The following is a 216,623-nucleotide window of genomic DNA, read 5'->3' as shown; positions in this document are numbered from 1 at the left end:
GATGACACGCCCGTCTATCCTAGGATACCATCTCCAACCATGCCCAATAGCAGCTATCTTCTAGGCAACAGTAGGAGAACAATGGGAGAACACAGAAACTTTTTTCCCAGAATATTATTCAGCAAATTGTGATTCAGGGAACTTCTGATCATCCTCGCATTAACACTTTTGGATGGATTTTTCTTCCATTAATGTATCTGGTTGCCTTTTGAACTCACATAAACAAACGGCCCCTACTATCCTGTGGCAAAGAAATTTATTGCTTAGCCATGTTTTATGAAGAAGTCTCCCTTTGTTCTGAACTGATCTCACTGGCTTATTTTCATTTAATACCCTTTATTCTTGTATTAGGACAGTGACTATCTGTTCCCTATTTACTGTCTCCAGTCATGATTTTTTAAATCTGTCTTACTGTCCCCCAGTCATCTTTTTTCCTAGGCAGAAGAGTTCTAGTCTGCCTAGTTCCTCCACACGCTGAGCTGTTCCATAGCTGTGATCATCCTGAATTCAATATATCTTGCTTTCCTCATATTCCAAGAAGACTCCTAGGCCTAGTTGGGCACAATCTCTGGTGCTTTTTTTGTCCCTAATTTACAATGTTGTGAAAACAAAATATCCTTTTGAGCCTAGGCTGGTCATACTATCACAGTCACAACACTAAAATAGAATACTACACATGATTACAGCCAATTTTACTACATCTAGACTCTAACAATGAATGTGGAAAAAGATAAGCTCTTGTCCCTGGAAATCTACATTTTGTAACTGATGACTGCAGGTCACATCCAAAATATCTTGAAATGTTTCTTACAACATGTCAAATTGGCATACTACAGAAGACACTGATTTTTTTTTTTTTTGGTAGGATGACAAACAAAGCCTTTCCTTCAGATATTATTCTTCTTCTTCCATTAACACAAAATCAGGAAACATGAAATCAGAATGGAGTTCTGATTTCAGAAGATAAATCCAACAATATCCAATATATGTATACTCTATTTTTGTGTGCCCAAACATTGAGATAATCTAATTAGTGACGACTGTTGCTAAGCAGAACTAGAAAAGTGGCTCATATAACTAAAGATTGGTAGTATAAGTAAAAGTTATCCTATTTTTCCTTTTGCCTCCCCCAGAAAGTGTGGTTTAGATTAGATTGTCTATTCTGTCTTGCTTTAAAGGGCATTTTATACCAAAAATATGATAATATCGCAGGCCTGAAGGACCAGTACTGCAGATGGTTGCAAGCTATATCCCTGTTTTGCTGTGGAAATGACATAACATCATCAAAGCTGTTGCATGACAGAAAAAAACTGAGAAAACTCTTTGGTAGTCTGTACTCTCTTCTTAGAAATTAACACATAGTAAATTTTGTTTTATTGCTCCTAACTTAATATCATAATGCAAACCTGTAACATGCAGATCAATCACCAGCACAGTTTAGAGAGGTCTATAGGAAAATTCAATTATAAAGACAATGACTTATCTGTGGGAAGCAGAAAGCCCGCTGTTCTTCCACTTCATAGATGGTTCTAATTTCTTCTTGTCAATGGATCTCCTTCTTGCTGCAGAACTTTTCACTTTCTCACATACATTTTTTTCTGTAAAATCATAAAGGTTCTGGGATTGGCCAGAGACCTTAGCATCAACTACTTCCATACGCTGATGATTCTTCTCATATGTTGGTTCTTTAAAAAAAATATATTCCTAATAAAAGAAGGAGACATGGTTTGTCACTCATATTGCTATATGAATAATGCATATGAAAACAGTAAGTTAAAAGCACAATTCCAGGATGCTGTGCTTAAATATTGTATGTATGAAATGTAGAATTAGATTACAAGCACAAAATCAGATTGCCTTTAAAAGAATGAAACATTGATCTGGAAAGTAGCTGTTACCATGTGCAAATTAAATTTTTTTAAATAAATGAACTAGCTATATTCTGAACTTCCTGAACATACTTGAATACTGAGTGTTGTTCAATTTCTAATATGTTAAATAATTTGTGACACAAGCACTTTTACAGAACCTAATTCCAAATTAGTTTTAAGATCCAGAATTGCAAAGTCCATCATTCTGCTTTCAACGGATGATTTATATAAAAACTATTTCCCTGCATAAAGTATATACAAAAAAATTCCCACAAAAAATAATGAACATAAAACTGAAAATAAGCTATGATAAACTGCTAGACTTCAGTTCCGAGTAATTTAATTTGATACAGTTTAGAATTAATATAAACACATTCCATTTCAGTTTTTTCATCTTCTGTCTCTCAGGACAAAACACTGTTGAACAAGTCAATGTTGAATGGAGTTGAGTGGCACCTACCAGTCCTTCAGCTGTCTGTGTCTAGTACCATGGCTGATCAAAAATACCCAGAACAGAAAAGAGTCTTGTCAGCTCTTATTCTCTATTGGGTCATATTCAATTTTTACAGGAAAGACAGCATACAACCATTACTTATCATTATTATTGCAGCTGTCACAACGAGATAGGTGAAGACACTCCTTTATGTATTTGATTCAAGGCAGTTTTAAGGAGACTGTCACAGTCTGGCCTGTTTTCCACTAGTCCCTGATGTGAATCGGCTGTTCCAGGCTTGCTGACCCAATCATAAAGTAACTCATGCTAATTCTGTCATTCTGCAAATGTACTCTAGACAAGACAATTTGACACACGATAAACTAGACAAATCACAGGGGAACTGAAGCTGTAGCTTGACCAGCTAAACACATGTTAAAAAGTATGTTTCCTACAGCACTATATGCCAACACAGCAATTCTAAATTTTAGCTTACATAGGGCCAAGAAGATATTATAAAAGTTAATTGAGTTTGCAATATAATTGTACATAATGAGCTTTTTGAAGTTCTCCTCTCCTCAGAAAACAAATGAAAACTATTCCCAGTCATAATTTATTTCATGTAGGCAACCTTGGAAATACAGCTTTTCTCTCCTTTTCAGAGTTCTTAGAGTAGAGAAGATTTTTCCTCAAACACAAATGCATTGCAGCTCTATGGTACTAACTTGTTTAAAATCTAGTTTTAGAATGCAGAATGTAATAAAGCAGCTCTTCAGCAAAGCAATATGATATCATATTCTTAAACCATTAAACTGGTATAATTTATACTCTTCAGCATAAACTTAATTTACACAATCGGGTAATACTAAGCAATTCATATGACAACTGAAGGAAAACAGGATAAATTCTATTTATTTACTCTTATTTAATAAGTGTACACATTTCTTGAATAGCTATAGTATCTTTATAAGAGCAGAAAACAAGTACAGAAAGGCATATTATTTCTATTATTGACAGTAACATTAATCTATACTAACACTTAGGATTAGAACCGTAAAAAATTATTAAAATATTACCATAGTTTACCTTTGTGACCATCAAATGAAGCCAAATCACTTTGAAAACACATTAAACCAGTAATTATGTCTAAAAACATTAATATATTGCCACATTTAGGAAATGTAAATCGATATGTAGCTATAACATTAAAAAATACTTGCCTATGGGATAAATAAAACACATCTTGGAACTTATTGCACTTTCAAACAGAACAACTTACAAATTTAATTCCATTACTGTTTATATAAGCTACTGCATTTATGTGTACAACTTGAGATGCTCTACTCTCTCATAACTGTCAAACATCTGTATCTCAAAAATATATACTTATCAGCCCTACATCCCATAAAACCCAAACTAAAGGATAAGAAAATTTCCCTGTCAATGACTCCCTTATTGCAATAATTAAAATTGCATATAAATAACCACAAGAAACTTTGGACAGATTTTAGCTTCTAATGAATTTTACCACCGAGTTATTAATCTGTTATAACCACATCAGAAATTTGAAAGAAGAGTTTTTATCAGGAATAGTGAAACAACAAAAACAGCAGTGGCACTGTGCAGTTTTAGCTAATACAGACTCTAAATGAAAGCTAAAACATTTGCATTTTAGAGTGCTTGAAGCACCACATAGTGTGTAAGCTGGATGCTTACCTCTCAGCTCTGATACTTAGATCAGGTAGTTCTTATTTAAAAGTTAGTCTATTCTTTAGGTTACAAAGATTTCAGATAAAAATTTAAGTGGTTTTGATCACAGAATAATATGGTCATAAGAAGTTGACCTTTTCCGTAAGGATATCATATTTTCCTGCTTTAACATTTTCAGTGCTCCATAATGAATAGCAACAGAAGATGAGCAAAACTTTTTACACAAAATTAGAAGCTGATCTCACATGTTCGATGAAATCTCATAATAAGGTACGATAGAATTATATGTGAAATAGTGTATTATTTGCTATTTACGAAAGGAATACATTTAGTAGAAACTGAAACAAATCCAATGAAAAATAATAAACGCAAATCAGAATCTTTAAGATTCTTAATTTAATCACAGATTTATCTTTGATAAAGAATATAAATGCTCAGCCAGGTTTATAATGTAATTCTTACCAATATACAATGTACATTTGTACAAAGCAGAATATACACTCAGTATGAGTACATACATACCTGTTTAGCCATATTTTCTACAAATCTAGGTGATCTCTCCCTTAAAAATGTGACAATATCTTTATATACATCACTTTTTCTCTCATAGTCAATATCATGTTTACCCTTTAGCTGGCCCTTAAAAAAAGAATAAATTTAAAATTATTAATACTAATGCCTTACATAGGTAATTTAATCTGCATCATAAAATAGTGCTAAAGAGCACAGAGGTCATACTGTAATGAATTAGGTACAGAAGTCTCATGCTCAGCAGAGTCCACCAAACTTCAGTAATGCTTTGTAAAGATACATGGGTCATCTCCACAGATTCCAACAGATAATCAAGATCTTACATAGAGTTCTGCAAGTAATTACTATCAGTTAATTGTACTGTGTGTAGTTCCACTGAAAAGAATTTATGGCTTATAGTGAATAACTAAGTAAATATGAGCTTCCAGTGCAGTACGGCAGTTGTCTAAATGGATCAGAAAATAATGTGACTTGACTAGCCTAAGCTTTACCCGTTAAAAACATGCTAAGTCAAAATTTCCTTGGATTTTTTAACACTTAGGAAATAAATTTGTGGACTTACGCCTGACAGACATCAGTCTCTCTTCAAAATGAATATAAAAGCTCTGGTCACTCCCTAACACACATAAGGGACTATTAAGCCTAAATAAAACCTATTTATAAGGAAAGAGGTAACAAAAATGAAAAGTAGAAGACATAAATAATTTCTAAAAAGCTTCCACTGAAAGGAGAAAGACTGCTTACCATTTATAAGACAAAAGCAAGCTATATTAGACACACACAGTAATATTATCCTTCAGATGAAGAGCAATGAGGCATTAGACAGGCATCTAGTCCCATACTACTTTTAAATAGGAAGAGTGTGAAGGATCGTTAGGGCAGGTTTTACAACTAAACAAACACTGCTACCAAAAGTGTGCAAAAAGAGTGCAGAATACACTCTTAGTATAAAACTTCTAGAAAAAAAAGCACTCAAAACATATGGGAAAACCAGCATACATTTTTTACTGTGTCTTCTCCTTCCATAACAATAAACTAACTCTGCAGGTCTTACAGCCTCAACACCATTACCCTAAACCTGACGGATTTTTGATTTTAGCACATAAAAATATTCATTACTCCATGGAATCCTTTATTATTACTTACTCCATTTAAAAACACTCCTGCTGTGCTGCAAGTGATATACAAAGGATCAGTGTCATGTGGTTTGATGACTAAGTAACAAATTTCTCCATGCACTTGTCTCCAGGGAGGAGCTCGGCATCCATTAGAGAATATGTAATCTGTAACCAATTAGCATTAGTGTTTTCATCCAGTTTAAAAGTATTTTTAATAGTTATGCTTGATGATTAATATAACATATACAAATAAAATTCCCAAAACAATACCTTACTCTTAAAAATTCACACTCAGGAATTCATCACACAAAGCTCTGCGACTTGTGGCCCAATCCAACTAAGAACTGCATTTGTACTTAATACTTTCCACGATCAGGGACTCAGTTTACTTACTCCCTCTAAAAAATTTAATGTGATTGGAGATTATTTCTACAACTAGAAGCTGAAGAAGAGCGTTCCCTATCTAAAAATATGTTTTATTTTACTTTGTAAATGTAAACTAGAAATAATCACTTTAAATTCATTACAGAAATTAATTTAGCAAATTCCACACAGAAGTTAAGTACTTTAAAAAAGATATATATAAACTAAAATATGACCAGATCTGAACCTGATGTATATTCCAGTGATTCCAATACTGTATCTTCTCCTTTCCCAGAGAAATTCTTGAGAAGATTCACTTCATTATTTATAGCAGCTGGACTTAGTCTTATGTCTCTGCAATGAATAGAAAATGGTCTAAAATGTATTCATCAAAAAGATGTACTCAGAGAAATGAAAAGAGAATATTTTTTTTCTTTTACATTGTATCTTAATAGTAGCACCAAAAATCTGGAAATGGGTAATCTTCCATTGTTTTATCTTAATTTTATCTTAATTTCATGTGTTAGTTCAGTGAAATTTTAGTTCCATAGCTAATATGAAGTCCTTGCAGACTCGAGGTAATATTTAATATGCTTCCATGAATAAAAAAACATTTCCTTGAAAATATTTAACTGTCACTTTTTTGTTTGTACAAATGACTTCAATTTGCTACCAAAACACAAAACATATGCAATAAAAAAAACTACACTCGCAGGCACACACTTGCATACTCACACCTACAGCAAAATCTTCAGAAAAAAAAAATGTTTTTTCAATAACTTAGTGAACAGCAAAAGTTATTTCAATAAATTCCTCTATGTCACACCAAAAGCATATGTTGTGGGTTCAAACCAATCTAACAATAAAACAAAAAAATGCAGTGGCTGACATGCTTAGCTTCCATTTGTAACGCACTTACTGTGAAATGTGTTTCAAAGAACTATTAAGCAGTTGCAAATCCAGCTGATGAAGAAGAAGATTAATTTTCATTTTCATCTCTGTTTCAGGATCATCATCCTTTTTCATTTTGTCAAGTAAATGCAACATGGACATATCTTCTCCTTCAACAGTCCCATACTCAGGGCCAAGAATTTTCACTATAGGATCTCTGTTAGCTGTACACATGAAACAGAATCATACAATGTGATACTATGTTAAAAAATGATTGGGCAAGACAAACACTTTTAATGTCAATTGTTGAATAATTTTGATGCTATTAATTTACGGTAAGAACTTTAATAATGCGCGTAGTTATTCATCAAATATTACCATATGATGAGTTCTTCCACATCCCTCTTGCAATCTGAAATGCACTTTTAACAAGACGAAAACATTAAGAACAAAAAGAAACTTTTCATAACAAACAAAATAGCTGTTTACAGCAAAGATCAAGATTCATTCAATCAAGAGGTGAACATTAAATACGTCCCTTTATCAACAGCCCCCTTTCCAGAAAACACACCTGGCTGATCACCAAAATAGGAAATCACTGAAAACGGATAATTTCATTTTGGAACTATGATTTAGTGTTAAATAACATCTTTAAAGTTTTCTATCAGCATTCCCAATGGCCCCACTACTTCCTCAGCTATGCCAGCTGTTCTTTTTGGTAAATAGTGACATAACTGCATGTCAATGGGTTTTAGAAAAAACATTTTGCTTTGTTCCTGCAAATGAAGTCCTATGCATCTGTGAATGCCTCTGCATGATACCCTGTCCATATTATACCTCCCTATTATTCATGGTTGAATAATGAATAATGGTTGTCAGTGACAGGACGCTGAATTAGATGGATCTGAAATTTGATGCAGTATGAGCATTTATATCTTAGTATTGCAGATGGAATTTCTACTAATATTACCAAAGAATATTACTGATCTCTTGTACCTCCAATGAGAGGAGGATATCCAGTGCAGCATATCAAGGTTCTTCTTGTCAGTTTGAAAATCTAGGAGTTGAATATAACACAGCAGAAGTATTCGTATCTGTATTTTAAAAGCCATTGTTGAAAGGACCTGGAAGTGCTCACTGTGAACCTTGTGCAGGTAAAAATGTCTTAAGCATTTAAGTTTTTCTTTGGCTATTTTTAAGGATGTAATATTTTAAAAGAGGATTAAACTACAAACATAGGAAAAACTGCTATTAGTCTCTCAAAAGATATTCTTTTTCAGATATTTAAACCTATTGTCTGTTGCAATAGCTGGGATACCACTCAGTATACATGAATTAATACATAAGATTCAATAGCTTTATTTTAACTTTATTCCAGATTTCTTTGTTATTGCTTTCTGTGAAAATAAAAGAAGAAATAGAAACTTCATTAAGTTCTGGATCAGCACCCTTAGTCACCTTCATGAATCAACACCTTCTCATATACTTAAAATGAAGGCATGCCTTTCCTTCTTGACATACTTTTTAAGAGAGAGGAAAGATTAAAAGAAAGAAGAAAGGAAACCTTCAAGGCATGTCTGTGCTTCCTTTAACTTTTTTTCCATAGCAATTTGTAGCAAACGGGACAGCTGGTCAAAACTGCGAACTCTGAGAGTTGATGCTGTGAGGAGAAGCAATGGCTCGCCATCTTTATCTCTGTCTTCAGACTGAACAGTTGCTTCACTAGAAAAATAAAATAATATCTTTTCAAAATAAGAACTTTAATAAATAGCATATTTTGGAGAAAAATCTTGAACGTCATTCAAGCTTCACATGACAAAGCACACACAATGTCTTTAAACTGTATTTTAGAAAACTTCTGAGGTAAACCAATTTATTCACTGCAAATCAGCAGGTGGATGCGCCTGAAGGAGGCTGTGACCCCATGGAGAGGAGCCCATGCTGGAGCATGTCTTCTGGCAGGACCTATGACCCCATGGAAAGGAGCACACACTGAAGCAGGTCTTCTGGCAGGACTTGTGACCCCATGGGGGACCCACACTGGAGCAGTCTGTTCCTGAAGGACTGCACCCCGTGGAAGGGACCCACGCTGAGGCAGTTTGTGAAGAACTGCAGCCCATGGGAAGGACTCACGTTGGAGAAGTTTGTGGAGGACTATCTCCTGTGAGCGGGACTCCACGCTAGAGCAGGGGAAGAGTGTGAGGAGCATCAGAGACATCAGAGACAACGCATAATGAACTGAGCTCAACCCTCATTCCCTGTCCCCCTATGCTCCTTGGAGAGGAGGAGGAAGAGAAAATTGGGAGTGAAGTTGAGCCCCAAAGATAGGAAGGGTGAGGGGAAGGTGTTTTAAGATTTGGTTTTATTACTCACTATCCTACTCTGACTTTTGATTGGCAACAATATAAACTAATTTCCATGAGTCGAGTCTGTTTTGCCCTTGACTTGTCCTTATCTTAGGTCATGAGCGTTTTATCATATTTTTCTCCTCCCATTCCATTGAGGAGAGGGAGTGGTAGAATGGCACGCTGGAGACCTGGTGGCCAGCCAGAATCAACCCACCACACAGGAGCAACTCCTAACATTACCAGAAACCACAAGGTTAATCACTGTTAGATGCATGTAGTGAAAAGCCTTAGGAATAGACAGTGTAGACAGTGCAAATTGCAGAAATTATTAACTAAACAGGTCTGTATCACAACCAAGATAGTCTCAAATTCTCAAAAAACCCTACAAATTTTAACTCAAAATTTTCAATATATATCAATAAAAACCCACCAATTTCAGCCTCCCAAATACACAAAGATTTTCTTTATGCTAAACGAACATAGTTTTGCTTTGTAGTTCACCTTCAACATTTCAAAACACACTGCAAGTCAGACTTACTTGATCTCATAACCCTCTCCAAATACTGAACAGTCCAATTGCGTTTTCCACTCAAGGGGCTCTCTGAAGACAAACATTGCTTCCTGAGGATGTCTAGTGCTGAAGTCCTCTGCAAACTTAATAATTTGATTTAAAAGAGATTCGTTCAAAGGGGTGATTTCCAGTGTGCCAGTTCCAGAACCAGCAGCAGTCCACTGAGCTGCTCTTGCCAGTGCCACTCCCATGGTATCGACTAGTATCAAAGATGTACACCTGAGCAAAGAAACACAGTCAGAAAGGCCAGGCTGAGCCATCAAATGATGAATGCAATATGCTGTGGATGCTATAATTTGAAATAAACATATCTAGGAATGATCAGACTCTTCTAACTAATGTAAATCCCCAAAGTAAGGAGGGTGGAACTGAAGAAGAGAAATTAAAGAAATAAGTGAAATTAAAGAAATCTGGTGAAAATACAGGGGTTTTTTTTCATCTGGATTAATTAATTCCTGGTGCTATTAGAAACTCCAGGAGCTGAGAGCATTAGGTCTCTGTTACAGCTGTAACAAAAGGCTCTCAGGTTCTCCTTGTAAAGTTGGTGCCACTGTTAAAAACTGTATGTGCAGGGGGACAGACATATACAGCCCCCAACAATGCCCCCCCCCCAATATTTTCTTTAAATGGCGGAAAAAGGGGGGGGACAGACTTATACAGCCCCCAACAATGCCCCCCCCCAATATTTTCTTTAAATGGCTGAAAAAGGGGGGGGTCAGACCCGCCCGTGAAGCCTGGAGAGGCCGAGAACCGCCGACCCCAGATGGGTGCTGGAAGCCATCGCCCCTGCGGGCAGCCCGTGGGGCCCGCCATGGCGCCGGCCCAGCCGCGCTGCGTGCCCGGGTCAAGGGCTGGGGTCAGGGCTGCTGTAGGACGGGGGCGGGATCGTGGAGCCCGGCGGCTGTGCGGGACCCCCCATGCACGCAAGGAGCCGGGCGGACGGACGCCCCTCACCGCTCGCTCCCATACCTTGCCCCGGGTGAACCGCGCCGGACCCCGCTATCGCTGCTCGGGCCGCGGCCGAGGCCGGCGGCGTTGCTATGGAGACAATGCCCGGCGGCAGCCGTTACTGGGCGAAGCCGGTAAACACAAGCGGTCCCCGGTGCCGGGGAAGGGCCGCTGCCTCCGGGCTACCGCCTCCTTGGAGGGGCAGCCTGGTGTTGGCGGCTGCGGGTGCAGGCCATGGCGGTGGGCCCCGGACGGTGATACTCTGAGGGGAAGGCCGAAGGGGTCGAACCCCAGAGAGCGGGAGGGTGAGTGCAACGACACTACCCGCGGTGTCCCTCAAAATCCAGGGGTGCTGAGTTAGGGGCACCTTCATCGGGCTTGTGCTGTGGAAAACACCAATTTTTGACTTGGGAAAGGGGGCTGAGGCCAACAGAGGGGTTAGGCGTGTGTGAGCAGAGTGGTGAGGGGTGAAGTGAGTGGAGGCGAAAGGGGTAGGGCATTTCTCCTTAGAGGGTAAGAGGAGCTGCATTTAAAATAATAAAAAGGTGTATGGTTTTGGTGTGAAATTAAATAATGTAGTGATTAGAGATACTTTCTACCAGAGTTTAAGGGAACACCACGTTTTTAGCTTGAATTTTAGCCAATATAGCTTAAACCTTTCAGTAGCTTTCCGTCATTACAAGAAAACAGCTTTAATTAATAAGGTGAACATTTAGTTCTTGAGGCAGCATCACAGAAATGCTTTTTCTTGAAATATAATGTGAAATTAGTGTTTCTTGAAAGAAGTAAAGGAAATATGTGTGGATAGTGCCAACTAATAAAGTCCTTTTATAAGGGCAACACAACGCTATTAAACATGCAAATAAAGCACCCAGAATTAGTATTAGACTTGGGAAATTACCATTATTTCCCAAGTAATATTCTCGATCCATAGTGTGAATGAGCTATCACTCTGGATCAATTTTTAAGTTCTAAAGCTGCTACTCCACTCCCACCTGCCTGTCTCCTCTTTTGTACCACAGGGCAGATAAGAACTCTTTTCTCCAATTTCCCTTCCCACATGTAAATCTGCCCCAGTTTCATCATCTGGGTCCAGGAAAATATCTATCAGATGATAAAAATGGGCTTAGATTTGACCTAGGAAAGAATGCTTACCTGTTGCACACTAGCTGGGGTTAGGAAGCTGTGTTCAGCTTTCCAGTATATGTGTCCTTCTGAAGGCTTGGGAAAATAATCCTTTCAAGGACAGCCAACAGAAGTAACCAGCTGTCCTGACAACTTAGAGTTAACATAGCCAAGAGTTCTTTTACCAACTCAGAGCTCAACTGGGTAAGAAACCTCTAATAATGACAAAGGACATGGAATGTATATGGGATGTATCTCAAAGAATAACAGTGTGGAATTAATACATTTTTTTCACGGAGATGATTGTCTGTATACATTTTACTTACTGAAACTTTCAAGCAGTAACTACGGGTAAGTACATGCAGTCTGCACGATAATGACTTAAGAATAGCACTGGCTTTTCTTGTTTCACTGCATAACTTTGAGAAGATGGAAAATGAATCATTTGATTAGGTGAAAATGAAAGAGCATTTTTAGTAAAAAGCCTGCGTAAAGACTTAATGCAATTTTTTTTTCTTTATGGAATACTATGTATGAAGGCATTTCCAGAAAGGATTAAATATCTTCTTTTTACTGAAATAATGACCATTTAAAAGTTGAATTTGATGGGCACAAGGTGCAAAATGTGAAAGGGAGTAAAAGTATGATCTACCATGGGTGGTGGGGAGTGAAGACAGTGAGTTTTCACACTGAGATGAGTATTTTAAGCAAGAAGTCGGTGGAGTAAGAAATAGAATTCCTAAATGAGATCACTCTGTTCCACTGAACAGCAAGAAAGACAGACGATATTTCAGTGGCTAAAATAAATGGGATGATTTGCCCTCAAAGAGTATGCATCACCGCTGGCCTTAAAAAGGAGCTTTGCTAACTAGCATAGGCTTAGTTACCAGTGGAACTTCCCATGCAGACAGATAAGTCAAAAAATGAAAAAGCAGAACACGTCCTGCAAGCCAGCAACGGAATGCTGCTGGCATCTGGTATTAGAAGCTAAAGGGCTATAGAATGGTTTAGACATTGGAGGTGCTTCTCCTCTTTCTTCTTTGTGGTGAACAAATACTGAGTTTGTAGCTCAGCTGTACTCATAAGAAGACTGCTGTAACTCTTCTGAAGACTAGAAAGCATCTGATTTAATTTCTAACTCAATTTGTATGACTACTTTGTGTCTATTTGTTCTTGCACCAACACTAGTCCTTTATGTTATTTTCAAAGGCTACTTTCCTTAGATTTTACAGCCAGTTTCTGAGTTAGGCTATTTTCTCTTAGACTTTACTTTGCTAGGCTAAACAAGTTTAGTTCCTCTAGTTTCAGCCTGTAAGTTCCTCTCTCTTACCCTCTTTGTATCCATTATTTGCTTGTGTTCCACTCTGACCTTGTTTTTCTGAAATGGATTCGGCACTATTTCTAAGGGCATTTCCCAAGGACCCTTTACAATGGCATTAATAGTCTTAATCTCTTCTGGAAGTTCCTCAACTACTACATTCTAGGATTGCATTTGTTTTGCAGATCATATTGAGGATTGTTGTCACCTTGCAATTGAATAATACAACCAAATTTTAATCCATTACCTTTATTTTCAGCTGATGAGTTGGTAGCTTTCTGCAGGAGTTAAGCATATAGTATTGCAGTTTGCCCTTGTAAAGTCAAATTCCATTTCTAAAGAAAAAAAAAATACGTATAGCATGCAGTCTCTATCTTTTGGTCCCCATAGTCTTCCTCTTTCCAAAGTAATTGTTGAACTTGATAGCAAATTTGGACAATATTTCACAGAGGGCTGTGGTCTTGGAAATAATTAAGCTTCTACAAGTTTTGTAAAACCTGAGGCAGTTGAATAGAGGGGAAGCAAAATTAACACCCGTGCTGAGGTAAAGGCAGGCATATGAACTGCAGATCCCATTCTGCAGCCACCAGCCAGCCAGGCATTTGGTTCATTCCATGCTGGTTAATTAGAACATGAGTAACCTCAGCCTTGCCCAGTGAGTGTTTTAGGGAGAAGGTGGACAGCAGAAGATTAAGGGACAAAGCATATAATTCCCTAAGAAATCAGATTTCATTACTTTTGCTGCTTATGAACTCTTTCCCTGAGCTTCAAGTCAGATGAGAAGGTTAGGGAGCCTAGGGCAGAGTTTGTGGCTGCAGGGACTTCCAGGTGGTGCCTGTTCACACGCAAGTACCCTGCCGTGCCTGCCCTGCACCTCGCTGGGTTCTGGGAACTGCGTTCTTCAGTACCAAACCTCTTCACTCATTCCATTATGTGATATGAACTATTTCTGTTCCTGCTGTCTGCTCGTAGTCTCTGTGCTCTATAGTCTTTTGCAAGTTTTTAGACACATATTGGCTGTAGCAAGTCATTGCTGCAGTTACTGCATTGGTAGTTAAGCTCTGGGTGATTCCCTTTGTTGCATTCAGGCTTGTCTTGCTGGATGACAAGCCATGCCTTCATACAGCAGCTGTCGCTAAAAAAGAAGCACTTAGGAACTCCCTCACTTAGCTAGACTGAAGAACAATTAATACCACGTTTAGCTTTCACCAGATGGATTGATCAATGCTATTAATATCTCCTAGCACAAGTGTATAAATGGATACCTTAGAAAATCTTGTCTGAAAGCTGAAGTGTTAAGTAATCACTTAAAGAATTACGAAAGTATTCTCTTGGTAACTCAAAACCAGCGTGCAAAAACTTCCAGGCAATGAAGTCGTAATGTGTTCTCAAGAGCAGCTTACTCAGGAGCTGGGTCCACCCAGAGATGGCATTTGCACCACGATTGGCTAATTCTTTAAATTAGTAGTAGTACATTTATGAAGTAGTGACTTTTTGCTCTAAGTTATTTTTACATTTTTAATGTAAAAGACATTTTATAAAACAGTAGGTGAAATGTTTGCCTGAGCATAGTCAAAGATGAGATCATTTGTTACTGGCACAAAGAAATGGGGAATATGAAGAGTTTGTTAACATGGAGAGAAGGGCAATTGGAAATTTTTTTTACAATCTCAGAATTGCAGCCAGACAGTGTAAGCAATTTTTCTTGTGTATTTTTCCTCATATTATTGTAGAATAGGGTGGAGATTATTACTGTTAAAGTAGAACAGTAATACAAGTTGTAAAAAACGGTGGTAGAGGCTTACATAAAATAAAAAAAGCCATTCAAGTTAAATAATACTAGCTGTTCCTTCTGTTAAATAGCAATTTAGCTGGTCAGCTTCATGGGCAGTTTGTCACACAAGTTGAAAATCAGGAGAAAACAAAAGAATATTTGTCCATTTCCTTTTATTGTTCATTACCTTGCTTTTGTTGCAGAATTTATATATCTTCTGCATTCACAAAACAAAGTCCTGTTTTGGTGAAAAGGACTTAGCTAGAGAAATAAAGAAAAAACAGTTGTGCTGCATTTATTTCATTTTGTATCAGTACAAATGCAATATTTAGGTGCCTAGAGTTGTTAACAAACATTTTTTTTTTTGCATCTTGAATTCATGTAATCCTTTACTATTGTTTAGTTTTGTTTTTTTGGTTTTTTTAATCAAGGAGTAGTGTTTTCTGGAAAGGCAGGGTTTCAGCTCAAGAGGCAACCTACATGAGCATGTACAAAGAGGGAAAGGATATGATGAATCTGTTGATGTCTTTTATTTAAGCACAGTTTTGTGGAAAATGATGTGCAAAACCTAATCTTTAGAAAGCAAATCACTACTGAGTTTTCACTGAGTCTCTGATGCTTGTGTTGTGATCTCCTGCTTACCTCTTGTTTTCTGAGTAATTATATGCTTCAAAAAATGCCAAATGATCTGAAGTGAGGGTTTTTTAAAGATTGGACATTGTGCAATACACTGGCTTGGCCCTAGAAATTAAAAAATAGAACAGACCGTTTTTCAAAGGGAACTCACTGTAAGGGACAAAGCGGTATGCAATGTCGTACATGGGTGTCTGGCAAAGAGGCCATTACTTCAAAAATCTTTAAGTAAAATAAAGCAGGACGATATTTTGTTTAGTAAGCTATAGATTAGCAATATCTGGATAGTTATTTTGCAAACAATGACAATAACAGAGATTCTGCTGTTCTTTTTTAGAAATGGCTTCCAGATGGGAATCATTGTTTACAGTCCAAGACTGGATGTGATTTAATAAGTTTTTATCAGTAAAGAATATAATATTTCAGAATATGACCTGTTTTACTAGACTGTGAGTCCCTTTATTTGTAGATGGTTGTTTATTCCCTTTTGTTAATTTCTGTTTACTACTGCCTAGGTCTTTTGATTATTTCTGAGTATAATTTGGAAGAAATAATCAGTATGGTGTAATAGCCAGATGACTGTGACTATGTCATCATAATATTTGGAGTGCTAAATTAAAAGACAGTGATTTTTAAATACGTAGTAAATTAATTTATATGTTTTCTTTGTAACATCAGAACAAGATACAGGTCAGATTAGCAGGGGTCTTAACATGGTGGGATATCTTTTCAGTGAAACTTAGGCTGTTTTTCCTGGGTTTGTAATACTTTAGTGGGGGATGATTACATACAAGGATTTTTCTTGTTAATTCCTATATTATCTTTCTGCATCTTCAACCTCAATTCCCTCTTCATATAATATTTTGTCTTGAAGTTTCTGCTTTTAAAATATGTGTACATAATAACACTGAAAGAGAAAGCTTCAGAGAGAGATATGCTGGGATAGAGTTATTAAAGTATATGAACAAATTTTGAATTGTTTTAAAATGCTGACTCTTACAGGAGGAGTCACCAAAGTATTGACTCCATTAGCCACCTTAATTTGTTCGTGTACCAGTACAGCCGCTTACACAGAGAAAGGATTACTGGCTGATTCCCTTTATGTTTCTGATTGATTCTTCCCTGCGTAAAACACTTACATTTTGCTTATATTTTTTGATGGACAAACAATATCTGTGCATTTTGATGTTTATATAAAATGGTTTTTCTAGAACTAGTTAGTTATTCTGACCTTAATAGTAGAGCAATTCAGTATTCATAAAAGCTATATAATGTCTTTTAAAACTTGCTCATTGGTTAGTTGAATTAGTTTTATGAGTGTATCATAACTACAAAGATAATACAGTTTCTGTACAGCTGTCAGAATGATACAGAAGCCTTTTAAGACTTCAGTGGAAATCAGACATTCTGATGTATATTATAAAAATCAGTGGAACTTCAACAGTGATATTTTTCTCCAAAGTAGTAGAGATTCAATTAAAACAAAACAAAATAAAACCAACGGAATTTTTATTCAAAATCGTGTGTTCCAAGTGGAATGGACAAAGTGGTAACCCTGCAGGTTAGAGCACCTTACTCTAAGTCAGGGGTATCCAGAAACACTTTTCATCTTTGCAATTTAGAAAAGATTTTGACTTCCTGGATAGTAAAACAAAAACAAAAACAACAAAAAAAAAGGATAATTATTTTAAAATGTAGGAAGAAAAATTGCCAGCTACGCTTGTTAGTTATATGTTTAGCCTGTTGTGCTAGACATTTCAAATAACTTGATATTAAAAGAATACTGCAGGCCAGCGTCTTGTACTGTGGTTGAAGACACTGTTTTTAGCTTTCAAACATACACCCTTTGCAAGTGAATGATGCTGACATGCCCCAATCCTTTTTGCTTTCCTAGTGGTTTCTAAAAATTGCATCCTTTTTCAAGGGGAAAAAGGAGAAAGGTTTGGGCTGTTTGTTTTGGGGTGGGAGTGTGAAAGGGAGATTGTTTTAAAATTAGAAATAGAATGTCATAAGTAGTCTACATTTATGGATTTCTTTTCCTAGAGGAAAAATGAGAGGTATTGGTGGAAAGTATTTTGGACTGTAACTTGGTGATATTAATCAGGAAAGAGAGTCTGGCTGTTTCATGAAGACTGGATTCTCACACTACGTGCTAATACAAACATGCAAAAGACACAAAGAGTTAAAGAGAATTTAAAATCCTTTTGTTTTCAGATATTCAGCTTCCAATTATTACTGTGCTAGATCAATTTCACGACTTAGGCAATCACAAATAGTAATTCTGGGTAATCCACTGCATAGTGTTTATGAAAAGTAGCATAAAAATAGGGGAAAAAAAAATATTTTTCCCCTCGTTATATAATCAGAAAGAAAGCCAAGATTGACATCAGGGCGTTTTCTCTTCTTTGTAGGTCATTTTAAGGCAGAAATTCAAGCACCTTGGAGCAATCACTGGTTTTGAGGAGACTGCTTCTATCATTTATGGTGGTATGGTAATATTATATGGGAAAATGTGAAATTGTGAGAGGAGTGGAGACCAGAATAAAGCCAAATCGCTACAGAGTTTGAGTAACAATTGGCTCTAAAATTAATGTGGAGCAGCGGTTGGATGTTGCAATGTTGAGCATTAATCCAGTACCTGGTAGAAAAATAAATTATTTATCTAAATTTCTATTTCATAGTGATGGTACAGTGTGAGCTATTAAACAAAAAATTAGAAAGCAACTCTCCTTCAGGTCCCTGGAATACATTTGTTGATACTGACATCTTCACTCAACTTGGATGAAAGATAAGTCCTGCATGGGTGAGATTAGGGATTATAGCTCCATCCCAAATCCATTTACAATAGAACTTAAAATTGGGAGGAAAGTTGCCTTTTTATCAAAATTATTTTTACTGAGTGAAGCAGAACTGCGTGTTACGTATATATGTCTTCTTGCATAGTGTACATTCTGATACAGTTCATTCAGCCAACTTTCTGGTATTATTCTCAAGATCTGTGCCATGGATATTAGAGTCCTCCATATGGGTACATTTTTCCTCTGATTCTTTTCCGTTTCTCCTTCTGGTAATAGCTGTATAAAATCAAGCATTTCAGTTGAAATTTAGAATCATTACGGCTATTCTGGGGGATCTAAAGCTCTTCCACATTTTGGTAGTTACTTTATTGTAGAAAAAGTTGCATGTAGCTGTTACATCTTAATTTGTTTTTTAGCTCAAGCAGAGATGGAGATTAAAACGATCTATTTAAAAAAAAACCCTTTTATTACTTTTGCATCCAATTTATGCATAAATGAGTATTTCATTTTATTACAAGATCTGTTGATTTCCAGCAAGCCTTCAACTCTGAATGTAAAACTTGGGGGTGATGCAGGCCACTTTTTCAAAATGCATGTGCATCTCCTCTATTTAGAGTTGGGAAGAATAACACTGAGTAGTTTGAATGTGATTTTTCCTGGAATATCAAGTTAGCATCTCTTGCTTTGGTATTGAAAAGGTTGCTGATGATGATGCCAAAAGACTGTCTTACTGGGTAGTTTGAAATAATTTCTCAGAGATGGAAAGAGGATTCTGTCCCTACTGCAAAATCATACATAGAAAGACTTCAGTATCTACTCCCACTGTCATTGATAGATTTCTGTTATCCATTTCATGGGAGGAAAAATTCAGTCCCTTAATACTGTCAGACAGCAGACAGTTAAACTTGATTTTACCAGATTCTCTCTAAAAATCTAGTGCCCATCACATTCTAAAACATAGTTTAGTTATATTAATGACATTTTCCTACTGAGATTTCATTGTAAAAGTTCTGTGATTTATTCTGATTTTGGTAAAGCCTTTCACACTGGAAATGTATACCACGGGTCAGAAGCAATTAAGCTTAAGACTTTGGAGAAATCTACTAAACAATTAGCAGTTTGCTACTGCTGTCAAGTAAATCTAAGCATGGAATGCCCAAAATTATATGCTTTAGCGATTAATGGTATTTTATTCTTCTGATATTTTGGTTCAGTAACACCACTAAATTTGAAGCAGTGACATTTAAGAGTTAATAAAAGTTTTGTGCCCTTAAAATGAGTAAGTGCAGAATAAAATTTGAGGATTTGAATCTGCAGATTTTTATGCAAGCAGTGCTTTTGCATCTCCTACGAGATATGCTATATGGCACAATAAGTAATGATGTAGAAATTGGTGCCAGAGCTGGCTCATGGACTGGAAGCAGGCTAGCCTATTTGTGCAGTGCTTTGCCAAAGCTAATTTACTTTGCTGAAAAACAGGGTAAATTAGACAGTGTGCAGCATTAAGCAACATGGTTAAACTGCTTCCAGTTACCAAAGTTGGCTCCTTGTGAGCTGCTTTGGCTATCTCTCTACAGCACTGTGTTGTGCAGCACAGACATGCCCTGACTGAAATTGATGTGTGTGAAATTTTATTCATGTAAGGAAGGACTGACGAATCGTACCCATCCTTTCTTCTCCAGAAATTCTGTCCTCAGATACATGCAGAGTGTACAACTAAGCATGTCTTCAAATAACTACAGTGTAACTGTCATTGCATTTGACTTCAAAAATGTGATTCTCTGAGTAAACACAGAAAATGGAGGCACTGCAACTGATTATAATTAAATATAAGTGGCTAAGCACAGATCTGTGGTATAAATAGATATGTTATAGCTGACAGTTAAAGCTTGAGTTCAGCTTACGTGTGAGCCTCTGCATTACTGATGTAAATCAGTGTTCTCACTTACAAGAGAAACCTCATAATTTACCACTACCCATAAAGTATCCTCTCTGTAATCAATAGTGATTCCTGTATGGAATTACTGTGCAGAGCAACCTTTCTTCCATCCATATCCTCAGCATGATTTGCTGTATGGTTTGGCACCACGACAGAAAAATATCCAGTGAGCTCAGTAGTTTTCTGCGTGGAAGGACTTAGCTGTCCTAATTTGGTACAAAAATTCCATTCAGTTTAAAGTAAGCAAAACTGGAATTAAATACTGCACATGGTGAAGGATTGAGTAGAATCTTCGGGGGGTGGGGGGAAATTGTTTGCAATCTCACTGTATTGAGAGTTTACAATTAAATTCAGCTTAATTTCATTCTATATGGAAATAGAATACAGTAATTAAAACTGCTTGGTGTTGTCTGCCATAGTGATAACAGTGAAGGATGATCTGGCAATTTTTTTCATCTCCACTTTTGTTGATAATTACATATGCTGCACTTGAGACCAAGAGCAGACCATATTCAAATTAATCTCAAAACGTTTTTCTGCTTTCTGCAGACACGCTGTGCTCGGCTCCTCAGTCTGCCAAACAGGAATGCTGAGCACAGGGGTGTTTCTGAACCCCTCCCCTCCTTTCAGGAGCCTGGGGGTGCCCACGCGGCTGCCAAGCTCTATGGTGTTCTCCCAGGGTACCTCATGGAGCCGCAGTCCCTGTCCAATGAAATTCCCTCCTATAAAACAGGCTGAAGCTTAAAACAGTAAGGCAGTGACTTGGAAGCGTGCAGGAACCTGAGTCCTGTGTAACTCACTGCTTCACTAGACAACCTCACAAGTTCACGGGCAATCACCAAGTAGCCATGAGCCCAGGACATGAGGGAAATCCTTCCGGGAAGGTGGCGTCAGTACGCAGTAGGTGTGCTCAGGGCACCTGGATTGAAGTGAACCCTTCAGGGAACTGAGTGCAGACTTCTTTTAATCGGGTTAAAAAGAAGCTGTAGCTAGAAGTTCAGAGTTCGGTGTACTCGCAGAAACCGAAGCTTTGGCACATAGGAGACTGACAGGACCAAAACAACGGAGCTAAGTGAATTCAGATTTTACAGTCAGTAAAGCAGAGGTTTTCTAAATCGCTTTTGTGGATTTGGATTGCCTAAATTCCACTTTCAGTGCCTTGTGTGTGGCTCTGTGTTCCAACAAAAATACAGGCTACATCTCAAATAAACAAAATTTAGAGAATAATTGGTTTTCCATTTTAGTATGTGTTTGTGATTACTAAAGTAAAAAAAAAATTCCTGTAATTTTCTAGTTACCTACGTAACTAACACCACTGGTGGAACTGAGCACACCTCTTCTACATACATAAAACAGACACTTCAAAAGGTAATGTTTTATAAAGCTGTGATTAACTAATGGAAGAATAGAAGAGTTTTCTAATAAAATACGGTAAACATGCTACATAAATGGCATTTTAAAAAAATCTTAATTCTCCTTGCATTGGATTACAGCATCAAGGAGTGACCAAGTATATTTAAACTGAGAAAGCTATTTATACTGTAGAAATCTGTGAAGTATGTTTTCCTGTTCTCATTGTTCCATTTCTCATATGAAAGCTAATTTTTGCTCTGTCCATCTTGATATAAGGTTAGCTGTGTATTTATATGCTATACATTTTTTCATGTAATTTCTGATTTGTAAGGTACACCACATTACATAAATTAACGTGTTTTATTTTGAGACTAAGGAGAAAAGTAACTCTTCAAGAAGCATCTTCTTATAAAGTGTCTTATGTGTCTTTTTCAACTCTTACCAACAGAACAGTGTGGTATTTTTGAAGTGTTATCTTTTTGCTGTACAGTGTTAAGACGATGGGAAAATACACAGAGACAGAATCCCTAGCGATTGCTTTGCATATAGTCAGTAAAAACATACGTGTACTCACAATATTGCTTTATTAGTGGGTTCTTCAGTGAGTGTTTGCTCAGTGAAACAATAATATCTCCATTTAAAAGGATAAAAAAAGCAAGACAAATGAAGGACTGACAAGCGCTAAACAGTAACTTTACTAATTCTTGGATTAGCAGAAGTACCTTAAGCTCAGCAGTTGTTCATAAATATTGCATTTGTTTGTAGCTTGAAATTTTCTATTCTTATTTTAGGTACAAGGAAGGACAAATTTAAGAACGAAAGCCCCTTCAAGCTGTTGTCCAGCCATATAAATTGAAATCATGAAGATTTATCTTTGTAATCCCTGCCTCCGCTTTTCTCGACGGCCTCATTGAGATGCACAGTGCCTGGTTTCTCAGTATTCATTGCACAGCAGTGCTTACAGTCAGTGCACAGCTCCCGCTGCCTACAGCTTGCAGTTGCAAGTGCTCAGCACTTCTACAAATTACACTCCACCGTACCGAGCACCAAGAAAAACACTATTAACAACCACATGTGCAAAGTGACTAGCATCACACAGGAAATCTGTGGCAAAGGCTGGGATACGATTCAGTTCCCCAGGGCAGCACTCATGCCTTAATCATGAAAACATGTTCTCTCCTCTACAGTTGTCTGCTTCATTCACTACATCCTTCCAACGGCTGCAACAAAGAAAGTACAGATTCCACAGAGCACACTCGCTTTTTACTATTGCAATGATTCATCCTCCAGCACAGGTCCTTTCTATGCGCTACCTAACAGAAGACCTACGGAAAACTCTCTGCTCTCAAAGGAGTCACACGCAGTTCCCTCATCCTCACCACTCACATAATCCACCAGAGTCCTTGTCCCTTTGTCTGCTTCTTCTACCACCAGGAGAGTTGGGTGCACGGGAATGACAGGTTTCCTGATCCGATTCCTGCGGTTAATCAGGCCCCGGACTGCAGCAGCAATGAGCAGCAGGATCAGGGAAGACCATTTTGAACGCCAGTAGCCCCAGGGCTGGAGCATGCCCAGATGTTTCATGGAATGGCTCTGGCACGCCAGTTGCACACAGGTGTTTATTGGCTTGAAGTAAAAATCAGGAATACCAAGAATAATTCATCCGCCACTTGGCTCTTCAAACAGAACAGGAACGAGCGCAATGTGCAAATCTAAATGGCAGATAACAGCAGCTAGTAGCTAACAAGCGTGCCTTACTTGCAGAGTTGCTTGCATGATGAACTTTTTCTTTTCCAGGAATGAACTCATTTTAGTATGAAAACTGATTACGCATAAGGTATTGTCAAAGGCATATAGCTGAGCAACCGTACAACTCCTTTTTTCACTAATATCTATCAACTTTAGGAACAAAACATGCTGCTGCTAGCTAGAATAATGTGATTTGCAGTTTACTTTCTCTTTACACTTAAAAGCTATTTAAAAGCAAAACAGATCTAACCAAATCAAAAGTAGCATTATTCACTTACATTAAATATATTCATTTTCATAGTAAAATTACTTTAAGGAGTAAAGAATTGCTATATGTGGAAAATCAAAGGGGAAATGTTAGAAACTATTCCAAAGAGGTTTGCTACTTTGCACAGCAAAAGCTCTGCACAGCCTCTCCGTGACCTAGACCACAGCCAGCTCTGCACGATTTATTGGTTATCTTCAATAACACGAAATCCAAGCGCCTTTTCTGTTTTGTTACTTCCATTTTAACACTAGCAGTAGCAGACAGACAGACAAAGTTTAGTTTTAGCCTGGGAGCTAAAAGAAATATTTTTAACATACATATGTACTGTTAGTGTCTGACTTATAAACGCTCAGTAGTAAAGTCAGCAGGAATTGAGCACTAAAACTGGAGAACAGTAAGTGGAAAGAGACCCTGCTGTATTTGCAGACTCGTGGTAATAAGGAAAGCACTCCTGGCTGCTCTTGGAAACTTGTCATGTAAGTGAGCAAGGGGAGAGGTCAGGCAGTGATAGACTGCTCTTCCAGCCTGAAACGGGTGTTGCACCAGATCTAAAAAACTGAAAGCCATTTGAAACATGCATTTAACTAAAAATGAATGTTATTAAAACAAATTATACCCATCATTTAGAAATGTGATCTGAAAGTACCGTAGCTCCTGGCTTCCACTCAGATGATGTCTGGCAGCACGCTGTGTATCATCCACAAAGTATCTTCCAGAATCCCCAGCACCCTGGCCTCAGAAACTGCTCTAAATCTCACTAAATTCTGATGATTCTGATGTCATTTTCTAAGCTTAAAGTGTTCTTTCAAGTGACATCAATCATGACTCAACCTGGCCTCTCCTGCCATATATGACAAAGGCTCCTATTTTTAAACTTTCAGACAAATACAGCCTGTATAACTTTTTTTTTTTGCCAAAAATATGTCAGTTCAAATCTCACTATTCTGAGTGTATTCTGTTCTTTTGGGATACTTGACAGCTGGCCTATTTTTATCAGGTTTGTAAGAAATTAGATTGTTTTTTCTAGAAGCAAAATAACAGACTTGGAGAAGAGAGCTTCCACCTTGCTTTATTAATAGAATTCATTATAATCTGTGGTTGTATTGTCGAGAAGCACAGAGCCCAATTGCACAGAACCAATAATTCACTCAGTGTGGTGGTTAAAATGGATAAATGGGTAAAAATGATTTGTATTAGTGCCTGCAGTCTCTTGTAAATGTCAAATACTTTCTTGACATTCTAAAACCCAGCCTGTACAGTAGAAGTGGGAGAGTACCATTTCGTATTAATTTAAAAATGCATAAAACTGATTATCCTCTTCCAGCACTCAGTATTTCACTGTTCCATGCAGACCCGAGATGCTGCTCATAACTGGCTATACTCTTTCAGCTCATCATGTCTCTCATTTTTCTTTCAGCAGAGCAGTGAATGTTTTACTTCAGATAAATAAATAAAATTTTACTTCCTGTGTAAGAAGGTATTTACAGAGATTCCCCACAACCAGTTCTCCCACTTGGAGAAAGCTGTAAATATTCATTTCACCAGTTTCCCATGCATGGCAGTCTTGCCAGTCCCATGAACCTGCTGTTCCTTTCGCGTAAATCACAATCACATGCATGTATCTTCATGTATTTCAGTGGTGTCACTTTAGCATTTTACTGTTCACTGTAATCGCCTTGCAGGGTTCAAAGAACACCTGGACGTATTCTCATCTGCTAGTCTTTGAAACATTCACAAAATGTTCTGATAGAAAGGATTTATGATACTTCCCTGGTTCACCCCATTTGTGTTCTTACCATACATCTGTTGTTAGACTTGTTTTTGTATTCTTCTATAGAAGAGTGATGCACAGGTGTAACTGATCTGACAAAACTGTTAATATTTTTCTAAAACAGATCACTTCTATTTAGTACAACTGACATTTTACTCATTCTTCTCATTAGTGCCCACATTTATTCCAAAAGAATTGTGAAATGAAATAATCAAAAAGCTACCAGCTGCACAAGTCTTTTGAAACCTCTGTCGTCTGAGTCTGTCTTACACATTACAAAAACATGCAAAAAGGCTTAGAGATAGTTTAAAAAAAAAAAGACTAGAAAAGGAGTATCCAGGTGGCTTTTTAACTGTGGAATACAATAAAATAGAGTTTGGAAAGTATTACACAGAAATATAATGACGAAAAAACAAGATATGCAGTTTACAAGTTGAAATATATAGTGCTGTGCCTTTGCTCGAGCCGAAACCAGTAAAGCAGACAGTGCGCTTTGTATGGGTTTGCTTGACTGCTCCGAGTTTCAAATGTATGACTGGCAGCTTACAGGCGTGCTGATCAGCACTAGAAAATCTTTTAGGGCTTAAGGTCAATTAAGGTTAATTATTCCAAAACACTGTTTTGGAGATTTCAGTAATAATTGCCTGAAGTGACAGAGATGAATCGCTGCCTCCATTTTGAGTGCACTTGGGAAATTACTTAAAAGTGTGTGAGAGGATTTATCAGGAACACACTGTAGGTGTAAAAGAAATGAAGCCCTGGATGAACAGCTAAGCAACAGAGGACATGGCAGTCTAACACAATCCTACGATTTGCATCAAGTAATTTAGACAAAAAGTCAATAGATCTATCAGCAGTACATATTTACTATCATGTGCTTGACAGGACTTAGATGCATTCGCATTGAAATTCACTCCCAGATACTCATCTCAGATATTAATCCAAAGATAATAGCCAAACTGCTCTTACATGTTTGATTACTCACCGAAGTATATTTCATCTTTGCTGACTGCATCTTATCTCAACGCCAGACCCTGAGCCCAGAGAAGTCATCAACTTGGTTCCAGGGTAGGAGCTGACAGCCCCATTGTGGGGAGCGTTACTGAAGTCAAAGGGACCACACATGAAACGAGGCACTAAAGCTCAACAGTGAAAGCCAGCAAGACCTGGCATTAGATTACAAGAGCAAAGGCATTTCTAATTTCCCAGACACAGACAGAGAAGAGGTAAAACCCTGATACTGTTAAAATCAGAATGAAACGTTTCTCCTGACTTCACTAGCACCGCATTTTTATCCACCGCCATCTTGTCTGTGCCACGCTTTAACTGTATGAGCAATCCCGTGTTTCTAAGTGGGACAGATGAAAGTCATTTGAGGCTAGCTGTAGGAAGAGTTCCTACTATCACTCATTTAGGGGTTGAAGTGGTGTCAGCTATCTACTGATATTTCATACTTGTCCCATACACATGATACAGAAAGCAGCAGCAGCCGTTAGGTACTAATAGTAGAGCAATCCAGACTAAGCACTTTCCAATAGCACCAAATGAGGCAATTTACCAGGAAGAGAGGGAGTTGCATTAGCATGAAAAAAATTCTAAGTTATTCACAAGATGCTAGAAGAGAAGGAAGAATCATCAATCCTGAACACTGGAACCACAAGGATCCATAAGGATTTTACATGACGCTAGTGAGCCCAAGCCAAGTCACCACCTCTCTAAGTGGAGCTGTGCAGGGAGCGGAGTAGCAGTGCTGCCTCCCTGCAGTGCTCGCTCCGATTTAGAGAGAATCTGGTCTCTTCTGGTTTCCACTTGGATTTTGTGACAGACAAGTTACTGCAGCTGGGAGCGACCCAGGAGTTCCTGCAGAAAATCCAAGCGTGAGTGTCCCACTGGAGGTACTGAAACGCAGTTGGAAGGACAATGACAAACACCACCTATATAAATATCTCACAATTTGCCAGTAGCAGCCACCACTGTCCCTCTGGTACCAAGTAGGTGCACGTGAACGAGGCTTAGGACTAAGAATGCACCCACCTTGTCAGTGATAGACAGGCACTTCAGCCACCCACATCTCGGGACTTGTTGGGCTTGGGCAGACTCAAAGAGTAGGCAAGTTTTAATACCGCTTTTCAGAAGATGACTTCTGGAGACCACAAAGTCAAGAGTTACATTCAGATGGTGCCACTGTGAAGGGAAACCACGTACAGGGTCTGCCACGATGGAATTAAGAACTGCGCATTGGTAGTGCTTTACCTGGCATGGAGGGAACTTAAGTGCTCCCTGCTAAATGCTTGTCAGTGAAGGGCACGGGGTGGAGACTGCTCCGTCTTGTAGCTGAGAGGGAGGAAATGACAGCTTGCTGCTTAAATAATCTTCCCATGCTTTTTTCACCCAAAGGATGCTCAGTTTTGCGCCAGGCTGGCAGACTTCCAGGTGGTTCAGAGCCCAGCAGTGCCCCAGCTTCTCCCAGCGGTTCCCAGCCAGCCTCTCCTTCCTGCTCCACATTGCCCCCGTTAAACTACTGGCCTCTGACACGGAGAGGCTTTTTGAGAAGGCCGGTTAGTAGGAAAGGAAACGAGATTAAACAGAATAGGTCACTTGAGAGCGGTTGCAGAAATTTTGCCTTTATTTGCTTGGTCTGGTAGCTTTGGAAGATAGGAACTCCACATCTTTTATGGTTACATTTATATAAAGGCTTTAATTACAGCAACTCTTGCTTTCAAGCAAAAGAAAAATAGAAGCGTTTGCAGTCAGAGTAACAGTGCGTGATAATCAGAAGTATGACAAATTTCTGAAGATTAAAAATGGAATAATAAATATTTTCCTCTTTTACTAAGTTACTGTAGAAGCTTATCACAAGTAGCCTCTCTCATTTCAGATGCGGTGGTGTTACCGATGGCAGTCTCTGCCATGGCACAGGGTGGCATCTCCTGCGTTGCTTGGAATGGCTTCCCCATAGCTCCCCGCCATGTCACAGCATCCCCCAGCCCTGTGATGCCTGGCAGTCACCGAGAGCGTTGTTTCAGAAGCGGGGTACATACGCCGTTGGACTTTTGAAGGGAAAATAGAACTTGATACTTCAGTTCCCACAGGAACTGAAGAGAGACTAGAGAACCAGAGAGACTATTTTCTGTAAAATGAAACCAGCGGAGTGGTGTTTTACACCACAGTATCGCATAAAAGGCAAGACAGTTGGCCTAGGGATACTCCTACACAGACAAATTCCTGTGTCTCCTGACAGGTTCACATTTCTTTATCTGGCAAGCATACAATTGTAGTCCATGTACAAAGCAGCCTTTTCATTTAGGGAACAATTAAGCTAATCCCAGCAGGATTTCATGTTTAACTAGGTTTGTAGTGAACAAGTTTGTAGTCTGCATTCAATCAAGCTTTTTTAACTTTCGCAAAATAGGGGCAAACCAGTATATTTGAAATGTAAAATTCTAAGCTTCCTGAGATGTGTGAGTCCTGCCTGAGTAAACCTGTGGATGCATTTGCCAAAACTTTGGTATTACATCAGTAGCTATCTTTCTTTAGTCTGTGGCTAATCTTCCAATTAAGCAACAAGCAGTGTGTTCTGTAAGCCTGCTTTTTTCATTAAAATAAATTGGTATACACTACAGCACTTGATAAATGCATAAACATATCTACACGTGCACACATGCACAATAAAATAAAGTTGCTATTGGCATAAAGGTAACATCAGCTGCACTCATTGCAAGATGCAGACTCTTGGCCTTCAAAGTCTCACCTATTCAAAAGCACGGTCAGAGTCTGTGTTTTTTTTCCAGTTTGGTTTGAGCTGGGGTTGGATCCAGCTGCGGCCAATGATGATCTGAATTCAATGAAGTCAAAAGAAGACAATAATTCAGGTTCAGTTCTGGTTTTTGACAAAACAATGGTTCAAATCAATCTTTGGTTTTGGTTCTACTTCCTGCTTAACAGCTGTGTAAAGGAAAACATCTGGAATAATACCCCAGCAGGGCCAATAACTGAGGCTGCTCTTTCATACTATCCAGATAGCACCAATAATAACAAAGCTTTCAGGCCGGTTTTCAACAACAACAAAAAACTCAACCAAAGAGAAAGACCCCTTTTGTGCCTTACAATCAGTAGCAGCCAGGACCGCAAATGGGACTTTGAACATACTGCCTCCATCTGTGCATGGGCCAAGTCCTGTTTTTCTGGCTCTGTCCTTCAGAGCCAGAGCACAGCTCATAGATACACAGCTCAATTCTCTCCCCCAGTCAAGCTGGCCTCATGGCTGCTAGGACCAAGCTTTTGTTATGGCTCAGCTGTGCCTGGGCTCTACCCAGCATGCGCTGAAGCCCTGCCAGGAAGCCCTCAAACCACCTGATCCTCCTGTGAGATGCTCCAGCCCAGATCTGACTGACCCATTATGCCAGCGCAGCCTCTGGTGCCAGTTGGCAAGAAGAGCTGCGCTCACCAGATCTCTTTGCACCTTCTTGCAGGTTTGTACTGCTCTGCCATCTCTCTTGACTTTCTTAGTGAGCTTCTTGAAAACTGGGACCACATCTTTGTTCCATCTTCATATGGTGCCTAACATAGGCCAGTCTGTATTTGGGAGTAGGGCTCCAGAAGCGGCACCAAAGCAAGTTTAATGGGAAAGCATAACTCACACCTGGTATGCAAAGCTCTCAGAGAGTAAAATATGAGAGGGCCTACACACAGAGTGGTCTCAACCCATGCTTCCATCTGTGTAATTGCCCAATTGTAAGTGTGCACCTCGGTCATGAAAGATGACTACTGCCACCACTTGACGCCTAGACCAATATCAGGGAACCATCATTTCTTAAAAATAAGCCACTAATGCAAATCTAGGAAAGGGAGAGGAAACACCATGAAATGTCCAGAGGTCACACAGAGAACAAGACAAACTGCCTCCAACTGCCATTTTCTTAAATAAGAACCCCTGAAGCCAACACTTGCAGCATGAAATTAAAATTGCTCCTGGTCTTTTTTACTACACGCTGCTCTCACGTACCAGACAGGCCACAGGGAGCTCTCAGTGCTATTTTGTTTTCATGGCACAAAACACTGTTCATGTGCTTCTCCATCTGCATCAAACACTAGCTCTGCACCTCTATTTCAGAAACCCACCACCTCTAGTGTCCACTGGGAAGGAGGTAAAAAATATTATTGTATCAAACTTTTGGTGTCTCACTGTTTTTCAAGATGAGTTAATTATCCGTTTCCCACTCCTGGTGGGACCGAGATCACTAAACTAAAGCTGTACAAGGGCCAGAGGAAAAAAAGGAATGAAATTGCTGGTGATTGAACACAGTTCAGTAAGTTTGTGTTAAGCCGTGATCGCTGTACTCTTGCTGTAAAAGTTAACAAAACCAGGAGAAAGTAAAGCAAGAGCTTTGCCAACATCGCCAGGATCCAGACTACTCCTTCTGAGTACTACATTTCAACTATCCGTAATTCCAGCAATTTTGGCTTTGCTTACCAGTAAAGATTTACTGGCGCTTATTTGTATTTACCAAGGAGGGAACAGAAACCACAGAACATTCGCAGCCAACTTGCTCACCTCCTTGTTCAGCGACTTACAAAAACAGAGATGCATTTCCAGGGTAGGAGTTGCATTTGTAACCCACAGACCCTCTGCCTTTAAAACATGGACTGAATCCCTTAAAACTAAGTTTCTGTGAGCCTGTGTATAATCTTATAGAAAGCTTGTAACATGTTTGTTAAACCACAAATCTAAATTTCACTTGAGGAAAATTATAGCATGCCTTCTGGCTTTTTAGCATATTCAAGTTGTGAACAGTAATACAGCTACTGAAAAGAAATCGACCTAATTACAAAATAAATTGTGACCTAATTTTCTCTATTTCTTTCTTATGAAGAAGTTTTCAAATACTGTTTGTGCCACTTGAACTGTTCTGGAAATCCTGGAGATATTTTTCTCCATTCATATACTGAAATGTGTAGCCCTCAGCTTGGTGCCACTAAGTCTTTAAAAATACGTGTACAACTAAAATAGAAGCAAAACAAAGTCGCGATAATCAGAAGGATTTACCCTCTTTGTTAAAATGTTGGATGTCAGCTACACAAAAATACCATAGTATTTTATTATGATGTAAAATCCTTCCATACAGTCTTCCAAATATCCAACTTGTATTTCAGACACAGATACCAAGAGGGAAAAAGTCTCCAGCTGTCTAGAACTCGAAATTCTCTCATTTGTACTGTCATTTAACATAAGACAAAATTTAAGACCAGACTTTAATTGTTTCCAAATGTTTTTGTGTATGTTTCTGCTGAAACCTTTAACCGTTATCTAGCACCACAATTCTTAAACACCAAATACACCCCGTGTTCCTTTAATTTTGTGTTCAGACATTTTTCTGTTGAATGCTCAGTATCATACATTAATCATGGTAATGTGTGATAAATACTTAATGACTTTGAGAGCAAAAGTATCTTGGGCAAATTGCAAATACAAATTATTTTAAGCACTGATACACAGAAAACTCTTAATCCTGTGGGGAAATGACTGTACATACTGCAGTAGCAAAATCAGGATCAGATTATAACTTTAATTGTAAATCTCTGAAGAAACTATTCATCCTTTGAAACAATCTCACAAAAACTAAATACGAGCTTTACCGAGGAAAAAAGTCTCCATGCACAGTAGAAACCTGAACATGTGGGAAATGCAGAATACTGCACTGAAACAAAACAGAAGGGGCTTAAAAGTCTTCTCTCTAATCCTCGTACGTGTCAGGCTTTTTTTTTTTCTGGAAAAGACATAACACAATGCACAAAGTCACTTCGTTTAAGCATTACTTTCTTTGAGTCCTAAAAATGCACACAACCTCCCATGGGACTCCTGAGTGGCCTAGGAGCATACACGACCGATGAAACCCTTCGAGTCGGTAATGGATAAGACTCCAAGCACTTTGCAAGCCCAGGCGAGCCGATGTCTCTGACCCACTGGCTTGAGCTTTCCCTCTCATAAAGAAAATGGTTCAGTGTGCGGTGGGCTGCAGGAAAGGGTAAACATCTATTTTGAAGGAGAATTTGGCAACAAAAATGAAAAATTAAGAATTTTCGTCCTTGTTCTAGGTTGCTTTATTTTTCCATTTAAAGATAATTGGAGCATTAGAGTTAATAGTGAGACCTATGAAATAACTTACTACTTAGGCATTTTACCTTCTGAAGTCATTAAGCCTATATGTTATGTGCAATTCACAATAAAAAAGCCACCTTCAGTGATATATCAATAATTTATTGTTTTGTGTAAGAAGGTAAGATCAGATTTCAGGTAAGACATCAACCAAGGACCTGATGGCAAATTCAAGTATAAAGCTTGGTACAAAATTAAAAAATACTAGCATTCATTTGGCTGTGGCAAACAGCTAAAACACAATAAAAACATCTGGACTTGACTGTCAAAACATACGGTTCTCTAAAAACCCACACAGCACAACTTGAATATGTGGAATATTGGAAACATGTTTAGTTGTCTTCATTCCCAAATTCTTAGGAGTCAAAGGAACAATCCCCCACCCCCTTGGTATCCCAGAACAATTCAGCACATGGGCTCAGTGTCCATCCGATAAGCAGGCTCCTGTTCTGTCGAGACTGTTGGGCTAAGACATTTTTCTGCCTTGACCTACTGTCATCTCTGCCTCCCTCACAGAGGCCAGTGACTTAGATTTTTAAAAATTATTATTTTTTGAAGCAAACACTACAATAATGTTGATTTTCAAGAGCCATCTAGTAATTTAATTAAAACTATTCCTCACTCCTCAAAGACTCTGTGCACATTTTACTCCATTGGCTGGATGTATGGTTTTGTGATTCCCTTTCTTTTGCAGGTGTTACGATTCAGGAATTAGCTCCTGGCTTGGAGACGGGGCAGGCAGCCATCCGTCTAGGAAACTCCTGCCAGGACTGTGCTGAGGATCAGAGGGGTCAGTGTCCCCGTAAACGCAGCAAAGCACCGAGCCGCTTACTGCTGCCCAGCACAGCAGACCTGTTGTGGAAGGTCCTCCTAGACCACACCGACCCCGGAATGGGAATTAAATTAATTTCAAAAGGACAAGAAAAACAGCCTGCAGGACAGCCAGAACTGTTTCTACCAGGGAGTTCGCAGATTATTCTAGCATCTATTTCTTAAAGAGAAAAGCAGGTCCCTTATGTGAGTGTTATTGTACACTAATGTTCTGAGACAGCCCAGGTTAGAAGCAAGGTTAAGAGTGTTTCAGTAAGGACTAAATCCTCTCTTGTTGGACACAGCCAGATCCTGAGAGATGTCGAGTGCCCTCTCGGTTCGGGAGAGGCAAGAGATGGCGAGGGCACTCGGCGTCTCGCAGGCAAAGGCAGACAGAACCACTGAATTCCAAATCCCCTGAAAAATAGTTTGATTTTCAGTAATTAAAAAAAAATAAAATGTTTTCTCAACTCACATAATCTCCATGTAATTAATTTAATCATGAAATTTCTATTTATGTTGCCAAAAAGTTTAAGTCCACCAGGAAAATGGGTGAAATTTGACAAAAGTAACATTATAGCTGTTCAAGCAGAGCGTGTATCCGTACTGGGATTCAGTACATCTGTAACTCCTGCATAAACATTTCCAGACTCCTAGGGATTTTGCTGTTGTTGCTTGCGTTTCATTTATTTTATACGAGACTAAGCCAAATGCAATGACCCACACATTAAATATGCATTTAGAATAAAACTGCAAAATCTGATGGCTTTATCAGCGTATGAACTGAAATAAAATATTTACATGGAATGTTGAGCTCCATTTACAGAGACAGCGTTTCAAATTAGTAATCTCCTTAGCAAATGATCACATTGACAAGAAATTTAAAAACTTAACATCCCTTTTCAACCCCTTCATAAATATATAAAGTTTCACTAAATTCTTTTTTTCTTTAAACAAGACAGCTATATTCTCTTTACAGATTACCATGAAATAACGGTTTCCTGTTTGAATGCCACAGATGTGATGCTCTGAAGTCAGCAAGTTCCTATAGACATTCTGTACTTACAAGACATATTCACAACACAACACACAGGTGTTACTTGGTCTTTACAGATGTACTCATTTCCTGCATATCAGTAGTAAATAAAGAAAAATACCAAGTTATCTATATTAAAAATACATCATCTAATATACATTTGCTTACACTGCCACATCAAATTTTAAAATGAGGTTTCCAACTCTGTCTGACCAGTGACAAGGATACTTTTTACAGTGAAGTCTACAGCTTCAATTTATTTTCAGGTGGAGACACAATATCTGTTAAACTACTGCAAAGTACAACCACATACTAAACAATAAAAAGAATTAATCTTTTGCAACTGCTTCCCAGATCTGCAAAGTTTCCTTGCTAATTGTTTTAAAATTTCTGATGGGAAGACTGTTCTAAAGGATGCCAAAAATGTTTGAAATCAATTTAAAGGAAAACTAAAAAGTTACTCTGTTGCTATTCATATCACTGTCACTGATTTTACAGAAGATTAATCCCAAAGACTTTGAAGCTATATACATAGTAACTCACATTTTTCCCTATTTAAATAAATATTCCCATGAGTTTTCTTTGTTGTGCCACAAAGCATGTGTGAAAATATTTTCAATCCATGCATGCTCACAGCACAATATCTCACAATTAAGCCGCTGAATACATCTTTCTTTCCATGACTAGGTAAGTGCAAAGGAATACTAAAATCACTCTGTACATATAAGACAAGGTTCACATCTAGAAAAGTAAAAACATTTATCTTGATACATAATTAAAACTACGATGTCTTCCTCATAAAAACGTTGGTCACTTTTGCCTGTTGCAGTTCTCTCAAGCACGTAAGGGGTAACAACTTCCAAGTGCTGATGTGCTCTTTATGGGAGCAGTTATGCTTAAAACCACCAAAGTGCTGATCTCCAGTATTAATTAGTATCTTCTGCAAACTCTCCGTTAAAAAAGCTCACCTTGGAAATACACAGATGATGACAGGGGTGTTTGGCAGTTTTGTTACACCGGTATGAGCTCACTTTATGGAGCATAGTAAGACTTGGGTTTAATCTGACGGTTCTGCCCCAAAATTGTGGACGGGAGGATTGAAGACACAGGAAAACAAGACCAGTTCCAAGTGCATGAAGAGAGTACCTGCTGCTCAGGTAGAGTTAGAAAGCCCTCCTACCAAGAAAATGGCCATCAAGTAATGCCTAACCATGCCCCACATTTAGGTGCTGAGACAACAGCAGATGTTTTGTCTGTTTAAAACGTTATGAATGTAGCCAGCTGATGGGAACCCAGAAGGTCTCGGTCTCCAACCTGTCAAAAGTTGTTTTAAGCTCACTGTAAGCTGTAGCGAGGTCATCGTTGACTATCACCTTATCAAAAAGGTGGCCGTACTGGCTCTCCATCACGTGGGCAGATTTAATCATTTCTTGAAAATCTTCTTCCTAGTAAGATCAGTACAAGTCATAGTCAGTCCATAGCAACATCATATAAACTCCTTCTGTGGTAAATGCAAAGCTACTTGCTTATTTCTCATCTCATCAGGAGATGGAAACTGTACTTTTAATTAGAAAAAAAATTATAGAAATTACCATTACAAGTGATCTCAGAGAGCATTCTCACAAGTAGACTCTGCTCAACAGGCAATTCTTTCATCTCTCCCCTTGCAGTGACACAATTAGTCACTGCATGGTAATTACAGAGACATTTTCTGTTAGCAGTACCCGTGGAAAGTGTTTCTAGCTGTTTACTTTGATGATACATTTAAAGTTTCACTACTTAAGTCTCAGCTTGCTATTAGCGTGGTATACTTCGGTGCAGCCTTTATTCTTACGAGGGCTTGGTAGGAGCTGTCGTCCAATGCCTGGTTCAGCCTGGCTCAGTGGATTTCTCTTCATGTTTGGGGAGGGAACAAATCCTAGGAACTTGATTGTTCACATAACTCTGAGAGATTAAATCCATCCTAACTAACCAATGTCCTGAAGATTCCTCTTAAGAATGAACTCCTGTCATATTTTATATACCATAGAACATATTCTTATAGCGCATTATTTCCAAACTATTTCAAATACATATTCTACACAGATACAGTCTGTGACTCTATCCATGACTCAGTTTGAAATAAAATCTAAAAAATCCTGAATAACATCTGAATGAGGGAAAATTATATATACCATAAATGTAGATAAAAAGTCTAATGATTATCAGCTTTTCTTTAGCTTCAATTAAAATGTTATTTCATTATATTTCAATATAGTAAATACTGTTGAGTAAACTGACTAATTATTTTTTTTCTGATTATTGGCAAAAAGCAGCATTTGCTACTTGCTTAGATTTTTCTCCATCTTTCTTACAGTGTTAATTTCCCTATAACATTAAAAAAAATGTTTCTCTTATCCAAAAATGTGGGCTTTTTATTAAAGTAGCATTTACTTTTTTAATCGATGGTTTATACTTGAGCTTTCCCTTAAATTCAGACCCAAGAATACACTTGATAAAACAAGGAAAATTTTATACTTGAATAGAAACATCTAAGCCTACATGAAAAATTTTTAAAGGAAGTCCACAGCATTATTTCTCATAAAAACATACTTGCATTGTGGGGGTTCTTCAATGACATCAAATAAGAGAACAATGGAAATGTAATTACCTGTGAGCATATCAAACAATGAAAACACCACAGTAAATTTGTGGCATGAGAAAAGCTGGGAAACAAGATACTACGTGTAAGCCCTGACAAGTACTGTTGATGAGATCCAGTCATCAATTTTACTTTCAAGGTAACAACAAAACTCTTAAGAAATTCTCATGTTTTACCTCAATATACTTACTGTAAAGGGTTTTGCTGTTCCCTTATCATCTTTACTTGAAATAATCTTGGCATTTTTTCTAGTCTCTCTCAAACGGTCAAGTGACGGAGGCTTTATAAATATGACAAATGGTTTAAATTCATATGTCCGTAAGTGTTTCACTGTCTAGGAAGAGGAAAGGTTTTAATTAATTAGTTTATTTTGCACAATGGAATTTACCGTAATAAAAGAAACTCTCCACTAACCAAAATAAACCCATAAAGTACTTCTAGAAGGCTATTTTTCATTTACTGCCATCCCACCCCGGGTGACTGGTGTTGAATCATGTAAGGAGAGTTTTCATGTGAATGGTGAGAAAACTCCCCATTTCCACACCGGCTGCTGCTGAACCCCATCCGTCCGGCAAAGGCTGGGCTGCGCGCTGCACTGCCACTGGCAGCGGCACGATGGAAGCGAGGAAAAGTTCAACACATTTTAGCAGGACTAATGCTTTCTGTACCCATGAAAAGCAGCAGGAAAAGGTGTCTGTGACACTTTGTCACAAGAAGTCAATGATTTGTTCTCTTCAATACTGCGTGTCCACCACAGAACTCCTGCTGGTCACTCTTCCTAGGTCAGTCGAGTGATGCTACGTATGGAGTCAGGCATAGGCCTAAAATTCAGGTTGCATGCAGGCTACAGCAGGGACTGGATGACCAGCAGCTTTCTGTCCTCTTCACACTGCCAGGGCCCACAGAAAAATATAGGGTCAGAGGGTGGGATCCCAGAACGGCTCACAAGTCTGGGTCCCCGAGAGAATTTAGTGCTTCTGTTCACAAGCTGCTGGAGTTCAGAAGTCACAGGCTGGCCACCCTTGGAGAAGAAACACTTTGGCTGGGTTTAAACAAACTAGTCCAGCTCCTGCAAGCACTGTGGTTATTAGTAGCATAAAAATTCCCAGTGGAGCTGTTCAGCGGGGTTGAAAGGCAAGGTCAACACAAGAAAAAATGGTTTAGAGAGGAATATTCTTAACCATTATCCAGCCAACACCACATTTAGTGCGTTCCTTGACTCGTGTCCACCCTGCATGGAAACCCTTTGCATGAACAGTCTGGTTAAACACGTGAGAGTCAGTCGCTGGACTGGATGATAGCTCAAAACCACTCCAAAATTGAAGTTTCAGAGAGAACCTCTAACCCAAACCAGCAGAAAGATGAATGCAAATATAGGAGCACTCTGTAATTAAATCTTTGGTACTATGCTGCAATTCACTTAATTACTGAGCTGAATACTTGCCAATATATACTGGAGTTTCCTTCCCCATCTCCTTTCAGAGAGTCTTGCTGTGATAAAGGTACCCAGCAAGTCCACTCAGCAGTCATTCCATATGGAATAAAATACACTTTTTCAGTAGATCTACTTTTTCACCATCCCAGTATGCAATGTGGGGAACAACAAGAGTCCCAAAGACGTGCTTACTTACATGAGGCTGCACATCCAACAAACAAACTTTGTTTTTAGCTAGAACGGATCGAACAGAGTCTAAACTTGTCCCATAGTAGTTGTTCTTATACTCGCCATACTCGATAAACCTGTGGCAGAAGGTGAAAACAACTGGAATCATTTCAGTTTTCTCCAGAAAAAAAAACTTATCAGTTTGGTTTATAGGATCTAATTCAGGAGCAAAAATATTTTACTTTACATGAGAGTTTTACCATGTTTTATAAAGGAAATGCTGTCAAGTACTTCAGCATGTCAATTTTAAGAAATCTTCTACTTTACCACTTTCAAATCAGTAACACCTGCTTGTATTACAGTTAAAAAGAAAAAAGTACTGTAGTCCAACAGCCCACTAATGTTTTCCATCACCTCTTTTTCTGAACTAATGCAATGCAATAAAACAGTGGATAAGCTAAACAATAGAAACTACTGAAATTTCATTGCACAGTGCAGAATATCCAAATTCTCTGTCTCAGAAGAGGAGGAGGAGCGACGATGGTGCTAATGGAACCAAGGCGGCTGGTTATGTGCTATAAAAGCACAAGCACTATTTGCCAAAAAGGCAAAGCACAGTTTGAAGTTTCAATAAAACCCACAGCTCTGTGTCTAATACACTTTTGCCCTCTGAAACACTGGGGCAGAATTTCGAGCAACGATATTTTACAGGCTGCTGGAGAGCACGATGCTACCATTGTCTTCATTTTAGTTTAATTTCTGGCGAGTTTACAGCCCGGGACTTCACTGTAGATCTCTTCAAAAGCAGAGGAAGTGCCTGGCCTGAAAGAGAGCAGAACTACGCAAACATTGACTCAGGCACGTTTGCAGCACTTCCCGGCCCCCCGCTCCTCGATCTGCAGTGCTTTATTGCCATGACAGATGATGCTCTATTAAAAGAGCGCTCCCCCATCCTGAACACCTACAATTTCTGTGTTTTCTCGATGAGCTGAAGCACTGGTAATACGTGGAAGCTTAGAAACAGTTGTCTTTGCACATCCTGCTTTTTTTCCTCTGTGTTTTTGCCAGCTGCTTTGAACTGCTTATATATCAAAATGTAATTTTAACACATCTTCAAATCACTGCAACTTATATCCACTTTGACTTATTATGTAAAATTACAACCAGCCCCATTTTATAATAAAGTCATTGTTTTAACTGTGGTTCTAGTTAAAATCTCTTCAACATACTTGTTATTCTGCACGTCTGTCTCAAACAAGTGCTTGGAAATGAAAATGTATTCGACACCGTCACTTTCTTGGCTTCTCCTTGGTCGGGTAGTGTCTGCAGTTTCATTAAGTTTAAAAAAAAAAAAAAAAAGAAAAAAAGAAAAAGGAAAACATAATGCAAACCAGTTCAGGAAACACTGAAAAGCACACAACCCTTGTGCAATACTAAGCGTAGTGATTCCCTCACTTCTGACGGACAAAAGGCTGCTCTGGATCTGGTAGGTGGCACACATGCACATGATAGGACTGAGTTTTAGAAGTGCGCAGGAAAAGCAGCAAAAATCCTACTGGACAAGTATCAGATCATCATTTTTATTAACTAATGGAAAAATCCAATAAAAGGAGGACAGCTGAACGTAAAAGGAGCAGCAGTCCATAACAATTACCCCAACCTCACCACTTGTTAAACTTATTAGCATACAAGACCATAAAGGGAAACAAAGCTCACCAACTTGATTTATAAAATGTTACGTTCATTAACAACCCTTGTAGCTATGGCATGTGAAGCATGCTAATACAAAAATGGGGTGTGAGTTTTATGTTTTAGTGCTTTTCTTTTTCTGGTGATCAAAAATGAATTCCTTTTTCTTTCAGTAGCCTTGCAGTATTTGCACTACTTACTTCCCTTCAGGTACTAGGTACAAAGGTTTTGCTTATACATGGAAATTATTTGTGGGTTTGCCACTTACGGATAATGAACTCATTCAAAAGTTGTATTTAATACAGGTTGTATGTTACAGCATCATGCATTCTCCATCACATAGGGATGTACACAACCTCCTTGCAGAAGCAGCATCCTGAATGCCATCTGGTATCACGCTTTGCTTAGGCTGACACGAGGAGGAACATTTCCAAGACAAGAACCCCAGTTGTCCCTCCAAGTCCTGACTTACTGAATTTCAGGGAGAGGGATTTCTTTATGTGTTTATTTTAAATTATAACCACAAATTTGGAAGAGAAGAGAGAGAAGGCAGCTTGATGAATACTGGCAATTTTCAGAGAAATATTTTTGGGCAAATGATTGCATATGTTTCAATGTGTTAAATATTTGGGAACATCTGGCTTATTTTGTTGTTGTTTTCAATACCCAGCTGAAACAAATATGTGCAAATGAAATGACTTGCTAAAACCAAATGTATTCCTTCTACCTAACAAACTCATTAATATCTATACTTTACAGAATACCTGTACTTGAAAAAAAAAAAACAAACCAAAAACCTGTGACAGTGTCTCCCAAATTCAGAATGTTGGACCCATATTTCTGAAGAATCCCTATAGGAGTCACAAGTACAAGTAGAAAGCAAACCAAGGAACAAAAGTCTAACTAAAACTGTCGAGTCCTCCACATTACAGAAACCCCAATAAAGTATTGTAGAAGCTAATACAGAACAATGTTATTCAATGTTATACAAAATAACATTACTTGGTCAGTGGGAAAGAGGAAAAAATACCCAAATCAGCTTTTCGAAAGCTAATCAAAAGGATTTAATTCATTTATTCACAGGATTAAACTGTTTATCATCCATCTTCATTTTTCAGCCTAATATAGAAAGGCCACTTTGCTGAAAGCAAGCACTGGTAACAGAGTACATTCCACTGCTTTACAGCCAAACCCAGGGTGTTCTTCAGCCGAGTTTCATTAACTAAACCTCACTGACATCAATCATGTTAAACTTGTGCTAAAAGTCTACTGCAATGCCTCTGAGCCAAAACGTCCTATCAGTTTAATCAATGCTGTTTAAAATACAACTGCAGCAGCACTTCTAAAAATTAGAAAATTAATTTGGATGCCAAGCATGCATTTAGGGACCCAAATTTCAAAGTGCCTTAAGGTAATGCAATAATAAAGGACAGTAATGCAAATGCAGCGTTAGGAGAATAGAAGCATATTTCTACTTACGTGGCACTGTTACCCCATAATGCTGGGTGTCACTGATCAGCAGTTTCCGTTTAAGTTCATTCAGTCCAACCCCTACGGGACCTGAAAGAAAAAAGTCATGCTGGTTCCCAACAGCCTGTTCTCTCTTGTCTTCAGGTGTAAGTGCTCTCTGAGATAAGACTACGTAGCGTATACCTAAAATATCTACTGGTTTTTAATCATTTGGAAACGCCCGTGGTTATAGCCTCTCTTAGAATACACGGTGCTGACAAATTTGAGGGGATGCAGTTGGCAGTTACTGTGCTCTGACTTCGTTACTGAGGAAAAATCAGTGAAAAAGTTGACAGCAAAACTAGCTTTCTTTTCTACAGCAGCTGCCCTCAGTGTGCACCTATCCGCATCCTGAGCCCTACTGCAGACCCCTGCACCCTAACCTGCAGCTTTCCAGCACAAAACCTCGTTTGGCTCTTTGTTTTGCCACAATATCCCCAACTCACAGACCAGAGGGCCCCAGCTGGGATGCACAGAGTGCCCCCACAGCCTCTGCACTTCCTGTGTCAGCACGGCCTTTTCCCCACTCCCTCCAGCTGCCACATCCCTTGTCTGCACCAGAGCCCCCTGAGGAGCACTGCTCCCACCTTCTCCCCACGTCCTGGGAGCACCCTGCTCCTTCCAGCCCAGCTGCAGGCAGGAATACCGCCTGGCCTCCGGCTAGCTGTGGCTGTCACTGACCACCTTCTGACTGGGTCAGGGTGACATCGCACGGGGAGAGGAAGGAAGGGCAGCACTCCCCAGGTCACAACCCATTTGGGATGTTTGGGTTTCTTTGTTGTTGATTTTCTTTTAAGCTACGCTTGTCTCCTGCCTGCTGTCTGAACTGGTCCAAAGCAAATGTTTCCCTCTTCGTGCAGCTGCAAAGAGAGACCACTCTTGGAAAGAGGATGGCAGGAAGAAACAAAGACTGCATGGAATTTTTTTTGATCCGTCTCCTCCACCTCCATTTGAGTACTGCTGTCTAGAAGCTACTGAGCAGACGTTCCTCTTGTTTTTCAGGTTGTCCTTAACTCTCGGCCCTTTGTCAATGGTGCTTTAGGTCTCAGTGAGGGCACTCTTGACCTGAGAGTTCTCAAACTGCTCTCTCAACTGCTGCCTGCCCCAGCAGCCCTTTGTGCTGGGGTCTGGCCCGCCCGGCCCCTTTGGTGGTGGGGCTGCAGCGTCATGTCTGTGTGGAGGAAGCTCAGCTCCACGAGCTCATGCCTTTCTGACTGTGCAGCAGCTTTGTTTCCACAGAGCGAGGTCAACAGGAGAACACAGAGGAGAGTGAGTCATTGGAACCATACTCCAAATAATACAAGGATAATATATGTGGTTTTAAGGAAAATTCCTGCTCTTCTAGCAAAAGCAATACATTTATGCATGGAGTGCTTTGTAACAGAGACATTTTAGACATCAGAAATACAAAACCTAATAAACATTTCAAGGAAATAGCGATATATTCGTTAATTACTAGTGGGAGTCTGGTATCAAAAAGCAAAGACTCATGCTTCAGCATCTTCAGGTTCCTATTTGTAAAAACGACTGTCTGCCCTGTCTGAAGTTAGAAACACATGATGATGAAAAGCGAATGCTTGCTACCATCCCCAGACTATGGTCTCTCTGTAAAATCTTAGTGTTTCTGCATTTATAATTTTTATATGTTTACACAAGTTAAACACACAACTACATTTCAAGTTCCATCTCTGACCTGCCTTAAATTAATCTACCAGTATGTATAAATGTTTATTTAATATGGTGTACAGCAGCCTCTACTGGTGCATGTCTGCAGAGGAAAGCAATGTATCATGTAGATAATGGCATTGCTTTTGTTCTTTTTTTTTTTTTTAAAAAAAACATTTTTCCTTTTCAATAGCACAGATATTTAAGGCAAACATGGATTTTTATAGAAAAAGTAATTAAAATTCTCAATATATTCTAGCAAAGTAGAATGAAACAAGTGATTTCAAATTTAAAAAATCATTATATTCCTTTCAAGTAAAAAATATTTCCCATCAAATCTACACAAATATTATTTCCTCTGTCTACATACTGTCAAATTAACAATATGCTTTTAGTTCTATTTATATATAAAGACTCCAGGCTTCGCTTCCTGCAACAGACACTTTGGAAACTTAGATCAAATCTGTTTCCAGACCACAATCTCACTACTACTCTTGACTCCCCTTCCAGATTACCATTTAAAAACCATCTTTAAATTTAACTACTGAAAGGTGTAGATTCTTATTTTTCAGTGCTGTTTTCACAGAGTTCTCATTACTGTAGCACATGGACACTAATGAGCAACGCCATCCATTATGCTGATTTTTACACTACATCTCCTGAATGTAATGTACGCTTCTATTCTGAACATTATTTTCATTTTGATGCAACAGAGAAAGATGCTGGTTTCTAATAATTATGTATCTGAACACCATTTGGACTCAATAATAGAATAAAGCATCAGGATTGAAAAGGACAATCCAGATTCTTACAGTAAAATGCCAGGCACGTGGGATCCATGACTGTAACATAGTTTTGGTTTACTATAAATCACCCCAGGCAGCAATACTTAGAGTTACGGTGACAGATTTAGAGATATTTTGTTTAATTTTTTAAAGGAACATTTATGTTGCTTGCTGTTGCATGTTGAGTTACATAAGCTAAGCACTGATCAAATCCTGCACACATGGACTGTAGTGCCTACCTCACTCGAGGGACACTTGCAGAATTAATCCACCAATGATTAAAACTTGCATTAAATTTTGTACCATTCAGACACATCTGAAGAAATCAGAAAAAAAAAATGTTTGATGTTAAGTTCAGGTCAAGGGTTAACCCAACCAGCCATTCGTCACCCATAGACACATACTGAGCTCCTAGAAGTCTATTTGAAAAGAAAAAAAAAAAAAAAAAAGTCGTCTTCCAGAAAAGGTTTTGGGAGTTAGGTGACAACATCCCTGCTAGGATCATAAAGATCCTATAGAAAACATGCCTCGCCAGAGGTTCTGTGGCTCAATTATTCCTTCTCTAGTAGAGCTGATCACTGTCATGCAATGAATGCACACGCACGTCCAACTGTAGCTCAATGAGGTATGTGGTAAGAAAGTAGAACCTCATCTTTTTTTGGTGTTACAGTAAATAATAACTAGTAGCAGGAGTATACTTTGAGATTTGCTGTTGACCAAAGCAGGATCAGTGAGTTCATGCTGGCGTTCTCATAGGCAAGGCTAGGCAATATGGTACATCCTACGTGTTCATGACTGAGCCATGCTGACCTACCCATGCCTTCAACCAGGAAGGTTTAATGAAGCTACAATTCTAGGTCTCTCTTGTCATTTTCCAGATAGTTTACTTAAGTAGTATGGCCATGGTAGGCCATTTTCCTGCACTACTGCTGTAGATCTATTTAGTCTCTGCAAGCCACTACTGAACATATGTTAAATGTAAGTCAGGAGATGTAGAAAGGCAGGAGCCACTTCCATTTCATCCTGCCCTGCTCTGAGACAGACCTGGCCTCCATATAGCTCCTTCACGATAAAACCAAAGGTGACGGATTTTTAAAAAAAACATAATAGAACAATAGGGATCCTTTCCAGTTCCAGATTCCTTTTCTTTGCAGTGGTGACCAGAAGGACACCATTGTGGGAAGTACTGACAACCTAATTCAGAGATAGAGAGACTTTTCTTGTTGTGTCATACACCAATAACAACTGCTCCTTCATGGTTACACACCTCTGATCCTTGCCTACGTAGGACAGATGCATCACCACTGGTGACCACTGCACCCACACAGCTTTGCATGGCTCTGGTGATAACACCGCATGCACATCACTGCATGCGTTCCAGGACACATGCCCATGGTTTGATACCGCTGACCTTCCTTTACCCTGGCACTGCCCCTTCAGAAAGCTCTGACTTAGCTGATACTACACCCTGTACAGTTATAATATGTAGCATATCCATTCGACTCTTAGGAAATAAAATTTGTGCTAGTCTGGCCCTCACAGCAACTGAAGCAGAAGCCTTTGTGAGCAGGACTTTTTCCTCATTATGATAAATGAAAATTCTAATGTCTAAATAATTTTCATATTAAATAAGTTTTCAACTTAAATAAGTTTCATATTAAAATATTCTGCCTTTGCCTGATAGAGCTGCAAGGTATTATGCTGAAGATGCAGGCAATATTTTTGAAGGAAAACTTCAAGGATTTGTTGGCAGCCTGGGAACAGTAAGTTACCAGAAGACAACTGGCGACATGATACTGGATAATTTTGTTTTTAGCAGACTCATCACATTCATAACAACTAAAAGCACAGCAGAAGCATCTGTATCATTACTGCTTCAGATGATCTGTTATTTTAGCCCCAAGGATACGCAAGACTTTATTCATGAACCTACATTTGCAGACAAGGTAAAATCCCGACGAACTAATACATCTGGCTGAACCTAAGAGTACTATATATCACACTCCAGGGCGTTAAAAATACTGTGTGTGCAATTTGCATTCTGTAAATTAGACTAGACCCATTTAAAATGAAGCCAAAAGGAATTTCCACTTCAAAGCTGTCAAATTCCCTCCCTCTAAAAAGGACAAAACAAAACCTAAAAACCTTCCAACAGTAAATTACACATTTAGGCCTAGCACAACACAACAGACATTTAGTGCCCCCACCAATTACAGATATAAATTAATTATCTCTCCCTTTATTTCCTGGTACTAATACCCAAATTACATTTGACAGGTTATACTGAACGCTGCTACTGGCACACAAAAAGTTTTTAAAATGTGTTCGCTTCCACTATACCTGCATTGCTTAGCTCTGCTAGTTTTTCCACATTTTGCCCAAGACATTTTTATGGTATTGGCCAGACTTAAGCTGCTCTTAATATCCAGAGAAAAACATTAGAATTACTGAAGTCTGCAATAAATTTCTGAACTGCTTTTGTTACTGAAAAAGCACACTTTCTTCATTTGATTTATTACAACAAAAATCAAATGAAATCTCTAGCTATTCCTTAGATCAGACATATGCAATTTGTTATAAAAAGTCTACTTATCACACTTTTGCACTGCTCTCTGTTGATGTAATTGTAAAATCAACTCAACCATGTTATTACTTGTTGTATATAGCCCACAATCTCACAGTGATCACACTAGTAGGTGGCTGAATTTTAGTGCTGGAGAGTGACAAAACTGTTTATTAAAAACTAAATTCCATGTTCCCTTGGATATGAGCGATATAAAAACACAGCTACTCAACAGTTCATAACAGTCCCTGATAGAGGGTCATATTTCTCTGCTCTGCTGCTTTCAGAATGGAGGAAACGTTACTAATGAAGCATCAACCTGTGTGCTACTGCAAAAGAAACAATAAGCAATGAGACATTACTCATTAGTGGTAATGGTTACTCATTAGTTGTTAGTACTCCAATTACTTACCTTTGAAAAATTTAAGATCATGTGCTTTCTCTTTTTTAAGGAGACTAAAGCAACGCATTTTCGTTAGATAAGAAATGCTGTGGGGAACTTCATGAGGTTCTCACGAGGCCATCTCTCCAGCCTGTCAAGATCCCTCTGGATGGCATCCTTTCCCTACAGCGTGTCGATCGCACCACACAACTTGGTGTTGTCAGCGAACTCTCTGAGGGTGCCCTTTACCCCGCTGTCCATGTCATCAACAAATATGTTAAACAGCGTCAGTCCCAGTAACGACCCCTGAGGAACGCCACTTGTCACCAGTCTCCACTTGGATATCAAGCCATTGACTACAACTCTTTGAGTGTGACCATCCAGCCAATTCCTTATCCACTAGAGTGGTCCGTCTGTCAAATCCATGTCTCTCCAGTTTAGAGACAAGGATGTCGTGCAGGACAGTATCAAATGGTTTGCACAACTCCAGGAAGATGATGTCAGTTGCTCGTCCCTTGTCCACCAATGCTGTAACCCCATCACAGAAGGCCACCAGATTGGTCAGGCACAATTTGCCCTTAAGTGAAGCCATGCTGGCTGTACCAATCACTTCCTTGTATTCCATGTGCCTTGGCAAAGTTTCCAGGAGGATCTGCTCCATGAGCTTGCCAGGCACAGAGGTGAGACTAACTGGCCTGTAGTGCCCCAGGTCTTCCTTGTTTCCCTTTTTAAAAATGGGGGTTATGTTTCCCCTTTTCCAGTCAGCGGGGATATGCCAGACTGTGTGATGCGAGTGACTTGCTCAAGGGAAGGGCTTCCATTCAGACATTCAGAAGGACCTTGATATGTTACAGGCATGGGTTGGCAGAACTTTGTGAAATTTGATGAGGAAAAATACAAAGTCCTGCATCTGGGACAGACTAAGCCCCAGAGCAGTACAGGCTGGGGAACAGCCTGGAAAAAAACGTCCTGAAGATCCAGGTGGGCAGTGAGCCTAAATCGGTAGAGCACACAGGCAGCAATGAAGGCTAACAGAAAACTGGGCTGTATCAGCAAGAGCCTAGCCCATAGACAGAGGGAAATAATTCTTCCCCTTTACTCAGCACTCGTTAGACCCTTTAAGGAATACTCTGTCCACAAGAGTACTACAAGAAAGATGTTGATAAACTGGAGCAAAGCCGGTGGAGGGCCTCCACAATGGTCAGGAGCTGAAGCACATGACCTATAAGGAGAGGCTGAGGGAACTGGGCTTGACTAGCTCAGAGAACGGATGGCTTCAGGGGGACCCATAGCACCCTTCTGATACCCATTGAGAAGATGGAGGCCACCTCTTTACTGAGGTGTGTGGTGGGAAGACAAGAGAAGACATGGTGGGAAGACAGATTCTCAAAGTTTTTGTTATCAGCAACCTGCTATGAATTCAGTGTTAATCCTGTTGAGTGGGAGGCTGGACCAGGTGACCTCCTGAGATCCCTTCCAATCTGAATAATTTTGTGGTAAGCCGTGCACTAATCAGCAGTCCTCTGTTTTACCAGGTCAAAAATAAAGAAAACAACTTACCAACCAAAACTACAAGCCTGTATTTGTCATTAGGTTGTCGTCTGTATTTTGCAACTTCTTCATATGTTGGGATATCTGCTGTGTCATACTGCTCACTCTTCTTGCACTCATACATAGATTTGTTTGTTTTTTTATCTTTTCTGCTAAGACGAAAGCTTCTTCTAAAACCAGCTGCAATAAGAACAGGATTTTTTCAAAGTAAGAAAATAAGTCTTCTCAAAATATTTGAGAAGAGTCTCTTCCAAACAGTCAAGGATTGGTGCATGGAATAAAAAATAGATTATATGTTTAATAAGCAAGGTCATTAGAATTATATTTTCCTGCAGTTTTAAACTATATTGGGTGCCTATTTAAACTGCACAATTCAGATTACCAATTAAATCATAACAGTTGGAACACAAGCCGTAAAAATATAATTACAATAAGCTGTTAACCTATTTAGATAATTTGACTATTTTATACATTAGTATACTTACACAAGGAAATCCATGCAATCTGGACTCTCATACCACACTTAATGCATTTCTGTTAAACCACTGTGGCACACAGACATCAAATACAACATATGGCAGAATCACATCAGATGGCTGAAAGGGTTAATGAGAATTAACTCCTTGAACAACGTTTTTTTTTTGTGCTTAGCTCCATGCTGATAGCATAAACAAAGTGCACAAAACCTTTCCTGAAGATATTTTAAAGTAAAACTAAATGCTGTTAGTTAAATTCCAAAACACGATAAAACATCTTAGACAATACTGCACTCATATTATGGGTATGTTAGCATGAAATTAAAAGTTAATATTCCTGTTGAATTTGCATTTAAAATTGTATCAACACTCTGACATCTACAGTGCCTATCTAGAAGACTGGAAATTTCACATAGCTTGTAAAGTACTCTCAAAGGAGATAATTATAGGCATTTTCAAGCAGAACAGCACAAAAAAAACCTTCTACACTGTATGTTAAAAATAATTTACCCCTCTGTTAATGATTACCTTACACCTTTTCAAATAAACCCTTTACATTGCATTACGTTTCATTTTACTGGCAGCTCTATGGCACCACTTTTCTTCTAGAAGGAACTACAGGAAGGACTGCAAAGAAAGAGTGCAAAGCTGATTTCATTATTTGAGGGTAATAAAGGAAAACACAAACTACGCTTTAAACACTGGAAAAATCCCAACATATATATATATATATGTTTTTTTCCCCCTAGAACATTTCGTAGGACAGTAAACGCGTAAACTTCTGGTGACCCCAGATTTTTCAGCAGTATGTTTTCATAAACTTGTAAAAACACTTATGTTTAGGTGTTTGAGAAGTAATCATATTACATTTTTTTCTTCAAAGGTAGTATCTGGCAAATTCAAGACTCAGTTCTGCAAGTATTTAGAACCAGATCTGAAGTGAAACCCTGCAAGGCTTAGTTACAGGCTTAGCATTTTGCACACAGACAGTTCCACTCAGAATAAATCTGTGCAGAACCTGGATCAGAGGATGTTAACTAAGTTATTTTATTGATGTGAACACCTACACCAATGGGGATTTACAATGTTATGCACACAAAAAGGGAAGGAAGAATTTCTTTGAGAGTACAGTGATGCCGACCCATTCATATTCAAAGTATGAATAAGTAAAATGAAAATCAATGAAAAAAGGGAAGACGTAGCATCCACAGAAAAGTCTGATGACATTTTTAAGAGCTACAGTATTGCCTACATTGAAAAGGACATGGGCAGGGATAGAAAAGGGACCAAAATATGAGATATGAAAACATAATGAAATTAACTGAATTATGTATTTCATTATGTAAAGAAGAACACTAAAACTGAAGTGACTGCAGTCAGAAAAGTCCAGCTGGAGTGCTGACAGCTGTGAGCCTACACACCCAAGAAACGGCCTGGAGGATCTTGTCTGCTCTAGGGTGAAAGTCCATCGTGACATGAGGACATTTTCTTGCTACATAACTACACATAACCGCACAGACAATTATATAAAGGAAGGTTAAAAGTAACATTAACAATACAGACACTTGAAGTGGGTTAAAAGTTTCCTAAGTCCCAGTCTAAATGGCTTCAGATTAAAAAAAAAAACAAAAAACAAACAAACAAAGAAACAGTTGCCCTGAAAACAAGCTGAAAATTGCTCTGTACAATCATTCTATGAAAAAAAAAAAAAAAAGAAAAAAAGAAAAAGAAAGAATAATTCTTTACCATTTGCTACTAAGTGGTTGACAGAATAAAGAGCTAAAGAGCTTTGTCAGAAAAATCAGAGTTCACGTATCTGGAGAAGGTAAAAAGCAAAGGTAGAGATGAAATGGAACTAAACCAAGAGTCTCCACTCCAGTTTGGTGTTGACCTTACAAATACCAAGAGCTCTGTGCCTCTGAGTAGCTGTCTCACAGCACTGTTACCAACAGCTTCTTAACCTTGGTTCCTTTTTGCAAAATCTTCACATCAATTCAATATTTGATGCTGGTAGGTTTTAGAAGACCATTTCTAAGTTATTTCTCTTTTCTCCATCCACTTTATTCAGATACCATTACCAAACTACCAGGTGGTAGGTTATTTAGGAATTTTCATTCCTTCTTCTCTTGAAAGAGCAAAAAAAAAAAAAAAAAACAACCCAAAAAACAAACAGATTTGTGTGTGTGTGTGTGTGTGTGTGTCAAAAGGAAGAAAAAGAAGAAAATCTTTCAGTGCTATGTCAGGCTGATTCGTCCTTTGTCACTTTTACGGGCTGCATATAAAGCATCACAAAGACTCAGGTGATACTGTTCCTCTGCTACCCGTGGTTTCCTTGATTAAAACGCTTGATATTTCTGTGACTGAAACTCACTGATAAAATGAAAATAGTAACACTGGCCTCTATTTTAAGAACTTCAACAACAAAGTCACCTAGGACTTAGACTTTACAGAAAAGCTACTATACTAATTAAAAAACCAAACACACATGGGAGCCAGAGATAAGGATGCAGATTTCCAGTATGGCTGATTTCTCTGCACTGTGCTGGTGAAGACACTCTATAAAACTACTTAATATTAAAAACTTGTGATAAGGGGATTGCTTTGTCGCTTTAAGACTGTTGTCAATCTGAAAGTTGTGTTAAGTGTTGCTCAAAGCCTGTCCGAATAGCCCTTTACAGAAACCCAAGACATCGCGCTTTAAGCAGCTTTCAAAACAAAGGAAAATGTACAGTGTAGAAAGGATGAGACTGTTTCAAATATATCCAACATTTTAATGATACTGCTGCTGCATTCCTGGAAACATGATTCTCCGACTCTCACATCTGCCATTATATATCCACACATATGTGGCTTAACTTTACTATGACCATCAGAAGCTATTTTAAAAAGAACTGTTAATAAATATTTTTTTAATCAACTCTGCATTTATATTTGCATTATATGCCGGGCAGCTATGACTGTGCAAAAAGATTAAGCTGAACTGCAACAATATCATACTTGCAAGGAATAAAACCATTTATGAACATGCAAAAAAAATTTCTGCTAATATTTGCATATTTAAAAGTTTAGGAAAAATGAAAAAACCCAATATATTTAAATTAACAATACAGCATTATTAAAAATCTAATGAAAATCACTGTGTAAAAATAAAAATGATATCAATATGCAATAGAAAAATAAAGTTTCTATAAAATGATTAACTTTAAAAGTAAATTCCTATAAAGAACAAAGGGAAAAGAATTGCTCGCCCAGAATATTTGATAATATAAATCTCAATGAATATGAAAGGAGCTGCAGGCTATACTGTCTGCAGAATATGGATATCAGCAGAGATTAACCTTAGTTGCCAAGTATGCAGACTATAAAATAAAACGGGAAAATTCTGTCACTAAAACAACATAAAATTCTGAACACTCAGAAACTTGCATCAGCTCACTGGTTTCAGCTACATCACCAGAAGCTTACTGAACAAGCAAACCCATAAACTACTGCTGGGACGTAACAGGTTTGGTGAAATAAGAACAGCTCTGGGAAGAAAACATGAAGAACAAATGTGCTCAAACTACCAGTGTCTCCAAACCTTATAACATTTCTCAACATGAAAAAAAAAATCAAAAGCTACTACTACTAAACTTAATTAACCCAACAACAATTCAAGAGAAACTACTTACCTCTGTAAGAAAAAGAATGAAAAAACCCCTAGCAGAAAAGTATTATTATTCTTTTAACCACTAGCAAGATACATATGGTCATCTCAGAACAGCATCCTTGCTTTTACATAGAGAAATCACACAGCAATCCAAACTGAAAACAGGCAATGCACAAACCCATCTGCCCTAAAATATTTTAAATGGATGGTGTAAAAAGCTGTGCTTATTTAGATATAATTATATAATTCTAAAGAAGAAGTGAGCAAAAGACTGCAACTATGTTGTGTGAATTTAAATCCAAATATATTCATGAAAGTAGAAAGATAATTTCTCAAATTCAGAGAAATTACACTACAGGAAATACTATAATTTAAATTCACCTATGCTTCATAAATTCACCAGTAAGGCTCCAAAATGCTATAAAACATTCACACATGCTTTTGTTAATTTTCATTCATTAAAACAAGTGCTTAAGTTTGTGTTTAAATTCTGTATACTCTTCACTGAATTTAGCCTAATCTTGCAGAACTTATAGTGAAGAAATACTGTTTATGTGTAAATGCATTTGCAAGTACTTTTTGCATTCATATTACTGACAAAAGCAAGTTTGGCACCATGGTCATTATGTCTGTTTGTATGAACACAATATTTTTACTAGATATTTCTGGATTTTTTTTTCCCCCCAAATATTGGGGGTTTTTATATTGGCTTGTATACCAAGTATTTCTATTGTTACACAGGCACTGCACAAACACAGAGCAGACCCCTTACTCTGCTTGCTTCTGGACTGATGCCCAGCTTGCACATTTAGACAGCGTTAATAAAAATTTAGATTATGTCTGGATTTTTAAGACAAAATTGAGAATAGTAAACAGATGATATTAATCTATATTTACTGTATGTTCATAAAGGTTCAAGTAATGTAACTAGAATTTAAGCTTGGCAAAGGCAAACTCCTAATGTTCTCCCCAGCAATTCCTCAAGAAATTACTGCACAAACATACAATACTATACTGTGACTTAAATATTAGAATTTGGTGAAAAATCATGAAATTTATCTGAGTCACTTTAGAGGGGAAGGTTCAAATTAATAGCAGCATAACCTTGGACATAAAAGATCTGGCCCCAGATGGTACAGACATTCTGCTTTCTGAAAGCTGCTTCTTCTGTTGCTCTTCATGACCACCTTGTGTGTGTCTAAAGTACATATCCTTTCAGAGGGGTTCAGATATTCACAGAATATCCTGGCTCACAGATTGAAATGACAACAAATACAGAGTCCTAAACTCACAGCAAGCCATAAAACCAACTGAAAATTCATCAATTTCTATTAGAATTGTTGTAGTTCACTTGATTTGATTACATACTATCAAAAGCAGCATGAAACATGACTTGGTCATTTTGGTTTTAGGAAGTAATCAGTGTATCCACACTTTAAAAACTGTTTCTAGAATTTAGACATACAAACGATTTACCATACTTCAACTTATCTCATACTAACTGCTTATATGTGCAAGTACAACCTGTTGTAGATGCAAGGTAAGACAGATCAACTCCTTGATCAACAGCTAAGCTAATTCAGACTACCGTGCTCTTGTAACAGGTTACAACAAACAGACAGTTACTCAGGAGTCACTAAAACACTCTGTACTTATTGGTGTGATCCAAGACTTTCAGTGACAATGTTTTAGGGTTTGTTTCAGTGCAGTATGTATAATCAAGAGTTGATGTTATAATAATGAAGAAACTTGCCTAGCAATTCTTAGTGACTTAGTAATCAAGGAGTGCTATAAATATCTATAATCTTTCAAGAACATGCACATTCAGAAAAACTGAGATGTTCAAGACTCACTTCAAAAAACAGTACTGCAAAACACAGGCGGGCATTCAGAATAAGCAGTTTTCAAAAATCAGACATACTTGTCTTTCCACTCTCCAAAAACACAACAGGCAGGAAAAAAACACCAAACCCATCTTTGAAGGCCTTCACTACCCTTGGGATTGAAGGAATCTACACTCAGACCAATGGAAAAGAAAGAGGCCCCTCCTAAGCAGGAAGGTGCACTGCAGCAGTTAGATACGGTACTGGCTCCCATGGACATAACAGAGGGTGTATGAAATGTCTTTGCCTAGGACTCCTTTACCTTACAGACTAGCCAAGATTGAATAACTTGCAGAGCATACAGGTAAAAGTTGTGTGTCCTCCCTGCAGCTGGTCAGCAAGTTTTGTTCAAATTATTACCCTTTAGGCACCACCATTTGTCCACCCTAGAAAGTTATTCCACAGCAGTTTGTTCCTTGAGAAAACACAACTGAAAAATAATATAGGAGAAAAGCAACCTTAAATGTGTCTGAATAGGATTGGGCTCCTTATGTTTTGTGAAACAAGGAGACAATGGAGTGCATGAGACAGTTTGAATTACAAATATGCAAAAGAATAACACCAGCTTTCAAAAGCCTACCTGCTTGACCTTAAGAGAGGATAATTTTCAATGAACAACTCTTGATTAAGAGCTCCAAGGAACCTCTGATTTCTAAACCAAATAGCTAGCTATTCACAACTAGTGAATATACTTGTGTCCTTACCCCAAAATTGGTCCTAACCTTAGATAAGTCTTTTTTTCCTCCCTGTTGTTCTGTCTTCCATCTCTCCTCTCTGACATCTCGATTCCAACAGCACAGACCCAGTGTGAGAAGGCTGAAGGTACCATCTCTGGATTGATGGCCACACTCCACTGCGTGGAAGCTCCCAAGAGATAAACCATTGCCTGCACTGTACAGTAGTTCTCCAATAATTTTTGTAAAGTTTTGCCTAAGTAAATTACATTCCATCTTGATTTTTTGTTCTTTGCATCCGGGACAAAAGCAGCTTCTTCCACAAGACATCTCCTTCCTAGATGATGAAGCCTTTTCGGTAACTGTAGACCAAAATGTTTCACTGAAAGGGGCTACAGCACCAAGAAAAGGTGGATTCTATTTTGCCACCTTCATTCTCAAATAAAGCATCAGCCCCCTAAGATCTGATTGCAAAACCACGATAGTCTGATCTTGCTAATTCGTGCAATCTGTATTTGCAGACAGAAAGAAAAGATGCGAGTGGCAAGGGAAAAGGTCTTTTCTGTTTCAAAGAGAAGATTTTATAAGGAAAATGCAGCTAATCTGGAATTCCATCCAAAGTATAATTTTCCAAGCATAGGTCAATCTCTCAATACAATTACAATCAACATTAATTTAGCTGATTAACAATGGTAAGAAGTTTATTTTCAGCATAATCAGATGACCACTAGTTCCACAAATATGTAATGAAATTATACCACACTAAGGTTTTGGAAAGAGGTCAAAGTTTTTTCAATTACACTGTTTGTGTGTTCCTGATGTAGTTTACGTACCACATTTAAAAACAATATAGTGCAATATCAAAACCATCTCTAATTTGCAGTACTAGTCTACAGTGTTTCAGTGAGTCCAGTGGCTTGGATGTTCTAAAGTGCTTTGACAAGTTTCTTCCTATTCCTCTTGTAGTAGGAGGATGAATGCCTTGGGAAAAGGGCTGATTGCCACAAAATCTGCTCCAGCCAGCCTTTGGCTGGCAGGAATTCTGGGCAGTTTCAACTAAAATATTTTTACATAGCTTTTAAAATGGCACAAATTAAAATGTTGAAACATATCATGGAACATTCACCTTTTTTAAATGCTATTTTTGTTTGAAATTTGGAATCTTGAAGCTGAAGCCAAAGGACTCCTTCCCCTCTTCTTCCCTGCTCCCTGCAATGACACATTGAGCTCAGACTAGCTTTAAAGCTAAATTTAAGCTATTGAGTTATTATGACTTTTTTTTATTATTATTTTGTAATGTGGAAAAAGAACCAGTGCCTGCAAATTTGCTCTGTACTCCCACTGAGTCCTCCCAAAATTGTTAGATAGGCATGTACAAAGAAAGAAAGTATAAGCAAAACTCAGATAAAACCTTGAAAGTGTATCTTTAAAGACTGACTCAAACTTTTCACAATACAGTAACCTTTTTGTTTCATTAAACACATTGCTTGCTTAATGTACTTTAAAAGTCAATATTTTTCCCAAATTTATATATATATATTTATTTTGACTTAAAAATCAAACGAGTATTTTAGTAGCTTATGTTTAACTGGATAAAGGCACACACTACATGAATCCTTTATGTCAAATCCAATGAGCCATTTTTAAAACCTTAATATTCATGCTTTTCTCATGCAGGGTAAGGACATTTATATGCAGATTACCCCCAAAAGCAAAGTGGACACAGTAGTTCCAGGGAAAAGAAGCTGAAAGAAAGAAAGAAATTGTCTCTTGTAACCAATTGCTCACCTAGATAGGATCCACTGTTGTGACCAGCACATTCAGCATCTTCTGGACGAAGGGTAAAAACATACAGAATAAGAGCCAAGAAATAAAGCAGAATAGTTAGAAGCCCAGCAAAAAATACAGAAGAAATAACTTTTAAAATGACAACTGTACAAAGCATAGCATTAAAAAGCCTTCAATAAGCCATTTTCTCAAAAACATAAAACAACATTCATTGTTTTATATTTTAGCTGGAGATATTCTGGAGTTTTGCAGCATGCACACTGATCTTTTTACCTTTTCAAGCAAAAATTGTGATGACAGCAAACATTCTAAAAAGAATTCTAACACTGTATTATTCACACTTTATCAGTTAATAGAAAATATGATGCCACTTAAAAGAAAGCAAAATGTATTTGATGTAAATCAAGCTTTTTTTTTTTTGTAAATTATACATTATCAGACTTTAGCTTTAAGTTTTGGCTCACTGGATTAGACAGAAAGGTTTTTGATCAAAAACACATCCTCTTATTTGATATAAAATAGCTATAATGTATATTTTTACATGCCAGAGGCCCTTTGATCAAAAATATGAGCTACAATTTCTAATGCCTTTATAAACAAAGGCCTCTTAAGTAAAAAGGAAAAAAAAAAACAGAAGAGATCAGCTGCTATTACTTTAACATATGCTGCGAGTGTAACATTAACCGGCTATACTCAGAGGGAAAACAGTAAAGATGATACTACATGGATGAACTTTCTACCATCTCAGAGAAATACTTCATCAGGATTAATTAGAAATGCAAGACCTCTCATGGCCATGTAATTAAGTCGGAACAATCTCCTTCCAACCCAGCCCACCCAAGTTTTGCTAATATTATTTTATGATACGACTTTTCTGTACGTATCTTCCAAAAGTTCAAGAGAGAGAGAAAGCAGTTTAAAACAACAGTCCAAAGTACTGATCTTTACATGAAGCAACTAGGAATATTCTAGTATTTTTATTGACTTTAATGAGTCAATGTATTTGGTGGCAATACAAAAGCATTATATGTATAACATCTCTTCAAAACGTTGGACTATATGCAATTTAATTCTAAACACATGTTCTCTAAATAAAATTATTGGGCTATGCAGGGAAATGTTTGTACATGTACCTTCAATTTCCTCTGAGAAGCACAAAGGAAAAATAGGAAAGGAAATCATTAAATGGAGTGAAAACATAACTTAAGAAAGAAAAGTTAAATTGAAGAAGAAAAATGCACCTACCACACTCAACCGCTTCCTCATCTTAGAACAGCCAAAAAAACAAAGTATTATTGTTTAATACTTCATAAAGAGGAAAAAATTTAGCTATGTAAACTACTCTAAAATCCTCTTGATAGCACCTATTACGTTGAGGCACATACCAACATACCGGCACTGAGTTTAACGTACATGTTTAACTATACTCTGTTAGAAAAGGACCTAAAAAGGCATTGAAACATTACGTGCACTTTAAATTTCCTGTATGAGATTCTTCCACTACTCATTTGGTTGCAATAACCTTATCCAGTTATCATGGAAGATCTCTTTGATGTTAAATGCAAAACTTGTTAATTCCATTTAATCAGTCTTAACCTAGGATTTCCAAGAATCACTACCATCCATGAATATGATCTCGGTATTTTTCTGCAGTAACAGTTGCTACTGCCCTTGGAGCTTGGTTTTGGAGAGTATTTTTGTAATTTTTTTTTAATTACAGCTATAGTTGTAGCTGACAAAAATGCTGAAAGAATTTATATACCGTGTCATTCTTCCTCTGACACTATCCTAATATAATAGATCTACTTAAGACTTTCTGCTTACTCATAGTAAGTCAAGAAGTTTTTCCCTCCTTGATAGTGGAAAACGTACATTTTTACAATAATCTTTGGACTTGTACAGAAAAGCAACACATATCTAATGAATTTTTGATCACAAATATATTATATACTAAGGTCTAGATTTATAAAGACATTTTACAATCTACATCTCATTCAAATTTCTTTTGTAATCTGGATAAATCTGCCTAAAATATGAATATTTCAAAGTGTTTCCATGAAGCATGACTTTCCTCAGAATGTGAAGAAATTATTCAAGAGGTATTTAAAAATCTTTCATGTCTAACTGATGTACCAAACAAAGACGAAGTCGAAACTCTCCTGCCTCTCTGATTACACAGAACAGCTTTTCCCATTTCATGTCATGAAATGGACACAACCATCTTTTCTGCCAGGGGAACAATACAGTTTTACAGAATTATTTCTTCATACCTTTTTTTCCTGAGGTCTTACGTTTTAAAATACTAATTTGGAAGACTTCTCTGAAGCCTATTTAAAGTTTATTTCTACACTTGAGGTAACCATACGGTTTTAGTAGGCTGGAAAGTCCTCTAAGGTGAGCACTGCTTGGTTGACCATATCTGGTGCCTTAAAAGAGTGACGACAGTTTTGTGAGTTGAGAGTGAAAGCATTGGATTCTTTTTCCTCTCCTGACCTTAAAAGCTCCCAATTCTTGAAGTGACAAATGCCCTAAAGCTGGAGCTAGGATGGCAGACTGGTTTCCAGGTACTATTTCTTTCTCCTTCTCTGGGCTGAGAGACCTGTTACACTTCCTGATACGTGTGACAAGTTTTTCACTATTTCCATTTCTATGACTTCCAATAGGCTGCAAATGTATCTCCTGAAAAAAGGTCAGAAATGCTAAAAACCAGTTGACATCAATACATCTTCTGAATTCAACAGTTATTTGACTTAACTAGTGACTGTGCATTTTGAAGTATTCTGCTTGACATTTTATCATTGGAAACAGACAAGTCCTCATCTATGAACATGAAAGACTGGACCAGGAGAAAAAGAGCTCTGTATGTACACACAGGTACACACTCACACAACCCTGACCACTCCAGACATTTGGAGGAGACCTGCAAGTATGGGAGAAGGTGAAGCTACAGCAGCAGGGCTGAGAACAGCTGAAGGGAATGGAAGCTTCTGGGCTACACCTGCTAGGAAAGCAACGGTCTTATCTATCCAGGCTATAAATTAGAGATGTTAGGATTCCCAAGTGAGCCAGCTGATGCCAGAGAGCACAAGCCAAAATGTCTACAAGTTGAGGTTTAATGCTGAGACAAAGTGGAGTGTTGAACTTTTTCTGTTATGTTAAAAATCTTCCTTCTTAATAGTGCTCTTGGCTTTCTTGGGCTACTCCTAAGGTTGAACATAATAGTTTAGTGTGAAAAGATGTGGGAAATCAGTGGGTCTTCATAGCGTCCCGCAGCTATGAAACAGTCATCAACATGTAGGTCCCAATTTGAACTTTACCAGGAATTTTACCAGGGCTATTGCCAGTAAAGCCAGAGGTTATTTGCCAGGAAACTTCGTATTGTGATTCATCACTAACTAACACAGCTCTGTGTGTCTGAAGCAGTGTATGCATGCAGCAGATATGTGCAGATACATGCCTGAAGTTTCAAAGTTTAGAGACATGGAAAATTGGGGTAGATCTTCTCAGGCCAACATAGTTTTACTAAACTAAAGTGAAGTGAGAAAAAAAATAGAAGTGTTTATCTGAAAGGAACAAGTAAGAGACTAAAAAAGGACAGAGTGTAAAGAGAAGGAAATCTAATGGAAAGCAGGGAAATAAAAGCAGTGATGAAATGAAAAAAAAAACCAAAGCCCATAAAGGCAACATGGAGTAAATAAAACACTGAGAAAAGAAGAAATACAATCAAATAAATATAGTGTAGTAAGAAGGGAGAAGAAGTTACAAAGAAAATAGTCATGGAGCAGGCTCATGAAACAACAAAGCAGTACGAAGACATAAATGGGAAAAAGAAATAGGAAACACAAGCGCAATGAAAGCTTAGGAAATAAGTGTTTTTATTCACTTTAGAAAGATTTCAGTATAGCCAATATGCTAAACTACAACAACAGAAACCAATATCATATACACTGTATTTTTGTATGTATTTTAACTTAAATAGATTTAGATTTGATTTCAAGGACCTCACCTAAATTATATTACTTATGAAGCTCAAAATCAGTGCCACTCCAGGAGCTTCCTCAACTCTTTGCAGCAGTCCAGCACCAGATTAAAATTTTTAACTTTCGCTAGCTGACTTTCAACAATATTTCCATCAAAGAATCTTATTTAAATGTTGCTCAGTCTAAAATTTGATCCAACAGCTCTGTTCTAGTTTCTTATCACAAGCAAGTTACATTATCCCTTAAATGCTATTTCGCTCTACTAAGCAAGAAATTGTGATGTACAATGATCTGCATTACAGTGAATATATTAAACACTCCTGGTTTTTTAGTGATGAACAACCTCACGTAGCAATTGACATTTATATAGTTTTGCAGGTTTTTTTATCCAATAGGGTTTTGTAGATTGAAAGCATGTATGTTCACACTATAGGAAATTTAAGGTGATCTAATTTAATCCTCTCTTAACATCATGACGTAACGGTATCTCTACCAAGATAACATGGAAAACAAAAAAAGACAGTCCTGCAGTGAAGGACAGAGCAAGAGTTTATGAGATCCGTTTCCACTTCTGTCTCATGTGACCTTGACTCAAATGCCATCCAGGTTCAGGTTTCCTTAATTTCTCTGTGGTAGCAGGAAGTTAATATTTCTAAGGACAGGAGACTTCTGATCAAAGATGCTAATGTGCTAATTTAACTCTATAGGTCAGGTTTATTTTTTGTTTTTCTTCATAACTACCTCCAGGTGAGCAATCAAGTTCCAAATACAAACACAGAAAAATACTGAGAAGAAAGGCAGAGTTAAGATGGTGCAGCAATTATAACAAGCAAAAGAGTCCTACTATACATTTTTCCTACATGTTTCATCTTCAAATTCAAGTGCTACAGAGCATTCATTCTTTTAGCCTGTTTAAATTCTTTTGTTGGCAGAACACGATCTTCAATTCACAAGACACTCATCTATGGATAAACTGGGTTACATCTTGTTTGAATGAACACCATTTGGCTGCAGTTAAATATTTCCTCTTGCTCATACAATGCCAATCACATATGGTAAATCAAGATTGAAAGTAAAATAGGTTTTAAGCCCTAGAAAAACTATATGATGATGACTTTGCCACAGTAAGTATTTACATTTAGAATTAAATATACAGAACAAATGTATTTTCAAGGGAAAGACATCTCTGGACAGCTCTGTCATATATGCTACATACATAAACATATTTTTAAATAACTATACATGCAGGGTACGGATATACACATATGCATGCACTGCACAACTTAGCAGAAGTTACTGGCTACACTAGTATAAAATATAAAGTTACTAGCAATTTTCATACCAGAGACAACACATACATAACATAAGAATAAACACTAACCGCTGTGAAAGTAAAATTATGCTGAAGGACTATAATGTCTTGGCTGATTATTGTAGTTTATAATAACTGCAGAACAGTAAGTTATCTGGTTGTTATTCAAAGGAATTTACTTTTTTTTCCCCTCAGAAATATAGGTGATCAGCAAGCTACAAATGCAAGAATGACCATGTTTTTTGGCAGTGACTATTAGAGTCAGAGCACGAGTAGTCTTTGTATTCAAGTTAACAGACTGGGAGCTATTAAACAAATGAATTCTTCTCCGCCCTGAGTCTCACATCACTCCTAATTAGCTGGGATGCAGTGACAGGAGAACTCACAGAGCCATCTCTGGCTACAAAGTTGTGCCCAAGTTAAGATGACCTCCTAAAGCCAGGAATGTTCTTAACTATTATTGAGGAATACCAGGTAAGCAGCTTTTTGTGAGACTGGCACCAGCCACGGCTCATAAGCTCAGACACATCAAAGTTGACTGATTGCAGCCAGGAACATGTGCTGTACCTCCCTCTGCATCCCACAGAGCTCCCTCACACCCCAGCTCAGGTACGCTGCATGTTCATCAACCCAGCACACAGAGGGTTAGTCCTACTCACACAATCTCATGCATCTCTATTCCTTTACTTTCATTCCATTTTCCTATTTTCCTTTTCTATGCTGCTTTGTCCTATCATTTTTCCCCGGTACAATTTTCCCATAGTATTAATGCACAAGCAATACTGCTTTTTACTGAAAAGTCATTGCTGTTAAGGATCGAGAGAAATGGTGACAACACTGGAGAGGTTTGGTATCCCTCCACCATTTCTGCACTAACTCAGAGCCTGGGAATCTTGTCAGCAGGTCAGCACATCAAACTGCCACTTATCTCATACTTTTAAAACTTATCAAATATTAATGTTAAACTTATTTAGGTTTTATCCCAATAATAAAAAACCAAAAGGGGTCAGAGTTTGTATTAGTATTTTTGCATTCACCATTTCAAAATATTTAACAAAATAAATACGTTAGTGTTTGACTTAAACGCAATCAAGAAACAACTGAACTATAGAGCAAATACGGAATATAGTAATGCTCTTGCATAATACTGCTAATTGTGCTAATTTAATAATTTCAAAGCCCATCCTTTGTGCAGTTTTGCCTAATGGTGTTTATGGACAGCTTTTATCCATCTATTCTTGCATTGCCCTTGTTGCAATACTTTCTCCTTTTCTTCATCCTCAACACGAAATTTCACTTCCCTTCTTTTCCCTTTATTTCTTTATTTCTACTTTTTCTGGGTCTTCCTCCCAATGTAGAATAATCTCTTGTCAGCATAGAGTCCATCCATATTATCAATTTCATGCCACCTTATGCTCAAATACCATCAAAGTATGCACCCTCTCCATTTCCATATGAAGAAGTGTGATTTCACTTACCTTTCAATATGGAACGGACATTGTTTTGTCCTCTCCTCCAGTGTACATGTTGAAGGTTTTTCACTTTGACTGGAGTAATGTGAGAAAGATTCTCTTATCTCTTTCAAGAAGACAGCTAAATTCTGGGAAGGGCATACGTATATACCTTCCACAAAGCTAAATTACTTACTTTAACTTATTCACTTTACACATAGACACAATGGAACAAGTTGACCTGGCTATTGAAGTGAAACTAAGAATTGGTATTTCCATTATAAACTGATTCTTTTAATATTTTAGAATTAGGTTGGTTTTCTGTTGTTTTCAGTGCAAATAATTCTTTTCAAAAAAGTTGCTTGGAAAATATCCTCTACTCCCTTTCCTTGACATGTGTATACATAAAAGCATGTCAGCATCACCAAAAAAGCCCATTTTTTTCTTCCAAATTTATGATACACAAATATGTGTACAGATTAACAGCTTTACACAACATGCATTGCTATGCTGAAAAGTACAAAAAAAATGGAAAATTGGAAACAGAAAGGCTTCCCAAAAGTAATTCAATCTAGCTCCTCGCAAATTTTGAAACATACTTAATTATCAAAGCAAAGCCTGATGGACATTAATGTTACTGTGAATACAGTTACTGACTGTTTCAGAGAACTCTTTTTCTAGACAAATACAACACTCCTTTACAGTTCCAGAACTGGCTTAGGAAGAGAGGAAAAAAAAAAGTTGTAGGATCCTTCTCGTATGTTATACTATTTTGACTAATTTTTAGATTAATTTTCAAGTAGAAGGACACTGTTACCCTGGAAGCTGACCTAAGAAACCAGAGCTGACTCTGACTTTTCTTGGTATCCAAGAAAACAGAATATTTCTCCTTGATTCTCCCTATTAAAAAAAAAGACATGTACCCAGGTTTCTTCCTTGTTACAAAACATGGGATCTGTGGAATGAGTTGACTGAACAGAGCAGGCTGACATCCAGGGCTACTTACCATGTCTCAAGAAAGCTTCCTAGTGCAACTCCCAGCCCTGTCAGGAAAGGGACTTTTATTAGCAGCTCTGTTAAAGTCAACAGGTTTTCGTCTTTGGGAAGCTGTAAGAATATCAGCTGGCAAATTGCCCTTTCCCTCCAAACTGCTAAGGAAATTCAGATCGTGCAATTGGACAGGATGAACTGGAATATCAAGCAACCCCAGCATACAGCTAGTTCGGGAAGATCTACAGAACATCAGTTTTCCCACACAATTACCCCTCCAAACATTGGAAAACCCTGTTTCAAGTTGAAGGCCTGTAGTACAGGATTAAAAAAGAATCAGAAGAAATCAAGCATTACTGATTTCCCACAGCCTTCAAGGGAAATTATTAAATAAAACTTTAGAGGACAATAATCAGTGGGCCATACATCACAATACAGAAAAGGTCTTAAAAAAAACCAAACAAATCAAACCCAGCAGTCCTGTCCAATTTTCTGTTCTCTATGTCACCTTCCTTACGTGTTTCCGATACTGGCAGTAGGGTGTTCTTCAGCTGAGCAATGCATAATTTTCCAGCATCTCCCAATTTTGGCAGGGTTACTGCTCTGCGCAAACACAGACAAGGCCTCCATATCTCACAGCCTCACTGGCGTGCTTGGTAACATGAAAAAGCTGTTTAACTTTAGAAAGATCACAAGAGTGAGGAGTTTCCCAACTTAGATGAAATCTTCTTGAAAAGTCAAGCAAGTGGAAGGTTTTCCTGTAAGCAACTCCAACAACATCCTGGTCACAACATTTTTTCTGTAGCTGAATACTGATCCTTAAAATGCCTCCTCTATGAGAGATCTCAATTCCCTCCCAGCACTGAAAACATGTTTAGTCTTTGAATAAAGGGATGGACCTCTACTCAAAACAGCATTTCCGACCTCTACTCAAAACAGCACTTCCCCTCTCCCCTTGGAAATCTGGCAGATGAAGCAACAAGTTGTCCTAAGAAATGGGGATGAGAGAAAATGACAAATCTACATTACTCTGCAGTCTTTCCTCCTTCAAGAGGCAACACTGCCTTCTAGATGGTATTCAGGTAGACTTTGCTTTGCTTAAAGAAAGTCTAGAAGCGAACAAGAATAGGCATACTGCTCGACTCTAAGGGTCTGTTATGTTTTAAAGGAAAGAGGAGGAAGAGAGCAACTCTCCTCCCTTGTTTAAGCTAGTTAAGGCAAAGTCAGTGGAGACAGCAGAGACAATAATAGCAGACATTGTACTGTGGGTCTTCTTTGGGTTGTAATTTTGGCAATTCCCAATCAAGTTCAGGCTGCCTATCTGGAAGGGTGAGATGCATCTTGTAAAACCTTTCACTCGAAGGTCACTAAAAAGATGCAGTCCGTTACAAAAGGAATCATGCAGTTTTGCTACAGCAGCTGATTTACCTCTTCAAAAGCACCAGTGCCACATTAATTGAAGGCTCTTGTTGAGGGTATTATCCAGAATCAAGAACAGTGGACAGAGAGAAATAGCTATACTCTGGGATCAGACACTTTTCCAAAACTGGGGCAGAGCAACTTGATCTAGAACCTAGAAAAACAACAGATTTACTACAAGCTGGAGAAGGTCTCTTTGTTCTAAGGTCTATGTAAATTAGAAAAGCTATAGTGCAATCATATAGTCTGTTACTGTAATTACAAAGCTAATCGAGGGCTTTGGAGTTAACAATAGCATTAGGGCACACAATCAAATAGTGAAATGGAATGAAAGATAGAAAATGCAGACTATTAGAAAACTAACAGTAACTGTTAAACTGCAGAATACAAAAGCCATAGCAAAGAGTTAGGAAAATTGCAACAAAAACCTTGGTGAGAAGTTTTAAAGTTAAAAGCATTTAGTTTTGCACTTAGTGTGCCAGCATCCACTATTGGCCATAGTACGCATACTGTTTGTTTTAATGTTAGAGAATGAAAGATAGTTGGAAATTTTAGACCACTTTCTAAATATTTCCTGTTGAACTCACAAACATGTTTGTATTTAAGGTTTAGACCCTACTGAACCATGATAGTTTCTTACATTGTACTCACTTTGTTATGAGTTTGTACAACTGAAAGAAATAACAGGTCAAGTAAAATATGCAATAATACTTAAAACAGATGTTGATGTAAATTCCAGTGGAAATAAAATATTTGTTTTGATGTATGCACTTTCTTAGAGCTTATTTTTCTTATATTGTGCAACTACTGTATTTAAAAGCAAAGACTCTTAAGAATGAATTTGTTTAAAAATCAGTAAGAAGTGGTTCTGTGAAAGCCTGTCAAAGAACTGAATGACTTTTAAAAATTTCTGCCGCTTCATAGGACACAAAACCTCACCCACTATATGGAGGAGAGAAGGGGAGACTATCTGACCTTTTATCTCAGTCTCAATATAAACTTCACTGTATTGATGCAGTCCAAATTATATAAATTGCTGAGCCAATTCTGTACTACTTCAACAGGAAAAGAACACTCTTCAACCTTTGAAATGTTATCTATCAAAACATTAATTGGACTCAGTGCTTCAAAAATAAAGTCAGAGGGTTGGGAAAAATTGTCAGCTTCTTTTAAAGCTTTTAATTTCAGCTCTTATATTTATTTTTCTACTGATACAATGTGATCGAGAAGCTATTGTGCCCAGGAGAAATGCATCCTGTAGTGACAGGATGAAACAAACTGCTGTTTTATAAGGTTAGAGATCAGGAGTATGATTTCTATTCCAGGTTAACAAACTTACATGATTTTCTGTTGGAAATTTTCAGTGGCTGAATCTGTACTTCTGGTCTTCTTAATGCAAATCTCCTGTAAAATGGGAGGTGGTAAGGGAAAGACACAAACTCCTCAGTTTTCACTGAAAGTTTGGGATTAAAAAACATTTAACATCATAAGACTATTGCAAAATACCTAGAAGATCTTACAAGAAATTAACTTAAAACAATGCAATCTATTCACAGTCTAAAAAATTAAATCCTCAGGCTCAAATTTCTGTAAGCTCTCCAAAACCTGCTGCAATTTTTATTCCTGCATAGTACATCAGTGTGAATACAGATACTGATGTGCTGTTTTCCATGTGTTTTTTCTTTCAGTCTGAATCAGTGTTATCCTATCAGTTTTTGTCATTATTAATTCTAGCCAGACAAATAAGGAAATTCAAAGTATTTCAGCAACAGGTTTCCAAGTTCAGCTGTCTTGCTGCAAATACAGGTTTATCATACTCACGTAATCTATGAGCATTACATATGACAACTACACTAACTTAACAACTCAGCAAATAAATGTCTTCTCTTACTACCAAAAATAATGAAATTATGCTTCTCAGTAGCTCACCTCTCCTGGAAATGCTTTGAAGGGATCAAGCCTGCTCTGGGATTTGCATCACCTTCATGTTTGGCCTGCCACCAGGTTGCATCATCCTGGCTCATGATCTGAAGGATATCTCCTTTTCTGAAAGCAAGTCCAGCTTCTTTACAAGGAATTGCTTTATCCTCATTAGGATCATAGTCAAATAGGGCTCTGATAAACATCTGAAACAAAACGCGTTTTATCTTTAGAATCCAAATATTAAATGTAATCCAGAGGTGTCTCTCTTTTTTGCTTTTACTGTTCAAAATAATTTAACTAAATAATGTGAAGCAACAAACATTTACTGCTGGAAAACATCCTTGTGGATGCCTAACATAAGAAGTTTATATGGGAACGTTAAATTCATTGCTTCTGCAACTGCAGTTCCAATGTAGTAAAGGCTCTATGAATCACAGCAAATAGGACTTTGCAGGTGAATAGTGTGCCCATACAGGGAACAGAAGTGAAGATACTTTTGAACCAAGGTGCTATCACATTTCTTCTACCCAGTTTACGATGGAAGAAAAGGAATAGTTGAAAGCAAGCCAGGTCGTTGCAGAAGACTGAAGATTACCTATGTCAACTTCATGGCTGTAGAGTTAGGGCTTAAAAAGCATGTTACTTCCACTTTTAAATCCAGCACATGAGTATTGAGTGTACTACGAGTTGTCACATTAGAAAAACTGAGTCTGGAGGCATAAATCACATTCTTGGTTCTGTTACCTAAGCAAACAATACATATCCTCAGCATAACAGTTACTTCAGTAGCTTCTGAAATAGTCTTGCCTACCTTGCCTTCTTTCACTGGCATTTCTTCCTTCACACTAGGTATAATTTTAAATGTAATTGCTCCTTGAGACTGAGCCTGGTGAACATTTGAAAAGAAGATGCATTGAGAAATAAGCTGTACATTTCAAAGAAATACTAGAAGGAAAATAAATTCAAATTAATTTTAAAATACTCAAATATAATGAACCTATCCTCTCCCAAGCATGATCCATGGAGTTCGACAGCTTCACTGTACCAAACCTTGCGTTGCAAAGATTAAAATACCCACTTGAAAGGTTCTGTTTTATTTGCTTCACTGGTGGGCAGACAAGTACTGTTAAAAACTGGGACCTGCATGTTTCAGAGGTCCCACTTCTGCACTGAAAGCAGGAGCAAATGCTACAGCTAAAATGTATGCATATTAGAAGCAACTGCTGAACTCCTGGCACAGTTTGGATATCCTTGGAAAAAATATAACTAACATTTCATTTTTTAAACCAAACCAAACAAACACACCCAAAAAACACTGATAGAAAAATTCAAACAGGCTTGTGCCATATTTATCATATAAAACTATTGGGGGGATTTATTCTTTTGGCAACTTTAAGAAACTAGAAAAGAAAAACATTTTTTAATAGACTACATGTACTGAATGGAAAAAAAGCCCTCCACTATAAATCTTAAAACAAGTTAGCCATCATCAGCCACCTCATCCATTCATCTTTCCCTATATCCCACTTAAAATGTGTCTGGCTGCATTTTACTTATTAACCACAATATATTCCCACTGCCTCAGTGACATTTTGCTATTGAAGGAAGTGCTAATCAGCTGGAGCCTCTGCTACTATTGCATGCAGCCGACAAGTTTCATAAAACTAGCAGAGTGCAACAGACAGCCAACGATTTAAGAAAAATGGAAACAGGCCTGTCCACTACCAAGCGAGACATACTTCTGCCGGCATGTCTGCGATCCAAGAGCTCACTGTTTGACAAGCAACAGCCAAGTTCTTATTTCACCAGCCGTAGGACTGGAATCAATAATTCTGTTACTTTTGAAACAAGCTCTAACAAGCTTTTGATGTTTATATTGTACCTTGAGGAGGTAAATGGGGAAATTGTTGACACCTTTTCTAGTGCTATTGTGTTTCTAGAGATTTTTAAATATTAATTTCTGCAGGAAAATATGTTTCTGTAGGGAACACAGAACCATAAAGCAAGTATGAATATCAACAGGCTAATGCTTGAAATGAATCATCTTGGTAATTGAACCAAAACTGCGAGACAGCCACTCAATTCAGTAGGACAGCAAGGTATTTATGCCTATAGAAATACCTATACCATGAGCACAAAGACCTGTCATGACCCTCAACAGTTTCTTTGCTGTAGAAATACTCAGTATTTCTCAGAAAGTCTAAATTACTCAATTTGCAATAGTGCCCCCATAAGTGAGCAATTAAGCTGGCTTTAGAGACTGTGTAGTTCAGAGGAGTGCAACATAATCATATATAGAGCTATATACTGCAAATCAATATAAAATACAATCTTAACGTACCAGTTAGTTTGTTCTATTAAGTACATGTATTATGAATTAATTTCCACATGGAGTTAACGTGCTAGTAATTAATACATTTTAAATAGTTTGAATTCAACAGATCACGGTGTGCCTTAAAAACTGTAGATTATACATTGAGGTCTACAACATTCTGCAACATATTTATAGCCGTATTACTGTCATTAACTCTTTACAAGTAATCTGTAATTGCATACATATGTAATGCATGGAAAATCATTCTTTAAGAGAAGGGAAATAGAGGTTTGTAAATGATGGCACTAGAAGAAAAGGCATTATTGTGGAATATACTTTTTCTAGGAAATACATCAGAAATCTTAAGTCTAATCACTTTTTCTTGACTCCCTTAAATTAATTTTAAAATGTTTTGTATTTACCAAAATTTGTATTATTTCTTCAGGTTTTTTATCATCTACAGGAATCCCATTTACTTCCCTCAGTTCATCACCAACGTGAATAAGACCTACATAAGGCAAAGAGGAGTTGTTAAACAGCAGCTACATATTATACAAAAATGCCATTAACATTCAGCTTTTTTCTCCCTTGTTCATCCACTTTAAGCTCTAACTTAAAAGCAGGTGTTGGTGAACACAACAGCTGTTGTCCTCACAGATAAGTTTGAGATGGTTGGTTTACTCACCTCCCTCCCTTCCTTCTGAAAATTAGTACCATTTCTCTATGATTTTTCCAGACTTTTATGCAGATGTTTGAAAAATGTCTCTGCCAATTCTTTTTCTACTCATATTGCTTTCTTATTGCTACACAGCTGCAAGTACTGCAAAGATCACTTAGGCTGTGAGTGCTAATTTGTAGCACAAATGCTTCCTAATTTAACAATACATATCTAGATTTACTCCATTACCCCAGCTAAGTGTGAAACACAGCTGTCCTAGATACTCTTCAGTGAAAAGAGAACTTTTAGAATCTAACTCAGGACTTCTTGCTTGAGCTTTTGCAGACTTTGAGCATCCCAAACTAAACAATAGCATTCAAGGATGTGCTGGTATTTTGAGAATTAGCAGCTGAAACTCCAAATGGATGTACTAATATAAAATAATGCAGCCATTCAGAGTTCCTCATCAGCAGGTTGTAATGTTGGCATATCCTATCATTTCTAAGTGGGTATCTTCAATTGTAAACAAACCATGATGTACTGACCAACTGGCTGGATGGCCGAACCCAGAGAGTTGTGGTGAACGGAGTTAAATCCAGTTGGCAGCTGGTCACAAGTGGTGTTCCCCACGGCTCAGTGCTGGGGCCAGTACTGTTTAATATCTTTATCAATGATCTGGATGAGGGGATTGAGTGCTCCCTCAGTAAGTTAGCAGATGACACCAAATTGGGTGGGAGTGTTGACCTGCTTGAGGGCAGGAAGGCTCTGCAGAGGGATCTGGACAGGCTGGGTCGATGGGACGAGGTGAACTGTAAGAGGTTCAACAAGGCCAAGTGCCAGGTCCTGCACTTGGGTCACAACAACCCCATGCAACGCTACTGGTTTGGGGAAGAGTGGCTGGAAAGCTGTCCAGCGGAAAGAGACTCGGGGGTGCTGGCTGACAGCTGGCTGAACATGAGCCAGCAGTGCGCCCAGGTGGCCAAGAAGGCCAACAGCATCCTGGCTTGTATCAGGAACAGTGTGGCCAGCAGGAGTAGGGAAGTGATTGTGCCCCTGTACTCAGCACTGGTGAGGCTGCACCTCGAGCACTGTGTGAAGTTTTGGGCCCCTCACTACAAGAAGGACGTTGAGTTGCTGGAGCGTGTCCAGAAAACAGCAACGAAGCTGGTGAGGGGTCTGGAGAACAAGTCTTAGGAGGAGCGGCTGAGGGAACTGGGACTGTTTAGTCTAGAGAAGAGGAGGCTGAGGGGAGACTTCATTGCTCTCTACAACTACCTGAAAGGAGGCTGTAGAAAGGCAGGTGTTGGTATCTTCTCCAAAATAACTTGTGATAGGACAAGAGGAAATGGCCTCAAGTTGTGGCAGGGGACATTTAGGTTGGATATTAGGAAACATTTCTTTACTGAAAGAGTGATCAGGCACTGGAAAAGGCTGCCCAAGAAGTGGTGGAGTCACCATCCCTGGAGGTGTTCAAAGAACATGTAGACGTGGCACTTCAGGACATGGTTTAGCAGGCATGGTGGTATTAGCTTGATGGTTGGATTTGATGATTTTGGAGGTCTCTTCCAACCTTAAAGAGTCTACGATTCTATGATCTCAAAAAAACCCTGTATCTGCTAACTCAAAGATACCTGGTTGCAAGTGAATTGGGGAAAATATTCAGCATGAATATTTTTTACCAGTATCGAAATATCACTTTGGAAAGCTGTCCAAACCCCAAAGACTTTTTTTTTTGTGACAGTGATGTATTTCTTATGTACAAAATGCTCCCCCATTTTATCTCATCTTTTTTTGAGTTACAGAACTTGAACGGCTAGTGGAAAACAGCAGCACCTTACCACTTCTGTCTGCAGCTCCTCCACGCATTATCCTGGCCACCACAATTGCACCAGTATGTTCATCCCTTTTAATAGTAGCCCCCTTTGAAGAAAAAAAAAAAAATGGTTAGTCACAGAATCATAGATTAGTTTAGGTTGGAAGGGACCTTTAAAGGTCATCTAGTCCAACCCCTCTGCAAGAAGCAGGGACATCTTCAACTAGATCTTACAATAATTTTAATTCACTACATTAAAAAAAAATTTGGTATGTAAAACTGCAAAAAGGTGACATCGTATCAATGTGCGATTAATCCAGAAATGATATTTGCTCATGAAAAGAACATACAAAATATGTTGCTCTATTACCATCCTATTAAAATGTGACTTCTTTTCCATTCAGAACTGACTCATGCAGTTTGGACAAATCAGTTTACTTTTCAACTTCATGTTAACTGCAGCATACTTTACTTGAGTCTGCTGCTGAAACTACTAAACTAAGAATTCGTAAATTGTTTTTGCTGCATTAAAGCAGGTCATGTTACATACTACAGGTACAAAAAGTTTATCTGTGTTCATAAAAGTTGCACTTTACGCTCAGAACTGCCTGTGTACCCACTAATCATAGTTTTGCTATTACAAAGTTATTCATAAACGTGAATTTGAGAAATTCCTCTGCATGGCAGTGCTCACCTGGAGTACCCACGGGACAGAAATGCAGAGGAGGGGAACATTTCCTGAGTTAGTCATGACTGTTTTCATACATTACACAAACACTGCAGCGAGGCATTTAGGTTAAGATGACATAATGTAGTTAAATTTCCAGTGAACAGCTGTCGAGATGAGAAAAATGCCTTTGTAACTAGAATTGCGAGGGTGCGCTGAAAAGAGGCAGAAGGTGACAGGGAAGCAGCAGGCAGCAGCAGTGACAAGTGAGAAGGGACGGGACACGAGGGCACGCAGCCACTGCCTCAGCTATGGTGCCAGTCCTTTCAGGCAGATGGGAAGGAGTGAGGAGGAAACGCTGACCCTGCTCTGAAAGGTGGAATCAACAGAATAATGATGGGGATTTTAGCTAGATAAGTGGTACTGTATAATCACCTCCAAAAAGGTTACTTGATTCAGGATTTTTAAGAAACAACACCAAAAAAGCATCTCCTGGCTAACAGCTTTTTATCTGCACGTGATTGCTTTGCCATGTCAATGTAGTTAGTTACCTGTGATAGCTCTAACTTTGTCAGTCAACAGAGATGTTGAATACTCTGGCAGGTAAGGCAATTTTCTGAAAATTTCCATATTTTTGGTTAGTGAATGAACACCTAGTTCACCTCTGAGTACAAGGCAGTGGTTACAATTTCCTTCCATTTGAGAAGTGTTGTGCTTGAAGTAAGGTACAGAATTACTTTATAAAGTTCCTTGAATAATTGGTTTTACAGTTAGCTGTCTATATTTGTTTAGATTAAACATGAACATCATGTTTACCACTACTTCAATTTTTAAGTGTTTCATGGATGTGAAGCTGAAATATGTACAAATAACGAGGGTGACATTTTACTACAGTTAACAATTTCACTGACTGTAAATAAACTTGTTTCCCTTTCCCTCTCCCTCTAAAGTGGAAATACAGCACAAGACAAAAATGGGAGATTATTTTTATTTTACTATATGCAAGCTGAATATATTATGCAAACATATATTTATGTATCATATAGATCATATAGTATTATTGCAGACAGAGAAAAATTAAACCAGTCACCACACAATATTCTCTTTGGCTGAAACTTTAACAGTAGCCAGCACTTTTCAGCAAAACTGATGTGCTGTGTTTGTGCATTTTATTTTACATCTTAGATTTATTAGTATGATATTCTATCCAAAAGCAAAGTAATTCAGCAATCTGCAGCCTTATCCTTACGTGTTGTTTATAATGTAGTTATATCAGCAAGCATGTTTTTGTATTACAGTTTCAAATGAGTCTGAGAGTTTCAAAAAGATAAAGATTTAGCTGCAGCAAATCTCACTTTAAAAACGCATGATTAGACTTCTGTGCACAAAGAATTGCATACCATTAGGAATATTAAACAAGGCATTAACTCCTCAATATTAAGTTCTGACCTTGCAGCAACAGCTATTAATTTGAGGTTTATTATTAATACCTGGAAAGTTACATCCATGTAAAAGCACAAAGCATCTTTTTGATGGATATATTCAGGAAAAAAAAAGAAAAAAAAAAGCATCATTAAGATGGTAGAGCCAAACCAGGTAGAGCCAACCAGGACATTTCCATTATATTGCCCACATAAAACAGAGGCTCTCCTAACTAATCAGGGTAAAAAGACCAAACAGAAAGGCTTTATGCCTTTTACCTAGAAATCAACACTATTAAATGACACCAAATGCAAAAGGCAAGCAATGACTCACAGCCTTCCACTGCGATCACCCAGCTACCCGAGGCCCTAATGCTGATGTCTGAAAATGGGTACTTCACTTCACCTTGTTTTTAGACAGACCCTAGAAAATCTTGTGTGTGATCAAAGACCATAGTATTGACCCAACCAGCACCTGGAAATAATGATAAGGCTCTTGTTCAAGTGGAACGGTCACTTTGTGCTATATACAATTATCACGACCAATGTGCTGGCACAAAACTAATTCCTAGCGCAGATTAGCTGATTTGAAAGATGCCCCTGTAAAGATAACTGGTAATTTAGAATTATCAGCAGAAAATCAAGTTTGAATTTACAGGGAAATTATTTAACCCAAGTCAGCTCACAGTCAGTAACGCATTTATGGCAAACTCAAAGTGCACGGGCAGACCCATGAAAAGCACTATTTGAGTTTGTGTTTTTGCTGTACCTATAGTACACAAAGAGAAAAGGGGGTTCCTTAAATTCTCCTTCCCTCCCAATTCAGAATTCTTAAAAAGAAATAATCAAATGCAAGTGGATTTCTTTTTGAAAACCCAAAGAGTTGATTTTCTGAAAAAGCAGCTTCTCTTGAACTGCTGCCAGCCCTGCTTAAACTATGAGGTATATATAATCTGGCAAGAATTTCTCCTTATGAGATGTTCAGCTCCAGTACTTTCAGTTACATGTGCAGTGCAGCTCCTCATTTAGAGCTTTAAAAATGGAAGAAGGTTAGACTGGACCTTGAGAGCTGGAAAATATTTTCAGTATTGCTAGCCAAAAGTGTAAGTTACCCTAAATGAGACATATACAGATGTAATAGCATAGCTCAGTTTAAAATACTTTTAAAGAGAAAAAGAAGGAGTTTGGGAGCCATATGGTGATCAGACTGAGAAAATGTTTAAAGGTATACCATGCAAAAGCACTAAAAATAATACAGGCTCCTTCAGCAAGGCTCTTTCACTGCTTTTTGGGTTGCTGGTTTTTTTCCCCAGTTTTAATGTAGTAGCACTGATTGGTGAGCATCCCTCAGTGTTTCACAGATGAGCTTTATTAGTTCATCCATTTATCTGCTGGTTCCAGAACATAAACATTATAAGCCTTGATTTTTAAAGAAAGACAGACTAGCCTGTAAAATAAATTACTAATATGAGAGTTTGAAACATCAGTAATATTTTTGCATACTTTCTGTTAAACAAAAGCACATGCAGATGTTGAATGCAAATAAGTACTTCAACAAGCCTTATTTTAACTCATTCTCCATTGAAAATGCAAATACAAATACCATTTACCTACCTTATAGTGAAGAGTTATTTAAAAGTTCATGCCCACATACATGTAGACTACACATACTAAAGCTGTCCCTACATCCAAATTAATCCCACCTATAAAAGAGTTGGGTTCACGCACTAGGAACTGAGCTACAGGAACTCAGACTGAGAGGCAAGCAAGAGCTGTAGAATCTGTACAGGTAAAACATGTAGACGACTCCTTTAAATCACCAGAATTCATTTCACCCAAGTTCAGCTAGGGAAATCAGGTGTCTACTTCAAGCTATGTGTCTAGGCTCCTCCTACAGTTAATGAAAAGAAATAGGCAGCTCCAGAGAATGAATTATCCTTTCATTAAGGCAGGCATCTTAAATAGATGGCATGGTTCATTCTCTGGAGCTGCCTGTTTTTCTCTTGACTATAGACACAGCATAGAGATTAGTTTTCAAATGGCTAAATTTATGTGAAATGAATGTGTGTGATGAAGAACAACCATCTTAACATGAAAAAGCATCCTATTTAGAATAACTGCACGACAGCTGTAACAAACCTGGAATATTATTTAGAAGCTAGAAGTAGTGAGAGGCCAGGAACTGAACTAGTAGTGTAGTTGTACATCTCAGGTATCAGGAATGCTAACCAGGAACACGACAGTGGCTAAAAAAGCCCTGGAGAGGGAGGCATAAGTAAAAACCCCCCAAGTTATCTGATAAAAAAACCTAATTATAGCCAGGTGAATTTTGGACTATCTCTGAAAAGAGATGTCTCTATTTCTCTTTAGAGGTAAGGTTTAGAGATGTTCTAAATTACTCTGTTCAGATAAAATCTCCTAAGACATTTCACCTTGCTTAAGCAAGACTACTAGAAAAAAAAACAAAAAACAAAAAAACACAAACTCAAAAAAATGTGGAAGGAATAGCAAAAAGTTTAAACCATGTCTTCCAAAAAAAAATGGAGGAAAGTTCAGCACTGACTTCTAAACTGATGAAATCTGGCAAACAGAAGGCCCTCCCACAAACCATGTGTTTCCTTCTCTTTTGAGATGATTACTCGTGGGAACTCAGGCTTCATTAATGTCATCAACACTAGCACACAACACTGGTGAGGTGCTTAACTCAGAGAAAAGCACGAACAAGTACTAGAGGAAATGTGGTCCAGTTTTATATAAAAATGGTCACTATATATATATTTCAAAGAAGCCTAATTTGCTTCACAGAGAGTACTGTTGAAAGTCATCCAAAGGAGATATCCAATTCAAGAACATCCAGGGTGTCCAACTGATGTAAAGCTTGCCGCTTTGCAGAAAAACAATCTCTATTGTTTGTGTACAAATAGAGAATGAGAGGTGTATCTGAGGTGAAAGAAAAGCTCAGAGAGCTCAGTATCTTCAAGTCAAGAAACCAGACAATCTCCATCCCAGAAAAAATATTGTACAGTACCTCCAATCTCAAGCTCAGTAGCAAGAATCCTGATATAGGTACGCAAGTAGAAGTCAGACTTTTTGACTGGAGAATAGTGAATAGATAAACTGTACAAGTAGAGACTCTTTGATCTGTACTAAGAATATCCAAGACTTTAGAACAAGCTCTGAAGGAAAATCCATTAAAAATACATGGAAATAAATAGAAAATGAAATTTTAAAGACTTTACTAAACATAGATCATAGCATACCATTTCTTTAGTAAAATTACTTCAGGAAGCATAAACGCAGTAGATCTAATATACCTAGTATAAACCTGTCTTTATTTATTCTGCTGTGCCATGTTTTGGCAAGACTTTATCTGAATTACTATCCATGTTTCTTCTTACCCATACCTAAGGAAGAAAAAAATCTAGAGAAGACAAAGACACGAGCAATAGGTTTGTTATGTATTGTGGTGATGGTGTCATAAGTCACTATAAATCTGCCACAAAGAAATTGATGTTTGATTTTAACACTGATAATGTTAAAATGGAATGAAGGTGGGTTACGGAAGAGAAAGAGGACACTATACACTATTCTTTGAAGTCTTCCTTGAGAGCAAGTAACATGCAAAACAGAACTCACCATGAGCTGTTCTCCAACGAAAACAAAATACCAAGATTGGGTAAGGATTTGGAAAGACCACAAATACTCCTCTCCCATCTAGATAAGGTACAATCTCAGAAATGCTGGTTAAAGGGCAGCTTTTGGAAGTCATTCAGGCCAATCTCCTGCTCAAGGCAGGACCACCCTCAATGCCAGATCAGGTCAGCCATTGCCTTATGGTATAGGTTGAGGATTCCAGATCTCCAGTTAAGTCTGCTCTAGGGCTGGACTTCCCACCTAATTAAATACTTCTGTTGATTCTCAGTCTAAACCTCCCAGGGCTGCAACTTGTGGCCATTGCCCTGTGTTTTAGGATCTTTTACTGCTGAAAGAGTTTGACTCTACTGTTCTTGTGAGCTCCCCACTTTCAAGTAGTTTTAGATTGCAACTAGCTCTTGCCCTCTGCCTCTTCCTAGTAAGAGGTCTATCTCAGATTTGATTATAAGGCTGTTTTGCCTTGGTAAATAAACTCAGCAGTCTTAAGCTGAAGAATTGAGCTCTCTCACATTTTTTATATTTTCCACAGCTGCCATCCTGTCCAGTAAAAGAAAGTTCTAAAAAAAAAAAAACAAACCAAAAACCAAGCCAAATCTCTGTTACCTCCTCAGCACAAGAGTTGTGCTAAGTGTGGATGCACCTTTTAAGAGATTGTACTGGTTTTGGCTGGGGTACAGTTAATTTTCTTCATGGTAGCTCATATAGTGCTATGTTTTAGATTTGTGATTAAAATAGTGCTGATAACACAGGGATATTTTAGTTACTGCTGAGCAGTGCTTACACAGTCTCAAGGCGTTTTTGCCTTCTCACATGGCCCCACCAGCAAGTACACTGGGGGTGCAGAAGAAGCTGGGAGGGGACACAGTTGGGACAGCTGACCCCACCAGACCAGAGGGATATCCCATACCATACAATGTTGTGCTCAGCAATAAAACTAGGAGAAGAAGGAGGAAGAAGGGATGTTTGGAGTGATAGTGTTTGTCTTCCCAAGTAACAGTTAAGCGTGATGGATCCCTGCTTTCCTGGAGATGGCCGAACACCTGCCTGCCGATGGAAGTAGTGAATAAATTCCTTACTTTGCTTTGCTTACATGTGCAGCTTTTGCTTTACCTATTGAACTGTCTTGATATCAACCCATGAGTTGTTTCACTTTCATCCTTCTGATCTCTCCCCCATCCCACTGGGGGAAGTGAGTGAGCAGGCTGGGTGGGGCTGAGCTGCCAGTCGAGCTTAAACGACAACAGACACACAGGTATCTGGAAGGGTTTAGTATCTCACCAGAGTGAATGGGCAAGAGTGGAATTCAGGGAACAGTTCAAGGACAACTTTCTGTTTAGGTAACTCTATTTGTCCCTTTAAAAGGGCTTAAAATCTCAAAAGCCAATATACAATGTATGTATCTCATATAAGTTTTCAGAAAATCTCTCCGTTTTGTTTTCAGAGTTGCTATTTATCCAATCCACTTTGAGATACTAATAACTTACAGTATTAAACTCACAAAAGTCTTAGTAGTAAAGTAAGTACATTAAGATTTTATGAATATTTTTCTGACAAATTAATGAAAACACTCATTTCTTCTTTAAACACTAGAAATAAGCTGCTCAATTAGAAGTCATTTCATATTGTATGTTCAAATTTCTCCACACCTTTCAGAATTAATACTTCTTCTGATATTAACTCCTAAATCAAGTTTGTTTTATTCCTCAAATAATATATTTGATAGATAAAAAGGAAAGCTTAAAGCTGTAATTTAAATATTTATGGAAAAAGAAAGGTTTAATAAGTTAAAACAAAGTAAAAACTTTCCATGTGGTCAAACTTTTAATTATGCCCATGGGCACCTAGAGTCAGTCAATACCAAAACTTATTTCTTGTTTATTAATGACAGAAATCCATAAAGAATAAGAATGATAGTAAGATATCTACGGTAGGACAAACTACCCCTGTGCATCTAACAGAAGCATCGCTCTCCCACTGTCATCTCAAGTACAAAATCATGGCTTTGTCAAAGTAACTTTGCAGATATTTCTTCAGGACTGCTATCCATTAAAACAAATATCCAGTATAACATAAAACAAAGCTCTTACTGGTTTTCAGGAGAAAAAGAATACAGTTAAATTTTATACAAGATGACTCCCACTCTACAGCAAATAAAAATAACCAAATCAGTAAAGCATTTTAATATTCTTGTAATACAACCTAGGTTTAGTCCTTTCATTTTTCCAGATATCCCCATGAAGATATTAACTTTCTAGTATTCATAATCCAAAGTACAACAACAGACATCTTAAATTTGCCCAGATTTCAACTCAAGTATTTTAAAATACGTTTTCATGCTTTCTTTTCAGTGTATCAAAAGGTCACTTTTTTTTTACATGAATGCTAACAGGCATAGTTCACAACAAAGGTCAAGATTTCTTTGGGGATTCATTCTCCCTCTCTCATTTTAAAACAAGTTCATGATTCAAATTCAAGATAAACGGTGAATATATTATTGATCTAAATGCTCAAACTGTCCTATATAATGCTCAAGCACCATGAATGAACACATTCTTGTTATTCATTTCATGTGCTTTACTAATAATGACTGTGAATGGAAGTCACAAGTGTATTATTGAATGAATATATTAATGAATAAACATGCGCAATGTCGGTCTATCCACATTTCAAGTTAATGTCACCCATTCATGTTCATAATCTGAGCACTCCTCGCCCTGCACACAAGCACAAAACCCCAAACCAAAAACATGGTTACTCACCAATGGTTCCCTGTTTTTGACGAGTCTGATAATTTTAACAGAATCTTCTTCCTCATCAATATCATCAGGCATGGGGGGCAAGACGGGATCATAGTTCTTCTGAGCAACAGTATCATGTACAGAGAGCAAAGCCTGGAAACATTAACAGTCAGTATATTATTTGGCATCTGAAAAGTTTATGACAGACAAAGCAAAGGATATTATGTATAGCCTGACTTTACAAGCATGATGCATATAGACTGAATACAATTCTTGTATACAATTTTAACACATCAAAACTGATGAAACAATGCTATAAAGTATGTGTTTTCAGATACACAGTGTATGCATCTAGTAAATTGTGGATACAGAACAGTGTCTTCATACACACAAAAATATCAAGTGCTTTGCACCTTAGTTTGAAATTACAAGAATTACAAACAGGAGAAAAACTAAGTCTCCCAAAATAAGAACATCATTCTACTTATCCTAAATAAAAAGATTATTTGATACAGTAAGCAGTCCTTCCAGTACTTCTGTTCAAGCGTGAGATGCGTGACATTAAGCTGTAGCCCAGCCATTCCCTTCAGAGGGGCTCTGGAAACTCACCTGGTTACTGGATCCCTTTCATACTAGTTCCCTTTCATATGAGCTCCAAATTACCTTCGGAATTTTTAATTTATTGTGGAATTCATGATTGAGATTGAGGAACATATTCCTGAAACGACTTAGTTCAGGCAAGTGCTTATCAACCACCTGTGGCATGTCTTGCCTTCTTCCTTTCTCTGTTGTTTCTCCAGTTCATGCATAGCTTGAACAATAGAATTTTCAAAGAAAAGTCTAACAAGTCTGACAAAAGGTTCAATTTTGAAAATACAATAATATATGAACTTGTAGAAATTTAAAAATCTTGAAAGTCAAAGGAAGTTAGAAAGCTTATTCTAAGGCTCTAAAAAAATCTCAGCTATAATCTAAAATTCACAGCCCTTTGTAGACACAGAACTCAAAGTTCTTCTTTGTTTTGAAGAGTCTTCATTATTTGTAATACCTTTTAAACTGGTGAAAATGGTGAAGCAATGCTAAAACTATGCATTATAACGGGAGTAAGAGCAACGGCCATAAGTATAATTCTATCTACTGCTTTCAGTTGCTTCTGTTCTCAAGCAGTTGCTTGAAATACTTGAATATTTTACATTTTGACCTGATATTTTTTCCCGAAGATTCAATATTATAAAAGTTAATAGTCTGAATAGCAGAAGTACTTTGCAAATTGATAACCTTCTCTACAATAAAAATAAAGCATTTTGGAAAACATTGAGATATTTAGGATAAAGCAGAACACGTTAACTTTGTAGGCACCTTGAAAGTATCATATCAATGACTGAATAATGAATCTATTCTAACAATTACAATAATGCTTAAGAAACTCTTTAATGAAGAAAAACAGAAAATGGCTACATTTCTCCAATGCCAATTTACTTGCTACTTTATAAAAGGCAGATAACAGTAGACTGAGTACATGAACTACCATAAACTGTATATTCTCAAGGATAATGCAAATGTTTTTAACAAGCATGACACTTCCATTATGGTACTCCAGGATTTTTTTTTCTGCATGGAGGAGACTGTAACAACAGAAAACAATTTCCAGGCAATGCTACAAGCTATCACCTCAAAAGCAGAAGGCAAAGAGTGTATGGTAATCTTGAAATTCTGAAGTTTAAACTTGAAGTCATGTCTTCAACAAAACAAACACAGAGGAAGATCATGCCTGCTTCATGAGAATTTGCTATTGTCTTACTAATTTCTATGCATATTGTACAATTTGGTAGAAACATTTCAACACACTCTATTTCTGTTTTTCTTCCCAAGACACGGTTATGAGTTTGTACTATTTACCATCAGAAATTACCAGCTCCCTCCCATCAAAGATTAGTTTTACTTTAGATCTGAGCTAAAAACCTCAGGCTAGCAATTACGGTTCCTCCTGGAAATGTGTATTATGAAGCATTACATATGTGAAAGCCATGCAATCACATGCAGTCCTCTAAAGATGTATGTGAAATATCAAAGATATACTAAAACAAAAGTAGTGTTTGCTTTTACTTCAGGCTACTTAGAGTTAAGACTTCTAAAACTAGTCTTCTGCAATTATGTTTTTCCACATAAAGCTAGGGCACATTCCTGGACTGGTTCAATTTAATGAGGTTCTATATTGCAGTTTAAAAACAATAAGGTAGATAGAGAAAACAGATGAAAATAATCTAAAGCACCACTTACAGAGTAAAAAGCAGCAACTTAAAACATGTTGAAAAGAATCTATTCTTGACAACGCAACTTGCAAAACAGATTCTGTACACTACTACACTGAATTATGCCACCAGTGTTAATAAGATACTTCCCTTCTCTCACTGCCAGATCAGGCTCCTGGACACTGCGCAAAACAACAATGCAGCTCAATTATTATAAACAAATGCCAATCAATGTCTGATATTTATGATGCTATTTTTCACTGACCACAACTGGAACTTATCAACCCCTTCCCTGCCCCTCCCAAAAAGCATACTAAACCACAATGTACTACAGTTTTCAATAAAAGATCTTTCCCCCAAACTGTAGTACTACTTTATCTCAGTGCAAAGATGCATGTTTTAGGTAACAGTATGAATGCCAGAAATCATATGTCTCTTCTCAGTCAAGCTTCCAGAAGACCTTCTGCCATCACAAACTTGTTTATGCTGTACAATGATACACTAAGTTTTCTTTCCTGATCATCTTCTGTCATTGTTTCTTTTAACACACTACTCTCTGTCCACTGTAGTTGCTCTTGAAATAGAAGCGTATACACTGGGCAATCATTAATCTGCAAACAAAACGTATGAAGCCATTTTGATTTCACTTAATGTATTCAACCAGAAGTGATCAGAGCCTGTCTTCGAGAGAACGTCCACATGTTTTGAACATATGACCGAGCGACCGTATTCACAGAGTAAAGGAACATTTCTTCAGCAGCTTCTTTGTACCATGTAGTTAATGTAACATATGCTTTGTGCAAAAAAACCTATGTATCAGACTAGACTTTTATAGAAAAGGTTGGGACTTTTTTAGAAGCAAACAAATTATAAGTGTTAAGAAATAAAAATTGGATCTGATGATGACCAAGATTCACCTAGAATAATTTTGCAGTAAACGCACAAGGCAATGCAAAGGTTGTAATGTTCTCTTTTTGTACATAAGAAGCGATCAACTTATTCACTCCCATGATACTAATTTTTACCTATTAAAGAAACTGCAAGAAGTACAGATGAATTATTTTTTAAAAATGTTTTTGTTTTGTTTTTAAATACACAGCTCTTTGGAACTATGCACATATAACCCAAGATTCAGGTCATGTCTATTTAAGCATGACCTCTGGAGAAAAAGATTTTATTTCAGCTCTAAGTTCTATGCTTATGATTCACTAATGTAAACATAGTCCATATTTAGAACTTGAAAGAAGGTATGATTCAAACTCCTGCACTACCTAAATATAAATATTGATGTTCAGCTAAATTCTTAGACATGATCTAGCTGGAAATGAATACTTTCATCAGAGCTTTGAAATGTCTAATAACTAGTGCTGTATTTCTCATATTAAAGCTATCACTGATCATTTCACAGTTTATAAATTGAAATTTTACACTATCAACTTACACAAAGAAAATTTGACATTGGAAACAGTCAAAGTTCTTTTTCTTAAATGGTTCTGAAAGTTTAAATGTTTATTTAAATTGAGAATGTTATTAATGAAAACAGTTCTCTATTTTGAAAAAATGTGTATCATTTAACCACACTGACTACATTTTTGCTCCTCTAAAACAATGACAAATTTTATATTACTTTTTGCTTCTGGTTATATTTTGAGATCTGTAAGAGTAAAAATACCCCAAAGTAGCCCCTGACTCATGAACACCACTCCTTATGTTTTAAAATTCTCATTATTTAAAAAAAACCAGTATATCTCAATTTAAGATTTACTTTTCAGAAATATTTTGCATTGAAAACATTTTAGAAAACAGTACGTTAAAGAAAGAAGCAAGACAGAATGGACAAAGAAACAAAAGTAGTCTCTTTCTTTATGGTACTTGAAAAAAACAAGATTAGAAAATTAAATAATGAATAGTTCAGATTACCGACATAAAATTTGTAGGGACTCAAATCAACCTTTATGAAAGCCAACAGCTGCAGCAGATTGTGACATTGCCCACCCAGCTGCTGGTTACCTTGCCTATGGAGTAATTACTGCTCTAGCAGTAGAGTCAGCAAAATGCAACAAAATGGCCCATGACTTTGCTGTCCCGGTCCACAGCTTGGATCACTGGCAGTTCAACTTGAACTCTATCAGGTGAGACAGAGACATTTTTCCACCTCTCTACTTTGCTATGGTGACAGTAGTTTCCACTGAGGCTAGCACAGAGAAGTTACACCAGAGGAGGAAAGTAACTTCATCAGCAACCCCAGCAATGTACCCCTGAACTCACCTGGCAGAGCTTGTCCTCCAGAGAGCTCTAGCCATACTGCATTTTCCTTTGCGATAGGGTTACAGAAGAAATACAAACAGACAAGCTAAAGATGTTGGTGGAGAAAATTATTCAAGACTGAAAAAATTGATTTATTAGTAACTTGCATAAAGTTAAAAATCAAGTGAGTGAAGTCATCCAGTGACAGGATATCAAAGAAGGGAAGCTGAAAGAGCTGGGAGGAGACTAAACTCGCTCAAGAAAAGACCATACGAGCATCAAAATGGAAGGAGAAGCATAAGAGATGTAACAGCCAAACGTGCAAGAATTTAGAAAGTATGAAAATAAAACCAGCAGAAAGCTGTAGCATAACAGTGATGGCATACAGACTCTAGGCACAGAAAAGCAATTTGACTTGAGAACAGTTTGGAGAAGAAAGGAATAAAAATATAAGGTATTCAGAATCAAGCAATACATTTACGAGCAACTGGTAAACACCACAAAATTTAAGAGGAGAAAAGGGAGACAAGAATTTAGGTGGGGAGAGAGAAGAGAACAATCTTTCCTCTTCTACAGAATTAGTCTTTAAAGTACAGTAACTACATATCAGGTGGAAAAGTACTATTATTCCTGCTGAAGGTGCAATAATCTAATCACTTTCCTACACAAATCTGCGATTTTCTGCTCTGAACAAAATCCCCAAGTTAAATATGTACAGTACATAACGTTAAAGAAACCAGTTAACTTACAAAGAAATGAAAGCGTTTTACTTTTGCTACTGAATATCATTTACACTATTCATTTGACATAAGCAAAAAACCTTTGACAGTGATGGTAAGAAAAATGAAATAAAGCCTTTAACTTAGGCATGATTTTCAGTTTGTAATCAGGAAATCAATATGTACACTAATTTGTGGGGAAAAAAATCAGGGTTAATTTACTTCTTTCCATCTTTCAAATATTACAGTTTTCCTATATATTCTCTGTAATTCCCTAGAAATTACACATTGTGTGAAAAGACAGCAGTTAGGTATATACAAAAGAAGAAAAACATTCCACGCCTGCAATTTTCCCATCTGTACTTAAACCAGAGCTGCCCTTTAGTTCAGGCTTGTGCAGCTGGCAATCAAATCCCTTTCTCTTCCAATTTTACTTTGATGCAGTTTGGTCACAGTAGTGATTCAAAATATTTAAAACACATACTGTACATGTGTGGGTTTGTGTTCTTAATATCTACCATATATGAACGTTGTTAGCGTAGCAACATCTCAGTTGGATCAATATTCAGTATATATTACTTTCTCCTCTTTACTATGGTGGACTTTATTAATGACTACATCAACTTCCTTTCACAAAAGGGTAATTTCCTTGCCTGAAAATGCATTTTCTTGATTTCAGATTTACCAGCCTGAACTGATGGGTTTACCTGCAGCTGGTAGCCAGACGGCAAGAGTCAACAGAAAAGCCAACTTTCTGCATCTTCAGACTTGTGCTTCCTCTGGCTCATTGTTCGCAGCCCCTGGAGACTCTTCCAAAGCTGAACTATTCTCAGTGTTCACAGAAACACACAGTCTGTCCATGTCATCTGGTAAAGGTGTTAATATTCTTCCAGATGACAGCCCAATGTTTTTCCCCAATTGTGGATAATGGCAGAATAAGCTCTGATTTAAAATCAATAGTGAAGAATCTGAACAAAGTCTTTTACATGCACAATGTGATTAATGTAACTCAAGTGTTCTTGAAGCTTTAATACCTATTTAAGTAACTTCCAAGAGTATAAATAGATGGTTTTCAGAGAGGAAAATGCTGAGACAGGAGCACTCTTCCAGTATCTTGGCAACCCTTGATGAATTCTTTTTTGAAGATGTGGCAGCATTCTGACAATATTAAGTGTCTACAGTGGTAACATGCATCTTTTCTTGGTTGAAAACCACCTGAAGACACCTGCTCCCCCAAAGAAATCAAGTGAAAGTATAACCTAAAGAAAAGTAAACGCTAAAGTTGCAGTTGCCCTTTCCGAAAAAGTGTCTTTTAGAAATGACCCAGCCTTTATTTGCCAACAGCATAATATCTAAAGTCTTAAAAAAAAAAAAAAAGAAAAGAAAAGAAAAGCATCTACTGAGGTTAAAAGAATCTGAATATATGTAATTCCTCCAAAAAAACCAGTAACATATATTTGTTTATGATAAGGAGATCTTAAATTCAGCTATGGAGTACTCATAATATATGGACAAATAAAAATATTGAACCAGTTTGGTTTTGAAGGTAATTACTTTTTCCTGCTTTGGACTTTTGCTATATTGAACACTAGAAGTATGTGTTGGTTTTGTGTAGTGGGAGGGATACAGTGGCAGCTTCTGTAAGGAGCTGCTAGAAGTTTCCCCTTTGTCCAGTGGACTCGGCGGGGTCTAAGGCAGATCTGCCGCTGGCCAGGGCCGAGCCAATTGGTGACAGTGATAATGCCTCCGTGATAATATATTTAAGAAGGGGAAAAACAAACAAAAAAAAAGTGAAGAAGGAGAAGCAGGGGCACAGAGCGGGAGGCACGAGACTTGTGGGCCTTGCAACCTTCACCCTCTGGCCTCCCACTGGGCGGCTGACTGGGCCCGACTCGGCCCAGTCAAGAGAAGAGAAAAGAGGAGATGTGAAGAGAACCTGAGAGGCGTCTGCCAGCCTGTTGTGAAGAGTTTTTCTTGTTGGAGAAACGGCTGCAGGTGCCAAGGTCAGTGAAGAAGGAGGGGAAGGAGTAATGTGGCTCCTGGCCAAGATTGCCCTGCATCCCATGGTGAGGACGGCTGCGCCCCTGCAGCCCATGGAGGCCCACGGAGGAGCAGAGATTCACCTGCAGCCCATGGAGGACCCCACGTCGGGGCAGGCAGATGCCTGAAGGAGGCTGTGGCCCGTGGAGGGGCCACTTTGTTTATTATATGTTGGCTGCTAGTGAGCATTCTGATACCCACACTCCTAAGAAGACTGACAGACAAGATGACCATTGGACGTCAGGTGAGTTATCATGTGACATGGATCTGACGACATTTCCAGTTTAGTATGATGGTTGTTGCTTAAATATATCCATGCAGTATTCTTTTATCTCCTTTATATCATTTTATATCTATGGTTATGATAGGTTGTATATTGTTATATGTATGCTCTGTCAGCTCCTACCACATTAAGTGTGCTACAACTGCTTTCTCTGCCCAACAGATGTGAAAAATCAAGGCTTTTCTTGCTGTTTTTAAAAGGACTATTTTGCTATTACATTTTTGTTTTACTTACTCCATCCCAGTAACAGGAACATTCCAAGAATAAGGACAGCAACATATTCTCCCCACCCAAAAAAAAAGTTTTCTATTAAAAACTCCTTTGAATTACGGGTGCAAGCAGAAATGGAAATAGGAAGTCAAGGTCTAGACCTGAAGAGAGTTAAGAATAAAATATATCTTTCCTCTAACAAGGTTGCCAGAATGTGTGATGGAGGGCTTCCCAAAGTGGCAAATAGTTTAAAGGCAGGAAACACTGGGCAGAAGATCTCATTCACTTGTCAACAAAAATCTCCCCCAGCACTGTCCCCTGTGCCCTAGCTTCACAGCTGGTATGCTCAGAACATCTACAGGTTATCCATCAACCAACATTATCAAACCATTAGTGCTGTGGTCCTTGCTTATTGTTGTGATGATGTGCGTATATAACTTAGGTAAAAAATAAATATTTCTCTCTCACTGTTGATATTTCACAGCATACCATCCAAAATCAAGCAGGCTTTTGCAGATTTACAAATTAATGGCACCTGCTTTTACAAATAAGGATTAGGTAAATAACTTTTCTGTTGACATATGAAGCACAATGTACTCCAGCTCACCATATTAATAAAGTTAAACTAGTTTGTACAGCAAAATATCTTGATATAAGAGCACAACTCCTGTAACCAGTCCTACCAGCAAACCTCAAAGACCACTGATGAGTAACTAGTTATAAATCATGGGAAAGTACGCTTCCTGAGCAGTCTGTGTTACCATGTGTGAGCCTGAATATTTCAAAGAGGAGCAGAATAGTTACCCAGAACATGAGCAAAAATAGAAAACATAGGTGCATTTGGGATGACAGGTCTCTGGAGGGACAGAGCCAAAAGGTCCTCCAAGAGCTTGAGATACAGTAACAGCTCAGATGTTAACTGACCTGAAATTTGTATTTGGGTTTTCCAGATGCAAAACCTGAACAGTTGTAGGGAAATCCCAACAATTTCCAGTGGAAAATGCTGACTTTGCAGAAACCACATATTTCAATTAAAAAGCCCTGATGGAAAATCCTCAGCAAGTTTAATTGCAAAGGAAATGTTGGAAAGAGGACAAACTTTAGAGTAAGATTTTTTTAAACTACATATTACAAGAAATGCCTCACGAACTTTTCAAAGCAAAACTCGATTTTGTTTTATATTATTATAGCCCAATATTGGCCTGTATGTTAAAGTTCTTGTAGAAAAGTGCCTGCTGTTTCCTGCAGAGTAAATTATACTGTCGATTTTTGCCAGTGACTGTAAGGCAGCTTTAAAAGGCTCTGCTGATAAATGCTTTAAATGTTTGGTTTCTTAACAGAACAAGTAGCACTTTGATCAAAACAGTCTGTTAGGCCACTGTGCAAATCCTCAGATGTCAGGGATGACGGTATCAGCAGTTGTTTAGCAAATAAAGGCTAGAATTTAGAAACTTCCCAGCAAATACAAGAAAAATAGAACAGAACAGGACAATGGAAAAGGTATGTTTCAAGCTAAAAGAACTATTACTTCTTTCTTAAAAAAAAACCCCAAACAAATACAGGAAACATTTATATGAAGAACAAAGTGCCCTGGCTTCATTATCTGCAGCTTTAGTTTTGTTTAACTCATGGTTCTATTCTGAAGGAAAGCCAAGGAGGTACTTATTAGATGAAAATGTTTATAAATGCAAATTGTTTATGTTTTGTGAAACTGAAAGTCAAGTATATCTCAAATTAATTGTGAGTAAAACAGCAAGTGTAAATCCTGTTTACCATGTTCTGGTGTGTGCACTTTTGCCATTTGAAAGCAATTTTTAAAAACCTGAAAAAAACTTAGAAGAATCTGTATTTTCTCTGAATAGTACATTGAAGTTGTCCATGGATAAATTAATCTGAAAACATTCCCAGTCATACAAGAGCGGTTTTCCCTTCACTCTGCAAGTTATCTTAAAATTACTTCCAAAATTCTATTCATTCTATGGTAACGAAAGAGAAGCCAAGAAAAATACTTGAAGTATGTCCACCGCTTGTTCCCCGACTACAGGTACAGTGCCCAAAGTGATCCAAATACTTTACATTCCTGTGCACCACGATGCACTGAAGTCATTCACAGCCCTGCAGTGTGCCCTTGTTTAGGTACCTGGTTTATGTTTCAGACCAGCAGCTGGCAAACCTTTCAGCACACATAAACAGAAGATAAACTCCGCTGAAACAGGCAGAACCATCACTGGCATTCTTAGGAGGTTAAAAAAGCTTAATTTCTTCTGGGTCACAAGAGGTATAAACATCCTTCAGAATAGTTTTAGCACAGTGGCATAAGCTTTTAAAACAATTATTGTTCTGCCCATTACACCAATGACCACAAAGGACATACTTTATATTAATTTAAAACACACTGAATTTACTCTAATAGGGATTAACTTCAAATGGTAAATTGCTCATTTCAATATGTAATGATCAGGAATGTAACTACTGTTATAAACAGAAAGTTAAGAGCTATTTAGATCTGAATAATAAACCCTGAGCCTGTCTCAGGGTTAGTATAATAGGGATAATATCATTCAATAGACTAAAAGATGGTCCATTCTTTTTATAGTCCTTTTTGTTTACAGCCACTCCAACAAAATAAGTGTCTAAAATGTTAATTCCTATGATTATTTGTTTTAGTTTTTTTTTATTTCAGTTAAAAAAAAAACCTCTTGTACTATGGCACTGTCCCAAAAAGAACACAGCTTTTTCCAGCTTGTTAGAAAAGGAACTGAGAGCTACTACTGAAGAAAGATTTTTAATTAAAAGTGAAAGATAATTTGGAAGATTTGACTTCTACCCTGTGACTGACAGAGGAACTCTACTGCCTGCTTCCCTTCTTCCCATTTTTGTCCCTACTGACAGATGAGACCATTTTGCTAATTTGATTGTGACATGTGCATTAAAAATCCAGAATTAAATGCCCTTTTAGATAGATTTTATGTTAACATCTTGAATTTTAGTCTTCCAATTATACATTCCAATTTATACAATTGCATAACAATGAAAAATATTTTGTCTCTATATAATGTAGCTAATGGAAAGAAAAAAAAAAAGGCAAAAAAAAAAAGCATAGTTCTCTCAGAACTTTCAGATTCATAAAAAATCCAAATTGCTCTATAAGGACATCTCTCAGCTGCACTGCTGCCTGCCAAGGCATCATAATTTTAAAATTTTTATCATTGTTTTCAAAATTCTGTACAACTCCCCTCCTCACATATATTCCACTTGCTGTCACATAAGTTCTTTGAATTTCTCCAAATTATAAACCATTAAAGCTGAGAATACTTATTTCTTTATGCTATTGTTTATAATTTTTACAAAGGCACACACAGGAGTGACTTCTCTTAAATCAGAAACATCATTTCCTCATGTGTATCCCCACTACATATTCTAGTCTTCATGTTATAGAAAATACAAAAACAATTGAACCTCCTCTAAGAGAGATGTTTAGTGTTATGTCAAGCTTTATATGTTTTGTATTTACAACACACATTAAGTAACTTTAATGTTGTCATTAAGCAAGTAAGCTAAAGGACATTTCTTCCTTTCTTTTACACACAGAAAACATTGCGTTTCACTCTAACACATATGAAATGATATAACTTTAATGTAAATGTAAATCCATCAACAACATTTGAATGTAAACCCCAAATCTTGAAAACACAAATCATCATCTAAATGCTTCCTTCATAAAATAAGCAAAGGAAGCTTGAAATAGGGTTAAAAATAATCTAATTCATGGTTACACCTCAGGAATTATAAAAGTCTTAGAAAGCCACTTCAGGAACTGAGGAACAACTCAGGAGTGGGTGCAGTATGCACTCCCAACTCAGGCCAGGAATGACCACCTTCAAATGCAGCCGATTAGCCTGAATTATAGAGAATAAAACCTTCCACACAGCACCACAGTCCTCCTGCCGTTCCTCGTTCAAGTGAGGTTGTAACAGACATACCACACTACCTAAAGCTTATAACGGACGTGGTGCTAGCACTACACAGGTTATCTAATACGCAATTAATTTAAAGCGCCAGCTTCTATGTTGAACAAATGGAAAGGATTTAAAAAAGCCTAAACACCTGTTAGATGGAAGGCCAGCAGGCAGGGTATGCACTCAGCAAGTTTTGAACAGGTGCCTCAAGCTCTTGTCTGCCTTGTGAGACCTGGGCAGGAGAGGGGAAGACCTGGAGATGCTGCCAGCACACAGGCTTTCCACAGCCTGTCCCACTGCAATGCACAAACGGCCAGTGAGTGCTTCTGCTATAATACCCAAGAAACACAGACAGTAGTGGAAGACAGAAATTTCACTTTCAGAAATCTAAAATATGTTTACAGAGAGCTACAGCAGGCAGATCCAAGCCTGATCTGCTGGCATTTCAAATCACTCAAGCATGTCCTTACTTACATCCAAACACCATTGGAGAGCCATGTACCACTGCCCAGAGGCTGGCCTGACCTGACCGTGAATTTATATATCTTTATGTTTTGTATCTTTAAGGAACATATTTTATTGTAACTTAATAAAACCAACCAAACGAAATCCCCATATACCTCACAGCTTTAAGAAACACAAGCCCAACAATCTTAAGTTTCAGTACATCTAGTTCTGGTTACTTATCATCATTCTACCTTTGACATGTTAAACTCTTAAGCTGTTTTTAACAACCAACTCAGTAGATTTTTTAAACTTGCATACCGTAGAAGTGTAAGTGTTTACTAACAGTCATCTCCCTCAACTGACTGCAAACATTTGATCACACACTTGTGGTTGTGATGGAAAGGAGCTGACGATATACATTGCTGTACTTAGGCTTTCTGAATGGGAGATAAGATGCATTTCAAAGAGGTAATTTCTGATCTGCTTAAAAATCAAATACATTCAACTGAATTTGGGTTTTAAGGTATGGAAATACCATTCTGCTTGTTAATACCTTTAACAAGGTATAGCAAGATTACAGAATGTGAACTATGAGTCTTTATGCAACATTGGAATTTAAAAACAATAGATATGGCTTGCCTGTGTCCATGGGATTCTGCAGTTTAAATCTAGAATGCAAATGCAGTACCTCACACACAGATAAAGAAATCCACTTGATTTCCCAGAGCTACGTGCTCTGTTCTACTTCCAGAGTTCTGTTTTAATCAGAAAAGATAAACCTCAACTATTATTAGTTCATTTAATTACAGTAAAGGATGCCACTTCTAAGAGCAGGGAAAAAAACATTCAGTGTAACTGGATATTGCATGCATTTTTAAAAGACTAGATATGCCCAATTTATTTTTTTCCAAAAGAAAATGTACCTGACAAAACCCTGGAATCACTTTCGGGACATTTTGAAAATCTCAGGTCTGATAAATATAACTGGCTCAGAGAAATTATTTTCTTCTTTAAAACATTTCTCTATAGATGAAAACCACGAACACCATAAACTTTTTAAAGCTTTACTCATCAAATACAAACACTCAGAAATATATTCAACAAAACAATTTTGTAACACAAAATGAAAATATAGAAATATTCATCTAATTGTACAGTTGCTGAAAACCTCTCCCCGCATTTTTGGCATGTTAACCAAACCTGCAAAGTTATAACCACCTTGCTAGACCTGTCCCTTTACACCACCAAACCTGTGGAAGCAGTGATGTAGCGCAGTGAACTAATCTTAATCATCCCTCATCGTGCCATGAATATTAGAGCAGAGCTGTGGGAAAGTGGAAGCCCTCCTGCTGGCTCCGGCTCACATTGCAGTTATAAGCCAGGTCAGGAGAGGAAAGTTTCCCCCGCAGAATAACTTACAGCCTACAATCAATCCCAAATTAAGCCATATATAAGTTTTTAGATAAAGCCTATGCAACATCATTGGAAAAGACTGATCAGTTATCCCAAGTAATTTCAGATGTGTGGGAAAGAGTTGGTCTTAGACATCATTTTGCTCCAGGAATCTAGAAGGAACAAACAAAGAAACACTCTCCAGCCATCAACCTAATAGTGAAGGGCTAGAAAATCTTACACAATGTGCGGCATAAGCTCAGATACAGCTGAATAGACTTGAGGGCATCTCTGGGGAGGAATTGTAAATACCAAGTCCCAGCAACTTCCTTCCTTTCCTTTCTGCCCAAGACAGAGCAAGGGAAATAAACAGAAGAATCTCAACTAATCAGCCTCTGACTGAATGCAGTACACTCAGTGGAGGAGGGAGCAATGATAATTTACCATCTGTACCAAGCATGTTTGGCATGAGATGGCAGATGGAGAAGATAATAGATAGGCAAAAATATCAGGCATAATGTCAGTTCCTTCCTCTAACTCACACAAACACCTGCAAGCTATGCAGGGCAGGGAAATGTGCACCTTGTGCAGGATTAGGCAGTCTGGCCAGGCAAAGGGCTTGATACCCTGTAGCTGGCCATCTCCTCCTGCAGCCAAGAAAGACATTTGCTAAGTTACTGCAGTTGTTCAATCGTATTAACTACGTTGACGGTAAGGCACTTGTTTCCCTGAAATCCACTAAGATTATCACATTGCATTGAACTACTCCCAAGGAGCAGACAGTGAGAGTGAGTGAGTGAATGAGAGAGAGAAACTGAGGGAGGCTGGGGGAGCAAGACAGCAAGGGGGAGAGAGAAAGAGAAACCAAAAAAGGGAGAGGGAGACACGCAGTTGTAGCTAACAAGCTGTCTTCAGACTCAATCCACTAAACCTTCAGAAGTATGAAACACACGTGGACAGTCACTAAGGAAATACCTGCAGTGATGCTTAGGACCTCTGCATTTTGATGCACCACGATTCCTCGTGTAATACGCCATTGGCATTGCTTACCCCTTCAGAGAAAAACAGCTTCTCACTTTACAAACTGTGGAGTAACCAATCGTGCAAAAATATTTAAAAAGGAGGCATAATTGATCTTTAAAATGTTGTAGCACTTTGAAGATATCATAGTTTTCAGATCAGTGTTTTACAGGTAATAAAGAAGCAACTGTCTTAAAAAGGGCTCCTTTCCACTCTACAGTTTTCCTCTAAACTTATCAACTGCTGCATTTAATTACCATTGCAATACACATCTAGAGCACTAAAGTCTTCCTTCTTGTTAGAGTGGAAAAATAATGTGATAGTGTGCATTAACAAGGATACACAGGGGAGGTTTTGACTGGATAGAAGGAAGCAGTTTTCATTAGGAAGATAATTGGGAATTGGAAGAGGCTGCACAGAGCATATGTGGAATGTCTGTTCCCAGGCATTTTCAAGACCTGATGGTAGAAAGCCCTCAGCAACCTGCTTTGAATTCGGTGCTGACCCTGCTTTGAGCAGTACATTGGGCTAGACAACTTCCTTCCAAGCTGAGCGATTCAATGGTTCTATAGTCCACTGTCAGATAACAGGTATCAGGTTCCCTGAAAACACCACAGAGAACTCCAGGAGTTTTGAAGTTTTCAAAATTAAATTTTTCAAAAAACAATATCCGTCAGGAATTTTGTTCCAGGTACCGGGTTGCGCTACTAATGCATGGTGCGATTAAATCAATGGTATGACTGAAAACCTTTCAGTAAAAGCATACTTGTAATAAGTTCATGAAGCGCATGCAAAAAAAGTTAGCAAAAGACAGAAAAAAAAAATCAAGTATCTACTTTTTGGAATATCAGTTGTAAATAAGCGATGGCTTTCCAATGAATTCCTTTTATAAATACCATTAACAGTATAATAATATACGGGAAACATTAAATGTGTTTCTTCATAGCAGGTATTTCCAATTAAGATTGTGTCCCTTCTTAAAAGCACACATATTCGTTAAAGCAGGAAAATCCCCACGCAGCCCCAAGAAGCAGATACACACAGCCATGCAGAAAGCACTTTGCAAGTGCAACACATCCTCACCTTGAGATTGGGTTTTGAGAGGAGTTTCACCAGCTCTCTGATGTCACTGCTCAGTGGCTTGCTCTGCAGCTCCTCAGCCAGCTGGGTGGGAGATGGAATCGACACAAAGACCATTAGCACAGCGTTGTTTTACCCAGTGCATCAGTGACAACTGAGAATCTATCTTGTTCAAGGTTATTACTTTCCAGCGTGTTCAAACAGAAGCCAGCATGAAGAAAAACACCATCAATCACCACGCTTCTTTTTCTGGCCCTCAGTGGACCAGATTTAAGCCAGGCCTTTTGGCTCAGTTTAACACAAGTAATCATTTCTGGCAAGGGTGCAGCCAGATCACATTCTGATTTATAGCAATGGGGGCAAATCCCAGTACTTCATTTAAGTGAATGGTCCTTTGCGTGCAAACAAAGAACTGCTTGTAAAAATGACTGGATCAAACTTTGACACTGTCTATATAAAAACGTTTTGAATGAGGTGGTGAAATCCACACTGCTTCCAAAAACCCACAGTAGCTGTGCTGTTTAGGACTGGGATAAGAAAGCAAAGTGTCCCTACAGCGCAAGCAATCTGAACCTTTTATTATGTTTACACATACACTGGAAAGAGCTTGTTAAACATGAAGTGGGTTAATCATAATGTAGTTTATAACAGGTCATCAGCAATTCAAGCCCCTAAAATGCACAAACTATGTCCTAACAACATCAGTAATTTATGTTTGGTTGTATTACAAAATTGTGCTTTGGTGAACAATAGAGCAGCAGTCTAACGTTTAATCCCATGGCTATTTGGCTCATGTCTTGAATTTTTCTTATCATGACATTCTCAACTAATTTGTACTCAAGAGGCATATTTTACTGCAGGATTTCAGACTCAAACTATTTTTCCAGAAGAAGGAAAAACTAAAACATATTTCACAGCACCGAACTTTAGTTTAAAATTCTGAAGCTACATGGCTCATAATCCAAAATGTGATTTCAGATAATCACTTATTTTCTTTGCATTAAATCAGTATCATAAAAATGTCTCAAAGAAAGATTGGTTATTTGCAGCAAGTAATTTTATTCATCTAGCTTAATTTTAAATTTGTACTTTCATTTTGTATAAATTTTCAAGATAAATGGATAGAAGTATATTTTGTGTAATTGTATATAATAGACAATTCTAGAAGCAATTATAGACATCAGGCATGGTTTGAATACCTTTTTTTATAACCTTCAAATTAATACAGGGGTAGCAGGACTGAAATAAAAATTCATCATCTACAGTCCCACAGCCTTTTAACTATAATTCATAGATTAAAAACGTCCATCAAATACATCAATGTTAATCTTAACAACACTTGTGTCTTAATACTGAAAGATTAGAAAATGATCTCTGTAGGAAAGGTCAGAATGAAATATTTTAGGCACATAAAGCCAAGTATTGAGGTAATCTGACTGCAATCTAGTCTGCATGTTCTATAGAAAAGCTCAGCAAAGCTGAAAATAATCTGTGATAGGAATGACAGCAGGTATACAGGTTCCCCTTGGTTCTCTTTTCAGTCTTTAGCTTGTACTACTCATCACTAGAGAATAAAACCTATTCATTCATGTTTCATTGATGAAGACTAGTAATCACTCAGTAAGAACGACTGCTTCAGCATTTCTCTCTCAGATGAATTGTGCACAAGCATTTAATGTCAGCAGAATTGGCTTTTGCTTTCATGGTGCAACTATAAATGCAGGTTTAGAACAGTGAGAAACAAAGAATATTTCGCTATTGCTTTAACAGACTTTTTAATCTCATAATTTAGAGATTTAGAGATTTTTTTTTCACTCACATAATTTACAAAGATTTTATTTTTATAAATATTTCCATAAAAGTGTTAAAGGCACATGTTAACTCCCCGTGACAGAAGAAGGGGAAGGCAGAGATCGATAGAGAAGGAGCAAGACAAAGCCATGTTTCCAGATTAGCAAACAGATATCACCAGAGCTGCTTCTTGTGCTTCTAGCAGTTCTGAACTGGACTTTTATTTGTTGTTGAAGAGACAAGATTTATGGTAGCTACTAGCAGGAGTACAAGCTATATGGCATACTTTGGGCACACTGACACCATGCCAATCACCTCCTATGCCAACAACTGCAGGAAAAAACTGTCTTCTATGACTCTCTGGGGAGGGAAGTATGACATTTCACCAACTTCTTTATGAAGAAATAACTGCCACTACAGAGAGGGAAAAACAAAACAAGGAAGAGGAGCACATCTGGAGTGAGGCTGGCAAGTTGAGGAGCACTGGGGCCTGTGGTTTAAAGCTTCTGGAGAATGTTCTGAAACTTCTTTTGTCAGAACAGTCTTTTTAAAAATATGGAGGCCTTATTTGCAGTATATCTTCGTACCGCCAGCAATGTTTGAATCATTTGCATGAAATCAAGAGTTCTACGCCAGACACTGCTGCTCCAAAACAAGAGGCAAACAGAATTTCTGATGGGAAATTCAGCCTAAAAGTCACTGGAGGTGAGGAGAGAGAAGGTATGGCAGCTAGGAATATGAAAACGTTTAGAAAAGAACCCTCACCACAATTGTTACCTCTGAAATTTCTTTAAAAAATAACACAGGAATAAAAACATCGTTCTTAAACAATTTTTAGTTACATTAGCAGCACCTCAAATTTGCATTTTAAATCAAGCAGGAAATACGTACTTTTTAATAAGAATATCTCCTTCTTTGTTTAACTATATAACAGTTACTATCACTAGGAAAACAAAACATTAATTTAAAGCCTATTGAAATAAAAACGTGGTTTATATCACCAACATGCTCTCAAATCCATCGGGTTGACAACTAGTCAGGCAAATGTGCCAAAAATTGAACAGCACTTTAATCCTAGAACTTCATGGGTTTTGGAGTTACAAAACCCACTGCATGTAAACTAACTTCCTCAACGTCTGCTGATAACACAGAAAATCCTCCAGTGCCAAAGGACATCTTCATTCTATGGGACAGTGCCCACAGAACCAGCTGTTCAGCTACACATAAGCAAAAATGAAGAGGATCTTTAAAACGAAGCAGTGCTTAAAAAGTAGGCAGATGTCTAGAGACACTCATGTCCCAACACATGTTCTTTTTTAAAATACTACCATACATACATAATAATACATTCACAGGGTTAAAAACCTCAACCTCTTTCAACTGAAGAGTGACAGAGTACTTTAATTTTGGGGATTTCCAAAACTATACATTTTAAATGGGGCTGAACAAAGAATGAGATTGCTCAGCATTTCTGAAAATATCAAGAACTAAGTTTTGCATCCAAAAATAAGAAACGATTCTTATTAAGAATTTTAGCCCAGAGATCCAAAACACAAATGTTAACAAGGATTATTAATATGTCACCAAGGACTTAATGAAGAGAATTTCAACCAGCTTTCTAATTTTCAAAATTACTATCAACATTACTCAAAGCTACTTGAAGGTTAAAAAAATATTTCTAATATATGCCTGATGTCAAAGCTAATACATTATTATAGTTGGTATGTTACAGGATATCGCTCTCCTCCTACCGAAACATGATTAAATTACATTATATCCTTTTTTCAATAGACTTCAATTATGTTTAATTTAGTTTTTCGTTAAAATGTTATAATTCTCAATTCATAACATCTAACCATTTGTAAAATCTAAAAATCAAAAGCTATTAATATATAAAAAGATAGTTAAGATTTTAAAACATCTATGAAGTATGTGAAGTTTCAAACATGCTGTATTTGAAACAGATCCTAGTACATATTGCCTTTTCCAAAAAACAGCCCGAGATCATCAATTGCAACAGAGATTTCTGGATTTCACCTAAACCACAGTTTATTAAACATTTGTCTCTCCTTGCCTACCTCAGGTTCAGTCATAGTTTATACAGGTGTGTGCACAATTCATCTGAATCCTAGAATTAACCAAATAGCAAGAAATGGCAGGTTGGATTTTTTCCTTTAAAATAAAAATTATAGTAACAGGAAATTAACTATTCCATCAATGCCGACTACTTTTGCAATTTATTTTTTGGTTATGAAGGTAATTTGGAAAGCTCAAATATAAATAAATCACTACTGTACTTTTTCTTAAATAGTTTTTGTTTAGTTTGTTGTTTAGTTATTTTTTTTTAACAAGCCTCCTTCCTAAGCATTTCATATGCTTCATTTCTGTAGTATTATCCGTCATTTTTCATGTTCTGTCAGCAGTGCTGCTATCTCATTTGTCTTTATTTTTCCAAAGCATTCCTCTTGTCTGTGACTTTCTCAAAACACTAACAGTTGACAGCTTTTCCCCTCCCAGTAGACTTCTAACCTGTAATTTCTATTACGTAGTTACTAAAGCAGAACAAGAGGCTATCTAGATGCAATGTTTTTATAACAGGCAAGTGAATAAAAATCAAAGTAGTATCAGCAACAAGCCCGGTGATGACAGCACCTTTGGAAACATTTGCAGCTTCTTAGGATTTCAGCTCAGAGGATTACATTCATATGTTTGCACTATGAGGAGTTCTGCTTGCAGACAGTTTTTTGGGAGACTTAGTAACCAGTGATCTCAGCAGGGGACACTTACATCATCTGCCAAGGCTGCTGCGCCGTGGAGTATGGGCACGGGGTTCTGTTTTTCATAATAATGCAGTTTTTCATGAATCTGGAAGACAATAGCACAAAACGGTAAGTTTATTTAGCAGCATGAGAAACGTTACAAAATGACCCTCTTGACCTAACTGATCTGTTGAGTGTCTGTAACTAAAGAAACATCCTTACAGGAACCTACAGGCAGCAATCATGTAAATGTAATTCATCATCATCCTCTGTTGAAGTGCTAAGAATATGAAATCAGATGGAAAAAATGCTCAGTATGTAGACCAACCCACAGAAAAACTAAACATTTGTGATTTTTCTCTCCTGGCTTTCTATGTCCATATTTCTAACATATTGCTTTAAGTATCAATTACATTTTATATTGCTGCTGAAAACACAAAGCATAAAGTGTTTATCCCCAAGATGGATATAAAAAAACCTGTAAATTATGATTTATGAAGTGAAATAATAGCCTGCCACCCACATCTTGACAGACAGCTTGGTGGAGCGGCTGCCGTCATTAAAATAATTCAGAAACAAGGGCAAAGTAGTGCTAATATGAATTCTAACGCATCTGAAAGAAAAAAGGAGTCCTTCAGCAAGTTAAAGTCATTTAGGAGCATTTAAAGTTTTTAATGGGGAGTTATAAACATTAAAAATGCAGTGTGCTTTGGTTCTCTCAAAAGGGGAAAGGACACACCATCATTTAAATATTCAGCCTCTTCCCTCCTCCACAAGTCACACATTTCAAAATTTAGATTTTTCAAGTGTGAAAGCTTAAAAGAGCCAAAATAATTGTAAGTCTCTTACAAGTTTTTTAACAGTTATTTCAGAATGGCATAAAATGTTAAACATTCAGTTTTATTTACATTATTTTCCTGAAGATACACAGATGTACAAATATTAATTAAAATTTTTAAAAAAAGAAGAGAAGAGTAGTCTGCACTGATGGCAACACACGCCATTCTTAGATTTCTACTTCAGTTCTGCTGCTCTGAAGGAGGCATGGGCTCCAGATGGTTGGAGGAGTTGCAGGAGCTAAACTGGGGACTTCTGTGCTTGGCAAGGAGGGGAACACGAGGTCTGGCAGAGGCCACAGGGCTCAGGACTTGGCTGGGAGCCCCTCGCGTCCTTGGGGTACGGGAACCCCAGTGATAACCTACGCCTCCCCGGGACACTGCTGGGGGAGGAATGGGACAGACGCCAGGCAGCAAGGGCAGCTGTAAAGAGTAATCAAACCAGTGGTCTTTGCACACTGAAAATGTTTGGAGCTGACCGGATCATGTGTGTTATGCATCGACTGTTCCCTCCAGCCTTCCCTCCTCTTCCACATTTGCTTTTCTCCACTTACTTTTACCATCGGCAGCACTCACTCCTCTCACTGTGCAGGACTCCCTCAGCCTTCTCCCCAGCCCTTTCTTTTGAATTTAAACTGGACTCTCAACAACTACATTCATAACAAGATAATGCCATGCCAATGACACTTTTGCTTGCCATTTTTCTTTTGGTGTGTCTCCTAACACTTTCTAAGTCCACATCTGTTTTTACTCATTTAGACTATAGGTTCTTTGAAGTAAAGGCCATATGATGCTCTCTAACGCAATGTGGCATAAGATCTAAGTCTTGGTCTTCCTTCATTGTTTCTGTAACCTTAATAAGATTATTTCTGTATGTCACTTGTTAAAGGATATCGAAGTTCTGAAACATCAAGGTGAAGCATGAAGACAACACAGTTGCTCAGTTGCTAAGTTGTAAAATGATTTGTTCTGAATAGCAAGTATTTGTATCTCATCTGGAAACTAAATGCAAAGTACTAGTATCTCCAGAACATAAGTCTGAATTTTCATAGCTTATGTAGACATTGTTTACTCAGCAAAGTAAGACTAATCCATATTGGATGCCATCAAAAGTATAAATGACTGGAAAACATCGTATTTCTAGCTCACAAAGCACAGAAACTAAACAAAACAATGAGCTGCAGCTCCCTGAGTTTAGCAGAAACTTGTGATTTACTTAGACAGTGAACTTGAATAACTAAAAGGCATAATAAATCAAGAAATCTCAAATCCATCATTTTTTAAATTGCTTCAGCCAGCATCTTGATTTTATCCAGGCTGAGCTTCCATTAACTCTGAGGTTAAAAGCAGTCACTTATGCTACCTTCTACTTTCTCAAAGAAAATAAAAGCAACACTGCAGACAAGGCTGTTTTTACCCTGAACAACCAAGAGGTTGTTCCAGCGAATTTAAAAAAAAAAAAAAGAAAAAGAATAAAAAAGAAAATAAAAAAAAAAATGCTGAGACATTCTTGCATAACCCCTCTCTGAAAAAAATAATACAAAATTGTAAATTCACGCAATAAAATATAGGATTTTAAGAGGAGGTACTCTGTAACTTTAACAAGTTATCGGCTCTGCCCATAACCAGCAAATGGCTGAAAACAAATTTTATTTTCCTAACAGTGGATATTGGAATCCACTTAAGCATTTAAGGAAAATCATTAAGATTTTATTTGATGATGGAGAAGTTGCAGAGTGTAACTGCCTAACCAATTCTTTGGAGCAAAGAACAAAGCTAATCAAGTAAGCAGGAAAATTTAACTGTTGCTAGACAGTTCTAGATATTAGCTTTGGCTCCATCAGGTTGGAATTTTCATTATTTTACTGTACTGACACAATGAGTGACTCTAGGGATAAACATTGCATGTTCTATGGTAACAGACACTGAAACCTCAGCACACTTCCATTTGAGATGCAATAAAGGTGGTGGTTTTTTTTTTAAATATTTATATTTTAAAAATATTTATATTTTAAAAAATATTTATATAATAGACAGTATTTTGTCTTGTTTGTTAGTTGAACCTATTTTTTAATCAGATCTTTATATGACAATATCTGTCTTGCATCTCTTTGTAATTTAAAGGATTTACCTAAAAAAAAAAAAAAAATTAAAAAGCACCGGTTTGTGCACAAAACTGCAATCAACACAAAATACAAGGATTACCTTTCATATCAGTATACAATTATCATATGCATCATAAAAAAATGCTACTTCCTACTGCTCTGCTATGGTTACCGCCTACCTCTAACTTCTGGATAATTAATGCATTCATGATGTACACAACACTTTTATATAACAGCTTCCTGAATGCAGTAAAACAGGAGATTTGGTGCAATTCAATTGATAAAGCAAATATCTCAGTGAGGCAAAAATGCATTTTCAGGCAACTTCTTCTCTCTATGTGTCCAGAAATGTGTTCCAAGATGACTTGGTCCATGATTTTCCCACAGATCCCAGTAAGGCTGACTGGCCTGTCACTCCCCAAATTGTATTTTTGGCCTTTTTGAAGATGGGTACAGCGCTTGCCTTTCCCTGCTCCCTGGGGATTAGGTGATCTCTGTTGCCTTTCAAGGATGGCAGAGCACACTTGCAAACTCACCTGGTGGCCTCTAAATTTCCCAGGCTTCGGGGTGATGAAAGACTCCATTTGTGACTACTGCCTCTCTACTGTGCCCACAGCCAAACGTTTCGGCAACTTCTCCACATGCTGCTGTCTTTCAGCTAATTGTTTTCCCAAATCAGAAATTTGTAAATCATGCTAATATATGCACAACTAGCATTATATTTCCAAAATTAAATTTTTACACAAGCAGAATTTGAAATTTAAATATCTAGAGTAAGTGACCGCATTGATGAAAATTAAGGCAGTGTAAGCTAGGCAACCACAGAATTGAAAAGCAAAACAAGACACGGTGGTGCAAGTACTTTGCTCGTTTGCAAATCTCACTCAATGAAATTAAAGTGTAACAGAAATTAAAACCACCCAGAAACACTTCAAGAGAAGTATGAGAGTAGATTCAAAATAGTAGAAGAGAGAGCATTTACGTATTCAGGATAAAACATTCCATATTTGCAACCCTTTGAGTTTCATTCTAAAGAATTCTAATTAATACAAAAGGTAAATTTATCTTATATTCTGTGGCTATACCGAATGTCCAGTAACTTTAATACTATTGCCTTCTTTCTAATGGAAACGTATGGAATGTATGGCGAGTATAGGACCGTATCACGCTGAAAAAATAGAAAATACAGTACATCTGTTTTAAGTTCTTCTAACATTTAAGTGTAAAGCTTGAACCCTGAAAATCTCTTCACAGATGAGACCAAGTTTGTTAAAGCAAGAGTTATGCATTGTAAATAAAACATATAAAGCTGTTCTGTTGAACAGATGACTATGTTGCTGGGGTTTTGGTTTTTGTTTGCATTTTTTTTTATGACTACCTATCCTTTTCACTGTAGGGTACTTTAGGCAGACTTACGAGGTTCTGTGAAAACTGACAATCTACTGTGAAGATATGCCCCAAGAGGGAAAAATAATCACTTGCAAATTTATACAATTTTTGGCACATTTGTAGGCAAGGGAAATAGTTTCTGGATTGTCCCATAGAGATTGAATTAAGCTTTCTATAACAAAGTTTAGCAGAAATACGTTTTCTGCAGTGTCCTCAGCCTGGACTACTTTAAAACCCACAGGGAGCTTTTTGAGTCAGAAAAACAAAAATCTTAAGCAAAGAATCCTATAAAGTAAGCTTAATTTCTCCTTTTACATTTCTTAATTTTCAAATACAGTTCCGATATCATATGGCTGAAAACAACACAGGGGAAAGGGATAAGCATGTACATAGAATAACATCATCAGTTTGCAATACCCCAGCTCCTTCTGGGAAGGAATCTCCTTAAGACAAGAATAATTTTATCAGTATTTAGTGGACTCTAGTACAGTTGTTTAAGTAGGGCTTTTTCAAAAGGCTCTACAGAATAATACTACACATCTACAGACTACATATCTAGCTTTGGGAAGGGTAGAGTGTATCAGTATTACAGTCCAAGATGTAATAGGAGTCTTTTAGAAAGTTATCCATCTATGAAGTTTCTGGAACAAAATGGACTACTTTCATCATAAGATGATAGATCATCTATTCTCAGAACAGACTCCTCTCAGAACAGACCGTTTCCATTGGAAGGGACCTTCCTAGCGTGGTGTGTTGGGTTTGTGTAGTGAGAGGGGGCTACGGTGGCAGGTGCCGCAGGAAGCTGCTAGAAGCTTCCCCTTTGTCCAGTGGACTCTGCCAGGCCTAGTGCAGACCTGCTGCTGGCCAGGGTCGAGCCAATTGGTGAGAGAATGTTCAGTGATAATGGCTTTATGATAACATATTTAAGAAGGGGAAAAAATTAAAAAAAAAAAATTGTGCAGAAGTGGGGGCACAGAGGGGGAGGCGCGAGCCTTGTGGCCCTCACCCTCTGGCCTCCTGCCAGGCAGCCGTCTGGGCCCGACTTGGCCCAGCCTGGCCGCAGAAGTGGAGAGGAGATGAGATGTGAAGAGAACCTGAGAGGCGTCTGCCTGCCTGTTGTGAAGAATTTTTCTTGTGAGAAGAACGGCTGCAGACACCAAAGTCAGTGAAGAAGGAAGGGGAAGAGTAATGCGGCTCCTGGCCGAGATTCCCCTGCTGCCCGTGGTGGAACAGGCTGTCCCCCTGCAGCCCACGGAGGAGCAGAGATCCACCTGCAGCCCGTGGAGGACCCCACGCCAGGGCAGGTGGAGGCCTGAAGGAGGCTGTGGCCCATGGAGGGCCCGTGCTGGGGCAGCTGTTCCTGAGGGACTGCACCCCATGGAAAAGGACCCACGCCAGAGCAGTTTCATCAAGGACTGTACCCGTGGGAGGGACCCCACGCTGGAGCCTGGGAGGAATGTGAGGAGTTCTTCCCCCGAGGAGGAAGGAGCGGCAGAAAATGACAAGTGATGAACTGACTGTAACCCCCATTCCCTCTTCCCCCCTGTGCCACTTTGTAGGGGGCAAGGAGGTAGAGATAGTCTGAAGTGGAGTTAAGCCTGGGAAGAGGGGAGGCGTGGGACGGGAAGTTGGTTTTTGCTTTCTAACAAAAAATAGTTATTCCCAAGTCGAGTCTTTTTTGCCTGTAACGGTAACTTCAAGGATCTCTCCCTGTCCTTAGCTCAAACCTCCAGCTTTTTGTTATATCTCTCTGTGATGGTTTAGCCCAAATCACCACACAGCTTCTCGCTCACTCTCCCCCTCCCCAGGGGGATGGGGGAGAGAATTGGGAAGGAAGGAGAACTCGTGGGTTGAGATGAAGACAATTTACTAAAATAAAAGGGAAAACTACAATAATAACAGAATATAAGGATATTAAAAATATACAAAGTGAACAATATGTGTTTTCTCACCACCCAATGTCCCAATGACCGATACAGCCCGTCCCGAGCAGCGATCACGGAAACAAACCCGAGCAGCAAGCAAAGGAGCAAAAGGGAGCCAGCAAGGTAGGGGGAACGATGCCAGCAAAAACAAGCAGGAAGGATGGATGCCAGGAAGGCAGATACCCACCCTTGCCTGCCCCCACTTATATACTGAGCATGACGTTTATGGCATGGAATACTCTCTTTGGCCAGTTTGGATCAATTATGCTGTCTGTCTTTCTCCCAGCTTCCTGCATCTGCAAATTAGCGAGACTTGGAAAGCAGGACGGTGTCCTTGGTCTCATTCACAACAACTGGTATCATCAGGGTGTTTATGAACATTCTTCACACACAAAATCCAAAACATACCAGCTACTGAGAGGAAAAATTAACTCCATCCCTGCCAAAACCAGGACACTCTCCCCTATTCCCTCGTAGGGCAGGGATAGTGAGTGAGAGACTGCAGAGCTTGGTCTCGAGCATGGCTAAACTATGACACATGGGTATGATTTTACTGGATGAGATATCTCAGTATGGAGATAAGGTACCTGCAAAATTCAACAAATTATGTGCATGCATGAAAACATGCAACACCATCTTTGTTTAATGCAACAGAACAATTAGCACTGAGGACCTAATGACCACACCAGAAACATTTCTGGGGTTTTACACTGGACTACCCTAGACTAGTCTCATCTGCTGAATATCTAATAGCAGCTAATGTCCTTATTTAGTTTGAACAGAAAGGAATCCATGTCATGTCCTGGACTGCTGATGTTTGCTGATGCAAACCAAAGCAGTACAAGTTGAGAAGATGGGAAACTGCTTTAAAAAATGCACTCCTGATCTGAACTAGAATGCCAATACAAATACACACACGAAGCACCAAGACTTGTCTAGAAGATAGATGGGCATTGAGTATATTGTTGCAGAAAGTCCGTAACAGTAGGCAGAACATCTCCCCTAACTGCTCTCTTCATTATATTCTTCATAATGTATCAACAACAAGAGAGTCTGAAATCAAAGCACTGACAAAAGCCATGCAGCTTCTGTACTTACTAGCTTTGTCACTTCCATGGATGCGTAATGAAAGACCCTCTTAAATGGAGAACCTGTTAACTGTCGAACAAAGTTTCAGGTTCATGTATTGTTTGCAAAAAAAAAAAGTATTTAATTCCACTAGTGGCACCACAAACCAGGGAGATGCTACTCCAAAGAGGATCATGTTTACATTATGAAGCCACAGCAGACGAAGAGAATGGAAAAAGAAAGCCAATGAGAAACTGGTGAAGTAATAACTGCTAGTTTTGGCTTCATCTGCAATGTGTGTCCTGCATCTGTAATATTTGGAGCAAGAGAAATCATTCCAAGGCACTGATGACTGCAAGGGACATATTTATGAATAGTCCCAACATTTACATAATGAGATTTCAAGATGAGAACTAGATTTTTATTTGATCACTAATGGGCTCATCTTAACTCTGAGATTTAGACAGTGAGTTCATTGTCTAAACTGACCAACAACTTTGAGTCAAGATAAAACAATGTACTTAGAAGGAAAAAAGAAATGATGGGCTACAATGAAACAAATGAAAATAACCATAAAAACATTCACAAGCCATAACTGAATACCATCATCTATGCTGACGTAGAATTTTAATTAAAAGACGTTTTAATTCACTCCTTTTCTCCTCCCAGAACCCTACCCTACAGATGAAAGGAACTAGAATAATTAGTAAACTTTTTTCTTTATTTTCGTCATTTATTGGGGGTCTGTAAGCCTACTTACACAGCGCAGAAATATGAACGAAATGCAAAACTATTCATTTGTTCCCCAGTCTTCCTATAGTACTTATCCTTGCAGCTTTGGCACGCTAATGAACTTAAATATATGAACAACTCTGCAGTAATACGGCATGATGAACATACGAGGTGTAGGAAAACTGAGCAGCAAATCAAATGCCAACTAATTTCAAATACCCAATGCAAAACCTTGAAAATTTACTTTCTCAGAACACATACGACCTTTAAATCACGTTTTGACTTGAATTGACTTGAATTGCAGTTAGACGCATAGAATATTGCTAAGAATTTAGCATTATGTATTTTAGAAAAAACAAACAAAACAAAAGTGCATAAATCATAGCTAACTACTCAAAGTTTGCTAAGAGAATTTCATTCCCCATAGCAATATTAAATTGCCTCAAGTATAAATTGAGTGATTGTACAGTGCAGAAAGGCTTTGAAGAGAATGTTACAAGTATCAAAGCAAGTCTCTGAAGATATAAAAACAGATATTCAAACACTTTGATTCTGGCCCAATTTTCCACAGCAAAAAGTTTCATCACAACAGATGAGCAATTAGCTCTTTTAAGCCCTTGTTCCAAAGAGCAGAAGCATTAAGTCCTAAGAATTCAAAAGCAGGCTAATAGCATGAAAAATATTTCTGCCTAAACAGTTAAGTCATCAGCCAGAAGTCATTCAGAACAACAACGTTAGACAATTTTAACAAAAGAACTAAAAACTTGCACTATAATAAAGGAATCATAAGCTTTTTTATCACTATAGAATCTTAGAATAGTTCGGGTAGGAAGGGACCTTCAAAGGTCATCTAGTCCAACCCCCTTGCAAGGAGCAGGGACATCCCCGACTAGATCAGGTTGTTCAGAGCCTCATCCAGCCTGGCCTGGAATGTTTCCAGGGATGGGGCATCCACCACCTATCTGGGAAACCTGTTCCAGTGTTTCACCACCCTCACTGTAAAAATTTTTTTCCTGATGTTTAATCTGAATCTACCTCCCTCTGTTTTAAAACCATTACCCATCATCCCTTCACAACAGACCCTGCTGAAGAGTTTCTCCCTGTCTTTCCTGTAGGCCCCTCTGAGGTACTGGAAGGCCACTATAAGGTCTCCCCGGAGCCTCCTCTTCTCCAGCTGAACAGCCCCAACTCTCTCAGCCTGTCCTCATAGGAGAGGTGCTCCAGCCCTCTGATCATCTTCATGACCTCCTCTGGACTCACTCCAGCATGTCCACGTCCTTCTTATGTTGGGGGCTCCAAAGCGGGATGCAGTATTCCACGTAGGGGTCTCACGAGAGGGGAATAGAGGGGGGAGAATAACTTTTTAAAAAAATCAGAAAGCCTGCAGGCTGTCTGGTGTAAACTGTTGCAATGGGCGTGGCTGGGAGGAAGTTCGTTTTCTTCAAAGCAGCCCGCACGATGATATGTTACAGATCTGTGACCAAACCAGTGTTGATAACACAGCAGTGCTTTAGCTATTGCTGAGCAGTGCTTGTGTAGCATCAAGGCCAGCTCTATTCTTGCTCTTTCCCCCACAGTGAATAGGCTGAGGCTCTTTCCCCCACAGTGAATAGGTGAAGAATCTGGGAGGGGACATAGCTGAGTCCAACTGACCAAAGGGATATTCCATACCATATAACGACATGTTTTTCCAAAGCAGCCATTGCTTGGGAACTGGATGGGCATCGGTCAACTGGTGGTGAGGGATTGCTTTTGCATCACTTGTTTCCACCCCCCACAACCAGCTAGAGCAAGGGAATAACCAACAAGATCGGTAAATTCTTTGATGGCAACCCAAAAATGCAGACTCCTTAGCTTGAGCCTTAATCTCATCTGCTGCTTTCTTTCTGGGGGAGAGAAGGAGGGTTATAAGTGTAGACATTAATACAGTTTGAAAAAGAGGGGTGCTTCTAGCCCTGGTAAAACTCTAGTTCACTTAGCACTCCTTTAAGTAAGCAACTCACTCATAGAAATGAAATGAGAGCCAAGAGTGAACTTGATGGTATTTTGTTAATTCTGTCAGCTTAAAATATTATATCCACTGAAGATGAAACCCACTCATGCCAACACCGCAGAGAACATTCCAGGTATCAAAGGAAAGAAGCCTTTTAACAAGATCCTAAAGTTGCAAACCATGGATATGATTTCTGCATTCCATGATTCTATGATATTGAGACCAAAGTGCTCTGAGATTATCAAAACCTCTGCAGTTGTGTTAAAAGAATGCAAACGAGGCTCCAAGCATTGAATCATAGCATAGTTTGGGTTGGAAGGGACCTTAAAGATCATCTAATTCCAACCCCCCTGCCATAGGCTGGGTCATCCTTCACTAGATCAGGTCACTCAAAGCCCCATCCAGCCTGGCCTTGAACACTTCCAGCGATGGGGCATCCAAAACTTCTCCAGGCAACCTGTTCCAGTGTCTCACCACCCTTACTGTAAAAAATTTTCTCCTTATGTCCAGTCTTAATATACACTAGCATCTGTTCAGCCCTTAAAGATAAGGTTGCTAAGAGTCCAGGACTGTGCTGGTGACACTTTAAAAGGGTCCTTTACTCAACATTCAGAATGACCTATATTCCAAACAGAACTCCTCCAGAAACTTCTAACTGCATTGCAATTTCAGAAATAAATTTACAAAACTGTATGCACAATTATAGTAATTTTCTAAGTTACAAAATGTGGTAATAGAGTTACATTAGATCATGTTTAAGACCATTTTTTCTTGTCAGGTTACATTTTGCAAAAATTACACAATGGTGTATTATCTACAGATTTACAAAGTTATTGGGGCAGCATTATTTTAAATCAGGTGCTATCAATGCAAATGAGCAGCATTGCCTGGAGAGGCCACAGCTTCAACTTACACTCTCAACAAGCACTTGCTGCTTGAACTTTGATTCAGCAAGAACCTGGTTATGGAGTGCTTACATGTGTGACAGTGTTGTTCTGGCAGAAAGCCCAGTCAACAGTGATGGCAAATACCATGTGATTATTATAAATTAAATTGTTAAATCCAATAAAAGAAGCACAGCATGCTAGAAATGAAAGAAAGCAACCTTGTAGGGAAAGAAGGCAGCTCTTCTCAACTGGTAAAAATCAAATGATATACTAATTTTTGTTAAGGACAAAAAAAAGCCTTGCTAAAAATTCAGGCCATGCAAGTTATTCGTTAATCCAGACATATAACTAGTTTTTATTGTCTAGGCAGAAATTGCAAGATGGAAAAAATGCCTATGCACATGCAGTAAGTTGTGCAGTAAAACCCTGTTCTCCATGGATTTTTATTTTTTTTTAATCTGTGGTTTCAGAATTTCCTCCTCAATCTGTGCGTCATTACCTCATTTGTCCGTCCTTCTCCCTTGATCGACCTTGATGAGCTAGGCACATCTGAGGAAGATGATCATGACAGAGGAAAGGCAGTGCTTGAGGAAGAGGCAGGAAGAACACCTGTGCTCAGGGTTTTACTTCAGGCAGCCTCACAGATGAAGCCATTCTGAGATGTCTGACAAGTTCACAAGGGCACTGCCGGATTTGATTTTGTCTTAAAGGGATCTAATCAAAGTCTCAGGCCTGTAGGACCTATCTTTTTAGGTCCTACAATAAAAATTTATTTTTACTGTAAAATAAAAAGCATCTCTTCCACTCTTTCTGTATTGAGAAAACCAAGAAAGACATTAAGTGAGCAATTGGTGAGCCTGGTGATCCCACTCTTGCTTCTCTGTGCCATATACACTCCATATTTAAATTGCACCACCCAATCACATTTTTTTAAATTGGAAAAAGTACTTAATTATCTGTTAAGTACCTAGCTATTGACACTTCTAACAAACACATCCGTCCTGAAGAGTGGGGTATGCCTGCAGATCTATGTCAGATAGTATTTCTAATTTCAGAATTTCCTGTCTTTATGCTAGTGTCACCAAAGTGTATGAAAGAAAATTCATAAATGCCTCCATTATGCTCATATACTATGTCTTCTCCTTAGCTCAAAAGTAAAAAGAGTCATTAAAATTAAATTTAAAAAATTAAATTCATTGGGAACATTTTAAAGGAACAGCTATAGCACCGGATAATCACTATTCCTAATATGGAGAGCACATTGTAAGCAAGCAGTTCTTCACCTCTCCATAAGATTTAAATGCAGAAAAAATACACCTGACAGGGAGGACTAGTGAGGTTGTTTTGATTATCCATTTCAAGAAGAGACAAGAACAGGTAAGAAAGGAAAGGTGTGAGTGCAGTTAAGTGTGGGATTAGTGGCACAGAAGTTCAGTGGTAACATTTAGCCCAGACATAGTCATAGAATCATAGAATGGTTTGGGTTGGAAGGGACCTTCAAAGGTCATCCAGTCCAACCCCCCTGCAAGAAGCAGGGACATCCCTGACTAGATCAGGTTGCTCAGAGCCTCATCCAGCCTGGCCTTGAACATTTCCAGGGATGGAGCATCCACCACCTCTCTGGGCTACCTGTTCCAGTGCTTCACCACCCTCAGTGTAAAAATTTTTTTCCTAATATCTAATCTAAATCTACCTCCCTCTATTTTAAAACCATTACCCCTCGTCCTGTCACAAGAGGCCCTACTGAACAGCCTCTCCCCATCTTTCTTGTAGACACCCTTTTAGGTACTGGAAGACCGCTATCAGGTCTCCCCGGAGCCTCCTCTTCTCCAGCTGAATAGCCCCAACTCTCTCAGCCTGTCCTCATAGGAGAGGTGCTCCAGCCCTCTGATCATCTTCGTGGCCCTCCTCTGGACCCTCTCCAACTGGTCCATGTCCTTCTTATGTTGGGGCTCCAGAGCTGGACACAGTACTCCAGGTGGGGTCTCACCAGGGCAGAGTAGAGGGGGAGAATCACCTCCCTCGACCTGCTGGCCACGCACTTCTTGATGCAGCCCAGGATACCGTTGGCCTTCTTGGCCACAAGGGTGCATTGCCTGCTCATGTCGAGCTTCTACCATCACTCCCAAGTCCCTCACGTCAGGGCTGGTCTCAATCCATTCTCCGCCCAGCCTGTATTTGTGCCTGGGATTGTGACGACCCAGGTGCGGGACCTTGCACTTGGCCTGGTTGAACTTCATGAGGTTGGCACGGGCCCACCTCTCCAGCCTGTCAAGGTCCCTCTGGATGGCATCCCTCCCTTCCAGTGTGTCGACGGCACCACACAGCTTGGTGTCATCGGTGAACTTGCTGAGAGTGCACTCTATCGCACTGTCCATGTTGCCGACAAAGATGTTGAACAGGGCCGGGCCCAACACGGACCCCTGAGGGACACCACTCGTGACCAGTCTCTACTTGGACATTGAGCCATTGACCACCACTCTCTGAGTGTGGCCATCCAGCCAATTCCTTATCCACCAAGTGATCCATCCACCAAATCCATATATATGAAGCAAAGGTTCTAGGGAATGAGCCTACTATAATGTGGTGAGCGACCAATTTCCTGCTTCACTACCACCTTCCTAAATGACAGTCCATTCATTCTCTATTTGTAAAATGGAAATGTAGCATTTCTTTGCTCACTATGTCATTAAATGCAAGACCAGGTAAGTACCTGAAAACAGTGTGCCAGATATTTATATTCATTTGGGTGCTATGGAACTTGTTGGGGCAGCTGACAAAGACCAGACACTTTCATCAGGAAGAAAGGAACAGATGGATCCTGAAGCCTTTGTTTAATATGGAAATTTGACAAACACAACCTCTCTAAATGCACATACAGAAACTGAACAGAACAGCCTGAGAAAATTACAGAGGCCACATTTACAACGGCAAGACCCCATCCAACCCCTTCTGCCCACAGCCAACTAGCAAGAGGTAAGTTCTATAGATTTCTATTGATACAAAACACTCCAGGTAAGGCTTGCCCATTAAACTGTACTCTGCCAACAGTCCTTCATAAGCAGCTCCTCAGGGGTGTGAGCAGAGCCAAGTACTGTGCACACAATGGGCAGGGCACCTCCGCACAGCAGGAGCCAGGTGTCCCTGCAACATGCAGAATCAAACCCTTGCTCAACACACCAACAGTTTAGTCTAGCGCCTGCAAGGGAGTGCCTTCCAATCTGGCTCCCAGCACTTTTGGAGATCCTACAGCCATAGGAGCAGCAGCCTTGCACCAGACTTGCACATTGCTGAAAATATGTTTCCCGACTTCTCATCCAATCCTGGAGAACAAACGACTGACTTTGTCTGTGTGATGGCCTCTTCAACATGAAAACTTAGGTACTTCCCCAGTCTTTTTTAAGCTAAGCCCAAACTCCTTCAATCTTGGATCATGTTTTGACCCCCCATGGATGATGTTTTGCAGCCCTCTCATCATTCTAACTGCTCTCTTCTGGAATTTCTACACTCCACTTAATTAGGGGCCTTACCTGCGATCTGCCTATGATCAATAATTTTTTTCCTTAACTACTAATAATCCACAGCATGCCATCTAATTTTCATACAGTTGATAATTATTATTCAAGTAGGATCCTAAAACTACTAGAAGGCTAAATATTAAAATAGCAAATACACAAAATATTCGTATCCTTATTCATTCCCATTTACAGAGTACTCCAACATGCTTACTGTGATTTTAACCCCTTTACAGCTTACTTTGTGAAACACTGCCCTTTTTCTTCCTTTGTTTTTAAAAGCTTTTTCCTTTAAATTATATTTTAATACCTCTGAGGTTTATTTTATTTAGCCTATACCACAAAAAAAAGATAAAGGACTCAAGAATAAGAAAACTCTGGTCTGAATGAATATGAAAGCATATGGTAAAAAGACTAATGTATTAGTTATTTTATTTTTGCAATGTTAAGCAAAACAGATTAAATACTGGCTACAAACCCAGTTATTTCTTGCAGAGTTTCTTAAAATGTTTATTTTTCTGTGACAAACACTTTTCACTTTGAATTCATTGTTCCTTATACAATAAAATAAAGCTGCTATTATATGAGATTTCACAGACTTCATTCAAATGCACTTTTTTTTGGTCAGTAATAAGAAAAGGTTTTGATGACTTTGCTTATAGGAAGAGGGTCCCTAGGTAGACAGAGGAAGTTCAGACCAAAGCCAAACAAGTTGCACTTGCTCCAAAATAAATTTCCCTGCCCCTTTAGAGCCAAACGGCCTACATGGCTACTGTATACAGTGTCTTCAAAATTGTTTTTCTGTACTTTTAACCCCACTTCCAAAGGAAGGAGCATCAGAACAATTCCAAATTTGAAATAAGCCACTCTCTTGTGTGAGCTAAGGACACGAAGTCCCTGAACAGAAAGAACAGAACAACATTAAACTTTCTCCTTTGAAACAAGTAGTCTTCAAACCGGAGTCCACGGATGCTGAAAGAGCCCTACAATTTTAATGCACTACCCTGCATAAATACATTTTCAAGTAAAACAAAATCTGAGCAGTAAACTCATCAAGCACAAGTCTGAACTGTACCAGTTTGAATTTGTTAAAATAAAAGTATAGCAATTCTTTCCTCCAAAAGCACACAGTGACCTACATAAAAACATCTTAAATTTGGTAAAAGTTTTGAGGGAAAAATTTCAGAAGAGCAATACTGAACCCAGGATTCCAGGTTACAAACAGCTCTTTACAATTTATGACTCTACACCCTCCTGTCTATACACTCCCACTCTGGCAACCTTTGCCCACTATTATTACTTTAATAAACACATTTTTTGAGATGAAGCATTCAGCTTTAAAGGAAACACAGAATTTGAGATGGGCTCACATAAGTGTCTTTATTTGTCTCATTAAGGCAATGACAAGGATTCAGCATTCACAACACAATACACCGAATCTTTCATCAAAGATCCTGACCTGTCAGAAAATTCTTCTGTGCAGTACTGAAGACACAGCAAATTGCTCATGCATGCAACAAAACTGTCAAAGTCATATATAAGACTGCAATTTAAACGAGTAACAATACTCAGGATTATAACACCATTTTTTATCCAAAGATTTCAAAGCACATTATCAAAGGAAATAAGCATCAGTTTCCTCATCACTAAAAGGAAGACAAGGGCTAATCAGGGAAACAAAATGTACTTGATTTTCAGACCAATATTACTAAAATGACTTCTAATCAGAAAAAAAATATTCTAAACTTAATTTCTTTTTGTATTCCAACCACTGATAGTTACATACTTGTAACCAATTGCAGTATTTGTTTATATGACAACTCTATCAGGAAACGTGTCTTTCTAAGTTCCTTTCAAAATATACTTTTAATTAAAGAATACTTGATGCAAGCAAGAAAGGAATTGCAACTCCCACTGAAGCTCTTTGGTTTTGACAAAGAGTACTCAGTAAAGCTGCACAGTTGTGATTAAATACAGATAGAAATAATCCTTACTGCAATGATCAAACAGCTGATGTTTTTACAATGATCCTAAATACAAAACTTGAGGAAAAACTTATTTAAGACAGTAATGAACCTAGATTAAGCAGGAAAAAAAAAAAAAAATATATATATATACACACACACACGGCTATAGTATTTCAATCCCACATTCCAAAAATGAATTTGTTTTTTTCTTTGTTTCTTTAAGGAAATCTTCCATTTCTTTCCCACTTAAATACTCTGCTGATACTTCATTTTCAGGTATCCCTTGAGTTTGTGTCTAAGTAATGCAAGAAAGACTTGCAAAATGTATGCCTAACTAACTTGATTATTCTTATGTGTAACAGATAATCTAAAGAACTGATCTAAAACATCAGAAATTAAAACCTTCAAGTCTTGGTATTTTAAGAAATGTAAATGTTTCTGTAGCTTTATAACAAACCTTTTTTTAAACAGCACAAGTATAACGTTACTGGTTTACATAACAAAAATGCTTCTCCATTCGGGGTTTGGTATTTTAAATTTAAAGACTAATGAATTTGAGAGGAGGAATTTTTCTTAGAAAAATCATCTTTCTGTACTACAGAAAAACATAATCATTCTTGCTTGTGCATATCAGGTTTAAATATTTCAAAGAAAAAAAATTTATCTAAAAGAGATAAAAATAATTATACTACTAAACATGAACTAGAAAAGGAAAGAAACAGTCTGGATGCAGCTAGAATGTAAAGAACAAAGATTTTGTCAACAACTGAGTGACTGGGGTTTGGAAGCTATCATTATCCAAAGTCCTTCTAAGCGCAAAATACACCAGCAACAACTGTCATCTTACGCTGAGAGACATCTCAGAAAACTGCACTCCTGAACATTTCATGGCTTGTGATTAAATTTTATTATCTAATTCAGCAATTTAAAAAAATCCGAATATTCCATTATATCCCGCTGCTTTCTGCTGTTATGTTGATTAGCAAAGAAAGAGCCATAAAGTGAATTCAAACATAAATTTACAATACTTTCTGTGCCAATACTAATACCCATTCATGTTAAATTACTCCCAGGGTCTGAATTAGAGGACTGAAGAGGTAACTTGCTAAGGATATGGAGACAGCACTTTAAAAAAAAATTAAATTAAATTAAAAGAACACTTTTCCAAATAAAGAAGCTATCAGGACATGTTTAAAATTAACAACTGTGCAGTCCTGCTTTGTCAAATAAATACCACTGAAGAAGAAGCTTTAAAGTGAGCCAGAACTGAAAGATGAGCATTGTCTTTGGAAGTCTGCTATGTAGGGAAAGCAGCACTGCACAGCAAGAGCAGGTAGTCTCCAGTTCACTGCTAACAGAATTCCTTGACGGCTAAGTTCAATATTTCATTTAGATGCTAGAAACAAAACAAGTATGTGCCTAGACTTAATATTTCTCTCCATAAATGCCTTGTCTGTTCCTTCAGAAAACACTTACATAAACATTAAAAGGTTCTCATTTGCCCACAAGTGTGTTTTCCTTGTGAACAATTCGCTTTGTAGTCTTCATTTCTCCTGATATTACTGTTTTTAAACACCCAACACAAATCTGAATTGAGGTCTTTATTTTTACATCACTATACAGAACCTAATTCCAGACATTTTTCCAAAAGCAAGTGATTTCCCCTGTTCTGTTAACTATATAAAGCCACAGGAAAGAACTTTCTTAACCCTGCTCACCAAGTAAACAAATCTCTAAGACGGATGAAGAATAAACTGTTCTTTTGGTTTTCAGACAGATTTTTATGTCACCAAGCTCCATTCTCTAGATAACTAAGATTTTACAGAAATATCAGTTAAACATTAATTAAAGAAAATAGACCAAAAAAAACCCTAGGATTCGCTGCATAGAGACTGAGAAACCTTGGCACAGACTTGTGGTTTTTCCTTTTGCTATTCAGGTTTATTCCTGCTTAGTACAGCAAACATCATCCTTACAGTCTCTACTCAAAGCAACTTAGTCCAAGACCCAATTCAATTCAGGTTCCCTGAGTTCCTAATAATATTGAGGAGATCACTTCTGCACAGCTCAATGATACAGAATTAACCCGTTCAAAACCCAAACTGTAATCACAGATAGGGACATCTACGCGTTAAAATTAAATATACAGATACAAAGACACACAGACATACATTTATCAATTAGCACCATCTAGTGGGGTCAGTACAAGTTATGTGGTATGAGAAATATGTACCTCACTGCTCAGGTTTTTCTACACCCTATGCAACATGTTATGATACAGCACAGGTCAAGTAATTAATAAAATTCAGATATAAAAAAAATCCCTAAACAAACTCCAAACTCTCTCATTTTAATTTATAACATTATGTTATTCCACTATAAACTACACTTCAAGAAAAATACTGACACTGAAATCTGCATGGACATATATATGAAAATTCGTTGATAGGAAGAAAAAAAACCCACCTTTTAGGCATTCACACACATGCAAAACACAATTACAATTTAATTACTATTTTTTTATTTTTACTCTTCTGTTCCCTTATCACACACCTTGAAGGAAAATCCATTACTCTTTAACAAGAAGCAGCTCATCTGAAGCATGCAAACGATGAAAAAATCCCTTTTATTTAAGGCCTCCATCATCAGAGCAGAATTCTACTGTAAACACTTCTGCTAAAACCACATCCAAGTACCACAAACACTGGAGCACAACCCAAAACGCTAATAAAATGACTGCTTAAGTACTTTCAAAATTTTCAAAGTAATTAATGTAAAAGAGGTCACCTACACTAAAAACAAACAGATTCTAAAAACAAACCATACTCTTTTATGCAATTTCTCAAATATGAAAACTAGAAATTGATTTTTACTCAGTTTTACATTAAAAACTATAGGAAATTAAGTTGTGTAAATAAATAATGCTGCAAAATATCAAATGCAAAAGCTAACTTTAGCAGATCCTCCCATACATCAACTGTGTGCAAGAAAGACTCACAAATAAAAAGCAGCAGCACATGAGGGTGCGTAAATGCAACAGGCAAAATCTCTACCAGGCTCTGCCAACAGGCAAGTGAGCTAAAAGCATTACTGTTCCCTTCTTCCTCTGCCTGCTTACAATTCAGGTTAAAAAACAAAACAAAACAAAACTGAAAACAAATAACCACTAAAATTGATGATCTTCTGTCCTTCCTTACTACACTTGGCACTAGGTGAAAGTCAGTTTTATTTTTCTTTCTAGGAATAATGGTAAAAGTAGGTGAAAATTCAGAAAAATAGAAAAAAAGTGGAGAAACTATGTAGATAGGGAAGAAAATTAAAATCAGTAAAAACCAGTAGTGGAAGACTTGCAGTGAGCACTTCAGAAGTCACAGAACGTAAGAACAGAAGATGCTGAGGCCTGCACAGTGCACCCAGGTGCCAGGCTGCAATTTAAACTAGATGGAAATCAAAACAGAGATTCTAATAAATTAATACAAACAAACAAGATTTACAGTAACCATTTTAATTTAAAAAGAGATGAAGGCAGCATCTGAGATTTATTTACAAGGACAGAGAGATGTGTTAGGAATAAAACGTCCCAAATAAGTGTAACTCGATAATTGCAACAGTGTTAATGGATACAACGAATCCTCAGCCTTCCCTGCATCAACACTGAAGTGGAATGTGTGCTATAGGATAAAGAGGGGTATGAAAAATAATGACAAAATATTGGAAAAGAATTGCAGTAATTTAGGAGAGATTTACTGCCGTTTCCCTGTACCTTTTCAGACTGCTGCACTTCAGGCTTTTGCACTAAATCATCAAAACATGCAAACTCACTTTACAGGAAGCTTCAAATCAAAGCAAACATACTCATTTCTTTTTATATGGGAAAGGCTAACACAAATGTATTTGTACAGGTGTACAAAATTACAGCCATACTGTATCTTTACATTTTGGAAAGCTGGTAGAAAACAGCAGAAATTGCCTAAGGGCAGAGGAGACAACAGTAAGCAAGATAAGGGAGCTGGATTGGCACTCCTACTATTATAAAAAAAGAATACAGAGAGAAGTTTAGCAATTTTATCCTTCAAGAATTAAAGATCTATGAAAATACAGACCAGCAATTCCAAAGTATCAACTACTGGGATGCCAAGAGATTTCCTGAGAGTTCCCAACCAGGAACTGTCCCCCAGCCCCAGCCCCCTTTTTTCAAGCAGGATGCAACCAAAGCATTAGCCAGCTTGACCTTGCCTGATTTACACTGCATTTGAACATAAAACCAGCAAAAATGTAAATAATATCAGGAAGAATTATCAATAACCAGGAGATTTTTTTTTAACATTTTTTATGCCACAGATGAGTTATAACATTAGCAAAAACAAAGGTCAACACATTTCCTTTTATATTATGCAAAAATGTCAATGTACACTTGATAGAACAAGAAATTAGAAATAGTGATCCAGCTCAACTCAGCTGAGCTCCCCCAGCTCAACTGAAATGCACTGAAGTACTCTGTAACTGTATCCGTCTTCGGATGATCAACCTCAGCATATGAGAGGCCACTCTCACCTACGTTCTTAAAGGTTTGGAAAACCGGTGGAAAAGCTGAAATAAGTAAAAACCAGCATGAGACTTCCACAGAGAAGTCGTTACAGAATGGTTATGAAAGTGCTAATAGGAATAATAAAAAGAGAATAAATGCATATAACATAAAGGGAATTAAAGGTCACTCATACATCAAAATAATCCTTTAGCAGCAGAATAATAGAAAAGAATCCAGTTATGCTAAGGTAACAGACCAATACATATACTCCGAAAACACAGAGACAGAGCAGAAGCAGGACAGAAGATGTGATCAAGCCATAGGTCTTACCCATTGGCTTCCCGATATGCAACCAGAGCAAAATATTGCTTCCCCTTTGGGAGAAGACAATAATAAAACTTGGTCAGATTATTAGTTAGAATTCGTTAGAAATTGGTAGAAAGTGGATGTTTCAAGATGAAAGAGCATAGGCACACAACTACAAATATTTTGTTGCTTGGCAGATGGTGTTTTTTGTAGTTAGCCTTTAATGACATATCAAACTGCAATATTACCAGTTTAGTATTTCAGATGTCAACTAACATGATTACAATCATGGGTTATTTTTCTTCTAGAATGTTTGAAACTTGGAAATTCAAAATTGCACCTTGATTCATGGTTTGATCCTGATTAAAGCTGTGTATGTCTGTAGTGTCATTACTGGATTATTTAATCACTAAATCTCAACAAAAAACTGCTCTTTTCCATGAAACCCAATCCTTAAAGCACATTAAAACTGAAGATATTTTATGAAGATGATATCCATACTAAATGTAAAGCAGTACTGAAGCTATTCCATACATAATCCCTAGCATTTATAGCTGACAGGTTTGGGGTTTTTAAAACTCTTAAATGTCAAAATAATTGAAGCAGTGGTGTTAGTGAATAATTGACATCACTGGCATTTACCCTGTGCGTGTTGCGATTTCTAGCAAAAATTAACAAGAAAAGTTAGAAAGAGATAGGGAGACAATACAGATTGACTTTCCAATGGCAAAATAAGACTGTTTACCCCTCACCATCCCTATCACTCAGTAAATATCAGGTTCTTCACGGAGTGTGATCTGTACCCAAGCCAGCGGGGCAAAAAAGAGACAGTGGCTCCAAGGTGCAAAATCTCCTCCTCTTGACAGCAATGATTTTATGTTAGAGGTCTATGAAACAGGGTGAAGGAGAAAGACAGCAGGACGAAATCAGAGGAAAAACAACCTAAAATTGAAGGGGAGAGCACAAAGTACCTAGTGGCATAACAATCTCTGAAACAAACAGTTCTGAAGCAAAATGTCTCCTTGCTGACCAGCATATGCATCAAGAGCAGCATCCTGATGCATCTAGTACAGTGAGTGAAAGTACAGATAATGAAATTAAAATAAGAAATGCAATTCAGAAGTCAAAAGGGACTGTTATTTTATGCCTTTGAATCAATATTATTGGCGGGTGTATGTCTGTGTGTGCAAGATCCAAGTCCAGAAACTGATGAGAGCAGGGTGTGTCTATATTTCCCTAATGAATTTAATCGTGTGTGTACTTTGCTAGCAATCTTTAAGGTGGAGCAGCCACCAAGTAAGAGGAGACATGTATCTGGAAGGACTCAAAGTCTTAACCAGAGGCTGGGTAAAGGGCCCAGGGTCCAGGCATGGCTATTTAGCTGGACTTAGAGCCCGTGCTGGTATTTGAGGAATCTATAAATGTGGTTCTGCTTAAAAATCTAGAAAGTGAAGGTATGTATATTTTCAGTGGTGAATTTCAGCCCTGATCAGCTGTAGAGGAAAAGTGGGACCAGGCTGTTCGCATGTAATGAAATAGCTTAACTTTGCAACTACATGCAAACTAGGCAAGAGGAATGTTTTCCCTAGGAATTTGTATGTCCATATTAACATGGCATAGAAATATTTCATCTGTATACACTTACTGTCATAATTTCCCAAAGCGCCAAGGAATCAATTCAATCCTTATTTAGTAGATGAGAAATAGAAGAAGCCTGCAGACACACATAGGAGGGCACACTGGGGGAAAAACTGAGTCTTAGTAAGAAAAATGGAGGGCAAGAAGACAGCTGCAAAATACATGACCATACTGTATGCATGTGCCACTCTAAATGGTCTTTTTGAAAAGAAATCCAAGACAGTGTTTTAAAAACTGTCACTACCACAGGTACCTTAGGGTGGTTCAGCTGGAGCAAGAAAGCCTGAAATCCTTCTCTTTGTAGCACAGAAATGGACTATGTCACCATACTGAAGATGCTATGTCAAAGTGAACCTGTACATTTAGGTTTTCCTATTGCATTGAAGACATAGTCAAGTTATCGCAATTGTTGTAAATCACTCATCCTTGATTTGCACAGACAAGTAAGCTTTATGCTTTTTGCATGTTTTTATCTCTTATTTCTTCAGCACTTTATTGGTTACTCAGCAGTGACTGCACCACGCGGATAGCACCAGTATGTCAAGTGCTTATATGCTGCAGCTCCCGACTTGAGGTAACTTATGTTTCAAATGAACTTCTACTGACATCACTACACTTGCAAAGTGAGCACTAGATTCTATAAAGGTACACAGAAATGGCCATTAGAGAACCAACCTGTGGCTAAGAGAACACTGCTGCGGAAACAATTCTACCTGTAAGCCCAAAGGAATAGCGCACATGTAGCACACTATGTCACTCTCTTCTTTCCATGCTTTAAAAAGGAAAAAAAGTTACAATGGGGATGACTTTAAAAAGTTGTTTTTTTTTAAAAAAGTGCTTAAGGCAGCACAGAAGAAAGAAAAGTAATGGAAACTGAAAAAAAAAAAACATGAGTAAAAACTGTACGTGTATGCCTGTATTTCATACAAAGGAGGAAAGACAGTGAGGATGTGTGTAACATTACACACATTACAGAACACTGTGAATTTCCTTCATGAGGATTACCTGGAGAATGGATAACAACGGAGAATTCTAAAAAAAAAAAAAAAAAAAAGAAGGGAAGTTAATGTAAGCAGTAACAAAATCTGCTGGTAGGAAACAGAGGCAGGCATTTTTTGCTAAGTTTTATTTTTAAGATTTTTATGAAGTCTTATTGTATCAGTTTCCATGCTTCAGAAAGATTTTATAACTGTCACATCCCATCCTTCTTCACTCTTACAATGGTTTTGCACTGCAGAGGCTTGTTTGGGTAGTTATGACTTTCTGTTGTTAAAAGGAAAATAGTCCAAGATAGTAACAAAAAAAATTGTTTTAAACACTCCCTCACATGTTCTGCCACAGAACTTCTGATCCAAGGGAAAGGAACACTTTAGAAAAACAGTTTAAAATTACATTATCCTTGGATCTCTTGGATTTATCAGACTACTATTATTGAGCAGCTTACGAGACCTTTGATTGGCCTCAGTATCATAAACAAAAAATGTATCACAGTGGTAATAAATACTGTACAAGCTTCATAAGACAAGAAAAATCTGCGTATGAGCATAGATTTGAGTCCTAAAACTTCTCTGCGAACTGCTGCACCAGTTTTGTCACCAGGCTAGTACATTGCCCCCTCGGTAACAAAGAAATTACAAACTATTGGTCTTACAAGGATTGATTTACTTCTTTTATGTCCAGTACCTTTTGGCTGGATTTCTGCTACTCTTTGGAGGTTTCCCAGCAGAAACTTTAAATCAATTACTACTGATCCAAAAAAATGCCTCTGTCTGGATTTTAACCTAAACCAAAGTTTTTTCACATTCCAAAGCACTGATTTATTCACAAGTTTCAAGTAATAGTCATAGACCAACACTTCACACCTCTGATTTAATAAGCTTATCTACTTTATTTTTAATTTCAAGTTTGTTGGTACACCATACCTGTAGAGACTTCTGATATCAGCCCAACTTCTCAAGCTTTTATGAGACTAAACTGTCAACAAGACAATTTAATTGATACTTCAGAAGTTGATCTTTGAATTGTTTTCTTATTATTTTTTAAAAAGTGGGCTGAAAGAAGGAGTTGACGACAGGAATGGGACTTCCTTATAAAAATCTAGGTGAAAAGTTGCAAATGCCTATTATAGACGTATTAGCAACTCTGATACAGAAACTGCAAGACGCTAGAGATACCAAATTTCCAAACTTCCAACAAACAAGTTAACACTAGATATCCACTTAAACTTCTACCAAAAAGTACAAAATAAAAAACATATAAAAAAAAATTTAAAAGTATTTACCAGAGGAGAATCCGTTCAATACACTTCAGAACAAAATGATTATTTATGTCCACCAGCTGCCTGTTTCCTAGTAAACTATCTACTAGCTACAATTGTAACAAACGCTTTTACTTGGACCATCATGTAGGATCCATATTTCACCAGAACCGCGCTAACCCATCCATGCAGCACTAGCACTACCTTGACATGCATTTTCTTACAAACAAGGTTACACCATCCAAAGCTATGCCTGACCACTTCTTGGGCAATTTGGAGGTGCATTTTTTCACTTTACTAGAGGCACAAATAAGCACAGGTAGGTATGTGTGAACATGCATGGCAAAACAACTTTGTCTTTACTCAGAGAAGAGAGAGTAAGCCTGTTACATGTTACAGTAAGTGGAAAATTCAGGGGTTTAGTTATAATTTCAAACAGGAATCCATTTTTATTTTGCTTATTTTTGCCCAGTTATTACCTGATGTACTGCATCTTTACACAATAAGAGCACAAAATAGTCAAAGGGTTCAACACACACACACCAACCAGAAACCTCACCAATCTCAACACGAGAAGCAATCATTTGCTCAATGCCTGGCTGCTAACTACCTTTTCACTAATGTTTCCATGGAAACAATATCAGCCTGAATTAAAGGTCCTGTACTATTCTCTATAAAACTTCAATTACCTTATTTTGATTAATCTGATCACTGTTCCCATGGAAATTAAGTTTAAAGGCAGCTGACTGCCTCCAGCTAAGAGCGATCTCTTTACTTGCAGATTTCAGTTGCTGGCTATTGAGCAAGTCTCAAAAAATCACTTTGGCTTTAAAAGTAACACTTTAAATGTATGTGGCATTTCATAAAGAGTAACACCTTGCATTACACTTTTTTTGAACGCAATAATTTTGATGAAAGCAAAACAATTCATTGCTTCAGTGGTAATGACTCCAAATAAGACTGCAAACTACTGTCAGTCAAGAGGCTTTCTTACAGAGTATTATTTCTTCAATTATTTTTATCCTTAGGTAAGGAGAAAGCATGTGGCAAGTTTCTATTCCAGTATATGAATAAGACCATTACCTATAAAATACTTTGGATGAGAAGAGTACTGAAATTCTAACAATCCCTCATATATATTCTGTACATACAACTCAAGCAGGAAGCTTCAAAAAAAATAACTGGCCATCAAGCTTTCTCTCCAGACAATGAGAAAAAAAAAAGCCTTAAATTACTTCCATGCAGCTTTTGTATTTCTTTGCAGACTCAGTATCCTAATACTATCCATATATACACTATTGTCAGACAGTTCTGTAGGGCTGAAAACATTGCATATCATGTGTTCGGTCAACAGGATTTGAGGCAAGACTGCACCACATCTCTTTCAACAAGAGACATTCACTGAACAAGGACATCCTTACACAAATTAAGATTTCTTTGATTTACGATGATCTGGATTTAAAGAATGACAAATAACTGCCACCTATCACCAAGTATATCAATATTCCTGAGTTCAACTACAGTAAATTCCTTCTCCCCTTGCCAGAACTTGTAGAAGTTTTCAGATCGGCACAACGGACCACATCTGTGCGTTGTTTGGACAGTTTGCATTACAAGAGTGATCGCTTTACCCTTGCCATCTTTGCATGACTTCTCTGACTGAAAGACACAAACTATAATGTAAGAAATAACCTTGCCTGATTCTCCTCTAGAGCATGAAGAACAATTATTTTTCATTGGCCATGAATTGTTACTGGCTGCCAACCACCACACTTACACCTCCTCCTCCAGATGGCCGGGTGGTAAATGCTTACTCACATTGCCTTTTCCCATCTCCAAAGCAAACAGCACTTCAGACCTCCGAATGAAGTTACAGAACTGCAGCCTATTCCCTTTACTGGGGACTCACAGCTTTTTAAAAATAAATATCACTGAGAACTCGGCAGTAAAGAACCTCAAGGACTTCAAGTACCAACACAGCATTTTAGTGAATGAGCTATCAGTTTCAATAATTCCACCCACTCCAAGGTGGTCTCCATACATCTCTCCAACTCCAATGCTTTCCCTCAAAACCACAGTCCACCACTCTGTTAGATCTGAGGTCAGGTGCCACCTATGGTCTATCAAACCATTAGTCCTACTTTCTCTTCTAGTGCATTTTCCAGGCTTGCCGCTCTTGGGTAACACATCTCCTCTGAGCTCCTTCTGACGTGACTGGTTTTGTCTGCCCTGAAATCAGAAACTACTCTCACCATTCTCATAACAGGTACAAACACAGTAGCCATCAAAATCCCCTCACAAACACACCCTGATCTTCTACATAACATCTTAACAGAAAAAAAAAACAGTTCTTGCAACTCGCAGAAAACAGAGTTCCAATAATAAATTATGAAGATTGTATAAATATTAGTTCTAGAGAAACTATACATGAAGAACAAGGTTATGAGAAAGTAAGTAACTTCTGTATGGCTAGCAAAAAATATTTGAAAAATAGCTTCAAACCTGAAGTGCAGAAGTAGTCAACATTAACATCATCGACCTGCCATGAAGAAAGCCAACTCCATCTCACTACAATCTCCAACCTTCACTCTATATCATTTGTGGCGTGCTTAGGCCTTACACTATCTAATACATCTTCCTCAGCCACCATCACCCTCCCAGACCTTTGACACATACACAGATATCATTCCCTCCATCTATGGGTCATCCTCATCAAAAATTCAGAACAATGAGTTCAGAACAATCAGTTGTCACATACAGCTCATCAGAACAACTCATATAATCTGAAGTCTGTTCCCTCTATGTTCTTTTGGGAAGAAGATATAAACATGTGGATGCCTGAGCTCATGCCCAAGCAGAAGCGTTCACCATGCAGATGCGTGACACGGGAGGTAAGTACATGTGATCTGTGCAGCACGCACCTGGATGTCGGCTGCAGAGTGTCTAATACATCACAAGGTAGGGGAAGCTGCACCATACAACCCCTCCACGAATGCCAAAAGAACCTGCACAGCTCTTTCCAGGTTGGACAGTTATGAGTTAGTCTATCCTCTAGCATAAAACAAGCCATGAAACCTTATTAAGATTCTCTGATTCTGTACTGTCGATGCAAAACCCTTCATCCTCATCCTACAAACTAACAGCTTTTTCTCATGGAATTTGTGTGTAAAGCTCTGGGTAAAAACTACGAGTGTATACAAACTTGCCTATGAACTAGGCCTGTACCAGTCCAGACTGAAGATCTAGCACATCATCTGCAGATCGTTGATGTTATCACTGTAAGCATGTGTGTTTTGTTTTGCACTAGTCATCAATTTTTTTGTAAATGCTATCTTTATTTTTCTCATTACCAAAGGAACCACAGTAGTCTGAAAACACCTACATTTACATATTGAAAAATCTGAGTCTTCACACCGGAAATTTCCAATACTTCTGTACCACAATGATTGTAAAATTTGGGCTATGTAATCATAGGATTCAATTTGCATGCCAAAGAAATTACACCAGGATACACTCAACTGTTCTATTTTTGGAAAAGGTGTTAGCCATCAACATAGACAAACATTAACACACACAAAATAATTTCTCAGAACTTCAAGTCAAGTCATATCCAGGTGAAACTAATAAAAAATCAGCACAAATTAAGATTTTGCAGGGCCAGCTACCAAAATACTATGCAGTTATAATAAGATCAGACTAGATTCACCAAATACTCCTTACTTTTCCAGTAGTTATTTTCTTTTCCAGTGCCACATAGTGCTTTTTGGATGTACAAACTCTCCCCTATCAAGAGGAACAGCAACATCACTTGCTGTGACTTCTTTTTCATCATGCAAAGAACAGTACTGGCTGAAGGACTGTGCATGCTCTGAGCTGAGCAAAACCACTCAGTAAGCTGCAACTGGTTAAGAAATACTTCGGTAGCAGCCCAACAGATAAGCTTACTCAATTCCTGAGCATTACATCCACAACCAGAAATGTCTAAGGCAACAGCGCAAGTAGAAGCTTCACCCTGGAACTAAATAGACAAACAGTAAAACACGTGTCTGGTGCACTAAGAGCAAGCAAACACACATGGAAATTCTTGCAGCTTCTCTGAAAATAAGCTAAAAGAGTAGTTAGAACAGATCTTTATTTATCCCTTCTGTTCCTCTAAAAAAAAAAAAAATCCAAGCAGAGCACATGTGTACTATTTCAGGTTTCAGCTACATTAGTGCTCACAATTACCCTGAAGGATCATCTCTTCATGTTCCTTTCCTATAAATCTCTACAGAATTACTGGGACCTCTGCTATATAAAAAGTAATGAGATGGATAAAGATTTTTGGTAGAAGTTAAGAGAATCATGTAATAAGACAAGGAAGTAACAAATTGAGGGAAGCAGAGACAAATTTTAAACATTCACTACCCAGAGCCAGTTTTCTCTTCCAAACTGTCAACAACAGTTGTGGGTTCCCTCTTCTCTACATTTCGCAAACTAAAATCTAATCTACAGATTCCTTTATTGAGAAAAGAGACAGCAAAAACAGTTGCATCAGTTTTTGCTGGTTTTACTTACGACAATAGGAATGTACTGTAGGGAACAATCCAGCATTTGCAGGGGAATGGACTGGATGATCTAATACAACTTTTCCATTTCTGACTTCTTAGAACAGCTCAGGCTGATCCAAGTTCACAAAGAGATTTCTGTCCAACAATACTGAATGAAGAGAACTCCATGACAAGGTTTGGGGCTTTTTTTTTTTCTTTTCCTTTTTTTCTTTCTTTTCAACACTAAGAGAGCCAGAATAGCAAACCACATGCCACAGCATATAACCATGCAGAAAACACTATGATAATTAAATACCCATAAAACTTAGAATATCTGTAGAAAAAGTATAAAGTTCATCTTAAATCTTTCAAGCAATTTGGAGCATTTTATCCATTTTATAACTGAAAAAAAAGCTCTTTTCTAGTATTTGAAATTATTAAATAGTAAACTAAGAAGATGAGCGTAGAAATTTTTATTAAGCAGTGTCTGTCTTAGGTAGAGAAATATTAGTGAACCACGCTCATCTTCTTCCAAAACTGACACATACCAGGATCACAACATCCTTGGCTCTAAGCTAGTGCTTTTTCTTTTTCTTTTTTTTTTTTTTTTTTTTTATTACAAAGTATCTGTCATCATTCTCTGCCTGAGGAATTAAAAACATTTGTCTTTGCAAGTACAGTTGAATTTAAGAAGTTATTGCTAGGAAAAAGTCTTTTAAATAGGACACCAGAACCCAGAAAGAAAGACTTGGCACTTCTGAAACCTTGTAACAGGGAAAAACTATGGCAGATGGCATTCTTTCTTCTGCTCTTACAGCTCTCTTCCAAAAATGCTACAGGCTGCCTTCTCTGAAACTTGATAGGATACTGAATAATCCTTCTAAAAATGTGTTAAAGGTCAAACAAATACTGTCAGTTTCAGATACAGTTAAGCCCATCTTGGAGCAGAGATACGAACTCGATAACCTTTCGAAAGCCTGTCAGGCCCTACTTTCTATGGCTGAACTCCACAGAAATCAAAAGATGAGGTTCAATAGCCTGCGATACACACAGGGTCAAACCAGATTCTCTTAGTAGTCTCAATTCTTGTAATTAAACATCTTCTGTCTTTTGAATGAAATTAATGTGGCATATTAAAGAAGTGCAACTAGTGAACACTAAAGACAAAGTGTCAAGAACTAAGTCTATTTTAAGATAGTGTGAGACTTAATAGGACATTAAAGAACTGTTCACAGGGTCAGAGTTACATGTACATTTAACACTTGGACCTAAAACATACAAGATAAATAATAAAGATGGTTGGAATACTTCAATGCCTTCTTGTTGTAACCACAACAAAGTGGCCATTCACTGATCCCCAGAACTTTCCAACTGCCTCAAGAAAGCTTTCTCATTAGTTCTTTTTTTTTAAATCAGAAAGACCAATCCATGCTGCAGTAGCAAGCAACATGGTAACTAGGGCACGCAATTAGGAGAGCCAGTGGGAAAGCCCATTTTTCCAAACTGAGAGCATACTCAAGGTGAATAAACCAGTTACTGTTGTGCTATCTTTGTCTTCTTTTGAAGAAGGGGCAAAAGGGTGCAAGTGAAGGAGTTTGAAAAGGTTTAGTTTTTGCCTCAACAGAAAATTAAGCCAAATGTTGAAACGTCAGTGTTTCACAGATCCACAGTCATTTTCTAGCCAGCCTTCTTTAATTCCCAGTCCAGAAAGAAAACTAATTTAACAACTGACCTAACATTTTGCTTAGGTGCATACCACTGTCAGCCTATATTAGAAAGATGAGCGGTGTTTTCCTTGCAGTGATCTTCTGAGCCACCTGAACAGGCAGTTGCAGCAAAGCAGTAAGGAGTCTGGGAACCACCGCACTTCAGAAACTTTGATGAAATTCTTTAGGCAAGCAAGTATTCACAAAATCATAGAATAGTTTGGGTTGGAAGGGACCTTTAAAGGTCACCCAGTCCAAGCCCCCTGCAAGGAGCAGGGACATCTTCAACCAGATCAGGTTGCTCAGAGCCCCGTCCAACCTGGCCTTGAATGTTTCCAGGGTTGGGGCTTCCACGACCTCTCTGGGCAACCTGTTTCAGTGCTTCACCACCATCAAGCACTGTTCTCCTGTTTGTTGCTTTTGTGTATCAACCACCAGCGAGCACTTGTGTTTACTTTTATACGTAAGTTCCCAGCTGTTTCGAAAATAATTTTGGCGAAGTATCAACATTACTACATCTTTTTTCCAGAATAAGATAGCTGAAAGAAATGGGAAAAAATTATTCTCTCAAACCTACATCAAAATAATCCCAGTTTTATGCTTCCTTTAGACCAGCGACTGACAAAGGCAACAAATTCTGCTCAGTTATGTGCAAGTCTGGATATGTTCACAGAACAGGTTACTACCACTTACTTACTCATTTCAGATCTCAGAATTTTCTTCCAGCTTGAATTAGCTCTGTACCAGAGACTTACTATTTTGTAGGAGTGAAACATCTCTAACCAGCTGATGCCATTTTTCTGCTAAAAGCAATTTTAACATTATCGCAGTAGCTGTGCATACTCCCATGGCATGCTTTGATTTCTTGTTGCTGATCATTTTCATAGCAGGACGCTGTACTCAAGTATTCTTCCAAACTTATTTTAGGTCATACTTTAGTCCAACGTATTTATACGCAAAACACAATTTTAAATGGAGGCAAGCCAATAAAAGAAACAGCTTACTAGAATTTCAGTTGACTTTGTTAAAGGAAATTATTTTAAATTAATGTGGCTACTGAACTGTTGCCATACTTGACCTCAGAAAATATATTCCTTCTAATTTTTGCTGTGAACATTTATTTATTTAAGCTAAACTCCAGGTCTTGAATGTTGCCCATAAAGAAGTCTCAGATTTCCTGCTACTATTTCGTACTCTTTTTTTTCTAAACAAGGGCAAACAACATATGTTTGCCGCATTAGCATCACACTGCCAAAACATCACTCTTAAATGAAATCATCTATGTATTTTTGGTAGAATCTTATTTAACAACTTCCACCCCTGACAGAAACAGAGTTAAAACAAGGCTGTTTTGTTTTCACTGAGCAAGAGTTTGATCACTGGTTTACTAGATGGCGCTCAAAACATTTTTCCATACACTGTTCTCAAAGAGAATCTGACTTAAATGTGGTTTACCTTCACCAGTGAATGAAGGCTTTTTTCACCAAACATATCCCAGAGGAAGGTCAAGTCTTCCTGGCTGTCCACATATGGCTGCAGCTGGGCTGGCAAGGCAGCCAGCAGCTCGTACAGACCTATAAAATGAAAATAAAACACAAAGTGTAATCTAGGGGTGATCTCATTAATTTCACTTAACAGTTCTACGTAATTGGCTGCCCGGACCATGTAATTCTAACAGAATAGGGAGACTGGAATATCCAACATAACATTAATTTGCAGAACCAAAAGGAACATTTAAAAAAAAATTACGAAGAAGCAAGCATTAGCAGTGTACTTTTTACCTTGTCACAGTTATCAAGCTTCTACATCCACATATATTTACACAAGGTTATGCAGAAAATTCATAAAGGTTTTGAAAAAAAAGGACAAAACCAGAAAAAAAACATACATTCCTTTGCTTAATCGTTATTCCATTTCCCTTGATGTTAGCCAAAGAGTGAAATGAGTCATGAATAGGAAAAACTTCCTTAAAAGAACAGAAACTGGATAGGGTGGTCCATTAAAAAAAGGTTTGTGGTTTCTCTAAACATTTCTTCCTAATATATTGCTTAATATTTTTTTTTATCCCGTGTTCAGTAGGAATGCACAGCAAGACAAAAGGAACTGCTCTCTTTTGCAGGATTAAACTTTAAAAACCAAAACAGTTTGCCCAGGCACACATGCACACAGAAATATTTCGGTAACATTTTTAATGTGCAGGTATTAGATTCTCCTTAGGGTTAAAGCAATTGCTGTTCCCAGTTATTTGTGGCACACCTCACCTGCGGTCTCTGAAGGGCAGACAGTAGCACACTGTTCCACAGTAGCATACAGCATAAAATATTCATCATGTACACAGGCCATCAAACTGCTGTCCAAGAAATGTAGCAACAGTGTTTGCAGCAGCCCTCTTTAGGGAGGTAACCTGGCACGAGCTGATATCAATTCATAGCACATGTTTAATTTTCCAGCGGGATTACTTGGGGTAAAAAGGACAAAATGCCTTTTTCTCCTGTCTGCTGTCTACAAAAACACCAATAGTCTCCTGGGATCCAAGATACACGGTCCTGTTATTATTTTTAGTCTGAGTAAGTGCTGCTGTTCATCACAAGGACAGATTTACAAGATGTTCTACTGAAAAGAACATCATTGTAAGTTATAGGTGACCTATCATTATTATGCCTATTATCTCCCTAAAACTTGTGGTTTAGAATATTTATTAGTAAACGTAATTTCACAACCCTTCCAGGCACTACATATCCCTTTCAAAATTACATACAGCACCTTCAGGATCCAATTATTTAAGTTGTCTTTTTACTGCCTCTTAGTAAAATATTCTGGAAAAAAATGTTCGTTCCAGATACATTCTTTTCGTGGTCCAAGTGTTTTTCTTTTCATTCATTTCTCTTAGAATCTTGCTTTTATTTAAATCTGCTCTTGTTCATGCTTCAGAAATACTGGGGGGGGGGGGGGGGGGGGCGCAGGGAAAAAGAGGACACAACTCTAACCACTCCAAAAAAAGAACACTGAGCCCTGCCTAACAAGATGCAGTCAGTGATTAAGTGGACACTCAAAGAATAGGTCTGAATGAACTCTTGGGTCCAACTTTCCAGACTACTAGAACTTCAGCACTTAGCAAAAATGGTTATTTTTTTATCATGCAATTTATGCTTCAAAGGCATTTTCATTTAGAAAATTAAAAAATTTCTTTACACTCAGTCTTATACTTCTGCACATAGCTACTTCTGTTACTGCAGATAAACTTACCTCAGAGCAACCTGAAGGTTGTTTGAAAATAGAATAGAAAGTTCAATGTAAGCTTACACTGTGGCCTAACTGCTTACGAACAATTCACAAGTGCCATTCAGAAGAAAAAAAAAAATATTAACTTCAGACACTCCCTTCAAATAAGAGATGTATAACAGAGCAAGCTTTCTTTTCCTTGATCCATCAGATCTGCTTAAATTTCACACATAACCAACTATAAAACTATTCTGTCCTTGTAACTTCCTCCTCAAAGCTTTGATAATTAGATCCCCAGTGAAAATAAAATGAAAGTTCATGTTTCCTGATGGATTAACTATTACAGTAGTGACACAGGGTGAGACTGAATCTGCCTATAATGAGACTTGGGTTTTATACACAGAACTTGCAGAGAAAAAATTCTGCCTGCCAGCACTCCAGGACTGAGCGACCCTGTGGGTACTTGCCCACATTAAGGTTTCCACATCCAGCTCAGAAGCGTATGTGGGCTTCACTTGTTCATACAGCCCTGAATTGCCCCTTCCAGGGAAACAGGTGTCCATGTCCCCAGTGTGCTACCAATAGCTTTGACAGCAATGCACCCAGTCAGTGCAACACTCCTGGGGAAGTGAAGAAAATTAGACAAGTGCTGACTGGCTTTATCCAACCCTGTGGCTATGTTTGCAGTGCTGCTCTGCTTCAGCTCTCCAGTTTGGTGCTTATAGCTTTCAGACAGAAGGAAACCAGAATCCTGCCCTTCTCTGCAGCAGCAGAACCAGAGGAGCACACCATGCAGCATGCTGGAAAACGTCGTGCTCCTGCTCTTCCGACTCCTCTTGAAACTGAGTGCTATGTAGCCAGGAATAAAAAAAACTTCAATGAAGGAGCCAAATGAAAATTGAGCAGAAGGAGAACTTAGGATATTTAGTGAGGGAGAACAGAAGACAAGGACCTAGAATACATCTAAAGTTAAAATTTTTGTAATTTCAGATCAACTGACTCAGCTATAGCCTCCTTCCAAACAGGAGGCAATGGCAGCAGAAGATGCTAGCACCTGTAAAGATTTACCTTCACAGACAAAGTCTCATTTTCCCTTGTTCCTTCTGTGGTACCCAGTACCAAACAATCAAAGATTTTCAGATAGGCATTCACATTTTTATATACAAAGAGAAACAGTTCGTGGATCTTCTACACATACAGGCCTCCAACTGAAACACTGTATTTTATTTGTCTCTCAATTACACAGTGTGCTGTGAAGAAACAGTGAAAACTGTGGCTGGCATATGACTTTACTAGCAAATCAGATCTAAAAGGAAGTACTTTCGTGATAGGGCGAGGGACAAAATAATCTGTCAAAAGTTACCATAAACCAGTAATGAACTTGAAATCCCATCTTTCCAGCACCTGAAGGACGGTAGCTCAAATCTCTGCAGCCCTGTAAGGTGTCACTATACAGAGATGCTGTCATGAGGCAAGAGAAGTAAATCAAATTTAAGAGCAAGGACTGCTTCAGCCCAACCTAACTAGCATCTCAGGTGGTTCTGCAAGCCAGAGCCAAAAGCCACCAAAATAAGAGGCAGTTTCTCTCTGGTTTTAGTATTGCCAGGCTGTTGAAATCAGATTTTTTAATTTTTTTTTTTTCCTCTTTTCAGTAGCACTTATGGAGACTGAAGTGATGCTATACTGAACATTTTTGACAACTTCTAAAAATAAAAAATTAACTTTGAAAAAGTTCATAGCTATACCCCCTATATTCAGATGAAGTGATCTGCAAAATAAAAACGCATGTTCATTGCGTAAGCTATGGAATCAGATGTATCTCAGCACCTCAGAGTTGAATGCTATCATTGTAAGCACGTGGCTGCCAGGCCTTGGTTGTGCTCTTGGTCTCAATTTGATGTTTCTCTTGAAGTCCCAGCTCCTTGAGTCATATGACATGCATGAACTCCTATTAAAAGAAAAAGTATTTTGCACACTTTCTTTTTTGAAAGATGCCCACAATTTAAACAAACACACACACAAAAAAGCGTCTACAAGTTGTGTTTAAAAAAAAAAAAAAAAAAAAAAATCATGAAAAGCCAAAAAAAAAAAATTTCCAACGTTGGCAACACTGTAAAGAGTCTTGTAAAAAAAAAAAAAAATTTCCTCTTTTTACACACTGTTGCTATTCTAGTCAGGTCTAGTTTGCCTAAATTTAACCAGCTTTTATATTTAAAAGGAATCATATGCCCCTTGAGATTTCCTAGTATCAAAATACTTCAGGTGTCAAAATTCAGTAAAGTAAACATGAGTTACACAAGAAAAACTCATTTACCTCGATTTTTAAAAGCAGATCATTTATTCAAAGGTCCCAGAAGACCTGAGCATACATTAAAAAAAAAAAAATTTAACAATGAGCTTGAACATGGAGACATAAGACTATTCTGCAATTACAGAAGGGAAGTGACACCGGTAGGTCCAACAACTTAGAGGGGGGAAAAAACAAAACAACAAACAACCCAGATCACAATGTAATCATCCTTGGACATTCACAAATCATTGGAACAGAGGAGGAAAAAGTGCCCTTTCTAGATTAAACAAGGTCACATAATGTGGTGGCAGGAATAGAATCATAGGATCGTTTATGTTGGAAAAGACCTTTAAGATCATAGAGCCCAGCCGTTAACCCAGCACTGCCAAGTCCATCAAAGGAGTCAATTCCAGATAAACAAGGGAGCTCCTAGTTCTAGATACTAGTATGCTGCTATTTATATTTGTGATATTAACTAAATTAGGTACAGTATCTAACACTTACATGAACTAAGTAAAAGCCTATAGCATGGAAATATTAATAACAGGAGACAAGCATGGCACATAAGAATATGTAAAACTTGTAAGAGTGAAGGAAGAGAGGGTTGTTTGAAGGTGCTTATATAGGCCATTAAATCTGATTAGCTGATTCAAGAATAAAGAAATTTAACAGGAATAAGTTAATACTGGGTATATAATACTCTTTTAATGAAATTTATTTCAGCCAAAAAAAGTGACACAGGCAATTAAAATCCAATGACTAGATAACCCTGCCCGCAGAAACAGTTCCATATAAACTATATGCACATAGATAATCTAAATACACATATGTAATCCAAAACTAAAATTTACAACATCTTGTCATAGATAGAGAAACTACTCTGAAGATTTTGGACTTGTTGCAAGAGCAAGTAAGATAAAATGGCTGCAAATAAGGCTTGTTGCATTCTGACAGCTTGGACTACACCAGTAATTCCAAGGGAAAATTCAGCTATGTTTGAAAACTCAGCACTGTCTCTGCTTAAAAAGGTAGTAGATAAGTGTGTTAAAAGAACAAATTGAAATTTAAGTAGTTCCTGTCATCAGAGTTATCTTCAGCTTTTCCAAAACTTAATTAATACAATTTAGTTTTATTTGATCTGAAGAACAGAGTGAGTAATAATGGCAATTCCAGTTTAGAAATGTGTATGCTAAATTTGCCCATGCAGTAAGGTTTAAGACTAAGCAGCAATGGAAAGCTTTTAAATCAGAAACAACGGGACAAAGAATTTTTCCAGTTCTAGAAAATTGCTTCCTTCGTAGTGTTATATTCTATAGAAGACTGCTTGTTCCTAGGAGGAGAATAAATGGCTAAGCAATTGATGAAAGTGTTCCCGTACTGAACCACAAATCTGCTGAACTACGACAACACTGCAGATTCCAGATGCTCTACATTCTTGACATCAGAATGGAAAAATTTACTGTTAGTCTAGAGAAATTTAATATCACCATTCTTGTCATATCCTTCATAGCTTCATTATTAGGACAAGTCTGTGGAAGCTATAAACTAGTGCTAAATGATAAAAAATATGGTCTCTGCGTTCCATCGCTCTTGCATATTACAAGAAAACACCAACTTTGTTTTGGTTAGTGTCAGGAAAGAAACGGAGACAAATGGATGTGCATTTGCTTTCATATGTTAATTAGGTTCCTGAATTAGCATTCTGAAAAATGACGCCAGACTTCAAATCAAAAATTTTTATGGCAGCTGAGGGATAATAAACACTAGAGAACATATATCTAAGCCCAGAACAACACTGTAAAATTTTATTTTATTAATAAAATGGGACACACCAACCTTTAAATTCTCCAGTTTGTCAAAGGTAAAATAATCAGTACCATTTGCTGCCATTTATAACAAGCTGACATTTTTTCACATTTGACCTGTACTTTACAGTTCTATAAAGGCTCAGACAACACTTGCCTTACACAAAGCAAACACCGTTGCAGTAGAAACACTCATTCTGACATCCTTGCTGCTGCATAATAAAATCAGTCACTAACAGCAAATATTGGAAGTTATTTTATTCTGACGTTTGACATCAGTATTTATGCACAGACTCGAATGAAAACATGCAGTACACATATGCATTAGGATAGACAAACTGCACCATACTATCAGACTCCAGTTGTAAAAAGACCACTATATGCTTAATTTTATGTGCTACAAATAGTTCTTTTTTATGTTCTCTTAAGTAATTCCACCAAATATATGGGCTTCCTGACACTGCAAAACGTTAAAGACTAACAATTTTTCTTTGCAGAACCAGACTGATTAACTCAGTCCAGCATGTACCTTTTTTTTTAATTTTGCAGTGCAGAGTTTGAAAAAAAAAAAAAATTACCTAATTTTCAAAGGTACACAATACTGTGTAACTAGATAATCATTACATACAACGGATTAACGTCTTTGAAGAAAATACCTGTTTTACTTGCTAATTCTTAAAAAAAAAGTAAAATACTGAAATGCTAGATGGCGTAGCAATAAAAATGTCAATGTTTTATTTTCCTCCTAGTAGAAACAAGAATTTTGTTGTAAGAACAAGATTACATACTCAGTAACGGCAATACATTCTTTTAACTTAAAGTTGTACCTAATTTTTATTCCTCCAAGCTATATTAATTTGCAAACCCACCTTAAAACAATGTTATGACAGAAAATTTTGCAAGCGAGCAATCATTTAAGCCCACCACTTTAAAAAGTATTATTTCCTTCAAAATGGAAAAGTCTTTAGTTTTGGAACTTGGCTCCTGGAGCTAAAGAATCCTCAGTTGTTTGAAACAGTTATTGGTCTTTTAGGATTTGTCTCAACATGTGTATTTCAGATTTAGCATACCACATACCGTTACGTTCTGATGCAAGTTAAATCGTTGATCCCTATTTGCATTCATACAAGGCAAGACAGTTGCTGCAGAGTTCTTGCTTGTACAGCTCACCAAAGCTGCTTCAAAATCAAAACCCCTGAAAACATAGTTACTAGACGCAGTGTCAACAAGGATAATTTGAAAGTTCAGAAAATGCACTTTCATGAGTACTCAAAAGCTCTCCTATTATCTGCAAGAATAACAGACATATATAACTGATTTAAAGTGACCTATCAAGCAGAAATTAATAAGCAGCTTGTGGAAAGCTCATACAAAGATCTGATGTTCGTAATTTTTTCAAAAACTCTTGGCTCCTCCAGTAAAGTCTGCATACTTGAATAATCTTGACTAATTGACTGGTCCTTCCTATAGACATCAGCTTGGCGAGTCTTTAGTATTTCTATTTAGATCTTCATCAACACTAGAGGAGGCAATAGCAAGTACCTGGCAGGCAGTCAGGAAAGAACTCGTTCCAGCATTAGGATGTCACTGGGCACGCTTGCCATGTTTAACTCTTTAGTCATAGTTTGCAAGGTTAAAAGACTTGGCACTGTGGAGGAGTGGCAAGGAATATTGAAAGCGGCATTTTACATCCGCAAAAGGAGGACACTATCTCATTAAGATACTGAATAAAAACTTCTAACAACAGATGCCAAGACTACTTTCAACTCAGTTGTGCCTAAAACTACTGGAAACACCATTTGCTTACCATTTATCCCAACCTTTCATATTGTGTCTTGAAAGTACAAGAAAGTCCTACAATCATAGGCAGTACAGATGCCCAAAAACATGCCAGTATATTTTTTCAGTGTTGTGTATGACTGAGTTTAAAGCTTAACCCTCAAAAAAAAGTTATGCCATTACATCAGTCATGCATGCATAGACACATACGCTTGACATAAAAGTCAGTTACATAGAAATAGAGTCAAGTACATAGTCATCTTATCTTAAACATAATTTTAATAATTTCAAATAGTTTATATTCCTAAACTATTTCATAATTTATTCCCAAGACTAATATGCTGCACTTAGGTGCTTCTTGTTTTTTGTTTTTTAAACCAATGTGTTATTTTTAAAGCAAAATCATATTTGAACCTGCTGTGTTCCACAACAGGCAACTACCAGCTAGCAGGGAAGCTTTTCACAACCTCTTAGTAGCACTAAATTTCTTTCAGATTAATGGCTTTAGTTTCATTAAATCAGCCAATATTTGACCTGACTTTGGACTGAAAAGCCACAAAACCTTTATCTGACAGTAAGCACACACTCTGCTAACTAATCTGGACACTGGCACAGCTACACTTGAGCGGCACAGCATAGCAATCTGCTCTTGGCAAAGGACATCTGGCATCACTAGGAATTGTCAATCATTTGTGTAGATACAGCTTTTGGTCTAATGAACACAGCTATATGTTTAAGCCTCTGGTTTGAAACAATATAGACTGTCGTACTTTCAAATTCACCACAAAACTACACATTGCTCACCAAGAAAAAAAAAAACTGAGTAAAAATTGTTGCAGCTACCAGATCATTTGAATTTAAATTTATGCCCAACAGTTTTAAAGAGTTTACCATCAGTAAATATAATTGCACACATTTTCTAATTCCAGACTGCTGAATCAGTCTAGCATAACATAAAATATGAACCCAAAACAAAACTGTTCAGATGAATTTCATTCTACTTGGAATAAGTTTTCCAACAGTCACCATAAATATGTTGATACCAAAATAAATACCCTTTCCAACACCAGCAAGTTATATTTTTAAAAATTAAATCTGATAGCAATTGAAGCTAGCCATACATCTCATAGTTTCCCAAATCATTCATATTAATGCTAGCCTACAAGCCATTTAATGCCTCTGGCAGCTGGAGATGGGCAGAATTCAAGAATGCACGGTAAAATATTGGCTCTATTTATTAATTCAGTATACACTTTGCCTCAGCTAGTTCATGGATTTTCATTAAAATCTTGTCATATCTGTGCATTTCAACATGGTAAGAAATTTAAGTAGCCTTGAAATCACGATGCGGCCAAAGGCATTTAGATACTACGCTATACCTAAGTTATAAGCAATGGTGTGAAGCAGGCAAGCGAAGGCTTTCCCCTGCTCCGTTTCCAGTGCGGCACATCAGCAGAGAAGCAGAGGCAGTTTGGAGAGGGATTCAATCGCTCTGTAAGCCTTCGCTCTGGCAGCCTCTGATGGAAGAGCTACTCCCAGAAATCTTTCCTTCATCACTCTCCTAAATTCTCTCTCTCTTCATCTCATAACAATGAACCCAGATTTTTGGCCACCATTTAATGTTATGACTTTTTTTTTTTAAACAGACTGTAAAAATAGAACTCCCTGATTTCTGTCTCCCTCCTCATTCTAAAAAACAGGTTTAAACAGTTAAAATCTTAAGCCACTTCAGTTTAATTTGTCCTTTGGCCCTTACAAATGTTTCTGATGTCTCCCTCTCAGTTCACTCAACTACTCAGCTTTCTCTTCGTGTTATTACTGTTTCTTTTTTTTCCTCTCCACCTTTTTATCCTTTTCATTAGCAAGCATTCTTAGGAAAGATTATTTTAAAACTGGCATGCTGATTAAAATGCATTAGTAGTAAATAAAAGGAAGACATCTATATGAAAAGAATAAAAGCAATGACAGCATCTTTTGGTGTTCAGATGATCGCAAAATTGTCTTTGAACTTTGCATTGCTTGCAGTGGTCTCGCTTCACTGAGAGGTAATCCATACGGACTATGCAGCTTTCATATCAACATAATATTCCAGCATAACCTTTTTATGAGTATTCACCTCATCCACATCAACAGTATGCAGCTTCAGAGGTCAAGATAATTCTTAAAGAAACACAGAATACACTACCATAAACACAGCTTGGAAAAACACCAGATATTTAGAACAAATTTCATAGCTTTAATTTGTATTACTACGAAACAGAGAGGAAAATACCAAAACTGTGAATATTTTAAAGGTCATGTGAACTTACAATTTGGTTAGTAAAGAAATGTGTTGGATTTTTTTAATTAAAAGAAAAAAAAACATGTATTCAGTTTTACAGGCTTGTAATATTGAAAAAACTCTGCTATCTGGCACAGCATTAGCTCCTATATGTACTCAAGAAGAAACTAATATAAGCCTTGCATATTTTTTCTTTCTATAATTTACACTATTCAAATTTAAGAACTGCTTCTGACTTTCATTATATTTAAGCAATTGCACACAGCTTTACTTGGTGGCCAAACTTGGCCCATAAATGTGATTTTCCCCGCTGACAATACACGAATCAAAAACATAAAGTCTGCTTTGTATATTTGTGCATTAGTTTTTAAGGACAAACAGAAAAGCACCTTTAAACTCGTCAGCTGAGCAAGCCTGATACAGGGTTGAGAGGAAAGAAAACTGTAAAAATTTTACAATGTTTTTCACACTAAAACAACACTTAAAGCATAATGATGTCATCTTGGCTCCACCAAAATCATCCATGAAGCTGCCATATACTACTGTGAAGCCAAGACTGCAAATTTAAATCTTCCCAAACATACCAGATAAGTGAATGCCAGATCTTGCAGACTTGCTTTACCTGCAGAAGTGCAAGTTGTCTTTCTCAGTCTTCAAGCTCTATTTGATGGGCTTGCACAAAGACTTCTAGTAGATTTTTGCAACACAGAGAATACTTAAAAGCTTCAGATACAGCCTTGGGCAGGAACTCAGCCTTCTGTTCAAGATCATTCCTTTAAGATAACTTCGACCTGACACTGATAGGACTATAAACCTTAAGAAAGGAGCAGGATCATGCACATGCAATAAACAAGTAACTTTTAAAATTGTTATTATATAAAAATCGAATTTCTATATGGCTAACGGAGAGTAGAAGAGAAAGAAGCATGTGCACACATAAGCTCTTCCCCTCTGTCTTAAGAAGCCAGATCAGGCTGGTAAGGTACAAGATTAATTTTAAAATCACTTGATTAATCTAAATTAATTAAAACAAATGTTTTAAAAGATGGCAAATATTGTAGCCATGCTTTTGATTTATCATAGTTTAAAGTCTGGTAAACGTCTCTTAAAATTGATTTAAGAATCAGTGTTCTTCTGTGTTCAGAAGAACATACAGGTTAAAATGTGGTATAACAAAAGCACATACAAGGAAGGAAGCAGTTGCAAGGACACGGTGACATCCCTAATAAAGTTTGTTTTTACTTTGTCAACAATGTAAAATTAACACAAGTAGGTCAACACTCAGTGTGATCAAATATAGCTCATCATGAACACTATCCTGCTTTTGACAGTGGTCTGATGTCGAAGATTATTAAAAAATATTTCAATCTTCCCTACTAGCGTCCGAGTTTCCAGTAGCCCGTGACTTCGCAGCTTTCCGATATTCGCAGATGATTAATTTCTATTTACTAGTCCTCAATTAATTCTTTCACTCATTTTAAATTCCTGGTTTACTTTTACTTCACCAGGATACAACAGACACAAAAATAAGCTATGCTGGATTTTCGTTTGAATGCATTAATAAAATAGAGTCTTAGACTGACTAAGCGAAGTTGCATCCCTACCCTAGAAGTGCTTTTTGTTAGGTCCCCACTAAGTGAGGGGACAGTGCACAGTGTCCCAGACACTCTCACGGACTAGGGCAGTTTCAATTCATTACATGTGACAGCATGATTTCGTGGAAAATCAACCTACTCACCAAGGAACAGAGGTAAGAAAAGACAGATTTGGTATTTCTCTTTTTTTTCCCCATCTAAGAGTGAGAGTAATAGCAGAAATACAGGGCTCCGATTAGACACCATCTGTATTATAACCAGGACAGAACACACAGTTTGATGTCATAATTCAAAAAATACTTCAGTACTTATCATCCTCATCAGGAAATACTGTAAAGAAAGTGGAAGAAAAAAATAATTCTCTCTTCCCTCCAAATGCAAATTTTATTTAAAGAAACAGTTTACAGCTTGCAACAGAAAACAAACTGGATTTAACAAGCAGTATTGTTTAACAGCAAGATATTTATGGTGTGTATCATATTTTACTACAGATTTCCTGGGAGAATGGAGATAGTTAAGCTTCATCACACACCAGTTATTAAAGCTGTATTTGGAGCATCACATGCATTAAGTAGCACAACAGAACAAATTTTTAGAGACACTAACACCATTTTAAAATTAGGATTTAAAAAAATTATTTACTGGAGCCCTTTTCGTTCTTTATTCAGAGACTACATTTGTAACTATTACTTTTGGACAGATCAGCATACTTTAAAGAATAAAACAAGCAAAATTGTCAGCATCAGGCACCAGTCATCACACGTGCCCCTGGCTGTTCATCTCAACATGTTCTTGAGTCTTCTGAAATGTCAGAAAGCCTTTGGCCAAGTAATAATAATAATAAAAAAAAAAATTAAGGCGAGTTTTGGAAGGACACAAAAGCTGGCATGATAAAGAAAGTAAAACTCCAGAGTGGAAAATCAGCCCAGAGTAGACCAGGACAAGTCTTCCAAAATTCAGCTTTAGCATAAACAAACAGCTTCAACTGCACTTATTTCCATGTGGGAAGGGGGAGAACAGAAAGCAATGTAGAGGTAGGGTTTGGTGAGATGACAGTCAAATCCCTTAAACACCAAAGGATGATGAAAAAAAGGCAAATAAAAATGAACATAACCCTCCCTCCTCATGGTAATAAATAAGTCCCAAATAAACACACACACCCCCTAAACTCTAAAGACTGACTTTCTAATCTAAGAAAAATTTATCACTGCACTGTACAGTCTATTTAAAATAATAATCATATGCAGTTCCTTATATACATTTTTTTTTTTTGTATTCCTGACTTGAAACGTCCTTCTACATTTTCACAATCCTGATATTACTTCTTGTGCACAAAACTGTGATCTAGAATAACAAGTACAGGAGTGGAAAGCAGGGATCTTTGTATTGCAATCTCAGCTGCATCACTATTTACCAAACACCCTTGAGCAAAAATACTAACTTCAGCTGTCCCTAAAACAGGGACAAATATTTGAATGTGTGACCTAATAGTGTGATGAAGAAGGTGAAAACTATGGAAAGCTACGTATCTGCACTCCCACTGCCTGCAGTCAGTGACAGGAACTGGACTCTGATGTGGAAGTCAAGGGAAGGAAGAGAACTTGAGACAGTATTTTTCTTTGCCTGATTTGTTAAAGAAGTGTCAAAACTAAACAGTCTGTGTTCAGAAATAACTCCACTGATAACTGTAACTCACAGAGGAGACAGTCTAGACTGCTGCAAATATTAAGGCATGTATGATATCATCTTTTATTTTTTCCTCCTCCTTTTTTAAGTTAACATTGTAGGAACCATGCTCAGAGGTGAATCCAAGTTCTTCAGGTCCATCTACAATACTGTTTGGAGTTGTTCTTTTGAGGCTTGGGGATGGAAGGGAAGAAGATGGTGGTGGGACTTGCACAAATCCATTTATTTTATCTGTAGTGTTTCATATATCTAAATTAACTTCAGGAAGAAAAGGTTATGTTTAAAGTGTTAAATTAAGCATCTGTTGAGACCATAATTAATTATCTTATTTGATTATTTCTTGAAATAGAGACTGTAGACTTAACAAATAAGATCTGGAGGAAACATGCAGTCCTCCTTGGCTTGCGTACCTGTGTCACTTCCAGATCCAGTTGATAACGCTGGCATGATTTAGTCTGCAGAGTATCGCTCAGGAACGTCAGACTCTGCAGCCAGAAGGCAGAAGTTAATTTCAGTTTAACTGCTTGCAGCCAAGTTGTCTACGAAGATTTATGTTATCACTCAGTTTCTCCTAGAAAGAACAGAATTACGAACACCAGTAAGCTGTAAATTACTAACCAAATCCAAATCATCACAAAATAAGCCTCTCATTTAAGACTCTCAAAACAAAGAGCTTTGCATTTATTTGTGACTGATAAGATTACTTTTTCCCCAGGTGAAATGAGTTTTGTTTTCTTCAGTCTAGCCTATAATCTCATACTGCTGTAGAAATAATTTAAGACATTTCTCTCATGTAAATTATACTCAAACTGTAGCGTGTCAGGTATTTTGGAAATAAAGTCTAGGGTTACTTTATTAAAACAGTGAATAATTTAAGTCACTCAAATTTTACTACTCCTTATCCCATGAAAAAAAAAATTGCTTACTAGCATGGTAATTTATCCAATGTTTCTACTTAACCTCCTTTCAATTGTTTTCAGTTCATTTAAGATCTGCTGCAATTTTCACTTGTAATCTGGAAATACAATCAAGTTTTAACTGAAGTTGTAAAAAGCAAGACTGGAGACAAACACTGCGAATAGCACTTTGATTCGTGGAGTTGATGGAGCCATTATCGTGCAGACCATGTAAGGATTTTTTCTGTAATTCATTACTATGAAGTCAATATTTTTAAAGACTTTTTTAAATTATTGCACAGGCCTATGGATATTAAATTTTAGATCTTTCTTTTAATCAGTTCTTGAGAAAAATTCAGAGCAAGTAACAAAAGTAAAAATCAATTTCAAATATAAGTGAATGTATTTAAATTCAGGTATGTTAAAATATGAAACTGGAAAATAAACTTGTGAAAAAGAAATTCAGAGCTAAGACTGGAAACGTTTACTAATAGCAGGGCAGGGACTGATGTGTTTGCAGGGAGAAGGAATGGAGAGGGGGAAGTAGAAGCTGACAGAAAACAAGTGTTTTCTCCAGATTTCATAAAACAAAAAGGATCCTTGAAGAAAAAAAGTAGCATAATTGTGCTTTAGCACAAAAAAAATAAACAAATAGAAGAGCATTTTGCTGCTGCTAGTTTGTTCTTTGGTTTTGTTTTGTTTTTTAAACACTTTCATATTTATCAGAGTGACTTTTGAAGTCATCTTGGCTCTGAAAGTGCATATATTGGACACATTCGTACTTGGCAACAGCCTTGTGGAAGAGTAATGTACAGGTGCTGTAAACACTGTATGCTGTTCAAAATTTTGTTTTTCACCAAAAAAAATCCCCACATTGCTAAAAGTATTGCAACATATTAAAAAGTCATTCATAAGATTTTGTTCAGTAAGTTTTAAATCAATTATTAGATATAAGCTATTGTTAACTCATCCCCAGGCATAAGCCTAAATAACGTGGCAACTTTTAAAAGTTCTTTCTTTTCTCCCCTAAGCGTTTATCCAAAGAAAGATTTTGCATCCACTGAATCTGCATTTTATTTTTTTTTAAGGCAGCAAATACAGCAGAAGTTACAGCTGTGGATAACTTCTCTGATGAAAAGGACCAAATAAAACATAAAAATCTACCTATTAAGATTGTTGTAGGGTTTGTTTAGTTATAAAAGTTCGTGGTCAAGGGAAAAAAAAAAAAGTATATTTTCACTAAAAAAGCATCAGTTTCAAAAAAAATATTTTGACATTTATCAAATCAGCACAAAGTCCATTAACTTAAAATTTAAAAAGGTGATAAGGAACTTAAGTGTTTCAGAATGAAAGCTCATCTTACGATGACAAAGTTGTAAAACATCTACATGCAGAGCTAGCCAGGGTGCAGTTTAAAAGGAAAAAAAAAAAAACAGAAAAAAAAACAACAAAAAAAAATCATCATAGCCAAGGACACACTGTTCCAATTAAGAAGGAACATATTCACTTTGCATTAATCTGCTTGTTTTCCTTTTAACACATACAAGCACCCTAAAGAAGTCGTGTTCTAAGCTCACAGTCCTCAGCGCGAGCACACTACTACACCCAGACGAAGGATGGTGGCATTTTTAATTTTCATAGGTGTAAGAAACTAGTTAAAACAAAATTATTTACTATTAATTTTTGATTTATATGCAGCTTAAAGTACTTTTGACTATTAAAAGAAAAAAAAACAAACACCCAAACATGCAAGGCATTCTCATTAAAGGTGCATTATTAATTAGAAATTCAGGTTCCTTAAAAAAAGTTCACTGCGAAATGTGGAAAGTCTTGTTGATCTACATACATGTCATATACTTAAACTCGATCATTTTCTTTATTTTTCTTTATTTCACAGTAAATCATTCAATATTAAAAAAACTCAAGCTCCTTATTATTTAAGAAACTTATATATGGCATAAAGTTATTCCCCCTAGATCCTAAATATATATTAATGAAAAATAAATGACCTGATGAAATCCTTACCAGTAAAATGCTTAATATTTTGCTGGAATGGAATGGGGGAATTTTTTTTCTTTCCCCCTAACTTGCAAATTAAGCTACATTTTTGCAGTGATGATGTTATTTTCTTTGGCTCGTTTTATTTAAAATGCTTTGGAAGTTTTTGCCGGAGCCCAGCCATAGGCATTGCCGCCTGCTGTATGGAATCGATTTGCTGCAACACAGAAATACCAGCTGTTGCAGTATGTCCTGAGAGGGATTACCGAATATTCTTAAATTGAAGTTCAATCCATCTTTCCATAAAAATTAGAAGCCAACGCCAGGAACGTAACAGCAGTATCAAGTGCACCTGAGGCATTTACAATACCCAGCAGGACTGTTACAACCGGCCCTTAAAAAGGGCTTATTTTTGAAATTTCATTATTCCAGCCGTACCTTGCTTCTATATATCACACCGTATCGGGTTTTGCTGGCACCCACCCTGTGGAAACACTGGGAGAGGACAGGAGAGGAGAGGAGCGGAGCGGCGCGGCCCCGCCCCGCCCGCCGGCCCCGCGCGCCCCCCGCGCCGCTCCCGCGCGGCGCCTGACACCTAGCGGCCGCGGGGGGAGGGGCTCAGCGCCGCCCGGGGGTCCAGCTCCCACCCCCCCCCCCCAAAAACGCTTCACAGGTCCTGCCAGCTCTAGAAAGGCGCTCCGGAAAGGTAGGAACGTGCTTTAGCTACTTCTGCCTTTAATTATGTTAACAGAAAAATAAATATCTAATTAAAATTAAATAACAAGTTAAATAATTTTAATTACTTCCACTTGTATTTACCTGCATAATGGAAGATGCTTCTATATCTACAGCTTTCCAGTTGAATGACAGATATTAAAAAAATAAAATCAGACGCATATAAGGTGAGCAGACACGCTTCCCCAGCTTCCGCCAACTGCTGCCCAGCAGACCAGCTCGCTCACCAAGCCAGCCGCAGCTCTAGTCAGCGTCTCCGCCAAGCTCGCTGAGGTGACATAACCTACCAGGGTGCCAGATCCCCCGGTTATAAATAGCCAGCAGTGGGGCAGACGCCTCCTGGGAACAACTTCCAAAACGGCAAAATCCTAGAGTTACAGCCCAGCTCTCCGAGGGAACCGTTTTTCTGCGTATCCCACAAATAAGGGAGGCCCCTTACCAAGGCGTGAGGGGATAAATCTTGCTCCCAGTCACCCATGGTGTCAGTACAGGGGGACCAGTAACGATGGACAGAGAGAGTCAGACAAAACAAGAGAGTGGGAGGCATTCAAAGAGTGAGTGTCAAGATGAACAGCGTTCCACACAATTTTAGCTTTAGTAGCTTCTTTCTAGCATCCTCTATTGTTTTTGAATGGAAGTAACTCCATCAGTCATGCAAACATTTTGTTTTGGTCAAGTTCATTTTTCTACAAAAGGCAAGGTACAAAAACTGATTCGAACCTGCCTTTATGGCATTTAGAGACAGCACTCATGAACTCTTGGTTCTACCTTTGACTCCTCATCCAAACCTCAATAAACTGCATATTTATTTCTGAAAGTTTATTTTACAAGTTACTTAATATTTTTGGCACTTTAATACATCTATTTTCTTCACATTTAAGCAGGCTGAAGTCTCTTGACTGATTTAAAACAGGTAAAAACATAAAAAGTATGAACTTAGCAATGTTACAAATGGGGAGGGAACATAAAACAAGGTTGTTTGATACAAGAAACACTCCACCTGTTTTTCTAAAGGATGCTACAGTTATGAAAACTATAACCTTGATTTCCAGAACTAAAACAGCATGCCTGCAAATGGTATTCAAACCACCAGATAGAGATTTCATGTGGGGACAGGAAATTTGACAGCCATTCAGTCTTGTATTCATCATGAGGCCTCAAGTAATTGAACAACTAGGGACATGTATACAAGTCTCCAAAAGCTTGTCAGCACAGGAAATTGCCAAAGGAGGTTTTCTAGACTGGGAGAAGTTAATCTGTTTTGGTAGACAAAATCTGAAATGAAAACAGTGGTCTACTCTCTCGGAAGTTGTAATGTAATGAGATCTATTGAATCTTTACTCTCTTCAGAGGAAGTTTCCACCTCCTCAATCACAGGGTCTCCCACAGGCTGCTGGAACCTGCTGGCAGCTCCTGATGGGTTAACAAAGGTGGTCAGCCGCCCTTGTAGGCGGGGTACATGCACATTGTCAACAGGAACCCACCAAAAAATCTTGAACTGGAGTTATTGCAAAGAGAACACAGTGCACAGTCATGATGGGACTTCAAAGGCACTGCAGAAGCAAGGAGTTGCCTCTGATTCACTCAGCTGTGGGTATAATAGAAATTAAAAGACTGGCAAAAAACTCTGGGTATAGAGTCCAATTAAAAAATAAGAATATCTATGGCAACTACCAAATGTTAGAGAACATGGCCTGTCCCAAACTGAAAAGGACAATAGCTGCCTTGACTAACTTTTCTCCTGGTCTTGCCATCCTATCAAACTTTGACCATCAGAAGAATTTAAAGCTTCCGCACAATATTTTCCTGTATAATGTTCTATCAGTGTTTTCCATTTTGTTTAGTTTATATATATATATTTAACCTACACCATGACGATGTTAAAAAACAACCATAGTTTGTTAAAAGGCTTTGAGAATAATATATGCAAATTTAGACCTGCTTAAGCACCCACTGAGAATGTAAAACTGCTTAACTTTTAATTTATACATTTGTGGGAGCATCTTTAATAAATATTTAGTTTGGGAAAACCTTACCATGGAACTCATTGTATCTTGTAGTGTGCCTTGTACTTTCATGGCTGAAATTTAACTGTGAAACCCTAAAGCCTCAGAAAAGAGATCTTGCTGATTTCTAGTTACAGGAAATTGGTGTGTTTTGTGGTTTGTTTGTTTGTTTTTTTTTTTTACAAATTGAGGAAAAAAAGATTATCTAAATAAAACCTACAACTACTGTTAAAAAAAAAAAAGAGCACTGAAGAAAGTCATAAGCTGAAAAACATAAAGACATTAGAGATAGATTCCAATTATTTCCAAGACTGCTCAGGTTCCACTGTAATGAACAGTCTGACCAACATTAGAATGAAGCAAGGCTGATTTCTAGTGGCCTTCCCAACTGTGGTGTCTAGGCTACATGGCTGAGCATGTATAATTTTATTTTCATCTTCAAGGATGAGCTCCCACTAGATCCTTCCCTCACTGGGTCATTAACAGAAGACACACAACTCCGATCACTACCTGACCCATTTCCAAAAACACACATGAAACTCATATACTGAGATCTTTTCAATTCTGTCATGCTTGACTGAATTTGTTCAAAAGGCTCAGAAGATAGGCAGGAGAGGGGAAAAGAGCACAGCATAAGATTTGCTTCCTTCACAACTTCAGCAGTAAATTGTTTCTCCTCCTGAAGAGCTTAATTCTGCACCAATTGAAAAAAATCTCACTTAGACACTCCAATAGCAACACTGAAATTGGTATCCCAATTTTCTTCTTCCAGACTGTTTTCCCCCATGATATTAATTCACCCAGATGGGGACCATAGCACAAAACCTGTTTATCTGGGTTCTTTATTTGAACCCTCTCTAAATACAACTGTGAAGTACATTCTTTCAATAATGAGTCAATCTAACACAGAACAAAAATAGAAATAAAATATAGACTATATTAAAATATAAAATATATTGTAGGTAATATTGTTATTTAGATATGAATTATTATCTATTGTACAGATCCTTGCTGCCTTAAAATATAGCCATGCTGCAAGTGAAATACATTCAACAAGCAGCATTAGATAAAATTGCAACAGTGGCGAGACCGCAGCCTGTACCTTCCCGGTCTTTAACACAAAAATCCCTACATGAGCTCTGTCCAGACTCAGATTTTAAACACCAGTGTTAGAATTGAGCACATTCCTTTAAATGTATGAAAACATTCCTTTAAATACATACACTAAAGCTACCAGTTTAATTTAAAACAGCATCACTGTAGTCTGTCAGATACCCTTAGACAGATCCAATTTTCTGCGAATAAAATGTACGAACTGACAGAATAATATTAGTTTAATAAACTAGTTTAATAAAGCTATTCATTAAAATGTGACCTAAACTGTGTCTCAGATCAAAGGTTGCTCTTGCAGTTTGAGTTACTGGTTTGGGCACACTTTTAACACTTTTCCCCTAGCTGCAAGCCATTCCTTTTCTTGGAAAATACCTGTCAGCAGATACCACAGCCTCTCCATTAATTAGCTTGCACAAACAGTTTTGTTCTGGCATGGTTTTCTTGACAATCTGTTTGAAAAAATGTACGTAACTAAAGTAAATTATAAAACTTACCAGTCCCCCAAAATAATTTTTAAAATGACAACATTTTCTATAAATGAAAAAGTTCAGCAAAACCTGCTGCAATGAGTCATCCAGTAAGCTCAACACTCCATAATGCAGCTTGATCCCAAATCTACCAAAGCTGACAGAAAATCTCTGGTAGAAATAAAACCACAATTAAGGTCATGCTTAATAAAATTGTAAATACGTAATTGATTTATTCAAATAGTTTAGCCAAATATTTGTGTCAACAGCATAATTTACTTCATAGTCCTGTGGCTCAACAAAACATGCATGCATCACTTGAGGTCTGTTGAACAGCCACGTCCAAAAAACATCCTCAGAAATATATAAATATTCAAATACTATTATTTCAAAGTCAGAAACATCCCTTACACAATGTCAGAATGTTATTTTTCAAACTCAAAATTTTGTGCAACTCGAGGCAAATAAGGCACAAATGTTTTACAATGCTTCCGTATTTTATTACGGAAGACAGAAGTTTTGACCACCCCTTCTCTTTCAGATTAACTAATCTCCTGAATGCTTCTCCTTTTTCGGCATAACTTTCCATAATCCACTTGTCAGTGTGATGATTTATGTTTTTGATAGAGGAGAAGATGGGTAAACTGAAAAGATGAATTAATAGTTAAACAATATGCATTCTTTTTTTCCAAGAGCAAAAGCAGGATAAACCCCACTTCCTTAACATATATTTTTATCAAAAAACTGCCACTACAAGAACTTGCATTTTAATGAGTTTCAGGTTGCTTTCTTTAATGTGAAGTTCTAAAATTTAGTATGAGCAAACTGAAAAGTATATGCCTATAGCTCAATTTCGGAAAAAGTTTTGATTTATTAAGTGGCAATTTATTAGTTGCATCTTGAGTGCAAGTAACAAAAAACTTCCCTGTTTTTACTGTGCACATGTACATATAATGTATCACGCATGGATAGAGAGCTAGGCAGAGGAAGTGTAAGTTTACAAGCTTTGCAAGCCAAATTTCTCTGGGATGCTAAGTTTCTAGAGGAAAACAAAGGTGAAGCTGAATAGCCAGGCAATGACACGTTCTAGAGCCTCTGCACTGCTGGTACATCAAGCACACCAGACACTCCTGGCAGTTTTCTATTCCTCCCTGTAAGCTCCCTGTGGCCATTCTTCATCCCTGAATACTCCAATTCCATCTAACTCCCAAATGCCAACACAAAGCTCTCCTCATACCTCACACCCTGCCCTCCTCGGCAAACTCTGGGAGCACCACTGCACGCACCCCAGTGTGTGACTTGTCACCCAGGACACAATTCCTTCCAGCCTTATTTTCTCTGTCTTCATTTTCTCCATGTCTCTTTTTCAAGGAGTGAAGCTCCCCACTCTCAGACCTTGCTGTCCCAGTTCCACCTTGCAGTTCCTTGTTTCACATCTGTATCCATCTTACTCTTTCCCTGGGTGACACTGCTACGTACTTACCGTTCTTGTCATGAACCCATGATCCTCCACTAACAAAACTCGCTTTTACTTTTCTCTTCACAAACATTCCCACCTTCCCTTACGTTTTTTTGCTTTCTCCCGTCTCAATTTCCAGACCTATCCCACTGCTGCCCCGGCCCTAATGACCCTCTCTATTTTTCACACCATTTTCCAAATCTAGATTTACTTCCCAAATTTATTCTTGACCAGCAAGTCCTTGCTTTATTACTCTCCAAATATCTCTTTCAATATCTCTTTCTCTTTCCCCTTTCTTCTAGAACATGGATTAGCCCAGTTCACACAGGCAAGAAACCTTAAGTTCATGACACGTGCAAGCAGTCGCAGATAGGAACAGATCAGATGGAGAGATTTCTCAGGCTGCAGCTCTGTACCATCTCCAGGCTGGAACCACCCTCAGAGCAGGACTTTGTTGTGTTCTGAGATAAATATAATCAATGCTCATAGAGAATCCTCCCTAAAAATCTTGGAACCAATCATATATATAATTTCCAGGAGTTAGACATTGTAATTCAAAAGTGATATGGTTAGAGTTCATCTTTACTGCAACACTTTAAGCTTGATTTATTCCATGAGTACAGTCACTCTGCCCCATTTTAGTTATGTACGAATTTAATTAGCAGAAAAGAGATCAATTAGAAATAATGGTAAGTTCTGTGTTGCCAACCTATATAGCTTAAGTTACATTCCCACTGCAATCAGAGTGCCAGCCTCTCAGATTCAAGTCATATTTTCAAGTTTAAAAGCCACTTAATTAAAAACTGAGATACTGACGGATGAAGAAGAGTCAGGTTCAAGGCAACGGGTAAAGTTCACACTGCAGTTAAGGCAAGCTCTCAGATTCCACTACATTCAGCCAAAAAAAAAAAAACATATTCAATCTTTATGAAGAAAATAAAATAATTTAAAATTATAAAAGGTCAATAAACACAAATGGTAACAGAACTTAACTTGGCAGTGTTGCCTACATGAAGAATTTTTTCTGTTTTTCTTGTTCAATTCACAGCTTAATGCATTACTTTATGTCTTAATGTATACCAGGAAAACACAGGATATGCAAGGAGTCCAAGTTAATGTTGCTGTTGGAAACTTAATGTTTGCATTTCCTGGATTTTGCAGTTTTAACTAGTGAACAATACTGCATTGATTCTATTTTGGCATTTGCTACAAATACCAAAGTATTTTTTCTTGTTTTGTCTGAAACTGTATAAATCAGAGCTAGGCAGTTTGATAGTAAACCTTCGGCATTTTCTGTTATTCATAGTGGCCTCTCCAGATTACACATCTTGCAGTTTATTAGGCAATGACAAATGTGAAGCTATACAAATTGGTATACCTGCTTCAGCAAGTGTAGCTAAATAAAAGTGTAGAAACATTTTAAAAACCTGATGCTTTGTAAATTAAAATACTGTGAATACTAAAGTTTTGACAAAGCAATGGAAAAAACAGTAAAAATGTTTGAGATGGTGACACTGAAGATTCCCTAACAGCACTGGAGAAGTTAAAACAGGAATGTGCACTGTTCCTGTACACTGTCACACTCCCTGATGCTCCTACGAGAGGGTGTAACCAGAAGCAGTTCAACTTTCCCTCTGAAATCAAAAGCTAAAATACCTAGGAAGTCCAAAAAATAGAGGGATGGCAGGTAACTGAATTCAGCTAAGCACAGCTACTTGAGTAACCACATATATTGTACAGAAATTATAGACACTGCAAAGTAGCCAGTCTCTTCAAGTACATATTGAAATGTGTTCCTTACGTTGGTACCCTTGAGATGGTAAAATAAGGAACTAACCAGTGGCTAGGGCTCATCTGGCACTCTTGGCTCCTGTTTTGACAGATTATTTAAAGGCACAACAATGACAGAGGTCAGTTGAATACTTATTTTTTAACACTCCACACTCTCAGAATTAGGAAATTCACTGGATTTTAGTTAGTTTGTGTGTTTGGGGTTTTTAAACCGATAAGGCAAGATATCTGTCCTCAGTGCCCCCTTTTCCAGACAGGTTCATACCCTTGGGAGTGATGTTGCATGAAAGACTCAGGTAATGCCCTACCAAATTTAAATATCTCCAGAATTACAACATTTATCTGAGGATTTGCAATACTGAAGATGCTACAAAAGGGGAATGATTAAATAAACAAAAACAACAAGGAAGCCTCCTGTCTCTTGCTGCTCCCCTAGATGAACAGGAGTGGAGGAGAGGAAAGGGTCACAATATATACATCAACTGTAAAGCCTCTCAGTGTTCTTAAAATACATCACTTCTCCTTTCTAAGTGTATGATGATTTACAGGGCTCTGTACAAGTGACCATCAAGGGTTCACATTACTATTAACAGTTGTGAAAAGCTCAGGTGAGGCTTAAATTAAGAGATCATATTGGAATTGCAACTTACACCGGCATTAACCGTTGCTGTTGTGACCATACCAGCAATACCGCACTGGCGGAGAGGAAATCTGCTATGATGGTACAGAGCAAGGCTACAGATACTGCACTCAGAGCAGAATCTAAATGGGCATCTGAGGGCTGAATCAAGTTTTACTATGACTGCCAAGTTATCAGAAAAACATTTCTGCATGTAAGTATTCAAAATATTGATTTTTAATATGATGAATTAAAAACGTTACCATAAACTTGCAATTTAAAGCACTCTACGACAGAAGAGGGAGCTCCTGCACTTTTCAAATAAGTCTACACAGATTTCATCTTGTCTTTGGTAACGAAAAAGTAACAATCCTCATCTCATGCCACACACAGATCTGCATCTGGTTGCTAAAAGACCAAACATAGAGGAAGAATCTAACATGAAGCTAAGATATATAATGTTCCAATTATGTGACTGATACAGATCAAAAAAATTCTGTTAAATTTAGCTTTATTCCCCCTCCTTGTAAAAGTGATCATTTTCACATTACATAAAGCTGAAGTAATCATCCGCAAACTGTTTAATAAAGGAAATTACATGATCTATAAACAATGACACAATGGGTATGAAAACCTCCTGAATTTCCTAACAGTGAAGGAGCGTTCTTCCTATCTTTAAATTGATTAAGTTGAACATACCTTGTCTAGAATTACAAGAAATAAGGAACTGGATTTTGATCATTTTAAGAAATTTAGGAAACTGGAAAAGTGTAGATTAAAACAAGTATTTGCAATTTATTGCTGCAGAATATGGAAGTAGTGTATTTCAATCAATCTTTTTATGAAGGTGATGTTTTTAAAAACATTTCAATCCAGAATAGTTATTAATAAAGCACTTATTTTTGCTTTTCTAATGAAGACAAATGACAAGTATTTAACAGATTTTGTGGCCTGGTTTCTTACTATAAAGGCAATATTTACCCAAAATAAGAGTAAACCACAAAAAAAAAAAAAAAACCTGAAAGGGGATGAAATACAAGTTTTCAGTGTGTTTCATAAGAACACATTCCTCATACCAGATTCATCACTGTGATACCAGTTATGTTTTCTAGGTTGAGGAAAAATGCAGGGAATAAAATGGATTAGATATTTAAAAGATCTCACTACAGTGAATTTCTAAGTCACTTCTCTTCAAAGTGCTGTCAGGGTGACAGCATCGGTGGACAAGGGACAAGCAACAGATATCATCTACCTGGACTTGTGCAAAGCTTTTGACACTGTCCCGCACGACATCCTTCAATCTAAACTAGAGAGGCATGGGTTTGATGGACGGACCACTCAGTGCATAAGGAGTTGGCTGGATGGCCGCACTCAGAGAGTGGTGGTTAACAGATCGATGTCCATGTGGAGACCAGTCACGAGTGGCGTCCCTCAGGGGTCCGTGTTGGGCCCGGCCCTGTTCAACATCTTTGCTGGCAACATGGACAGTGCGATAGAGTGCACCCTCAGCAAGTTCGCCGACGACACCAAGTTGTGTGGTGCCATCGACATGCTGGAAGGGAGGGATGCCATCCAGAGGCACCTTGACAGGCTGGAGAGGTGGGCCCGTGCCAACCTCATGAAGTTCAACCAGGCCAAGTGCAAGGTCCTGCACCTGGGTTGTTGCAATCCCAGGCACAAATACAGGCTGGGCGGAGAATGGATTGAGACCAGCCCTGCCAAGAAGGACTTGGGAGTGCTGGTGGATGAGAAGCTCAACATGAGCAGGCAATGCGCCCTTGCGGCCCAGAAGGCCAACGGTATCCTGGGCTGCATCAAGAGGAGTGTGGCCAGCAGGTGGAGGGAGGTGATTCTCCTCCTCTACTCTTCCCTGGTGAGACCCCGCCTGGAGTACTGTGTCCAGCTCTGGAGCCCCCAACATAAGAAGGACATGGATCAGCTGGAGAAGGTCCAGAGGAGGGCCACGAAGATGATAAAAGGGCTGGAGCACCTCTCCTATGAGGACAGGCTGAGAGAGTTGGGGCTGTTCAGCCTGGAGAAGAGGAGGCTCCGGGGAGACCTGATAGCGGTCTTCCAGTACCTCAAGGGGGCCTACAAGAAAGATGGGGAGAGGCTGTTCAGTAGGGCCTCTTGTGACAGGACGAGGGGTAACGGTTTTAAAATGGAGATAGATTTAGATTGGATATTAGGAAAAAATTTTTTACAATGCAAGTTGTAGAACACTGGAAGAGGTAGCCCAGAGAGGCAGTTGATGCCCCATCCCTGGAAACGTTCAAGGCCAGGCTGGATGAGGCTCTGAGCAACCTGATCTAGTTGGGGATGTCCCTGCTTCTTGCAGGATGACCTTTGAAGGTCCCTTCCAACTCTAACCATTCTATGCTTCTATATATAGTGAATTGCCTGGTTTGCAATTGAACCAAACCACCTTAATCCTGGAGATAACTTGTGTTCTCTTTCAGGGAAAATAAACTTATCCATGTGAGATTCTTACATGTTGGGGGGGGTTTGTTGTTGTTGTGGTTTTCTTCTTGTTTTTTTTTTTGTTTGTTTGGTTTGGTTTTTTTTCTCTTTTTTTTTTTTTTTTTAAGAACTTCATACTGAAAACAGAATAAAAACTAGGATAAATGTCAGACACTGAGGCAGTCCTTACTTTTATCTGTAATGGTCTAGTTAAAAATGTCAAAGAAATAAGTTAATTGAAATAAGTTAATCTATGAGGACTTCTCACTAGAAAGCATATGCCAGTTTGAAGAGGAAAGATGTCTTAAGATACAATTTGTGGTTGTGTCGGTTTTGTTTAGTGAGAGGGGGTTACAGTGGCAGCTTCTGTAAGAAGCTGCTAGAAGTTTCCCCTTTGTCCTGTGGACTCGGCCCAGTCTGGGGCAGATCCGTCACTGGCCAGGGCCAAGCCAATTGGTAGCAGAATGTTCCCTGATAACGCCTCTGCAATAACATATTTAAGAAAGAGAAAAATTTAAGGAAAAAAAAAAAAAAAGGCAATGTGAAGAAGCTGAATCATGGGCAGAGAGAAGGAAGAGCCTTGTGGGCCTTGTGCTTGTGGCCCTCACTCTCTGGCCTCCCGCCGGGCGGTCGTCTGGGCCCAACGCGGCCCAGCCTGGCTGTGAGAAGTGGAGAGATGTTGGCGCTCAATGTGGGACTTGAATCCATGTGAGGAGAACCTGAGAGGCATCTCTGCCTGTTGACTGAGAAGAATTTCTTGCGATAAGAACAGTTGCACATGCCAAGGTCAGTGAAGAAGGAAGGGGAGGAGTAATGCAGCTCCTGGTCGAGATTCCCCTGCCACCCGTGGTGCAGCCCATGGTGGAGCAGGTTGTCCCCCTGCAGCCCATGGAAGAGCAGAGATCCACCTGCAGCCCGTGGAAGACCCCACTCCAGGAGAGGTGGATGCCTGAAGGAGGCTGTGGCCCGGGCGGGCCCGTGCTGGGGCAGCTGTTCCTGAGGGACTGCAGCCGTGGAAACATGACCCACGCTAGAGCAGTTCACAAAGGACTGTAGCCCCTGGGAGGGACCCCACGATGGAGCAGGGGAGGAATGTGAGGAGTTATTTCCCCAAGAAGGAAGGAGTGGTGGAAAACAACAAGTGATGAACTGACCGTGACCCCCATTCCCTCTTCCCCCTGTGTTGCTTGGGGCAGGGAAGAAGGCAGAGATAGTTTGAAGTTAAGTTTTGAAGTGAAGTTCAGCCTGGGAAGAGGGGAGGGGTGGGAGGGGAAGTTGTTTTTGTTCTCTCATTATCCTGCTTTGGTTTTAATAATAATAGTTTTCCCCAAGTCGAGTCTGTTTTGCCCACAGCGGTAACTTGAATGATCTCTCCCTGCCCTTCACTCAAACTTTGAGCCTTTTTTCTTATATTGTCTCTCCCTGTTCCCTTGGAGGGTGGGGGGAGTGAGAGAGAGACTGCGTAGCTTGATCCCCAGTAGGGCTGAACTATGACAGAGGTGAATATAGGAAATCACATATTTCCATCTTCCAGTGGTTTGAGAGCCAGGTAAGCACTCCAGTTTCCCACTTAACATCCCTTTCTGCTATTTTGATCAAGATTCTCAGCCTCCCAGGCCAGTGCTTTGGACTTTGATATATGGTTTCATTTTTCCCACATAAAAGTGACAACAGTCTGGGTTTCTTCCCAATCAAGTGAAGCAAATTTCTTCCGCTCCTTATGATGACTGTATTAGCATTTCCCACACAACTCTCAGCTTAATCAGAAGTATAAAACTTAGCATCATCATATTCCAGCAACCAATTAGCCATCTGGTCTCTGTAACTTCTAATTTGACAATCTTAATATTCTTGAACTAAAGCTCTATGCTTAAAACCAGAATTGATATACAGCAGAATCTACTCATCAATGACAAAGTCAGTCTTACTGCAACAGTCTGTTCCACAAAAACTGGAAATTTGGCCTCATGATAGAGAAAAATGATGCTCAGAATTTTACCATTGCATCTGCTATGACCTTCAGCTAGGGCGGTGAAGGAGGAGAGGAAGAAAAGCCATAAAGATAAAAACCAGGGCAAAAGCAGCAGTAATATTTGCTGCCAGATTTCACATCACTGTCAGCTTTTACAGTAGAGCAATATAATTATGTAGTCTAGATTTCATACAGTTTCATAACTACTCTTTTCTCACTCATCAGTAGGCTTCAGATCTGTGGAAAATATTATGAGTATAACTATTTTTCATGGCTTATTATTTGACAAAATATCACTGTCACAGCTCATTTCAGGCATAGCAGCACGATTAAAGCATACTGAGGGTTTTGACATGTAACTTAATTTTCACAAATATTGTAATTGTTACTCATAACATTACGAACTAGTTTAAACCAACATTAGGACCTAGAATTTAATTCCCTAAAAGTTATTAAGTAGATACCACAAGATATTTCATCATTATGGAGCCCACCAGTTTGAAATAAAACAAAATACCACCTTTCAACTGAAAGTAATATAGCCATCAGCAGCGAGGGAGTGGCAAGGAAATGGAAGTACAAAAGCACATAAACACTCTGGAAGAGGTTTTCAGTGCTCTCTAAATTCTTGCATCCAACAGCCCAATGGAAAAAAAAAAAATCAACTAAACACAGAAAAATATAACAACACATGCCCAGTGGTATTCGCTGTTAGGCAAATGGACTAATGACTTTGACTAGCACTGGTCAGATAAGAGGTTTATGCAGGATTTTTACTGGCTAACGTTTTGACCAAAACTTTAGAGACTCAAGTTAATTTTTCAAAAGGAAATTTCTCTACATTTAAATGTCAAGCATAGGTTAAAAAATTATTTTCTTTTTAAACAAATAAGTTTTGAATACATTGTTACTCAAGACATTCTTGAAGCCCAAGGCTGTGCTTCTCCAAGGTCAGCTCCTCTGGTCATCAACATCTCTGCTACAATGCCATTGCCTCTGCCCTGCCCCTAGCTGGGAAAGTATGGCAGCAAAGAGGAAGGAAGAAAACTCTTTTCATGCTGTTTTCTAGTGTGAAAACAAGTAGGAATAAGAGATAGTTATAATTTCTCAGCTTGCAGATACAATTCCAGCTTACTAAAGTAACAGCTTCTTTTTTTAAGTGCCATATCACACTATTTCAAGTGGAGAGTGTACACAAAAACAGATAAGTGATAATAACCAAATTTAAAAAAAAAAAAAAGGTTTAATCACACATAAAATGTATAGGTAGGTACACATAAACAATCAAATAGTGCATTTTGAAGACCAGAGTGTGCTTCTGTGTTGAATATATATCTCACATGTTGACACAAAAGAGAATGAACAAGAGTTGTTAGTCTTCCTCCTCTTTTGGTCACATCCAAAATCCCTTCTGGCGCGCATGAACTACAAGCTTACCAAAAAAAAAAAAAAAAAAGAAAAAAAAAAAAATCAGAACTAGGAGATCTAGCTTAGAAAGCAATGTAAAAAAAACATGTTGATGGGCCATTTTCCAAACACCCGTTTTGTACTGATACGCTTGAATAATATAGAATAACCACGCTGGGCATGGCTCTGCCTCTAACCTCCCCACAGTCACAGGCAACAGTAACAACAGGGTGTGCAGAATATCTAACTCCCTAAACACCCTGCGATAACACTACCACTTTTAGTACAAAAGCTGTAAAATCTACAGTATGTCAAAGATCAAGTTATTAGTAATGTCACAAGTGCTTATGCAATAGTTAACAATGTACAAGTATTTGAAAAATATACCACTGCTGCATGAGGGGGAACTTAAAAAAAAAAACAAACACGCAGAGGAAGAAAAAGCCTGTAGATACAATAAAGCCTCTAGTTGTAAATTTAACTCTGAATAAAAGAATAAAACACACCAACTAGGCACTTAATAAGTTCTTCATAACCATTAAAAGCACCAGAACATGCCGTTCGACGTGGAGAAGGAGATAGGTTGAGTTTGAACTAGTCACCCCTCTCATCCTTTTGCTTTTTGAGACCCAAGGAGTTTGACAACCCACCAGCATCAGCTGGTCAGCTTGACTCCTGAAGCCAAATGCCAGTAGTGACCAGCCCAGCCACCATCTCTTGTACCTGACAACACCAGAAAGCAAGCACCCTGCTACAGGTAACCAGTCACTTTGTGAAAGTGGCTTAGCAGGACTCCAAAGGCCAGTGACTGTTCTTCACCCTCTTCACTGCATCAAGACAAGAAAGAACTGACTCTGATAAGCAGCTATGCATATTGAATTGTTTTTTTCTTATCTTTCAACCCCAAATAAACCCACCCTTGCCTGTGGGTTTAAGGCAATCTGCAAAAGGAAGTCTATGTGTGCAAGGGGAAGAGAAGAGCATGAAGCTAATGGTGGGGGAAAAGTTGTCCTGGCCCTCACTGAGAGCTAAAGGAAGCCCTTGAAAACACAGTGCAAACAAGTATAATCAGTTAATTTGCTATCAAGTTTAACTCCAAATTTTGCTGCAATATCCAATACTGTCACCATAAAATCGAGCTTGGAAGTGGAAGGTTGCTCCTCCTATAAAAATCTAGGAAGTGCACCTTGAAACAACTTATGTCCTCTGTTAGCGTTGGAGTTACCCCACATCCAAGCCTCTATTTTGCAGTCACAAGCAATCGTTCTCCTTCCCTTGCCACTGTCCAAAACATGCCCCAGCTCACCCATTGTACAGGACAAATAATGCTCACCGAGTACTCGCTTTGTTCTTCCTGTCTGACTTATTTGCCTCCAAACACTGCTCTGAAGACAGGGTGATCTTTTCCTTCTGCATTTCTACAGCACTTGCTCAATATACAAGATACTGAAACATTACAGAAGTTAACTCTCACTTTAAAAATATCCAAAAAGAAATAAGTTTCAATAAAGGTCTGTTATTACAAGTGCCCAGTCATGGCCCAGATTGACAAAAAGTAAGAATCTAAAAATATTCATACAATATAATTGTCTAAATTTCAAAGTCTAACAATAGAATAAATTAAAATAGGCTCCAGTGGACAAAATTTTCTGGAGTATTACACTGGATTACTAACAGCCTTTTTATATATGCAGAGAATATTTCCTTGATTTTAAATTACTCAAACAGTTTAATTCAAAGACTACTCTAAAATCCAAGTGCCCAAGTAGGAAATTCAGAGTTGAAACAATGCTTGTTTTCATTCTCCTGTATACAAATGAAAAAGTAAGCATGACAGGAAGAACTGCTTGATCTCTTTCTCTAAAGACAGTAAATTGGATGTATTCTTTTACATTATCATGGAGAATAGTATTTAACTTTTTAAATGAAACTATTTGTCTATGTATTAGACAAGTGTTCCCATAGGAGTGTGTATCTGAATTTCAATTTATATACAAAATTATTACGACATTCTTTATACTTTCAATTCAGCAATGACCTACTGGCTACTTGCAAGGAAATTAACAGCAAAAATGTTATTAAAAATTTAAGTTTCCCATTATTCTTAGTAGTAAAAATACAAAAAAAAAAGATAATTAATGTTAAGCTATCCATCTGCTTAAATAACAACATATAGAACTACATTGTATAGTCCTGTTAGCAAAAAAAAGGTGGTGTTAACTAATGGGAATGACTGTCTTCAGAAAAATCCCAGATATTCCAGAGAAATAAACTTAGAATTTACTTGAAAACAAACTTACAGATTCTTACATAAATTGTTGTCAAATCTGGTTATTACAAAACAAATTGATTTAAGTAAGTTCTCTGCACTATACTGTTGTTTTACAGTTTTCGTGCATTTTCAAAATATTCATGCAGGAGAGCATCACTGTACTTAATCCCCAAGTTCAAAGAGAAGGCACAGATGGGCTTACGTCAGGAGTACTGATTTATCTGTACTGCCTTTTTTTAGATGCTCTAATATTTAAGGGCATTTTAACGAAGACCTATATGTGCAACAGCACAGCTACGACTAACTTAAACCCCCTCTGAACAGAGAGGACTTTTGCAAGCCAGCTTCCAGAGACTCACACTGGGAACTAAAACTCAGTTATGTCTACTTAGCAGCATCTCTTCAACAGTTTAATTTAAATTGCCTAGAAACACTAATTAAAGTGTGATTAAACTCACTAGAATAACTCAGTTGCAGAGGCAGGAACACTACACAATTCTCCATTCCAGGAATCCACTGCCCTAACAATACCTGACCTTCCCTTTCCTGCAGCCTTTTGCAATAGCTAGAAGCCTTATAACTAACTTCAACAACAGAGATTGAGGCATCTGTTCAAAGAGCATCTTGTGCCATGTAGGACCACCAAAACATTTATACAAAAAAAACTAAATTAAACTATAAGTGCAAATCTTAAACCTGCCCAATTTTAGCACACCTGACAACAGTTTTAGTTATATTCTTTCAAATTTGGTTGTGAAGAAATACAGTTTCCCACAGTTTTGATACAAATACATTATCATGACAAAACATCAACACTTACATGGTTCATGAGCTGATTGAACCAGAGCTTTCTGAAACAGTACAAAAATCCTTCCCACTGGAGCTTACAGTAACCGACAGTAGTCATTCGTCACCACCTACCGAGCCCAGCAGCACGAGGGCACTGTACTTGAACTGCAGGAAGACCGGCATTACCAGCTCTGCTGTATATCCTTAAAGACCTTCTAAGTCCTTTGATATTTGGCAGGCCATGGATGGAAAACCAGCTTAGCAGAAAGACTGAAATATGGTGTTATCAGAAGCATAAAAAGACAAAATTTCCCTGGCCTTCTGCTAAATAATACATAGATATTCCAAAATTTATTTAGTGTAAATCCCTCTGTCTCCACAGCTCCTCTTGCACTATGAAGGAGAATGTTTCCAAATCGAAGGAAAAAATGCAAATTTTTTCCCCTGTATTTCCAGGAGCAAATACACAAATCAGTCTAACACCAGAAAGAAAACATGATTTGTTCATGCGCTGTAAACATGCTGTCTTATTTGTCAGCACACAATGTTCTCCCCACTTTCTAGAAACCGCATTTTCTTCTTTAAAAGACCAGATTGGAAAAAAAACAAGTCATGGGCAATAAGCAAAAAGAAAGTCACATGCAAAGTTATGAAAGGACCAAAAAAACAAGGTGAAACTTGCTGTCTTATTAATCTGCAGTAAGGCACTGGCTGGGAGGCTGCCAAGTTAGTTAATCCAAATACACAAACAAGTTAATGATGACCTGAGGGAGCAACGCTGGATTTACACATTGAAGGAAACACCATGTAGGGAAATGTTAAGAAACTGCACGTATTTCAGAGCTCTATGCTATTATTTCAAAAGATCTTTAATTCACCAGCTGGAACCACGTAATGAACACAGAGAAGTGGAGCCTCCCTGAGGAATCCTATTGCAGCCTCTATTCCCATCACAGGGTAGGAATTCATAACAGAAACTTAGAAGTAAAACTACGAAGTACCCTGGTTATAAGTGCTGCTGGAATACCCTACCATTGCACCTTCTAAGGACCAAAATGGCTTACTGTGTTCAGCAAGTTCACATGATCTAAACAAGAAACACTTTAATTTTTTAAATTATCAGAATGTAATGGAGAGATAAAAATCATGACCTGCTCTGAGTTTCCATTCAAGCTAGAATTTCCATAGTTTAACAACAGACAGTAGAAATGTGAATTCTCTAAAAAAGAAGGAATGGTATTTGTTCACTTCTGGCTTTAAAGATGCATAGGAAAACATTTTGATTCCAAGTCAATTGCTGATGTTAAGCAAAAAAAAAAAAAAAAAAGTTGTCAGCCTCTCTGAAAAGTGTGAAACTATCCACCTTCTGAAAGTGTTTTTGAGCTTAACAGTCGAAAAAAGGAAACTAGAAGTAATGCCTTTTTAAGTAGAGAGATCAGTTTACAACCTAAAGACCGGATCAGACTACTTATATAAACACAGGACAGAGAAGTCTACAAATCCACTGACAAACAATTCCTAAAATAATTGTATCGTGTATTGCATTTTTCCTAAGCATTCTGTTTAAAATAATTCTCTAAAATCATGGTAAAAAAAAAAAGGACAAATATCTTGCCACTTTGACCCAGAAAAAAAAAAATTCAAGTTATCGGAAAATATCTGACATGAACAGTATCACTATGTCTTTTTGCTACTACCTTCAACAACATTCATATGCTGCCTTGCATTTTTATTTCATTTTATTTCATTTTGAGGATACAGTAGAAAGGATGCAGAACTGAATCCAATACTCATGGTTGATTTATTATGTATCAAGTGTCTCCCCACTAAGGCAACCCTTCTGCAGAATCAGGCAGTTCATAATCCAGCTGCAAAAAAAAAAATTCCTATTCAACAAGAACAACTGGATTTTCTGTCAACACTTTTTATTGTAAAGTAATCTCAAGTACTCTCAAAAAATGTATATTTGGTTGTGTGCTGAACGATCACCCTTATAAAATATATTCAAGTATTAATTCTTTAAAAGGAGTTTCTACTCCCCCTTCTTCCTTCTCACTGCTATGCCAGGCAGTAAAACATCTACAACTACATCTATGTAGTTGTATTGGTTGCGTACAGAGATTCGGCTGTCATTCAGGACAAGTTCACTTGTCACAAATCAGTGGTGGTATAATTGGCCTGCAGGAATGAAAATTTCTTACAACAATACTTAAAATATTATTTTAGTGAGTGTAAGACACCCACACTGTCTCTTTAGGCAGCACCCATTAGCCACCATCAAGTCCGAACCACAACTAATGAAACAACGATTACTATTCTTTCCCAAGAACCCGCTTGCCCTGATTCCCAGTGCAGGGTGTGTACGGTAGGAAGGCTGAGAAAACCTTGTCACCAGCTTGCATGTTCTACAGCCACCTCTTCAGTCCCACCCGGACAAATTGGAACCCAAGGATAACAGACTCATCCATTCCACGTTAACTGGGGAAATGCTTGATCTCAAACATTGTTACAATACTTTGATGTGACATTTTATGGAAAAGGAGGTTAAGAGAAGTAAAACACCTGGGAAAGTACCCGACTTCTAGTTTAGTATAAAATTATAGATATTTAGAACTTGTTTTCAGTCACTTATTTCAGGCTTCTATCAATCCAGAATGCATCTCCAATGCCACCGCTACTCTGTCTCTGTTTTGCTGCTTTCTGATCCACCTGTGAATAACATGCACGCAGCCTGAAAGTTAGCTTTCTATCCGCAACATGAAAGAGAGCCATTGATAATCTACAACTGTTTGATGACCCAAGACCACTAACCCACACATTCTTCCACTGCTAGCAAAGACCCGACACCACCTTCCTGCTCTTCAGCCAACTTCACACCAGAGATAAAAAACAGTAAATAAGAAAAATCCCAAACTCTCCAATACTCAGCCAAAGTAAAGGTTCACGTAGTATAGAATCCTATCTTCAGGAGAGCCAGGACAGAAGATCTAATACACACGGAAGATAAGAAAAGTAAAAATTATTTCCTCCCCCAGAGACCAGCAGTACAGCATCTCTTTGAGTCGGACTGACTCTGGACTGTCACCAGTAATACAGATAGATTTTAAAAGTTCCTTGTTGAGTCCATTTTATTGTTTTGACTCTTCACAATGTCTTGTAAAAATAAGTTTTATAACTTATGCTAGGTTGAAAGCACTTTTTTGCATTGTGTTTGGTACCTCAAACTCTCAGAAATAGTGAATAAATTATTTCATATTCATTTCCTCACGCTATTTATAGTTATCTTTCACACCTTCCTTCAAGCATCTCTTTTCCAAACAAAAATTAGTTTATTTACTTTTTTTTTTCTTTTAATGAGGAAACCATTTCATATTTCTAATGTTCCTGTTACCTCTCTTTTCATTACACTGGCTAAATAGCCCAGGAGAGTTAGAATTCTATCAGTCTCAGAAACAAAACAAATGTTCAAGCATTCACAGGATTTGGCAGGGAGGGGAGGGGGAATAATTTTGCCCAGGATTTTAGAAACAGGCTGTGGATTTTTCCATTTCCTTTCTGTCTCTATAGAAACTCAGGAACTTCCCAGCATTTCAGCAAGTACGTAGGAGTCAGGGCCCAATCCCTGCCCTTACACAATAACTGGGTCACAAAATTCAACACCAATCACATCATATGACTTACACTGGGTGGTGGAACAAGGGTACATGCTCTCCTTCTGATTACAAGATGTTGTATCTCTTGCCTTTCTTGGTTAGAGAAAAAGCAAGAACCTACAGCCTCATGACCCTACTGTAGAGTTATCCTTCTGGTCTCTCTTTTTTTTTTTTTTTTTAATAAGCCAAGCTATTTCTTGTCAGCCAAGCCTCAAAAGTGGGCATTTTCTTTATAGTGCAATTCACAAACTTATAATAAAATAATACTTTTATACATCTATGTTTAAACATAGATATAGAAGTCTGTTTTCCCTGGCATGTTTCTTGAATGTGCCAAAGAAAATGTGAGATCCCCACCTGCAGCTTGTTAATACTCTAGAATGTAACAACCAAGATCATCTACTACAAAAAGCTCTATCCTGACTACTTTTTATTCACGGCATAATAAGGAAATTGTTATTTTGAAACAAATTAAGTTTTGACACAAACAATATCTAACTAACTTAAAACCCTAGAGCCATTTGATACTTTCTATAAGAAGTTTCTAGCACAGAAGGTTTTTCCATTTTATGGAAGATGTTAACAAGTCCACACATCACACCACAACGCTCCATCACATAATAAAGTCCTTCAAATTCAGCACCTCCTTAAGCTAGTCATTACAAGGCACACATTACAATAACTTCTTAATTGATCTAGAAATAAATACAATATTGATGAAGGTGCTAAGAAACACATTTAAGACAGCAAATATCTAATGGAAAACAGAAAAACAAGAGAGAAAGGATTCAGAATGCTCAAAATGAAAAATGCCTTCTGTGATTACTCAATGGGAAGCTGAATACAACTATTCACTGGAATTAGCAAAGTAAGTTTGCCTTCTTTTCTCTGAATTCTATTAATATACAGACATGACGCAAAATTAGTCTGCACATGCACTTGTACCCATTTTTATTTTGTTTTGAACTGGAACATCTTGTTTTTCCAAATATATTTACAGAGGCAGAGAAATACAACTATTCCTGCTTTTCCCTAGATGCATCTTCTTTCATCTGCCCTATGTTAAATTTGTGACCAATTTCTATATAAATTGGTAGAAGTTTACACACACTAAAAAGAATTAAGAACCAGCTAACTGTTGACTGTTAGAAAAGAAATTAGCAAATTCCTGGTTTTCATTCTTGTTTTGTTTGTTGGACCTTATATAATCATAGTTTCGAGTACAATCATACCTTCACATATTTTGTCCGTACCTGATCAACTTGACTACTTGAAAAGAGCAATTTTATTTAGATTACAGAGTTGTATTGCTAAAGTGATTACGTTCTATGTTAGAAAACATTCAAATTCTTAACCTCTTTGCATCTGTAACTAACACTATGTGACTTCAGATCCCTGGACTAGGAAAGATTTGGGTTGGATACATTGTAAAAACATGGGGCATTTGGTCAAGGGTTGTGAGACAGCTTCTTCAGAGCTTTGCTTGTGATTAAGATCTAATTCCAGCCTAACAAACTACATGCTGCCCACCTCTGAAAAGGCAGAAGAGTTTTAACCAGAACTACAAAATTAAGGTATGTACCCTAAAAGTTACAGTGCAAGGTCACTTGCAATCCAAAATGCCTGTGTGCTCTGAGTGCTTAGAAAGCAACCATCCAGCTATGTGATGTGATTTTGGGACTGCCGTACAAAGCAGATGCTTTGGAAAGATGCAGAGATCTTCCCTCAGCACTCCATTGCTGAACACAAGACCAGCGTTAAGCTGGAGTCAAGCTTGCCTTCTGATTTAAGAACAGTGGCTGCCTTGCCTCCATCAAGGTCTTTTTACACGCAGAATGGGGAGGGGGGGGGGTGTGGAAATAAAAAGGACTATCAGAAGAAATGCATTCAGTTTACTTATGTCTCAGGAACATAACCCTCAGGGCAGCATGGGAGAAGGCTTCAAGACATTCATATGAAGATTTAAAGGCTGATGGGAGGTGGGCCCTTCTATATCAGCATATTGCTGGTGAGTTAAAGACAGGCAGCACAGGAGCAGACAACAAAAGGACTTTGAAGGGAGGTCTAGTGCCCTGTATACAACTCAGTAAGAAAGACAAATCCTGCAGAAGAAAAGAAAAAGAAGAAAGACATGGTACGAGCAACCGCCTTGTAAAATCTTTGCAGCAGAATTGTGTTGCAAAGAGAAGCGTGACCAGATGCTATGTATTACAAGAGAGACAAATGCTGCAATAATGGACAAAAGAAATTACGCAATACAGAATATTTTCAATGTTTAAATCCATAAGAAAGAATCTCTCTCATGATTACAGGATTTGAAATGACTAAGACTTAAATATAGCCTTGACATGATGCTGAATTTGGAAAATATTTTCCTGTTTATGAGCTCAAGTGAGAGACAGAATAATGGCATCATTCACAGAAAATCAAGAAAGAACTTAAGAGGAATTTTAGAAATGGTGATGAAATTATGGTATGAATTGTATTATTCAAGAAAGTAATGTGCATTTTGAAGTTACAAGTTAAGAATTATTCACTTGAAGACTTATGGTAATAAAGTAATAATACTAATAAAACACTTCCAAGTGTAATTTAATAATAACTTTTTTTTTTAAGTTGACAAAATATATTCAGACATCGCAAGCAATGAAAATTTATTTCATGTTTTTGTAACTAATATAATCAGTTTTAGCTAGTGACTGTATGTCAGAAGAATTAATCTTAAGCAAGACTGCAATGTAGAAAAACTGGTCTTGAACAATTTATTTCACAATCGGCATCCAAAACATAGGAAAAGGTGAAACTGCTAGTGTTGATCCAGGAAAACAAGGCCCAAATAATTCAGCCTTTCTAAATTAAGCTTTTTTTGTGCACAAAATAATAATAATAAGAAATAATTATAATCATTAATACTATTTTTTTAAGCTTTAACAACATGGTTAATAAAAAAAAAAAAAAGTTTTTTCCTTCCCTCAGATTAATCTAGAATTTATTACCTTCTTATTTTTCCTGTACCCCAACAGATCAACTAATGCAACACTTTCACATGCTATTGTCTTCAGTGAGTGAGCAACTGAAAAAGTGGGAAGAGGAAACCCTTCCATTAAAATAATCTTAAAATAGTATCTGTCTCAAATGATCTATTTAAATTAAAAAAAAAAAAATCCTAGTGCTGTGTTACTCTCAAGTAATGATTTATTGGGGAGGATGCCTCTGTAGCTTCTAAGTTAGGAGTGACATTTGAAGAAGACACTACCAGGCGCAAGTAAATTTAACTGAAGTAAGCCTAGTTTTCAATGAAGACAAGAAGGGTACTTCTCTTATCACATAAAATTTGGGAGAGATGGGTTTTTTTCCTACTACATTGATTCCAACGAAAGCAATGCATGCACAAGAACTTTTAAAACAATGTTCTTCAATTAAAATCACTATTTCTCCCACTCCTTTTCTGATAGTCTCAAGTGCTTTTCATTATGGTTATTAAAAGATGAAGGTATTGAATTGTCATATTAAGGAACACAACCTTATTACCTCAGTTGTCCCCAGACAACTTCCTCCACAATTAATTTGCTGGATAACTTGTTGTGTTAATCACATTTCTCAATGCAAGGTAGACACCTCCCAACTTCTTTACGATCCCTTTGGATTTCTTGGTCCTTGACAACCAGCTGCTCCTCCTTGCCCATTCAAGGAGCTGCACACCATACATTTTGAGCAGCACTACAGAGGACTCCTTTTCCCAGTTATCTCCTTGCCTACATCCTAATAAGGGTACTATCATCTCCTTCGCCTCCTACTTCTTTCTTCCCATTAGAAATAGAACAGCGCTTAGATCATCATGGTCCTTTAGCTACCACTCTTCAAATAAATTCAGTTACAGAGTCCAGAACAGATTATTTTTTCCCCATAGATATTCTGCAATCTTGAAGAAAACACAGTATTTTGAAACAGTATCCTGAAAAGACAGCTACAGGGTTAGAAAAACAATTACGCATCTATAACATTACCCTATGTTGCCCACAGCAGTAACATTCCCAGAAAAGATGTTCACTGTTTTTAGTAGTTTCAATGCTGCCCAAAAGCATTACGGAACTCAGTAAATTCCATAATGTTCACTGGCTGAAGCAGCAAGAAACCTTTGTTCTTGTACTCCACAGTAGAAAGGCAAAACAAATGATGGTTGGCTTCACAACGTAAGCTGTAGCCTAATGTTCACACTTACGGCTGCCACCCTTCAGCTGTCAAACTGAAGGAATACCAATCAGGTACATAACTCTGCTAAAGCTGATTTAAATGCAAATGAGAATCAGCCAACATGCAGAGGAATTACAAGCTTCTGGAAAAAAAAAAACCACTTCTCTCCCAGGAAAAAAAAAAAAAAAAAAAGTGATGTTTCAGCGTGTTTCAGGTTATTACTGATAAGCATTTGAACTGAATATCAGTAAACACCAGCTCATGAAAGAATATTTCACTAAAAAGGCATGTGCTAACGTTATAATATTGCTTTCTGACTTCTAAATAAAGCTGAAGTAGAACACCTCCACTTGAAATGTTTAATTAGGCAGGAAATCTACACCTCATATCCAATTTTCTTTCACCAAAACCTCTTTATCCTCAACATTACAGTAACTTCATTTATTCTTAACATTAACAGGTGCTGTTTGAATTCAGTGCCAAAGAGACGATAGGACATAAGCGTAATATTACATTTGGAAACACGAGTGAAATTTGGCAGAAGCTAACGTGTCGAGGTATCTAAGACACTGCACATGTGCTCCTTGCAGTGTACTGTGCCAACTATGACAACTAAACCACTTTAAGGTAAGATGTCTTGCAGATCAGTTATATGGTCTGTACTTACTTCATATTCCAGACAATATAGGGCACAAAACCCATTCCCACAGTGGCCATCCGTGCACATATATTTTCCTTCCACTCTACAGCCAGCCCCAAAAGGGTGCAATCATACTGGAGTTCAATATATTTTTCATTATTGCTACTTTATAACACCCAGGAATTGTATATCTAAAGAAGTCATTGACCCACGAAGGCAACCATTGTTTTACACTGAGAAACCCAGAAGATTTAGCAGGGTATAGCTAAAAAGCAGCAGTTACTACAATTATTTTCACTGAGTAAAGTTTTTCACTTTTTTTTTTTTTCCCACTTTCAAGGTAACTAACTTGTTAAGAGACAAAGTCGGCTAAATTAATTTCTTTTATAACTTTGCTCAGGCAGAAGCACAACTTTTGAAGGTTATCATACAGGGAGCAAGCAACATGGAAACACACACAGCAAGTTTATTTTTCAGTGCTTTGGAAGCTTAACAGCCAGTACGTTTCCCAACTAGGTTACCCTCTTCTAAGATCTCCCATTTTCTGTAATCTTGTTTTCTTTACCTGAAGAGAGAAGGAATTTTTTGCACAAGTGTTATGTCACCACTTAGAAAAAAAAAAAAGAAACTGAAAAAAAAAAAACCTTTGTAAATAGATTCATAGTTGGGTCTCCCAGTATAGCCTGCACATACAGAAAGTATCTTTTATTTATTTTAAATTAAAACAGCTCTAAATTCCCTTTTGTCTTCCTGTATCAGGATTCAAAAACCACAATGATTGTCTTAGGAAAAAAAAAATATATATATATATACACACACATATGAGGTGCTTAAAAAAAAAAAAATCAATGTCAGCCATTATTATTCTATTTCCTTGTTACAATATCTCAGGTTGTTAAAATATTTTCTGGTCAAACATTAAGTAGAAAACAGTACTCAAACAATTGCTAAGAATATTAAATTAGAATAAACCCAGAGACGTGGGGAATGTTCAAGGCCAGGTTGGATGGGGCTCTAAGCAACCTGATCTGGTTGAAGGTGTCCCTGCTCCTTGCAGCAGGGTTGGACTGGATGGCCTTTGAAGGTCCCTTCCAACTCAAACCATTCTATGATTCTATTTAGATGTAGATTCTACTACTCTCCAGTAGCAGAATTTCCTTTCCTGGAAAGGAAAAGGAAGAATTGAGTCCATGTTCCAAGAGAATACCTAACATCATCAGCCTGTGGGGTACTTTGCACAGGACTGCCCTATCCTTCCTGATGAAGTTGACCATAATGCAGCCAGAAATGCAATTTGATGGACGCAAGACAGTAGGCAAGAAGTCTGAACCTGCAGCCTGGTGGTTAGGTCACTTACGGAACCACAAACGACTGGGTTATGGCACTCTTGTAAGAAGAGAAAAATGTGGGCTTGAGTTCACTTCGGTTGAGCAGGACCTAGAATCAAGGCCTCCTACTTCTTGGACAAATAAACTAATTAACTGCTCATCTACTACATAAAACAGGTATCAAAAGCATCTCCTTAAGAGAAAACTGCAGAAAGTGGTATGGAATTTATTTTCTGATTAATATAAAGGTTATATGAATGTCTAAGGTATACCCTGGTTTCCTACCAACCAGCTTCACTGCACCAGCGCTTCACATTATGGATTTCAAATTCCAGTCAGGAAATCAGAATCTCATCAGTCCTTAGGTGCCTACCTCCATACTTTCTTAGCCAGAAGCCAAATCTTTACGAGCTGCAGTGTTGAACATCAGAAGGCTTAAGTTCTTTTTTAAACCTGGGATATAAAAATCTTCCACTGCATTTAAAACAGTGTTAAGTGTTTGTTTTATTTTTTCCAACACAACAGCCTTTAGGATTTTAAATAGGAAAAAAGTAGGTCAGGTCTTCCTACTGAAGCTTTTTCAAACTTTTTTTTTTTAATTTTGTAGTTAAATTCTGCAAAAATGTATCCACCTTTTACAGCTTTCATTAATATCTTAAGAACATAAATCTTTGGAGAGTACTTAGGTTTATCAAGAGCCTTAGAAGCAGCAAGTATCTATAAATATTAGTCAGAAAAATATTCAAACATAATTCCAGTTTTTTATTCCTTTATAATAGGTCTGACTTAACTTTGATCATAGATTTTTGCAGTAACTCATCGAAAATGCACAAAGAATTTGCATGTGTACAGATCAGACACAGAATACTGATCTGAACATGTAACAGCCTGGGGGGGGGGGGGGTGGGGGAGGAAATGGAAAACACAAAGTGGAACCCCCACACTTGAAGCAATCAAACATCTGCCTGTCTTTTAACACCACTGTCATAGGATTGCCTGCATTCCTAAATTAGAGGATATACCCTAAGTCCCTACTGTTTGAACAACCTCGCCCTCAAAGACAATGTTCAGAGAGTTTAAAATACAAAATTTTCTATCTTTGTATTTCTGTTGGTGCACTGCAATAACAAGGAAGCTACTATTCACTTTTTTTATCAGCAATAGTACAAAGAATAAGACACACCCTTCTCGGGGAACTGGAAAAACCTGCTATGTGAAAGCTGTAAAGTCTGAGTACCCATACCTTCATTTTGATCTGCACTTCAACAACAGAACTGAAGGGAGATTGCAAGGACTTGGCCTTAGCCTAGCAAAAGTAAAGCTGAACAGAAAAGCAAGGGCTGTGTATAAACACACCAAGATAGTTATAAAATGATAAGAAAAAAAACTACTTAAAATAAAAGGACAATCTTGGCACAAGAACTGGTTATTACTAACTGATGATGAATACATTTAGGTTGAACATTACAAGCAGCTTCCTCATGTTTAGGGCAATCTAGCATTGAGCAGGCTTCTAATTAAAGCAGTAAGGGGAAAAGGCCCAGCTGCTTTTAAGACAACATTCCATATGTCTATGACTGTGTGACATAAAGCCTACAAGAGCATGAAAATCAACTTGATGAATAGGGAGATCCTTTCCTGTCCCACGTTCCAAAAAGAACAATAACTGTCAAGCAAATAACATTCTGATACAACTCCCAGATATAACCATCTGTCAGGCAAAACCCAGGAATAACTATACCACAGCATGCAAAAACATATGAATATCACAGCAGGACAAACTCTGCCAAGAATAAACTTCACAAAGTATCTTTTCATAGAATGTCTTAGACCTGTAACCTCATTTTTTAATTTAATGCTAAAAATCTGCTCCCTCTGCCAACAAGAGCTGCAGGAAGCACACCTCTCATACAGTACTTGCCCGCAAGTCTGAAAGAGCTCCATGCGACCAAGCAGTCCTATCATCTGAACCCCGAGCATTCTGCATGCATGCAGCAGATCATCTTACCCGAAACAATATTACATCTAACATGCTCAACAGGCTCTTTATTTACTACAGTCGTTACTATGTCCAGCTTAGGCAGGATGATTTAAAACTGGCTGTCAACTGCTTTGCTACTTGAAAGGTTCAAATCATGCTTTTGCCCACATATCATTAACCAGAAAAACTGCAGCAACCATGATGGTCTAAGACAACTGGTTAGACATGATCAGTCTGCAGAAATAACATATTCTGTTAGACTAATCTTTACAGTTTGAAAGAGCAGACGGTCTTTCAGGCACGGTAGCCTTTCAACTTGCTTGACATGTAAAGATATATGTAACGATGCATATAAGCTGGTCTAATGAAGACTATTACCTGTCCCACTAGTCTTTCAGGCTAGGAGACTGTTTTACACTAACAGGTACAGACCTGGCGGGGGGGGGGGGAATCTTTATATCTTTCCTTCATTATTGCAATGTATCTGAAATTGAAGACAAACTGTAAAATATTTTTGACCAAAAGACTCCATCTGCTTATTTGCAGAGTCCCTGATCACATCATGGATCCTATCGTTCCCTTATAAAGGCTCACATTGAAATGCAACAACTGAGTGAATTGTAGAAAAGGGGAAAGTACGAGCACTCATCAGGAGCTGCACACCAAGGGCAAAGCAAATATGACCATTCACTACTTCTCATGACACGCAAGCTCAGGATACTCAAGGAAATTACCTGCCAGCATAGAAGAGCAAGCCACAGGAAATATTTTTTTCTATACAATACCTGGTTAAGTTGTAACAGCCAAAACCTTAAAACTTTTTTTAAAGTTAAGTACCTATTCAAATAGGTACTTAAAACACATTTTTAGAACAGGTTCTTTAGCTGCTGTCAAACAAAGAGTCCAGACACAGCTTATCAGAGACAAAAAAGTTTTGATATCAACCTTTCTCAACAGCTAGACAGCTACACGAAAACAAAGGCTGCTTTACAGATATTTGTTATTCTCTTTTCCTGTACAACCTCTCCTGGTCACTTCTGAAGAAAGTATAACAGCTTTTACACTCTTGTCAACAGATCTATAGTATATAATTTTTCCTTAATTAACACACAATTTCACTTTAAATTTAGAATTCAAAGGCACTTCCTTTTTTCAGTTGATTTCCCCTCTCCCTATCCCTTGCAAAACCATTTGGTTAAACATATAGAAAAGTTTTGCAGAACAAGAATAAAACTTGCATCTGAGCAGTAAAGTTAGTTTAAACTAATCTCCAACTGTGTTTTCTTAGCTTTATTCTCTTAGTGAAGAACAGAGCATGGTAGCTGCAAGACAGCATTACAATCCATTTTCAGAGTTTATATGACACCACAACACTTTCCTACCATTTTAGTTCATCTGCTTACACTAGAATACCAACGCTTTTTTAGACTTGTCATCAAAATAGCATACACTTTTATCCACTATGAGGGCCTGCAGATCTGATTTATAGTATATTCCAGACATATGACTGTATAATTCAGACAAGTTTAAAAAAAGTATGCTGAAAGAAGATACCACCAAGGACTTCCCGCTAGCCCTGCCGAGCATAAGAGGACATATTTTACTTGACCTACCCTACTAATCTCAGCAAGCTGGTCCTTAGCAACAGATGCAAAGCTCAAATGACCACTTTCAAATCCTTGTTGCAGCTCCACCTCCAGCCTTTGATCATTTTACATCTGGAAGTAACAAATGGATTGCTGCTCCCTGGCCTATGTAACAGTTTCCTCGTAATCCACGAGCTGCTCTCTCCAGTACCACGAAATGGGATTACTCGTCTCACTTTAGCTGCATTTCTTCCCATCACATACAGAAAGGGATATATTGGATACTAATAAGATAACTGAAATTCATATTAACTGTTTATAGACTGTTACTATTTTGCCATAGGATTAGGTATCAAATTACAATACTACAATAATACTATATATATGCATTCTGACATTCAGCATTCAGACACAAAAGTAGCTAAATTGTAGGATGAAATCTACTTGAATCACTTTTAATTCCTCTAAATATTATAAAAAACACGCAAATTGCTTGAAGGGTAATTTACTTTTGTACAAATTTGTCTTAAACTGGAAAAAAGTTAGAAAGAATATTTTGTATCACAAAAGGTCTTTACTTTAAGATAAGCATTAAAAACAGGCAAATTGAACTCTTCAGAAACACTGTAAGCACTGCAAAGCACACAAAAGGAAAAGCTGTCTAACTCAGAGCACTTGGAAAACATGCAGACATAAAGAATTGCACCCATTTCAAAACGAGCTTGCTTTCTGTCTTCTGCTTCTTCCAAGCTGCACCCACAGACAATTTACAGAATTCCCTATCAGATATTCTGACTACTCTCCTACGTTCACCCCTGGCCAATTTCCAGGCTGCCTGAATGATTTTGCTATGCTACTGCAACGACAGCAAAGGAATCCTGTGTCCCAAGTAGCACATGGGGTTTTTTTAGTATATTATTTTGAAACAATACTTCTTAAATTATTATATTGGAAATACAACTGGGGTGATTCCTGTACACAAACTGCGGATCTCAAATGTACTTGTTTATGCCAAGTCTGTGAGTGATAAAGTCACACAAACTTGCAGTTTTTATTAGCAAGTTGTTGATTTTATTTTTTCTTCCTTCACTAATTCCAAGTTCACAGAACTACATAGGTCATTCTGGCAGCTGGTACAATCACATGCCAAGTCATAAGCCAAAGACTCCCATGACAAAATGTCAAATCAGTGTCCCACTGATGAGACACAAGTAATGAAAAAAGAAATCTGCTTGATCTTGACTGCCAGAACACAGCCTGGTTGAGCTACATTGAGACAAGGTCTCAGCATCACGTCAAGAATTATCACAAGAAGTCCAACCCATCCTGACCATACCATTCACTCTTCAGTACTGTCTAACAAAGAAAACAAAAAGCAGAACAAACTATGTCTCACGACAATGCAACTTACTGACTGGGAACCACTGACCCAGACAGTGGTACTGTGACATTAATTCACATGCTGGGGCTGAAACCAGTTTCTTTCTTGGAGACCAGAATAGTTCATCCCTTAACTCCTTAAAAAAGAGGCTTTTATTTAAAGTTTTTACTATCCCTCTTTTAGTTATAAGATTCCTGCAGGATCCAGTAGATTAGAGCAGCCTTTCCTTTAGCTTTACTTTTTCTAGGGATATAGTGCTACTACTGTATTCCCTCCTGTTATGGTTTTGTTTAGTGAGGGGGGCCTAAGGTGGTAGCTTCTGTAGGAAACTGCTAGAAGTCGCTCCCTTTTGTTCAGTGGACTTGGCTGGGCCTAGGGCGGACCAGCTGCTGGCCAAGGCCGAGCTGATTGGTAGCAGAATGTCCCGTGATAACGCCTCTGCAATAACATATTTAAGAAGGGGAAAACGGAAGAGGAAAAAAAAAAAAAAAAACAAACAGAGAGAAGATGTGAAGCAGCTGAGCGGGGGGCAGACAGAGAGGGGGAGGCGTGAGCCTTGTGGGCCTTGCAGGCCTCACCCTCTGGCCTCTCGCCGGGCAGCCGACTGGGCCCAACTCGGCCTGGCCCAGCTGCAAGAAGTGGAGAGGAGATGAGAAGTGAATAAGATGTAAAAAGGATCCTGAGAGATGTCTGCCAGCCTGTTGTGAGGAATGGCTACAGACGCCAAGGTCAGTTCAGAAGGAGGGGGAGGAGTAATGCGGCTCCTGGCCAAGATTCCCCTGCAGCCTGTGGTGATGACCATGGTGGAGTGGGTTGTCCCCCTGCAGCCCATGGAGGCCCACGGAGGAGCAGAGATTCACCTGCAGCTCGTGGAGGACCCCACACTGGGGCAGGTGGAGGCCTGAAGGAGGCTGTGGCCCATGGAGAGCCTGCTGGGACAGCTGTTCTAGAGGGACTGCACCCCGTGGAAGAGATGACCCACGCCAGAGCAGTTTTATGAAGGACTTGGCCCGTGAGAGGGACCCCATGCTGGAGCAGAGGAGGAATGCGAGGAGTTCTTCCCCTGACGACAAAGCAGCGGCATGAAACAACGTGTGATGAACTCACTGTGACCCCCATTCCCTCTTCCCCCTGTGTTGCTCGGGGTGGGGGTGTGAAGGTAGTAGAGATAATGTTAAGCTTGGGAAGAGGGAGGGGTGGGGGGAGGTTATCTTGTTCCCTGTCTCATTCTCCTGCTAGTTTTAGAAATAAATGAGTATTTTTCCCTAAGTCAAGTCTGTTTTGCCCATTACAGTAACTTTAAGGATTTCTCCCTGTCCTTATCTCAAACCTTGAGCTGTTTTTCCTTATATCATCTCCCCCTATTCTCTCGGAGGGTGGGGGGAGTGAGAGAGAGAGACTGTGTAGTCTGGTCCCGATCAGGGCTGAACTACGGCACCTCCAAACAGAAGTTCAGGAAGAACGTGCTGGTATTACTAAAAGGTGAGCACCTGATATTTTCCTTTCTTCACCTCATCATTCTTTTTACCTTTTTTTTTTTTTAAACTTTCCCTTAGCCTAAGAAATGCTTCACTGTCAAAGGAGGTGGGGAATACTTATTAGTGGGAGAGGTCTGCCGAAACAATTAGGTAAAATTCAACATCAAATGTTTCTCTTCATAACAGTTGTAGAGGCACACTCACACACACAAATTCAGTCTCCTTGCAGTGAGGGCTGTCTTGCACTTGAGTACATACACTATAAAATAATTATTATATACAGTAGTGTACATGTAAAAGAAGAGTTTATGCATAAGAACATCCAACTTTCATAAAGAAAAAAAAAATCTAATTACCAGTAAGAGGAAATTCATACCTTCCCATGTATTTGGGACTTCTAGTTTCTGAATGTGTAAGTGGCTTTGCAAGAAAGGGGAGCGACTTCTAGCAGTTTCCTACAGAAGCTACCACCTTAGGCCCCCCCCTCACTAACAAAACCACGACAATTACCTTTCCTATTACAGTCTACACCCAGCAAAGAAAACATAACATAGTAAAAAACACTTGGCACAAGGTAACCAGATATAAGGCTTTTTCTCAGGCTGTGACATATTCTCATTCTCCATTGGGGAAGAAGGGCTATCAAGTGTGCCTGTCACACTTGCCCATATCAAAACTCATCTCTAGTCAAGCATTCAAGTGGGGAGATAATATCTCAGCATACTACTCAAGAATGAGTTTTGGAGAAGAAAAGGTCATGTAATTACCTACTAATTCAGAGAGGTGTAATATTACATACAAGGTCTTTAAAAACCGTTCCAAGAACTGTCCAGAAATTTGTTTCTTTTTGAGGGCAGCAAAACAGATACAGAGGAAGAAGACACAATTTCCACTACACAGGAGAAGATCTAAGGCAGCCACAGCAGCAAGGAAGTAACATTTACTAAGACCAAATCAAAAACGAGCCCTGTTTGAAAGAGGAAGAGCGTAACGGTATGCTTTTAATTCATATATGATGGAGTAGCACATAGGTCATAAGGCCAGCACTAAGTGGAGAACACAAGAAGAAAGTTTTGCCCTTTGCTTACTGTTCTCTCAAACACACACCTAAGGAGATGGGAAATCAGCATTTGAATTTGACCAGCCAGTGAACAAGGAGCAGCCCACTGCAAGGAAAGGGACTAAGACATCTGGTCTCTGTAGTGAGGGCACTGTCCGTGTAGGCTGGGAGCCAGGAGCAATACAGGTATGCTGGAATCCTGCAGGGAGACCCCAGCAGCTCTGACCACGTCCCATACAGGCAGTGGAAGGACACACTCTTTTCTCATTCCAAACTTGAGGAACTACATGAAGTGGAAACGAGCAGCTAAACTAGTATTTAGCCATAAGCACCACAACACAAGATGATATTTGCTTTTGGACAACTAGGATAACTTAATTTATCATTCAGAGCATCACAATGTGGGCAAATATAAGAAATCTCAATTAACACATATAACTGCTCTTACACAATGGAAACTGTTAATACAAACACATTGAACAGCCACAGAAGGTCCAGTTACTTAAATGAATACTTTGCTGTTCCTATTGTCTGTTAGTGTCAGACTGTACTCATGTGCACGCCATATTTTGGTTCTGGGAATCTGGAGATACTCCATTCACATAATCAAGAAGGTGTTTCTTCTTCCTGAAGTACCACTACCATCTCAACCGACCAGCTTGAAAACATACGATGTACCTGCTGGCACCACACGCCATTCTGAAGACTTTTACCTGGATGACAGCAGACTTATTTTAATAAGCTCCAGTGTTCTGTGTCTATTGAACTGATACACACTTTTAAAATATTAATGCTATATCCAAGCCAGATGAAGGCATTACAGAAGATAGAATAAGCGATTTAATAAAGTGGGATGTTTAATTCCCTGATGCAAGCTAGTAGCATGTAAGATGGTGAGTTCAGTACTTGGATAAAGCAACCAGAATGCCTCTTGTTTTCTTTCAAATTTAATTGCTATTACCCATAGGAAGACAAAACCACTAGCTGGAACTCATTAAACTCTGTGATAAAGTTGAAAGTCTAAGGAGTAAAATGTAAATTCAACATGAACGAAGTGGCATTTACTCACCTGTCATCACTGATTAGACTTGTCCACCTACACAACAAAGTTGCAGAATTAAACATCATGTTACAGCTGCTGTCTGCCTCTACTCATAGAGTAGTAAAAAGAGTATTTAACTAAAACCTATCTTTCCACAGGATGTTTTAATTCTGAACAATTCAAAAAAAGAAAATCTAATACTACTTTTAGTTTGCTGAGCCAGAAGTGAACCACTAGTAAAGAGTTACCGGGTTGAGACTACCTGTCTTCACATTACAGATGTTGGGTATTATGTTTCTCTGTACTTTTTTCAGTCAGTTAAGGTGATACTAACCAACCAGTAATGATTTGGGTCACACTCCACTATCTCTTCTCTAAATATGAAAAGTAGCATCTTGCAAAGCTTCTGAAGTCTCCTTGGTATTCTATAACTTTACAATTAGTGGATCAGTCAGGTCCCAATGTGAGAAAAGGCTACTGGCTTCGCAAACCTTTTCTAACAGGTATCACCTAAGTTTTTTGTGCTGTATGGAATGTGCAGGTCTGTTTCTTTCCAAAATTAAAATATTAATGTCTGCACATTACTTTTTAAATCAAATATCTAAAAAAAAAAAAAAAAGTTTTACAACTCTGCTACAATATCCTTCTCTACCTAAAATATTTAAACTCTTCTTCCACAGCCATGTCAGCCACAGATTCTTCATTTCAGCCTAATTTCTACATTTGTTTCTGTTCCTATTCTCAACTGGTTTTTTTTTCCTTTTGAAATGAAGGTATTTAACAGTCTTCATTTATAACTGTGAATAAGTTCAGTAAAAAGCCCTAATAAGAATGAATATTAATTATCTTTATTAAGTAAAAAAATGCATACGTATCATGAAAGCAGGAGTTAAAATAATTAATATTGAATACAGTACATAGTGTTAGAAAACAGTTTTCATAGCTTCTAGGAAACAAAAGCTGTTTACAGCTGGCACAATAAAGTTTTCAACTTTTTTCCAATTGTCAAACTGTTCCCTTGACTCCCATTTCCTCCAGTAATGGCCTTACAAATCCTTCCCTTTGTGGCACCCACAGCAGAACTTTCCAGATGTAATTGCCCAGGAAGACATTTTCCTCCACTGAAATCTGCTATTTCCAGTCATAATTTCTCCTTCTGTCTGGGTGCTAGCATGCCCAACATCCACTAAAAGTAGTTCTCTTCCAGCAGAAATTAATAGAGGGGAAACTACGACAGTTTTCAATCATCCACATTTGCTAGCTGTAACCATGGTTCTAAACAAAAGACATCCGTCTTTTCTACACTCCTTCCAAAAATGTGTTTGCCGGATGACTGACAGCCTCAGTACTCAGCTGCTGCACGTTATTTTTGCTCTCCACTTTAACCATCAAGATTTCTTGAAGCTGGATATGTCTTCCCTGAGAAGCACCCAGGGCATCTCACCTGACCTGTTCCAGGTCTCAGGGTCCAGGCACATGACTCTCACAGCAGTCAGATGAGGGACCAAAGGCACCACTCAGCACTTACCTCAAAGCATGCCATTCACAGTTTTATCCCCTGAGGTTTGTTTGCCATTTTGATACCCTTGCTCAGACTGGTTGTGGCAGCTGGAAGGTGGTCCAAGTCGCTGTCTGTGTCATATTTCAAACACAACAAGCTTTCGAAGCAGGGAGCCATGCACTGCAGCTCTACTGGGGCGTTTTAAGACTTCCTGGGCTACAGTACTTGTAGCTTCTTCTTAATACAAGACAAAATTTCTAGCACATCTAATTGTGATGTTATTAAAGTAACAGATTTGGATCTCTGGAGAAGTAACCAATCTCTGAGTAAGAAACCCACAGCAGCTCTGTGGTACAGACTGGATGTTCCTCTCCCCATGGGAAAGTAAATGCTATAGAACTGAAGCTCTTGGGTCTGAAGTTACAGGTTACCTATGCATGTACTGGAGGTAAACAGACTTCCTGAAGCTGTTAACCTTGGAGACTGGGCAGCAAAGGGATCCTTTCGGGGTCTCTAGGATCTACAGATGGCAAGAGAGCTGCAGTGAAGGCAGGACAGGGTGTGCCCTGGGCAGGCAGCTAACAAAGGGCTGCTGTTTGTCCTGGTGGGAGCAGCAGTAACTGTGCCTTGGGCTGGTGGGAGGGAGAGCATTAGGGGAGGAGCAAGGATTTGTACATGAGGTACAGAGTAGAGATTTCACATCCTTGTTAGACTTCAGCCTCTATTCACCTCAACAAGGGATCAAGCTGCTCATTCTGAAGTTGGCTTTGGTCACTTCTCCAGCACTGCTAGTCTCAAAATGATGTGGCTTCAGCACTCCCCCTTCCACTTGCACATTTCATTTACAATGCAATCATAACACAAGAGTTAACTGTGTTCACAGTTTCCCAAATGACCCAGATTACAATGACATAATTAACTGCTCATGAACAGCTATTCATTGAAAACCTCTATCACACTATCTGTTAAGCCACTAAAACCCTTCATTATTGTATGCCAAACCTCTGAGAAGAAATTTAAGACTGTTTCTTTAGATCACTTCTCTTTTTGCAACTCTTCTGGACTGTCATAGAAAACCTTGCTTTTTTATCAGCTGGACTTGTAAGGTGTTTTCTAAAAAAAAAAACCCCTCTCCATCTGCCAGCTGAAGCTTCTGATTTGGCCACATGTAATGTGTGAAATAATTATCATCCACTCTTTTTTTATATAATTAGCAACATCAAGTCCATTTCTTTAGATAGCATTCATGGCATATTGTCTGTGAAACAGCAGCTCTGCATTTCCTAGCTGAAATTATATTGTTCCTTTTGGAACAGCTTCATTTGCAAAAGCCAGGCTCCATCCACCAAATGATACATTATGAATGCAATAAAGATTTTTCTATGCTCTTTATATAAATGGATATGTACACTTCTAAGTTCTGAGACATAATGAGTAGCTCTGAAATAGTTTTACTCTATGCTTAAACTTGTTACATAATTTGTAGTCAGTCATTATTAAATGTTGCCTGTATTAGCAACACACTTTCCTATTTTTTCAAAACTTACACCATCATATAAAATGAAATAACATAAGAAAATTTAGTCATTCTTGACTCAAAAAACAGAAGCTGTCTTTACAAGACAAAAAAGTACCATACAATTAAGAATATTTAGACCACATATTGGTACAACCGTGTTTCACAGCTTTATTTATTAACACTAAGCATAACAAAATTGTTCTTGATCTCTCATACTAAACCACGCACTGTTCAGGACCACAGAAAAACAACAGCCTAGTTCACATCAGACGACTGTGGACAGAAGAGTAATCAAAGTAATCCTACCTGGATGACTGTCTTTACTTCAACAAGCACTTAAGATATGCATTTCCCAGACTGTGGAGCTGAGAATCTATGGAGCCTGAAGGCAAAAAAAAGGCTAATGGTAATATGACATTGTTTCTAGTCCATGTTGGAAATACTATGTATTTTCATTGTTTTTTTTCTAAATGTTAGGAGCATAAGTTTAAAGTAGTTAACTTCCCAACAACTGTTTCTCTACGACATCTTGCAGAAATAACAAAAGTCAGAAGAGACTTGTGAAGCCGGGGTGAAGTGAGGGGGGCGAGATGATTTCAAATTGCGAATTTGTTCTGCCTCCATGCCTGTCCTAGACAAATTGATCTTAAAGCAGTAACTAAGCAAAATAATTATTTCAAAATGGTTCAAAATGGGTACAAGTAAACTTTATCTGCCTTATAAAACTTCACAGACATATAATCACATTTTATACATTAATAACATGCAAGTGCTGGTAAAAAAAACTTTACATGTAAGCCTTCCCCCACAGCACTTAATGGGTCCATATTAAAAACCCTTTAAGCACTTGTGACCTCATGCTTGTAGTAAAGTTGCTCATTTCTTTGCTTCATGATAGCTAATCACTCAGCAATAACCTCAAAACCATCACCAGCTGTGCACACTGACATTCAGCAAATGCCTTTTTCAACACTTCACCTGCCATTATGCACCATCCACTCCTCCTACAAACAGAGCACACCTGATGTCGCCTCTCGGCAACGAACTGCAGGAGCAGAAATGGAGCAGCAGACCACAGAACGCTCGCCGGAAACAGAACCACTGCAACCCTGTTATGTGTATGGCAAGCATCTAACAGTCAAAACAGGGCAGAAAACATCAAGATGGGCCTATTCTTTTGGTGTCTTATGTCACCATCTCTTCCGCACACTGCAAAGTACCATGTCTGCATCTCCAGTTTCATAGTTCTATACTATAGTCTGTAGTTGCAGTTCATGGATTGGTTCAATGATTATCTTTAAACAGTGATGTCACTGAGGATGTAAACAACGAGCTCATCTCAGGAGCTTTTGCTTGCAGGCTTATTACATCACTCACTGCACTGCACATGGTTCAAGAACTAGGAAAGCTTAAATTTTTGCTCTTTAAAACTAGCAAACAACTGCCAAGGTTGATTTTTTAAAAATTCTATTAAAATATTATTTTATTAAAATATGACACACTATGTAAGAAGGTACTGTCTAGGGTGGATTTTAACTTGATTTGTTATTTCATATAAGTAACACAAGAATGACAATAGTGGGATCACATTAGCCTTCACAGCTGAATCGAAAAGCGACAAAAACCAAGATGTTGGCCACAGTAACGAGATGTGATCCCAAGAGATTACATCTACTGAAATCCTTTTACATTAGCAGCTCGTCTTTTCTCTAGAGCTAACAACTGGGAGATAAGGCTGATTCTACCCATGATTCATACTGTCAATCGATAAACCATTTTCAGGACAAAATCTGGAGTCTTGAAAATTAGTCTGCTTAACGCCACTGCTTAAGAACACACAGAATTTGTTAGCCTTCCAAAGTAGGGGGGAAAATTCAAGTTGTATTCTTTGGTAGCTAAGCATAAGAAAAAAATCCAGATATTCAAGAACACGGAAGTTTTGTGCATCTTCAGACATGCGCTATTTTTGCTTTCTGCTGGAATCCCCCTAAATGCAAGACTGCTAGCTGAAATAAAGAACACGTCAATGTATCTCTATCATTTATCACTGTCTTTGGAAACTCACTTCTCAGAAAACTTTACCGAATACCTCATGGTAACGCTCAAAGTAGTTCTGCAAAAATATGCAAACGCGGAGTCAGAGCTGTTCTCAGGCCTGCCACGCAGCCAGCACAACATAGGACACAGCTAGTGGACTAAACTGTCATGGGATGTTAAGGGTACTGCACGGTAAAAGTTAGTTGAAGTGTATTAGGTAACGCTTGTTCCCCGTCTCTCTACTTCTGTAATAAAGGGCAAAGCACTGTACTAGGTAAGTACGGTATCACTTGTGAGGTAAACACCCACAATCCACTTAAAGTAGATACAAATGATTTCTGCTATATTATTTTATCTCTAAGACTAAAATTAGGAAAGGATGAGTTAATATGAGGATGAGTTAATAACAGGCTGAAAGAATTGGGGCTGTTCAGTCTGGAGAAGAGAAGGCTCCAAGGAGACCTTACAGTGTTCTTCCTATACCTAAAGGGGCCCTACAGGAAAGATGCGGAGAAACTCTTTATCAGGGCCTGTTGTGACAGGATGAGGGGTAATGGTTTTAAAATAAGAAGTGGCAGATCCGTACTTGATATAAGGAAAAATTTTTTTACAATGAGGGTGGTGAAGCACTGGGACAGGTTGCCCAGAGAGGTGGTGGATGCCCCATCCCTGGAAACATTCAAGGCCAGGTTGGACAGGGCTCTGAGCAACCTGATCTGGTTGAAGGTGTCCCTGCTCCTTGCAGGGCCTTTAAAGGTCCCTTTCAACCTAAACTATTCTATAATTCTAGCAATAGAATTAAAAATTATAATATAATTATTACTTCTACTAATATACTAATTAATGTGCTGTACATAATATTGATATACTGCAATAATAATTAATATACTGCATCTTTTCCTTAATTAACAATAAACACTAGCAACCAGGATGAAAACTTTTCAGGAGATGGGGTCAGGAAGAGTATAAACACCACAGACTGGGATTAAACTGCATTAGCACAACTATGTGGGAAGCTTTCATGACTCCTACACATAATTCACGTAGTTCTAGATGGTGAAACTTGCTTAACTCACAGCAACAACTTTCCAAAGGACACTCTAGAAGACAACTAACAGACACTTTGCTAGCAGCAAGACCGGATTTTTTTTTCTGCTTTTAATTATTATCATAGCAAGTTCTACTGCAAACCCGAACACAGAGGAACCAGTTTAGAGGGAAGATGCTACTGAACTACTTTTTATAGTTCCCTTCTGCTCCCTTCCATATGCTAGAGATAAATAAAAGGCTCACAGGTGCCCAAGTGCTTGCCACATAAAAAGGAGAAATTCAGCACAGGAAAGCAGAACTAGGGCTGGAGTTTCAGTGAAAGGCAACGTTGCAACATCTTAAGAACAGATGGGAGTTACAGCAGATTCCAACAACAACGTCTTCATGAGAAGCACAGTACTCCCACAAGGCACTCAGGAAAGGACTGGAAGTTGCCACTTAGAAAGTTGCCACTTAGGAAACATACTTGTGACCATTTCCTATCAGGAGTTCGAATAAACGTTAACAAAATTGCAAATAAGCATCAAAAGTAATAGTACATTCATTAGCCTGCTTTCTCTGCACCTGGTATCGACTTTCATACTGTACTTTTAAAAACTTACAGCTCTGACATCTGCCTAATTTAAAATTTAAATTCCAAATGGCATGCTACTACACAGAAAACATTTTATTACAAACACAAAAATCCGGTCAATCCACAAAATGCCATACTAGCTCAGGTTCAAGGTCCATCTGACACAGTATCCTGTCTCTAAAAAGGACTGCTAGTGGATGCCTAAAGAAGAAAAGAAGAACAGAGTAAACACACAGCAGCCCTTCCTTGATGTACTCTGCCAGTTGACAGCAATCCACAGCTCTGGGACTTCCTCTGTCTGCCTTTTAAGTGTACAAATGTAAATATAAACTCATTCTCATTAAAGTCCAAAGCTATTCTGAGTCTGAGATAATTTAAATCAACTTTTCACTGTTTAAGTTACCGCTTTACTTTTTTTCATTCTGATGAATAAACAGGCACAGTTGAAATTGAGTCTCATTAATTTGTTCCCTAGCTCTATGAGATTAAATCCCGAAACCTAAATTAACTGTTGCTTTAAGACAGCTTTTAGAAGCTATATGCAATCACTCATTCTGAATACAAAAAAAAATTTACTCAATCCAAACAGTGATATCTAGCAAAATCCTAATGTTAATTCTACGTGAGATTAGAGATTTGATAATCAACATCAGTTAGAGCAAACAATCCTTCTAGTATGTGAATAAGCTAGTCATAAATTAAGTGAGACCTTTCTGTAAATATGGCCAAGACATAAATGTCCCTCTATAAAAAGGGACCTGAAGGATGGTTATACCTCATACCAAAATTCTAATTACTGTATTTTAAAATTAACACCTACAAAAGACAAGTTTAACAAAAAGCACACCTTGTTAAAATGGGGCTCTTGATCCAAGTAAGATTAAAAGAAGAATTCTAAACCTGATCCCAAAAATCTAACTATAAAAACCAAACGCTGAATGCAAGCATTGAGGATCACCATGAGGTCTAAAGACGCTGGTCACCACTGTCCAGACTATTCAGTCTTCTTCATAAGGAAGAACTCCAAAAATCACTGAAAGCTATTGCCCCTGAAGTTACTCTACAGTTTGTTTAGAGGGAGGGAAAGGCAAAAATGTGATGAGCTGTTAAGAAATCAAGTCAAAGAAAATTTAAGAAATCAAATCAAAGAAAAAGCTATGGAAATGCAGAAAGGTGGTTTGTTACAAATATAGATCAAATAAAATGGAATTCAGAGGTGAAAGCACAAAAGCAGCATGCAGAGGCATCCACGGCTCTTCGGGGCTCTCACATCAAACATCCTCATGCACGTTCTTCACATGCAACATGCTGAATTAATAACGCTGTTTATTGCTAAACACAGATTAAGCTCAGGCATTAACAGAATCAGCAAGGAGATGTTTTCACAGGTGGATTAAGTTACTCTCGGCCAATTCATAAAAACACCTCACGGTACCGATAACCTACACATTAAAGTTTACCGGTCCCCCGAGCCCGGCAGCGCAGCCCGATGTCACTTAATGGTTCAGCCGCATCCATCGCTGCCCATAAACCGGCTTCCCTAAGCCCTCCCCGCAGCCCGGCGGGTTTTAAACGCCAGGCACGGACTGAGCTCCCGTCCCCCCGCCCGCTCACCCCCCGGGCGCGCGGCAGCCCCGGGCCTCCGGACCGAGACCTCCCCTCGTGGCAGCGCGACGAGAACCCCCCCGCGGGGCGCGCCCGCCGCCCGTGCGCCTCGCACACGCCCGGGGGGCTCACCCGGGGGCCATCTTGGAACCGGGGCCCCGCGCAGGGGGTACGGACCCCCCTCCACCCCCAGGGCCGAGCCCTCACAGCCCGGCGCCGGCCACATCCCCTCACTCGCCAGCCGATCACCCCCCCAGCCGCCACAGCGCAACCCCGCCGCGCCCCTCGGAGCCCCCCGCCCCGACCTTAGCCCCGGGGGAATGCGAGAACCCCCCACCCGCCTCACCCCGAGGGTGCCGCGGGACTGCGGCTCCTACCTGTGGCCGGGCCTCCCGGGTAGCGGCGGGCGCACCCCTGTCTCCCTCTACCCGCGGAGCCGCTCTCCCCTACTCCCCATCGCCGCCGCCGCCGCCGCGCTGGGCCGGGCCGGGCGCGCCGGGCCCCTCCCACCGGGGCGGGGCTGCGCGGAACCCAACGGCCGCTCGCCAGGCCCGACCCCGGCCCCCCTCCCGCCGTACACAGACACACGCCAAGCGAAGGCTGGGGCTCTATTGGCTGGAGGAAGGAGGACCGCGCAAAGCGGAGCGCCGATTGGCCGCGGGGGAAGGCGGCGGCCCGCCCCGCGGGGGTCGCGTGACGCCAGGTGGCTGGGGGCTCGGCGGGAGCGCGCTCGGGCAGTTCCCCCGCAGTGGGTGGGGGGCTGCCGGGTTTCTCCTGTGCCTGTTCGCAGCTCGGCGTGGGGAGTTTCGGCTGGAGCAGGGGGAGGTGGCCGTCACGGAAGCGGAGCGGAGGAGACGTGCCGGTTCCCGCTGTGGTGCGTCCCGCAGCAGCGGTGTGCCGTGCTGCCCCACGCGTGGCTCACCTGTGGCGCGGGCCCTCCCCGGCCCCCGCTGCAGGGCGCCGTGTTGCTCCACAGAGCCCCGGGGGACCGCAGGAGCCTTCGGGGGGGGGGGGGGGGGGGGCGATCCAGCGCTTGGGTTTTGCCTTGGAGAGCTCCGCAGCCGTGCGCGGGGAGAAGGCGGTTTTGTGCGGTTCACGGGGGGGTGAGCCCGGGAGGGAGCCGGGGCAGAGGAGCAGGGCGAGTAGGGCCGAGAGAGGGAGAGGGCGAGGGCTTGGCAGCTGGCAAGGGCAGTGGTGCCTTCACCAAAGAGCAGGCGGCAGTCCTGTCTGTGCCTGAAAGGATGAGGCTTTACTCCTTCAGTTATATTTTCAATATAATAAAATACACCAAGGATTCTTCCAGTCTTTTCCCAGTGAAGGAATACACTGGTGTTACAAACACGTGTGTTCGCAACAGCAGTGCTGTCTAACGCCCAGAAAAACCAGCGTTGAGTGCACTGGGCAGCCACTTTGCAGAAGTGCAACCCTAGCCTACACCAGGCTGTACTGGTACATTTAGTTCTTGCCTGATCTCAAAATAATGTATCGCAGGTGGTTTTGGACAACTTTAATTCTGACGTACTTAGTCGAGCTTTTCTGCATTGTCTTCAAGTAGCATTTCAAGTGAAGTGTTTAATTGTGATGAAAATTAATTGAGATACATCAACAGTTCCAGACGACTGTTAGTTTTTCAGAATTTCCTCTCATTTCTTGGGGCAGGTCTTTTATTACTAGACACATATAGTTGTGTAGTGTATAATGCAAATAATCTCATTCAGCCTCCTCTGACATTTGGTTCTGTTCAACTTAAAATTACATTTTTTTGGCACACTACAGGATTACATGGTTTCATTATGTTGTCAATAATTTTTGGTTTAGATCAGCAAATCATTAACAATTACTTCCTTCTTATCCATATCTTCAAAGACTTGGGATGTGAGCCTTCCTTTTGCAATCCATCAGCAGCTGAAAGGAAACCAGTTGAACATATGTTGTTAGTTTAGGAATAAATTATTCTCAAAGACAGTAGAGTAATTACAATGCCCAGAGGTGCTAGACACCTCAAAATGTAGCCCAGTTTCTGGATGAATACATATTTTTTGTCTTTTTTGATATCACATTTTAAATATTCATCTTGCTTTTCTTTTGAATAAATATTTCACAAGACTTTTTTAAAAAGCCAAGCTAATAATTTCCTTCTTTTTATGCTGAGTACCACCCAAGTACTTTTTCATATCTTAAGACTTAACCTCATTTGGAAAATTAATTAAAAAAAAAAAAAAAACAGTTCTGAGTTTCATATGCAAACTTTTAGTTGAAGTCATGCTATTGGATGAGAAACTTAAATTCCCCAGAATGAAAGTGCTGACAGACACTAAGCAACAAAACTCCAAAATAAGGGTTCTGGCCAGAAAGATGAATTGCCATTGTACCCATCCAAGCATTACCCTTCTTTTCCTTTTGTAGGGTTTGGCAAGAACAAGTTGAGCCCTCCATCGGTTCTGAACAAGGGCATGTTATCCACAAACCTGAAACAAAGGAGCTCGTGTAAGATGCACATTCCCATGTAATAGCAAACAAGATGAAGCTAAGGAGAGAGGGAAGAGCTTTCCACAGGTCAGTGCTTTTTCCAAATCCAAGGGAGGCAACCATCTCCAGAGGACATTCTCAGCATGACTTTAGTTAAGATCTAAGCATCCCAATGCCATTAAATCAGTCCAAGTCTGAAAGTAAGAGCCAGTCCAGCAAAACAGAGGTGGTTAAATTTAGGCAGGTTAGATGCTCATTTTCCTTTGATTTCTTCCTAGGAGTTTCTCTAAAAGGGACAGGAAGAAATAGGACACTTGAGCTTTTGTGACACACTAGTCCCCAAAACAACTTAGATGTGACTGATATGGCTGGGGAATTTTCTTCTGTTTTGCTGGCAAGGTTGGAAATCTGCAAAAGCAGCATCCTACATCTCTCTGAGCGGAATGCAGCAGTAGAAAGACATCTCAGGTGGTATCACGTCTGCAGGCCCACAGAAATCTTCCTGGTCACCTCTAAAGATCCGGTCAATCCACAAGGTGTTGACACCTCTCTTTCCAGTTGCTAAGCTGTTGTTGCAAGACAGCTAAAACATATTAAATACTTTCCTAAAATTATTTTTCCATGCAGGCAATTGCTGTATCTGGCACAAAGATGATACATGATCATTAATGGGAAGTGAAATGGAGCCAGTTTCTCTACAAAAATGTGGCCAGCCCTATGGAACAATTTGAAAACTTCTGCTTTAAATATGTTTAGTTGTGTGTGTGTAGAGACTGCTTTGGTGTTCTTCACCTCCTGACACTGACACTTTTGCTGTACATAGCTGAATTTCTTGCATAATTTAACAGAGCCATCTCAAGTGTCTCCCACTCTGTTGAGAGCATTGTGTTCTTTTCTGGATTTTGGCACACAGCTTGTATCACATTACATTTACAGAAGAGTTTACCAGACTTGCTTATTTAGAAAATTTCCTAGAGAATGGGGATTTTTTTTCCCAAACACATATATTTGAATGGCTCCCAAAGTATTTATGGCAGCTTCCTCCAGTCAGGTTTTTTATTTCCTTGATTTTAGTCTGACACAAGTATAATCAATATTGTTAATTTTTCTATCTCAAATTCCAGCATTGTTGCTGCAAGTGAAATAAAGAGTCATAGGCATCTTTTTTTTTTTTTTTTTTTTTTTCTGGTGTGTTCTAAATGCTTGCTGGGTTTTTTGTGTTACTGTTTCATCTTCATAGTATTCCAGCAGACAGGCTTGTGGCTAGCACGAAGGACTGGCTGAACGGAACTGGAACCAGCCAAAAATCCATTTCAGTCATTGCAAACTGAGGATACTGGAAAATATGTTAAAATATATTCATTTATTTGAAGCATATTTATTTTTTTCTCACTTTTTCCTATTATAATTGAAAAACCTTGTGAAATTTGTTGTTTAGCAAAACTGAATTATGTCTAGGTACAGTAAATGAATTTTGAAAATTATTTTATTGAAAGAACATGCACATTCATGTGTAGACTTTATTTGCCTGTAGTATGCAATCTATTACTACAGATGCAACCTGTAGTAAAATCCTAGTTTGTTAAAGCAAAGGAGTGCTCAAGAGACTTCAGCTTTCTGACATCTGTCAGACATCTGTCGTGTTTGTGTAGGGGACACGGAGCTTGAACACATTAATATGCATAAATACTAAAATATGTTAAACATTATTTTTCATTAGTTTCTGTTGTTTTCCTGAAGAGACAGGGCTTATGATATTTTGATGTTAGTGAGCAATCTGTCTGTGAGTCCTCCCTAGCAATTTCTGGATTTTTGTTGCTGCATTTTAGGTAATTTTAACTTTCTTCGTTCATTATATTTATAAAAATCTCAAAATACATCAGATTTTTTCCCTTCAACTTGTAAACTTTTGCTGTCTCTACAGTTCTCAGTATTTTTCTGTAGGCCATCTTTACGATTTTCTGGTATATGAGAATTTCTCCTCAGGATCCAGCTATCGTAAAGGTACATACATGATGTAGACAGGCACCTTCTCAGTGAGCTTGCCATGGCTGGTTTTGCTGTGCATAAGCTATTTTGAATATTCATACAGTTTTTATAAATAACCAAGCTCAATTCTATCCCTTCAGCAAATATATCTTGTTCTTCTTGCTCAGTTTTACAGTTTTCCTTACTACAAACCACATTGATAACCCTTCTGCCATTCGTATTACCAACTTCTCACTTACAAAGTAGAAACTAAATAAAATCGATTGAGTAGAAATACAACAATTTGTCTCATAACAATTTACCAGTTAGATTGATATTTCAAATTCTATTTGACTTTGAATTCTTTCCTGGATGTCTTCCTCATGACCTTGCTTCCAAACTGTATCAGACAAGCTGTTCTGTAGTTTTTATGCTCTTTCATCCAATTTCATGCTACTGATATGCATATATAAACTTACCCGATCATCAGGCTACAGTGCAATTTGCTGAACTTTGTAATACATTCATTGATGCTCTTCCATTCAACTTCAGAAGTTCTGTTGGAGCCTTCTCTGACTTGGAGTCTTCCTGTTCTGACAAGTTAATTATATTAATTACAAATGCTATTTCAGATTTAAATGGTGGCGGTTCTCCAATTCATATAATTCAGTAGTTTTTCATACAAGTCCTCATCGTATAATCAGCATCTGACTATCCCTTGTTTTCCTTACTAGAATCTCACGCATTAACAATTCATTAATTCTGGTTTGCAGTTAAAACACTGCCATTATTGACACACAGAAATGAAACAGAGTTTTGCTGCTACCCCCTGATCCCTGGCACACCTACTGATATCTTCTTTAATCTTGTTTTAATGGTTTGGATTTGCTTAATTAAGCCACCTACCACCACCAAATTGCACTAAACCAAAAGCGGACATGTTCTGCTTCAAACCTTCATACTTCTTAATATTCATATTATATTTTAATACAGTGCTTGGAGAGGAAGAAAACACATGCAGTTGAAACTAAGAACAAAAAATGAGTGTTTACAATACTTCTAATACTTCTGTTCAATATCTTTGTCAGCAACATGGACAGTGGGATAGAGTGCACCCTCAGCAAGTTTGCCGATGACACCAAGCTGTGTGGTGCCGTCGACACGCTGGAAGGGAGGGATGCCATCCAGAGGGACCTTGACAGGCTGGAGAGGTGGGCCCGTGCCAACCTCATGAAGTTCAACCAGGCCAAGTGCAAGGTCCTGCACCTGGGTCGTGGCAATCCCAGGCACAAATACAGGCTGGGCGGAGAATGGATTGAGAGCAGCCCTGCCAAGAAGGACTTGGGAGTGCTGGTGGACGAGAAGCTCAACATGAGCAGGCAATGTGCCCTTGCGGCCCAGAAGGCCAATGGTATCCTGGGCTGCATCAAGAGGAGTGTGGCCAGCAGGTGGAGGGAGGTGATTCTCCTCCTCTACTCTGCCCTGGTGAGACCCCACCTGGAGTACTGTGTCCAGTTCTGGAGCCCCCAGCATAAGAAGGACATGGACCAGCTGGAGAGGATCCAGAGGAGGGCCACAAAGATGATCAGAGGGCTGGAGCACCTCTCCTATGAGGACAGGCTGAGAGAGTTGGGGCTGTTCAGCCTGGAGAAGAGGAGGCTCCGGGGAGACCTGATAGCGGTCTTCCCGTACCTCAAGGGGGCCTCCAAGAAAGATGGGGAGAGGCTGTTCAGTAGGGCCTGTTGTGATCGGACGAGGGGTAATGGTTTTAAAATAGAGGGGGGTAGATTTAGATTGGATATTAGAAAAATTTTTTTTACACTGAGGGTGGTAGAACACTGGAACAGGTTGCTGAGAGAGGTGGTTGTTGCCCCATCCCTGGAAACGTTCAAGGCCAGGCTGGATGAGGCTCTGAGGCAACCTGATCTGGTTGGAGATGTCCCTGCTCCTTGCAGGGGGGTTGGACTAGATGACCTTTGAAGGTCCCTTCCAACTCTAACCATTCTATGATTCTAAACAAAGGTGTACTTCTAAACAAAGAGTTAAATGCTGATGTTGAAGTTTCTCGTAAAACAACGTCAGGATTTATGAAAGAATTAAAAACATAATCAATGCAAAGTTTAGGATGTATCATTCCTAATTAGGCTTCCATTTTATTTGCTGGACTCCTGGGAGGGTGAATTATTTGCATCGCGTGATAGTTTAAATGTCACTGCTTTCTTTGTCCTTCCTGACAGTTACAGAAAACTACTATTATTCATGAATTTGGATTTGGCTGCAAGGCAAGATTGTGCTGTTTTGTGAGTGCAATCCTGCATGTGCATTTTAGTCTTCCACTCGCAGACTAAGGAGAGCTCTGATGCTCAGAGATCATCAGAAGCTAGGGAGAGTGATTCACCAGTCACACGTGTGTTTTTGAATGGCAGACAAAAAAAAGTATGAAGAAGAATAGAATTTGGTTGGATAAGAAGCTATCATTTCATTTTAATTTTCTATCTGGTTGCCCGATCTCATTTCCCTACATTTTCTCCCCTAAACCCTGTCTTAATCCCCTCTTGCAGCCGGGAGGCAGAGTGCAGAACACCTGTGCAAACCGGAGGTAAAGCGATGAGCACAACCCGCTGCTCCTTTCCCTTTGGGCAGCACGTGCTATAGAATGGAAAACAGGCCACCATTTGGTATTATCTGAAGTTATCATAACGTACAGCTGACAGTACTGAGTGTAACCCTTAGGGAATGCATTACTGAAGAGGCAGCTGCTCAGGTACAGACACGACACCAAGATTAACAGGAAATACACAACTATAGTCTCACAAAAGAGCATCATCTAATAAAGCAGAAGGAGATGTGTTTTTTCACAACATAAAGTTTTTGGCATAAACTTGTGGCATGTTGTGATTATAAAACTTCTCTAATAAATCAGTGATACCATGCTAACAGGAAAATGGGGTAACTGATGCTGAGTGCCTCTGGCAAACAGTCTGTTACGGAGGAAAGAGCTTTGGAGCTGACCAGGCCCTCCCCATACACAGATTGTATGGCTGCAAATTGGGGAATATAGAACTGGGGAGATGGTCCGAAACAGGCAAAAGTTAACAGCCCTGTGGAATGTCTGCATACTTAAAGTTACAGCAGCCATAATGGCTGAGGTGCACCACCAGCAGTTGTGTATTTAGTGAGTAGTAGGATCTTTCTAGGCTGAAAAATGAGCGCCTATTACTGATAAGATGCTCATTATCAGTCCAGCTGTTATCAGTCATTATTAAACATTCTTGTTCTCTATCAGATTGTTAAACTAATGTTTACTAGGATTGTCTGACAAAAACTGAGAGCCATGTACTCCTCCAGATATCAGGAAAGACACTAGAAATTAATATAAATTTTCCTCCAGGACGTAGAAAGATCTACACCTTCCTCTTATGCCTAGCAAGGTGTGGTTAAGCCTGCCCTTAATATCAGAATTGCACCCAGCTATGTTGCACTTACTCTTTACCAAAAGGCCACAACAGCACAAGGTTTAGAGCTTTCTGATATGTACTAGGTGCCTTGGCATCTGTGCTCCTTCATTGCATCTGGATGGCTCAAGCACAGGTAAATGCCTTGCGGGCAGCAGTGTGATAGTCTCAGATTTACATCTTCCTAAGTACAAGCAGAGGTGCTTTGAGCTTAGGCTGCAGCAGAGCTCGTGTCTAGGAAGGAGTGGATCATAGGTATCTTCTGCATAAATCCACTGGCAAACCTGTTCTTCCTTCCTGGGTGAAGCAGTCATTGCTTCTCAGGCTTCCCAGAACTCCTCTGCTGGGCACAAGCTCCTACCAGGGAAAGGTGACAGACTCAACAGGACTGAGAGCCACTCAGGATCATTAGAAATAGTGACCATAAGTCTGATTGGAGCTGGTGAAAGCCATCCTCCTCCCTCATGCTCCTCTCCTGCCAGCTTTGGAGAGGGCTGAATTAGGAGCTCTACCCTTCTGCAACTGGAAGATCAGTGCCTTCTTGACTGAGGGAAGGGCAAGTGGCTGCAACTCAGAGCTGTCATTTTGTGTGTGAGTGGTAGCTCTTTCCAAGTCCATGGTTTTACCTCTCTAGACTGGATAATGCACTGTCGTTCTTTGGTTTCTATTTTTGGTTAGCTCATCCAGGGTGAATTGTAAGCAGGCTGGCTGTGCTTGCTGCCTGCCAGCAGAAGCCAGCCAATCTAGTGCAAAATCTCATTATCAGTCTTTTATTTTCAACACACTTAAACTGTAGTACCGTTCAGGTCTGCCAAAAGTGCTGTTCTGTCTCTACAGAGGAATGGTCTTTTCCACCTGGAGAGTACTTTTATCTGCATTTTGCTCTTTTTTGTGCATATATGTGCAGATATAAGGGAGGGGTGGGAGGAAGGAGCAGCTCCCCTAAGAGACAACATCCATTTCTCTCCTTAAGCTGGAAACCTATTTAAATCTGCTTGCTGGGAATCAGCGCTTCAGCTGATTCCCAACACAGGCACAAGGTAGGGTGAGCAGCTCTGCCAAGTTTTTAAAGAGCCCATACAGCCTGATACACAGGGTTTGACATTTCCGACCCAAGGCTCAGCTTTCAGCTGTTTGTGCTGGGCTACACTAATTCAGGCTGGAAAAGTCTATACTGATTTTTTGCATCATGTGGGTGTTTTTCTTGCCTGGAGAAAACATCAAGCAAAGTGTTTAGTCATTTCTGAAATTAAATGTAGGAAGGCTCTATCATTTTCCAATAGTAAAATTAATTGAACTTTTGATGGAGAAAGTTTGCTTTGAGATTGAGCAAGGGAAGCCTTTGTTGGATGCTTTTCACTGCACCAAAGATTCAACTGCACCTCTCATTCAACCAAATTTTAGAGCATTTTAAATCTCAGTTTACGTAGAAGCTTGCTACTGCTTAAGGGTTAAGACTGTCCCAGAGCAAGCTTATGCCTCTCACAGTTACAGTCCTGTTGTTTGTGCATCATTCCCACAGTTCAAATAAGGCTCTCCAGCCCCTCTCGGCTCCTGGCCTGGGCGTGCACTCTCCCTACAAAGCCACTACACATCCTGCAGCCCAGGGTTACGCGATGGAGACAGAATTTCCCAGTAATGGTTGTTTCCAGCTGCTACATGCTGAGCCGGAGCCAAGCAACGAATGAAGAGCAGGGACACTTTCCTGCACTTTCAGTGACCTCTCTGCTGGCATCTAGGCAATGTGAAGGAAGAAGCGATCTGATTCAGAGGCAGACAGAGCAAGAGCCAGATCTAAGGCCTTGCTGTGGAGAACCAGCAGGCTGTACTGGAAGTAGGAACATATGGGATGCAAACTGGGACTTGCAGAGAAGGCAGATATCCAGAACTGGCAGGACAGGAATACTGTTTTGAAGCCACCAAAAGAAAAGACAGCTGTTAGACAGTGAAGATCCAGAGAAAGGATATCAGGATTGTAGACCAAAGGGGTGGTAGAGGTGAATGTGGGATGGAGGAAATGAATTGCTGAAGAAACTGGGGCACTAGTTAAAGAAACTGATAGAGAAGTTGGGGTGGAGCAGGAAGGTGTACTGAGAATGCAACACCAGGGAAGATACTGGCTCTAGAAAGCAGTGAATGGGGGTAGCGCTGGCGAGTGGGCAGCGTGAGCAGTCCCAGATGGGAGACAGCCAGGAAAAACAGTCAGGAGGGAATTCAAATTACCTGGGCAAGGAGATGGGGAGCATAGGCTCAGATGGGACTTTGAACACAAGAGATTGTTTTTAATGAACATCAATGAACAAAACAAATAAGGCAACAGTTGCAACAAAACAAAAACCAGCTGAATTATCTTCTTGTTGTCCAAGGCCTGTAAGCATTGACTCTGAGAAAAGAAGAGGGAGCCCAGGACATGAGTAACTGCCCAGCCTGAACACAGGATCCACCCTCACACTACTCACACGCTGAACTGGCTGCTGCACCTCCTCCGGGCACTGTCAGACTGCACAGGGGACTGTGTCATGCCCGCTCGACCGGCTCTAGCAGGGACGTGGGAGCCCATGATGAGAAGGTTTGCTGATGACAAGAGTTCCTGGAAGTGGCGTTCTTGCTGGCACAGCAAGATGATGAAGTCACCTGCTACGTGTGCATCTTTTTCTAGGGTGGATCCTCTAGATCTTTTAGTGTGATTTTTACTTGCTCTCCGTTTGCCACAACTTCTTGGTCAGGCTGTTGGCTGTGTTTTGATGCCAGATATCAGGTGGAGACATTTTGGCTGTCTCAGGTAACAATATGGCTTTTATTGATTTTAATCTACCAAAAACAATAATAACAAGATAAAGATGGTGAAATCTGCTGCAGATGAAATGTGTCACGGGCCACAGCACTCATCAAATGAGTAGCAGATAATGATTATTATACTTAGCGCTGCCTTCTTGGTAGACTCTTGTGCTTATTTTGGAAATAGTTCGTGATCTTCCTCCTCTGACCAATGCGTATGGCCGTGACTTTGAGTGCTCAAGCTAGGCTGATCCTCTTACTCTGGATTGTGTTTAACAAAAACTCCAGCTGTCTCTAAGTTTTATATGTGCACAAGATTGTTAACCCACACAGCCTTTGGCATACATGATGCTGGTCTTCATTTCTCTCTGCAGCGCCATGTCACCATTTGGGTTGAGCCAGTCTATTGTCGTTTAAGATCAACCAGGAACCATCAGCATTTAAGAATTTCTTGTATGTGGTGTTTTATAGACCATGAACGAATACGTTCAATAAGGCTGGTGCTAGCCAGCTAGTGATTCCAGTGGGAATCACTCTTCTGGAGCTCCAGGCATGGGTTTGTGGCCCACAGCCCTGGGGGTAAAAGTGAAAACTTTTACCGCAGAGTAACACCTCAGTTGCCATTGATACTCCTTGAGGAAGGATGGCTGAAAGCTTGACGAGTGGACTAGTATGTCAGATAGTACTCTGAGCTGAAGCCAGCTACACTTTTTCTCTTGACAGTCCTTTTTAACATACTTAGCAAATGTGATCGTGTTGATGTTTCATTCTGGCAGGAAATCTCACAAAATGTCACTCATGAGACCTTACCAGGGCGTGCCAGGGACGCTGCCTGTCCTGCCAGGAGAGCCAGCTCCAGGTGCGGGTGGCTGCAGCTCAGGAGAGTGCTGGGCAGTGCTGTTGAAGTGGCACCTTTGTCTCTGTAGCTTTTTGCCATATCGTGGGAATCCAGCCCTGCAGCATCAGATGGATGGGGAGATGGACAGACAATGCTAATGTTTCTTTTCCGCTTTCTGTAGCAAGTACAGCATTACATTGTCAAACCTGCATATTAAGCTAGATTAAAATTATCCCCTAATTTCAGTTTATGATTCTTAAGATTATTTTTGCTGGTAGCACCTAGTGCTATATATTGCCTTGTATGTTCAAAACACAGTCCCTGCATATCTCAGCTACAACTGAGTGTGTCTGCAAATCAGATCCTAGCTTATCGAGTCAGCACCCAAAATGAGAGATATGAAATGAAAGACTAACACAATAAAAACCCCTCTGCAGGAACTCTCTAGCAGAAGCAGAGCAGACTCCAGTCCTCCAGGGACAGTGTTCTGCTATCTTAATTGTAAAGCAATCCCGTTTCTTCATACAGTCCCCTGTGTCATTCGCTGTAATTTTCCAGTTTCAGCAACAATGGGAACAAGGGTCTGGCAGACATCAGATGCTTTTAGTTCAGAAACTGATTTATACCCACAACAGGACTGAAAATCAATGTTCTAAGTAAAAACTATGCTAAAAGTTAAAATTACAAAATTAGCTTGGCCAAGTTTTAATGATTGTGCAACATTAATATTGTTTGAATGTATTTTTTTTCTGAATATAGATCCATTTATGCACTCTACCTGTTTGTCAGCTCACGTTCTTTCTTGTCTCAGGGGGTTGAGAAAAAATTACAGGAGATGATAGGAAAACCAGGAAAGTTAATTTGGACTAGTCCGTGCAGGCAGCTGGAACATGCCAGCATTACCACTTCACTCCCATTTAGAATAGCAAAGCCCAAAAGGAGGGATTAAAGGACAATTTCACAAAGAAACTCCTGGAAGCAGCTATGTTGGGATAAGTGTAAGACTGTATGTATGCTGTTTTATAAGCAAGGTTATAGTCCCTCTGTATAAGGCTTCTGCTCTAGTAAAATATTATTTGGTTTTATAAAAAAATATTTGGAAGATAGACTTAAAGTAAGTTGACTAGACTTTTCTTCAACTTAATAGTTCACATGTAATTCTTGAAATGCCAGATCTGATCTGGCAGCAAATAATGTGGTGGTTTCTATCACTAAACAGCCCAGAGAGGGAGATGTGGAACCATCTGGTTCCAGGTTGCTTAAGCTGTACATGTGACAGCACTTTGCATGCAGTGTCACTGTGTGCAGATGTATGTTCTGCCTAAGGTACTATCTTGGGGAGCTCCTGCTTTCTGCACTGATCAGGTAGGAGCTCAGAACCGCTGTCCTCTCTGGGGTACTTGCCAGACACAGCAACAGAACTGGAGAACTTACAGAGTAGGAAATGAAATGCAAAAACATTGAGGGAAAACTTGTGGGTCCAGTATGCTGCTTACTAAACCTGTCTGTCTTTCTAGACACCAGCAAAGGCTGATGAAAAAGACGCTTCTATAAAAACAAAAACAGTTTGTGTGTGCTATGTAATGTTTTTCCTTTCAGAATCAGGTTGGCAGTGTCTCTTTAATGTGCAGCACTGTGAACTTAAAAGAAATCTCATTATCAGCCTTCCTAGCCTTAAGCACTTCATCGAGTATTCCATGATTGCTGGCTTGCAGATGCTGCAGTTAAGGTGCTGGGTGGTGGGGCTTTGTTTGTGTTCCCTTAGGCTCTTTTCTTGTTTTTGTATGTGGCTATAAATATCTTACCCCTGAGAAAAGACATGAAAGTAATCATATAGACATTAATTAGATGCTGTATGATTTTATTTTTCAAATTCTGGAGTCACAAAGCGTAACTTTTAATTACCCATTTTTGTTTTGGGAATAGTAGTTTCTTCTTCACACATATATCAACACGATCAGAAATATGTATAATTTCTTCTCCAGAATTCTTTATTTCCCCCAGCCAACTTTTAATACATAAGGAAACATTGATGCCTGAATCAAAGCGTTATGCACCCTTGAGTATAAGTTCCAGTTCCTCTGTTGTGGATCTCAGCATTGTATGTCTATCATGTATTGTTCACAAAGATCCTCAAGATAGAGATCAAAAACGTAGAGTATAGTTCATTTCAGTTCATTTTTAAACTTCTAAATTAAAGACAGAAAACAAATTCCAGTGTAGTCATATCCAGCTGGCTAGGTAAGTAACTTTTTTTTATCGCTCCCCCTACCCTGAAACAGTTGGTATAACAAAACCGTATCACTTAATTTAAACTACATCCAGGTAATATTACATGTTCTTGTTGTATATTCAGGCATTGAGGAGAAGACTCCTTTTTGCAAACAGTTTTGCAAAATCCAAGCATGTGACTTTAGACTGACTATCGGTGTGGTATTTTGGGTAGGTAGCTTTCATCAAAGTAGAAGCTAGTAATGGTCCATTGGTGTGAGAAACACCTACGCATTGTTGAGACAGGGTTTTCAGACAGCGGACCCAGAGCAGCCAGGATTCAGTGGGTGCATTACTTCGGACTTCAAAACTACTTCTTGCATTTCCATTCCCATCAGTATGCAGAAAATTATTGCAGAGCGCGGGAGTGTGTGTAATGACTGCACTCCACAGCTGCAGAACCTCCACCGTGTTGAAGCGTTTGAAGTAGCTGAGGGGAGGGGGAGGATTTTGCAGAGACTTCTGAAGGTATCCTAATGACTTTTAGCCTTTGATGTGCTTGGGTTAACCCAATTCAGTTTCTCAGTATATACAAAATATGATAAGATTTTCTAGTGTTTCTTTCCTTTTCCTGTTCTTTTTAGTTTCTCTCCTTTTTGTTTAGTTTCTAAAGAATCAAGGCTTAGATGTCTGTATCTTCCCAGTAATTCTTGGATTTGTTAGTGAGTTTCAATCAGAGTTGACACAGGTTTCAAAGACAAGTTTGAATTTACTCAGAGGTAAGTTCAATTTTGTGAAAGCAGAAAAAAATCAAAATTACTGACCCCACACCAAAAAGCTACAAGAGCTCAGCTATTATTAGATGTTAGGGAATCTCTTCAGGGGAGCAATATCTGTCAGCACCCCAACCATCATAAAAGCTTTCACCAGAATTTTGCATGGATGGAAAATGGGGGAATCACAGTATAGATTCTCGGTGTAGAGAGTGTTGTACTCTGGCCATTCATTTGTCCAATATGAAAGCAGAGATGGACCGTTAGATATGACATGTATGCCTTCCTTTCCTTTCTGTCCTATGTTGTCCCAATGTTCCCCAAGCTTCCCTGAAATTTCATTCCTGCCTCCCAACTTACCCACCAGAAGTTTATGGAATCTGATTTGAATTTCATGTATTTGCCATCCAAACTAGCAATTCAACTACCACATGCCTGCTCTCCTAAATATATACTGTAAAAAAAGCTATGCTATAGTCATATGCTACTTGCCAATTTAATTTGATTGCAGACGTTCCTGCACCCACCTAAGGCTGGCTGTATCTCTTTCACACTTGCTCTCATTTGCTTTCCCAGTCTGTATTCTTATCAGGAACACATTTGTCTGAACTATTGCCACACCCATCCTATGACCATAAATTGGCATTCTCACTAATTTAATTCTTACCTTAAATTAAGTGTTCTCTGATTCTTATGAATATTCTAAAACTGCTTGCTTTTCTAAGCTTTACATCTTTATAGAAATACAACTCTGGGTTGTGATGAGTGGCTTTTGGGGTCCTTAGGACATAATGGTCTGGATGTTGTAAAACCTGAAAGAAGAATATTTATAGCAGTATTTTGCTGTTAGAAATTGCTACTGTTAACAGTTCCAGACTGCCAAAGATTATGGATTAATCTGAAGAAGGAGACACATTCTGGCAGAGTAGGCTTGGTGAACGCCGTACAAATTACTCCGTTTTAAGCTGCTTTAGTGATCAGAGAATAAATCGCTGGGCTCAGAGAGAGAACTGGTAGCCACTCAGTGTGTACTGTGTTTCTTCTCTGTTTCTAATTTTGCAAATGATGTGAGAGCAGATCTAGAATGCTGGAAAGGTATTGACTAATACATGGGTGATCGTGGAAGTGCTGGCTACCCCGATCACAGATGTTTGTCTTTGGGAAACACCAACATTGAAAGCCATGTAAAGGCATCTCAGTGAGTATTTGAATTTTAAGGCATTGAGCAACAATATCTCCCACCTGTGAAGAAAGAGCAAGAACACCAGTAGTGGCTGTTTTCAGGTACAAAGTCATATTTTTGTGGAAGATAAGGGCCAATCACCAATTTTCTTTTTTTTTCTTAATGTGGCTATACCTCGTCCAGCCTTTTTGTGGCTGAAAGTGAGCTTGAACTATACTATCTGCCACTCTCAAAACCATGTAATTCTGAATGCGCTGTCAGTGACCACTGACATTTCCCCCATCAGCAAACAAAACTGCCGCTATCTTATCTTGTGGCATGCGTGTTGGTCATTGATTGTGGGTATAGTGACCACAGACCCTCTGATCCCTTTCTCCCAGCCTAAGTCTCTTTTGCTCCAGCCCTGTCTTGCACCAGCTCTGCTGTATCAGCATCTTTGGCTTCTTATCTCAGCCTTCCTCCCTTGTCCCATGGTCTCTGTCCAGACAGCACTCTTGTTTCTTCTCTTCTCTCACCTCTCCCTCTCCAGCCTGTCCCTTCCTTGCGTGACCATTTCTTCTGTCCCAGAACAGCAGCAGGGTCCAAGGGAGCAGAGGAGAAATGAGCTGAAGCAAAACACTTTGGCCAGCCCCAGACTAGCACAGAACCACTGAAGGCAGAATCTTTGAAACACCAAGCTGTGAAGCTCTATCAAGACCAAACTGATCTTGCTCAGAACCGTAATTCAACCAGGCTGAGGTGGATTTCCAGAGTGGCTAAAGCACTCCTCCTCCAAATTTCATGCTTTTCCTCCAAAGCATGGGGCCTTTGGGACTATCTAAGTAAGAAGTTGCCATTTTTTTACTGTGAAGGAAACAGCACAGTTTTTCTTTTCCTTGTTGAAGAGCAAAACCATTTTGTCTGAAATTTTTATACACACTCAGTCTGAGGAAATTAATACACACACACACACACACATCACCTACCCAGCCTTAGGCAGACACCTGCCATGGAAAATGTGAGTGCTGGTGGCTCCAGTCTGACAATGGCATCAGCAATGGAAAATGTGGTCTAATAGTGGGAATTATCAGGTGGCATTTAACAGGTGAGTTTTCCCAAAACCACCCTAAATTATTGCTCCACTGAAAAGCTTTTAAAAGATTCAACAAATTTATTTGTCCTTTGCAGTAATTTTCCTCTTAAAAACCTTTGGCATGCACTTGGTCATATAAAATAATGATTTGCGGAAACAGAGGAAGTTAAAATCCCACCCATCCTTTTCTCTCCTGGTTTATTTATTTTCCATGTGAGATTAATGAGTTTCCTGCAACAGGGCTAGATCCGCTCACACATTGTGCAGAGAAGTTAATATTTATTTCCTTTTCCAAAGGCGAGCAGACACCTTCACGTTCTCTGGTTTTTGAAAGCAGAGATCAGTGTATAATATGTCAAATGCTACTAAAATCAACCATCCTAAATTACAAAATGCTAGTTTTACATGGCATACTGCTGTTAGCAAACTGGTAAATCAGGCTGAGCTGTACTGCTGGATGTTGACATGGAAGATTAATTTAACTGGCTTAATTTATTTTACCAGCAGATACTTTGGAAAGAACACCTGCTTCTTTAAAGGACTTTCTTTAGTTTAGCGCCTGTCCTGTGTCAGGCTCAGCTGCTTCATGCAGTAAAGCTCATGGAGGCCGGTTTCCTACGGATTTCTCTTCCACATCCCACTTACTTACCCTCCCAGTTCCTTCCTGCATCCCAGTGCCGTCACTCCTTCCAGCAGCATCCTCAGGTGCCTGGCCCGGGGTCCCTCCTGGCAGAGTGGAGCTGCCAGCTTCTCCTGCCCTGACGTGGCTGCAGCGGCCGGAGCCCTTCTCCAGCGGGTGCAGTTGTCGTTGCTCTGCCCACTGAGGAGGCCAGGCATTCATCTCTCCCCTATACAACTACCAGGTTTCACTTTTGAACTTGCTCTGTAACATGTCAGTAAGTGGACAAATGGCAGGTGGCAGGAGGAAGGCTGGGGAGGAGATGTGACAGGCAGACGGTGTGAACATACACGCTACATTTCCTAGGGAAACCAGGTTAAAAAGGAGCTCCTTATTGCCAGGGCATTATGTAAAAGAGTGATCTATAAGAAATGCTGTGTGCGACTTGGCTGAAGAGCCAGCGGATATTTATACTGTTCTTTTAACCTCTCCTTCTTCCACGGTCAGCCTCGGTGCATCACTTACAGCTCCTTCCTCTCTCTCTCTGGTCAAATCCCCCTTATAACCCAGAGGAGAAAAACCCTTTTTGTCTTCACATATGATTCTATATTTTCTGTTTTAAAAGGTAAACTGAGCAAGCAATATGACAAAGTTACAGCTGTTGCAGGCCCCTGCGTTTCTAACTCTCCACTGCTGGAAGTGTGAATTGGGGCAGCGCAGCAGCAGTCGGTGGAGCTGTGCCAGTGTAAACCAGGGGAACTATTCCAACCACGTGTGCAAACTCCACCAGAGATTTACTCACCTTCTGAAACCAAAGAGCTGCAAGTTCATTCCCATCTCACTTATCTGCCAAGGCTGAAGTTCAGTAATTTATATTTTTACCATAATAAATAATGAAACAGCTATAACAGAGCAGGGAAGGCTTCGATTAGGCATTTTATAGCAAGTACAAGAAAAACACAGACTCTTGTGCTCAGGAACTGGCAGCTAGGAGAAGCAGGAATGTTTTGGTTCAAACATGTCTGTACTTAAAACCACCCTGGAGAGTTTATTTCCTATGATTTTACAGGCCGTACAATAACCCTGGCACTTCAATAAGGGAGCCGTCATAGATACAGCTGTCATTGTCTGTGCTCCCACTGCCACAGATAAAGAATAAATGAGCCTCTGACTCACAGCTCCAGAGCAAAACATCCCTTATCCAACAACCCAGTCTCAGCTAGTATGAATTTTTCAAGACAGATGCCAATTGCAGTTGAGAATTTCAGAGCAAATAACAGGCAGGCAGTGTTATTACTACATTACCTGCATACCTCATATTTCAGAAGTCTGTGTTTGAAAACCAGACTTGCTCTTCTGAGCAATATGAGTAGTGAATGTTGCATTATATAGCCTCACAGAGAGCATCCTGCACCTTCAAAGGGTTGCCTGGATCTCAGCCCTTCCACTCCATTAGAGGCAGTGGGAATTCTGCAGCTAACACTTTGCACGTCTCTGAAAAGGGGCCTCCTACCTCAGATACAACAGGCAGGAGGAAATCAGAACAGGAGGACAATTCATTTCCCATTTGCCATTTTTAAAAGAAAATAAAGCACAGTTGATTGCAGAAGTTCAAAGAGAGGATTGTAAAGTCTTTCAGAAGTGCCCTGAGGCTCCCAGGAAGGATAAGGTCTGACAGGGCTCATAGTTTTATGAAGCCAGGCAAGGACTGAAAAAAATGAGAGCCCATCGTGCCCTCCTTTTCTCTTCTCCATACTGATCAGTAGCACATGATTGAGAACTAATGGAGTGGCTCAAGAACGCCGCTGCTGCGAAGGAACAGCTTGGGAGATAACTTCTCATTGAGAAAGTAAGTATGTTTTTAACGAGAAATATGCCATCCAAATTCTGGAGATGCAATAGTGATCCATAGGGGAGGTTGTATCTTCCTCATAACAAGCCGTTTTGACTTTTCACCTTTAATTGCAGTCTTTTTGCAGATAAGTTCTCTGGCATTTTATTTTTAAGATTTGAGAGTTGCAAATGAAGACCAATGTGACCTAGAAATTCTATTTGCTCATTTTACATCTGGCCTCAGCATTGGCTTTTAGTCACCCAAAAATTTTGATAAACAGTTCCTGAAACTGAGATACGATGGGCTGCAAGGATTTGACATGCTGCAGTAGAGCCCACAAGGAACAGGAGGGGGACACTGTCAGCGAAAAATGAACTCTTAGATCAGGGGTGTATGAATTCTGGTCACCAAGGACTTTTATGTTTTCATGGGACTTGTTCCTCTTTTCCTTTGAGATTACACTCCCAGCTAAGTTCCTAACCTCTGGACTATAGACTCTGGCTCCATTATGTTTCCTTCACTTCTAGCCACGTCATTCTCAGACTTGCACTGACCTATTTTCAAAAGGAGAGATGGACTTCGTTCCCATCCCACATAACTTTGTAGCCTAATAACTTACGTTCATTGGAAATACTGATTTAATTTTTTTTTCAGCTGAGAAGGGAATTTAAGTGGTCTCTTATTTCCAGACCAAGAGCCTTAACCTCTAGGCTGTTATGCAAACCGTAGAAGGTACTCTGTGGTGCATTTTGAAATGAAAGTGACCATGGTTGCTGCTATCTTAGATCGCAGGAGGACACGGAGCTGCTCATTTAGCAAGGTGACTGCATCTCTGGACAAGCATGGTAACAGAAGTTTGGATATGAATGATGCTCAGGTACCCATACACTCAGGCACATAAACAGGGCTTTTTGTCATTGTTCTCTTGCGCTAAGGCATCACAAATTCTCCCAGGGTTTGCTTCAGGTGTGTAGAACTTTTTCTTGGACTTCTCCGACAGAGATTTTCCTGCCTTCCAGGACAGGATAGTGAGCCTGAGACTCCTCTCTGCCACCTCTCTGAGTAGTTCTGGCCTCAACTGTAACAAGGCCTTTCTCTGAAACTTTCCTCTGTTGTCCTCTACTACATGCCAAAGCTCAAGGCTGCATGCATGGTCTGGTGTGACCACCTGATGATAGTGGTGCAGGTAGCAGCTCTTTCCACATTACCCACCACCAGACTTAGAGTCTTCTCTGAAACAGATGGAAACATTAATTATCCTGAGAACAGTCTCAGAGAAGAAGGACCCAGAGAGGCTTTTTGTCCCTGAAAGGACAAACTTGAAAATACCTTATGGGAATGGAAAGTAATTGTGAAGGAAGTAGCTCCACCTCTACATGGGATTCCTGGCATTAAAGGCTTGCCTAGGTCCTCTGAACGCAGGAGGTTGGGCTCTTAGGCCTTTGTGTCCTTGATCTTAACAGACAAGCAGGAAAAGGAACTTTCAAATGAGAATTTGTCAAGTTTCTCATCCTTTATAGATCTGTGGCAAAGTACACAAAGTTCCATGCAAGGAAGGCAGAAGTATTCATAAGAGTACATGATGAGATTATTACAGTGTGGAGACTGGAGGTTTATAGCTGTAAAACACTGGCAAGTGAGACCTAAAGGCGGACTTCAGCGTGAAATATGAAATTGATTTGGCATTCCCTGTGTCTCAGGTTCCCCTATACATATATCTATACTTACCATCACAGATTCATCCCACAAGAACAGAAAAGAAAAAATACAGTTAAGGTGGAAACTATGCAAGTGGAAAGAACATTATTATTATTGCACAAAAGTGATGATGAAAAGAGAAAAAAAACCCTCTTCCTTTCAATTGTTCCTTCTTCAAAGATGCTGCTTTAGAAGAAAAACACTTTTAACAGAAATTTGGTAATTGCCAATATCCCTTGAAGGTCTTTTCCACTAGCTTCAAAGTTAAGAAGTAAATTAAAGACTTGTACTTGTCATGAGCTGACATTTGTCGTGAGCTCATTTGTCATGAACAAGCTGGAGCTCTATCAAAAGTTGTTCCAGCATGGCTACACACTGAGCTGCCAGAGCCTTCATAATCAGCCAGGAAAAACCGGCAGTCCTGGCAGTCACTGAAGGCCGTTCCTGGTGAGGGTTCAGCCCCTCGCCCCTGCACTCCCCTGGTGAGGTGCAGGGCATGACACCACGTCTGCCGTTGGAACACATGTCCCCCTCTTTCTGTCCACCTTTGTCATTTCCCTAATGGTCGCACTCATCACATTCTTCATCAGGAGCTGGCCATATCCTCAAACACCAAACTTCTCATTTGTAAAGAAGGAAATGAAATACCACTGGAATTTATCTTTTAAAAAAAAAATAAAAATAAAACAAGGGCTTACACAAAGCAGGAGCTAAATGGGACTTAGGTACACATGGCCCTTACACAGGTTCCTGTAGCGCAACACATTTTGCTCCTGCTGCAATGTGCAGTTGCAGGCTCTACACACCACTGAACAAAATGTGCTGGGCAGCTTTTGCCAGCAGGGAGTCTGCTCCACATGCTTAGGAACATAAAGAAATATTTCCCTTTCCTAGCTACTGTAATAGTTTTTCCTGACTTAGAGAATGAAGAGAAAATAAGTTCTGCAAATGTTACGAGCAAATACTGACCACTTCCTCTTCAAATTCCTGTTGCCATTTTACTCAAGTGCCACTTTCCTTTTCTCGTGACTGCTTCTAGTGGCATACAACATGCTTACTCTTTAACCAGAAGGTAAATATCAGGCAAGAAACTGCCCACCTCACGGTTCACGTCTGTACCACTTGTGCTTCAGATTTATTCTGCGGTGGGACACAGTGAGGT

General features: G+C 38.6%; 2 protein-coding genes across 2 annotated transcripts; both read right to left on the bottom strand.

Annotated features, from left to right (window-relative positions):
• Positions 1-1,479: 1,479 nt before the first annotated feature.
• LOC147601597 (outer dynein arm-docking complex subunit 2-like) lies at positions 1,480-10,820 on the bottom strand. Its single transcript, XM_086740174.1, has 8 exons — positions 10,806-10,820; positions 9,804-10,055; positions 8,482-8,639; positions 6,946-7,141; positions 6,274-6,380; positions 5,692-5,828; positions 4,537-4,653; positions 1,480-1,704 (listed from the first exon to the last, which is right to left on the bottom strand). The coding sequence occupies exons 2-8, from the start codon at positions 10,025-10,027 to the stop codon at positions 1,480-1,482; spliced, it is 1,164 nt and encodes a 387-aa protein (XP_086596300.1). The 5' UTR covers positions 10,028-10,055; positions 10,806-10,820.
• Positions 10,821-33,949: 23,129 nt separating this feature from the next.
• MPP7 (MAGUK p55 scaffold protein 7) lies at positions 33,950-195,072 on the bottom strand. The gene is made up of 17 exons (XM_086742142.1): positions 194,941-195,072; positions 148,361-148,521; positions 134,748-134,866; positions 101,940-102,017; positions 97,365-97,445; positions 81,734-81,865; positions 73,258-73,339; positions 71,184-71,269; positions 69,259-69,333; positions 68,454-68,650; positions 67,864-67,928; positions 48,912-49,082; positions 41,927-42,007; positions 39,988-40,081; positions 38,787-38,895; positions 37,346-37,489; positions 33,950-35,959 (listed from the first exon to the last, which is right to left on the bottom strand). The coding sequence occupies exons 2-17, from the start codon at positions 148,395-148,397 to the stop codon at positions 35,780-35,782; spliced, it is 1,731 nt and encodes a 576-aa protein (XP_086598268.1). The 5' UTR covers positions 148,398-148,521; positions 194,941-195,072; the 3' UTR covers positions 33,950-35,779.
• Between the last annotated feature and the right edge of the window lie 21,551 nt (positions 195,073-216,623).

This window comes from Chlamydotis macqueenii, chromosome 2 (assembly GCF_036417535.1).
Source record: "Chlamydotis macqueenii isolate bChlMac1 chromosome 2, bChlMac1.mat, whole genome shotgun sequence".
Lineage (NCBI taxonomy): Eukaryota > Metazoa > Chordata > Aves > Otidiformes > Otididae > Chlamydotis > Chlamydotis macqueenii.
This window is presented reverse-complemented; position numbering and strand designations above follow the sequence as displayed.

Excerpts from the sequence above, each read along its gene's own strand:
- LOC147601597 (XM_086740174.1), bottom strand. The coding sequence starts at position 10,027 with ATGGGAGTGGCACTGGCAAGAGCAGCTCAGTGGACTGCTGCTGGTTCT. Across the intron at positions 8,640-9,803 it reads GGAGAGGGTTATGAGATCAA|TGAAGCAACTGTTCAGTCTG; the intron begins GTAAGTCTGACT and ends TTATTTTTCTAG. Across the intron at positions 5,829-6,273 it reads ATCACTGGAATATACATCAG|ATTACATATTCTCTAATGGA; the intron begins GTTCAGATCTGG and ends AATTGGTTACAG.
- MPP7 (XM_086742142.1), bottom strand. The coding sequence starts at position 148,397 with ATGCCAGCGTTATCAACTGGATCTGGAAGTGACACAG. Across the intron at positions 40,082-41,926 it reads TTATGGGGTAACAGTGCCAC|ACACTACCCGACCAAGGAGA; the intron begins GTAAGTAGAAAT and ends ATGAAACTGCAG. Across the intron at positions 37,490-38,786 it reads TGTTGGATGTGCAGCCTCAT|ACAGTGAAACACTTACGGAC; the intron begins GTAAGTAAGCAC and ends TCCTCTTCCTAG.